Source organism: Cricetulus griseus, chromosome 3 (assembly GCF_003668045.3).
Source record: "Cricetulus griseus strain 17A/GY chromosome 3, alternate assembly CriGri-PICRH-1.0, whole genome shotgun sequence".
NCBI lineage: Eukaryota > Metazoa > Chordata > Mammalia > Rodentia > Cricetidae > Cricetulus > Cricetulus griseus.
Window position 1 is genome coordinate 19,108,326 of NC_048596.1, and position 288,358 is coordinate 19,396,683.

The 288,358-nt window shown below is 48.5% G+C and overlaps 3 protein-coding genes and 1 long non-coding RNA gene across 7 annotated transcripts; 2 read left to right on the forward strand and 2 right to left on the reverse strand.

Moving 5' to 3' along the window:
- The first annotated feature begins 43,959 nt into the window (after window positions 1-43,959).
- On the forward strand, window positions 43,960-177,709 carry Crtac1 (cartilage acidic protein 1). Of its 3 annotated transcripts, none has more exons than XM_035441827.1 (14): window positions 43,960-44,159; window positions 115,442-115,638; window positions 124,983-125,119; window positions 130,210-130,366; window positions 139,809-139,943; window positions 144,624-144,769; window positions 147,406-147,542; window positions 150,645-150,727; window positions 151,529-151,629; window positions 152,048-152,216; window positions 160,547-160,692; window positions 161,369-161,411; window positions 163,658-163,801; window positions 177,570-177,709. In XM_035441827.1, exons 1-14 carry the CDS (start codon window positions 43,960-43,962, stop codon window positions 177,707-177,709), a joined length of 1,935 nt encoding a protein of 644 aa, XP_035297718.1. The 3 variants fall into 3 exon arrangements, with proteins under 3 accessions (XP_035297718.1, XP_035297719.1, XP_035297720.1); XM_035441828.1 differs by lacking the exon at window positions 177,570-177,709 and adding an exon at window positions 164,245-164,363; XM_035441829.1 differs by lacking the exon at window positions 177,570-177,709 and adding an exon at window positions 164,329-164,363.
- A 4,200-nt stretch (window positions 177,710-181,909) lies between these two features.
- On the reverse strand, window positions 181,910-196,127 carry LOC107978449. Of its 2 annotated transcripts, none has more exons than XR_004768981.1 (3): window positions 195,882-196,127; window positions 194,547-194,646; window positions 181,910-182,035 (listed from the first exon to the last, which is right to left on the reverse strand). It is a non-coding gene; the product is annotated as an uncharacterized LOC107978449 (long non-coding RNA). The 2 variants fall into 2 exon arrangements; XR_004768980.1 differs by lacking the exon at window positions 181,910-182,035 and adding an exon at window positions 189,632-191,089 and having other exon boundaries at window positions 195,882-196,124.
- A 49,905-nt stretch (window positions 196,128-246,032) lies between these two features.
- Sfrp5 (secreted frizzled related protein 5) lies at window positions 246,033-250,797 on the forward strand. The gene is made up of 3 exons (XM_027407478.2): window positions 246,033-246,552; window positions 248,340-248,417; window positions 249,850-250,797. The coding sequence occupies exons 1-3, from the start codon at window positions 246,033-246,035 to the stop codon at window positions 250,194-250,196; spliced, it is 945 nt and encodes a 314-aa protein (XP_027263279.1). The 3' UTR covers window positions 250,197-250,797.
- Window positions 250,798-256,323: 5,526 nt separating this feature from the next.
- Zfyve27 (zinc finger FYVE-type containing 27) lies at window positions 256,324-277,117 on the reverse strand. Its single transcript, XM_027407296.2, has 12 exons — window positions 276,937-277,117; window positions 275,986-276,183; window positions 271,977-272,047; window positions 270,082-270,268; window positions 265,979-266,074; window positions 264,532-264,644; window positions 263,655-263,794; window positions 262,503-262,574; window positions 260,763-260,907; window positions 258,875-258,921; window positions 258,504-258,585; window positions 256,324-257,701 (listed from the first exon to the last, which is right to left on the reverse strand). The coding sequence occupies exons 2-12, from the start codon at window positions 276,180-276,182 to the stop codon at window positions 257,637-257,639; spliced, it is 1,215 nt and encodes a 404-aa protein (XP_027263097.1). The 5' UTR covers window position 276,183; window positions 276,937-277,117; the 3' UTR covers window positions 256,324-257,636.
- Between the last annotated feature and the right edge of the window lie 11,241 nt (window positions 277,118-288,358).

The window sequence follows — 288,358 nt, forward strand, 5'->3', positions numbered from 1 at the left end:
AAATATAACACAGGTGGCTACCATTTTCTCTCTTTGCTTATTTTCATCATTTCACGTCCCAGGACCCAGAGTTCAGCCTTGAAGCAATGCAGCTCAGCACCATTTGTGACAGGGCTGGTGCTGTGCACAGGATGGGAACAAGGGCAGACAAGCACAGTGGCGGTACAATGCAGCAAGTGGCTGATAGAAGCCACGACTGACTACAATGTTGGGAGCTGGCCAGGGCACCTGGGCAAAGGGGTTGGCAAACAGGTTGACGTCTTGGCACATCTTCGGGAATTTGGGTCGAGTTCTAGGCTGGAGAACAAAATGTCTCCTGTCACCTCCTCTGAAGGAAAACTTGGGGTCAGATGTCTGGGTGTTGGAGAAGTGGATGAGAAGTTCCAAAATCACCAGCTCTAGCAGAGTCATAGGGGGTGCACTCCCCCAGACCACAGGGATAGGTGTGCTAACTGAGTAACAATGGTTATATCATTTATTGGGCAATGTCCAGTGTTTACAGAGACTTCATATCAGGGTTTCATCTGACCCACACAACCTCTGTAAGGAGCTAGGACAAGAGTCTCCACTTCACAAAGAAATGGGTCAGATGCATCATTCAGTACATGAATGCAGAAACAGTGTGTTGGCTCAGACACTCGTCCCAGCAAGGCCCTGATGTGGCTGTATACAGAGATGAGGCAGCAGGCCCAGAAAACAGTGCTCTCCTCCCGGGGAGGCAATGTGTCACAGCAGTTAAGCATTTGTGCTTACCAAGCCAGATTCACAGGGCCTGGATTCTGTCATCACCACTTACTCACTGTGTGACCACCGGAAGGTCATGAGCTTCCCCACATGTACCAATTCCCTTCTCTCTTAGCATAGGACCAGCACATGATGAGTTTGTGGGACATAACTGTGCTTAATGTGGCAAAGCCATACTGCACAACACCACAATTGTTAATCATTCTACCATGACTTTGGAGTTTTAAACCTCTTTCCCTATGGATGAACTGTATTGGACACTCTTCCCTTACACCATAAGACTATCTACTCAGCTCAGAACCCAATGGGTCTAAAACAAGAATGTCCCGAGGCAAAGGAAAGGTAAAGAAAGCAAGAGAAGTGCTTATCCCACTGCCAACAGCAAAGCTAGGCTCTACGGAGCTCCTGGGACATGGGATAATAGGGGTGGGGCTGCCATGGGAGACAGCAAAGCAGGGAGAAGTCATGGCATCTTCTCACATGTGCTTCAGGTGCTGGACCATGCCCAGCTTTTCTATCCTCAAGAGCATCATTTGATGAAGGACCTCCAAGATCCCTCTGCCTCTCCCACAGGTCCCTGTGGTAATCAAACAGTCCTTGAATTAGGTGATCCACAAGTCCCTGGACTATTGCATAGCCCTCTTCTGTTCCCCAAAGCTCACCATGCTAGTTTCACTGTGCACAGAAACTCTGGAGACTAGCTGTTGTGCATTCTGAGCATCACGGTTGACAAAGCACTCAGTGAGTTTGCTGGCCTGCCTGGGATTAACTTGAACAGAAGATGAAAAGGCTTTGCAAATGGGCAGGTCTGTGTAGGGGGTACAACTCACTAGCTCAGGATCACATGCTATGTTCCCATAAGCAAGCAGCGTCTGACAGCTCTGGCCTTGGACAGATTCCCTGGTGCTGGAGACAGATCCAGAGGAAATGGACCCACAGTGGGAACTGCCCCAGATGTGCATGGTGCTGACTCTGTTGTCCTTCTCTACTCCTGAAGGAACCCCACAACTCAGAAAGGACAGCAACATTGGGAAACTAGAGTTTAACTTATTCACCTAGGATAGGTGGGCTCCTTTGAAATTCAGTTAAAGTTATAGACCCTGTGTTGTGTGTGGAACATCCTTTGCAGACAGTTTTGAAAGGATCACAGAGATACTCCTCAAAAGATTGTCCCTGGATCCCTAATTTGGGATATCTCCTTGGGTTTCCACAGCCTCTCAAGTCTTAGAGCTATCACATTCATGAAAATGAAACTTTGTCCCCAAAGTCACACAGGTAACAATGACAGATATAGTTTAGTTCAACTACCTAGACAGCATCATTACACATGTTCACTTCCCAACAGACGCAAAGGACAGACATTAGTATTCCCACTTTGCAGGTATGGTCTCCAAAGCTTGGAAAGGCTAAGGAACTTTCCAAAGATCACCCAGTGACAAGGGACATAACTGGCCCTGGAGCCTGGGTGTGTCCTAGAGCATAGAACCCTGCCTTGATTTAAATATGAAGTAAGCACTTTTATTGAAACAAGCAGCAGGCAGCTGTGTGGCAAAGGACTTTATGAGGAACACTTAGAGTGGATGCATCTATGTATGTGTCTAACCCATCTAATGTTTCTCCAACATGAGGCAGGGAGAGCATGGGGTGTGGTCATCAGAGCTTACACTGTGGGTCTCAACCTCATGAGAAGTCATATAACAGAATGTGGGGTGGCAAAGAACTTGGCCACAGTAAAATATTTCCGGACACATAACAACCAAACATCAATTCAACATCAAACACGAATGAATTTGAGGCGCTCACCACCTGTGTTACATCCGGTAGCTTCATTTCATATCGAGCACACTACACGCATGTTTTATGCTGTACATGCTTTCCCACCATGCACCCTCACCAAGGCCACCTGAAACTCCTTGGCTCATACTCAAGTATATTGTTAAGTTTAAATTGCAATGTTTTATTGGAACACAGTTTTCTGCTCTTACAGAAACGCATGGTTTAATAACAGAAAACAAAGACTTTTAATATTTTTTATCATCATTCCCCAGCATGTTCACATTAAAGTATGTGTCCTTGGATTGCTTTGTGTTAGAATGTTGACATTGAAAATAACTGCTTGAGTCAGTGAGGTGGCTCAGCAAGTAAATAGCATTGTGACCCGAGTTCCATTCCTGGGACCCACATGGTAGAAGGAGAGAACCAACTCCTGAAAACTGCCCTCTGACCTTTGTATGAGTACCACACCACAGCATGTGTAAGCCCCCTCAATATAAATAGATCCAATGAAAACTGCAGTTTGAGTTGCTGATTTCTGTTTCACAGAAAATTACTAAATGAATTTGAATTGGTATTAGAACAGAATTTCCAATACTTTCTGAAATGGCCCTAAACAGACTTTGCCATTTCTTGTTACATATTTATGAGAAACAGTATTCTCAGTATTGATGATCCCAAAATCAAAACATCAACTCTAAAACAAACCAAAAAAACTGAAGGTGCTTCACTTCCTGCAATATCAAATGTCCATCCAAGTCAATTCTTTATGTTAAAACACATCACTCTCATAAATATGTAGACTTGTTTAGTCTTTAATAAATAAGCAATAGTGAATATATATACATACCAGAAAATTATTTCAAAATAAACTTCTTTATGATTTATTTTCAACAAATGTTTTGTACCTATTTTATATACTTGGGATCATATAAAAATTCCTTGGATAAAGAAGGGTCAAAATAGAAAAGTTTAAGATGTCCTGAGTCAAGTCACTTAACAGTTTGCCCAGTTCTGGATCTTCTATGAAGCCATGTGTCCCAGGGGCCATGTCCTTGCCCTAATAACAGAAAAAGCTCTGAGGTCACCTGGCACATATAGGTAGCAATACACACCCACTTCAGCTCCTTCAGCTCCTTATTTTTTCTAGCATTCACTTGCCATCTGCACTCTTGGTTTAGAGGTCTATGTCTACCTCTCAGCCCCAGTAACCCAGTAACTTCTTTTGGAAGCATGGCCTCTGTTCAAGCTCATCAATTGCCCTTGCTCTGCTTCTGGGACCCCTTGTCTCTCCCCGTGACTAATGAAACCTCTTTGGTCCACATCCTCTGGCCAGGCATGTCTCCCTGGAGGTGGAGTGAGAAGGGAGTTGTCTACACACACTATTTGTGCTGCATCAGGCAGAGGTCTTGGTCCTGGATACGAGGGAATGGAGAAAGGACAGATACATGTACAGGGGTCAGGTGGGCCATGAGTGCCCTGATGGGAAGGTGCCCGCTGAGCAAACACCCCAGGATCTCAGCATATCTGCTATGTACAGCACAGGAGGAGGGGTTAGCCAGTCTCTATACATTCCCGTAGGGGAGCAGTCTCAAGCTGTAAGCATCATGGAGGAGGAAACTCTGGTTGGTGCTTTCTATACTCTGCCAACATCCACACATGGATCAGTGGAAGGCTTTGTCAGTTCTCTGAGCCTGAACTTGGGAAGGCTTTGCCAATGTTCATTCATGGGTCTGAGGCACTGGGGTCCTTGACATGGCTGTGCCCATGTCAACAATACACATTCACTCAGGACTTCATCTGCTCCCCACAGGTATACTCAGTTGTCATGGGTTATGTATGCAATAATTATGCTCAGCTCCACCATAATCTGTGTTCTAGATCTCCCGGCACAACCATTTTGGTTTCTGCACCAGTGTGAATGCAAGGGAAGTGTGGCATCCACCTCCACTGGTTTCATTTACGTATGTGCATCATCCACACATCTATCAGGTACCAATGGAGTGCGAGGCTTTGAGCTATATGCTTTGGATGCACAAAGCAAATGATTTTAAAGCTTCTGCATCAATCCAAGATCTCTGCTTCATAATTTTTTACACATTTGAATTTAACGATTTAGATAATCCCTGATGATTTAAGACATTTTTGTTTGTGATGCAAAGGACAAAATCCAAGGGACTGTACAAGTGCTCTACCTAGCTTACAGCAGGCATTTCCTTTTTTATTATTTTAACGCTGTGGATGTGTGTGTGTGTGTGTGTGTGTGTGTGTGTGTGTGTGTGTGTGTGTGTGTTTGCGCACACGCGCGCACGCATGTACATGCATGCATGTACAATGTATAGAGGTCAGAGGACACTCACAGAATTTGGTTCTCTCCTTCCACCATAAAAGGCCCAGAGACTGAACTCAGCCAAGCAGGCTTGGCAACGGTCCCCTTTCTTTACCTGCTGAGCCATTTCTCTGACCACAGAGTGATAAAAGATAACAATGTAGCTTAAGAGGGGGGAAAGCAGTTCAGAAGTTTACAGGGGAGAAAAAAAAAAAAACCACATGTAACAACCATGATATACAACAGACTATTTTAAGGAAACAGTATGAATGCCTGAGGGAGGAAGATGGCTCTTTCTAGAAAGAGAGATAAACTTTGATTTCAAATGGGCTTGTTCTTTAGTTGGTCACACAATTATTTTTCTTCTCCTCCCCACACCCCACACAAGTAAATATCTTGCTCCTCACACATCAGCAGCAATTCGCTCAAGCAGAAGATCAAAGCCATGGCATAGGCCCAGTGAGTGTATCTTGCCTGCACTTGGTGTCTCTCCAGATGCCCTTGAGGGATGTGATGGGGAAATGTGAACAAGGTCAGAGGACAGGAAACGGAGTCATAGCCAGATGAGACACTACAGTCAAAGAATGTTGATGAGTTTTTCTGTGTCAACCCAAAGGAGGTCTCTAGTGGCACAGAGCTGTCCTTGGCAATGACCTCATTGGCATGGTTACCTGTGACTCAGAAGACGGCCTACAAGATGTTCTAATCACGTTTACAACAGACACAAAGCTGGGAGACAGAGTTACCACTACAAATGTCAGGATGGAAATAAGAAATGACCTCAGCAGGAAGGAACAGGAGGACGAAACCAACATGATGGAAAGGAACAGAGAGAAATGCAAAGTCCTGCATTTAGGTTAAAAATTAATTGCATGAGTACCGGATGGGGTCGACCTGGTTTGGCAGCAATCCACGTGAAAATGACCTATTTGTTTGTTATTTGTAAGTCGGCCACTAGCTCATCCTGGTCCAACTGTGTTATGTGGTTGACACATGATCCGTAAAGTGAACACCATCTTGGCTGTATCGGGGGAAGTAAAATGTCTCTGGTCTAGACCATCACATGGCCTGTGTGCTCAGAACTAGTCAGTCCTGTCTGGAATGCCATGCTCACCTTGGGCATGACAGAGGAAGAAGATTATTTAGAGAGGGAGCACGAGGCTGGGGAGGCAGCCCCGTTGGTAAAGCACTTGTTTTTCAGCAGGAGGACTTGAATTTGACCCTTGGCACCCATATAAAAAGAAGTATGTGACACATGCTGCTCGGAAGCAGGGGCAGCAGGCCCCTAGAGTTTGCTGGAGCAGCTAGCCTAGCCTACCTGGTGAGTTCCAGGCCAGTGAGGAACCCTGTCTCAAGAAAATAAAGGCTGTTCTATGACCTCCACATGCAAAAAAACAAACCAAAACAAAAAGCAAAAGAGGAAGGGGAGAAGCATGTTCTGGCAATGGCAGGCAGTGTAGAGCTAAGCCATGCATCTGAAGCCGTCTGGGGAGAGTGCAGAGCTGTGGTCCAGATGGACGGTACAAAGGAAATATGAATACTCTACCAACACATCACGTGGGACCAGAGTCGGCCTCCTTATGGACACATCCACCTGCCATATCTACCTGTGCTTCTATGCTGGACCCACATGACCAACACATTTCCACCATAGATCCCAGTTTTAGACTCTCTCTCCCCTGTACTTGTTAGCAAGCAAAGAACTAACAATGGCTTGTCATCGTCACACAATCCAAGTCATATTGGTCATGATGATTTGGGCCTTCTGAAAAGTGTACTGGCTGGGGAAGTGTCACAGCTTCTCGTCCTGTTTGCTCAGCTGGCATCTGAGCAGGGCTGGAGCCTACAGTGGGAAGCACACGGCTACACGTCACCACTGTGCTCCTGGTCTTTCGTGTTCTCATTTGCTTCTTATTGGAAAGTGTGCTTTTTCCACAAGTTGAAATGTTCAAAGCCAAGAACTGGGTAGATGCGTTGGCACAGAAGTCAGCAAAGCAAGCTTGTCACTGGCTCTAGTTCTAGGCTATTTCTGATGGAGGCAGAGTTTCCCAAAGGGTCCATCATAGCTCATTGGAACTGTCTGCTGGGGATAGGGTTAGAGGGCGCTCCTTGCCCTATCTGGTTCCCAGCGTTCTGTGCATCTGGAGTCCTTTTCTAGAAGGGAAGTCAGATTGTCTTTTGAGGTCCCTGAACAAGGATCATCCATGTGGCAGGGGCAGCCACCTCTCAGCATCATGGGAATGGTATGTCCACCAAGAATGGAGCTACCTCCTTGCTCACAGCCCTGTCCTGATGTTTTGTTTGCCAACTGAGTGACCTTGAGCAAATACCCGACCTCTCTGCTCAGTGTCTTCATTAATAAAACAATCCAGTAATGAGTCCACAGTCCACAGATTACTAAGAAGATAAGTGGGAGGTGACATGAGAGAATAGCCATAGGTCCCGAGCTCACTGCTGACCACACAGCAAGCCACAGTGCTAATCAAAGGGTGACTCAGTCCTTGCTCTCCTACATTACAGAATTACTGGTGTCCCTGGGCAGGGACAAGATGAGGTGTAGGTATGCACAGTGCCATCATGTGCCAGCAATGCCACACCCTTCCCTTCTAGTTCAGACAGTGCCCTGAAGCAAGTGAGAACAAGTCACAAGCTACCATTAGCACGAACATGTTAAAGTAAGAAGCAAAGGGCTGGGAAAAATGGCCACTGTGTTTTTAGGAACAGTTACTGACAGTGTATACCACATCTAATCACACCTGAACTCGGGAACTGGTGGCATCAAGACTGGGAATTTCTGACCATCCCCCCGAGGGTCTGATTCAGCAGGTCTTAGGAACACTGAATTCCTTGTCACACTTTCTGGAACTTTGAGAAACAATTCCAGAAAATAGAACTCAAGAGTTATTTTGGTTATTTGAGCTCCCCATAAAGAGGTTCAATATAAAACGAGCCTTATAAAAAGTGGAACTGTCCTACAGTGGGCATGCAGGGGTATTACTCTGTCATTAGAAGGAGTACCCACAACAAGGATCTGAGATGCCCAGGCAGAGCTGGTCTTGGCGACCCTGAGAGTGAGCCCAACGCTCTCCCCCTGCCTGTCTACTCCCTTTGCAGGCCTTGATGTGGCTGGCGGGGTGTCAGCTGAAGTTGATGGAACTGTCCCATTGCCTGAGGCGGAACTCGGGAGCAAACTCTTTAGGGACATACTCTCTTCCACTGCCTCCTCTAGACAGGGTAGTGGGGAGGGGCAAACTCTCAAGATCAAAGCCTGGTCTCCCAATGCCTTTCCAGAATGGCCCTGGAGAAGGCCTGGAACCTTATTTGCTAAGATGCATATGGTAAGAAGGGACCTCCCATACTAATGCGACAGAAACCTGAGAGGCAGCGTTTGAGATCTAGCAGCAATTTTACCGTCACATCAAACATACCCCAGCACTTCAATCTAGACACATCCTCACTGCTGGTGGCAATATGGCAGGGTAGAAGAGAGGGCTTAGGCCATGCAGTGCAGTGAACAGACAACATAAGCCCCCATCACTTAATTCTCTCTCCTTTTTTAATGATGAAGACCGAATAAGACCTTGTGCATTTCAAGTGCATGATCTACCACTAAACAAAAGGTTTCTAGTAATCAACGTTGAAAATGGGACAAAGAAGGATGAGGGTATAGTTCAATAAAAGTGTTTGCCTAGCAAGTGTGTGAAGTCCTGAATTTGATCAAAAGCAACACGCATACACACACACACACACACACACACACACACACACACACACACACACTCAAGAAGTGGATAAGAATAATTTTATAACTTCAATATATATGCAATATATCAAATATGTCTTCAATACAAAGCATTAGTGAGTCCTTTTACATCCTCTTTATTGTTGTTACAGTCAGACGAGGACTTCTCTAGGGACATTTTGGTACCATCAGCTGCATCTGACAGGTAGCTACATTATTTTATGAAAGTTCTACTTGCCAAACCATCCTAGGGCTCCCCAGATCTTCTTACTAGCATGTGACCTCAGGCCAGTGACTTAACATTTCATTACTTGACTCGTCTACTTCAGAAGTAATTGCTATAATACTCATTACTAAATGGACAGAATAAATAATAATAATAGGTTCTCTGTTGAAAGTTGTCACAACGATTAAATGAGTTAGTATGTATAATACATATAAAGCAGTGTCTGACACACAGCAATGTCTAGAAGCTCAGCTTTTCAGTTCTGTCTCATAGAAAGGACAAGTTTTCACTTTTTTATGGCTAACACTCAAATGTATATTAAATCCCTACTATGAGGCAGGCAAGATCATAATCTCATTAAATTTCTCAATATCCCAAAGAGGGAAATTATTGGCATGTTTTAATAATGAGGCTCAGAGTGCCCATTTAGTTTATCTGCTTGACACAGCAAGCACACAACAAAACAAGAATTCAATCCTAGTTTTCTCAACTCCAAGGCCATGTTCTAACCATCAAACCACGTGGTCTCACAGCTGCAGGTTTGAGTTGTTCCCTTATTCTTCCATGCTCTTCTTTTTCACCAACAGTGAAGGTCTGACACCACTATTGAATGCAATGGCGTCTTGGTACCATAATAGATGTAGGAACATTTTTGTAGGAAAACTCATGACGGAAAGCACACACACACACACACACACACACACACACACACACACACACACACCAAAGGAACATTGTGTGCTTATGTGTGTGTGTCCCTAAAAATGTCTTAGCATCTGAACTACAAAGAAGGTGGAAGAGATGGGAGTTATTGAGAACATTAGCACCCACTTCCTGCAGCTTGTGTGTCCTTGGATCATTGGGGCCTCCCTACTTTGAAAGAAAGAAGCATGTGTTCTGGCAAAAGGCTGTGTCCAAATGTCTCTCCCTGGTTCTCAGGCTATAGCTGAGAGGTAAGCAGAGGAGGAGGCCTAGAAGGAAAATGGGAAATCCAGGAACCAGGATCTGGTTACAGAAAGAAAGGGGGAAAAGAGAGATCGCAAGAACACTGGAGAACAGCAATGCAGCAAAAAGGGCTTTTAGTGATAATTAATAATTAACATTTCTAATGATGTCCCGGCGACAGGAAGAGGCCAGCACAGGGCTCTGGGGGCACAGCTCTGGGTGGCAGTGACCTCCAGGAGGGCTAGCAACCTGGCCCCTCATTAGCTTTCACAAACCCCCATGTTTGTGTAGCGAGTGGGCTTCTTGCTGATGAGATGGACATTGTCAGGGCAAAGCCAGGAATAGGGAGACAGGCTCCCAGGACCAGAGTGTTCTTTTCTGGAGCTGCAGATCTGGCTTTGGAGAAGGGGTGTTCTAGGGCCCAGAACATTCCTCATGAGCAGCAAAGTTCTAAGAACCAAAGGAAATGGTGTAGGCAACAGCAGGAAGTGGTGGCAGGGGACACCTACCTGTGTGCAAACCATCCCAGGGCAGGGACAGCAAAGGGTAAAGCCACAGCTAAGATGATGGCGGTGATGGACAAAAGGGTGGTAATGGGTATGACTCAATGTTTGCAACCTCTCAAAATTCACACATGACTACTTTGGAAAGGGGACATTTTCAGAAGGAATTAAGGTTAAAATAAAGTCGTAGAGGTGGATCCTAAGGTGCCTTGTAAGAGAAGCAGACACGAGGAGTCACTTTCCTCGTGTAAACCCAGAAGAAAGGATGTGTGAGGGCAGGAGAAGGAAGCCCCGAAAGAAAAGCCCTCATCAGGGACCTAACAGCAAGAACCAGAGCTGTGAGAAACTTAGGATCTGCTGTTCAGATGACCAATCTGTGATATTTATTATAACAGCCTGTTCTGGCTAATACCATGGTATGTGAAGCTAGCCTGGCAACTTAAGGACTAGCCATAGTTCTTAGGTGACTGACTAGCCCTCCCAGTTTGCCCAGAAGGAAAGGGTTTTGTTCTATCGGGGCTAAGATGGGGGTGTCCCAGGCAAACCACTTGCCTGGCCACCCTAGCAGTAGCAATAGCAGTAGATGCTGCCTGATAACTAGTTGACATTTTATGGTATACTTACTTAATTTGCTTTTGAGCAGCCTTGCTCTCTGAGGACATGGGATGCCCTAAGCCTGGTAATGCATACGGCGCTTTATAGACACAAAGCGTTTTCGCAAACACAGCTGCCGTGCTAACCTGAGCCAGCTCTTTGCCCGCCAAATTCAAGCTTAGCCCTTTCTTTGCCAAAGGCCAGTGTGGACTCAACCAGTTGGAGGGGCCCTCTCCTGCCAAGGCCCCGGGTCTTGGAGAGCTCTGACTGCCTTGCTGTGTACTGAGTGGACACCCAAGGCCTCACCCGCAGAGCTCTCTGAATCCTTCCACGTGTAGCCCGACCTGGGCTGTGGCAGGGTTGAAGATGTTCCAGAAGATTCTGAGAAAGACTTGTGTTCAACATGCTCAGTGGTTTCCTCTCTGTCTACTGATATTTATGTTTATCTGGTATAAAGTGTTATTTTGGCATAATGCCAAACTGATGGGGAAAAAAACCCTTCAAGAATTAAACAAATATTTTCATATCCCATTTCCCAATTATTTATGAGTCATCCTTTTGCTTAATAATTTTCTTGCATTTGTTTTTATCTTTAAAAATTAGGCTTTCCTCGTGTGGTCTGACAGAGTGATGGCAGGGCCCATGAGGTACAGAAGTCGTATAATAAATATGTAGCTATACTTTGATTGCCTGACACCCGCTCACTGATACAAGTGTGTCCTCCCTACCTTTGGTGACAAAGATCAGGGTTGCCTGAGCTGGGGATGGGAAAAAAAGGGGGGGCTTCCTGGGATGAGAGCAGGATGTGGGGTAGCAGAACTGTCTGCACCGTGATTGAGGTAGTGATGAAGACCACATGTGTCTGTCACAAGTCACCCATCCTAATGTCCACTTGCACACCATGCCTAGAACCAGCCACTGTATGATCATGGCTAAGCATATACACACAGTAGGGGTACATACAACTGTGGCAAGTTTATATATCAATGGAGCAAGTTTTTAAAATCTAACTTTTTTTAAAAAACAGGGTTTAAGTATGTAGCTCTGGCTTGCCTGAAAGTTTGTAGGCCAAGCTAGGCTTGAACTTGGGGCAATCCTCCTGCCTCTGTCTCGGAAGTACTGGGATTAGAAGTGTGTGCTGTCATGTCTAACAAAAATCTAGCCACTTTGAAGTATAGACAAAAACCAAAACCTGGAGGAATATAGTTGTTTGTTTGTTTGTTTGTTTGTTTGTTGTCCTTAGTTGCCATATGTTTATACCTCACTTATTACACTCTTGTCTTCTGATTTGGACACTCTGCAAACTCACTTGCTTGATCCCGAGGACAAGCCTGCGGTGTAAAGGGCCATCAGGGTCCCCATTTCATGGTCAGGAAAAGAGGCTGGCTAGAGGCCTAAGATGGCACTACCAAATAGCAAGACGTGACTGAACCCAAATGACTGGCACTGAGACCTAGCTCCTCCACACTGTGCTGAACTTGTTGATAACACAGTAGTCCAAAGCCAACTCGCATCTAAACTGTCACCACGTGGCACAAGAGCCACCTGAGCCCTCAGGACCAGCCAAAGACCACTGTGAAGCCTACTGGGGCCATGCTACATAGCCTAACTCTTCCACTCTGTCTGTCAGAGCTGCCCTTTCTCTAATTGCCCCATCTTAGGAGATATCCGTTGGTGCCTACTAGCCTAGCTCTGCAGACAGAGTTGGTTGTCCGAGCCACTCTGTCTGTCCCTGAGAGATATTAAAAGAAAATAAATACCAGCATGGGACTTCCTGAAGCACTGTGTTTCCTCGGATTCTGTGTACTTCCTGTAAGCCAGCACTCTGCTGGAGGGAGCCAGGACCAGGTCTCATTTACTGAACTTGCTGTGAGATGTGGGACCAATCACTGCCTTTCCTTATGTCCATTTTCTCATCTAAAATATCAAGTTAGGTGACATGAAGAGTACTTGGCCTGTTGAGTCATGGGTCACTCACAGATGAACTTCTAACATATCAGGAAATCCTGACTACTGGATATAAAGTGTTTCATAGATGTTGAAGAGGAACATAGGACGTGCCTAGTACTCAAGAAGATCAGCTTTCCTCTCTAGTGCCTCCACGTTTGCTCTCCGGGCAATACTATCTATGGTCCCGCCCCTGTGTGTGTGCATGTGTGTGTACACCCCTGCCTGCTGAGACCAGAGATCAATATTAAGTGCCTTCCTCTATTGCTTGTCACTTTATTTGGGAGCAAAGTTTCTCACTGAACCCAGAGCTCACTGTTTCAGCTCCAACTCCCTCTCCTCAGTGCTATGGTCATAGACGTGGCATGGGTCTTCCGAACTCAACTCTTCAAACTTGCCTAACAAACTTACCCAGTGAGGCACCTCCATAACCCTGATCCTATTTACTTTAAAAAGTTTTTTTAATGACTTGTGTGTGTGTGTGTGTGTGTGTGTGTGTGTGTGTGTGTGTGTGTGTGTGCTTACCTGAGTGTGTCACAGTGCATGTAAAGAAGTCAGATGACACCTTGCAGGAGTCAGTTCTCTCCTTCACAAAGTGGGCCTCAGGAATTGAACTCATGTCATCAGGCTTGGTAGTTTGTGTCTTTACCCACTGAGCCACCCCACTAGCCCTTAATCTTGTATCTTAGTCTTGGTCTTCATGCTGAATATTGGCCTGGAAGGTTTATTTTCAAAGAATGACAAAGGAATCCAGGACTTGAGTGACAGAGTAAGTACTAACACACATCGCCTGATTTGTTGATTCATCCGATCTCTACCTTTTGTATGTTTTATTTCAGTGAGAGATTTTTTTCCCATAGTTCCTGAGTGTATACAGATCCTTTGTATTGTTCTGGACCTAGCACAGCACCTAGCACATAGTAGGAACACTACAATCAATAAATGAAGCGGTAGTAAGTTGAGGAGCTGTGTAAGGGCTGAGAATTGAAAGGGGGTGCAAAGCTGTACCCCAAATCAAGAGAGCTGAGTCTTGTCCCAACATGTCTGCACACAACACCATCCCCTTTTGGCCCCAACTTTCCTATTTGTAAATGAGGGAACTAGGCTGGCTAAGTGTCATGGCTGCATCCTCGCCCTAATGAGGACTCTAAGAGTACTGGTCATCTACTGTAGCTCATCCAACTCACTTCCATTTAGCCGCCTCCCGTTTCCATCTCCCCCAGTTTCTGGGGGTCAGAACTCTGGGGACAGCTGAGCCATGTGGTTCCAGTGCAGAATCTCTTGAAGTGCTAGTCAAGATTTCACAAGGCTGCTGTTACTTGAAAATACTGGGAGCTCTCCCTTGTCCCTTGGGTCTCTCTATGGGGGGCTCACAAACTGGTAGCAGGCTTTCCTCGGACCAGGAGATCTGTAAGGCAGACAGAATCCCAAAGATGGAAGGTGCACTCTCCATCCAGACCTAGGAACAGTGCCCCATCACACCTGGTGTACCTGGTGATCATGGACCATCCCTGCTATGATACAGGAGATGCCTACACAAGACATAACCCTCAAAGGCAGGAATCCAGGACATCCAAGCTGGGACCCAATCCAGACCATCTTTGTTACTTTCTCAAAATTTCCTGGGGAGGGGCACCCCCGTGGAGACATGCTCATGAGCCAGCCAGTGTCAGCAGAATGGCCTGCCTGCTCCTTCACAAACCAGTTCTAAGTATCTGTGGGTTCCTGGCAAAGTCCAGCCTCCAAGCAGAGTTCTGGGAGTGGACAGTCCTTCCTGGGACTCTGGAGTGTCTCCCTAAACAACTGAAAAAGCCTCAGCTGCCTGGGGCAAGGGAGCCAGAATGTTCTTATCCACACTGATAAAGAAATCTAAATATTGTCAATGATGATAAAGAAATCTGCAGTAGGTAAATCCACTGCCAATGATGGTTTTGAGGGCTGCTAAGGCTGTATGCACCATTATTATGGGCTGTAGGCTCTGCTCTCCACAACTACACTATGAGACATGGCAAAGCCCAGGGTTATCAGTGCCTGAGCGGGTGCCTTTCCTTCACTTACTAAGGCAGGAAAGTGACATAAAACATTCTAGGAAGTTTTTTTCTAATCCACATTTCTAACAAAGCAAGCTTTCTACAGAACTTCCATCTAATTAGGAAATTAAATTAACCAGACCATTTCACTTCCTCAGTAAGTGGGATTGAATTTCTTGCGGCAACGCAAGCTCCTTCCTCCATTTCCCTGACATCTGCCTTTCCCTCCCCAGCCCCATGCCCTCCCTCGGCCTGGGATTCTTGGTGAGCGAGAGCTAGAGTGTGAAAATGTGGGTTCTAGACCCCGATCCGGCCCCGCGGGCCGCCATGTTGGTGAAGCTCTTCTCTCACTTGTACACAGAATTCTTCAGGTACCCGGGTCCCAACATCTTCCTATCTGGCCATCTTCTCCCTGGTAATCTTCCAAAATCTAGCAGTTTTCCAAGTTGCAGGTCAGATGCCAGCCCCTCCATTGGGGTCTCTCTCGTCTCTATGGAAGAGGCAATTTCTCCATCCTCTGTGATCCTGTAGTTAACAGATATTAGCCCATTGTGTATGTGTATGTACATAACATCTCTACTATTAGACTCTGAGCTCTTTGGGAAAGGGGCCTGGTCCTTCTTATATCCCTTAGCATTGCACTTAGCATATAGTAGGTGATGTTACCTTGGTATCCTAGCACACAGTAGGTGCTCCAAGCATGGTTTCCCAGGAAACCAAAGACAAGGCTGTGATTTTTCCAGCACACAGGTGTAGTGGCTGCCCTCAGCCAGCAGGGGGAGCATGTTGGTTCCTTAAATAAAGCTGCCAACACTGATTCAGATTCTGAGGACTGAAGGGTGGGTTTGCTGAAGAGAAAGAGAGGGCCTGCTGGGTTTGGGTGAAGAAGAGCCTAAGTCGTCTGAGTAGGAAGGCTGCCCTCACTTTGGGTCTCTCTGTAAACAGGACAACAAGAACAGAGCACCCTTCATGATAAATTCCAAGCACTGCCTATCTCCAAGGCCAGGAAGCTGTACGCAGTTACAACAGGGATACATTCTTAATTAAACAGTGTGTAACTTGGGGCATTAAGTCTATGATAAATTGGGAGATAGGGACCCACAACCTCATTTCTTTTAAGGATATTTAATTACAAACTTCTGTAACAAAATTACAGCCTTATTAAAATGGTTTCTCACTGAAGAGGGGGTTCTGAAAGGTGAGGGGATGCCAACAGGGAAGGTGCTGGACGGACTCTCTATATCCACTGGGCTCTGTTCAGAGACCAGCAAAACCAGATGAAAGCTCTCCCTGAGGGAAATAGCCCCTTGAGGAGGTTGGCTCTCTACCTAGCTTAGTGGGGCCTATCCCCACAGAGCCAGGGATGTCAGGCAGCTGGGCTCCTGTGAGTAAGACACCAACCAGCATCTTTAAAAGGAAAGACATCTGTCAGTGCAGGTGGCTGTCAGTCATTCACATCTTAGTGTGAATTATACCAATCAGCTGTTAAAATTCCCACCAAAATAAGTGAGGAAAGGATGGTTTAGTCTGGAAATGGGTCAGTTCTGTTGTCGATATGAAGTGACAATTTTGAAGCTTGGGACACTATGGAGGGAGATAGGTCAGAGAGATGAACCTTTGTGGGAGGGATTCAGGTAGCCAGACAGTAACATGATAAACAGGGAACGTGGAACAGAAGGGCACTGAGGAGTAGGAGACCATGCTGAGAACAGCGCCAACAGCTGCTCCCGACCTCAAGGTTCTGCTCGGGAACCAATGTGCCAGGTCATGTTTTCTAGTTTTCCATTGATAAAATTACAGCCTCTTGTCTTGGCTCTCCTATTTTTAGGAACAGGAGACCCAGCCTCCGGAGCCAGGAAGAAGGGGTATGTATCCTTTTCACTCTCCTTTTAGACAACGAGTACATGAGTGTGTCTCTGTGCCCAGAGCCCAGCCAGCTGCTGCTGCTGTTTTTGCTGCTATTGCTCCTGGGCTCAGCACATATGCAGCTCTCGGTGGACAGTGGATGGTGTAGTTACAGATTTACGCTGTCCTGTAGGGCCAGTGTGTGACACGGGTCCTACTGCCCATTACTTACATCAAGGTCAGCTTTCAGCTCCAATCTGTCTAACAAGGAGCCAGGAGCAGTCTGGAGCAAACCAAGCAATCTGATCCCCAGCTGAGCTGACCCTTCCATGTCACTTAGAGGGTTAAACTGGTGCTCCACCGGAAGGGACAGTCATTCTGAGGGATAAGGCCTTCTGGAGCAGAGGGTAGGAAAGCGGTGAAGTGCCAGCTGCCTGTGATAGGTGACAGCCCGCTGGCTGGCTCTGCTGTAGGCACACTGGTTGTGTGTGCTCAAGCTCCTTCCCTCTGCCAACAACCAGAGGCCCCCAGTGCAGCTGCTGGGAAGACATGTGCCCTGCTCAGCACCTGAGGCCAGTGGACAATAACCTCTTTTCCTCGGTATTTTCTCACACCCACTCCCAGAGAAAGGCCTAGAATACCAGCACTACTGGGAGTCAGTGATTGTACAGCTCTGCTAGTTTTTTTCCAGAATCAGGAAGGAAACACAGTTCGACAATGGTGGGTCTAATGAGAGGGTGTGAGGCTCACCCTGTCACACCTCACAGCCACTCAGCCAGCATCCAGATCTCCTGCCTTCATCCACTCTCTGAAACAGCATCAGTTTGGCAGTGATGCCTATTGCCTCCTCCTGTCATGGCCACAGACTCACTTCTGCAAGAGTGTAGCCTGCCCCTCCTAGCAGCAGGTCACAGGCACTGAGGTCACCTGCCTTTTCTGTAGAAAAGCCGAACTCTAAATTCAAATATGCAAGCCAGAGTCTGCTCCTGGAGCCTGTCCAAGTGTGGGTGAGTGAGAATAGGCAGTTTATAATCCCGATATGCTAATCTACCTTTCCAAATTCTGAATGCGGTGGAGGAAGTAATAAAGTTGGAGAACAGAACAGGGCCCAGGCCTGAATGACCAATTAAACCCCTTTCTAAATGGCCAAGAGCAGTATCCATAGGACACAAGCTAATTACCAGAATTAACAACAAACTCCACCAAAAAGCCCAGGCACGGAAACTACACCAACCCCGAGTACAAAAGTGAGCCTTTTCTTTCCCACCCTTGCCTCTGACAGGAGTTCAGGACTGGTCCTGAGATAGAAGAGGCATCAAAGCAGGGATCAAGGGTGACAGGAAACCAGAGCGGGAATGAGAAGGCCATAGAGGCAAAGGGATAAAAGGCCAGTCATAGGACCTCTTCTCTCCTGCCTCTGCCCTCCAGCCGCGCATCCAGCAAATGGACCCGTCGTGGATGGGCTTTCCCAGTTGAGGGCAAAATCCACAACTTCTTCGAGGATTAAACCCTAAGAAGTTCATGCAGTTGGCTGACTGGACAGTGGGCAACTTGGATGTGTGGGTGGAATAGCATCTTAAAGGGAGTGGCAGGGATGGGCAGATCTGAGAGAATATTGCAGACAGAGGGCATACTAAATGCAAAGGCCTTTACTATTGCATTTAAGAGAAAGAGGTCAGGGTACCTGCCTGCAGCTACGGAAGAGACAAAAGAGGTGGTGAGGGCCTGAGGCTATGCGGCCTGGGGAGTCAGGAGGGGTTAGGGTGGGTGAGTAGATGCAGGATCAGTTGTCAGAAGAGCCTGGATTGGAATGCCTGCTTGGAGACTGAAGGATGCATGACCTTGAGGAGGTTGTTTAACATCTGAGCCTCAGTGCCCTTGCCTTTGAAATGGGACTGATGCTGTAATAGGACCAAGTTCACATAGAATGAATGAGAGGAGCCAGGCAAAGTGCTTGGCAGAGCACCGGGCACAGTGGGTGCTCTGTAAGGTCACTTTCTTATACAGAAGCTCACAGCCCCGGTCCCTCGCCACCGCCCAGAAAGCCACCAGGTGGTGAGCTTTTTAGCTTTTTTGGATAGTGTGGTCAAGACTGTTTTTTCATTGTTTTCACCCAGAAGAAAAGTGCAGAGCCAATGCTCCCCCACAACAGGTAGATTCGGGGTGACTGAAAATATACAACAAGGTCTGGGTGGTGTCAAAAGCAAATGCTCTAGGATGAAGACGAGCCAGGTATCAGACCTGGACCTTAACTTCAGCTGCACTGTAGACCAGCAGGTCTTAACCTCTCATCCTTCCCAGATCTCAGCTTCTGGACTGACGCACTCGAGTGGTCACGAATCACAGGTTTTGGACAAATTAAAGCATTAAAGCACATGTATGTGCCCAGTAGCCTCTGAGGGCTACCCGCCTCTGTGGTAACCCAGGCTGGGCTGGCTTTTGGTTGAGGTGACTGCTGGGAGCTGCAGAGAAAGAACATTTGGCTGAGGATGAGGATGAGTCCATTGTGCTTGACAGGATAGGGGAACAGGTAACTTAGAAGCATGGCCTCCAGTTTCACAGCGCCCCTGCTGGCAGGAGGTTGAAAATGCAAAAGGAGGGTGCTGAGGCCCATAGCTCCAGCCCACTGTTAGTCTTTATCTCTTTCTCAGCACGATTTGGGCATCAATTCCCCGCTGTGCTGTAAGCTCCTTGAAGGCAGAGAGGTCTTATTTATCTTTGTTCCCCTGTGGCCTAACAGAGCTTGCACCTAACAAGCCCTGGATAGATGCTTACTGGTAAGCAATCCATCCTGGGCCATTCACCAAATTGGTTACATTCCGGGCGACCCTGGGCGATGCACTGAGCCGGAACTCCACTGGCCAGTTTTGGAATTGGATGCTCTGCTCCTGACCTGGGGATGCTGGTGACTCCGTGCTAATGTCCTTACCTGTAAAAGTGGTCACCAGCACGTCTGATGATCCTGAATTTCCCATTTGCCTGCAACCCGTCCTTCCTGCCAGGAGTCTCTGGGGAGGGTGGCAAGAGGGCCGGGTAATTGCTGAACGGAAGGAACAAGCGTGGGGGTGGATGGCCGATCATGGAGAAAAAAGCCTGCATGGGGGGAGGGACAACACCTGCCAAAAGGGAGCACAGCCTAGCCATGTGAGGATTTTGGTGGTCCTTCAGAGCCCATTTCCTCATCTCAGCCACAGGAAAAACATAAACATCCTCATGTTTATCATAAAGCATAGTGCCCTACACATAGGTGTGCAGCTCCTTGAAGAGTAGCACATTGGGCTACTGGGATGTGGCTTTGTATCCATGAGAGCAACTTTGAGGCAACTTCCCGCATAAAGTGCTCTGGACTGGGAAGACTAGGGTTCCCCACCTTGATCTAGAGGTCACTCCACAGACAGTCTTAAAGCTCTGTCCGAGGCCCATGCTTTTTCTAACATGTATTTGCACAATTTTGATGTATCTGCCTGGTGCACTCACATTTATTAATTTTGTGCACTTGCAGTTTTTAGTTTTTACCCATCACAAGTCCTTCCCTGCCCCTCCCCCCATATAATAGAAGTAAATATGGTGAAAATGGGGGCCCCAGGAGGCTGTGGCATGCTTATCTGAGGTGCTTTGTGCTCCTGAAGGAGACTGCACAAGACCAATCCATTTATTTGGGACTTCTTGCTTGCTTGTTTTTGAGACAGGATCTCATAGTATAGCTCAGGCTAGCCTGGATCTTATCTTCCTGCCCCAGCCTCTCTGGTGCTAGGATCACATATGCTCCCCTGTCTGAGTCTCTCTGTAGGCTTAGTGGTCTGTGTTTAACATTTTGAAAGACTAGCTTCTGCATCTCCTCTGCTCAAAGAAAAAGTGTGGCCTTTGTCCCTGAAAGTCCAGTCGGCCCAAGGACCCAGAATGTGTGCTCTGTCCTTATGCTGCTCACCCAGTGTACCAGCCCACTGGACAGCCCGGGCTGTGCACCAGGAACTCAGCAGCCTATTAGGGCCTCTTGCTGTCTGAACTTCTGACCTTCCCACTAGGTCTGCTACCCCTCCCTGGCCTTCTCTGCCCTGCCACTCACCCCACCTTTCAGCCCTGACCTTACTCCTGAAGATGCCGGGTCAGGCCTGGTGCATGCCGAGTCTTTCTCCAGCTGCCTGTGCCCTGGCCCCACACTCATGATTGCCTTCGTGCCCACATCCCGCTAGAAAGCCAGTCACTCTCCAGCTCTTAAAGACCTCCAGGGGAGCCGTTTCTACAACCTCTGCAGGAAATCTAGTTCTAACATCTCAACTCTCAGGGAGAAGAAAGCCTGCTTTTCATGAAGTCTCAGTTCCTTTCTGTTGCAATGAGAGCAGGGTTGCTTTTATTTTCTACCTGTCTGAGCTATACATAAACAAATCTAGTGCCTCCTGATTTTCTCCTGCCTTGCCAGAACGTGGATCAGTGGCTGGGCTCCTGGGCAGCTCTTCTTTACAGTGTGCACACAGGGCTGGCTCATTCTGGGCTGCCGCTCTGAAGCCTGAGCAGGTAGCATCAAGGCAGAAGTGGCGATGTGGAGGAAAGGCCAAGCAAGGGTGGCCAGGGCTCCCTTGGGTACCTAGAAGGGAATTGACTGACACTGATTGAGAGCCTGTCGTGGGCCAGGCCCAGAAGATGTTTATGGGAAATAGAAAACCAGGTCTCTACCCTCAAGAATAACACCATGAAATAATCAATTACTTACTCAATTCTGGACAGTGCAGGATGTACTGATTTGGACCCAAGAAACCAAATTTTCATTCCAGCTGTCTTTCATTAGCTGTGCTTTTCTGGGCAAGGCACGTTCCCTCTCTGAGCTTTTGTACACGTGTCCATGTCATAGGTACACATTCACAAGGACTGGCTTCTTCTGTAACGTGCTGTGTATATTAACGGGTCATAGTAGATTGGGGTAGGACTATATGAAGGCTGAAAGACCCACAGGCCTGACCTGGAAAAATGAGAACACTGTACACTTAAAGACTGAAGAGAAAGGGATGAAATTGAGGGGTCTTTCCCAGGAAGAAAAGGCAGGAGAAGGTGACTCGTGGGTACCGAGAGCGGAGGAAGGGAACAGGAGAAGATGACTGATGTCATTTAAGGCACACCTACTGTGGGCCAGGAGCTCTGCTGAGTGCTGCGCACACACCACCTGACACGTCCCTTGTCAAAGTGTTTATAACCCCATTTCATTTGACCTTGCATCTGGCAGGACAGAACTTCTGCAATCTATCCTATCTGTGCCAGGTAGAGGATGGCGTTTCAGGACAAATCAGAGAAGAACCAAAAGGTGCTCAACAGCCCCTGGTTAGTGAGCCCAGGGCAGAGTAACCAGAAAGTAACCCTTATGAATTTCAAACACAGGTTCCTCTGTGAGGTGACATGGGCCTTTGCTCTCCTGCGTTCAGCCCTTCATGCAGAAGCTAGCTCTGCCTCCCCCTCTCTTCTTCCCGTGCCCCTCCTCTCACTTGCACACACACACTGGGTCGTCTTTTCATCTTCAACGCTTGACCCTTTGCTGCTCACAAGACTGGCTCGGTTTAGACATTGGAAAAAGACTTCAAACATTCTCCTCCCTCGGCTGGAGTCCCTCTTCCCTTTCTCGTTTCTGATTCTTCTCCTCTCTCTCCTCCTTTCCCACCTTCCTCTCCTGTTCACTCTCCACCTTTTCTCTCCTCCTACGAGATGAAACCAGAAAGGTGCCCCCAGCCCAGAGCTCTCCCTGCTCTTTGCTGATGAGGACGGGCTTCCACAAACGGATGCTTTTCTTCTTCAAACCAGGGATCATGAGCTCACGTCTGCCAGGAATCTGGCTGGGTTGGAAGCTGGAGATGCCAGACTGGGAGGGGTTGGAGCCTGGAGCAAGACCTGACCACCAAAGCACCACAGGAGAAAAGGGTTCCTGGCAGCTGATGGCAGAGGAGGTGAGGCCAAGCTAGAGGATGTCAAAGGAAGCTGGCATGAGGAACTTCATGGAATGAAAAGGAAGTTGATGTCAAAAATATGGGGCAGAAGGGTGACAAACACTCGGCAGGCCACAGGAAGGAAAGGATCTCAGAATTCTTAACCTGAGGACCAGGAGGAGACAATGACATAGAGCTTCAGTTACTAAACCTACAGGTGCCAGGCAAAACTCTGTCGGAAGAAAAGGGTATTGTGCAGGTGCTATGGCTTAGGTCAATGGTCAGCAGACTAACCTTAAAATTCAGTGCTAAACTTATGTTGACCTTGAGCTCCAAAGAGCCCCCTGACATGGGGGAGCCTTTGTGGCGAGGCAACTGGAGCAGGGTCAGAGAACTGTGTAGACAGAGGTTTCCCCGGGCTTTCCGTGTCTCCATCTTGTTCTCAGCCTCACACTTTCATCAGGCCCCTTGGGTTGCAGAGTCATTTCAACTGCAACATGGAGGAACCCAAAAAGCATGTTCCACACATAGGCAGGTGAGCACCGAAGACCTAAGCCGGGATGAACACTGTGACCACATGCCTCCTCCAATGGTCCCAGGTTTCTCTACTCAGTCCCAAGCAGCTCTGACCTTGATACCCAGCTGTCCCCAGGACTCTGTAGCATCTCCCTGTTTCTTGCCCGCCTTTCTGGTCTGTAAACTGCCTGGAAGAGTTTTCCTCTAGCAGTCCTTCAGTTGTTCTGAGCTAACACTGGTCACCTGGAAGATTCCTCTCTGTGCCTGCCACAGTTATACCCCTAGGACAAACTGCCCCCCCCAGGGGCTGAAGCATCTCTGCAAGGAAGAATTCCTGTCTATTTTCACCCCAGACAAAAGCCCTTTCTGCCCACCTGTCACTCATAGCACACTGTTGACATGTGACGAATGTGTACTCCCTGAGAAAAGAGGGCCATGCCAAGAGGTGGCTTGGTTTGAGAAGGGGGTTACATCCTCGCACCCCTGAAATGCCTGCCACAGTGTGTGGTTTCCCATCCACCGCTGCAGCTTCTGCAACTCTCACAAAGAATTCATTCCTTCAGGGACCAGCCGTCTAAAACACAGTCCCTGTCTGCATTTTCAGATGTCCAAATCCCCAAGTGTCTGAATGTTTGGGACTCCTTCCGGGTTTTGCTGGTTTGGTGCTGCAACTCACCTGGAGATGAATCCTGACCTAACCCTCACTTTACCCTCACCCTCACTCTAGAAGCCCCGACATTTCATTGCGGAAATATGAATGCATCTGATTTTCAGATGCGACTCCAGACCTCACAGGGTGGCGCAACATGTTTGGAACCTCTCTGAATTCTAAAACACCCTGGCTTCAAGGGCTTCCAGACATGGACAACATCAGAAGAATTAGAAATTTTAGGACCAGCTCTGCCCAGCCCATTCCTTGAAGGACTCCCTGGGTGGAACACCTGTCACTCCCATTTCTCCGTCCTTTCCCAGCACCTCTGCTCTGCTGTCCCCTTACCTGACTAGCTGTGGGAAACGTGAGATCATTACACAGTTGCTTTGCACCAACAACCTAGTCACATCTGGATGGCTAATGCTGATAATTACCGCACTGGTTACTAAATCTGTCAGGTTTAGGTGAGGTGAGGCGCCACAGCTGGGGCTGCTGCTCACAGCTTCCCAGGCAGAGAGAGCGAGGTGAGAACAAAACCAAGAAAGGTGTGTTCAGATGATGCTTGGGATTGAGTGAGACTGGTTAATTACCAGTCACTTGCTGTCTCCTTGAGTTGGAGTTTCTGGCTAAGGAACCCTTGCCGATTAGACAGGATCTGACAACCTGCTACTTATTTCCACCTAAAGAGGGTGGCAGGGACTACGGCGCAGAGGACAAGTGTGGAGACAGTCACTCGAGTGCCGGGACCACAGCCACATGATGCAGATGTCCTCAGCACCGGTGTGGTGTGATCCATCAGACTGCAGAGCTTACTGTTGTTCCTATGGAGCTATGGAGCTGAGGACCAGAAGTGCCCTTGGGAGGGAGGCTACTTGCTGCTGGAGTATTAATGCGGAGTTCTAGCAATCCCCACATCCCCTTGTGTGTATGAGAGAGCATCTTTCTGAGATACACATCTACACATTCATCAGATTCTCGCAGGGCTCGGAACACTCCCTGATCCCTAAAGGGTATTATAAGCCACTGGCCTAGAACCTCGGAGAAACGGGTGGAAGATGGGTAAAGTACCCAAAGACTCGGGATTCCTAAAGATCCTCAAAGTATACTCAAAAGCCACTTGTGTGTGAATATTTGCCAACTTTTCCAGAAGAAGACTTCAGTAACTTTTGCCAGGTTCTCAAAGGTTTCCTGCCGCGGAGGGTTAAGAACCAGAGCTCCTCCGCAGCCCAAGAGACCTGCTTTGTCTGTGCTTAGCTACAGCTTTTAAGAGGAGAGCACAAATATCTTCAAACAGGGTTGACAGTTCTGATCAGTATCTGCGGATAACCAGGTCCAGCCAGGAACTGGTTGGCAGGGCCTTCTGTAGCTGAACCCTCATCGGAGTCATTTTAAGAGTCAAGCACAGAAGGCAGGCTAGTTAGTGAGTAGTGGTCACAAAAGCCTTTGGAACTGAGTAAACAGTCCCAGCTCCTTCTCCCTCGGACTGTAGATTCCCAGATCCTTCTCCTCCAAAGTCCTGTGTCTGGGTTTCTGAAACCCACCGGGCCTATTCACGGAATGTCAGAATTCACTAAGTACTTGCTGAGCACCTACTATGTGCCTGGTTCTATTGTAGATGTAAGAGAAGGGACCTGTCATCTTTTGTTGACCTAAGCCAGTTTCCTGCCCCAGACACCGACCTGTACTTGAGGTGGTGCTGACCAAGCCACTCTTCTCCATCTTAGTGGCCCTCCCTCCCAGCACTACCCTTGGACCAGAGAGACCAAAGCCATCGCACCCAGCTGAGCCAGCTGGTGGCAATGAAGGGAGAGCAAGCGATAGCAGTTCGTGTGGGCCAAGCAGGTGGGCCAGGCTCAACCCCGGTGGGTGCCGCTGGAGCGAGGGCTAGGTGGGGTGGGGACTCTGCTCGCGGGGGTGGGGGGATGTTGGGGAGCAGACGCTGCCCGCAGTCGTCTGGGCCGCTGCGCCTGACCGCGGAGCCCTGCTCGCCCGCTCCCCGCCCGCTGGGACCGTGGTGAAGCTCTGTTCCCCATACTGAGCAGTCCCCGGGAGGCGCTCGGACACGTCCCCAAGCTGGATAAAGATCGACTCGGAGCTCGCTCCGCAACGAGAAATCTCGCCATCAGCGTGGCTCGCGTGGCCGCTCCGGCCGGGCCCCGGAGACGCCAGATCGCTATCTGCGAAGCAGAAAGAAGGCAGCGCCGCCGCCACTCCCGCCCTGCGCGCAGGGCGGCTGCGGGGTCCTGGGGCTCGCCCGCCTCCCCTCCCCCATTTGCACTACCTTCCCCGCGCACCCTCCCTAGGGACATCTGCTTGCCGCCCGCCCGGTCCCCAGCGCCCCTCCAAGGCGCCCTCTCCCCACTCGCCAGGCCCCGCTGCCTCCTGAAGGTTACGCGGCGCGGCGGCGGGGCGCGGCAGAGCACGGGGGGCACCCGCCCTCGCCGCCGCCCGCGCCGCCGCCCACCCCAGTGCCCGCCGCGCCGGGCCAGCCTGGCTGCCGGCTGCTGCCACCGCAATCCCGGCTCCTAAATCAGCGCGGGGAGGCGCCCCTTCCCCCACCCGGCTCCCCGGACTCCCCGGGCCGCGATTGGCCGCGCGTGCGCCCCCCAAGCTTGGGCCCCGGCACCAGCTGCCGTGCCATTGGCTGCGGGCATCCGCCAGCCTTTACATAAGCCCGGGCGCGCTCGAGTGGAGTTGTATAAAGCGAGCGCGCGGCGTCGGGGCGGGAGGCTCGAGACCAGCCTGGGACCAGGGCTGGGCGCTGCAAGGCGGCGGCGCCGGCGGCAGAGGCGGCAGTGAGCGCCCGCTCTCCCACGCCCCCAGGCGGTGGGGCTGAGAGAGCCAGAGGATGGCTCCGAGCGCTGACCTGGGTGTAAGTATCGGCTCCTGGAGCCCCCACCCCTTCCGGCGGAGAAAGTTTCTCCAGCCCAGCGCCCCTCCCCGTACGCCCCGAGGGGTGGCGGGGATGCAGCTGGGGACCTGGGAAGACCAGGACCGCGAAGGCGGCTGCACTGCTCCCAACTTGCCAAGAGGCGCTGGACTCGATTGGCGCGCAGATGCTCCCCGCGGGCTGGGGGCGAGGCAGGAGCTGGGCTGGAGGTGGTGAAAGAGATGGGAGCCGAGGTGTGGGGATGACAGCCCGCAGTTGGCAGAGAACTGGTTAGGGGTACAGTGGATGGAGGTCAGCGGTTTGAGAAGGGGGCAGTGAGGTTAGGAGGGGGTGGAGCAGGTGAAGGCTGTGTAGGGGGTACAGGAGGAGTCACCCAGCCAGGCAAGCTCAGCTTGGGGCCGATGAAGCTACTGGCCTCGGCCGACTGCCAACGCTTCCAGGTTGGGGAAGATTCCCCCGGGGGCATAGCTTTTCTCCGGGGAAGCCGAGCTGTCTCCCCTGCACAGCGCTGGGTGGCAGAGTCCTCCCGGAGCCAGCCGGGTGCACGGTGTAGCTGCCAGCCTCCTTTTTGCTGGACCGAGGTGTGGTCTGGCTTTCTGGTTAGGGCTGTTTCTGGCAAGCTCTTTTCCGGCCTTCTAGGGAACCATGGGATCCCCCTTGATCTCATGGAAGCACATAGAGGTTTTGGTGGGGCGACAGGCAGGCTTGGGGGCATGCCCAGCAATGCAGCGTGCTTCTTTTGCAGTACAGTAGTTGGAGCCCTGGTTAGTCCCGCTTCTGCAGAAACCAACTAAAGAATCCAAAGTCATCCCAGTCGGGATGAGAGCCTCCTTAGGGGTGTAGGTGGGGTGGGGGGGTTCCTTCTCGAATGACTAATTATATATACTATTGCTATTGGGTGGGTTCACCTACCCGGCATCTGTGCCTCCCAGAAGGAAGCTTCAGTTCTCCAGGAAGCATTCACGAGTTGCACTTGAGGTACCTTCTGGGATAGGTGCAGGACTTCGCAAATGAAGCCAGGTGGAAAAGGAAGCAAGATTCCCAGAGTAGGGGGCAGTTCTGTGGTGCTGTCTTGAGCCTGGGAGAACTCCCGGGAAAAGCTAGCAGGGGAGATTTGAAACCGTGATAACTTGGGACGGAAATACTCCCATTGAATTAAAGCAAATCCAGACACTTGAACAGTCAGTTCCTCTTGTTCTCAGGCGCGGAGACAGAGACGCGGAGGGTGCAAAGTGGAAATATGGCATTGGTCCCAATATGGTCTTCAAGGAAGCAGTTTTCTCTCTCTTTCTGTCTTGGTTAAACACCTCCTTCTGGAGACAGGTTCTAAGCCGATTTAGTAGGCAATGAAGGGAGTTTAGTTCTTGGTGTTGGTTGGCCTAGAGGGCCAAGATTAGAATGCGTTAGTTTCCAGTTTGTGCCGAGGGACCGCTGGAGGTTATCAGCTCTTTAGCTAATGCATTGGGGCCATATCCTTCGCATACCCCAGCCCACCCATGGGATGTGTTCAGTGAGTTTCTATGGGGGTTACCAACCCATGCCCAACCCCCCAGCACCCTTCTCTGTTTGCCTGCAGTCAACATTTCTCTGCTGCTTTTCCCAAGACCTTTCTGCTAGGGATTTGTGCAGTGAAATACCTGGTTGTTGCTCTTTCTTCCTTTCTCCATCTGGGCTGCACCTGGCGTTCTGAACCCCAATATTTACTCTTTGGCATCAGGATGTTTGGTTAAGGTAGCCAGTGTGAATGAGCAGGCCAATGGCTTGTTGTAATACTAGGGGGTAAAACATGAAGTCTTATAGAGACAATGGACCACCAATCAGGAAGTGGTTCTGATACACAGCTTAGTTGGTCCTCAAGCTTCCTTGCCCCCTGCGAAGTCAGTGGAAGCTTGGAGGTGGAACAAGCTCCTTGGTATCCAGTAGGGGGCGCCAAAAGCACCTAGCTCAGGACTAGTGACTTTCTTGCTTCTTACCCTTAACTGGCCACAGGAATGGTTTAAGCAAACTCAGGCCACAACCCCCAACAATCATCCATTGTGGTTGAGACCTGTTGTGATCAGGGGCCCTTTCCACCACGTGTTTTGTTGACTTCAGCTTGTCCTGTGACCCCAGACATAGTGGGGTGGGTAAGGCACTGTATTTCTGGGAGACAGAACTGGTATATTGGAGATCATTGTTTTCTGTTTGCTATCCATGTAGATCCACGAATATCAAGACTAGGAGAAAGGAGCCTTGCGGTGGGGGGTGAGGGGGTGGGAATCTAGTCCACCTCACCTGGCCCCAACATTCTCATGTACACTGTATTTACAGATAATACAGCTGAAGTAAAACAAGTGTCTTGCCCAAGGTCACATGGCTGTTTGGTAGAAAAGATGGGGCCAAACCCCACAATTCCTAGTTCCCTGTTTGGAGCTTTCTCCACTCCAGTGACCTGCTTCTTCTGTGCTGTGAAAATGGACATATGCTCACTGCACAGTAGGCATTGGTAATTACTGACAGGCCAGAGTTGGGTATACTAATAGCTTTAAAAATTTAGGGAAATTTTCTTTGCAAGGAAGGCAAGAGAAGATAAAAGTTCTCGTAATGAGCAAACACAGTTCATAGGAATTCCAAGTTATCCTTTCTTCTTACCCCATTGTCTTGTCTTGCTGTTCTAAGTGGTCTTTAGGCAAAAGCTATGCCACTCTATGTAATGAAGTTATAAATGCTCAGGCCCTCACCAGGTAGTCTTAGCACCTAAGCCAAGGCTTGGACATCCTCTAAATCATGCTGGAGCACAGCTGCTCTGTCCTGCAGTCAAACATCTGCTCTGGGGGACCTCTCAAACTTAGATCCCGGATGAACTAGAGAACTCCCAAAGAGTGTTTCCCAATGCCCTCCATCCTTGCTGCTCCCAGCTCAAGGTCAGAGTACCGGAGGCTCTAGTCTCAATAAATCTCTCCTCTTCTGGCATCTGGGGACCTGGATGATGCTCTCATTCCTGGTGCCCTTCTGTTCTGTGGGTCTGGTGGGCCCATGGCTGACCCTGTTTTCTGCTACCATGCAGTTTCTTTCCATATCATATCAACTTAATGGGGTCCCTCATGCGTCCTTCATGGAGCCCTGGCAGACTTGGTGGCCTATCTTCACAAAGTATACCGCCGTCAATCCAGAATTCTGAAAAATTCTGCCTCTAAGATTCACCCAATGGATGTGTGTTGCGAAGGAAAATGCTTAAGGTTGTTCATCTCTCCAGGCTCATAGACAAGACGGGTCTTCCATATATAAGAGGGGGAAGTAAAGATAATGTAGGCCACCAGAGAGCCACAGCCTCTACTGGGATTCCAAGAACTGTACTTGACATTGTTGACAGCCACCTTGATTTAACTGGAGAAATGTCCTCCACGTTCTCAGTCTTGGTCAGGCTCTAGATGAGGTCAGAGGAGTATTAATTACATTCAGTATAGGATGAGTATAAATAAGATCTCCCTGGGAGGATATGTGATCAGAGGTGGGGGAGATGGTCTTTGGGATTCATCTCCTTAGATGTGATGCAGAGAGCCAGTCATTCGGAAGGGGCTATTAGTGCTGGACCACTGGGAACTGCATGGGATCCTTTTCCCGTTCAGCTAAGGCCAAGTGCCGAGTTTGCACATCAGCTTCTGGTCATGGTGACACAGAGACTGATGAACAGAGTCTGACTGGCAGGTGTTCCCCCTTGCCTTCTTCGCTGGCCCACAGCTGGGTTTTCACTTTTGGGTTCTGCCATGCTTGGGGAAAAGAAATTTTACAGTTCCCAGGATAATTCTGAATGTGATGGAAGGCCCTGAGCTATTGATTCCCAAGGAAGGATCTTTCTGCTGGGAGAAGCCTTCCTCAGAGCCTGGTGATTTAAGAGTGCTGACAAATCCATGCTCACCGAGCCTCCTGCAGGCTGCAGATAGGCTTCCAGGCCAGCCTGGACTCGGCTCTGGATTTTTGAAGAGTCTGGCTGGTTGCTTAGGGGACATAAACCTGTGAACTCTCCTTAGGAGAAAGTATGAAATCAATTGGTTCATTATCACACCAAACACACTCTGGACCACTTAGGGCGTTTAAGAAATAAGAAGTAGCAGAGGAGTGTGAGATTGGGTTTGAAACATGTACAAAAAGGTGTGAAGGGGTTAGAGAAAAGGATGGGATAGAAAGACCTTTGCTCCACCAAGCTACTCACCATCTTGACCTCACTGAAGCCCCTAGGCAGTGACTGGAGAGGTTTCTTAGCCTACATCACCGAGACTTTTGGCAGTGTCTAGAGGTAATATGTATTGCCACAACTGGAGTAACGGATGCTACAAGCATCAACATGTGTGAGAGAGAGGCTGGGATGCCACTAAACGCCCTTCCCTTCAATGCATAGGAAGCCCCCGCACTACTGATGATCTGGCCCCACACGTCAATGGTACCAAGATTGGAGCACAGCAGCGCATTACAGGGGGCAGAGACTTTGGAAATGTTATAACCCAGTTCTGACGTGGCTAAGGACACTGAGACCCAGAGTGGATAGATAGCCAGGCAGAGTCCTATAACAAGTGGATGGCAGAGCTAGTTTGGAACTCACATCTGTTCCTTTGAGACTGTTTTGCCCAAACTCCCCACAAAGTTGTTGAGAAGAATAAATATGAACTGTGAAAACACTTAGAAAACTACAGGGAGACTATTATTAATGCTGCTATTATTACGAATTTGGAGGTTTGGAAAGTTCTGTTTCTGTGATGCTGACTCATACAGTATAACATTGAACCAATCACTCACAGAGCCCTGTGCCTGCTTTGTGTGTGCCTGTGGTAGGGGGTGGTCTTAACAAAAGACAGGGATCAGAAACCTTATCTTTAGAGGAAAGTCCAAAGATTTGCCCTTCAAAAATGCTAGCACCTAAAAAAGAAAAAAAAAAGGCTAAGATTTTTCCTTGAAAGAAATCGTGTAGCCTCTGTGTGAAACAAAACGCTTACTTCTTGGAAAAATTCCAGTCTCCTGGCCCCGTGAGTTGGTTCCAGCCCAGGAAATCTGATCAACATCCGGGGGAGAAACTGATAGCTCCACAAATGACAGGCGACTGGATTTGTCCCATTCCCTGGGGCAGGGGAGACTGTGACTTCCCTGGTACCCTTTCTGCTGGGAGCAGGGCAGGAGGGGCAGCTGGCACTTAGAAGTTCTACGCGGAAGTTCCGGGAGGGATGGAAAGGCGGGACATTAATTAGTAAAACCTTGTTTACTTAACAGACATATTCTTAAAGATCTCTTCCAAGGGACGTTTTGACATATTGCTTTAATTAGCCACAGAAGAATGGAGAGTGCAGAGAGTGTAAAATGACCCTTGCGGATGTTCCCAGTTACTCTTATCTTTGTTTGCAAGGTACAAGCATGCTGACAAGGTCATGGAATCACTGCTGAGCTAAGGGACTGTCCTGTTGACCAGAGGAGGGACCACACGGACCTTTTTCCTTACTTACAACAGTTTCCTTCTGGCTAGAGCAGTTACTTCAGTGGGGATTATGGCCTGGGCCTCCAGCTTCCTTTGTCGAATCTGTTTAAATGAGCCACCTTGTCCAGCAAATCTCACTAGTTCTCAGGACAGGCACAGGCCTGGGTGCCTGGCTTTTCCCTTGTAGCTTAGCTGCAAAGCTCTTGTAGGATAGGCAGTAACAGCTCTACTTGATGTTCTCTGCATAAGGCTGGATAGTGGCTCACTCCCTGTGTCAGGATTGGAGAAGGAAGTCACTTACAACTCCCTTGGAGGACTGAGGTTACACCCCTGGCTACCTGCACTGGAGAATGAGGCTTTGCTTCTTAGACCTCTGCTGAATGCACTGGGGGCCCTGAGCCCTAGGTATCAGGAAATCAGTCACCTAAGCTGGGTCACAGCTCTTTCCACTACCCATAGGCCCCTTCACTTTGAAGTGAGCTCAGTTTTCACCCTGGCCTCTAAGAGCAGTTTCTGTCACACTCCACAGCCCCACACCTCTCATCCCAAGAGGCTTTTGCAGGGGTAGAAACAAGAGTCCTCATGGGGATGCTGCCCTGGCAGTGGCGTGAGGGAGAGAGATGCAGCATCATTTGTTCTCGGGTACAGATTCAGCACTCAGGACAGCACCCGATGGGTAGCCAAGCTCAGCAGGTGCTGAAAGTGAGAAAAATGAAAAGGGGGATAGAGGTGGCCATTCTGAGGCGGAGGTGGCCTCTGGCGTTAAAGTGGATCTCCAAACTGGCCTCAGTCAGTGAGGCCTGCTTCTCTTCTAGCTCCTTTAAAGATAGCATTTGGTATCAGGGCCATCTGGTATAGCTCCAGTCCCCTGTGGATCGGCAGGCTTCGGGAACCCTATGCAAGGTCCACTCAATAGGATGTTGGCCAGCTGTGAGCCAGGAGCTGGGATGTTTCCTTTCCTCGTTACCATCCACAGCTGCTTCTCACTCCTCTCCCCTCCCCCACCCCACGTAGCTTCAGTGATGCCCACTTCAAGCAGCCTTACCCTGCTTTAGGCCCATGGAACAGATGAAAATGTGGATTTCTGATGAAGACAAACCAGGGGATGAATCATTGTTTCACGCAACGCAACCATTCCCGAGAGGAGGCTCTTAAATAGCAAGGTCCACTAATGCATTTTAAATGATTTGGGGGGGGGGGCTGACCCATAGACTCTTAGGTCTGGAAAGAACTTTGGAGGTCATCCAGTAGCCAACCCCTCCCCCACCTCAGGCTGTTCACATCTCCTTGGGGACACTGCTCAGAAACACAGCCAACGTCCTGCACACAGCTGCCCCAAAGCTAAATGCCCTTTTGGAAAATGCAAGTCTGATCATGTCTTGGACTTACTTCAAAACCTGCCCACGGTGTGACTCCAGGCTCCTTCCCTTGGCATTGCAGGCTCTGGCAGACCCCAGCTGCAGCCTCCACTTCTTCCTCCCCATCTCCCTCCACCCTGTGTCCAGACTCTGCATTCTGGAAGCAGCAATTGCATTCGCAGCATGCACTGATCTATCCCATGCATGTTTCTGATCCATAGGTCTCTGGAATCTCAATTCACCTGGCGCAGAGACCCTCTCCTGTCTGGCCTCCCCACCTACCTCACTGGTTAACCCCTCTCTCCCCCTGGCTTCCTCTAGTCTTTGTACCTGTTGCTGCTCTGAACTTAGCCCACGAGGTTGTGTGCAAACCCAGCTCTGTGAGTCCAGGGACTATGCCTGACTTGTCATTTCTAACCTGGTGGGTAGGCTTCTTCTATGTGGTTGAAGAATGAGTGTGTGTATCTAAGTGTATTGAGGGCTTCTGCGTTTGGAAAGCAGTGTTTAAGGAGCCAAAGAACTCCTCTGGGGTCCCCAGACAAATTAGTAACAGAGGCAAGCCTATTCCTCAAAGTCTTACAGTCCAGAGCATTCCACTCAACATTTGACAGCTACTCCTGGAAGGGGCACCTGCGTGCCTGGCCCCTTCTCCTGAGATGCATTTGTTCAGGCGGCAAGCATCTATTACTAGCAGTAATAGTGTGATTACTGTTAGCATTACCTACCCTGTGTGGGCGTTTGCTATGCCGAGCGCCATGCTCAGAAGTTAACATGTATTCATATCAGTCCACCCTCACCACAGTCTACAAGCCTGTCTTCCCATTTTACAGTCCAGGAAGGCTGAGCCACTGGTAGTATTTAGTAAGATCCTGCCTTGCCTTGGCTTTAAGACCAGCAGTCTCCATGCATCTCTTTTACAAGATCACCTCATTAGCAGAGCGCCCTCTGAGACACTTCCTGGCCTGGGTCTCTTAGGCTCTCTTTTGCCTGTTTTCAGGAAGAGATCCAGCTTTCTTCTCTTGTTCTTTATCAGACACTATCTAGAGCTTTCTCTTCGTGGGAGGAAGCAGTGTATTTTCCTGGTGCTGGGGACAATGCAGAGGGCAGGGATACAAGGAATATAGCTCAGGAATATAGTTATAGAGTTATAGAGTGTTTGCCTAGCACGCACAAGGCCTTGGGCTCCATCCCTAGTTCCACAATGAGAGGAAAGATACATAGAATATAAGCCTCCTGGGCGGTGTGTGTGTGTGTGTGTGTGTGTGTGTGTGTGTGTGTGTGTGTGTGTGTGTAGAGGTCTAGAGTTTTGCTACACAGGGGACCAGAAGGGAGCAGAGTGGAGAAACAGAACTAAGGTATTTGAATGTACACTCCAAGGCACAAAGGTTTTCTCCTGTTCTCAGGGTTTCCCTGTTGACCAGCACAGAGCCTGACATAAACAATCCTGAATGAACAAATGGGCAAATGCTAGCTCTGGTACTCCCCTCTTAATTCTTTTTATTCTCTACATGTAGCCCTCTCTTGGTCTCCTGCATACTTTAATGTTATTGTTTTCTTGCCCTGTTTTCTTCTTCCAGTGTTAGCCAGGGTGTGGTGCAACCCAGTCAAACCCTCTCCACGGAGCCACACCTCAGCCATACTGTATTCTTCTGACCATGCTATCTACTTTGCCACCTCTTCATCCTCTGGACCTGGTCCCCATAAGGTCTCTCTCTAGGCCTGCCTCCCAGCTTCCCTCCTTTGCATGCTCTGCCCCTACCATGCGGAGCCCTGTTGTGCTACAGAAACCTGAACCTCCATCATGCAGCATGAGACACAGTCCCCACCCTGCCCTGGAGCTAGATCACCATGTTTCTTGCCTTCTGTCCCATTTTACTTGATTTAAGACCAGCTTGGTGGAGTGAAGGAAACCGTGTAGTGTGGTGTCTAGGAATATTGATCCTGAAGCTAGTTTGGTTAGACACAGATTGTGGGTTCCCTGTGTAGTCATATATAACCCTGGGAAAGTTACTCAACTCCTCTGGACCCAAGCTTGTGTATCTGTAAAATGGGGACACTACCTCCCAGGCTTCTGGTGAGGATTAAATGAGTCACTCCTGTGAACTGCAGGAGCATCACGTAGCCAGAGGTACATCACGCCATCATTACTGCTGTCCACTTTTGCTCTCTGAAACTGCAGCTTTGTGCCGTCAGTGTACGCTCAGCTCTGAGGCAGAGAGGGAGGCAGGGGAGTGGGTATGAGGAGAGGAGTCATCAGGAATGGAGGATGAAGGGGAGAAATGGCCCATCAGCCAGGATGGAGATGCTGGGAGCACTGAGGGAACTACAGGAAGACTTGACCTATGACCTAGGAGTCATGAAAAATGAAACAAGATGAACAACCAGAATTGCAACCTTAATGGTGGTGTTGGTTTTGAAGAGATCAGTGAATAACACCTTACTCCCCTTCTTAGTTGAAGACCAGTGAAAGCTGGAGACAGGACTTAAGCAGATAGAATGGAAATGCCACTGTTGTCACCTATGCAACTGATTGGTCGCTGTTGCCTTGCTGGTGCCCTGACAATGCCTAATGCAGGTGCCTTTCAGTAGAGCAGGCTAGCTTTCCTGGTCAAACTCAGCACAGGGCAAGTGACCTCCACAGGGACCACATCCAGAGGACTCTCCTAGCAGAGTCTTTCAAGTGGTTCAGTTTGATGGGGGATGGAGCATTGTTCTTGTGAGGGCTTTCTCACCATCACCACAATTGACCCTTAGGACTAGGTGCATCTGTTCTGGGGACTGTCCTGTGCTCTGAAGGACATTCAGCAGCATCTCTGACCTCTACCCATAGGATGCCATTAGCAACTGCTTGCCTGGTTTTACTACCCAAAATGTCCCTAGACATTGACATCCCCATTGAGGACCTCTACAATGGCAGAGCTTCCAGGCAAGTCCCAGGAGTGGGGAGCTGCTATCCAGGCAGGGCAGGGCAGGGCAGGGCAGGGTGGCATCTGGGTCCTCCTGACCTTTGTAGATGTCTGCTTCCTACACTGCTTGTCCTTTCCTCTGCCCCAGCCTCTCCCTTTTCAGTCCACTTTTTACATCCTCTGAAGCCCAGTGCCAGCAGCCGCCCACCTTAGCAGCACTGCTGGCTCCCTGAAGGGATCTCTCTGGTCTCTCTGTGGTCGCTCCTGCACAGCACCCCTCATGCTGTGCAGCAAATGGTAAATAGCCATCTCCTCCAGGTTCATTTTGGGTCTATAAGAAGTGTTGCAGGGCTGCTCTGTCAACTCTTCTCCAATGGCACTTTCATTCCAGAAGCTCTTTTGTGGGTCTCTGAGGATCTATGGGCCAGTCTGTGGAGGGCAGAGTGTTCCTGCAGCTGCCATGTCCCCCTCTCCCTCTCATCTCAGCTGTCTGACAAGTGTCTGAAAGGGTCTGCTTTCTCTGCCTGTTTCCACCATTTGGACCTCTTGCTTTTGTGAGAGCATGGGGTGTGTCCTTGCACTTTGGATAATTGCACAAGAACTGCGAGCCCTGGAAATTGCCCTTGGAAGCCTCTCCCACAGCTGCCTGACCCCACAGCAGAGAAGCCAGGTTGCTTGGATACCAGTTTTCAGACCCAATTCAGGAGAGTCCCGAGGCCACAGAAAACTGAGAAAACTGATTTTTCTGCATGTGACTGAGAGCCAGTATCTGAAGACTCTCCACCTTTGCTGTGGGCCAACAAGCAGTTCTCCTCCTGGCCCCCAGCCAGACCTTCCCTGAGGCTCACTTGACCTTTTATCACTGTGGGTCAGGTGACCCCACATTACAGACAAGGACATCCAAGGTCTGGCTCATCTGTGCTGAGCTTTGGGGCCAGATTCAGGTCGCTGACTACAAACTTTGGCTTCCTCTCTCCATCTTGCTGAGGATTGTTGAAAAGTTCACTCATGGAACATTTAAAGAAGTTATAGTGGTGATGCTATTCTTCCCAGAGTCTGAGACACAATTCCAGCCGCCACTGTGTTCCTCACGAAGACCTTTCTCGTCTTTATTCCACAACCACCTTGCAGAACTCCTCATTCCCTGCCGAGACACCATGCACTCTGGCCCAGTGCCCCTCTGCCAAAGTTTATTCTATCTTTGAGTTAGCTCCTCCTTCTCCAGTCTGCTCTACCCCTGGAGAGCCTTAGATGGCCTTGACACCAGGTGTCATACTTCATTCACTGCTGGTTTGCTGAGCTCCGTTGAGGGAAAGGACTGGGTTTTGTTCCTCTTTAGTTCGTGGAACTCATACATCTCTAGCATACGTACTGTTGTTTACTGTGTACTGGAGTACTAGTACTGTGGACAGTACACACTCTGCAGTACCCTGTACACCATTTGAGTGCTGCTCCTACTGGTGAGTACCAGGCACAGTACTGAGACAATGCCTAGCAGATGACTGATAACTAAGCATTCCCCCCCCCAAAAAAAAACACCCTCATAACCCAATTCTCAATCTATATTTTTACTTTTTTATGTTTTCCCCCAAGGATTCAGATGTTCACAGTAGCGTGACAGGAGGCTTCTGAGGAAGCCATATCAAATGTGAGGTCACTCTGGCCACCCCCACCTTTCTGTGTCTCAGCCTGCTCTGCTTTCTTCCCCAAACTTCATATCTCCTGCTTCCATTGACACTCTTCAGCTAAATGGATTTTCTTCATATACTCCAACAAGTCAATGATGAATTTCAGGAGGAGAAACATTTTTCACTCTAAATCAGATCACAGTGAACACTCTCATCAGGGGACCATGAGTCTGGGGCAGTGTTTCTCATCCCAGACTGCCCATCAGCATCAGTTGGACAGGTCCCAAAAAGGCTCAGCATCCAGACATGATCCCAGACCAGTGAAATCACACCCAGCAGCACGTGTCCCGGCACGGTGCTCCCAGGGGCAGAGGCTGGGGATTCCACTGGGCAGCAGGGGTTGGGCATCGCTGGCTGAGAGCTCTGTTGCTGGAGGTGAGGTCTGTAGGCTGATGGCCTGGGCATTGCCTTGTCAAACATGCAGACCACCTGGATTAGAGCCTACACCAGCACGGACTCTCTGGTGATTGTCAAGCAGATTGCAGTTTGAGAAGTGTTGCTTTAGAGAAAGAACAGCTTTTAGACACCTGTGACAAGCTGCAAGCCATTTCTGCTGATTCATATAACCACTTGGACGCATTCCTTCCTCCTTTCCTTCATTTAATAATATTAATAGCACACCTCCTGTGATGGATTCTGGGAACTCATTGGCATGTGTCTCTACCTTCCCTATCCCCATTTGCTCTGGGTTCTGACCCAGAGGAAGAACATGACATCTACCTCTTTCTCATTGACCTGACCTGACCTGAGTTGGGATTTTTCTTGCTTCCTACCAGTTGTGGTGATTTTACCATGAGCGAAGGCAGCTGATGCTAAATTCATCCCCCCCCCTCCATGGTTGATTTTACTCTTCAGATCTAGAGGCAAAGATGAATGTTCTTGAATCAAGCCCAGACCTTCAGTGGAGTATATTGCTTGGTTTCTCGACTCTGGGAGCTGTGGCATAGAACCTTGCTATTCACCATGTAGTTTATAGACCAGCATCATGGATGCCGCTGGGGAGCCGGCTAGAAATACAGAATCTTGGGTGTTTTAGCAGAGTTATTGAACCAGAATCTGCATTTTAACAAGACACCAGATGATTCATGAACGCATTCAAGACTGAGAGGAATAGAGCGCCAGAATAGAGCCATGTTTCTCAAATTTCACAACACTGAAATCACACGGTAACTTTTAAAACTCTTACGCACAGGTTCCATCCTAGGCCAATGAGGTCAGTCTTGAGATAAGGTTCATGCATCTTCACTTTTCAAACTGTGGTAAAATATCCAGAACATAAAATTTACCATTTAATCACAACCAAAAATCCAGTTCTGTGGTGCAAACTCACAGTGTTGGGCCTCCTTCACCCCATCCATCAGCAGAACCCTTCATCTTCTGAAACTCTGCAGTCATGGATCACTAGTTACCCACAGCTTCTAGAAACCACATTCTATCTTGTGTCCATCTGTGTCCGACTACTGCTGGTACCTCAGACAAATGGAGTCCTGCAGCATTTGTCCTCCTATGACTGACTACCTTACTTTGCCTGCTAGACTAGCTTCAGGATTTGTCCACACTGTAGCATGGGCCAGAACTGCCTTTCCTGTCAAGGCCAAGTAACATCCTATTGTTTGTATGTGCTATGTTTCCTTAGACACTCACAGACACTCTGGTGGACTTCTTGGACCATAGTGATTACTACCACTGCTATGTACCTAGGATGTGCAGATATCTATTTCTTCTGAGTTCTCCCAGGAGCCCTTGCTCTCACCCTTCTGTTAAACAGCCTGAGGCGACCTGTGAAAGGAGTTCATTACTCTCTTGATGCAGAAAGCTCCACAGTCATACACGCCAACAGGTCCACATCTTGTGCTCCGTTTAGGAACACCTGTCAAACTGCCCAGACCGTCAGGGTATGCATATCCTAAAGTTATCAAGTGACTGAAAGACAACACTTTAAACAAGCAATAAGAGATATCCAGAGCTTCAGTTGGCGAAGTTGGTGTGCCCCAGCCACACGGTTGGTATGGACAAAGCTGATGGCCCAAAAAAAGTGCTGAGAGTAGCTGCACATGTTTAAAAATGCCAAACTTGAGAGTTTAGATGGAGATTCTGCAGTCATTCAACATATCTGGGTGAACAAAACACCCAAGGTGGGCCACCAAGCCTTCAGAGCTCATTAATCCACATGTGAGCTGCCCTGCCACACTGAGACACTTCTCACAGAAAAGGAACAAATTGTCACCCAGTCAGAAGGAAAAGATAGCCCAGCATAAAACAAACACAAACAAGTATTTAAAAATCTGTTTCTTCTTTCAGTTTTGGGGTACACACTCAGAAGTGGAATTTCTAGACCACATAGTAATTCTATCGTGAGGTTTTTGAGGAACCACTGTACTGTTTTCTGACACAGCAATGCACAGGCCACAGGCCCTCCATATCATCACCAATGTCTGTTGCTTTCTGGGTTTTTATTATTGTTGTCGTTGTTATCCCAATGGGAGTGAAATATGTCATTGTGGTTTTGATCAGCATTTGCTATATAATTACTGGAGTTTCATGCTCTTGTGGGCCATCTGCAGATCTCTGGAGAAATATCTGTCCAGGCCCTTTGCCCACTTTTTCATTTTATTTTTTTGTTGTGTTATGAGAGTGTTTTATTAATATACTATGGATATTAATATCTTATCAGATGTAAGGTTGGCAAATATTTACACCCATTTTGTGGTTGACTTTTCATTCTTTGGATAGTGTTCGTTGATGAACAAAAGTTTCTGATTTTGATACAACCCATCTTATCTAGTTTTCCTTTTGTCATCTGTGCTCCTGGTGTCTTATCTAAGAAATCATTGTCAGGCATGAGAATTTTTTAAAGCTCCCCATGTGATTTCAATGTAGCCAAGAGTGTAGAATGGATATTCTGATTTATTAAGTCTAGGGTGGAGCCTAACATTTGTGTTTCTAATAGACTCCTAAATGCTGCTCTGTGGACCACTCTGAGTAGGCAGGATGTGGAGGAGCATGACAGCCTCCATCCAAGTCCTGACAGGTAGTTACCATAGTTCCTCAACAGCTACCACTGATTGCTGATCCACCATCTGGATAGCCCAGTACTTAACCATCTCACGTCCCAAAGCTGGTCCTGAGCACCCCAGTGGTGGGTGTACAGGCTACCTTTGGCATGGCAGAGGAACTAAACATAAGGAACACAAGCCCTAAGCCTGGTTCCCCAGCCTACCTCTCTAGGTAAAGCCATCCACTGGCCCACTCTGCTCTGAAAATTTGGGATCTACATTATTAATGGTCTGCTCGTCTCCAGCCTGGAGGGAAATACTATAGGACCCTACTAGAAAGTTGTTTTCTTTAAAATGTGTTTAATGTCCTCAGAAAGGAGCCATGCAGGCTGGTATGAGGTTTGCAGAAGCAGCTGAAGGACATGGGGTGGAGGCTTCTGAATTGTCTCCTTTAACAAATTCCTTCCATAGAATTTTGGAGCCAGAAAGGCTTCTTAGAGGTCTCTTCCCAAACCTACATTTCAAAGGAGAGAGCTGGAACCTGGTGATGTTGGAACTCATCAAGCTCTTCAAACAATGCTGAGGTCAGCCCATCATCCTTCTAGGGTCTGACCCCTGCTGCATGACCCAAATTGCAGTTGTAAAGCCTGGGAGGAACTGACTGGCTTCTAGAAGGCAACTCTCATTGCAGGAGTCACAAACTAATCACTCATCCCAGCCAAGGCCACTCAATTGGATTTGTCTTTTGTTGTGGAAATTACTTTGATGGTGTAAAAGCTGTGTCACATTTGTTTGTGTTGCATTTGTTTAATTGTGAAAGGATGTGTTGCTGTTTCACCTTGCCTGCCTAAGGCACCTGATTTGTCTAATAAAAAGCTGAACAGCCAATAGTGAGGCAGAGAGAGTGATAGGCAGGTCTGGCAGACAGAATAAATAGTAAAATTCTAGGCTCAAGAAGAGAGAAGGAAAAGAGAAAGGGAAGAAAGAGAGGGACATGCCCAGGGCCAGAAACAAGGCAGCCACCAGCCAGACATGGAGACAGTGGGAAAGAGAAGAAAGAAGAAAGAAAGAAAGAAAGAAAGAAAGAAAGAAAGAAAGAAAGGAGGAAAGGAAGGAAGAAAGGCAAAACCCCCAAGGCAAAATGTGGATAAAGAGAAACAGATTAAAATAAGAGCTAAGCCAAGGCTGAGCACTTAAAACTAATAATAAGTCAATGTGTCATGATTTGGGAGCTGGATGGTGGCCCAAAGAAAAGGCATGGAACAGTCTTTCAAGTAGGAGCTCACTATTGTCCCTTCAGTAGAGGCCATACTATCAATAAAATAAAATGTCTGGTGACCTTCAGATCCATGCTACATTTCATTATGTTCACCCCACCTATTAAATACTCTGTCTACCCCATGGTGGCTTGTAATGATGGTTCTGCGTTTCCTTATCCAGCCAAATCTCCTACTGTGTTGCAGAACTCTGATAATAATGTGTTGTCTTTAGAGATAGACATCCCAGTAGAAGGCACTGTCTTAGACAGAGGACACTTAATTTTGAATGATCTCATTTGGTATTCTGACTCCCAACACATGCACTTTGAACATGCTACAAGCACTTCCTTTAAGGTTGGACCCTACATAGTTTCTGTCCTGTGATGGCACCCTGCCCCTGCATTTCTCTACAGAAAGACATCAGGGAGGCTTCAGATTCTGTTTGGATCTAAAGGCAGTGCCTGGACCCCCCATTTTGGCCTCTGGGTCCTTGACCTGGAGCACAAGCTCATTTGCTGGCAGGAGCAACTGTCTCCATACGGGGAGACAGTCTTCAGATCTCCTTTGCTCTTCCCTCATTAAGATGTCAGTCCGGCTCAGCCTTGTTCTCTGCTGCCAGATGCACTGACAAGCAAGCAGCCAAGTTCTATCAGGAGGAGGTTTAGCTGCCTTCTGAAGGCAGGAGGGTGCTTTGCTGGGGGACTAGACCTGCACGAGCTTTCTGGAATTCCGAGAGAGTCTCCGGGACATTCTGTGAGGTCCAGTGCTCTGCCTAAGGCAGAGTCTTAGAGTGATGCTATCTTCAGCATTCCAAATGTCTTTTGCTCTAGCTCAGAGCAGATGGGGTTCTGCCACCGCCCTGGCCATTCTCAACTGTCTCCTGGGTGAGTGCCACTGGCTCCCATGGCCCCAGGCTGCTTGGCAACACCCTGAGTTATGTTAGAGATATTATAATGAATTATACAATGCATTATACATAATTAATTTATAATAAAACACGCATGCAATGGTTTAATTTCTTGAAGTGAATGATGTGCTGCGCGCCAGACCTTGCTGGAATGCATCCCTTGACTGCCTCTTCATCTGGAGGCAATGACCACCAACCCTTGGGAGGGTTCTTGGCTTGGGGAACCTGTCAGACTGTCTCTGGAGTATGTCCCACAGGAGGGCCATTCTTTACCACTTCTATTGTTATTCTAGACCCCTCTCACCCCCACCTCTGCATTGAGATCTCTTCTTCATTCTCCCAGAGTATGGGAGTTCCTTCCTTCTTTCACTCCTTCCTCAAATACATCCTGGCTGCTCATTGCATACCTTGTCTTTGGCTTGGTGCACATCAAGTAAATAAAACAAATATCCGTGCCAAAGTGGATCTTGTACTCTAGCAGAGGGCGGCAGGCAGTAACTAAGTGTGATGCATGGTAAATTCTGTTGTGTGTAGTACAGTGATAAGTGCCACAGAGAGTGGAAAAACCAGGATGGTACCCACTGTGGCAGAGGCAGGTTGCAGTTTTATACAGGGTAGCAGAGGTGGAGCTCATAAAAAGTTCTATGAAACTGGGGCGGGGGGGGAGCGGGATACCACCACGGCCTCAGGAGGACTGGATTTGCCTGGCTGCTCAGCTCTGGGACCTTTCAGTAAAGTTTGTAACTTTTGCTTTCAGATGTTCAGGATGGCTTTGCTCCTGCTGCCACTGTGGCTTCTGCCTCTCACTGGGGGATCCCAGAGGGCTGAGCCCATGTTCACTGCAGTCACCAACTCAGTTCTGCCCCCCGACTATGACAGCAACCCCACCCAGCTCAACTATGGAGTGGCAGTGACGGATGTGGACCATGATGGGGACTTCGAGATCGTTGTGGCAGGGTAAGTGCCTCCCACCCTGCGTTTGACAGATATATTAATCAGCTTTTGCAGTGATACGGTTGTGTGGCAGTAACTCCAAAGCACAGTGAAGTGACCAATGCATGTTTTCAGTGGGGTCTGCAGTCATTGTGGTCAGCACCAGCCTGGCTGGCTGAACTGCAGTTCTAGGGTACTGTGGCTTTGCCCTTTGCTATGGCAAGGGCTTGAGGCACATGGCAGCTTAGAAGAAAGCTATAGAATCTGCAGGCTTTTCAAGGCGGCTTCTTGTCACACATCAGCCTCCTTGGTCATGCAGGTATTACTTCCTCCCCGGCAAGGTTTTACACGGGCAGGACATAAAAGTGTTAGTCCGTAGAAGGGGTTGCTGCATGCTCACTGACTCCCACAGCACTTTACATAAGGCTAAGAAAACGTTAATTACCCATTTCAAAGAAGAGTGAAGACGGAAATCAAGAGGGATAGTTAGGCCTCCTCTGGCTAGGCTTTCTGCCTGCTGCTCCTCCTCGGAAAAGGAATACTGTGTAGCTTGAGAAGCAGAGACTTGGAGTTCAGATGGCTTGAGAGGGTGCCCTAGTGCGCAGCTCTCTAGTTGCATGACCTTGAGACTCACACCCATGGTCTGGAAGGAAGGGATCACTGTAATGACTTGTCCTGAAGCCTCACTCGGCTACTGCACGTGATAGTGCATTGTAAGTTCTGCCAATCACCATGGATACTTGTTATTTATTGAGCATCAGTGTGTGCTAGGCTGTGCACATCATACTCCGCATGCATCACCTTTAGCACCCCAACAACACTGTCACCCCTGTTTAGAGATGGAGAATTGAAACTCAGAGGTGGGAGGAAGGGAACGGAGCTTAGCTGGAGACTGCTTGTCCAGTGTGCATGGCACTCTGGGTTCAACACCACATATTGTCCGTATATGCCTGTGATTCCAGCACTTGGGAGATGGAGGAGGGCTATGAGACTCTCCCTTGGAAAACCAAACCAAAGACAACCATTAGCTGGATGGATGGGTCAGGATTCGAACCCTAAGGTGTCCTAGAGTTAACAAACTGAACTATACAAAATTTAGCCATCACTTCATCACTTCCAAAATCAGCCAGTAATAAAAACACAGCAGGGGCCACCTGCCTAGTTCTAGGAGGCCTGAGCTTTTTTGGTAACATAGGACAAAGTATCTAATGGGTGTAGCCATATGCAACAGTAACAAGTGTTGCTCTTAGAGATGGAAGATTTGGTTTTCAGCATCCTGTGAAAGGATCTCAGGTGGTCTTGAACTTGCTATGAAGCTGAGGCTAGCCTTTAACTCCCCTTACCTCCACCCCCCAAGTGCTAGGATTACAGGCATATGCCACAACTCACAGTGAAGATCTGGTTTTAGGTTTAGCCATATTTAACCCAACAGTTGCCAACCCTTGTGCTTCAGCTCTGTATTTCTCATCTATAAAATGGATGCAATGAGCTCCACCCTACCCACCTACCAGGGCTGAACCCTGATATATAGAAAAGTTAGTTTAAAGGGATTATTTTTCTTGTTCATGTTTTTTTTCTACCCTGAGAAGATGCAAGCCATTCAATGCTAGACCTTCTAGATGCTAGGTGGTGTTCTCCAGTGTGCTGTTCTTTAGGCTTGTGTGACAATGAAGACTTGAGGTATGACGAATGTGGTCAAAGAATCAAATGCCTTCTTCCCTACATTTTTTTTGGACACAGCTTTTTCATATGTACCCTGGGCTGGCCTGAAGCCAGCAATACTGGGTTTACAGACATGCCCCATCATGCCCAGCTCAGAGAACAGAATTTCTAATCCTGATCAAATAGCCACATTTCAAGCAGGCAGTTCAGTTCTGCTTAAGGAGCAGAAAATGGCAAAACAGGGCAAATTCTTAGGGCAGCGGGGCTCCCTCGGTGAGCCACGTGACTCACCTGTGTTCTGCCTGCAATGTCCAATTGTCCCCCGAAGCAGGGAGAAGCTGAGCCCTGCACAGTGTAACTCCCAGAGCCACAGGCTGAGATGCTCTGGTTGGCTCCTGATCGGTGGCCCCAGTCTCCCTCTGGTGGGCCCTGGGGCCAAAGGGCAGGGTATATGGGAGAACAGCCCTCCCTCTTCCTGCCCACACTCACCCCTAAGCATCATGAGCATGCTCTCTGTTAAACTAAGATTCTGGAATGATCTCATAGTCTCACAGGTTAATATAGGAAACCTAAGGCCTGCACTGTGAACAGAACAACATCTCAGTGCCCTCTTTTCCCCTCAAGGGGCACCTGGCAGGTGCCACCAGGCTCCACAGATGGAAAGTCTCTCACTGTCTCCACAGGGAGGTTGTTACTCCCCATAGCTGTCTGGTTTTCCTTCTGGCCTGCCCTGTCCTCACTCTGCATGGCCACTTCAAGAAAGCTTTGTTGTCCTCCTATGGTTGCTCACTCTTCCTGTGGTCCCCATAGGGGGTGAAAACACTGTGAAGAGCAAAGCACCCTCAGGGAGAAAGATGCAAGGGCCTCTCAGGCTTCCTTTCATTTTGCCTCTTTTCTGGCCCCACTGGCCAAGATCATGCTGACACAGTAGTACTCATCTGCACCACCCTGCTCCATGGTTCATCTTCCAGCTGCAAAAACAGCAGGTAACAGAAAAATTCTTGCCTCCAGGCTCATCCTGACTCAGTCTGTTTGGACAGGGGGAAAAAGTTTGATGGCAGAGTGTTCAGTGTCTCTGTATCTTTACCAGTCAAAGGTAGTACCTGTGCCCCCACAGACCCAAGCCCCAGCTTACACATGGCTTCTCTGCATCTCCATCCCACAAATCCTTCTGTGTGCAGGGAATCACCGCAGCATTTCCTGGGCATTTGGCTTCTTCCTGTCTGAGCAATGGCTGTGCATTTCACCTTCCTCTTCCAAAGACCTTGTCTGTTCCAATGAGCTCGAGAACTTCACTTTTGTGGCTGCTAAGGTTGAGAAACTCAACTGTCATTCGTAGTCATTGTAGTGTAGATGATGCAAGGTGTCCAGCTTGCCACAGGCCTGGGTCCTGCAGGGTGATGGGATTACCCTTTGGAAACAAGGCCAAATCATACAGGGTCTTGGCCCATCACTCTCTCCCGGGCAGCTACTGAAGGAGCTGGAGCTTCTGTGTGTCATTCTTACAGGAGGAATAGGATAAGTAAAAATGGAGAAATCGGGCACCCTCCCAGCTCCAGGTCAGGGTTTCTTTGTGGCTGTTGCAAAGAATTGTGAATTCTCGGAGCATCAGAGAGACACATTCTAATTTAAGTACCACATACATTCCAAAGGCAAATACAACTTTTATTATCTTCAGCTTAGGATGATTTGTCACTGTCTTCTCCTTTGGGCCGGATAACCAAGAGTTGACTATACAGAAGTATTTAAATCAGGACCTTGAGAGGTCATTCGGTCCACCTCTTGCCTCCCAGCAAGGCCAGTCCTATAGTGTGCGGATGCTCTCTGTACTGAGCACCATCCAAGGGATCGTGAGCATTCTGCAATCCAGCTCAGTTACTTAAATCAGAACAGATTTGACTAATCTGAATCCCTCCTATAAGAGCTTAATAGGCCATTTCCTTTCGCTTTTGTTTCCTCACTGCCTTGAAGACACAGAGCCACCATTCTTTCACATAAAGACAGCCAGGATCCCTGCCCTGCCTCTCATCCCTGCTGACTCCTTGGCAGCATCTCTGATTTAGATTCTTACTCTTTCATCTGCCCTGCTCCCGTATTAAATTCTCCTTCCTTCGCTGTCTGACTGCAGGCTTTCTGTTTAAGAAGCATGTTGCAGAAGTTGAAATTTCTAAAAATTGAATAGGAATGCCTTTACCTGGGGCACCTGTGTCTTGGTAGTAGCAGGCCCACTCATTATCTTACAGATCTTTCTATTAGCTGATCCCTGAATGCGTTTACTTTTGCAACCCCTGGGATAACGGCCAGATCTTTGGTTCATAAGGCATCTAGTACTTGAAGTTGCCTTGGATTTGTTGACCTTGTGTGTCTGACCAGAGCCCTGTTACTTTGAGTATTTACTCTTTGAATAGGTTTGTTTTGCTCTGCTTTTTCAGTAGCCTCGTTCTGGCTATTGACAGCATTGATTTTGCACATGTTGCGGGTGGGTTTGTGTTGTGTTTCGGATTCTTGAGTTAATTGTGATGGAAGGCGTGTGCGTGCTTCTGACTCTGGGAGGAGCAGAAAATGACCGCCCTTTGTTCTGCGGGGATGGGGGAGGGAAGGGGCGGCTCACCGCTCCTCCGCCACAGCTGGGCGAGTGCCTGCGCATATGGAGGGCTTATCTGCTAACCGGCAGGTGCGTGATTGAGGTCTGCGGATAGCTGCCTCCCTGCCGGGCGAGGGGAGGATTTGATCACCCCCAGAGAAGGCTGTACACGCACACACCATTGAGGGTCTTTGGGACTGTTCCCTGGGCAAATGGAAAGCCCAGTGGCTTCCCCTTTTCTCAGTGGAACTAAACACCCAATCTCCAGTCTGGCAGGGTCTGGAGAGGGATTCCTGTTGATGTCAATCTGGTGCAATCCTTTACAGCTGCATTGTAAGGGCCATCCCCATAGGTCTGAGATAACCCCTCTGCCCTCTCAGTTTCCAGCAGGAGTTGGCTCCAGTGGAGAGACTGTAGTGGTTGTAAAGTTTAAACCATGATTTAGATCAGTTTTTCTACACAAAGAGCATTCATTTGGTAAAACCTTAGCATGTTCTTCACACTCGGGAGGGTTTCATTTAAAGGATACTGCAGATTGTGAAGCACTGTTTTGTGGTTTTTTTTCTTCTCAATGTTGCAACTGTGTCAGGAAACTTTTTTAATTTACTAAAGCTAATTGAATTATTTAAAAGGCAAACTGTATTCAATTACCTGATTAATCATGATCATATAGGAGATACCATTAAAAATAATAGGAGCAATGAAAAAGAATAGGATATTTATCTATGATTTAACCAAATCAGCACTTACCATGGTATTCTAACTGTAGGCAGATAGATATGTGTGGTTGCTGTGCATACATATGCATGCTACAAGTAGACGGGTGCCATAAATAATAGGTTCCTCGGGCATACAAATACATTTCGATTTATGTACTATGTTAAAACGCATGTCTAAATGTATACAGATGCACACAGAGATACACATGCTTTTAACAAAACAGGAATAAACGTGTTTGAACTTTCAGTTCCTTTTTAAAAAGAATACTATTTTTAGTAATACTGGGAGGTAGGCCAGCTGGTGAAGTTCTCGTTTTGTAAGCAAGGGGCTCTGTGCCTGATTCCCAGAACCCAGGCAAGGTGCTGGCATTCTAGAAATGGTAAGAGCCCAGAGCTGTGGAGGCAGAGACAGGCAGATCTTTGGGGCTTTACTGATCCATCCACCTAGCCTACTTTTTGAGTTCCAGGCCAGTGAGAGACTCAGTCTCAAAAGCATGGTACATGGTGTCTGAGGAGCAATGCTGTTTTGACTTCAACATACATGCTCACATGTGTACATGTGTACTTGCACATACATGTGGACCTGCACACACATGAGCATTAGTGTACACACAGAGAAATAATACCAAAACTTTAATAGATTTGGTCAACGGTTTCGATACTATCTTAAAGTGTTAGGTCACTTCACTTGGTTTCTGTGTGTGTACATGCGTGTGTGTGTGTGTGTGTGTGTGTGAGAGAGAGAGAGAGAGAGAGAGAGAGAGAGAGAGAGAGAGGGAGGGAGGGAGGGAGCTGTTTGTATGTGTATCTTTGTGTTCAGGTGTACTCACACATGCAGAGGTCAGAGGGTCATATCATCTTCGATTGTTCCCCACCCTATTTATTTATTTTTGAGAGTGTGTCTCTCACTGAACCTGGACTCACTGGTCTGGCCAGGCTGACTGGCCAGTAAGCTCCAGGTACCTAACTGCACCCCGACTCAGGAACTGGAGTCACATACCCCACTGCTGTGGCTTCTGAGAACCTAAACTCAGATCCTCATGCTTGTGTGGCAAGCGTCTGATCAGCTGAGCTATCGCCCCAGTCCCCGGTTTCTTTTTCTAATGCAATGTATGTTTTAATTACACTTAAATATATCTCACTGCAAAAAAATCAGACAATATAGACAAAGGTAAAAATTCACCTTTTCCAACCCCTGACTCCTACTCCAAGCCAAATACATAATTTGGGAGGATTCATTTTGGCACATTATCACATTTTTTTTTTTTGCTGTGTAACACGAAACGTGAACATGTGTCTTTTTAAAAGATGTCATTTAGTGCAGAGATCCTGTACATATTTCCTCATTTTTCGAGTGCGCTACAGGTTGTTCATCATCTCTAACCATTGCAGGCATTTTTATGCTTCTTGTCATCCTTATAAACCCAGGTAAACTTTTCTCTAGGATGGATACCCAGAAGTGGGAATGCTGGCTTAACGTATGTTTTAAGTTTAATGGGTATCACTAAATTGCTTCTAGTTTCGATCTTTCTCTGTTTATTCATAGACTGTAAGCAAAAAGTAAGCTTGGGGATTACTTAGTTCAGCAGCTCTTTGAGCCCCTATTACATGTACAGCCACTGCCCATATCCCAGGATCTGAACTTTATCAATTTAAATTTAACAGTTACAAGAAAGAAAGGGGCTATTCTCCACCTGCAGAAACTGCTGCTAAAGCCCAGATAGAGGAGCGTCAATTCTTTCTAATTCAAACAGCAAAGAGGACCTCCTATAAAGCCTCCCCTGCAACAAAAAAAAAAGTATTTCTTAAATGGGTTACCCTTAACCCTGCGACTCATTGTCATTGGAATCACGGAAGAATGATCATGGGTGCCGAGTTTTCAGCTGTGATGTAGCATGGTCAACCGCTGATGCTGAATACTCTAAGATCCTGTTGGAGCAGGAGCCAGGCCTTTCTACCCCATTCTTAACCTCCCTAAGAAGAGCTCTCAGAAGTGTGTGGCAGGCTTTCCAGAAATATCTCACTGCTTCCTGCATGCCTCCTGCTCTGCAGCCCTGGGCAGCCACAAACCAGGGCAGTCGACGGACTCTGCTCACCAGCTCACACCTGGCCTCTATATCCCCCTTATCCCCGGGAGCTCACACAGAAAAGGTGGCAGGAGTTATAGAAGTACCACAGCCATCCAAAGAGACCTGTACGCTAAACCCCAGAACCCATGAATATGTTTTCTTTCACGGCAGCAGGAGCTTTGCAGACACGATCGTGTTAATGACCTTTTGATGGGGAGGTCACTCCCACATAATTACAATGTTTTTTAAACTGGGAAATGGGAGGCAGAAGAGGAGGTGAGAGTAATCCCATGCAGGAATGGCTCACCCTCCCTTCTTGGCACTGAAGGTGGAGGGAAGGACCAAGAGCCAGGGGACATAGGTGCCACTTAGGAATGGGACGTGAAGGATCATTGCCTAGCATCTCTGGAAGGCAACAACTTTGCCGACACTTACTTCATTTTGGCCCAGTGAGACCAACGTGAGCTGTCTAATACACATGATGGTAAGATAATTTGTTCTGCCTTAAGCCATTAGGTTTGGGGTCATTTGTCACAGCAGCCACAGGAACCAAGTAAGTGGGTAAAAGGTCAAGGGTTTGGTATCATTTTTCAAAGAGGTATCGGCCTTTACCTCAGAGAATTTTAACAGGGTTATTTTTACAATTTCATAACAATAAAATGTATCTCTCTAACCAATGCATCTCTCAGAATCATTGTCAGTTACCTGTCATGGGAACATGTGTAGTTTTGAAAATAATTGTTTTAATTAAAGAACTATTTATTATTATAGGTAGGGGCGGGAATGCCACCACATGCTACCATGGAGGTCACAGGACAATTTTCAGAGTTGTTTCTCTCCTTCCACCTTTATGTGGATTCTGGGGGTTAAACTAAGTTTGTGGGGGCCTATCTGTGGCACCACCTTCTCAAAATCCACTTTGTTCCTTGATGGCCCTTAGATTAACCCACCCGATCGCACTGTTTGGTTCCTGGTGCTCTGATTGGCTGGAGGCAGGAGAAGGGATTCAGGGTTTGTTATGAACTCACTGTCCTCAGTGAGACAGACACACTGGAACTGGGATGGTCCCAAGTAGCCAGTGTCCCTCATGAGGCCACCCCTGGAGGTCATCACCCAAGAGCTACAGGCACCCATGGAGATCAGAGGTCATCCAGAGGTTCACAGAAGCACATGAGGGGAAGACATAGGACTCTCAGATCAAAGATAGTCACACGTACTTGTTGTCATTTGTTTTTAAACTTATTTTTAAGAGGCATGTTAACAACAACAAAAAAACCCTGATTTTTGCAAAGAAGTGAAGAGTTTTTATAAAAAGCCATTCAAAAATAGTAATATAATTAAGACACTAAAATTGCCTCTGCCACAAACGGCAAGGCTACTTTTAGTAACCTGAATTTTTCATCCATTCAGAAAGTCAGTGCAACACTCTTGCCTTCCATCACTTGCCTTGAAGCCTCTCTTCCCCCATTTTTTAATGATGGGCTGTCGACCCAGGGCCTTCTTAGTCCCCCAGCTCCACTGCAAGGCAAAGAACTGTGATGGCCATTGGTAGCCCAACATCTTGGACCTCCCAGGATCACTTGGGCGCTGGAGGCCTCTGACCCAGCCTTCACTCTGGGGGTTTCTTTGTACATCCTTTCTCCTCCGAAGCCCTGCTGACCAGGGAGGCAGGTAGTTACTGCTTTCTAAATACACGAGGATTCAAAACACCAGAAGCAAGCACACCCCTTCTGAATTTCAGCATGCTCTCCCCGGCTTGCCTTCACCTGCTTGTAAACCAGTTTTGAAGGCAAAAGCACAGGAGCAACAGGGAATTTCTTCTCATTTTAACCACCACAGCGGCCCACACACGGAACAGCATGCCGTGGACTCCAAGTTGCAATTTTTGTTACATTTTAATATTTCCAAAACTGATACGTGACTTCCAATTGGCAGCTTGCACTGAATCCACAGCCCTTCCTTTTCTAAAGATACATGAAATAACTGTGAGCCTTATCAACAAATGAAGCCTCAGACTGGATTACAACACCAAACAGAACTGTCCGCATTTTACAGATGAGGAAACTGATGTCCAGAGATCTACTCAGGGTCATAGGGGTGTTGAAAGATGCAAGCACTATTCTCTACAAGCCCATCAAATCAAGTCACTTAGTGTGTTGTTCAGATCATAATTGTTATTAAACATTTTCCTGCTTTTCTTATTAATAACTAAGAAGCTTATTTTGCAGTGTCCTACTGTGGCTGTCCATTTTCTTTTTGGAGTCTGTCAACTTTGTATCATATATGCTGGTGCAAATTTATTAGCAACTTTACAATCCTCATGTTTTCCTGGTGAGTGTATCCATCATCATTATGAAATGACTCCATCCATCCCTAAATTACACATTTGGCCTAACAGTGTAGCTGGTGACTTTTCTTTTGGTTAGTGTATGCCAGATTCCCTAGTGTGGATGTCAAAGGCCCCCTAAAGCCCCTGTTTTAGGACACTTTTACAAGCTCGGCACTTTTAGGGGGTAATGGTAACTGTGAGACGTGTAACCTTTGGGAGGTCATGCAGTCACTGGGGGCATGTCCCTAAAGGGGATGCTGGGGTCCCCAGCCCCCTCCTCTTCCTCTCTCTTCTTCATGCCTCAGCTATAGTGAGTGGCTTTGGCTTGACCACGCTTCCACCATGGTGTGATGCCTCCCTGCAGGCCCAAGAGCAACGGGCCAGCCGATGAAACCTCTGAAGCAGTGAGCTCAAATAACCCTCCAAACAGCTGCTTACCTCTGTTGGTGCAGCGAGAGACAACTATTGCACAAAGCATACTTCTTTCATACTTTGATTTTGCACTTCTTGCAGTCTTTATGTGGAGTTTCTGTGTTTCTTATCCAGGGCAGGTGCGACTGGCTTGGATTTTTAAACCGTTGACCACATCTGATGTCTCTAAAGAATTTAGTCTGCTTCTATATAATGGAAACATCAAGCTGTTTAGGCTTCTACACTTATTTCTGTTATTTGTTCATTTCTACTTTTTTTAGAGCTGTTTTTCTTCTTTTTTCTTTTCTTTTGTTTGTTTGTTTGTTTGTTTGTTTTGAACCACCATAGCTAGGTGAGGAGGTGCTTGCATGCCTGTAATCTCAGCACTCAGGAAGCTGAGGCAGGAGGATCAGCCTGAATTTGAAGCTGCCCTGAGCTATACAGTAAGACTTCGTCAAAAAAAATTGTTTTATTTATTGAAGAGCTTTTAAAAATTGACGATAAGAGAGGTTCTTGGGGTCTTTTTAAATCTTTTATTTTTGCCTATTGATTTGGGGTTAATACCCTCTACTTCTGTTTTATTTGTGGTTTAGTTTTATGATACATTTGTAACTGTGCAAACTCTAAAATTATCCCATCCTACTCCTGGAACAATGCAGGGCCTTCAGGGCACTCTAAATGTCTAACTGTGCATGTGCCCTCTTAGCACAGGAGAGTGTTTTAGTCTTGCTCCTTATTAACCCTGCCCATTACAGTGATTATTAATGCTGTTATTATTATATAAAAGCCATGTTTTATAGTTATAGCAATTTTTACTTTTTATTCATTCATCTTCCCCTCCCATCTCAGAAAGGCCTTTCTGGAATTATTTTTCCCCTTTTTCCTGGTATTACTCCCTTTGGATGTTCTTTCCTGAATGCCAGATGCTGGTAAACGCCCAGGTTTTGCTCACTCTAAAAATATCTTTATTGTGCCTCTGTTCTGGAAAGATGTTTTTCAGACCGATGGCTATTTTCTTCCTGTCTTCTAGTGGCCGTCATTTACTTTGGATACCTGTTTCTAGTAATGACATTTCCTCCTAGGTGATCTGCCTTTTGATCCTTTTTTTCTTTTCTTTCTTTCTTTCTTTCTTTCTTTCTTTCTTTCTTTCCTTCCTTCCTTCCTTCTTGCATTTTATAGTTTCACAACCACATGCAGAAATAGGAATCTCTTTTGGGAGGGTGTGTGGTTTATGTTCATATGTGCAGGACATATGTGTAGTCAGACATGTATATAGAGCACAGAGGATGTCAAAATGCCTTCCTTGATCACGCCCAACATTATTATTATCATTAATAATTATTATCACTACTACTAATGATATTGTTACTTTGAAACAACATCTCTATTGATCCTGGAGCTCACAGATTGGTCTACTCTAACTAGCTACTAAGCTTGAGATCTTCATGTCTCCAGCCCCTTGTTGGGATTACAGCCATAGGCTGATGTGCCCAACTTTTACATAGGTGCTAAAGATCTAATCTCGGTCCTCATGTTTTCACAAAAAGCTCTTTTATCCACTGAGCCATCTCCAAAGGCAAAGCCTCTTCTGGAAAATGTAAGATAAAAAAAAAAGTTTGTGCTTCTTGAATCTGAAGATTCAAGTCAGTTCCAAATAGTTCTCTGCCTTCCTCTTAGAGAAAGTTCCTGTGCTCTGATCTCTACCCTCTCTTTCTAGAACTCCACTTGGACATAGTAGTTCTCCATCTGCCTTCCAAATCCATAACCTTCCCATAGCATTTCCTTCCCTGCCTGTGCTGCTACGTTTGGGTGATTTCCCAAGTATGTCTTCCAGTCCACTGATTTTTCAGTCAGTTGCATCTGAACTACTACTGGGTTTTAATTTCAAATACACTTTTTTTTTGTTGTTTCTAAGAGTTTCATGTCATCCTTTTCAGATCTCTCTAATAAATTCCTGATCGTGTTTACTACCCACCTGATTTTATGAGGGTTTTGTTTGTTTGTTGTTTGTTTGTTTGTTTTTTGCCCTTTTCCCTTGGAATAGGTCTCATGTGGTTATATTCTATATTTGACAGTTCTGTTATCTACAGTGTTTAGGGATTAAATGTGTTTTCGGTTGTTTTTATTTCTGCCTTTTCATGGCAGCTTGCCCTCTAATTACATTTGCTTGATCTTAGAATCTAGGAGCTGTACAGGTCTAAACTCAGTGCACCTATTACCAGGAGAGGCTTTCTGTCCACCTCTGTTAAGAACCACAGGTCCCATTGATCTGGGAACACTGGCTCTTTCCAAAGGTCCCAGCTTAGTATATGATTCTGACATTCTACCTTCCTGGATACCTTGCTGCCAGATCAAAGATTAGTAATATTCTTCATGGTGCTTTTGTGTCCTCTTTCCAACTTGTTTTCTAATCACCATCCATGATTGTGGTTGCTTTTAGAGACTTACCTTACATTTTTGGGTCCATTACAATATGTTTTATTTGGGATTTCTTTGTTGTCATGGGAAGATTCTTTAGTATTCTAAACACAAATGTAGACAGGAGTCTGGGGCTCCCAACAGACTTGGGGTCCCCAAAGCTCCTTATGACATCCAGAAGATATGGGGGCAGCATGAGCAGCTGAGGAAGTTATATTTAAGATTAGTCTCTTTTAGCTGCTCAGAGATGCTAGAACTCATTCCCCACACAGAGAGAGCATCACAATATGGGAGACTCAGGTATGACATAGTCAAACAAGCGTGTGAGTGTGAATGCATGTGTGGGGGGGCATGTTCAGTGAGCCCTGTACACTCATGTAACCAGACCAGATCCTTAGATTGGACTTCTCTGGAATAAAACAGAACAGTCACGATCAGAGTCTGTTGCTAGGACAAATGATGCCAGCCTGTGTCATTGCTGTTGACTTTGCAAGCAAAGAACGAAGCATGTGACTGAGCACATCAAGGACCACCCCCAGCAGCCATCTCCTCAAGCTGTTTATAGATTGTTTATAGCCTATGAAGTCACAGACTCAGCTCTCCAGCATATACTGATGTTGTAGTCATTCCGTATGCTGTCCCTGAGGGGAAGATGAGCAGGCTAATGAAAATCCCACTTGTGGGAAGCACTATTGGAGAGCAGCATTGCTTTGCTTTGGTGGTGTGGGGAGGGTGGAGCTCCTTGCTCAGAGCAAGGTGGCAGGGTCTGATACTTGGCCTCCACAGCACCTTTATAGCTTCTGTGAGGAAAAGTCCTCACCCTTTAGAAAACTCCCAATCCCAGAATCCTGTGGGGCTGACAACTAAAGCAGCCCATTGTCCCCTGGGAGTAGTCTTGGCTCCTTATGATTTAAGGCTGCCCAGACAGTGTCTCCACTCAGTTTCCCCCTCTTGACTCTAAGGAAAAAACTCCTTTTGCTCACAGGTCATGAGTTATAAGTCATGTCACAACTGCCACCCACCCATCTCCTTGACTCGTGACCCGAAAGAATGAAAACACCCAGAGAAAACGTGGTGGCCATCAAGGCCACGGTTACTGTTCCTGGGGTGTTCAAACCTATGTGTCACCCACAAACTCTGCTTCACATATGAAACACCTTTGCAAACCCTCAGGAGATCTCCCTCACCCTTCCTGTTACACTTTTATCATCTAACACCAAATCCACGATAGAAATCAGACAAGGGCAAGCCAGAGCAAGCCCCTTATCAGGTGCTGTCTTGCAGACCAGAGCATAACTCCCCCTAGCCCCAAAGGAGAATCTGTGACTGTTCAGTCATTAGGAAGAGTCTTAGGAATCTGCCTGTCTTCACATATATGTATGCATATGTGAATATGTATTTCAGGAACACAATATGTTGTTTTCAACTATGAATACCATGCTATACAATAGGTTAATGTTAACTTAAATTTCTGAAACGTGGGTTTTTTTGCTAGTAGGATCAGATTTTAAAAGAAACTAAATCAAAATGCAATGTTATTTAATTAAGCAGTGAGCATTCTGTATATATTAGGATACATAAACAATCAATAATTCTCTCTAAAATTGCAGGCTCCTAAATGCAGGAACTTCTTGTTTTTCATCTGTGCACCTACCATGCCTAGCACATAGTCAGTGTTCAGTGAAATGAAATAGGCAGAGGTCTTGCGAATGGATGGAGGCTCTTGAGTAAGGGAACTAATGAAAATAATAAACATTAGCTACACTCAGAAGTGATTGATTCAAGGGCCTTTGCCTTGAGAGCAACATCAATCAACTCAGTAAACAAATTCTGTGCCTACCTATCGTGTGCATAGCCGTGTGCCTGGTTCTTTTACAAATAACAAGAGTATGAGTCTGTCCCATAAATTGCAATGGTCATTGGAGAGATGTCATGTCTGAAAATAACAGGGGAAGTCATGTGCTTGAGAGAAAACTCTTATCCATGTTCAATACACTTTGGGGATTCGTGTCCCCAGTGGATATTCTAGTTTCTTGGAAATATGGAATTTCACTTGAAAGTTGTAATGTGGCTTTTTTTGTTCCCTCTATGGAGTTCCTCTCTGATGTTTTGGGTTTGATCTTTTACAATTGCAGCCAGGGGTCTCTGTATTCATTAAACAACAATAATAAGTTGTTGACTGAGTAATCCCAAGAGACTGACAGCATCACCGAGCCTTTAGTCTTGGTTGTTTCTAGTTCCTTTCTTTGTAGTAAAATTCTCCAGAATGACCCACTTGTGCATGTGCAGAATCAAAAACATAAAATGGTGTATGTCTATTGTGCACATACTTGCTGAGCCCTGGAGGTTGGTGAATGAGAGCAATTCCTGCCTCATTGTGAATGACTTAGCTGAGCTTGTTAACACACACGTTGCCTCACATGCTTGCTTTCTATGGTCAAGTCAGTTACGGTCCGCACTCTCCTGGCAATTTGGGGGAACATAATATATTGTTTTTAAATGTAAGTCCCATGCCACATAATGAATCACTTAAACTAACCCCTCCTAACTGAAATCGCATGTCCTTTCACCATAGTGTCCCCAGTTCTTCCTGCCCCTGGCCCCAGGTTTTGGTAACTACCACTTTGCTTTTAGCATCTATGAGGTAAGAATTAGTAGCCTTAAATTCAACATGTAAGCGGGCTCCTTTGGCATTTGTCTATGTGCCTGTTGTACTTCACTTAGCATAATGTCTTTCAGGCTTATCCATGATGTCACAAATCATAGGATTGTCTCTTTTTCTAAAAGACAAAAATATTCCATTGGTTGTATGTTTCACACTTTCTATATTCATCTGCACATTGGTGGACACTTAGATATGAGTGTGTTACACACCTTGGCTGTTGTGAAATGTACTGCCATGAATATGGGAGTGAGGACACAAACCTAGTTGAGGGATTGCTGGATCATATTTTTAACTTTCCAAGGAAATTCTATACCATTTTCCATCATCAGCCTTGGCATTCTTTTTCTTTTTAGACAGACAGATATTTCCCCATCAATAACCTATTATCATTTGCTTTCTCTCCAAGCTAAAGCAAGGTATGAAAGAAGGAGCAGGGGAAGTTCTAGAATTTTCTTCCTGTCTTCCAAATAAGATGGACTGTTTCCTGTTCCTCCAGGATCCTTTGAAGTTGCTTTCCTATCTGGGGAAGGTTTTCCCACACCCAGGCAACATCAGCCATTGCTCCTTGGGGCTGGCCTGGGAGTTAAACTTTCAGCACCAGAGTCCTGGACAGCACCAGAGCCGGGGATGCCTAGAAACCCTGCCTCTCCAAGTGCAAACCGCTTTACTCCCACAAGTTAGAGAGGCAGAAAAGTTTGGGAAATCTCATTGTAAAAGTTTCCCTTCGAGAAGATTTCATAACACCAAAAGACAAGAGCTAGTGAGAGAGCAGGTACGTCTGAGCTTCCAAAGCCATAACTAAAATCTAAATTAATCTTTCAAGCACATCTAACATTTCATGAGAAAACAAATCTTTAATTTTAAAACTGGGAAGCAAAAAGGAAGACAAGTTCATTCCTGTTTCAAAACACTGGAGGGCTTAAGACAATTTCTAGGCATACTAGGAACTTTCTGATGGCTATCAGATAATACCGCTTCCTACATCGTGGGGAGACAAATGAGATAAGGCATGGAAGGTGCCGAGCACAGCGCCCGAAGCATGTGGAGTGCACAGGTCTTGTTGTGTTGGGGTGAATATGTCTATTTAGTGCTAATGGAGCAGGAGGAGTTCAGCCTGACTGACCCCTGCCTCAGCAGATTCGCACCTCTCTGTCTCCTCTTCCATTGGCAGAAGGGTATCGTGTATTTTGTTTCCTAATTAGAACTGTATATTCCTGTTGTTAATTTTTAACGCCATCATTTAAACATTGTTATTCTGTGTTGTCTGCAGACATGCAATCCTAAAATGAGATATCTTGCATTTTACTTGGTGTCCTATAAATCAATGTCTCACAGGGCAGAAAGTTTATTTGGCCCTATTATATTAGTCAGCTCTTATTCATTCATTTTACAATTTTTTTATTAAGCTACCATGTGCCAGGCACCTTGCTGAGCCCTGGAGGTTGGTAGTGAACAAGAGCAACCCCTGCCTTCACAGAGCTCACAGAGAATCAATATGCCTGATGAATTAAAGAAATTCTTACTTTGGGAAATAATTTCACCTTCCTACAACCAAATCCTTCATCAGAATTCATAATTTGTATCCAGAATCATTTCTCACTCCCACTGTCCATTCTGACTTAAAAAACGCTAATAAGAAACGGAATGATGAAACAAAATGGGGATACGAAGGGGGAGGACATGACTTGGGCAACCCATGAATTAATCAGCCCCTGAATAATCAAGAGGTGATATATAAAATGTAAGTATCATAGTTCATGGCTTCTTAAATAATTAAACATATTAAAGAAGGGACAAAAAGACCACATTTCAGAAGAAATTAGTAGCCTTAAGGCAGACAGTGAGCAAAAAAGAGCTCTGAAATAGCATTTATAAGCCTTTTCTATATTGTAACAAGCCAAGCAGATAGCAGGAAGAGCGATGGCTATATGGATTCCCCCATATATCTTAAAGTAGCGAATGCCAGCCTAGAGGTCACAGAGTTATTATAAGGCATCTGAGGATCCATCTATGTGTGGGCACTTTGTCAATACCTATGCGCACAGCTACCATTTTATGGAGTTTTTGTTTTAATATTAAAAGGGATCTTCATACTTGAAAAGAGTTGAAAACCACAGTCTCGAAATACATTCTTATGGGCTGTCATGAAAAATGGGATCAAGAGTAGCCCAGGAAAGGTCACTGGCAGAAGAGGCAGTGGGAGACTTGAAGACATAAAGGATGAGAGACTTTAGGAGCCGGAGAGTGAGAAAAGAGAAGTGGACAAAGACACAGGAAGGAAATTCAGGACTCACAGAACTGCTTTAACTTGCTGCTTCTGTCCAAACTGGAAGACCATAGAACATGATCTCTAACTTCTCTGAGTTTTTGTTTCCTCATCTACAGAGACAGTAATAGTGCCTTACCTCTGCCATAGCACTTTGTAGCAGCTGTCCTGGGGTCACCAATAGGAGAAAGGAAATGAGGGGCAGAGAGGGGACAGGAAGTAGGAGAGATTATGGAACCTAACCCCACATCTTTCATCAGCCTAAGAAAACTAGTAGGGGGCCTTAGGCCTGAGAACCAGGAGAAACAGTGACATAAATCACTGTATGGGCGAATGGGAGTAGCTGTGATAACAGGCCAGGCAGGAGAAAATTCCTCTTCCCTATTTGATCTGTTCAGGCCCTCCGTGGATTGGATGATGGGACTTTCTCTGCTGCATTCTATAGATTCAAGAGCTAATTTCAACCAACCAGTGTGGTGGCTAATACTTGTAATCCCAGCTACTTGGGGGGCTGAGAGAGGACCACAAGTTCAAGGCCAGCCTGGCCAGTATAATAAGACCCCTCTATAAATGTAAAATAAAATGAAGGCTACAGAAATAGCTTGGTGATAAAAAGCCTTATCCTAGCATGCACAAGGCCATGGGTTCAATCCTTAAGACAGCAGAAAGAACACACTTCAAATGCTAATTTTATTTGCAAGCACTTGACAGATAGAACCAGAAGCAATGTTGAACCTGGATAACCCATGGCCTACTGAGGGTGGCACATAAAATTACCCATCACAGCCACAGAATGTGTGCAAGGACTGGAGGATAGCTTGGTTGCTAAAAGTGCTTGCTGTGCAAGCATGAATTTGATCCCTAGAACCTATCTTAAAAAGCCAGGTATGGTGAAATCCCAGCACTGGGCAGAGACAGGCAGATCTCTTGGGCTTGCTGGCCAGCCAGCCTAACCTATTTGGCAAGCTCCAGGCTAGTGAGAGATGCTATCTCAAAAGTCAAGATGGACAGCTTCTGAGAAATGACACTCAGAGTTGTCCCCTGGCTTTTACATGCACACGCACGCTCATGCATGAACACACACACACACACACACACACACACACACTCACACACACTCACACACACTCACACACACACTCACACACACAGACACACACACTCTCACACACACACTCACACACACACTCACACACTCACACACACACTCACACACTCACACACACACGCACATACACTCACACACACTCACACACACTCACACACACTAACACACACACACACACACACACACACACACACACACACACACCTAGATTCTGTGCCCAACATCTGGAAAGTCATCAGATGTTACTCATCAGCATGATTGTTGTTGCCTGCTCCTCTCCATGCAGCTTCATGAGCGCTTTCAGTCTTGCCTGCTGGCCAATATCTCATTGCTGCGTTCTGGTCATCTATCGAATCTTCAATAAGTGGATTGCTGGAACTTTTAGTTGCAGCAGAAAGTAACCTTTTGTTATCTTGTCCTCCCTTTTAAACTGGCCAAGCAGATCTTACAGAGATGTACAGAGGCAACTGTGACGCAGACCTAACAGCTGAGCCTGAAAAAGCAGTCATAGGGGCATGAGGGGGACATAGGACTGACAGGAACCAGATACCAGCCACAGCCGGGATGGCTTTTGGTGTTTCTGCCTCTTGTCCCTGTATCTATGCCTTGCTTGTCAGCTTAATTATTTCAGAGTATTTTTCTCTGTGAGTCTGGCACCAACACTGCCAGTAATTCTGGGCATAAATCTTCCAGGCTGAACACCAGTGAGAAAGCTCCAAGAAAAAGACTGGGACTGGCCATGTGCCTATCCCTGGGGGTTAAAGGAACTGTATGGCTAGGAAAAGGGAATGGTGAATCCCCAGATGTGAAGGATTCTATCCCTAGATCAAAAGGGAGTGATGAGCAGACGCCCAGTCATGGTATGTACCGTCACTTATTCATTCACTGAGCACCTGCTGTTTGCCTAGTATTCATCACTGGAAACAGGTGGCTGGGAGATTTGAGTTTCTGTAGAGAATCAGGCTGCACACCATTGCAGGCACAGGCATCACAGATATATACACCTTACAGGAAACTCTCCAAGATCCTTGTGCTGGCATACCTACATCACCACCTGCTGGGGCCTCCAGCACAGTCCCCTGTTCTTCCTCCGTTGCCTTGGAATCCTCTAGTTAAACCATTCACTTCAGCAGCCATTTATCTTCCCTTCCAACCCCCCATTTTAGCCCTTTAGAAACCTATTGAGAGCCAGTGATGCACAGAAGACACCAGCTTGCTTTCTTAAATCTGCATGCTCAGAATTATGCATTGAGGTTGGGGAGCAAGGCTCCCTATGAACCCAGACTGGGGCAAACAATGGAGAAGAAAGACAAGCAAAATTGCTACCTCTGAGTATGTCATCCACGAGAACCCTGGCTTAGAACAGAGTCAACCAGGGCCAAGGTTCTACCGGCGTCTGTTCTCACAAATATAGACTTATGAGGCGGTACATATAGCCATTGTACTTGTGTGAGAAAGTTTTAAGTATTTCTTTCCAGTACAAATATTTTGAAATTATGTAAATGGTTCTGGAAACCCTGCCTTGACATTCCTTTGGTGGTTGTTGTTATTATTATTACTATTGTTATTGTTATTGTTATTGGTGTTTATTGTTTTGGGTTTTTTTAGTGACATTATGATAGGTCCAAGCATTGGTATGACAGTCCCAGAACTTAGAGGTGACCCAGTCTTCGTTCAAACTTGGGACGTCCTGGCAATTAGCGCTTAGTGAGTGCACACATACTGTCGCTAATGAGGGGCCCACTGCTGCTTCTGGTCCACGAAGGGGAAAAGTGAAACTTAAGGGACTAGTCTTATGTTGCAGGTCACATGCTGAGTAAAAGCCAGAGCTGTGAGGGAACCATGACTTATTTGGGACCCTGGCTCCCAAGTGTTGTTCCTGATCTAGGCTGACCTAAAATGAAGTTCCCATTTTGTAGCTAAACCATCTAAATAAAGATAATACAATTGTTTTCATGAAGCTGAAGGAAATGCTCTGCTCAAATCCTATTTCTCAGTTCTAAAATTGTATCCATCTTGCCTTGGGGGAATATTAAAGAATATTTTAATAGTCACTGTAGTTGGTAGAGTATGGTGGTTCTTTTATTTTTAATTGTCCTTAGTTGCACAATTGGCAATCATGTGTGAGTGCCTGGAAGTGTGTGTACCATCAGACCTTATGCTGTAAGATCTCAAAGTCTAGAAAGCAACGCTCTGTATAACATTGCTGTCTCAAAAGCTGGCATTCACTGAGTAGCAGCCATGGCAGTCAGTCTGGGTGGCTTCCTTGTATTGCCTTGGATAGGTCATACCACTGATGGAAGGTCTTTCCCTAGCTTCATAGACTGAGAAAAAGATTCTTGGAAGTAAGACGCTAGTCAACTATTTCTAAGTCAGGGCCCCCATGCTGTCTGCAAGCTGCCATCCCAAAGCTCAGAGCAGACCTTCCCTTTGAAGCAGAGCCCCCTGCATGTGCGCCCCTCAGATTCTGAAAGGCAGAGTTGGTTTCTGTCGCTTACACCCAGAGGATGCATTGAGTATCACTGCTCCCAGTCGCTGCCTCCTTCCCAGAGTCCAACCCCACAGTGGCTCTCAGAGGCCCTGTAAGCAGCAAGTGAGAGGGCCTTGGATTGCTCCTACGGCCCCTGTTTAGTGTTGTAGCTTCCCAGAGAGTAAAATTGGGAAACCATGAACAGAACTATGGCTTCTGTTCCTCACTACCCAGGGACACTGAGGTCAGATGAATTCCCCGAAGCTCTCAGTTATCAAAAGTAAAAATAAAAATATTTCTCCTTTGAGTGGCAGGCAGGCTGGGATAGGTGGGCCAGCTACAGCCTTCCATGTTAATAATTGCCTGGTACAGGCACATGACAAGCCTTTCCGTGTACAGGGGTTAAAGAAAGGCTTTCATCTGAACAGGCTGGGTTTCTTGAGAACACACACACACACACACACACACACACACACACAAATTTGGTGTTCGTAAGTAGTTTGGCACTTTGCAGAAATAAGAACACATCTGGCTGACAAAGGTACTGTTGTCACTCATGCCCCAGCTCATCCTCAATGACAGACACACAATACAGCTGCCGAATGTGGCTATGGCAGAGGTTCAGTGAGACACGGAGAGCTGTGAGCTCTCCATTGGGGAGATGAGAACAACAGAGCCAGTTCCCTGCTTCCAGGAGTGTGCTGAAGAAAAGGAACAGGGTCTAGTTCCTGCTGGAGAAAGTGCAAACCAATGTGTTTTTTCAGGAACTGCAGGATAAAGGGTGAAGACTCCATCAGCTCATGCAATTGGAGATGGCTAATGAGGCCAGTGTAATTCACAACATGGGAAAAATGTTGACAAGAGAGCAAAGTGTAGTATTTTACATTACATTATACAGTACTAGTAAGAAGAATAATAGGACTTACCTGTGACTCAGATTTCTTTCGTTCCTCTTTTCTCTTAGCATTTATTCTATTCTCCTAAATGTACACCCCCTCTTTCCACTCTCCTCCCTTTACGTGGGCAGTTTTGGATAAATGGCAACCAAGGACTATTGCCCTCGCTCAACAACAGCCAAGAGGATCTCTGAGGGTTCTACCATCAGATGTTGAGGTATAGAGCCAAGAGGTGGGCACACAAGTCCTAAGCTCATCCATTGGAAGCTCCCAGAGTCATTTTCGGGCAGAACAATTCCTGCATGGAGGAATACTTTGGAATTTAGTCGTTTTATCTGCAGCTTCTGAGCTGTGCTGTCATGGGATTCTCTATTCTTCTGTAGCTGTCTGTCCTGAGCCTGTTCCTTTGACTTCCACTTTCAAGCAGGAAGCTTCCTCATAACCTTCAAGGCAAGGTCTTTTTCCCTGAGTTAGGCTGAGTCTTCACCTGCTGTCTAACAAGCAAAGAACCCACCAAGCATTGCCTGCCCAAATTTGTGCTGTCCTCTTCATAGGGACTCCAGCAAGGCCATGTCTCTGGGCCAGCAGCACAGGGCCTCTTCATCCAAAATGACCTTGGGAGCCTGTTTCCGCACAACACCAGAACATGGCACCGTATAACCGTGCTTCAATTTGGATCCAGAACAACATTACCAGCTCAATCAGCTGGTTATTCACTGGGCTTGGCTACAGATGCCAAAAAGCCTCTTGACTGTTTCCAAAAATAAAATCCAGCCTCACAGGATGAAAATCTGCCACTATTGTGCTTATTCCAAATAATGTGGCATCGATTTGAAGAAGATTCTCCAGGGAGCCCCCAAAGTGTCTGAAACAATGGTCACAGCCTTGGGATAAATATCTGGTGTCTCTGATGACAGCCTAGGAGGAGAGATATTCATTTGGATGGACATATTCTGAAATATTTGCTGAATAGCCCATCTCATTATCAAAAAGCCACACTATAGTAAAGTCATGTTCCAAAGCCCAACAATTAGATTTTTTTTCTAATGACCCCTTGGAAAGTCTCCCCTGTGCAGCCTGAGGCCCTTCCCCTCACCCATGACCACACAAGGATTTTGATCTTCACACTGGAAGCAGATAAAGGTTAATAGGCAGCGGCCATTGTCTGTTGTTCTTAAGCAGAATATATGCCCCCTGCCCAATGATGAGCTGCAAATCTGAATTAAGAGAATGAGGAACATCCGCCGGCAAACCCTGCGTTAACGCTTCTTGTGTCATTGGCAAAATGCTTCCTTGCCTTTTTAAGTTTCTCTTAGACTGGGGAAAGACTTGACATTAAGCTTTCCCAAATGAGAGAGAGAGAGAGAGAAAGAGAGAGAGAGAGAGAGAGAGAGAGAGAGAGAGAGAGAGAGAGAGAGAGAGAGAGAGAGAATGTGTGGTGTGTATATATTTGAATGACACACACTGAAACATTCCAGCAAGTGGAATCCACTACCCCACCCACATCTTGACACGATCTCCTGGATGCTCCTAACACCACCAGATGGAGGAATTGATACATCCTCTGTCATCTACTCCCATGCTATTGTCAAGTGCAAAGTCCTGTGCCATTCTGAGAATTGAAGAATTCCACCTTCTGGCTGCGGGCAGAAAAAAGGTGGCCAACCTTGATGTGTCTTTTGATAAAGAAACAAAGGAAAAGTGAAGCTTTCACAATTGACTTCTGTCTCTGGATGTCTTTCGATTTCCATCTGTTCGCGATCAAAGGCTTGCAGCCCAACGAGAGGAAGAAGAATCTCTCTGCGTTTGGCAGGCTCCAAGACAGTCTTGGATTATTTATTTGTTCTGTAACTCATTTCTGTCAAACATTCTTTTTCTATCTCTTGTCATAAAAAATTGAAATGCTAGTTTCTCAGTGGATGACTTGATTTTAACTATCTGCCTGACCTTGGACAAATTATTTAACCTATGTTCTTGAATGGAAGGCCAGTGCCTGACCCAAAGAAGGCACTTCACAAGTGGGAGTCAGCGGCTTCTCATAGACCTCCACCTCCAACTCCCCTTAGCCTCCCTGTTGACTGAAGGGACGGTCAAACAGTGGGCTCTCTCCCGTGGTACCATCACCTATGCCCCTTAGCACGTTTTATGTTTCTTCAGGACTTAATCTCAAACCCATGGCTTTTATCATTTTTCTGAGCATGCTCTTTCACGGGGTAGCATCGGTGACTCCTCGCTGGAGTCTAGAACGGATTACCTGCGTGGTGTACCCGTCAGAAGTGCCATCGCCTGTCCCGGGCTCAGGGCTTTTGAATTGTATCGTTTCTTCATCTACTCTGTGTTTTTGAAAAGCTTCCCATGGACAACAACTTCCCGCTACCTTCAACCCGAAGTTGCCTGTGCTATGTCACCTTGCAACAAATAGGCCAGATGAGAAACTTTGTGCCAGTGTTGTGATTCTTCTTTTCATTCCTGATCCTCAATTGTCCAGTGACTGAGTTCACAAAATTGAGGTGTTTCTGGGGTTAATATTACTCTTTGTAAAGTTGATGTTCAAAGTGTGTCCCCTGGAGGCTCACCTCCTCATCGGAATTGTCAACTGGGGACTTTTAGAGATTGATGATGGGGGATTATGATTGTCTACATGTTGCACTTTCATCCAATTTTCTGATGTGTTTTGGTAATGATGTTGACAGTTGTGTGAAGATCTGTTACTGAAATTAAAGCCGCCGCAGCAGCATTTTTGAGCTTGATGATTAGATTTGATTAGATCAGAGTGGGTTTTGCTTCTCCCCCAGAGTCGGCAGAGATTTACTGTCCATCGACTGATTTAACTTCTTGCTGGAAGATGGTTAGTGACATAACTTACCATCAGCAAAAGATGTCAAGGAGCACTGGAATGAGAGCCAACCTTGTCTAACTTTTGTGTTGACCTTGAAAGGTCTGCAAATGTATACATTATCAAAGACTTCTGCCCACAAAGCACAGTAGAGAAAAATAACTGTTGCCATTTTGGGGTGGGCATTCTTATTGATGAGAATCTTTCAACACTGTCATCCCAGTGAGTCAGAGCTTTTATGAAACCAGATAAGGGAAAAAGAAAAAAATAGGATTATTATTTCTGAGGGAGTTTTGTTGTTGTTGTTGTTTTCTTTTGGTTTGGTTTGGTTTTGTTTTTTGCCCCTGGCAAGAGGTAACAGTAGCCATTTATGAGCCTGAGTCTGGATGACTTAATGTCACCATGGGATGCAGAAGAAGGCAGCTCACGTACAGGGCTTTCCAGGAACATGGTATGTGCAATTGACTTTTACATATGAATTCTTAAAATAATGGCAACTAATAATTCACAAGTTAAGATGTGCAGGTGGCCAACATATGGGGAGAATGTACAACTAGAACTAGAAATCTTGAAAATGTGACATAAAATCAGACTTTAATTTTTACTCATAAAACAGTTGAAAATTTAGGCAGACCGGGTTACTCAGCATTGGTAACAATACAGTGATCTACCAGTGTGGCATTAAAAAAAATGGAAACAAATTTTTAAAAGAAAAAAGTGAGAGAGGCTTAGATGTATACTGATCTTTTGACTCTAAAATTCTTTTATAGCTGTCTCAGAAAAATAGAGATACATGGTCAAAAATTTATGTAGAGGGCTATTTGTTTCACCTTTTTATAATAGCAAAAAAAACTAGGAGCAACTTTAATATCCATTAATAACACAACATTTATGTAAATTGCAGAACACCAGTGGGATGAAATACTATGCAGTTGCTTAAATTCTCTTCAGAGAATATTTAAGGGCATGAGAGAAAAATTCATGGTATCATAACTAAGGGAAAGAAGTATAATACAAAATTTCACTGTATGGTTCCCAACATTGTAAAACATTTAAATGTGCATAGAAAGGAAAGAAGGGAATATATCAAAATATTACAAAGTTTTCCAGGTGGTTGATTTAGAAGTAATTTTTATTTATGCTTTTCTGGTTTGGGTGTGTGTGTGTGTGTGTGTGTGTGTGTGTGTGTGTGTGTGTGTGTGTTAAATTTGCAAGGCATGTGCATTAGTCAAACTTTTCTTTGTGGTGACAAACACCTGAGAAAAGCTGTTTAAAATGAAGTTAGTTTTATTATAGTTGATGGTTTCAGAGTTTCCAGCCCATGCTTGGATGGTTCCAATGCTTTGGGCTGAGGGAAGACAGACCATCATGGAGAAGAAAGAATGACAGCTCCGGCACGGCCAGGAAATGAAGAAGGGTAAAAAGAAGAGGCCAGGGCTCCTCAAAGGCATATCCCGGTAACACATGACCTCCAAGTAGGCCCGCGTTCCACAATCCCAACTCTTCCCCACAGTCTTTCCAAGTTTTAGATCCATCGATAGATTAAACAATTGATGACACCAATGCCCTCATAATCGAACCAGCTCCAGAAACAGGTTTAAAAACACACCCAGACATTGACAACCAAGATTAAATCGAAGTACATTCTTCTATAACCTAGAAGAATTTTCAATGATAATAGTCACAGCCATCAAAGGGTTACCCCAAAATACTATGCCTTGGTGTTTGTGATGCTCAGGATTGGAGCAGGAAGAACTACCGTGTTGCTCTTTGTCTAATTTGGGGAATTTTTTGCAGAAACTCTATTGGCTATGGGCACTGTGTTTTCTCAGCTGCTTTGGGAGTTTTCTGTACCTTGCCAGGAGTCAGAGGGAGGCTGCAGCACTTTGTCTGATATCACAAGATGGATTTATAAACGGGTTCCTTGGTAATGGTCCTAACTGGGGTATCTGAACTGCTCTTCCCGGAGCTCAGCTATACACTCATTCTTACTTAACAGCTCTCTCTCCAAGAGTGAGAGGTAGCTGCTGACTCTGCCACCTACAGATGGTACTTAAGTCTGTGTGTTTTAAATGTTGAGGGACTTCTAGACACGCCTTAGAATCTTTGGAGGTGGGGGGGGCGCTTGTCTTTGTGTCTTATCTCTGTCCTGGTGTATAGATACCTCAGTTCCTGTCCTCCCAAGTGATGTTCTGTGGTGGCAGTTTAAAACCTTCTTCCTGGCTGTCTTCATATCCAGTTTGGTTTCCTTTAAATCAGCAGTTGTTGGCTCTCTTCATCCCACCATTACTCCCAGATCCCCATGCCCATATTTTATGGAAGAAATCCCAAGACTTCATCACAGTTCCAGTAATAGAGGATTAAATTCCCTCTTTAGTGGGCAGGCATGAAGCTCTTAGGGTGTAGCATACAGCACTAGGGGCTCAAAACAAATGGTACACACAGCCTCTGATTTAAAAGAGAAGCAAGACCCAAATTTCTATCCCAAACTGACACAAAAGCAGCTTCCTAGAACCTATCTTATGTGAGGGTGAGGTGGTACCCTGCGTCCACTGAGCCCCTTCGCTGTGTACCCAACCTCATGCCAAGCACTTTGCATCAACTTTCTCATGTAATCCTCAATAATATTCCAAGATCTGTACTTAGTCCTTCCATCTCATAGAGAGGGAAACCGGCTTCAGAGCTTGCTATGTCACTTGAAGTTGCAAAGTCAGAATCCAGACTGTTAGATCAGAGTGTCCCAAGTTTGGTTAAAAGAAGGAGCAGTTGCTGGCTAAAGCCACAGGCCCCAAGTCTTGGAGCCTCTCTGCCAAGGCAGTTGGGGGATGGGGCTAGCATTGGTGATCTTACCAAGTCCCTGGTGGTTCTTATCTATCAAGCTGGTGGGAGAGAGCAGTCTTAGTGTTGCCATGGCTCTCAGTCCCAGCTGCAGGTTAGAATTGTCAGGGGAGCATTTGAAAGACACCAGTGCCCAGCTCCACCTTGGGACATTCTGATTTAGTCATGCTGGAATGGGACCCAGGTTTCAGTGTCTTCGAGCTTTCCAGGTGCTCCATCTAGAGAACCACCGCTCTATTGCTTCGGCTGATTAAAATTAAATCAGCCTGACTTGCTCTACAGAAACACTGGGAAAAGAAGAATCAGTCGGTGCTGGCCAGCTGTCTCCCACTTCCAGCCCTGCAACTGAAAGGGGGCGTGGAGAGCCAGAAGGGAGTAAAGCCAAACAGCCAGCAGGGTGTGACAGTAATCCTTGCTTTCCCTACATTCCCAGCTCCTGATTGAACACTGAAGGAAGCTTGAGGGCAATTAAGGTTTTGGTAGGATAGGGCTGGAGGAAGAAAGGATGCTCTTGTCTCTCACCACAGTGTTCTCACACCACAGGGTGTATCAGAGCCATGCAGAGAGCTTGTTAAAAACTGATGGCAGGACTCCATTCCTGCCTGCTCCGATACCCTAGGACCAGGTGGGGGACTGATGTTACAGGAAAGAGACCACCTTTTGTTATGCTGGTGTTCTCACTGTGCAGCTGGAGGATGGAGCTTTCTGTCAGACCCTTTGGACACACCAGATGCAGAAAATGCCAGTAAAGCACCCACAGCCAAGAGTTTCTTCCCGACCACATTTCCAGACTCCAGTGACAATACATGTCATCACTCAACAGAGTATATGCAAGGCCTGCCCGTCTCTAACAGTGTTCTAATGGCTGGTGAAAGACGGTAGACAACCAGACCATATCCTCACTCCAAGCAGCCCTCAGAGATCTTGTAATGTGATATGGTGACATGAAGACGGTGAGCTAGGGTGAATAACAGAGCTGAAGCTGCCGGTTGTGAGGGGTAGAAAGGCCTTTTTAAGTGGAGGATGTTGGAGCTGAGACCTGAATGATAAAATGATCTAGGCCCTGAAGGACCTAGAGAAGAGTGCCTCCACCTCCACACCCAAGGCTACTGCAACTGGGTCCTTAAAAATAATGAGGGCATCAAGGGTGACTGAGAGTGGCATGACAGAGTGAACAGCTTGTGCCATAATTCTCAGGGTAAGAGTATGCTAGGCACACGACAAGAGCAGAAAGCAAGCAGAGCTTGATGTGTGCACAACAGTCACATGTTTGTAAGCTCTACAAGGCTCTTCACATCCATTATCTTACCTCAGTCCGTGATATAAGAGGAGAGAGGGTACCCATCTTCATCTCGTTGTGCCTGAGGATGAGCTCCCTCTATCCAGTCAAACCTCCCATCAAGTGGCAGAACTCTTACAGTGAATGATACCTTTGCTCTTAGCAGTTTGGTGGCCCCATAGAAGATGCTAGCTTTTGTAGAGAGGGGGGCATGGAAGCCGAGGGCTGAAGGGGCAGGGCTGGTAATGATAAAGATGGAGCTTACATTATGGTTTATCCAGCCTTCCTGCACACACAGATCACCAGGCACTTGGTTTAAAGGTAGATTTTCACTCTAGAGTCTGTGGCAGGGATTGAGATTCGGAATTTTTGGCAAGCTCCTTCTGGTCCGTGGATCGCACTGTGAGTAAAAGATCTTAGGTCATCACGGATGCTGACCTTGGCTGTTTGGTCAGAGTGGGGGTGAGGGTGTGGATTATTCATATTCTGGCCACTTGGCCAGCTAGACCATGTCCTTGGAATTAGTATCTCCCAACTCTAGCCAGGGATGAAATAGGCGAGATTAGAGTCTTTTCAGACACTGATAAAATGCCCCTGGGGGAGTCAGCAGGGACTATCCCTCCCCCTCAGGCTCATTGCAAAGACTGGAGCCCAGGCTGGTATAAAATCTTCCTTTGTCTTAGGCGCAGCCTGGGTCAGGCCATACATACTGATGATGGCAGCATATTGGTTCCCTGCCACTCTGATTTACGCTCAGGAGGTGCTCATCAATTCCAATAGGGAACTTGTTGAGTTATTTTAGGTTTCAGTTTTGATAGCGAAAACCAACTCCATGAAACCAGTGTTTCTCTTCTTGGTTATGTTTCCAGATATGACATAGCTGCCTTCCAGTTAACCAACCAGATCTTGTTCCTCTCAGGATCTCAGAGTTGCCACCCCTCTCCAGCCTGGTCCTGCAAGCTCAGGGTCCTATTTGGGACCCGGGAGAAATGCCATTATGATTATTCCAAGAGGGTGGGGAACAGCATAGATTGTTTTTTCCAACAGCAGATATATTATCGCACTAGTCATTGTTACCTGGAGATGGGAAAAAAATTAACATCTCTTGATTTGGGGGCCATCTCATGATGCCCCACCCCAATCTCAAAAAAAGAAAAAAAAAAAGAAAAACCACCACAGACACACAGTCATGTTTCTCCTTTTTCCCCGTCTCTTGCTTATGGCCAGACAGTAAACTTAGTGCTGTGGTTCCCCTCCTCAGCCATAGTATCCCAAACACACAGTTCAGCACCTGTCGTGATAAACAGCTTGCCAAAGGACTTAGAGAACCTGTCACGGAAGATGCCTGAGCTGAGGCCCTTTATCAATTACCTTGAGCCCTCTTAGCTGTCAGGGGCCCACCTGGTCCAGCTGTTCAAACCATACCCGTGTATTCCAGGCCAGCCCAATACTAATTTGCCAGCAGACAACAGGTGAATACCAAGTGCTTAGAAACGCTTGGCAAACACTCCCACTTTTCCTATGATATCCTGAAGGTCCAGCAAAGATTCTGAGGCACTGAGAGAGCTTCCAGCTTGAACTTTTTGCTAAGATGATCCTGCAGCCTAAATGAACAAAAACAACTACGCCAGGCTCTGGGTGTCTGCATTGTATTCAACTCAACAAACACTTATTGAGCTGTAGGAAGGAACTTTGCCAGCCACTCAAGAAGAAACAAAGATGTATAAGGTGTAGTCCTGAATTCAAGAGGATGGAAATCTGTTATAGTTGAGCCTGCAGACATATCCACACATACCTAGCACAAAGAATGGAATGTGATAAACTCCCAGTTCCAGCCCCAGCTGCACTGACATGGCAGTGCAACTGGGGGCTGGGTAAGAGGAAATTACTTCTAACTGGGAAGTCTGCCATGATCTCCTGGTTTGCCTACAGAACAGACAGAATTTGAACCTAGCAATGAGCACGTTTAGGAAACAGTGGACACTGAGGATTAAGCTCTCCTATGTCTAGAGCACTGTTTTAAGGGCTCATCAAGGGTTAGCTCATTTGATAATCTGTTCACTCCATAGTGTGGGTGCTTGTGTTATTCAAATGGTACAAATGAGACTAGAGAAACCTAGTAAGTCCAGGTAAGCTGTCCCAGGAACCAGGTGGGTCCCTGACTGCTAAGAGGGCCCAAGGTAACTGATAAAGGGGCCTTGCTCAGGCATCTTCTGTGACAGGTTCTCCAAGCTGTTTGGCAGGATGCTTGTCATTGTGACAGGTCCTGAACTACGTATTTTCAATCTGTGTAGGAATCTGGGATCTAAACCCAGGTGTCCTGGAGCTGATGCCACAGCTGCTAACTGTGAAACTCCTTCGCCTCTCTGTGCAGACATTTGGTTTTCCTTTTTTGTCACCCTCCTGTGTAAGTCACTAATCAGTTCTGTTGAGCTTTGTTAGAAGCAGAGTAAGCACCGAGGACCTGCTGAAGATGTTTGTTTATTCCTCTCCGAGGGCTTTTGAGCCACCTAATCAGTGGAGCCCCGGATGAGAGTGAGCTGCTGCAGCCTGCCTCTTGGAGCTTGGGAGAGCCCACCCAGGCTCCTCAGGCTGCAGCTCCCCACTCCTGAGAGTCTTCAGTGTTCTCAGAGGCCAACCAAGCCCTTTCTCCCTCTGTGCCTCAGTGCCCTTTTAGGGGTCTTTGATGTAAATTGTGTTTTAGAGAACCCACACGTCAAGGGACATGGCTTCTTTTTCTCCCCTGGCCTCATGACTTGAGATCAAACAGTCCCAAGAGGCAGTACACTGGTCTGTTGCCTGCCAGTCTTGGAGCAAGCTCTTCCAGGTGTTTCTGTCTGCCTAGGTAGGAGAGAGTGTGAGCAGGGCTGCAAATCCAGTCGTGACCCTGCTCCAGGAGGCTGTGCAGGCCTGGAGAAAGGGTCTATCTAGACCTATGCCAGAGATACATGGCAAGCAGTGTTAACAACAGTGGTGCCAATGAGGCAGAAACACATCTGTGGAGCTGGGGTTTCATCCCGACCTGGGCCAAAGTTCTAGGCTTTCATCATCTTCCTCCTTTTGGGTGCCAAACCCGAATCTTTCAGCTATTCCTTACCCCAATTCTCACACTCTTGAAAAAGGAAGAAAGAGGCATCTTCCAGCCCCCTCCATCTCCAACATCTGGGCACAGCAGACAGACCCAGAGGTCCCAAGCCTTCCAAACCCTGCAGTCACCAGGCCTATGGGGGCAGATGCCGGCCTCCCCCTCCCCCACTCAGTGACTGGCGCGGGATGGCTAGGCGGATCCATCAGCCAGGCCAGGTTCCTCTCTGCTCTGGGATTGGTCCAGGCGCGTTTTGTGTTAAATGCCGACATATAAATTTGTAGACGATCCTTGTGAGCAAATTGGATTCCTTCACAGGGCCCTTAAGTGCTGCCATTTAGCCAGATTTAACGGTAGACTCTGGCCACCGCCACCCCCACCCCACCCCGGGCTGACCCTCCACAGTCACTGGGAATCGATCCCAGGCTGCCCGCCGCCCAGACAGCCAGGGGCTCAGCTCAGCACACAGCAGACTGGCCAGGCCCAGCGCTTCCAGCGCCTCATCTTGGCTTCCTCCCCACCGTCTCCACCTTCTCTCCCTCGCTTCTCTCCCGGCCTCCCGCTCCCTTTCTCCCCAACGGCTCCCGCCCCGCCGCCTTCCCCTCTTCCCCTCCAGCCTCTCCCTCCTCCTGTCTGAGTCGTGGCAGCTGCTTCCAATGCAGCGAGATGCACCAATTCATTCAGCCTCGCAGACTCTTTAAGGTCGTTACTAAATATATCAAGCAGAAGAAAAGGGTCTTTTTTCCTATCTCTGAGCAGGGAGTGTAAATGCCGGCCTTAGGATCGCAGCTCCTGCTCCCTGATCCCATATGGGAGGCAGCCCTGGGCAGCCTGGCCCCTGAGCCCGGCCCCAAACTCCTGGGCAGCAGCGACCCCAGACCAAGGGAAGGGATGAAACCGGGTGGGGTAAAAAGTGCCACCGGACTCCAAAGAATTAGTAATGAAATGCACTTTTTTTATCTTCAAGGAGTTAAGCTGCTCTGACGACCCCAAGAATACAATTTAAACAATTTCTTCCAGAGCGATTTCTCCCCCTCTAGATGAATTTTTTTTCTTTATTTTTGAGGAAATTGGAAAGTGTTGAAAGAGGTCGAGGTGCCAGCCCGGGAGTCGGAATTCTATTCAGGTGCTCTAAGCGGTGTTGTCTGCTGTTTTTCTGAGTTGTAGGGAGGTGACCTTGCAGCCAGGAGCATTAACCAGGGGTGCTAAGCACAGGAAGAGCCAGCTCCGGTGTTGTGATCAGAAATGTACAACAAAGTTAGTCGCCTGTTACACAGCAGGGGGTGCCTGGCGGGGGCTGCTGGCGGGTCCTGCTTCTTGGCGGCTTCTGGCTTATTCTCTGCCACACACTGACACCGGCTTCCTGGGCATCTCTGAGACTTCTCTTCCTCACGTGTAGGCAGAGCTGGCTGAGTGAGACTTAGAGAAACACCTCCTCCACGCAAAAAATATCTCTTGCATATAGCACACAGTGCCATGCTTAGAAGTTCCTCAAAGGGAGATTTAAAACAGAAGCAATGATTTGTATTACATCTTTTGGGGGAGGGGAGCTGTTTTGTTTTTAAAGAAAGGGTTTCTCTGTGTAGCCCTGGCTTGAACTCAGAGATCCCAGCCTCTGCCACCTAAGTGCTGGGACCACCACCTGCCTACATCTTAAAGGCAAAAGTGATAAGGTCACTAGAGAGGGTCCAGGGAAGTCATTTGTAACCTTGGGGGAGGAGTGTCAATTTTTTTAAATGTTGTTTATTGCTGGGGGAGAAGAATCACAGAACAATTTTGTAGTGCTCATTAGCTCTTTCCTTCTTCATATGGTTCCAGGGAGTGAACTCAAGTCATCAGACGGGCTTTACTGTCTAGCCACCTTGCCAACCTGGGAATGGCTTTATATGGGACAGTGATGTGGCTGTCTCTCCAGGCAGTTAGCATCTTGTCATTCTGGAACTTATGTTGGGGGGAAGTTCATGAACCCTTAAGTCCTACTCACAGGTCTGCTGACCTTCATGGGAATCCTGAGACCAAGGAAGTGACTTCCCAAAGGAAGACTCTGTGGTGATGATTAGAAAGATGGTCTACAGCCATCCTGCTCTGATCGCCCCTAGTCTTATCTGTTCTCAGAAGAAAGATGTCTCATAGAACAGAACATTCTAGAAAAGTCACTGCTGCGGCAGATCCAAAAGGAGCTCAAGATAGAAGAAATACCATGAATTAGATGCCTCAGAAGGTTCAGAGAATAAAACCTGAGAAGCATTTATTAAATCAGACAGCAAGCTGTTGGTGGTGATCAGGGGGAAAGCATCTGGGCCTGGAGAGAAGAAAGTTCCATTTTCAAGGCCAGGCTGGGAGGCAAGACGGCGAAGGAAATAGAGCACACACCTCCAAAACCTAGCCAGGTATTAGCTCCTCTGTGGGAGGCAAGTGAAAAAGAAGTCTTCATGGAGGAGCTGCTTTTGAGAAGGACTGTTGAAAGCTAAGGAAGAAGTCACTGAGCAGAACGGGAGGCACAAGGAGGGTGTGGTGGGTACAGGGAGGCACACTCTCAGAGATGGCAGCCTAGGAGACCGTGTGATGTTTGGAGCCAAGGAAGAGGGTAGAAGGAAGACAGTATCAAAAAGCAGGCATGAACCAGAGAGCACAGGGGCTGGGGAGCTGCCACTTCACACTGTCAGGCGATGAACAGCCTTGAAGAATTTTTTAACACACTAGATTTTTTCTGTTTTTAAAAGTCATACAAGCTCATTATAGGATTCTCTCTAAAATATAGATAATTATAGGGAAACACAAACACATAATTACTGTCCATATTTTCTCATATTACTTCCGTTAGCCTTTTTTTCTATATGCTTTCATTAAATCAAAAGACACCCTCATTTGGGAGCGGATCCTGAGTTTTTGTGCCACTAAGAATGTGAAATTGGGCTTGATACAAGCCTTTTTACCAGAGACGATGAGACAGACAGGCCCCTTTCAGGTGGGTGGAAATATGGTGATGGGGGGGCGGGGCAGGATGTGTGTCTTAGAAATGAAAAAAATTAGGCTGTGTAAATTTTCTAAACTTGAATTCTCACCATATTTCAAAGTCCCTGTCTTGCTTTACTTGCAATTATACCACAAGAATTCTCCAGGTTATAAAAGTATGTATTAAGATAGGGGGGTTTTGTATGTATATGTGCATACGTGTATTCACATGTATAGGCATGTGTGTGTGTGTGCACAATGTACATATTCGTGTGCCTACAGAGACCAGGAGTTGATGTGGAGTGTCTTCCTCAGTCACTCTCTACTGCCTTTCCAGAGGCAGGGTACCTCACTTGAACACAGAACTTGCCAATTTGGCTGCCCTAGGTCCTCTAGTCAGCTTTCCCCAGAGGCCCTGTCTCCTCCTCCTAAATGCTGGAATTACAGGCATCATTGTGACACCCTTTGGCATTTCCTTAGGTCCCAAAGTTCTGAAGTCCTGCCCTAACACCTGTAACACAAGCCATTTCCCCACCCCCAAGGTGGTTTTTAATAGCTGTGTAACACCCCATCACATGGAGCTTCCCGTTTACACAGCCATTCCTATCAACAGATACTACATTGCTTTTTTATCGTTACATGCAATATGCATAATGGTGTGCATAAAACTTTTTGTTGTTTTTCATGTTTTCACCCAGATGGAAATGTATCCCACAAGCTAATCATTGACTACGGAATAATAAGCTTTATTTTTGATAAATGTATATTATGCTTTCTCCAAGCTATATCATAAGCCATTGATGGGCTTAAGTGTGGCCGTGTCCAATCCAGTGGCTTTTTATAAATGGTGGTAAAATACACATCATAAAGTTTATCGCCATGACCACTTGTAAGCATTCGGTTAGGGCGTCCAGTACGTTCTCCTGTGCCACCATCGCCACCGCCCTCTGCTGAGTCTCTTTCATCTGTGCAAACTGAAACCATTGTGGTTAATTGATGGCTCCTCACTTCCTCCACCTCAGCCACGGTAGTCCCGTTCCACTCTGTATGGATTTGACTACTCCAGATACCCGTTATTTGTGTCCTTATACAGTATCCACCCTTGTGTGACTGGATTATTTCACTTTATGCCCTGGAAGTGCATCCGCGTGGTGCTGTGTGTGACAGCCTCCCTCCTTTTTAAGGCCAAGACTCCTCCGGTGTCACAGAGCTTCTTGTTTCTTCACTTATCTGTCACTTTGCACAGTCTGACTTTCGACTCTCGCTCTAGAATAGATTGCTAGTCGCCATTCAAAAGGTATGAGAAAGTTTAGTCTCTTGCTGTCCATCAGCAGCTTTTTTTACACCACTGTACCACTTTCATAGTGTAAGTGTGCATGTCAGCAGCATTCAGCATTATTTATTGAATTTATTTATTACTTATATAGCATGATGTCATTTTAATATTTCTTTGATTATTCCTAATGAAGTGAATACACACACACATATGTATGCATGTATATACACATGGATATATCCGTATATATCCATTAGCTGCAATGAGTGTCCTCTTTGTAAATTGTCTTTTTTTTACATCCTGTGATCACTTTCTTATCGAAGATGTAGTGTTTTCCTCATTGCTTTAGATGCCCTCTTTATAGATGAATGATTAGGGCAATGATCACCAATGTTTTTGCAGTGCTTCCTGTCTATCCCAGGCACAATCTAGGCAAAAGAGTCACTTTGCTTCGAACCATCAGACAAAACCCCCTGTCCTCATGGAGTCGGTGTCCTCGTAAGGAAGACAAATTAAACAGCCCATGCCATGTGTTAGATGGTACACACGCTCAGGAGTTAATGCAGGGAAGGGGCCGGGGTAGGGTATCCCCAGGGGAATCTGAGCAAGCCCCTGAAAAAGAAGAAGAGGAAGGAAATCGTATGGTTATCTTCAGAGAGTATCGGAAGAAAAGGTTGCAACCCAAGTAGAGGCCTGGAGGTGGGAACACAGGAGCTGTCTCAAACTGAGCACAGTGAGATGGAGGAGGTGAGGGAACATGGGCAGAGCCTCGAATCATGCCGTCCTGGGGCAGCTTTTTGGCCAGTTTCCACTGTTCTCACAAAGTCCTTGAGACCGACGAGGTAATTGATAAAGGAAAGAGACTCGTTTCGGTTCACCACATGGAGGCCGGGAGTCCAATATCGGACAGCGTCATCTGGTGAGGGCTCATGACAGAAAGCAGAAAGGCAAGAGGAAGAGGGTGACACAGGGCAGGGCTCAGGCAGCATGCTCTCCTAGTGACTAATCCAACCTCCGAGAAAGGTATTAACCCATTTAGTGGTTTAATCCACCTCCCCACCCCACCACAAAGGCATTTCAACAGGAGTCTCAGAGGGGACAAACCATGATCAAACCCTAGCGATATGGTTGCTCAGGCTTGGGCTTCCTTCTCTTGGTGAAAAGGTAGAGGAGAGGGATTTTGAGCCAACAGTGACTCACCATTCTGATTTTAAGTAGACTGAAGGGTGGCAGAGAGATGGCTCAGTGGTTAAGAGCACTCATTCTCACCAAGGACCTGGGTTCAATACCCAGCACCCACATCGCAGCTCACAACTGTCTGCAACTCCAGTTCCAGGGAATCCAAAAACACTCATATACACAAAATAAAATAAATAAATCTTTTTTTAGTTGAAAAGAAAGAAAGAAAATAAGCTGAAGCGAGGCAAGGAAAGCCAGCTGAGGGAACCATTAGGGAGTTCCCAGTGAATCAGAGGAAAGCGGTGGCTTAGACCCAGAGTGTGGGAAGTAGCTGGTGTACACTGGAAGGCAGGGCTGACAGTCTGTGCTTATGGGTTCGGGGAGGGGTGAGAGGCCCTGGGAGAAGACGTCCAACTTTTGGCCTGAGCACCTGGAAGTCAAGTTGAAGGAGGAAAGACAACAGGAGTGGATCCAGATGGGCGGTTGGGAGCTGAGTTTTTGACAAGTTAAGTTTGAAATGTCTATTAAACATTCAGGAGCCATGTCAAGTAGGCAGCTGGATATATGAGTCTGAGTTCAGGGACGAGGTCTGGGGTAGAGATATAAATTTAGGAGTTGTCAGTGTACAGCTGGTATTTAAAGGCCCGATACTGTGTGAGGTCACCAAGGAGTGTGACTGGGTAGAAGAGTGGAGATGGTTGCCCAGTGACTGAGCCACGTGCCAGTATCAGGAGAGATTTGGACTGTGTGGTTTGAGAACACTAAAGGGTACTGGGCTGGGAGTGTCATGGGTGGGGAGAAAAGACATGATCAGACCTCGAGTTTCAGATCAACGACTTAGGAGACTCACTGATTTCTCCCATTCTGCTGTACAGAAAATTTCCGAGTGCTTCCTTCCTATCAGGGCTCCCCAGCAGGCAATGGTTAATGTCTCAGATTTCCATGGTTACATTTGACCAAAGATCAGCCAACTCTTTAATCTCAAGACTCATCACCAACAGGGCGGAGCACATCAGCAGCCCTTTGATACTGGCAGGGGAAAATGCAGTCTTGGGAGAAAGAAAGAGAAAGGGAGGGAGAAAGGCCCAACTGGAGGGTGGGGGCTGCAGTGACAGCCCTGTCCCTATCTGCCAGCTTCTTCCCTTAAGTAGTAACTGTTAAGGGATTGCAAGAAAGAGCATCAAACACCTGGGAGGCTTTGTCACTTTATTTTCCCTGGTCCCCAAGCCCCCGAGCCCAGGAGATTCTCGAACATCCTCCTGCCTCAATGAGAACATTCACCTTCGATAATAACTATCTTTCAGAATGGAACTAGTATTAAATAGCTGAGGAGAGCCCACCGGTAAATGACTTTTCCCTGTAGTTCAGATACATACCCATGCTAAGAACAGCCACATATTTGTTACCTAATCCAGAATACCCAACATTGGGAGGGAGGCACGAGGAGGGTTTTCTAAAATTTTTCAGAACAAGCATCAATTTCAATGGAGACTGATCTAGGCAAATTTTAGCATTAAAACCACCACTAGTATTCTACATGTGGTTGAGAAATTCTGGTCTCAGTGTCACCTAGGGAGATGATGTTAAAAAACAAAACCTGGATGCTACACCTCCAAACTACTCTCAGCAGCATGTTTGGTGTGCGTGCGTGCGTGCGTGTGTGTGCATGCACGCGTGTGTGTGTGGATGTGGATACACATTGGGCATCATCTTCCAGAACACCCTCCACCTTCTGTGAGCCAGAGCCTCTTGTTAGTCTAGAGCTCACCAATTATGCTAGGCTGGCTAGCCAGTAAGCTCTGAGGATCCTTCTGTCTCCAGCTCTCTGGAACTAGGTATACAAACACATATCACAACACTCGGAATTTTTATGTGGGTCCTAAGGATCAAGCTTGGGTCTCCATGCTTGCAAGACAACTGCTTTAATGACCAAGCTGTCTTCTTGGCTTCACCCTGGTGAGCACTCTGTGTCCTCCATCTTTGTTCTTTCCTCTGGCAGTGATTAGTGGGCAAGGCTTTCTTGGGGGGGAGAAGAACCACTGGGTGAGAGGTATCCTGTCTTGGGCAGAGTAGCCTGGTTTCTGATATCCTAAGATGGAGTAGTGTTGCCTCCTTGGGGGACCTGGCCTCTCAGATGCTCAGGACTGTCTATCCCTTGTCTCTTTCCCTTGACTTCTCGGCTGCCCCCCTTTCCTGACCAGACTGTCCCTCTGCCTTGCCTCCCCATGGTCTTTACTGAGACAGCAGGGTTAACTCCTCAGATTCCAACCTCTGGCAAGCATCCCTCCGACCAGCCAGTAGCATCCTCCGTTTACAATCCATTCTGGCTGTCATCTGTGAATTTAAACCTTTTTGAGTGTCATTTATATTTTAAGCCTGTTTTCTCTTCTATGGATTACAAATGCTGTAAATTTTCTACCTGTTGGCAGTGCTTCCTTCATTTCCCCCAAGTGCCGGTTCTTCCTCCTCAGATCTTAGATATTTGAGATTAGAAAACCGTGAATCCTCCTGGCAAGACACCGGTAGTGTATATGTACCTTTCCTTACATAGTACTTCTGCCTCAACCTTTAGAGGGCTAGACAGGACCTAGAACTCAGTTAGGTTGAACTTACTTGCCCAATTCTGCCCACCATCACTTCTCTTTCCTTAGAGATGTCTGGCCTACTTGAATATTCTTAGTTAATGTGGACTCACTACTTCTAGGGGCAACCAGCTCCAACTTAGCAGAATTCCTTTTTCTGTTGTTTAGAAATCGGCCTCCCCAAGGTTAGACTGATCTGGGGGAATGCAGTTGGAGACATCAGTGTGAACTCACATCTAGTGTAGACACAGATGACTACCTGTAGGAGTATTTAGATGCACATAAATTCGAGTTAGTACACATATGTTTAGTTCCTTGCTATGTCATCTCAGAGACCCTAAAAGCAGCTGACACCCCAATAGCATCAAGAACACCAGATCCTGGTTTACAATGCTATTCTCCAATAAAAGAACCAGGGATCCTTGGAGAGGTGGCTGAGTCTAGGACTAGGACAGGAAACGATGGAGATGAGCCAGCAGCATATGGAAGTGGTAATGTAGGGAAGTCCTTAAGATCTACAGAAGGAGTGTGTCAGGGAGACACAACACCACAGAGGAACCAAAGATATCCAAGGAACTCCCAAGAGCTGATGCTGGAATACTCTGCTTAGCAACCTAAATGAAGCATTGGATTATAAGCTAAAGTGTAAAATCATTATCAATGAATCTCTGCTGATATAGATAGATGATTGCATAGACAAATACATGGGAAAGGACAGATAAATGTCCCGCATGGAAGAATTCAAGACAACTCATGTGGGTGTTCCGCCTCTAAACAAGTAAAGCATAAACCCCTGATCCTTACATGTGGGCTCTGCCCAGTGACTTTCCTCAGAGTGTGGCATCGAGGGGACGATTTGACTACACCATGAAGAAACTCAACAGACACCATCTCCACCAAGTGACAAAGGTTAACATCGACAAAATTAAGCCATGAACTCTCAGACTTGAAGTGATGAAATGACAGGTTATTTCTGTGGGCTTTCTCTTCCAACCCATTAATACCAGTATAACTGTGAGATAAACATTAAGAGACATTCTAAAAAACTGCCTGACCAGTCCCAGTCAAAACTGGCTAGATCTTTAAAACCAGGATGGTGACCACCTGTGATAAATGTGATATGATACAATGCCCTGGATGGGATCCTAAGGACACTGGGTACATTCTAGGGAAATATGAATAAAGTCTAATTATTAACAAATAATAGTAGCTCACTAATGCTTGAGTAATTACGACAAATGTAGCATACTTATATAAGTTATTAATGATAAGGGAAACTGAATAGTGCATATATGAGAATCCTCTGTAATGTGTACACAATTTTCTCTAAATCTAATACTATCATAATCTAAAAAAATTTTTTTTTGAAAGAGAAAGTCAGCTTTCCTAACCTACATGCAGAGTTTGAGTCTGGTCCTGATTTAAAACAATGGAGAGGTGGCCCAGGGTCAGCTGTGGTCCTCGGCTTCCTTTACTACAGTAAATAATCAAGATATCAACTTACAATGAGGTTAAGGCTCATGTGCCTCACATTTTGGGTTCTGTTCATAACTGATTGGCCCCATCACTTGTGCCTTTGTGCATGCCAGGGTCAGATAGTAAAATGAAGCCACTCACCTCATCAGCCAGGAGAAAACAAAACAAAACAAAAACAAAAGTGAAGAGGGAGCCTGGATCTCACAAGCCCCTTCAAGGACAAACTCCCAGTGACCTAAACATCTCCTGCTAGGCTCCACCCCCTCATGATTCCAGTAACTCTCAATATTGTCACTCCTGAGACCATGGCTTCAAAACACAGGATGTTGGAGGCCACTTAAGATCCCAGTTGTAACAACTGGTCAGCCCTACGTCCTTCCAGGATTCTTCCCAGTGGCAGCTTTCAGACACACATTTCCTTTGCCGCATCTGCCATCCAGTTTCTAAGTCAGGGCTTCCCATTGACTTCACCGGATGCTCGGAGGCCTGTTTTTAGTGTTTCTCTATGACCAGCTCACCTGTTTGGCATCTGCCTACTTAGTCACTGAGGTGCCAGAATCTGAGTTGGGTTAGCAGGAATTAAAGGAGAGAGTAGTGGGGAGAAAGGAGAAAAACAGAGGACAGAAAGAGGAGGGTGGGGAAAGAAAGAGAAGAAAGGAATTTTCTGGAAATAGTGAGCATTCCAATATTGGAAGTATTTGAGTACTGTTGGCAGCCACAGTGAAAGGGGGGATTTGAAATGAAACTAAATGGAATTGACTTGAATAGAACTGAAAAGACAGTTCAGTCCAGGGTTTTTTGTCCTGGTAGGGCACTGTAGGAGCATCTTGCTTTGCCAGTGAATATTGTGTTAGTGGTCCCACCCCCTTTGGGCATGGCTTCATGTGTGGACAAGACAGGAAGGTAAAGAGGCACAGGACTGGCTCTCTCTCTTGGTTTGTGGATGGCGTCGGAAGGGCAGAGACTGCATCTTCTGGAGCAGGAACACTGTGGTGGTTCTTTACTATGGTCTGTGTAAGTTGTTCCCCCATAAAACACCCATTTATCATTTATCTTGGGTCTAGTGAACTCACTAATACCCCGCCTTCAGGGCACTTCCTGCTCTTGTCTCAGTTTCATCATGTTTAAAATGAGGATAGTAGTGGACCACAGGTGTAGGCAATTAAATGAACTAATATGTGCAAAGGACATGGAACACATTTGCGGGTTCTATACTACCATTTGCTGTTATTTCCAATTGTTTTAGTATTTGTCCTAAATTCCAGTAGGAAACCTTCCACCAGCCCATTGCAACTCACTCTGACTCATAGGTCTCTTTTGAGTCTCAGCTCTGACACCCACCATTGGCTTCCTCTCTCAAGTTTATGTCATTGGCCCATTTGATCAGTGAGCCCATCAGTGAGCCCTGTTCCGAGTCATGTGTGACTTCTCAGTGGACAAAGGTGAAGGGCAGAGCCCGATGGCGAGTGTGATGCGGTGATAAAGCTCGACTCCTACCAGCTGGGCTGGTGTCAGGCCAAGTGGAATGAAAGAGCCTCCATCTCTGAGCTCCAGATTCCTCCCACCACAAATCATGATGAGCGCCTTACAAATGCTAATGGCCAACTGTCTTTGGTTTTAAGGACGATCATTTCGGAAGCACCAGGGTAAATGATGGGCTCAGTAGTTACCGAAAAAGAAGTGAGAGGTGCTGGCATCCGAACTTAATTAGACACCTGTGCTCTTTATACAGCCTGATAAGGTCAGGCAAATACATTCAGCGTTAATAACATTATCAGCATGGCATGGTCCGCAAGGCTTGCCAAAGTAGATACGTCAAGTTTTTGTGCCTGGGAATATGTGTCTTCTATTCACACTCAGGCCTGTTGCTTACGTGCCAACAGCTGGTGGCACATCTGGAAAGGCTGTTAGTGCTGTGGTTTCTTTTCTCCTCTGAGTATTTTATGGGACACCCCACCCCACCTCAATCCTTTCGAGAGAAAAGGGTTCATTCATCCACTCTCCAACGGCCTGTCAAGCAGCAGCCCTGTGATTCATCCACTGCAGGCAACTAGTGCAAGTAAGACCAATACAAGCCCTGGAGCAGTGGTCCTAAAACATTTCTATGCAAACTACATTACAATGGGTCACTCCCGCACCTGAGACCACGCCCAAAGGGTGTGGCCACCACCACAAGTTCACTGGCAAGGCAAGATGCCACTACTCTCATCAATGGGGGTGGGGTGCTTGGGAAAGAGGCATCACCAGCTACACTCCAAGTGTTAGAACTGGGGCTAGGAGCGCACAGCCTGGGATCTATATTTTTCATGTGTCCTTGGGGCATCTAATGTAAAGAGACGGAGTAACTTAAGGGCTGAGAGACTCACTAAGCCTGGCACATATGTACAACACCAGGTCACTAGTGTGACTAGCAAGGGGTTTTTTGTTGGTTGGTTGGTTGGTTGGTTAGTTTTGTTTCTGCCATGGGTAAGAAACAGAGACACTCTGACGTCAGTTCAGGAGAACAGGAGGGGATGCCAGCCAGAAGGCCCACCTTAGGCCTGATAGTGGAACCCTAAGAGTCTCGGTGAGTGGAAGGGATGCAGCAAAGACATTGAGATCTGGGTTGAAAGGACAGGGACAGTGAGATGGCACAGCTTGACCAGCTGAGTTTGAGCCTCTGATCCCACAGTAGAAGGTGGTACTTGACTGTCAAAAGTTGTTCTCTGACCCCCACAGGTACACACATGCTCCATGACACATGCATATTCAGACACACCCTACAGATGCACACATACACATACAGACCCCCCCCACACACACACAAGTAATAAGTAAAACCAAAATAAAAGGACATGCATGTGCCTTGGAGACACACACCTGGACTTGGATTTCAACTCATTACTCATATACCATCTGTGTGTCCTGAGGCAACGTTGCTCGACCTCTCTGAGCGTCAATGTCTTCATCTGCAAAGAGAAACTACCTACTCACAGCAACGTAAAAGAACAAATGCACAGTGTTTTCCAAGCTGTGATGAAAAGTGCCCCATTGACTCTAGACCAGTGGTTCTCAGCCTGTGGGTCATGACCCCTTGGGGAGGGGGGTTGAATGACTCTTTCATGGGGTCACACATCAGATAGACTGTGTACCAGATATTTACATTACAATTCATAACAGTAGCCAAATTACAGTTATAAAGTAGCAATGAAAATAATGTTACGATTGGGGTCATCACAACACGAAGGAGCTGTATTAAAAGAGTCGCAGCATTCGGAAGGTTGAGAACCACTGGCCCAGGTACTAGTAAAAAGAGTGCCAACAATAAATAAAGATCAGACAAATATTATCCTACTAGATTGATTTTGTCTGTATCTTTTCAGTGCCTAAGGCCTCACATATGCTAGGCTTTTGCTCCATAACTGAACTGTATCCCCAGTTCTTTTTTACTTTTTATTTTGAGGAAGTATCACACAAAGTTGCTCACTCTGGCCTTGAGCTCCTTACATAGCCCGCACCAGCTTCAAACTCTCCATTCTCCTGCCTCAGCCTCCTGAGATTTTGCAATTACAAGCCTGTGTCACCCTAACCAAACTCCACTTAACTCTCACAGGGCATCAGTAGCTGTCAGTTTTAAAAGTAAAGGTCACCTTTCATTTACTCAATCTATAGAATTTATTGTGCACCTACTATGTGACGGGCTGTGCCAACATCAAAGTTGATGAGGTTTGTGTTCCAGATGATGAGCATCAGTGATGGGAGGGGCTGAATTGAGGGCAAGAGCCCATTGCCAGCGGCTGTGGTCGTTCAAAGCAATGGTTCTCAAAACTGGATGTGTATCAGAAGTGCTCCAAGGGCTTGTTTAAAATGTACATTTCTCAGGCTCCACCCTGGACTTCCCAACTAGACAGCTTTGCTTTCAAACTTTCTGATTCTAGAAGTCCCAGATGAGAAATGTGGATGTCTAACAAGCTTACCCCAGTGCTGGTGCACCCAATCATGGAACCACACTTTGAGACTCTCTTGTCCAGACCACAGAAGCCTGGTGCTAGCCGGGGGGGGGGGGGGGGGGGGGGGGGGGAAGACGTCCATTCCAGGCAAGGCTTCAGGGTAGAATGGACAAGGAGTGATGATAGGGACTTGGGAGCTCAGCTGCCTCTTAGTCTGGGCTCCAAGTGTGCCTGTCCCTGAGTAGTCCACATGCCTTTAGGGTCCTGTGGACCTACCACCTGGAGAAAGCAGGAGCTATAGAGTGGGCCTGGCCCTACATTTGGAATTTGCCCTGTGGCCCAGCTGGGACTGGCTTCCTGGGGCAGTCTCTTTCTTTTCCATGTTTGTCCTGAGAAAGCTTCTCTTTTCCCCTCTTCCCTTCCCCTTTCTACTCTGTTCCTCTGGGGGTACTGATAGCACTGATACGTGCAGGTATGGTTCCGCAAGAGTACCCAAGGCGTGTATTGAATTTCGGTCCCGGATCATTTACTGCATGGTGACAGAGAGCGTGTATGTTGTTTGGATTCATGTGCGACTCTCTGTCTTTCTGTTTTGGTTTTTTTTTTTTTTTTTTTCATTGCAAGACCACAGAACCTGCTCTTCAGCTAGCACCAAATAAGAAACTTATGGTGCTGGAGTCCCCATCCCTATGGCATGGCCAAATCTCTTGTGAAGCCCAGCGGAAAATTAGAACATTTACACAGGTCTTCAGAGCATCTGTTTCATTTAAAGCTCCCCATAACCCAAGTTGTTACCGAATTAAACATCGAAACAAACACCAATCAATAGCCTAATAATATTATGCTCTGAAATGTGTGCTTTAATAATGACCGTGAAGGTCTCCAAGGGAGGAATGAGCCTGTGCGTGCACTAAATGGCGATCTACGTTAATTCCTTTACAGCTGCTAGCTTTGAAAGATGGTTCTTGGTTTTTCTTACTGGTGCAGTGTCCTCTTTTCAATGCATCAGAAAGTTCTCCTGGCAAGCTGGCTGTGATCCACCACTGCCACTTTGCTCAGGCTGGCTGCCTTGGAGACACCGACCTTCTCTTTCCTTGCTCTGGACTAGAGAGTTCACTTAGAAACTGGACAGAGACCCAGACCCTGTGACGTGAAGCCAGTGTTCTGTTGGGTACAGGGAATGACACATGTGCAGACACCACATCAGGAAAGGGGCATTCTCCCAAGCTCAGTGATGCTCCATGGCTCTCTGGAAATCGTTCTCTGTCTTTGAGTGATGCTACCAAAGACGGCGACCATAAGACAACAAAGGTGATGGACACAAAGACTACATGAGCACTGAGTATGGAAATTAACCAGCCATGTTTAAGATTATGTTGTAGCCTGGAGCAGACCTTTATCCCAAAGGAAGGTAGCCCACGATCTAGAACATCATCAGCATCTCTACCGAAAGGGTTAGGATTCCCTCTCTCTCTTCTCTGTTTCTCTTCTTTGTTGTTTGTGTGATTATTTTGTTTTTGTTTCTGAAATAGGGTCTCGTATAGCCCAGACTGTGTTAGACCTTACCTTGTATGTAATTTCAACAAATGCTGGGATTACGTGTGTGCACCAGCATGCCCAGTTTTATATGGTGCTAGGGACTGAACCCCGGGCTACATCCCCAGCCATGAGAATTCCCATCACCACCCCTGGGGGAGGAAGAGCTGGGCACTTCTAGTGCAGTTGGGCTTTGGGCTTAGAAGGCCTCACGGACATCAATAATTCCGGCATGACCCTGTCTGTGCTTTATTTGGTATGTAACGCCCCTTCTCTCTGTTCTCACCTACCCGAGACCCAGACTACTTACTCATATTTTCTAATACTATAGACATTATTTGTCTGATTCAACACATACAATGAAAAGTTTAGATATCTAAATCTGTATACATTGGTCCAATAGCATAGATATAACCTCAGAATGTCAGACCTTCCATGCCATTTCTAATATTATTCAAGTCTTGGGTCTCAGTGTTGTTATTCTACTTGTTTGGAGTGGGAATGAGAAGTGGGGGAGGTGGTTGTGTGGTGGAACACAGCATGAGTGAGAGAGTGAAGGCAAGGCTTACAGTTTCTCATGCCTTCCATCTTCTCCGTCAGGCCCACCAGGAAGCACAGCCGAAGGCAGAGGAGGGGCACACCTGGTCATCTGAGAAAACACACACACACACACACACACACACACACACACACACACACACACACACACACACACACACACACACACACACACACACACACACACACACACACCCTCCCGGACATGGTGCGACTGTGCCCTTAATAACCTTTGGAGATCCCAGAAAAAGGAGACAGTCAAAAAGACAACAGACAAACTATTTCAAACAGAGGAGGGGGGAGAAACAGACAGAAAGATTGAAGAATGGTCAGTGGCTTCCAACTAATAGCTTTTAAAGGTTCAGGGCTCTGTGCAGTGTCATTTGGAAGCAAGCACTGGCCAGCTATGGCTAATCTATACCCAACTCCTTTTGTTTCCTATGTGAAGGTGTCTGGCTAGTGGGCTGGCAGAATGCTTTTATTTACTTTAATTTTAGTGCAGCGGCTAACAGTCTCCCCAGACTTCATCACACTGAATACGTTGGCCTGTAAGTACAGATGATCATTCTCTTAGCTAGAATCCTGTCCCAGAGGTTGATTCATGAGCCAGAAGGATGCTCAAACCAGAGACTTCCCTCACTGAGCCCATTTCCATCAGTGACTCAGCTGGACTTGGAAGGCATGGCTGTCAAGATGCAAAGTGGCAAACTAAAACCTGAGTTGGAAGAATAACAGTTCAACATTAGAAGGGGAAGGATTGTGTGAGCACTTCTGTTATCTCAGATCCGGGCTCGTGTGGACAAATGCCATCATGGAAACATGCTAGATACAGGCAGCACACCTGGGACTGTATAGAGGCACCCGCTCTCTAGTTTCCAAGTGGCTACTTTGACGTGGGGGATGGCAGTGGCAATATGATGACTTCTCCTTGCTGCAGAGATAGACCTGAGTGTATGACACCATGGCAATAAAAGTTGAAGACTGTTGAGCATCTGCTATGTGCCAAGCTGCCAAGAAGGCTGTACAGAAAAGTCACAGCAGGCCTGAGACTTCTATTCTTAGAAAGACCTGCCAGCAAGGTTGGCCTTTGGCTGGTGTCTGGTAACTTGGCTTTGAGGATTTTTCCCACCATCCTCAGAACAGATCTGCTTGGTTCATTGTGCCTAACTAAGCTGCTAGTATAAACAATGTGGTTTATGTTGAACGTTCGCTTTCCTTCTGGGAGACAGGTTTCTTGGTATGTGCTAGGCACAGGGAGCCTGTGGGACCAGCCCCCCATAAAAACCCCAGGCACTGAGTCTCTAATGAGCTTTCCTGGTGGACAGCATTTCACACATGTTGTCACAACTCGTTGCTGGGGAAATTAAGCGCTGTCTGTGTGCTCTGCAGGGAGGGGATGCTTGGAAGCGGGTGCCTGGTAACCTCAGACTCACCCACATGCCTTTTCTCTTTGCTCATTTTGCTTTGCATCTTTTCAGTACATCTTAGCAATCAGTGGGATTCCAGGCTGAGTCTTGAGTGGCCTCTAAGCAAATCATTGAAACTAGAGTGGTCGTAGGAGCCCCTGGCCCACAGGCATTTGGCTCATAATATCCCACGCATCTTCATTATTCTTGAGGAATTTCACATGTATACAATGAAACATAATCATATACACCCTAATTTCTCCCTTCAACTTCCGGCTTTACCCTACACCTCTCTCTCCCAACTTCACACCTTCTTTTTTTTCTATTACCCACTAACCATATCAGCACGACCCATGCGCACATGGGTACAGAGCTATCCACTCAAGTGTGGGAAACCTACCACTGGCCACACCCTCAAAGAAGAACAATTTCCCTCAGCAGCCCTATCAACTCCCAGTAGCCCCTCCCCCATCTGTGTGGGAATTTGGGCTAGCTTGGTCTTGTGTAGGTCTTGTGCAGGTACCTACAGGTGAGTGAGCCCTTGAGTACAACAGCCACGTTCTTCTTAACGGCCATTTTGCACGGATTTGTGACTCCCAGACCCAAAGCTTCCTGTTACCTCCAGAGGCTTGCTGCTCTTTGACACTCTGTGCACCTAAGTGGAGAGTCCTGCTGTCCTGAATTTCTGGGATCCCCCCAGCTCACCTCAGGGTCTTTAGGGATGAGAATTAACTGCTGGACAGACCACTTAAAGCTGTAGGGTCAGGGTAGTCACAGCTTTTCAGAGGCATTGAACGTATCCTGTTGGTTTCCTACCAGGTCTCCCCTGCCCCTCTTGGTTGTTAGCTACTGCCTCTAAGACCAAGCCATTCTATTTCGGACAAGGAAAATGCGGTGTGCCAACTGACTAGGGACTAGGGCCGAGTACCATCCTAGGCTTTGCCCACCTGGTGGCCACTAGCCAGTCACTACATCCTTGTCCTGTCAGAAGAAAAGGGACATGCTACACCAAGAGCAAACCTGGGCTCTGACTGGTAATGGCATGTCAGTGCAGTCTCATCATTGTAACAAATGTGCCACGGATGGAATGACAGAGGTTGGGTGGCGGGAGATGACATATGAGGATGTATGGCCTTCCTGCTCAGTTTTACTGTAAACCTAAACTATTCCAAAAGAATGAAATATATTTTTAAATAAAGGCATTTGGTAACCCTCCCAAGTGTGTGTTGGGGGTACACACTGAAGCATCAAGAGATGGATACTCTCTGAAAGGGTAGCTAATTTCCAACGTTACCAAATGCCTTTTCTCTCTCCTTCTCTCTCTCTGTTAAATGCACTGAAATATCTTTGTGGGAGAAGAAATTGTCCCCTTTCTTTGCCAACTGGCAAGTGATGGGCTCATCGTCTCCCCAGCCTGAGAAGGTACAGAACACCCAGTTCTGTCTTGAACTGCATCCTTCACCTAAAATGCCCTGAGGCTGAGAGAGCCAGAGGTTTCTGGTAAAAATGCCCCTGCAATGGACACCCTGTCTCCAGAGGACTCTCTTCTAGGGTGGGAACAATGCCCTGACAGGGGTGGAGAAGGTGAAGAAGGGCCTTGTAACCTGGAGGTGCTATAAACACAAGGGAGGGGGACTCTGGGGGACCCTCCCTGACACCCCCAACTTCAAATCTACCTCTAGTTAGCATTGGGAGTGGTAGCCATTACCACTTAGGGTTTCTCAGCCCGCCATCACACACACACGCACACTCATTGTGTCTTTGATATCTCACCCAGCAAACACAGAGGCAGAGCACCTGTGTTATTCTAATGGTAGTAGACACAGACAATGCCCGGGGTCAGCCCTCCCCACATCAAAAGCACATCACCTCCAGAAGACCAAGGCAGGCAGCACCCAGATGATGGGGAAAGCAAGAAAACCGTGGTGAGTCCTCGCCTGGGTGTGAACTGGGATGGCTTCACTGCCTTTCAGCTGTGCAACCTCAAGCAAATTATTTGACCTCGCTGAGCCTTGCTTCCTCATCCATAAATAGAAGACAAATGATGGTTCCTACCTTACAGAGTATGGAAATTAAATGAGTTAATGCAATTAGAGGCCAGATGTTCATAGTAGGTGCTCACTAAGTATCAGCCACTACTGGTGCTACAGCCGTTGGTATTGCTGGTGTCATTGCTGATGCTGCTGGAAGAAGCCCATTTCCTCAGGGCCACAGTGAAAGAATCCATTCTCAACACCCCTTTCTACAGCTCCCTCCGTTACCTCTCTCCTCCCTCTAAGAAATCTACCACACATACACACATAGTACACACACACACACACACACACACACACACACACACACACACACACAGCATACACACACACACAACCACACACACACACAGTACACACACAACCACACACAACCACACACGCACACACAACCACAGATACTACATACATTCTTGTCCCAAGGCCTTTTTGGAATATTTCCTTTTGGCCCAGCAGGTAATGTATGCATTTAATCCCAGCACTTGGGAGGGAGGCAGACAGGCAGATCTCTGTGAGTTTGAGGTCAGCCTGATCTACATAGCACATTCCAGGACAACCAGAGCCACATAAAGAGACCCTGTCTCAAAAGAAAAAAGGCATGAAGGAACAAACATTGCTTTGGGGGGGTCTCCCAAATAGATACCTCTCCCCTTAAAGTGAATAGCCTGCTCTTCCTGTGAGACACCTCCAATGAGGTCATTTCTACCACCCTGGCACGCCACTCTCAAGATCCTATTATCTTTGTCCTTTTAAGGAGCCTTAACATGGAATAGGACCCAAAGTTTCCTTTGTGTTTTGGTGGTAGTGATGGTGGGTTTTGTTGTTTTGATTACTGCTTTTGCTATTTAGAACATTTGTTTAATGGTGAGGATAAAGCCCAGTCCAAAAAAGAAAAAAAAAAAAAAAAGATGCCAAGCTCGGTCAGTCCCCATCCTTTCCCAAGAACACTAGAGAGGGACTATGTATGGATGGGGCGCACAGCCTCCAGAGAAATGCAAATCCCAGCCGGAGCCATGCACTGTCACTTTGTAGCTAAATGACCTTCTGGAAGTCACTTGAGCTGCTATACCTCATCTGTAAAAAGGGATAATAGGTTCATTTGGGGGAATGTGAGAACATGCATATGAAGTTCTTAGCCCTATGCCTGGCAGGCAGTAAGCAGTCAATACATGCTAAGCTGTCATAATGATGCATTCTAAAACTCAATCAGAATCCATGCTCTGAGCAGCTGTTTGGGAGTAGAGCGGGGGCGGGGGGGGGGTGGAGGAGTGTCAGTCAGCCTGCCTCCCAGCACTCACCGGTTGAATCTAATCTGGAAGCAAGGGTAATTGGGGACCCTTTGCAGAAGCATGCTCACTGCCCTTTGTCACTTGGGTAGCTCCTTCTAGTGAATGGGGCTTGGCCATTGAGATTTCAGTGGCCTACTACAAGGTCACTAGAAACCCACAGATGTGGGTAAATAAACATTTTCAGTTATCAAAGATATTCGGAAAGTCTCACATCTCCTGCTGGGGTTGTGACTTATAAGTCAGTCATCACAGCCTTTTGGGGGATCCTGTTGGAGGCCTTGGCTGCAGCTCAGATACATCACCACACACCCATGCATGTAATGGGAGGGCCCTCTGGGTACCGTACAGATGGCAGCACCCTCATCTGTGAGCCAGGGAGAGTGACGTTGCACATCGATGCCCAGGGCTGCCAGCCGTCTCTTCTGCAGGTTGTAGTGAGGGAAACAGCTGGACCCACCCTTTCTGAATGAACAGTTCCACTTCCAGACTGAGTACCAGGGGAGCTGAGTGGTGGAGGCTTACACAGTGAAGACAGTGTGTGTGTGTCGGGTGGGGGGGGGGTGACACCGGTTCTTTGCTGAGTGTGTTTTAAGGTTACAGGTGCGTTGTCTCACTCACTGCCCCCAAGCGCCCTTTGAGATGGAGATATATCAGTATATCTCCACAACACCGCTGAGAAGCAGGATGCTCCGAGATGCCAAGTCACTTGCTCAAGGACATGGAATGGGGAATGGACAGTGAGGAGATCCAAGCTCGCTGTTCTGCCTGCAGAAATGGGGCTCCTGCCCCAACAGCCTAGGGTGGTGGGGGGCAGAGAGCTGTGCTTTTCAGACTTTATTTTCTCAGTGAAACACTTTAGAACAACAACAAATCTTACAAACAAATCAGGTGTATGGAGCTGCGATGATGGAAGCTGGTTCAGGACTTAGAGCCTGTTTCCTCTTCCTCCGCCCCTCAGGTCTGGAGGAGCCTCTGGGAGCCTTGTGGTTCACAGAACGCAGAGCAGGGCCATTGGGAAGGGTGTGAATCTCAGGGCTTGTTCCTGTTTGTGGAAGGGAAAACAAATGACTCACTAGGTGCTGGGAGGATCCAGCAAGTCCATACAGCGGTGTCTCCTACCCAACTGCTGCTATTATGAGCCTCGCCGACACATTTTCTGGGAAGCATGGTGGTTGGTAACCCCAAAATCTACATCCACTTCCTGGTCCACACAGCCCATTCACTTTACCTTATGTAGCAAAAATGTGACAGAGATCATGACTTTGGGAAGATGTTTCCATGAGCCAAGCAACCCTGCAGTCACCAAAACGGGGTAGGGGGTAGGCTGACAGCAGGCAAAGCCTTGACAGGGAATGTCACTTGATCAGCCCTTTGCTTTCAGAATTCTGGCCACTAGAGCTGTGGGAGGAAGCATTTCTCTGTTGAACCACCGTGGCCTGCTGTAGTGGCGCAGCAGATTAGTACAGGTCCCTGCTTCCGTGTGGCCCAGCCCTATGCTCTGCGTGTCACCTGCTCCACATGAAGAGGAGGGCACAGGGCATGTGCCAGGGCTCTTGAGATACTACATCAAGGGTGCCCGCCTCACTTCGCTCCTTCCCACGGCAAGCAAGGTCAGGTGGGGACCCGCTCTGCTCTCTGGCAACACTCAGAGCAGAAGCCTGGTCACCACTCAGGTTTTCCACTTTTCTCCCAGTCTCAGCTCCAGCAATCACAATGGCAAGTCAGTTATTTGTAACACCCAGATTGTCATTTCTGACAACGGGGCTGCATTTATCTGTTGAGTCTAATGATCGTGTGGACAGGAGCCTTATTTGTGCTGTCACATCCTGCTTTATCACCATCTCCATCCAGACCTGGGGGGGACTCTCCAGATGAGCAGTAATGCCTCCTAGACACTGTGCCTGCTGCAGGTCCTCTCCCGAGAGACTCAGTTCCCTAGCAGCCTTTTTGGGGAATAGGGGCAGTGCCAAGTTAGGTCTGTGCTCTTACAGTACAGCCAGGAGCTGCAGAGGACTAAGTCCAGCATGGGGGTCCTCAGCTGCAGAGATCCCGTCACAAGGCGCCTGCCTAGCCTCCAAGCTGTAGGGACTTCCCCACAACAGCCATCTGGCTCAGATTTTTCAGCTTCACCTCCAGAGAATTTGCTAGAGGCATAACGTAAAAAACCCATAACTCGGCTTTGGTGGGTATTTTTTGGTGGGGGCGGACACCACACCTGCTGAGCGAGTATCACGTGCTCCCTCTGCGCCCACTGGTGTAATTTGGAGAAAGCTCTGCCAAAAGGAATCCCTGGTCTAGTTAAAATGTTAGTTTAAGAGCAGGAAGAAAAGAAGACGTAGTGACTAGGGGGGAAAGCTAGAATTGAGAGCTGGAGGAACCAAATCCAGGCTTCAGCCTGCCACTTCCTAGCTGTGTGACTTGGGCACATGACTAACCTCGGGCTTAGTTTGACATTTAAGGTAGGGAGGTAAATGATGGTCTGGCTTTCTTGCTGATGGGACTAAGCCATCAGAGCCGGGAATCAAAGAGATATGCAAGTGCCTGCCTGGGCCTTGAGGGGGTGAGGATTGCAGGTGCCTCTGTGCCTCTCTGGTTCTGTGTTTTGAACCTCAGGTCAGGACTAGCCATTCCACAATAGACACTGCCCACTGGAGGGCCTCTGTTGGGGGCCTGCTGCCTTCTGGCCATTTGTTGAGGCTACAAATCATCAGAGACATCCAGGAGGATTTCATTCTATGCTGTCCGGTTTCTGCTAGTCATACACTGACTTTCAAACGACGCCGGCTGGTTTCTCTTATCTCTAAAAGAGTGCTATGGTCCGAATCCTTTTCTTCTAAAGGGACTAAATGCAACACATCACAAGGAAAAGAATGCTCGTGCCGTCCCAAAGGACAGAGCGCTTGCAGATGCCAAGGCTTGATCTGCCCCTTACTGAACCATGGCAACTGGATGTGGGTATAGTTTCAAAGTGCGGGTCTGTGCGGGCCTTGAAAGGGTTGGTGGGTGCAGAGAGGAAAAGGCTCGTGAAATAAGTCACAGCGCTCCTGTCTGCTGAGAGCAGGACACCAGGGTGGCTGATCCCAGCCCGGGCTCCCTCCAGTGACTCAGAAGAACAAATGGTGGGTCCAAGTGGGAATTTACTCAACTCCAGGACTGGGAAGGATGAAGACAATGCATTTGTTGTCCTCTACCCTCAGGGAGGACGCATACTCACAAGTGTGGGAGGGAAACTCCAGTACATTGTGCATTGTGAATTAATCAATACTACACTTCTGGGTATTCACAACACACAGCTTGTTTTCAACATGTTTGACTGCAGCGTTGTTGCTATAAATGCCTAAATGGCAGGGACAAGTTTCATCCGGGTCTTTTTGTCCTGGCCTCTGCACATCACATGTTGGCTGGTTCTAAAAGGAAATGGGAAGGACTGGAGAAGGGTCTCTCATTTTGATGAATGTGAAAGCCACCTGGAGAACATTTGGAACATGGGTTCCAGACAGATTCAGCTGCTGGGTGGCACTCACTCTGGGCTCTGCGTTTCTCACTAGGTTCTGGGAATTTCAAATGTAATTGTCTGTCGTCTGCTCTTTGAGTTACACTGATCCAGATCAGCCCTCCTGAATTTTTTTACAACTTTTTTTATTTTGTGTGTTTTCGTGTGTGCTTTCGTGTGTGTGTGTGTGTGTGTGTGTGTGTGTGTGTGTGTTGGTGCACATTCATGTGGCTGCATGTGTGTGTGTGCACGGGGCAACTGGAGCTCAACCTCAAGAGTCATCTCCACCCTGTTTCTTTGAGACAGGGTCTCTCTCTTTGAGACGTGGATCTCGCCCATTATGCTGGGCCAGCTGTCCAGCAAGCCCGAGTGGTTTCTCTGCCTCCACCTCCTGATGCTCTGATTACAAGTGGGCCCCACACCCAACCTTTTTACAAGAGTTCTGGGTACTGAACTTGGGTCTTCATGCTTGCACTGCAAGCATTTATTTACCAACTGAGTTATCTCCTTAGGCCCTCCTCTGCAATTTTGATGTTCACATGAATGCCCTTGCTAAAATATAGACTCTTATTTAAAGAGCTGGGGTCCCACCCCTATCGTATTTTTAACATGATCCCAAACGATGCCTTCAGCCCTCACGCTTGCACTTTAAGTAGTACAGATCTGCTTCATGTAGTTAGGGCAGATCAGCCAGCCCTAGCCAGGCTTTTATTCTGAATGGAGGATTCAAATCATAAAATGCCTGTTGACCCAATATCTTAGATTATAGTCTTGTACCTTTCATTTGTAATTAGCATAGCTGTTTATCTTAACTGCCAGTCAGGTAGGTAATTTTTATATAGCAAGCACTTTAAAGAAATAAATGTCTGGGTCCAATTTGGTACTTTCTCACTAATACTTAGCACACAACATTTCCTCTCCTAAACTTTAATGTACATTTGCTCCAACAGCCAGATTCTGATTAGTGTTAATGCATGGCTAAGGGAATTGAAGCCAGCTTGGCAACAAAGACCCCTCGGAATGAACACATTTCGTTGTTGGCAGCTCTATATTTTTTTTAAAGCGAGAGTCTCTTCTAGAACTATTTCCTCCCAATCAAAATGAAGAGCTGAATTCATCAGTTAACACTCCATAGCAACTAGAAGGCTTTCACTGCTTCCTCCAGCCATTATTTCTCAAGACACAGCCAGGCGTACCCCATTAGCTGCAGCATGAGAGGGAACACTAGCAGGAACTTGATTTCCCTATTGAGATGGGGTAGCCAGGGAAAGCGAGCAAACAGATGTGCACAAGTATGGACAGAGCATATAGAGATTCCAGCAAGTAAAGGAAGATGGAGTCCAACACAATGAGGTCCATGTGTCTTGACAGACACCGGGGACTTGAGCAGCGATTTATATCACAAATCCCAAGTAGATGATCATGGGGGAATTTCGTCAAGCTAGCATGTGGTCCAGGACCTTGGTTAGACAGAGCCCTAAGCCAGAAGGGCAGGCCCTTTCTGATCTGAACATGGCCATTGCTGTTCTCTGCTGAGCTATAATCAACACAAGCTTATCTAATCTTTGTCTTTGCATGACAGCCCTGTTCTTTTCCAAAGCCTGTGTATTGTCTAGCACCCTGTGTCTCTTGCTTTTCCAGTTCAGACATCAGAACAGGCTGACTTACAGCAGCCTCCTTTGCATCTCCAATCCATACTCAGACCCAAATCCCACCCTGGCAGAGAAAACTTCAGCCACCTGCTGACCAGGCCAACAATGCTTATCTTCTCTCTTAACCAGGGCATTCTTGCAGTCCACAGAGCCTATCTGTCAGCTTCTGTTGAACTCAGTAGAAGAGACAGAGCTCCCAGGAGGGCCAAGCAGCTGTCTCTGATGCAGACAGTAAGTGTGTGTGTGTGTGTGTGTGTGTGTGTGTGTGTGTGTGTGTGTGTAAAACCAATGGCTGTATCACTGTTTACATGTATTATGTCATTTGGCCTTGAGGTAGAGCAAATATTATTAGCCCCACTTCATAGATGAGGAAACTGAATCCTAGTGGATATAATCAGGTTCTTTATCAAGCCCATATTTGGCCTTAGACGAATAAAATATGGTCCAGAACACTGTGGTGCTGAGTCTCCTGTGCTCAAGGCTACCCTGGTAATAATTCAGCCTTTCAGAAATATTTATTGAGCTACCATTATGTGTTGGTCAGAAGACAGTCTTGCTAACCAGTGTCTACTGAGCAAGTGCTCTGGGCCACAGGCAGTGCAACCACTTTGGAAGTAAAAGGCAGATAGATCGTCACCCTCAGCATGTGGGCAGGTGTCAGTATCCTCATTGTATAAGTGAGGCGCTGACGCTGGACAGTTTGTAGTCGGAAAGAGCCCCCGCATATCTGGGGAGCTGCCTCGGGCTCTTTCCCTTCTTTCTCTGTACCTCAGACCTCTCAGCCTATATGTTCTGTCTCAAAGTCCACTGCTCTCCCTGTCACTTGGTGGTGCCTCCACAGAGCCCATCTTGCTCTGGTTTCCCTATGTGGCTTTCCCCTCTCCAGGATAGAGTCAGTCGTCTTTGTGGGACTGAAATCCATACCTGGTGCCCTGTAGCTGACCATTCCTCCCATGGCCCAATGTTGCCCTCTGAGGCCATGTCTTGCTCACTGTTCCAGTCTTCCTTTCTCAAGGAGAAATTTCATCCATTGGCCAGTGAGAAGACCACGGTCTCCAAGTATCACTTCCTGATTGCTCCCTCACACCTTACCCATCTTGGCTTCCTTCCTTGCAATTTCAGGCCTAGCAAATCAGCTGTACTTGGCACCTATTTCTTCTGCCTCAGACTCACCTTGCCCTGGATTGCATCCTGGCAATCCATTGTGCACATATGCCCAGGGCTTGGAGCATAGTGAGACTCTTAATCAGTCTTTGTCCCTTGGCCATGTCCTAGGCCTTTCTGAGTCCTTTTATCTTCAGTGAGTTGTCTAACTGCAGCCCCAAGTAGTCCCCTCTGTCTTTTCTCAGGAAAGAGCCATCTTAAAGGTCACCACTGGCTTCCAAATTCCCAAACTCATTTTCTGGTCCAGTCATTGGCAGTTTTGATTCTAAAGCATTTTTCACTGGTGTCTGCACCTCTTGCTTTGAATCTTGACTTCCTGTTGGTTTTTTTGGGGGGAGGGGCACTCTATTCTGTCTTAGGAGTCATTTACCTGCAAGGAACAGAAATCTAAGATAACCCAGAAGAGCCTCTTGGAAGGATTTTTAAGAATCACATGGAATTATAGTGCTCAGGCTTGCCTGAACTCACCATGTAGCCCCCAGTTGGCCTCAGATTTAGGACCATCTTTCTGCCTCAACCTCCCATGTATTGGTATTACAGGTTTAATTCACCATACTTGGCTTGCACTGTTTTAATTATCTCCTTTGGTGAATTCTTCATGTATATAGTCAACAGACAATGCTTCCCAATATAGCACTTTGGTATAATGGTATACTCTGCTCAGAATCCATTGGCACCCTCCTCTATCTCCTACCAAAGAAAACTGAAGCCTTGGTGAGATGCTGCAGGTACCACCAACCTAGCTTCTATGTGTGTTCACTATGCTTGTTGCTATCTGTTATTTCTATTACCATCTCACACATATTGCTATATTGTCTAGCCATCCTACCCAACCCCTAAACAAATTTTCTGCTCCCAGATCTGTTTCTTAGCCTGCACCATTTCTTCTACAAATGTTTGTTTATACATCTTTATTAAAAGCCCATGCATGCTTCAATTTATAGGTCAAATGAACTTTTATGAAGTCTTTACTTCCAATGTAAGTGGCCTTTTTGTCTTCTGAACACTTGAGATGTGAGTCACTTAGCTAACCAGGCTGAGGCCCTGTGCAGAGATTTACATCAAAGGCCATATATATCCATCATGGTGCCTAAAAGTGGGTCCAACCTATAAATAGGATCCCAGTAGGGGGGGCATGAAGTCAGTAGTTGACTTTTTATTTCTGCTCTTAATAAAAGAAAGAAACATCTATGGGCCGTGTGCCCCATCACTGTGACCTAAAGTGGCATACCTCCTCAACTGATAGAGAGACCAACAGTTTGAAGTCGCAGATCCTGGGTAGTTATAGCATGCTGTAAAGTTTGAGTAGATATCTAAAATGTTTTATGACAAAGCAGTTAGTAGTCACCCTAAATCCCAAGCAATGGATCTATATGCTGGTCTCATGGCTGCTGACTCAATGTCTACATCACAGAGCTGCCCTCTGGACACGTGCCTGAGGATCGTGCAAGGAGATCTCAAACAAGACCCATTTCCAGAACAGAGTGAGAAAGACAGTTGCTCCATGTTCGGTGTTGAACTCCTCGGGAATCTGGAGGAGAGTGGAAGGGTATGGAGATGCCTCTGGGAACAAGGAGACCCAGTGGAGTCAGCAAGGCTCTTCCTCCCATCAGTAGGCTTGAGGAGTATGTTTCCAAAACAGACTAGATGAGTCACTGTCACCTATAGACACATCCTTCATCCTTCCAGACACTTCTCTTCTTAGTGACACACAGCTCCTATTTGAAAGTTGTCAATCACAGGCTCCCATCTCCTGTCTCTAACTTGGCCCACTGAGCCAATCATAGATCTTCTCTGAAGTTTGTCCTACTGGAACTTAAGAAAGGAAGCATCTTGGGTCAGCAATATGGCTCAATGAGTGAAAGCATTCTCTACAAGCCTAATAACATGAGATTAAGTACATGTCTGTTTGTGTTTAAAGGGTAGGCAAGAGCAATGGCTCAGTGGTTAAGAACACTTGTTCTTTCAGAGGACCTGGGTTTGATTCCCAGTTCCCACATGGTGGTTCACAGCTGTCTACAAATCCAGTTTCAGTACATTTGACACCCTCCTTTTGACTCCCAGGCTCCAGGCACACACATGGTAAACAAAACACTTATACACATAAAATAAAAATAAATGTTTTTTTTAAAGAAATGGGTGCTGTGGCTTGTATCTGTTAATCCCTGCATGCCTATAACAAGATGGAAGACAGAGACAGGAGAATCACCTGGAAGCTGATGGCCCAGTTAGCCTGAAGCACACAGTACAGCAAAAGCAGGAAAGACCTGCCTCAGCAAGATAGGAGGAGAGAACTGAATTCCAAACAAAAATGCCCTTTGCTCTCTAAATGCCCATCATGGCATGTGCAAACTCTGCTCACACATCACATGCACTGATAATAAATAAAATAATAAGGAAAAACCCTGTCTAGAAAAAAAGAAAAAAAGGAAGTGTCTTCTATTCAAAGTGAGACCAGAGCTCATATATGAGCCTGGGATGCTGTCACTGTTCAAGCCTTTGGAACGAAAGGATGGGGTGAGAGAATGAGGCCCACAGTGAGAAGAGGAAGAGGGAGAGAGAATAAAAGCCTGCAGTTCCTGGTGGATAACCCTCACTCCAGTCACCTGCTGGCCTAGCTACACCCTTGCTGTCCCTATATTTGGAATCTGTGCCAAGAAATTCCTCAGCTGGTTCAGCTTGAATATCTGTCACACACAATCATAGAACCCTGCCTAGAGGCCTCTATCTGGCCCCTGAGTCACTGCTTTGACAGTTTCTGCAATGTCTGCCTCCCTGTCTCCCCCTTTTCCTGGAAATACATTGAGCAATAGTCTTGTTCATCTTCACCATCTCTGTCCACACCAGCAAATATGAGCGAGCACCTGCTCAGTCCCAGGGACGATGGGAGACAGAACCGCCAGTGAGGATCTCTGCCTTCCAGGAGCTTCAGTGCACATCAAAATACGGGAAATTCCAAGGACACTGTGCACATACTGAGCACGGAGCTTTTTTGGAATGAAGAAAACATCAATCATTCCATGTGGAGTTTTTACAGAACACAGACACTCATGGCTGCAGAATATCGTCAACCTTTTAGTACCCAACATCCCTTTCTTGGAAAACTGTCCGCCCCTCAGGACAAAAGGGCGTTTTTTTCTTCATCTTAGTTACTATTTTCATGTTTTCATTGTCTTTGTGAGGTCTTCTTCACCCTGGCCCACTCTAAATCAAAATCAAATCTGCTTGGCCATTTCTTTCTGGATGCCATTTGCAAGCTTAGCCAGCCTCCCTTCCCAGAGCCTAGACATGCCCAGAAACCCCCCATTCCTGAAGCCCTGCTCTCACAGTGAATACCCGGTCTCCAGACAGATCCCATTCCGGAATGCAATCTGGGAATCTCCTGTCTGAATGCCTTCCCATATGTTTTCAGATCCTACTTAACATCAGGGGCTTCCAACGAATTGAATATGAGGTAAAGGAAAAAAGAGCATTACATACATTTCCAAAGAGATAATCTGTGCTCAATGGTACACATTTAAAAATGGGAGACATTTAGCTACAGCTGTGTGTTAGTTAGTTCTCTCGTCACTCTGGTCTAATACCTGACAGAAGCAGCTTTGGAGCAGAGGGCATTTTTTGCTCACAGTTTCAGAGGGTGTGATCCTGCACAGAGGGGAAGGCATGACGGCTGCAACAGCTTGGGCCATGGCAATGGGAGCAAGCAGCATAGCTTGTTCACATAGTAGCAGAACATGAAGCAGAAAGCGTGGGCCAGAATGAGATGTGGACACAGCCTTCAAAGGCTGTCCTTAGCAACTCACTTCTTCTAGCTCAGTCACACATCACAACCTCCCAAAAACAGTGCCATTAACTGAGGACCAAGGCTTCAAACACATGAGCTTATGGGAAATATTTCACACCCAAGCTGTAAGAAGCTAGGAAGAAAACAAGGACTCAAAAATGGGTAGTGTCTGGAATCCCTGTGGGAGGCAGGAGTTGTTCTTGGTTTTACTTATTTATTTGTCTGTTTATCTTTGTTTTGAGACAGAGTAACCCTAGCAGATGTTCCTCCTGCCTCAGCTTCCCAAACAATGGGATTGTAGGCATGCACTGCTGTGCCGGCTCCTGTATCCCTATTGCCCTTCCTCCGAGGGCTCTAGACAGATATTCTGAAACCCAGCTACCAGCCAACTGTATCCAGACTTCCACTGGACAGACACACTGGTGCATTCAAATGGCTCGCCTAGCGAACTCCACTGATTTATGGGTAATCCTTTTTCCTACTTTCCAGGGATACATTTTTCTTTCCCTTCAGTCTGAGATGATAGCTCATCGTTATCTGATTTCTTTCCAAAAACTTAGTGGCTTAAAGGTGATTTATAATCCCCCCCCCCCCATTCTGTGTGTCAGGAATTCGGTCTAGAACCTGCTGGGGTAGTTTTTCTGTTCTACACAACGCCAGAGTATCCTCATTCTGCTGTTTCCAACATCAACAGATTGGGCTGAAGGCCTGAGACGTCTTCCCTTACCTCTCTGGAGGCTCACTGCCTGTCCATGGGGCTGACTGACTTCTGATGGTTTCATGACCACTGGATTTTTCATACCTGGTAACCAGCTTTCCCCAGAGACAGATTGAAGCTGATGGGCCTCTGGAAGTCTAAGACCAGAACTAGTCAAACATCACTTATACCACATTTTACCCATCCAGACAAATCACAAAGCCATCCCACACTCAAGATGATGAAGAATGGGCTTCAATTCTTGATGTGTGCATGCTAAGGAGACAGGAAATAATCATGGCCGTCTGCAGAAACCACCTGCCACAACCCTTTTATCCCGTGTCTTTCTTAAAGGGCTCATGCACTTGCCCGTTGTTGGTTTTAGAAATGTCCATCTAGTCCCAAAGAGGTCTATAAAAAGCAGCTCTCTTTCTGAGTTACTCTTTGCAACCTCATTCAGCCAAAGTGCTCATGCTACAGTCTTCATCCTGAGACCCAACATTTTGACATTGACCTCACTTTCCTGTTGTCAGTGTAAATCCAAATGCTGCACCCCAAATTAATTCTTATTAAACCTTAAACTTTTGGTTTTGCTATGATAATGGTAATATGTGATATATATGTGATCTCTTATGTATTATGTACATATCATATATATACATATATATATCACATGTATGTATATATCACAAACATCAGATTTTCTATACATGGTAACTAGCTTTCCCCAGATGGAAGCCAACAGGCCTCTGAAAGGCTAAGACCAGAACTGACCCATCATTAATTTTACCATGTTTTGACTATCCAGGCAAATCACAAAGCCATCCTAGACTCAAAACATAATTATTATATTAAGATGAACTATAAACCATCTTTAAGCCAGTAAGTTTTTTGAAAAAAATCAGAATATATCAATGCCATATATATGAGATATTATATATGTAATAGTATATACAGCTAACATTTTTGACCAGGGTTGACAGGTTTTTTTCCGCAAAGAGTCAGATGGTATTTTCAGCTTTTAGGCCATACAGACCCTGTTGCAACTACTCAACCCTGTCTTTTGCCAAAAGCAGCTATGCATGATATATAAATTTACACACCTTGTGTTCCAATAAAACTTTCTTTACAAAAGCAGGCAGGTGGCCACACATTGTTCTTAGTTTGCTGATAACTGCTTCAGACCAAAAAGATAAGTTTGTCTTTCAGTGTATTTTTTTTTAATCATTAGCTAATCAGTTTTATCAGAAACCCACTTCTTTTAACCTATAACTGAAAGTATTCATGTGATCAAGAATAAAATATTCCTTTTATGCCCATAGTCATGAAAATGCAGCACACCTTTAAAACATGTTTCCAGGAAGTGTCTAAAGTAGCCACCAGGTGGGACTGTTTCCCTGTGGCAATGTCACAGCCTCCTGGTGACATGCTGTATTAGTTAGCTCTATCATTGCTTCGAGAGGCTGGAGAGATGGCTCAGTGCTCAAGAGAACCTGCTGCTGTTACAGAGGACCCAGGTTCAGTTCCCATCACCCACATGGTGACTCACAACCATCTGTCACTTCTGTCCCACAGGATCTGAACCTTCTTCTAACCTCCCTGAGCAAAGGCATGCCCATGTATGGTGCATGTACATACATGCAAACGAAACAGACACATAAAATAAAATGAATAAAAAATGCCAATCGCTATCATTGCTTTGATAAAGTACCTGGCAAAGAACCTTAGGGAAGAGTTATTTGGCTCACAGTTTGAACTCAGCGCACCGCAGTGGAGAAGTCATGGTGGTAGGAGCTTCAGGCTTCAAAGTAAGGAAGAAAGAGACATGAACACTGGTGCTCTCGTTTGCATCTTTTTATTCAGCTCAGAGCCTCACCACCACCTCACCACTGTGGTGCCACCCACAGTGAGGGTGGGTCTTCTCATCTCTGCTAACCCAGTCTAGAATCTCCTTCAGAGGCAGGCCCAGAGGTTTATTTCATGGTGACTCTAAATCCAATCAAGTAGACAGTCAAGCCTAATTCATCACTGCACTTTGCCTCTCTCTAGTCTACAGGCTGACTAATTCCCCCTTTCCATGCATTTCTGTTTGTCTGAGTCCCACCCCTTCATCTGTGTTTGTGTGTGTTTCTGTTTACAGGCTCACTGACTCTCGTGTCCATCTTTGTGTAGTCTGTCTGCAGTGTGCAACCTCTCTGTATGCATGTATCCTTCCCTTTTTCTTGCCCTCCCCCTCTATATTTTTTGTTTGCTTGTTTGTTTTGTTCAGACAAGGTCTCTCTGTGTAGCCCTAGCTTTCCTGAAGCTCACTCTGTAGACGAGGCTGGCCTCAAACTCTCAAACTCACAAAGATTCTCCTGCCTCGGCCTCCCAAGTGCTGGGATTAAAGATGTTCGCCACCATACCAGGGCCCTTGCTCTTCTCTCTTGACTAACATCAGGTAGATTTTTTTTTTTTTACTATTTACTTTTCTAAATTTTCTGTTCTTAATTCTCAAAATAGATATGTTACATATCTTTCAAATCTAAAAACCTTTCTATTATATAAAAAGAGATGTGGCATGTAAATTATTTAGCCTAGTCCCTGGCACACAGTAAGTACTTAGTGGTTGCATGTATCCTTTTATCCCTCTATGTGACTTTCTAAGTGATTTTTTCCCCCTCACATGGGTCACAATTACCAACAACAAAAAAAGTAGATCTTCTGTCTCCATCAGTAACACTTGGGTATTCTTTCTTACCTCTACCCAGGATATCAGCTATTCACATCTTCTCTGTCATTGCTCTGTTTGTACGTATGTTTGGGGAATTACCAAAATTGGAGGATAAAAGACAAACCAGGAGGCTGTGCACAGTGTGCTTTTGTTCAGACATGAGGAGATAATCCGGTACCTTCCCTAACCCTTCTCTCTGTCCACTCTGAAAATATGTATTGAACACTTGGTGTGCACTAGATGGTAGAACTGAAGCAAATAGGTGTATCCTGCCCTCTTGACTCTCATGGTCTATTTGAAGAAACAGGCAATAGATAAGAGAACAGGTAACTACAGGAAGAAGGATGCAGGAAATGGGAGACAGAGGAGGGGAGAGCTCTTCGAGGAGTTGCCTTTTAAGATGAGACCTAAAAGAGGAGATGAGCTGGCTTCAGCAGGAGGAAGTAAAATGAGAGTGTACTAGGTAGGGAGAGTCAGCAGCAAAGCAGGCATCAGAGGGGCCAGGCCCTGGGCACAGTGAAAGCCGCTGGACAGAGGGGCCAGGCCCCAGGCACAGTGTAAGCCGCTGGACAGAGGGGCCAGACCCCGGGCACAGTGAAAGCTGCTGACAGAATACCTCACAGAAGCGATTTAAGGGAAGGAAATTTCGTTTGGCCAATGCTGTCAGAGAATAAAGTCCATCATGGCACAGACAGCTTAGTGGAGTAACTTTATGGTGCAGAAGAGAATGGCTAAGGCATGTACACATTTTGGTGGAATGGAAGCAGAAAATAAGACCAGCAGGAGATCCTGGCTTAATCCTCAAAGGCCCACTCCCACCTCCAACAGCGATGCCTCCAGTCCCAAAAGTACTACAGCCTCCCAAAACAGCGCCACCTGCTTGGGACCAAGTGTTTGAGCACATGAGCCTGTGAGGGATATTTCAAACCCAAACCATAGCAACTACCCAAGTTTCAGGGAGGTAGCCAGCAGGATCTGACTTACATATTTAAAAGATGCCTCTGACTATGGTAGAGGAGGTCAGATCAGCGGAGCAAGTGAGGAAACAGACACCCCAGGGATGGTGGCAATCTGTTGGGTGGAAAGGAAAGAATAAAGCTGAGAAACAACAAGATAGGCTGATGGATTAGATGGCAAGACAAAGGGGGAAGTTCTGAGGCTAATGCCAGGCTCCTGGTTTTCGTGTCTGAGTGCCCATTTAGGGGAGGGAGAGATGGAACAATCAATAGTTCCATCTCGGGCACATGTCGGGTAGGCAGTCTGAGCCTGAGCTGGAGATATGAATTTAGGGGTTGTCAGTCATGGGGATGGATATGATCAGCTAGTAAAAGGAGAGAGAGAAGACAAGAGAACTGAAGGCCAGGGCTGGAGACTCCAGCAATCAGGGTAGGAACAGGAAAAGGTACCCAACAGTGGGGGGAAAGGAGAGGAATCTGGAGAGAAAAGCTAAGACAGGGCATAACGGCCATGAGGGGGCTGACCTATGGGACAGTGGAGGGCAGTGGTGGGGCAGGGAGGTGGTGACCACCGTGTAACTCACATCAAGAGGCCACAGGTAGTAAGAACAGACAGGGCCTCCCTCTATTGGGCCACGTGAGAGCCACGAGTGACTAGAGCAGCTTTATGGACCAAGGCTGGATGGGAAGATGAAATGCATGATGGGAAAGTGGAGACCACTTATAAAGACAGCTCTTTTGAGAAATTTGGCTATCTGGGGAATCAATGAAGAAATCTACCTACAAAGGCAGAACAACCAAGGGTGGGCTGTCTGGGAATGAGAAATAGTAGCGTGCTTAGAAACCAGCTACTTGATCACTCAGGAGTGAAAGGTCCCGCCTCGGGTTTGTTGTGATTTTTTTTTAAATGATGTGAGCTTACAATTGTGTAACAATTCACAGTTTACCAAGTGTTGTCACACACACCCTGACACTCCTCAAGGCTGTCCTTTGAGGTGTGAGTAGCATGGAGTTACAGATGAGGAGGCTGAAAATTTAGAGGAACTGAGTGTCAAGCTCAAGGTCAGAGTCAGAATGCGCCCCCAAGGCTGTGTTGGTCTAAGCATGGCTGGCACACCCATTGATATTAGATGCCATAGCTGCCCAGCCTGGCTCCATTTAGCTGTGCTTCAAAACCCCTTGGACTTCTACAAACACCCAGTTCTCACCATCAAGTGTCAGAGAAAGGAAGCACAAGACTCCTCAGGGTGGAGACTAACACAGAGGGACTGTGGGTAAGTCACTTCACCTCTGTTCACATCCATAAAATGGGGTTGCTAATAGGACCCGCAGCCCGGGGTTATCATAAAGATGAAGCAGGACTTAAAAGTGCTTGGCTCAGCATTTGCAAATGAAAACTACTCTCTGACGGCTGCCCTGGAAAGCTTTGATAGGTTCCTGCCTGCCTTACCTCCCATCCTATCCCTCACCCCCTCATCCCTGCACATACTCTCATACCCGCACCTCTGTATACACATACCTTCACACCCTAACCAACAAACATACTCTCACTTAAACATATGCTCACTCCACACACATACCCTTCCACCCTACACACACACACACACACACACACACACACACACACACACACACACACACCCTCTCCCCCAACCCTTATCCCTGTGTTCTGTCTGTGAGCACCTTCTCTAGGCCGTGTGGACTCCAGCAGTACACACTTCACGAGGGAGGGATGGGCAACAGACACCTCTGCCCTCTCCAGAGCGAGCCAAGGCAAGACACTGCAGGGTATCTGGAAGAGAGAAGGTCACATCTAGTCTGGCAGGTGGGGTAGACTCCTCACAGGAAGGGGCCGGGAGGGTGGGGAGAACATTCCCCATGGAGCAAGTGGCTGCAGCTGAACAAAGACTCAGGCGCAGCCAGAAAGGGCAGTACATCTTCCGGGGCTGCTGAGGAAGCAAGCTGTAACAACAGCTCTCTGGAGAAGAAGGGCGGGGGATTTTTTCCAGGGGGGGGGGCCTGGGGACAACAGCTGTTGGTGCTATAAGGCCAGCCCAGGGTGGCCTGATGGAGGGAAAGGCTGGCCGCTGGGAGCACTGCCCCAACACAGCCTTGTCCTGAGAGTGTTCTGAACCCCACCTCAGAACAGACTTCATGTCCATAATCCCTGGGGAGGTGTGACCAGACTCCCAGACCTCTTACCATGCCCCTGCAGGTTTGGGAAGGTCCCTCGGCATGTGCTGTGTGACCAATTAAGACTGACCCAGCCTGTCTACTCCTCCCCTCATCCCCATAAACAGCACCCTGAGACTAGCACCCCGTGATCTCCCAAGAAGGGACATGCAAGGGCCACTTCATAGGGTCAGGGAGCTTGTACCCACACCAGCCACCGAGATGCAACATGTGGGGAGGACATGTTCCCTCCCCTCCTGCTGGGTGGTTCCAGGGCACAGCAAACATCTGGGATACCCAAGAGGCAGCAGGTAAAGATGGGATCAGGGCTGGACATTATGTGGAGCCTCCCCTACCACATACTGGGAGAAGGACACAGGCTTTGCCCATCTTGTAAGCTTAGTCAGACCCTGTGGGCCCAGGCTATCCCATCCCGGCTCACCAGATTTGGTAAGGCAAAGCAATAGATAGAAAGCACAGACACAGAAATGTTCTGGTTTAATGTGGGAGGGCAGGTCCAGATGCACGCCCCTAGGGCCACACTCGTGGTTTCTTCATTTGCTCCGTTTCCATCCTACAGAAGAGAATAGCAGAGTCTAGAGACCAAGCCACTACCCTAACTACAGCCCAGATGGGACCTCTATGAAGCAGAGATCACAGAGCAGAAAGCACTTTGCAAGCTACATAAAGCCCTATTACAATGTCTGTCACCTCCACCATTTATGCCAAGTTCATGTACGTTCCTCAGAGCCACAACTTTGGGGAAACTACCAAAGAAATAAACACATACACACACACACAAGACTGAGCGGTGGCATCACAGGTAGCAGGGAAAGGGCCTAGAATTCCTGTCCTGAAGAGAGAAGCCCAGTGGCTACTTACAGGTTGTGTGACCTTGGACCCCACTTGGCCTCTCTGACCCTTAGTTTCTTTTTCAGAAACATGCCCCACCCTTTTCACTCTGGGTTGTATGGGGCTCGAGCAAGACAATGAACAACAGTGCTCTTAGTGAGGCCAACACCTGATGAGCACAATGGCCTGGCACAGTGTGATAGAAGAGCAGACAGCCCGGGATTTTCAGGACTAGAATTTAACACTCAAAAGTCACATCCCTGGGGGTTGCAGCCAGCTGCTGACGGTGCTGGAATTCAAGTACTCTGTCTCTGCTACCCTGCCGTGTCTTTAAAGGTAGCATTGCGCCCTTGATGCTCAGCTCTCAGACACCCTTCATCAAGGTATCCAAGGCGCACCCTCCCATCACCGGACGCTGACTCAGCCCCCCGTGAGCTCCATCTCCCCTTTCACTCTGTGGGTGCCAGAAGGCTCTTGGCCAGCCACCAGCATCCCCCAGACTTCACTGGCTTCTGGTGACAAAGGAGAAGGCCAGATTGGATCTGTTTCAGTACTAAGAGATTTCTCCCAAAGACCTAGGTGATCTGTCTGTCCTCCCTGGGTCATCTAAGCCAGCACAGCACTTCCCTCGTGGTGAGAGCACTCAACTGCAAACACCAGTCAGCCGGCAGGTCCTGGTGAACACGGTATGTGGATTTCTCTGGAGATCCTGACAGGCCACTCACTGTTCTGGGGGCAGGTGGCATCATGCTTGGCCATGCTGCCTGGGAAAATCTTGGGTACCCTCAATTTCTCCAGTTGGAAACATTGATGGGAAGACACTGACTATGGGCCACTTGAGCCCACAGGATTTGGGTGTGAGCTCAGAGGTTTCACTCAATAAATATTTACCTAGCACCTACTGTGTGCCAGGTGCTGTTCTAGGTACCAGAGCGCAACATGGAGGAAAGGTTCCACTCTGGGGGAGCCAGGGTTCCAGTGGAAGCAGAGAGAGCAGGGGAAGAGGAACAAGAAGACAGACTGGTAGAGCTTTGGGGCTAGATGGGGACAATGGAGAAAGAAAAAGTGGGTTGAGGCACAGATTCAAGAAGGTCTTAAAGGAAGTGGGGAAGGGAGCCAGTTGCATGACTGTCAAGACCAGCATCCCACAGGGAGGGTACAGCAAGACAAAGTCCCTAAAACAGACTCATGTCTGGGGCTTTGGTGTGACAAGGAGGCCGCCTGGGTTCAGAGGGGATGGGTAGTTTCGACTTTTGTCCTGATTCCCTGGAAAAAGATTCGTCAGGTTTGCCTGGTAATCCCCAGATGCGTTGGTAGTCTCTCATCCGGATGCTGTAGAGCGGTGTTTCCTACGAGCAGACAGTTGTCTCAACTCTCAGTGACACAGGCTTCTGCAGGGACCGCTTGCAGGTGCTCCTGAGAGAGCAGAAAGATGCCTGGGCTCAAGCACCCTTGCTGATCAGGCAAACCTGATACTGTTTGCCCTCAGGAAGCACAGCCAGGCTCTCTGCGTTGCAATTCCTCTGACAGTCCTCATCTACTTCTCTGCCATGAAGTGGGTGACTGGCAACATGGCCTCCCATGCCAGTCCTACGTGGGTTTTTGTTATAGGTCAGGTTGTTGTCTAAGTTAATAAGCCATCAGTGGGAAATTGCCTTTTACATTGAAATGGACAAAGTAAATGTCAGGGAGGTCTTTCTTCAGCCAGGCCCTTAGTTCAGGGGTTGTCCCTGAACTGACTCCCCTCAACCAGCCTGCTCCTTGAGTTGTATTCTACATGGCTCTTAGCCACTTTTCTCTAGCCTCAGTTTCTCTCTGATCCAGGACTCCCTGAGACAAAGCTCCTTCCTGTGCATGCCTGGGGCCACATTACTCTGAGGTGCAGTGGGCTTTGAGCCCATTGCCGTGCTCCAGTGAGCTGAGTGGACCCACCGCTCACCCTCAAATCCTCTCCCTGTTCCTTCTCCAGGTACAATGGTCCCAACCTGGTTTTGAAGTACAATCGAGCCCAGAAGCGACTAGTGAACATTGCCGTGGATGAGCGCAGCTCACCCTACTACGCACTGAGGGACCGGCAGGGGAACGCCATTGGGGTCACAGCCTGTGACATCGATGGGGACGGCCGTGAAGAGATCTACTTTCTCAACACCAATAACGCCTTCTCAGGTGAGGGTCAGGTTGTCAGTACTCTTTCTGCCCCAACTACCTCTTCCATTCTCTGACAGCCCTTTCTCAGGATCTCCCTGTGCTGGGCAGACGCCCCAGGATGACCTTTTTATCTCCTGTGATGGAGCTTGGATTTTCATCCTTGGGACCCTGGACAGGGGCAGAGGGGCATGAAAACGACCATCTTCCCCCTCAGACTGGACATCCTTTTCTCCTACAGCCTGAGATACCTCCCTCCCGTCCCTCCTCCCTCCTCCTCTCCATCCTCCTGCCATCCCACCACTCCAACATGGTCCTCCAGCTGATGGCCACTCCCCTAGGCCACTTCTGAAATCAACAGATGTCCCTGGGTCATTCCCATGCCACTCTAGGCCTTTCTCAAATGCTTTGCAGTCCTAGGATTTGCCTCCTCCGCTTTTAGACTAGTGCAAGGATTTCTCCCACAGATTCCTATGCGCCAGACAGAGCCTCAGGTGTCAGGGTGGTGATGGGGATGCAACTCTCAGGAGGCTGACCTTGAGTTCTCGGAGCCTCCTCCATCTCCTTTCACACTGCCACGCACATCCCTGCTACCTGAGGGTCTATGCTAGTGCATTCCAGCTCCTTGGTCCTGGGGAGGCGCCTAACTGCTCCTGGGCTACCGGCTGCAGATGGTCCAGAGACCACAGAGAAACTGATGTCCACCAGCCTAGTGGTGGCTAATATAAAGCATGCCTTCTGTGTTCCAGGCCTGACCCCCTACCCTCAGGCTTTAGTTCAGGCAGCCCACAGCACTCCACTTGGGAAGGAATTAGTAGTTTTACATTGAAGAAACTGGATGCTAAGGAGTTAGCTCACTCACCCAAACATGGCAGCCTTCAAGTCCCAGGGTTCAAACCCAGGGTCCCACCCAACCTATCCCTTGCATCAAGACATGCTACAGCTCTTCTCAACACTCTGTCCCCAAGGAGCCTGGCTACAGTGGACACGCAGCAGCTCAGAACTCGGACTGTATTCTTGGGGCTGAAGATCACCCCTACCCCTGACCCACATTTTCTCAGACCTAAACAGTACTCACTAGTAAGCCCACTCCTGTAGGACTGTTTAGGTAACATCTGTAGCTCATCCTCCACCACAGCGCCCCCTGGAGGTGGTGTTGGGTATGCACAGGACCCTTCCAGATGGCAGCGGACTCTTGGTCTAATTTGTGGTTCAGATTTCCACAAACAAGGGCTGTCCTGAGTTCCCCAAGGTCTGGGAGACTACAAAGTGCCTAGCTACGGGACCCTGTCCCACAACACCCCACACCAACACACACAGGCTTCCCCCAGCTGCCAGTCTCAATCTAGCGTTCAGCCCAGTCTGCCCCTGGAATTTGAATTCAGCCAGTTGCATGAATGAGAGGTAAAAAGGTTGGGGCCCTGTGCCAGGGGCTGGGGTGGGCGGGCTAGCTGGCTGGTAGCCAATCTTGTGCCGCCAAGAAACAATGAGCCACAGCCCCGAGTGGTGTTTTATGGGTTTTCATCTCATCTTGCCACCGAGTGAGGCCTGAGAGATGGTAATTATCCCAACACAAATATCAGGGCATGATTACCCAGCTGGATTTACTGCCCTCTCTCCACCAAGCCGAGATTGGATTAGGGCACGATTAATTGATGGGCTGATCAACTCTTTAATGTGGGGCAAGGTCAGGAAAAGAGCAGAGTCTAGGATGCCTGCAGAAGGGACAGGTCCCCTGGAAGGCTAGGAAGCAGGAACAGGGATGACTCTCCTGCTTGGACCCTACCGGCAGGATGCCAGAGAAGGGGACAGTGTCCCCAAAGCCATAGCACCTGGAGGAGACCCTAGGGCCATCTCTCGAGGCAGAGCCCCTCCAGTGCTCTTCTAGTGCCCACTGTGAATCCCAGAGCAGGAGCTCTGCAGTTTCCTGGGGAGGGTGTGATAGCCTCCGCTGAGCTGCCACAATCAAATAAGAAGGCTGGAAGTAGGGTAGGACCCCATTATCAGACTGTGACACTCAACTCTCAAGTCTGCACTGCAGCCCAAGACGATGGTCACTCTCTGGGAATCCTGCCAAGTCTGTGTTCAGCCAAACAGTGAGTGTCCCCATTGATGTGCTTGTTTCCTGAACAAATTGCTAGTGACAACCTACTATGTGCCAGCACTATTGTAGGCACTGAGGATGCCTTAGAGTGTGGAACACAGGAGTCCTTTTTCTTGGGATCTATGCTTTTCCAGTATAGCCCACAGCTTCTCTCAGCATCCAGCATCCTCTCCCAGTCCCTAATCTCTAAGGCCCATGAGAGAAAGCCCCTATATTGGTTACTGTGTGACTCCTGGTGGCCCCAGACAGGTCTTTACTATCCCAGGGGCTTAATTAAAATTGAATAAATAAGTCTGGGGAAGGAAAGGTGAGCAAGCCACCACCTAAGAAGAGGAAAGCTAAAAGAGATGTCAGGGGGACGCAGACCACACGGAAGCCCCGAAGACCTGGCTCTAGGAAACAGGCCCCAGGCCACCTGGAGGGGCAGAGGCAAGGACAACAGTGCCCAGCGGCCTCGGCCCCGAGTGTGCACCTCCCGATGACCTTCTGTGGGTTTGAGGGATGTCTGTGGGTTTGAGTTAATTTTGTAGTTGAGCGATCCATTGATTCAACAGGGGGTGGGCATGGAGCCAGCTTGTGCCATGTCAGCACTTCCTTGGGTCCAGCCCAGACAGCACTCAGCCATTGCCACCCTGCCCTCTGTGGCAATTCTGAGACCTTCTCTAGGAGCCTTAGCTAGCCAGTGAAGTCACATGGCCTTTGGGGTGTTGACAGTGTCTCCCCCTCAGCCAGCTTTTGGGATGTTAGCAATGCTGTCCCTGGAAGCTGTCCCTGCAATACCCTCTGGGAGTCAGTCCATGCAAACTTTCCTGGGTGACCTTAGACAAGATCTTGACCCCTCTGTAGAACAGGAAGCATATGGAGCTTATAAACTCTCCTGCCTCCAGTGGCTCTACAGACCATATTCAAGGTCCTTCCTGTCACCTGCCACCCTTCCCGGTGCAGCCAAATTGCTAGGCTAGCCTTTGCACCTTCCTCCCACTTAAAGTTTGCCTGAAGTTCAAACTTGCTATTCTTCCCACCTGGAATGCTTTTTTCTGCTGATTTTCCCAGGGCTCCCTCTTCAAATAAGGTCTCTCTCAGCACCTTATTTCAAATTATGCCCTAATTTCTCTATCTGGCTTATTTGTCTTCCTGCCTCTCACCCCGATCTGGAAGTGGGTCATATGTTAGCTCTGTCCAGCTCTCCTACTTTGTCTTACTCGCTGTCGCACTCCAGAACCCCAAGTGGTGCCTGTCGCTTAGCATCAAATACAGACTCTTTGAGTGGACAACTGGCATAAAGGATGAAAAGAACTTGGCTTGCACTGCAATTTGCCAGACAGCAAGGGTGATGCTATGGCAGGTGGGGGGTCCCAACTGGGCTTGGCTCAAAGCTTGAGAATTGCAGAGGAAAGAAGAGAAGAGGAGGGCTAACTACACTCCCAAGAAGGCCACAACCTGGAAACCCATGTGTGCTAAACTGACCTGGAAAAAGGCCAGCCAGAGTGCTTCCACAGGACAAGGAGGGGACAAGAGGCAGCCCAGGACCTCCTGCAGTTCTTGGGCACATTCCTCCCCATGGAGTTCCCACCCTGAGCCGCCTTGGCCACTTTACCACCTGGGCCTGATGGATAGCGTGCTGGTAGGTAGCTCAGCACCAACTGTGAGCACAGCACTTATTTCTTTTCACCCACTCAGTGATGAGCACTGGACTTTTGTGTGCAGGGCACTATTGCAGTCTGTGTTCCTGGAGAAGCTCCCTGGAGGGTCCCACACTGGCCCCCACTTTCTGTGAGTCCTCTTCAAAAAGTTCACAGCCATGTTTTGGGGTGTCTCTATTAAACCCCAGCTCTGCTTCATAGGCCTCCCCTGTTGTAGGCCCTGATCACAGTTCTGCGGTTTGCATTTTCATTACACTTTGGATATGACCTCACAGCAACAGACAGAAGGACCTCACATTCTTTTACGGCTGTATAGTACTCCTCCGTATAGATTTGTCATTAACCGAGTCACTCCTCTGTGGGGGAGCACTGAGATAGCTGGCAATTCTTTTCTTCTTACCAAGAATGTCACCTAATGAATGAGTTTGTAAAATCCTCCTCGTGCCGTAATTGCACGGACACTGGTAAGATAAGCTTACAGAAACAGTGACGGTGTCAAGGAAGGCACACATGTAGCTCAGAGTGCCAGATTGCCTTCCCTGGGGGCAGCACTTACCACACTGCTCCTGCAATGAACAAACACTTGCCAAGGCTTACCAGCACAGGGTTTCATCAATTTTGTTTTCAGTATTTGCCAATCTGATAGGGGAAAATTGATTTCCAGGTGTAGTTTTAATTTTCATTTTTCTTAAATGAGTGAGGCTAAGAATATTTTTATATATTTGACTCTCTCATCCTCTCCTAGCCTTTGCCAATTTTTTTTCCTATTGACTATTGGTCTTTTTCTTATTGATTTGGAGCACCTCTTTATAAATTAGGAAAATTAGCCCTTTGTCTGAGACACGCGTTACAGTTGATTTCCCCAGTTTGTCATCGTCCGTCTTTGCTCATAGTGGATTTTGTCATGTAGAAAACTTTTACTTTTACAGACTCAGATTTCTGACTCTTCCTTTGCAGCTCGTGGGCTCTGTCACACCTAGAGGGGCCTTTTGCAGGGACACTCATAACCTCCCAGGGAGGACACAAGGTATCAGTTGCCACACTAGACAGAAGGAAAAGGATCTGGGCAGGCTGCACTTCCAGCCTCCTCTGCCCACACAGCAGATGGGCCATCTGCTCTCTAGAGACTTGCCCTTGCCCAGCAGCTCCTTCAGCCAGGCTGGCTCCAGCTGCACCCAGGGGCCTTCCCTGCACCAAGCTCCCCTGGTGTGATGCTGGGCTGGCAGCTTTGGAGTCAGCTGGAAACCCAGAAAAAATGAAGGTTCTCTCGAGCTTCACCCTGCACCTGCTAGCCCAGGACCCACTGCAATCTCCAGGAGTTTCCTGTGCCCCAGAAAGCCCGAGATGTACTTTAACATAAGCCATCCCATTGATTTCTGAGTCTCCACCCTTTTCTCAGGCCCTGAAATGGATTCTCTGGATCCCCAGCTGACTTTCCCTTGGATTCAGAGTCCTGGCTCTCAGCTGTCCCAGCTTGGCCCCATTTCAAAGATGAGTTCAGAAACTGTACACTGCCTGGCCAGCCCGTACTGTGCCTCATCCCATGTGGCCAATGAGCAAGCAGCATGAGTGGAGAGAGGCACCGTAGAGTAAGGAAAAAAGCCAGGTGCTGTGACACACATCTATGGTCTCAGCACTGAGGAGGCAGAGGCAAGATCAGGAGTTTAGAATCATCCTTAGCTACATAGTGAATTTTGAGGATTGCCTGGGCTATATGAGACCATGTTTTCGAAAACAAAATTTGGGAACTGGGGAGATTAATCAGGAGAGTGTTTCTGCATTCAATCCCCAGAATCCACATAAATAAGTCAGGTGCTGTAGCACACCAGAAGGTAGAGACAAGCGGATCCCTGGGGCTCACTGGCCAGATAGACTAGCCACTAGGCATGCCCCAGGCCAGAAAGAGACCCTGTCTCACAGGGAAAACAAAAACAAGGTGGACAGCTCCTGAGGGATGATACCCAAATTGTCCTCTGACTTACTCATGCACCATACACACACAAGCACACAGGAATACTAGTTCATCACGGTGGCCTTACCTAAGGACCCAGAGCTTCCCCAATAGCCTTGTAACACTGAATGAGAGGGCCATGCCACATCATGACAGTTTGGAACTAGACATTGCCATCTGACAGCAGCTGTGCAGCTGCAAGCAAAGGAGGTGATACCTGAGTCCCCATTTGTCTGTGCAGCCTGCATCTTATTGGGGAGATTCTGGAGGAAGCTAAGGGCACTGGCAGAGGAGCCTTCCGAGTTTCCCTCTTCACCCTGGGGTAGAGGGAGGAAGAAAAGGTCAGGGATTCTACCAGGGACCCTGTGAGCCAGAGTTCATTCTTTTTAAACACATCCTTTGTCTGAACTAGTTCTCTCGCCCCTGGGGCCACCACTGCTCTGTTGGCTCTCCATTGACTAAGTCTTGTGAGCCATTTGAAACTTAATGTCACGGTTGCCTCCTGGGATGTGGTTTGTTGAGGACTGGCCTGGTCTTGCCCTATAATTCCCTGGAGAAAGGGGAAGCAGTGGACAGAGATGATCTTATTGTTTATGGACTTATTATCCTGTGTCTGGTATTATTGGAAGCACTTTGCAGGCATTAGCTAGCATATGCTCCTAACAGCCTGGTAGGGAGGTAGCCATTCTCATTATCCCATTTCACAGCTAAGAGAAGGACAAGTACATGCCTTCCCACAAAGGGATGTTGCTGGCTGTCACACAGCTGTTTCGTGGTAACCTTTGTGCCTAAGAGTTCGAAGACTCACCTCTAGGACACTGCCCTCCACGGACCCCCTCCCTGCCCCTGGACATCCTTTTCCTGGCCACACCCTTTTCCTGGGACTGGGGAGAGCATCTTTGGTCTTCCCATGCTACTGACAGCCCCTCCTCTTTCTGAGAACTGGCCCATTGGTGTGGGATCCTGAGGCAAAGTGCAGCTACAAGGAGCCGGGAGGCAAGGCCCACTTCAGCACTGACTTGGGCCAGGGGCCAGTGCTGGGTGTTTATTGCCTATGCCATCGACCCACACAGCTTGCTGTTTATCTGTCTTCCTGACACACCTAATTACCCAGGTTGCAGCTGCCAGCGCGTTTGTTCTTCCTAAATCACGGGCTCCCAACCCTCCTGTCGCCCAGGCCTCCAGGCCTCTGCCTGCAGAGGGGCTGCCATTGATTTTGCCTTTCCCATTTATGATCTACAAGGCTCCACATCACTGTTGCACATTTTACCTTAATTAGTTTATTCTTCTGGGTGTCTCTGGTGAGCCCAGAAGCCATGAGACCAGTGAGAGGGACGGACCAACAAAACAAGACCCACAAACTCCTTGGCCACCATCCCCAAGTCTGCTTAGACTTCAGCACCCTAGATGGCAGCTTGCTAAGCCAGAGCCAGTTCAGTGAATGGGCAGTCTCCAAAGAAGGGTTCCATGGCCAAGTACATCTGGGAGAGGCTGGGCTCAATAAAATTAAATTGCAATCTTTTCAAAGTTTTAATAAGTCGATATCTATTGAGAGGCTTCAAAGGTTAGGCAGGTATGCAATCTTTCCCACACTTGGAGGACCATGAAATTCTTGCTCCAGGCTGCTCACAGAAAGAAAACAGAGTTGTCTGTCTGCCCAAGTTTTGTTGACTGTATTTGCTGTCATTTCAAGAAGTGGGTAAGAGAGTTAAGTGGGCCCCCATGTGAATGAGATGGACAAGGGTTGCTCTCTGTTGGGGAAGGCTGGAGGCCTTCAGGGGCCATCTTCAGAGGCCTCTGGGCATCTAGAACCAATGGCAAGCTTGCTACTGCATCACATAGCCACAAGGATGGCAGCTACAACCTAAGTCATTTTCCACAGATCTGAAATCCAGAACACTCTGGAAGCCTCCAACACTTTTTTTTTTTTTTAAGTTTTTGGAAAATTCGCTAGATAACAAAACCTGTCCTGAACTGATGTGAGCTATTTATAAGCTTTATTTATCCCACTTAATGTGAATATTCATGTTTCACAGCAGAAATATTAATGTGTTTAATTATGGGGTGCCGCCCCCAGTCCCTGCTGGGGTGTTATGTAAATCAACGGTGTTCGTACCATGTTTTCTTCCTAGAAGATGAAGGAAAAATCTAGGTTCCTAAACACATTGGGCCCCCAAGGGATTTCAGTGAGGGGCTATGTCCCTGCAGGGTATAAAGCTGTCACTGTGCGCTCTCATCCTGTCTGACCTGTGACTAGACCACATGTGTGACTTCTCACAGTTGCCACAGTGACACTGTGAGTGAAGACAGTTACTACCTGTCATTCTCAGATGAGGAAAGTGAGGTCTGAAAAGGATAAGATACCTTCCAGAACCTCCGACTACACAAACGCACACGTGCACACACACACACACCACAGTGTCCCTCAAAAGGCACAGCAGCTTTGTGCAGATCTGCACCTGTGACTCCTCAGGTCCTCCACCTGAAAACGCCTGCACGCCTGCTAGTCAGCCTCCCTGCTCCTCACATTCCTCACGTGGGTGTTCTTCTGAGGGAGCCACCTGGCGGGTTGTGTACACGGTGTTGCCACCTGCAGGCATTCACACATGCGTCTACACTCCATCACACACCCGCATACACTTGTCTGTGTTCTCACACATGCATTCTCAGCCTCCCGCCAGTGCATACTCGCTCCTGGGCACACTCACACACTCACCTCCACACTGATCAAACTCATCCTGAACACCCACTTTCACTCATACTCACTCACTCTGACAGGTTTCTGTACCCGACATTAAGCCTCTCCGCCGACTCAGCCAACCAAACCCAGCCGAATTCAGACTTAAAAGTCCAGGTGGACTTTTAATGCGTGGAAAGCTCCTGGATGGTCTCCCAGCCCACACAGAGGAGACGAGGAGAAGGAACCAGAAAACCACAAGGCCTTTCCTTAAGAAGCTGTCTAAATACCCTGCAGGCATGTTCGGGTCATCTCCAGGGGAGGAGCCACCATTTCTTGGGCTTTCTGAGATTAGGCAGGATTGGGGGAGGGTGAGGCAGAGCTCCACCAAACACGCTCACATCCATTCTCACTTGTACACCTGTCTTGCACACTTACCCATTCTTATGCTTGCAGTGATTCACACACTCACTCTGACACACTTGCTTTTACATCCACACTCCCAGCATCACTGACTACCAAGCCTGTGAAGTGTGGATCTGGGAAGGCAGCTGGTCTTTAAAATGGGGAAGTCATTTCTACCTAATACAGGCTACCTTTAGGGGACATTGTGCCCAGTGTTTCCTCTCCTTCATTCCTCATAGCAAGCTTGAATGTGGTTCCTGTCATCCCCATTTACAGATAAGAAAAACAAGGCTTACCGATGCTGAGAAACCTGCCCGAAGTCTGGAATCTAGGTCTAACTGATATTGGAACTTTTTCTCACGGATTCTAAACCTTAGGCTTATAATCACTGCTCCTCGCTGTCTTCCCCCAGCCTGAGCCTCTTTCCTGGCGTCAGCCAGAATCAAGTTCACAATGGGAAGCAGAAAGGACAGCCTGCAGACAGCCTCCTTGAATCTGACCTCCTTGACTCTGGCCCCAGACACCTTGTGGCAGACTCCTAGTCCCTGCCCACTGTCACCCACCATCCTTTCTTCCTCTCTCCAGGTGTGGCCACGTACACAGACAAGTTGTTCAAGTTCCGTAATAACCGGTGGGAAGATGTTCTAAGTGATGACGTCAATGTGGCCCGTGGAGTGGCCAGCCTCTTTGCTGGACGCTCGGTGGCCTGTGTGGACAGGACGGTGAGTGCAGACACAGAGGGCCTGGGAAGAAGCAGAGGGACCCCTTGACTTGAGAGCCAGGAGAGGATGTATCAGGTAGACATCCTCTGTGCAAAAGTGACAACCACTTTGGGGACAGAGCCCAGGGCTGTCCCACCTTGGTAGCTGCCAATGTCCCACACAGAATAGATGCAAATTACTAAGAAGCAAGGCTTGAAGGGGGAGTGAAAATATATCGTTCCCATCCTTTTCCTGTGCAATCCTCCCGGTGACCCAAGTGGAAGCAATGAGGGCGTCACCATCATGAATATCAGATTCTTAGGGGAGGGCTGAGGCTCAGCTTGGAGCAATGGCTTAGCTGGGGACCCAAAATAGATCAGTGACATGTCTAGGACATGAAGCAAAGTCCAGTAATACATGGGGTACTCGCTTCATCCAACTAACATTAAATGCCTTGGTGAGGAAGGAACCAAGTTACGTGGCCTCCTGTACATATTTATAGAATACTGAAGGTGTGACAGGGGAGTGCAAAAGTGGTCAAGACGGGGTTACCTGAATGTTCTAGAACCTTAGTTCATCAATGATTCCATCCATACCTTCCTAGTACATCCTGCCCAGAGGTGTCCAGCCCAAGCATGAGGAAGCTTGACTTCAGTTCATAGAAGTGGGGAGAGCTAGGGACAGAGACTTGTGAGGAAGTGATTTGTCCCTCCTGTCACCTGCTCCCCTGCCGCCCACCTGCTTGGCTCTATAACAGTAATCACCACACTGGAGTCCCAGCTGCTGCCCTGCTCTGTAGAGCATCTCTGGCCTCAGTTCTGGGGCTGAAGGGGTGGGCTCCAACTTCGGATTGAGATGGCACAGAAGGATTGGGGATTCAGTGTGAATGTTCGCAGCAGGGGCCTCCAGGCCTTGGGAGAAGGCAGGTGCCAGGTATAAATATTTATTTCTTAACAAGCTGGTGCTGGGAAGAGAAGCCAAGCTGGGCTGTGAAAGCCACATTTAGCCCTGACCTGAATCCATGCCACCTGGACTCCTGCCTGGTGGGAGGGGACAGTGAGGCGGGTCTGAACAGCCCTGAGAGCGTGGAGGGTCTTGGGTGTCAGGTCTGGTCGCAGCTGGGGATCTTGTTCACACACCGCCTGCTTCCCATGGCCTCTCTGATCAGGACTAAGCCTCCCATACTGGCCTAAGTAAGAAGTTCCGCCAGAGCTGGAGGGAGGGACTGGAGGTCAAACACAGAGCTGCTCTCTTTGTCCCAGCAAGGTCATTTAACCGCAGGACAAAAGTCGTGTAGGAGGCAAAGGGAAAGGGACCATCACCTCCGCACAGTGGGTGATGCTCAGCAGCTGCTTGCTCCCTGCCTGGCCTCACTCCCTCCTCCCAGGTCTTGGAGAACTGGGGGGAAAAGCCTTTCAGTGAGTCACCACCAGGGGAAAGGTCCTTCCAGCCACCACCTTGGCCATTCCTAGGGCCTAAGAACTGTGAGGAATGAGCCAAGAGAGTTCAAGGTCAGTATGGAAACTGGAAGTCAGGGATGCAGTGTGGCATAGAAAACCTAAGAACAATGGCAAAGGACAAAAGACAAAAGTAGCACACGCTTGCACAACTAACCATGCATGGAGTCCCAGGCACAGGACTCTCCTTCTAGAATCTTTACAATAAGCCCATGAGGTACAAGCTACCATTATCACCCTTTACAGATATGGAAATGAAGGCTTGGAGCAATTAAATAACTTGACCTTGGTCACACAATACGAGGCAGGCACAACTGGGAATTGAACTCTCCCTGCCCGAAAACAGCACACACCGCTTCATCGCTCGGCTACCCTGCCTCTGGGTACAGTGGTAATAGACAGGCGCTTCTAACCACAGGCTTTCTGCAAGCGCCACTCAAGCCATCTTTGCTTGCTTGTCGCCACAGCCCCCATGGGGGGGGGAGGTTGGTCTTTCGGGCCAGTGGTTCTGAAAGTGTGGTCCCAGACTATTGTTAGGAAGGAAGATTCAGAGGCTGAGGAGATTACTTGGCAGGCAAGAGTGCTTGCTGCAAAAGCATAAGGACCTGAGTTCAAATCCCCAGAAACCATGTAAAAAGCCAGGCATGATTCTACAAGTACTTGTAATCCCGATGCTGTGGGGCTAGCTAGAGACAGGAATATCTGTGGGGCTTGCCAGCCGCCAACCTAGCTGTCCCAGGAGAATACGGTGGAGATGATAGAACAGGGCACACAACCTCCTCCTCTGGGCTCTGTGCATCCACTAGCATGATCAGGCCCTGCCTGCTCTATCCTCCAGACCAGCTCAATCAGAAATGCCGGGGATAAGGCCCAGAGACATGGTTCAGTTCAGGGGACCTACAGGAGGGTGTGGCGTGTGCTGAAGTGAGTATGTCCTTACTTGTGCTCTCCTCCAAACCTGGAGCATCCTCCTGCCCTTTATCTCCAGCTGCCTCATCACAGACTCCCTTCCTGCATTGAGCTCAAAGTTGATCTCTCACGAGAAGCATCCCCTGGTCAATAATGATTATGCCTCATGTTTATATAGCATTTTTATCTTTTCAAAGATCTTTCACATACGTTGTCTCATTTTATCTTCCCAAGCATCCTGTCACGAAGCAGGGGGAATCTTATCCCCATTTAGCACACACAAGATGCAGCCTGCAGCCCCCGATGGATGTGCCCAAGGCTGGAGAGTCATTCAGGGCCTAAGGCTAGAGCAGGACTGGGCTAATAGCTTCTAACTGGTGCTTTTTAGAATCTGGAGTCACTAGTCAGCAACAGCAACATAGCCTGGGAATCTCCCTCTCTCTTTTCCTGGAACTACTGGGCTTTGAACCCAGGATCTCATTCCCGCTAGGTGACCACTGTTCCATTGAACTACAGCCTCCGCATCACCTGGATGTCTGTTAGACGTGCACATCCTCCAGGCCCGTTCCAGACCTCTTGAGTCAGAATCTCTGGGAATGGGGCCCAGAGTCTGTGGCAAAAGCCCTCTGGGTGATGTTAGCTGATGTTAGCTCTGGATCAGCATCCATAAATACTTCCTGTGCCCTAGTGTAGACCCAGAGCCCCAGAAACACCTCCTGTGCCCTGGTGTAGACCCAGCATCCAGAAACACCTCCCATGCTTGGTGTCAGCTTGGTGTCTTAGAAGTGCTGTGGTCAAGCTCACATACGAGTTTCCACAACTGTCTACACTATAACATGCCTATCTTTATCTGTTTCATCATCCAGATGAATTGAAGTAGGGATCTAGGTAAAACTGAATTTTATAAATCTTCTAATTTGTAGCAGAGTGCATTTGAGCCCATGTGGGCTTAATTGCCCATTTGTTGATGAGCTTGCTAGCAGCTGGTGGGGTCAGGAATGGTTCGCCATGGTGCACGTCTCCGTTTAGCCCTTTTCTTTCTCGCTTCGTCCAATCACTGCACATAGACATATGCAGCTCCTGGGATGGATAAGAGTGAGAACCTTTCAAGGTTTTCCCCAATCGAGATACCAGTGGGTGGTAAAGCACCCCACACTTCCGTTTTGCCTAAGTGTCCTGTGGGCTCTTACTGAAATACAGACTCTTGTGAAGCAGGTCTGGGGTGGGCCCTGAGGTTCTATCGTTCTAACACTGGCTCCCAAATGGCACCGGGGGTCCTGGTCCAGGAATCACTTTGAGTAATGAAACCTGTAAAGGACCTTATTGCCAGATAACAGGTTGAGGCTCATAACCCAAAGAGAAGGGACAACGAAGCCTCCCAGTCTCCAAATTGACCTAACACTTCCTGCCTTGTGTTTTACCTCTGGCAACACCGAACCAGCTGCCAGCTCTCCATGCAGCCACCATTTTCCATCTCTGCCTGGAAGGTTCTTGCCCTCCACCTCACTGGCTGGGACGCCTCTTTGAATACCTTTTCTGAAGTTCTCATAGTGAGTCTCCTGCCTCCAGGCTGCGGAAAACCTGGCCAGAAAACCCTGTGCCTGCATCTACCATGCACTTATGTGGTTTCGATACCTCTGTATCCCCCAGAGACTCTAAGCCCCTTCCCTGATCTCACTCACCAAGTCACCCACTCTTGAGTGTCTCTGGATCAGCTTCCCCCACCAAAGAAAATGGTCCAAAGTTGGCATGAAGTGAGCGATCAGATAGTCCTGATCACGATGCCTCTATGTCCCAGGATAAGAGAATGAATCGCGCAGAGAAGGTCAGCAAGGATGACAGCCCCAGTTTGTCACCTGTAGCTCAGCTGCTCTCTCTGGCTGGCCTTCCACACTAGATGCTAAGCCACCTAAGGACAGGGACAGGGGGTTCAGAATCTACCGAAGAAGGCTTTGTAAATAGTGAGAGCTTGAGGAATAACTTCTAGAGGGAAGTGATGAAAAGATAATAGGGGAGCTGGAAACAGATTTAGAAGCCGTGTGTATCTCTTGGGAAGAAGGAGGCATCCACCGGAGAAATAACACCATTATAATAACAGGCAGAAAGCAATCTTTTATCAGCGGGGTTTGGACTACAGAAGAGAATGGCTACTGAAGGAGAAGCCAGTGCCTGGGGCTTCTCTGAGATGCAAAGAAAAAGAAAGGGGGTAGTGTTATAAAGGCCAAAACAGTGAACTATCTCTTCCTAGTAACGTGGGGAGACAGGAATGGAAACAGGATGGAAGACCTCATGGATCTGTACCTTTCCGGCAAGGAGAGGGAGCAGGCTCAGGAATTTGCTTGTCATCTCGGCTTGAATGGGAGCGAGAGAGACGGAGAATAATGGGAACTGGTAGATCAATCAATCAGCAAATATTTATTGAGCAGCTACCCTGGCTGGCAGCTGGAGCGAGCTCAGCTGGAGGGAGGCACATTAGAAAATTGTCTATAAAAAGGTGGCTGTGGGGGAGAGGGAGAGATGTGTTCTTCTGGAACAGGGTAGAACAAGCAAGGCTGCTTTGTCATCTGGCTCGGGAGGTGTGTACCACTCACATTGCAGCCTTTGTCGTGAGCACCCCTTGGGGTTGTAGCCCACACAGACTTCAACCCACTGACAAAGCTGTGATCCCTGGGGTGGGGACAACTGGTGGGGCCGCCAGGACTAAGACGGGGTCTCTCACACCCTCCTCCCTCCATTCCTCCTCAGGGCTCCGGACGGTACTCTATCTACATTGCCAACTATGCCCATGGTGACGTGGGGCCCGACGCCCTTATCGAAATGGACCCTGAGGCCAGTGACCTGTCCCGGGGGATCCTGGCACTCAGGGATGTGGCTGCTGAGGCAGGGGTCAGCAAGTACACAGGTATGCAGAGTTTATAGAGGCTGTGGAGTGGAGGGGCTGGGGCTGGGGCTGGGGTCCAGGGCCCTGCAGAGCTGTGTCTAGTTCATCAGCAACCAAGAGAACAGGGAAGGTTTATAGTCCCTGAGCAGGGATGAAGGCATCATCCCCTCCACCACGTATGCTGCCCTTCCAAGGGGAGGTGAGATGCTGGCAAGTGTGAGCTTGGGGGGGGGTAGGGGCACCAAACAGCAGGCATAGAGGCTTGCCAAAAACTGAAATGAAAAGAACACCATGCCATCCTGTCCCAGGAACCTCTCGCCCCCTCCCCTGCTCTAACCCCAGTGATGAGTGAGCAGATTGCATTAGAGAAAACTGACAGATCACAAGAACCGAGATTTAAAGCTTTCTTTATTGCCCAACAGCAGATGAAATTATTTACTTACACATAAGCGGCCAGGAATTTGCCGCTTAAGTCCCTAAGCTTCGGCTGGGTCCCGTCTCGGATAACTGAGCTCAAAGAATTGGGTTCTCATTCCAAACCCTCTCCAGCACTTTTTATGGAAGGTGTACTCCCCACCGCAGCTTTCTGGATGGGGGACCTATTGTCAGAGCTTCTGACTGGAGCTCTTTCTAGGGAAGGCTGTTTTTTCTAATTCCAGCAGGGCTGCCGACTAAACTCTGATAATCTGCCAATAGGCTGTTGATGGCAGAGCCATCCAGTTCCTGTTTTTAGTGCCAAAACTCAGGAAGCCAGGGCTGTGCATAACAACTCGGTCTCATTCACACCCTCCCAGCAGTTGGGTGTCGAAATTCTCCTGTTAGCTAGCCTTCCCCATACATCTGCTCCAAGTTACACTACAGCCACCACCCAAGCTGTAGCTAGCCTTGGAGATTGGAAAGTGGCATGGGGAATCATGTGGGCATCACCCTTCCTCCAGACACTTGCCTGGTAGCAAATCTCAAAGCTCCACGCATCAAAGGTTGTCCTGACCTGCTGGGAGTTGATGGCGCCCTTGCCCAGCCAAGTTGCCACCTCTGTAAAGACAGAGATTAATGCTGACCTATCTGACAAAGTTTGTGGGGACAATGACTACACAATAAAGTAGTTTGTGTGGCTCAAGCCCCATCAAAGTGCCTGAGAGCCCTGGGCATGAGCGTGCCTCGGGAAGGCTGAGTGTCAGTAATAAACCATGTTGCCCTGGGAAGAAGAATAAACATGAGGTGCTTCAGCCTAGATTGGTACAGTCAATTTTTCCGAGTAAGCTCCCAGTTCTGTGTACTGGGCTGGCTTGGCAATTAAGTGCCTTGATCTTGCAGGAGAGGGAGGGGGTGTGGGCTGGGGGATGAAACACTTGAAAATGATGAGATGGAAGGGAGGCAAGGACTGAGAGAGTACATTACACACAGAATGGAAGAATTCAGGAGGTTGGAGCATGAAGGGGGCATTGTTCATGCTGGCTGGGCTGGCACAGAACCCAGGAGGGAGAAAGGGGGCCAAGCAAAGACAGCTGAGGAACAGAGATGCGATGAGAGCCCCAGCCAACTGTGCCGGCCATGCTGGAAGGATAGGGCAACCCACGGCGGGGGCAGCAGCTTCTGGGGAGGCATGGAGGAGGCCAGGGCAGCTGGCATGCCCAGAGGACACATAAGAGCAGTTCTGCAGACTTCCAGAAGCCATTTGGCTGGCAAGAACCAATTTGGCCCACCAAGTTACTGTTCTGTCTGCCCGCCTTCCTCAGCCCCCCAACACTATCCTGCAACCCCCACTTGTCACTCGGTTAATGACACATGGACATCTGGCTGCAAAATAGCTCTTGAGTGTTCCCTTGAGCCCTAGGAATGAACCCCAAATGTAAGGGTGACTACGCTGAGCCCAGCCCAGTGGCTGAGACTCTGGGCAAGAAGCCAGTGCTCATCTCCAGCACAGTGGAAGGGGTCTGAGAAGCTGCGGGGGGGGGGGGGGGTGGAGATGAGCAAGGTCTAAGCAAGCTGGAGAGAAGCAAGCAGTGGCCAGATGTGCTTCAGGGTACTGAGGCCTCTGTAGCCAAGCCACGCAGCCCCCATTTAACTGGGCAGCCATGTGGCCTGGGAGGACCTCCCACTTGCCAAGGGATCAAATTAGGTCCAAAGGGCAGAAAGGACTCACCCAAGGTCACTTAGGAGATTTCTAGAAAACCAGCACTTGGGGCCCTATCTCCCTATGCTTACACCAGCCACAGCAGCTTGCTTTTCTAATAACCTCCGACTTGAGTGTCCAGCCCCAAAGGTGGTAAAGGGAAGGCCCCTCACCCAGTGGGTATTCATTGGCAGACAAGCCCTGAATTGTGTACCCAGGTTGTCAGGCTGAAGCAGCTGTCTGGCCTGGGGTGCTCAGGACAGCAGGCTGCAGTGGTGGGGGCCAATGGCACACAAACCACACACAGGTTGTTATGCTGTGCAGGAGGGGGAAGGGAGATCTCTCCAGACACTATTGATTCTGGCATCCACTGCCACTCTGCTGGGTCACAGTGCCATCTAGTGGCTGAGATGCCTGCTCTCAGGGGACTGAGGGCCCCTGGAGGGCATCTGAACCAGGGCTGTCAGGACTGAGTAATGACAGTAGAGAGCCTGCTGTCCCTTGTTGTGACTCCCTGAACACTCCAAGCCCCAACCTCACCAATTACCAGGGACCTCTTGGGACCAGGAAATGCTAGGAGCTGAGGTGTGTGGGAACCCTGAGAAGTGGGGTTCCACCCTGCAGAGGACCTGGCATAGGACAGAGAAGTAGCAAAGTCCCGTGGAATGTCTTCAGGCATCTTGACCCAGCCAACTAGCAGAAAGGCTAAAAGGGAGTAGGCTGTCATTTGTAAACTCCCGCCTGCACCGTGCCTCTCCCAACACAGATCCTACCTTCATTGTGTTTGGAAGAACGAAACAACACAGGGAATGCCTATGGTCACACACACACACACACACGCACACACACACACACACACACACACACACACACACACACACACACACACACACACACTGCCCTGTGGCTCTGACAGAGTGGCACCAGGGTCCTCTGCTGGGCATTTCCTGAGAGCCACAAGCTAGACTCAGCTGGGAGAGCCAGCCCACCTGTCCTGGAGATGGGAAGGCTGTGTCTTCAGACCTCAACGCCCCATAGGCATCTTCATTCCCTCCGCAAATGGAGTCTAGCTTTCCATCACCCTCTCCTCTGTACACAGGCTCACCTGGGGCTACCCTTTACCCAGGACCTCTGAATTCAGGCCTCACCCTTTGAGAGAGCATCTGCCTAGGCTGCAAGGTAGTGATTAAAGAAGCCTTAAAGGAAATTTGGAAAGAAAATGAAGGGGGATTTATGATGCTGGGTAGAGAGTTCTGCTGTTGGCTGGGAGCAGTGTGGAACAAAGCGGAGGGCAGATCTGATTTATAGTAAGTCATTATTGGAGGAGACAGAGAGGCCCAAAGCCCAGCTGAGCCCTTCTGGCAGACTCCCATCAGTAGCATGACTGGTACCTCCGCATGGGGGATGAGGAGCCTTCCTGGGTCCCAGGTGGGCGCCAGCCTTCCAGCGGTAGTTCAGCCAGATCTAGCAGCTAGGACCAGGCAATGCTAGAGTGACAGGTACCTCATCCAGGTCCAGGAGACCCAGAGGGGTATCCAAAGGAGTTCCCAACGTTCAGGATACAGGAGGACCATTTTCCGGGGATGCCAGATGTATTTGGTGGCTGTCAGAGGTCTCTGGCCTTATTTTGAAGGGAATAGATGTGTGATAGGCTAAAACTTTAATTTTTACATGCGTTTTTTTCTCAGCTGTCTGGAGAGATTTTAAAGAAATGACACTAGTGGCTCCACCCCCGAGGTGCCAGTACAATGAATGCCCTCCCTGTTGAAAGGGGACATGAGCAGAAGTATCAGAGAAGCAAGCTGAGGAGATAGCATGAGGGTTTGGGTTGGGACTCCAGCACCTGCCAACTAAGCCTCTGTTTCCTCACCTGGAAAGTGGAGGGGACTGGGGAACATTGAAGAGGTATTAGCCAAAATAAACATTTTCATTACATTGGACAAATGTGTTCAAGAGTTCTACTGTACACTACAGTGACCATGGTTAATAACAATACATTGTATTCCTGCATGACACCAAAAGATAGATTTTAAGTGTTCACAGAATTAAATTAATAAATATTGAGATGATGCATGTTAATTAGCTCGTTTTAGTCGTTTCATAACATATACGTACGTACTTCAAGACATGTTGTATGTGATAAACATAAGCCATTTGTTATTTCTCAGTTAAGAAGTGGTGGTGATGAGACACACCTCCAGGTGTCATGACACTTAACGTGAGAAGTGTGTGCCCATACCCAGCACACAGGACAGGGCCACCAGACTCTTCCTTTCGGTCCTTTACCAATTCTGGCCTCACACAGCATCTGCTTGGCCCCTTGATGCTGGGTAGACACAGGAAGAAAGGCCCTTCTTCCTACAGCCTCTAGTGGCCCATTTGGAAACCTACAAGATACCAAGGATTGGAGAGACCTGAGCTGAATGAGTGTCCTTGTCTGACAGTACAGGCTCCCACACAATCTCATAGTCCAGACTTGCCTGGCAGCAGTAGGCTCACCCTGCACCAACTCAGCATCAGCACCTCCATTTGGAATTCTGCAGGAAATAAACTTAAAAAGGGGGGACCCCATTACCATCCTACCTGTTGCTCCCTTCTCCAATTCAAGCCCTCCATCCCTCTGCCTCACACATTTTCCAGCATCTTAGACCAACTCTTTTTACAATGTCTTGAGTGTTCTTGGCAGGCTATGGATATTAGATTCCAGCAGGAGAATGTCATAGGTCCATACCCTTTCAGTGAGGAGCCCCTGAGCCTCCACTGCAGCAGGATATGGGGCAGGAAACTGCTTCCAACATATTTGTCCTTTGGGCCAGTCTGAAGGATACTTTTGTTGAAAAGTAAAAACTTAAGGGTCCTCTCATCACATTTTGCAGTACAGCGGGCTGATACCTAGAGGTCTCCTTCCAAAGTTCCTGGAGCCAGAGAGAGGCAATGGCCTAGGAAAGAATTCAGAGGTCCTTCCTCAGACACCGGGTCCCAGTCTGATGCTTCGTCTCTAGGTCAGCAGCCCATGGTTGGAGCAGTTTAGAGTGTGTGATCCATCCATAGTCTCTGCTTTCCTTCCCTCCCTGTCTAGTGCCTGAAAGCTGGGGGATGGACCTGCACCAGAATCACACTGGAGCCTGCACTTTCAAAGTGCCCGGGGTCAGAGGTCTAGAGGTACAGGTATTGAGATAAGCCACTGCTTTCCCATAGATATCGGGTCCAGACAGAGCAAACAGAGAAGACTGAAATGTGGCAAGAGGAAGTGGGGAACCGCTGGAACCCTCAACCTATCTGACAGACAGAGTGGCTCATGTCCTTGGGAAGGAAAGGGAGACAGAATACTTAAAGCCCACAGCATAACAAAGGGCCTTTGAAGCTTGAAGTGCTGGGCAAAAATAAAGTGATATTATTCACTCAGCAGGTGGTAAATAGTCCCAGCTAATGACTATGTGGCACCTGACATTTTCCAAGATACCTTCCAAAATTCATCCCACTTAATATTTATGACACCCCCGAGAAGGAGCTATTATTATTACCAGTTTATTTCATAGATGAGAAAACAGAAGTCTAGAAAGGTTAAATGATAGGCCCAAGGTCACACAGCTCAACCTTGGACTTGCGGATCACCAGTCCTGAGGGCTGGCATTCCACCACTACAGCCTCATCCGGGGAACTGTGTGTCTGTGAGAGAGGGTGCTGGCTTCACACAGTGAAGGATTCACTGACAAGGGTGGAGTTGACTCCATCAGGATGTCATTCTCTAAGACTAAACAAAGATGTCCCTAACCCTACCCTCTGGGTAGCCCTGTATGGTATAGTTTATGCTAAACCTAGGGAAAGGAGGGGAGGGTGGGTATCACAAAGCAGGAAGAAGAGGAGAGATGAGTCCTGGGAGAAAATCTGCCGCTACCTTTGTCACTGACTGGCAAAGAGGAGGATTGGGAGGGCAATTTTGATGGGAGGTTTCTGCTGGTTTCAAGAGTTTCCTTTGTGGCATCAGTGAGGGGTGTAGCACCTGGCTGCCCTATTTTAGACCTCAGTTTGGACCCTATCCTGTGGTTTCTGGAGATGAGCCCCAAAAGGCTGGCTCCCTGACTGTGGACTCACCTGCTCCCCAACTGCATGGCCAACTTGCCAAGAAGGAGTTGTGGGTAACATCTCTGTTATGGTCCGGTTGCCATGGCAATAAATTGCTGCTAATTAGTAGTGTGGTTACCATGGCAATTTTCTAGTAATTACAGGTTACAAATGGTGCAAGGCTTCAACCCAACCCAATTAGTTAATTAGAAAGATTTAGAAATTTGTCCAAAAGGGAAATAACCTGCTTTGTAGAAAATGAAGGGAATGTGTCACAGCTTGGGAGCCAGAGGCAGAGAGGAAATTGGAGGATGACAGAGAGAGAGAGAAGGACTGAGTTGCATGGTGGCAAGTCCTGAGTCCCACCTGGAATTTCCTGGAAGCCCTCCTCTGGACTGGAGTCCGGCAGTGACCAGGGCAGAGACAGCCACTACCAGCTCCTCTTCTTAGCAGGCAGAGGCGATGCCTAGGTAATGTCTCAGCATCCTTCCTACTGGCTGTGGAAAGTGACCAGAAAGTCACCACCTTACTCCATGGAGGATCCCCAAGGGTGATGGGAGTTTTGTTGCTCATTTTTGCAAGACTCTCCTTTGAGACTTAATTTGATTACTTGGGAAGAAAGAATCCAGGACACAAAAATCCAACAGGTATTAGCAAGAGTTCCAGCAAGTGCAATGCAAGTGGTAAGGTCGTTATGGGAACAAAGTTCCGTAATTTGTCAGGGAGCATCCCCTAGGGTGAAGGACCACAGGAGCCTGCGATCCTTGTTCTCAGGTTAGCTCAGTCACTTCAAACCCCTGGATCCATCCAGGGGTCCATGACCAAGGGCCTGACTGTTATTGCATGGTTCTGCCAGAGCTGTCATTTACTTAAAAACTCCAGCCCCAATTTTCTCTTGTCACAACAGCTAGTTCCTTAGAAACAATGTACCTCGGCCTTTCGTGGGCACACAAACCACACAGTGGTCTTGTCAGCATGAAGACTCAGCAGGGCCTGAGATTTTGCATTTCTGAGAAGCCCGGCAGCTGGTCCCCATGCCTGGTGGCACAGCAAAGCTGTAGGCTTCACAAAACCTCCATCTCTCTTGCCTCACTTTTTTTTTCAAATAGACTTCCGTAAACTCCATATTTATCATATACAACCTGATGTTCTGAACTATGAATGCCTTGTGGGGTCGCTGGCCTGAACTAACATGCATTGCTTTCCACTTGTGGTGAGGTCACTTACAACCCACCATCTTAACCAGCAAGAGCAGCATGTAGTTACTAACTGTGCTCACCATATTCTACAATAGTCTCTCTCTCTCAGACTTAGCACCCCTGTTTAACACTTAGCTTTCACCATCGTCACAGCCCTTTCCCATCTGGCCCCTTCACCCAGACCCTGGTAACCCCACTCTACGCCCTCTTCTGTAGCTTGGCTCTCTGACCTCACACCTCAGAGAAAGCCTGCTTATGTGTCTCATCTCCTTTGGCATGTCGTCCTCCAGGCTCATCTGTGTGGCCACAATGACAAGCTTTCTTCTTTTGTAAAGCCAGATAGTATTCCGTTGTGAAAACGTACCATATTTCCTTTATTCAGTCTTCTGATGGACACCTAGGGTGGTTTCATATTGACACGAATAGTGCTAGGGTAGACACAGGAGTGCAGAAATCCCAAACCTACTGGCTTCATTTCCCTTGGAGGGTGTATGCCCAGCCGCAAAAAATTCGGGTCATATGGTAATTCTATTTCTTTTATTTCTCTGAGAGTATACCATACTGTTTTGTGATTGTACTAATTTATATTCCCGCCAAGAATGTATAGGGATTCAGTTTCCACTTCCTCCTGTTAGGCACTTGTAATCCATCATCTCTCATTCATTTGATTTTTATAAAAACTGAAAAGGGCAAGTCAGAAAAATCCCCATTTAACAGAAGAAGAAACTGACCTTCACTGGGTAACAAGTTGTCTATAGTGCAGCATCTTGTAAAAATCTCCATCCACTTATAGGGCTGTATCAACAGTTTCCCAGCATCCAGGGGCCTTGGCTGGTGAGGCTTCCCAGATGCAGGTGGGCTTTTCTAGAGAGGATGGGCAAGCAAAGGCTCTGTTTGAAGCCCTCAGGTGTGGGATGCTTTGTTCAGGATACATCAAGGTTGGACTTCTTCATATCAGGGGCTCAAAATTGATGTTAGTCCCCAGAGCCTAATGTAGTGCTGGCTTGATTTGTGTCTTTTTTAAAAAATGTAAGCTGGGCAGTGGTGGCACACACCTTTAATCCTAGCACTCAGGAGGCAGAGGCAGGTGGATCTCTGTGAGTTCTAGGCCACCCTGGTCTGCAGAGCGAGTTCCAGGACAGCCAGGGCTACACGGGGAACCCTGTCTAGAAAAAACAAAACAAGCAAACAAACAACACACATGCACACACACTATTGCATATTCTCCTCTCAAACTGCAAAAAACGAGACTTGTTGCTACAAGCCAAACAATGGGGAACATTCAAAGAAAAGGCCAGCTACCGTCTCTCCTTTCTGTGGTCCATCCTGTTGTACCTTGTCAATGTGATCTTCTCCACTTTTCTCAAACTAGCTTATACACACGTCTATTCTGAAGTACCAAGAGTTTTCCCACCTTTCTTTAATAAATGTAAGATCACACAGTGCTGTTACTTGCCAAATTGCTTTTTTTTTTTTTTAACAATGGTAGGCACTCTTCCAAGTCAATACCTATGGACCTACACAGTCCTTGTAGTAGCTGCAGAATGACCTAGCATGTGTTGCACTGTGATCTGTTCAGCCAGGTCACTGCCAATGGACAAACTGCTTAGTGTGTCCACCAAAGCCCCATAAGGATCCTGGGGCCACAGGCTGTCAGAGCCTGCAGGCAGAGCTGACTTCCCCAGCACACACACATAGGTCTTGACGTTATTTGGGGCTTGAAGCGGGACTGACTCACCGTTGAGGGTCCTGTGACTTGACCGTGCTCACAGGGGTAGCGTGGGTTGAAGGTGTTGGATTCATCTGATATGCATGGTGACCACACCCTGTACGTTCCTGGGACGTGGAATGAAGCTTTTGGCACAAAGTGATCCCACCCAGCTCCTCTCCGGCCTTGGTGCCATCAGAGTTAGGAAGACTGGGAGCCGAGGTCTAGCTCAGGGAAAAATCCCAAAGTTCATAGCCCTCAGGCTTTTTCGGTTGTTTCCTTAAAACAATTTTTCGTGGGTCCCCAGCAGTCCAGTCCTCCATGCAGGGCTGGGCTGGGCATAGGCACTCACTGTGGGTGCACCTCCTCTCCTAGCGGGCCGGGGTATCAGCGTGGGCCCCATTCTCAGCAACAGTGCTTCAGACATCTTCTGTGACAACGAGAATGGACCCAACTTCCTCTTCCACAACCAAGGCAATGGCACTTTTGTGGATGCTGCAGCTAGTGCTGGTGAGTAAGTACGGACCTTTCCTGTGCCCCCGAGGTCCCTGGGCCTGGGGGACGCTGGGTTTCTCTGCTACCCTCAAGCCACAGGGGTGTTTCCTGACGGGGCAGGGAGGCTCCTGCTCCTGGCATGCCCTGTACCCACAGATGACCTATGAGCCTGTGAGTCTGTTTTTGTTTCCTAACACAATTCCTGAAGCTCTCCCTCCCCAACTTGGTCTCTCCCCATTTATCTTCCTTTTTTTTAACATTTTACTTAACTGTGCACACATGTGTGGATGTGCGTGTGCTTCGGCCCTCAAGTGGAGGTCTGAGAACAACTTGCAAAAGCCAGTCCTCTCCTTCTACCATGTGCTTCTTGGGACTCGAATTCAGGTCAACAGTCTTGATAGTAGGTGCCTTTACCCTCTCCCTCTTTTATCATAAACATTCAGTTTAATCCAACAACAATTCTTTTTTTAAATTCTTCTCTCATCCAATACATCCCGACATCAGTTTCCCCTCCCTCCATCCCTCCCACTCCCCACAACCTCCCCTCTCCCCCAGACCCACCACCCCTCTGCTGACCATCAGAAAAGAACAGGCCTCCCAGGGATATTAACCAAACTCAGCACAACAAGTTACAATAAGACTAGGCACAAACCATCATATCAGGGCTGGATGAGGCAACCCAGTAGATGGCAAGGGGTCCCAAGGGCAGGCAAACGAGTCAGAGACACCCCCTAGGGTGTCCCACTGTTAGGAGTCCCATAAAAGCATCAAGCTAACAATCATAACATTTGCAGAGGACCTGATGCAGACCCTTGCAGGCTCAGTGATTGCTGATTGAGTCTCCATGAGCCCCTATGAGCCCTAATTAGTTCATTCTGTGCCCTGAGTTCTCCTGATGTCCTCACCCCTCTGGCTCTTACAATTCTCCTCCTCCCTCTTCTGCAGGGTTCCCTACGGCAAGGGACCCGATGAAGATCTCCAATTTGGGTTCTCTCTGCACCTAATGTTTGGCTGTGGGTCTCTGCATCTGCTTCCATAAGCTACTGGAGGAAGCCTCTCTGAGGACAATTGGGCTAGGCACCAATCTATGAGTATAGCAGAATATCATTAAGAATCATTTGATTCATTTTTTCTGCCCTAGGTCTCTAGGCTGTCCAGCCTCCAGTTCCTAGTCATCCAGGCAGTGTTGGGTATGGTCTGCCTTTCGTGACATGGACCTCAAATTAGACCAGTCATTGTTAAAATGAGTTTTGTTGTTTTGGGGGGAGTGTTTTGTTTTTATTTTGTTTTGGGGTTGGTTTTTGTTTTGTTTTTGATTTGGTTTGGTTTGGTTTTTCAAGACTGGGTTTCTCTGTGTAGCCCTAACTGTCCTGGAACTCACTCTGTAGTCCAGGCTGGTCTGGAACTCAGAGATCTGCCTGCCTCTGCTTCTGTTTCCCAAGTGCTGAGATTAAAGGTGTACACCACCAACAACCATGTCAAGAAGCTTTGCTAAGTGCCGAGCTACTGCTAAGAGCTTGGGATGCTGACCTGAGTAAGGCTGAGACCACGCCACGTTTAGGAAAGGAGCAAACACTGTACGAACACACATCTACACAAACAGCTATAACGAGGAGCAGGATAAAGTGTAAACCAGACCGTCACCATGGCTTCCAGCAGCACTCCCTTCCTACCTGTGATTGTCTCCTGTCAACCTCGGGACCTTTGCATGTACATCCCTTTTGCTGGACGCCCTCCCTCTTCTCTGTAGAACTTCTATGTGCCCTTCAACATCCTGCCCCTGTTGCCTCCGTGGCATACACCTCTCACTCAGGTCCCTACATTGCCCTAGCAATGGGTCAGTGTGCTCTACAAGGCCGGGGACCTTGTTCCGTCGTCTCTTGGCCCGGCAGAATGAATACTTTATAAAAAGGTTGTGGATGTAGTGTGCCCTTCAGCCCCTTCCTCGTCCCCATCGCTTCCCACACTGAGAATGATTGACAGTTTCAGTGCACCTCCTCCTTGGAGCACAGGCAAGAGTCGACTGAGGATCTGAACCCAGAGATCTTAGGTCCCACCAGCTCTGCAGACAGCAGCATCCAAGCCCCAAGCATGAGCTCATCCCTTCTCTCCGAAACAAGAGTCTCCCCCTCCATCGGCTGGCTTCTCAGGAGTCTCCACATGGGTGACTCCGACCTCCCACCCCAGCTGAAACACCACCTACTGCAGCTGGTTACCTGTCACCTTGCACCCTTGCCCCAGTGCCTCTCCTCCCCTGCCATAGGGTGTGGCCCTCTGCGCCTGTCCTCTGCGCCCATCCCCTGCTTGGGCTGTACTTGGCAGCAGCCGGTCTCACTGCTGAGAAATCACAGAAAGAAAGGGAAAAGGTAACACAAAAAAAACTGAGAGAATCTGATAAGGTGTTAAGGAGATGGAAGCAGAGGTGAGCGAACAGGTTGCCGTGGGAAAAGGTATCAGGCAGGAGGAGATGCAAGGTGCGAGGCCCGTAATTGAAAGTCAAAGTGATTGCAGGGGTTTAACAAGACATGTCAAGGGGGCATTCATCACCCAAACAGATGCCGCTGTGAAATGCAGCCTGGCACTGCTTAGTCCCGAGAAAAGGAACCAGCTCCTTGTCAAGGTGCCTCTCAGATAGGAGAGAAATGGGCCAGCTCAGAAGGCCACCAACCTGACGCTTAGGCAAGGGAGTTTGCAGAGAATTAATGGAATATCAGCGCTGGGGTTTGGGGGCGGTCCCCAGTCCCTTTAACCCCACCCTCTCCCACTGAGTCTCTGCCTTGTGTGCCATCACTGCTCAGCCCCCGGCCCCCCTCCTCCATGAGAACACCTCACCTTCTAGGTTCTCAGAGCCGCCACCCCTGCCTTCTCATGACTTCCATTCCCAGGGTCACCCTGGAGTCTCTGCCTACCACCTTTGCTTTATTGTTCCACTACCCTGTACCCAGGGCAACCTGCAGCTGTTTGTCCTTTGAAAGTGTCATCTTAGCTCTGCACCTGGGCCAGAAGTGGGCAGATCTGTCTCTGCACACAGGAAGAGGGGGCCATGTCTCCAGGCTGTGCCAACTCCATTCTCCCTACTCAGTGGATGGTGAAGGTGGGCGGCAGGGCACTTCCCTTCCCATTCTCACAGGCCCACTGTGGGCTCTCTGTCATGGTTGCTGTATTTCCTCTGCTGTCACCAGCATCCCCAGCTTGCCTGCTGTCAAATTATTTATGTCTCTTCATTCATTCAGCAAGTACTCACTGAGCGCTGCCATGCAACCGCAGGCACCAAGGTAGACCTGCGGCACAAAGGAGCCATGGGGGCATAGCTGATCTCAGGAGAGAGGGCTAGGTAGAGAGACCAGACCCCAAGCAAGGAGACCCCAGAGACCAGCACTAGGAAGGAAAAGATTATAAAGAGGAGGAGGGCAGGTGGGAAGGGCTGCATTTTTGTCTTTTCTATTAATCCTTTTAGTTAGCATAGAAATGAGTTTAATTGTGACGTCTTCATACATGTACCATTATGCTTTGTCCTTAGTCACCTCCATACTGCCCTCCCCATCATCTTCCCTTTCCAAATTGTCGCTTTCTGCTTTCATTTCTCAGATATTCTGTTACCTTTTCTTATTCACCTCTCTCTGCTCCTCTAGACCTCTTCCTTCATAACCTCTTTCAACTTTTACATCAGGTTTTGTGTATGTGTGTCTTTGTGCACATGGGCATGCATGCACCCGTGTGTGTGTGTGTGTGTGTGTGTGTGTGTGTGTGTGTGTGTATGTGTGTGTGTGTGCTTAAACCTGTAGTCTACATATTCAAGAAAGCATGAAGCCAGGTGGGTGGTGGTGGTGCACAGTTTTAATTCCAACACTCAGGAGGCAGAGACAGGTGGATCTCTGTGGTCTAAGAGTGAGTTCCAGGACCATCCAGGGCTACAGAGACAAACCCTGTCTCAAAACAAAACAAAACAAAACAAAACAAAACAAAACAGTTACCTTGGGTTTTTTGTTATTTTATATTTTACTCACAGAGCTGAGGACTGAACCCAGGGCCTTATGCTTGCTAGGCAAGTGTTCTCCTGCTGAGCTAAATCCCCAACCCCAAACAAAAACAAACGGAAAAACCATGCAATGTTTATTTTCCCGACCCTGGCTTGTTTTGTGAGCCACTTTATAAGTCCAAGTCATGAAAGGCTTCCCCAAGGGGTCAGGGAGGCATCTGGAGAAGAGATACCAGCTAGAACAAAGATCCGGAATGTAGGAAGAACTTGGTTCACTTAAGGGATGGAAGGACTATGGTGACCAGAGCTCTGTAAGTCACAGAGTCAGTAAAACAGCAAAAACAGGATAAGGACACAGCAAGCCTGAGCCTGCAATCCCTGAGAAATTTAAACTTGACCCAATGTACTGGTGAACCTTTGAGAGAGTTAAGCCAAGAGGGATGAGATCAATATAATGTCTCTCTGCGGCCATATGATAGCGGTGGGAAAGTGGTCCCCCAGAATGCCCACCACTCTCCTCCTGGACCATGCTGCCCTGAGCTGAGTCCAGGTAGCATGGAAGCAGATGGCTTTGCTACTTCTTGCCCCCATCTGGATTCAACTGTGGCTCCCCATCTTCCCAGACGAACAGGGACTGTAGGGGGATCAACTTCTCTTGTTTCTGGAGGTGAATGCAAGGGATGGCACCTGAAGCTCCTGCCTCTCCCTCTCCTCAGGTGTAGATGACCCTCACCAGCACGGGCGAGGTGTGGCCCTGGCAGACTTCAACCGTGACGGCAAAGTGGACATAGTCTACGGCAACTGGAATGGCCCACACCGCCTCTACCTGCAGATGAGTGCGCACGGGAAGGTCCGATTTAGGGTAAGAACAACCAGGGGATGCACAGTGGTGAGGCAGACCATAAGAGATGGGCACCTGCCTTGGGCCTCCTGATAAGTCCAGGAGGCCTTGGGCCTCTCTAGATCTGGGAGTAGGGGCCCAAGGAAGGTGACATACAGGGGGCAAGGACACCAGCCTCAGCCATGTGCGGGCTCTCGGGCCCAGAGCAGAAAACAAGTGGCCACAGAAAAAGAAGTCATCTAGGCGGTCCTCGGGAACCCTGTCAGGGAAAGTCAGTCTTTGGCAACTACTGTCTCTTGGCACTCCCCAGACACCCCACCTGTAACTGTTAACTGGACCTTCCAACTGAGGTCCAGGGCAGCATGAGGGAGGGAAAGAAATTGAGGCCAGGGAGCTCCCAGGTTGTCCCTGGCTTCAAATACAGGATAGGATAACACACACACACACACACACACACACACACACACACACACCCTTGTCCCCCTCCATGAGCTGTGGGTATAATGTAATGACAAGTATTCTCCCCGAGGGCTGCTGGGTGGCAGTAATGAGCTTGAGTTTGGGACTTTCTCAGCCGATGACAGAGTACGGATTTGATGAAGCTGATATGAAGATGCCAAGTACTTACTCTTGAAGTACTTAGGACTTGGTTAATAATAATAATAATAATAATAATAATAATAATAATAATAATAACAATAATAATAATAATTAGAACTGAACTGAAAGCTTATAGTATTCCCAGCTTTGTGAATGCATATAATTATCCAAGTTTCCCAAAGTCTGTGTGACTGTGAAGGTCCTGCCCACAATTGTCTTGGTGCTCCCTTCCCTGCTGAGACTCAAAGACATCTGGAGGAGGATGTTTGCCTCGAACTCAGGACATTGATCCTGGAGTTCTGAGTTCCTTCCTTATCCAGCATTCTAGCCCAGACTCAGAAGAAATGCTTTTGCCCTCTATGCCCCGGAATATTTGACAATGTCTGGAACATTTTTAATTGTCCTGACTGGGAAAGGACAAAAGCCAGCAAGGTTGCTGCAGACATCCCACAAGACACAGGACAGGCCCACTATAAAGTGTCACCTTTATGCTTTATAGTAAAAAGGCTCCAGATATCCTGTGCCCAGGTTAGAGAACATGCTGGCCTTCTGAGGCCCCTGCACAGAGCTCACAGCACAATAACAATAATAACAAATGTCCCATTTATCACATGCCACCCACGTGCCAGGATCCCTGATAAGAGCTTTACATAGATTATCTTGAAGCCCAGGCATGCAGAGGGGCAACCCCAGGGGGGCTGTGTAAGTTTCCATTTTTACAGGATCGATGGAGCGGTAATGAGTTAGAGATCCTCAGGTCTCCTTGTTCCCCAGCTCTGAAGACCCTGCTCAGCCCAGCCTGACCAGCCAGCCAGGCTCTTAATCAACCTCATTACAGTGCTGATGAGGACTGTCACCCTCTCCTGACTCCAGGAACAAGTGTCTCTGCAGCTGAGCCAAGAAAGAGCTTTCATATGGCTCCAAAGCAGGCTACAGAAGGAGAGGAGGGCAGGGCCTGGTCCAGGGGCAGGGGCCAGTCCAAGGGCAGGGCCTGGTCCAGGCGCAGGGGCTGGCCCAAGGGCAGGGGCTCCCAAAAACCAGCTCAGCCCTTTCCATCTCTCTTCAGCTAGGCAGTGGGATTTGGACAGCCACTGAATGTCTTCAAGGGACAACCTGCACACAATGGGAATATTCTGCTCAGAAACAAAAGACCATCTACACAGCTCTCCTTCCATTTCAGAGGCAAATCCCACACCTAAGACCCTGTGCCAGTCTCTCTTAAGACTTGCCAGCACTTGGGTGGGGGAATGGGGAGGGGAATGGCGTTCCCAGCTTGGCTGCCTTAGATCCAAAGTTTCCCCATTAGTCTTGGGCAAGAATAAATGATAATGATACTCCTTTAAATCATATATCTCAAATAAAATCTAAGACTCCCCAGAAACAGTTTGAGGAAGTAGGAGCAATGAGAGACACAGCTAAAAGGTACGTCTGGCTTTGCGTGGGGCTGGTGACAACGTGATGCAACACAGATTGCCAGTGATGGGTCTCCTGGCCACTCTGTGATGTGCACCTAGCACGCAGGCCTCACAGTGTAGACTGCTGCTATCCCCACAGTGAGATCCAGCCCAAGGGTTGAGTGATCTCCCTAAGGTCAAGCCAGTGCTGGAGGCTGGATTCAAAAGCAGGTGGTTTCCAGTGCCTTCAGCCCTTGAGAAGGAAGGGTCAGAACCTCCCATCTGTAGCTCTGGCTCCGGCCCCATTGTTAGCAATCACCCTACCCTCCTTCTTCAAAACTCAGGTCTCTCATCTGTAAAGTGGAACCCTGACATCAGGCTGCTCGGGGGACTGGCAGGAGGGCTAAGTATGTTCTGGACTAGGAACCAGCTCAGAGCTCCCTGCATGAGCTGGTATGAGCTGCAGCTGTTACTCTGCCTGCCTTGTTCTGCAGGCAGTCTGAAGTTTGTGCAATCCCAAGGGTCACCACTCCGGGTCATAACTGAGGGGACATAATAGAGGTGCTGGGGCTTTCCTCATTGCATATTCACACAGTAGAGGAGCATGGGCTCTTGCTCATTGCCACCGTCCTGTCTTCTGACCCCCAGTACTCTCTCCTCCAGGACATTGCCTCACCCAAGTTCTCTATGCCCTCCCCCGTCCGGACTGTCATTGTTGCGGACTTCGACAACGACCAGGAACTGGAAGTCTTCTTCAACAACATCGCCTACCGCAGCTCTGCAGCCAATCGTCTCTTCCGGTACCATATCCAGGCCATGGGGCTGGATTCCAAGGGTCAGAGAAGTTGTGCCAGGGGGAGGATGGTCCTTGATTAAGAAAGAGAGAGGAGGGAGGACAGAGAGCAAGCAAGATAGAGGGAGAGCGTGAGTAAGACAGCAGCCCTTGCAGTGGCTGGAAGATGAGTAGGGAGGACACGGTGCAGATAGCCCATCCCTCCACCCCCACAAGGTGGCGCTCCCACAGCCACAGAAAAGCTTCCAGGGTCAGGTCCGTTTGGGTAAACCTGGGCTAAGCAAAGAGGGTCAGTCTTGTTTACTGGGGACTTCTGAGCATCTATAACAGAATCACTGAGCATTTCAACTTCCCAAAAGGTGGATGGAGTATTCAAATTGATACAGCCACAGGACACGTCTTCCAGGGATGTTTCTCAGAGGAAGGATGCTCTGTAGAGCATCCTTGGGGAACACTGGGAGAGATGGTTAAGTGTAGTTGGACCTTGTCATTGGGACCACAGACTCCCCAGTAACGACACAGACTTATTATTAATTATAAAAGCTCCACCATAGCTTAGGCTTGTTAGTAACTAACTAGTTCTTACAACTTAAATTAACCCATTTTTAACCCATTTTTTTATTAATCAATGTGCTGCCACATGGCCCATGGCTTTACCTGTCCTCCAGCATATCTTGCTTCCTCTGCATCTCCTGGCAACCCTGGTTTTTCTTCTTTCCAGAGTCCTCTCTACCCCAAAAATCTTGCCTAGTTACTGACCATTCAGCTTTTTTTTTAAACCAATGTGAGTGACATATTCACATTGTACAAAAATATTATTCCATAACAGTTAAGGTAGAGGATGGATAGGAAATCTCAGAGTCCTTGAGTACTTGAGCATTGCATCTAAGGAAAAAGGGACAATTTCTAAGGTTGACACATCTCCTGGGGACTGGAGGAATCTTCCAAGGGCTTGTGTAGAGTCTTAGGGCCCACCTCAGGTGTCCAAGTCAAATCCCAAGGGTTGAGGCCCAGCATTTGGTAGGCCTAGCAAGAGCAGCAGGCACACAGCCATTCTTACCACACAGCCATTTGAAAAGCACTGTAGGACAAACCTCACGTAGTCTGGGATGTTGCTAAGACACATTGGGTTGGTCTTCAAGCCAGGAAATAGGTCAGGTCACCTGCTTGGCCCTCCAAGTCCCTATTCCCTCTCTCAGGGAGGGCTCAACTATTAATAAAAGGCACAAGCTGTGACTAAGCATGTTTTAAAATATAATTATTAACCAAGCATCAATCCTGACTGGATGTAATCACCCCCCGAAGGCACCAGATTTACTAATTAGGTGCCTTGCAAAAAGCTTATTCACAACTTCTAGATTAATTGCAGAAGATCAATTGCTCGTTAACAGAGATGCTGCCTTCCTTCTCTGGCTAATAAAGTGTCACTTGCAGAACCCTGAGCAGCAAGTTGTCTAGGGCTCTGCTTCTGTGGCCCAACAGCCCAGGTACCTTTCTGCCTGTCCACCTTCCTAGCCTGTTCCAACCTCCCAGCTTCCCATGCTGCACAAGAGAGGCTGGCCCTGGGCTGTCAGTGGACAGTTACCACATGGTCACCCCCTGGGGCAGTGTTAGCTTCCACTCAGGGGCAACAGAAGCCACTGTCAAGGTACACAGCTGGGCCTCAAGTCCCCAAGGCAGATGGCTGGGTCCTGAGCACACAGCTTAGGGGCTGCAGCTGGGACTACTGCTCAACTGGCAGCTTAAAAGTTTAACCCTCGCTTGCCAGCTTGTCACCATCACTGAAAGGACCAGTTCCTGAAACTGTCTCTCCAGCCACTTGCCCAGGCACTGGGGACCCAAAGCCTCGTGGTTCTTTAATGATGCTTCAGGCAGCATATCACCCAAGCCAGACCCAAGCCCCAGGGACAGGAGCCCATGATGGCCATGCAAGCAAGGATTCTCCCAGGACTGGCAGGGTGTGGACTGCCTCTGCATATGCGTCTAACTATGTCTGCTCTGTTCTCAAGTCTCCCTGCACCACTTTCTGGTCTTGTGGGGCTTTCTGAGCCCACTCCAGCCCTCCCCTAGTCTCTAGTCCAGCATAGCAACCTGCTGAAATGCCAGTCTGACCAGTCTCCTCTTTTCTTTGCCACCCTTTGCTTCTGCCCAGCTGCAGCAGATCCTGTAGTACACAAATAATCAAAAGGACAGCGTGGGTCTACAAGCAGATACACACATGCCCGTGTGTACTTACACACTTCCCAGGTACACTGTGTGCCACCCACATGTACACATGGATGTGCTCAACCTAGATGTCCTGGGTGGATGAAGGATGCATCATGGGCATCCATGCAACCCTGCATGTGCCTGAACTTCTGCAGCAGTCGCCACAGGCCTCAGCTCTCGGGACACAGTGTAGTTTGAGCAGGCCTTATGGTAGCGAGAGGAGTACAGGTTCCTCCTGCCCCAGAAAGACTCTCACCACCCAAAGGGACCCTTCCTATTTGCCTCTGGAATTCACTTGAGCTCACCACAGACATGGGCTTGGAGCTGGCTTGGGAGTCAGGTCCTGTATCAGATGCTATGGGAAAAGCAAAGACGAATATAGCAGGGTCTCAGCCAGCAGCAAGCTCACAGACCAGCTTGAGAGATAAGATGCACCCTGCAGACTTAACATGGGCAGAGAGCAATAAAGACAGCAGAGGCAGCAGGGATGGCTTCTAGCTGGACAGCCAGTCAGTGGAGGGCGAGTGGGCTGAGGAGGGAGAACCTGCACAGGGTTGAACCCTGAGCAATGTCCAGAGCTGTAGAACCCAGCACTCTTTGGAGGAGCATGAAGGTCAGTTGAAGGTAGCTGTGCCTCTGCCCTTCTCCATCCATCACCTGGCCCTCCCCAGGCTGTCTATAATTCATCTATTAGAGAAAGAAAAATCAATGTTTACCAACATAAATTAAAACACAAGAAGGGAGCTGCCATAGTGAAGGCAGAGTCTAAGCGCAGAGAGAAATTCCATGGGCATCAGAGCACAGAATATTGGGGCTACTCAAGAGGGAGAGAGGAGTGACAGGGCCAGTAGGACTAGGGAGCCCACCAGGGCCTTGCCAAACAAGTCTGTCTTTCCCACAGTGTTATCCGCAGGGAGCATGGGGACCCTCTCATCGAGGAACTCAATCCTGGTGATGCCCTGGAGCCTGAGGGCCGGGGTACAGGTAAGGCACTGAAGGCTGCAGCTGCTCCACCCAGCTCAGCACAGTCTATACCCTTGGGTAGGGAGGAGCAAGAAATCAGGCAGCCGGTCCTGGTCCTGCCACCCTGAGATCCAAGGATGGGGTGAGAATGGAAGAGATCCATGGGCCTACAGGCTGGAGGCAGGGAAGGGGACCACCCCTCCTCCCATCCCCAGGCCTGCTGGGAGAGGAGCAGGATTGACAGGGGAGGCAACTGTTTCTCTGGCCATGCCTTGCTATGTAGAGGTGGGAAGGTTGAGGGATGTGTCCCCTCTGCCCCCTGGCAGGCATGCTGGATCTGACCCTTCCCCTTCTGGCAATCAGCTCAGTGTCAGACAAAGAGCAGTTGCCTGGGAGTCCTAGGACCCAGGTCTGTAGTTACCTTATTTTCTGGGTATTGTTTTCCACAAAATGAGAGTGTCTGCCTCTCTCACCTCTTTGGGTTTTAAACAGGACCAAAAAGAGACCAGGCCTATGTAAACACTGAAGAAGTTGAAAAACAAAAACAAAAACCACTATGTAAATAAATAGGTGTATCATTAAACCACAGAAAGAGTCAGGTAGCAACTTGCACCAATCCCATCCATGAAGATCCGGGGAAAGGAAGGGATTGAGGTGGATGATGGACAGGAAAGAGGTGGACCTGCAACCCTGTTCCTACCCCAGCACTGTTTGTTCTCTTTTTACCTTTCATGCTCATGGCTATTATCACCACACCAGGGAGCCCCCCTCCCCCTTAGTCTAGTGGCTGATGACTAGAGGTGAAATCTGCATTGTTTGCAGGGGGTGTGGTGACCGACTTCGATGGAGATGGGATGCTGGACCTCATCTTGTCACACGGAGAGTCCATGGCTCAGCCCCTGTCTGTCTTCCGGGGAAATCAGGTGTGCACAATCTCAGGGCCCTTAGCCCTTAGCCTGGTGTGCTCTCAGGGACCCATGAAGGCACAGGAACCTGGGCTCGCTAGCCAGCATGATGGGAAATGAAAAGCCTCGGACCCAGAAGCCCATAAGTTCCCAGCCAGAAGGACCATTTCCAGGAGAATCCCTTGCTCAGCCTCTGCCTTCTGCCACAGGAACTTCTTGGCCTCGAACTTCTCTCCTGAGTTGTTTGGCTAGCCCCTCCTCCTGGCATCAGTCTTTGCCCACATCCCTCTCCTTCTTCTCTTCTGTTCCTCCTCTCCTCCTTCTCTCCTCCTCCTTCTCTCCTTTCCTTTTCCTCTCCTCCTCCCTCCCAGAATTCCTGCCTCCCTGCTCTATGCCAGCCTAGCTGATACCCGCCACCTTCCTCCCCCCACCCCAGGGCTTCAGCAACAACTGGTTGCGTGTGGTGCCTCGCACCCGGTTTGGGGCCTTCGCCAGGGGTGCCAAAGTGATACTCTACACCAAGAAGAGTGGGGCGCACCTGCGGATCATTGATGGGGGCTCTGGCTACCTGTGTGAGATGGAGCCTGTGGCACATTTTGGCCTGGGTAAGTAAGTCGGGCCCCATGGGAACAGCAGCAGATTCTGCAATAAGTTTTGCCATGTGCTGTGTGATTCAATTTCAGTATGGCATCACAGTGGATGCCCTCTGTAAAGGCAACCACCTGGGTTCTCTGTGAGTCTGTGCTCCAGAGAAAGGAATGGGGGAAAGGTTGCCCCTTGCCTGCTGGAGCCCCCACCCTAGGGCCTTTGTGGACTTAGTTCACTTGGAGTTAGAGTCTCCGTCTGCCCAGGCCATAGCCTTGTTCACACGCTGATCCCCACCAAATATGTCCAGAGCAGCTGCCCCAAGGCCTCTCAGTTATTTAAGGTGCTGGAAGGGTTGGAGCCCTGAGCTTTCAAAGGGCACACAGTCACCCCAAAGGGGTGAAGTCCGGACCTCGGTGGAGGATGGGATTCTAAAAATCCTGCCCTTTCATATGCCTAAAAGCAGCAACCTGTACACATCACAGAAGCAGATCAACAGCTTGCCCCTGGCTCCACCGAGCTGTTACTATACAGCTTTTAGAATGCCCCAAAAGTGTGCTGCTAAGGGCTGGGCAGCCTCCAGACTCAAAAGAAGCTGGCTCTCTCACTGCTACGGGATGTAAGCTCCCATTCTGAAAATGGCTTGGTAGATCATAGCTTTAATTCTGTCTTTATTATCAGTGTGTGGGGGTGTTAATGCATGTGGTGGTCAGAGGATAGCTATTGTGGCATTAATTGTCTCTTCCACCTTCATGTGGGTTCCATGTCTCAGGGGCTGAACTCAGGTCACCAGGCTTGCATGGCAAGTGTCTCTACCTGCTGAGTGATCTCACTGGCCTGCCTGTTTGGTGGGTTCTTTTAAATAAGAAAAAATATTGTGGGTAGTGGTGCCCCATGCCTTCAATCCCAGCACTCAGGGGCAGAGGCAGGTAGATCTCTGAGGCTGAGGCCAGCCTGGTCTACAGAGTAAGTTCTGGAACAGCCAGGGCTATACAGAGAAACCCTGTATCAAACAAACAAAACAGAAAAAAATGCAAATGTCCTTTGGTAGATTAATGCTTCAATATGCTGTGATACATTGATGCTATAGAGTGTGATTTGGCAATAAGAGGTGTTTGGTGAGTAAAGAAGTCTCATCGTCAAATTCACCTTCCCCAAATGACAAAGTCATGGAGCTGAAGATTGGCAGTTCCAGGTTAGAGGTGGTGATGGACAGGTAAACCATAAAGGAAATCTGCACAGTGATGCCCAGTGAGTGTCTCAGTGGCAGTGGCTACATGAATGTAATGTGTGATTCACGACCTAAAACTGTCCACACACCTGTTCCCATGGCAAAGCCCTCATTTCAGTGTGGTGCAATCATGAAGCAAGTAATAACCGCGGGGGCAACTGTCTACATGAATCCCTCTATGCTATCTTCACGACCTGCTAGGTCTCCAGTTATTTCAAAATAAACTGTTTTTTAAAAACATGGAGGTTAGAGGGAGATGTGAAAAATTCTTCAGGGAGTATGCAGGGATTACAATTAATGGGAAAAGACTGAGGAGCGCTGAGGAAGAGGCGGGCCAGGAGTTATTTGTGTCAAAGATTCCCCTGCTCTACCCAGATGCTTTCCTGTGTGTTAGAACCTCATGACGTGATAGAATTTTAATATAAAAAGATTAGACAATATGTTCCCTGATCGATAAATATATAGCAGCATTAATATTAAGCACACATCGTATTGCACAGGAAAAAAAAAACTAAGGAAAGGAAATGCAAAGAGCATAAGCAATTCCATCTGAATGGCTAGATGACTATAAGGACTGTCACTTGTCCTGGGCACTCAGTTCTCATGAGTACCCTCAGATGGGCTTTGTTGTTTCCATCTCGCAAATGAAGAAACTATGGATCCGAATGTTCGAGGGAACCTGCCCATGAGTTCATGATTCTCAAATGGCAGAGCTGAGATTCAAACTCAGGCCAGCCTAAAAATGTGGTTTGTATTTTCTACCATATGTCCTAGTATATGTGTGTGCATTCTGGTTTTTATAGGGGACACATAATATTTATGTAGTCTGAGAAAGAAGCAATAAATATTTAGGGGACCCAGGGCCTAGTTATATGAGCATATTCCCTTGCTATTGAGCTCAGCTGGGTTAGCCTGAGCCTGGGGCATCTGTCACTCCTAGGGCAGCCATTTGCTTTGCAGGCCCTAAAGGTACAAGCTGACTTTTAAACATGGAGCCCTCTTGCTTGCAAGCTAACAGTAGCTGACACCTACAGCATGCTCCGAGTGTGCAGGCTTTGCCTAAATTCTTCATCAGTTCTCCTGGGAACTTAATGAATTATGAACCATAGTCCATACTTCACAGGCCAGAACCCTGAAGTTATGTTTAAGCACACTGACCCAGTTCACGGCTCCAGAGGGTGGGAGGGACTGGCTTTGGACCCCTCCTTAGAAACTGAATTGCTGGGCTCCGTGACTCCACCTCCTGTGACTTCTCTGCCTCTTTCCTTCTGATGTGCCTATCCCTCCCCCTCACCCCCCAGCTTATGGGTATCCAGGAAGGCCATTCAAGCACCAAGGTGGCTGCTGTGGTTTCAAAGGCAAAATGTTTATCAAGCTAGATGTCAACGCTGCTCCACTGGACAGAAAAGGAAACTGAGGCTCCCAGAATAGACCAGCAGAGCTGGGCTGAGGCTGTCTGGCCCCACATCCTGTGGATTGTCTGCTATTTTGTGTATTAGGGGCATCCCTGGGTCCTTTCTCGCCAAAATCTGTCACCACCAGAAGAGCCTGCTTCCTCAGCTAGGCAGCTTGCAGGATCATTTAATGCGATACATTGTTTGGGAGCCAGCAAGGTGCACACTCTGCACCTGGCCAGGGGCCCCTCCTGATGCCAGCACTCAATACTGGGGGGGGGGGTGCTGTTGATTTGAACCAAATTGCTGCAAGGGTATGGCACGATACCCCTATCAGGCTCCTCTTTTGGAAGGCTCCCTTCCTAGAAGGATTCTAGAAGGACATCTGCTCTCAGGAACAGACCCTTGCTAGTTGCCTGAGACCGCCAGTGACCCTCAGACATTAGAGCAGATCCAGGGACCAGACCAGAAGCCTGGACATCGAGGCAGGCCAGCTCCATCTCTGCCTCTTTGGGGCCCCTTAGGACTACATAGGTTCTTTATGAGCTCAACATAGTTGTCCTTCCTGACTGATAGGGGAGCCGGCAAGCAGCCAGAGAAGGAGACAGTGGGGAAACCAGGTGTTAGGAATGGCTGAGCAAAAAAAGAGCAAAGGAGCTGGGCATTGGTGGCACACGCCTTTAATCCCAGCACTCAAGAGGTAGAGGCAGGTAGATCTCTGTGAGTTCGAGGCCAGCCTGGTCTCCAGAGCGAGTGCCAGGATACAAAGGGGAACCCTGTCTCAAAAAACCAAAAAAAAAAAAAAAAGAGCAAAGGAAGAGAAGCAGGGCAGGAGCAGATGGCAAGAGAGGCAGAGACATGGGGACAGGAAGAAATGCTGCCAGTCTGCTGGGTAAACCCAGGAAGTTTCACGCAGGTCTATCTCAGATGCCTCCTGCACTGACATGGAGCCTGGAGAGGATGGAGCAAGGGAGATCATCCTTGCCCTGGACAGCTTCGCCAAGTGAGTAGAGTAGGAGGAGAGTTAACAAGAAAGTAGGAACTTAGAAGCAGGGGCAGGCTGAGAGCATTCCAGAGACCAGGCTAGCTCAAACCAAGGCAGAGTGGTGGGAGTAGTCGGTTGGAGGTATAGGAACAGAGCTTGGAAAGTGGGCATGAACCAAGCTCCCCAGGGTCTCCAGGGGAGGCTGGACATGGCATGGTGGACAGAGGGGGTGTCCCGGCCGGTCCAGGGAAGGCAGAGCCAGCACTGAGGTGAGAGGATTGTGCAGGGGCAGCAGCCCTGCAGCACTTGTTCTTAAACATCTCTCTTGATTGTGAGAAAAATGCGTGTTGATTATAGGAAAATGAGACAATGCAGCACATTGTAAAGAGAAGTAGAAATCACCCACAACCCCATCCCAGTGCTTGGAACGTTAAGTTAAGAAAACAAACATCTCCTCGTCACTCCAGCACCATTTGCTTCAATTCAGTTCATGGTCACAGTATCTGGATCCAGGGCCTTGCCTTGAGCACCCCTGTACTCTAGTGGGAAGAAAAGCATGGAATACATAATGAACAGAATAAATAGGTGAAATAGACCATGTTAAGATTGTATTAGGTGCTACAAAGGAAAGAAAATGCCAAGCAGAGAAAGGGGGTTGGGATGGGGAGGAGAAGGGACAAGCAGAATTTTTCAAACATGAGGCCAAGCTTCTAATAAGCCTTTATCCCATGCAGTAAACACAGGGGCACATTTATAGATGCACATACTACTTAGCTTTGTTTCTTTAAAAAAACAAAACAAAAATGATGGCATTTCCTCCACTAGCTCTTTTCCTCCCCTGAACAGTGAACGTCTGGCCATCTCTCCAAGTCTATGCATATCTCTTTTATTTCCCTCCAGCGCCGCAGAGTGTTTCGCTGTGTGGCAGCATTCATAATTTATTTACCAAGTCCCCTGTTGATGGACAGCTAGATTGTTCCAGTTCTGGGCAGTTGGAGGTGAGAAGGGGGCTGTCTAGATCAAGAAAGGCCGGCCCTGGGGTTCTGCATGGCTGAGAAGCAGAGTAGGGGTAAGGCTGTGTCTAGGGACTGGACCTGGAGGGGAGAGGGCTGCAAGAAGCCCTCCTGGCATACGGTTCCGGTTCCGGCCCAACCTAAACAACCCTGCTCCCTGGTGGTCCTCACACCATGAATCACTCCCGGCTGCTTCTCTCTGATGTTGCCGCAAGGTGTGGAGAGCTGGTGTTGGTGTGTGAACACGGAGGTGAGTACACGGGTATGCATTCGCACAACACCGGCAGCCCTTCCGGTCCACACCTAGTGCATCAGACTCCCACCTGCGCGTGCGAGGCACACCTGCCTGCCGTTGCCTCTCTGAGTGCTCCAGGCCTTACTAGGTCTGTACAACAGCAATAAGGACAGAAGACTCCGAGCCTCACATGTATTCTCACCGTGCTCCCTAGAAACCTGAGCTGTGCTGCACCGGGCAGTAAAAAACTCAGGGACCTTTCCCAGCCTTGTTCTCCAGGGGTCCCCTAAGGACTCACTCCGCTCTGCAGGGCGTTATGGGTGTTGTTCCTCCTCGGCAGACCCTGCCCTTGCTCCAGGGAACCTTAAGCACATTCTGCAGTTCCTGCACGGCTGCCCTGGCTTGTCCCTACCCCTCCTGGGTGCAGACCACCTGCTGGCTTCATAAATAAACCTTTCCGTTTATGGTGTTGAATACTGCCCACCCAGCCCCCACGGGGCTGCCGCTGCATTTCCCGAGTGCCAGTAGGCTGAAGCAGTGGACAGCCAACCCCAGCAAATAAAAACAAGTACTGCTAACCCACTTGGCCCCGGGGTGCCCCTGCCGTGGTCACCCACTGAAGCCCTCCCAACCCCACACACTGATCCCATCCCGCCCCCACCCGCACACCTCTTCCCTTCAGTTAATTGTTTGTAAGTGACTCAGAGCTGCCTCCAAACCGGCTGGTGCTCATTTAGGGAAAGAAAATTCAGTGGCCCACATAAAAATGGCTTTATTAAAGTGCAAAAATATTCCACCAACTGTATTCGCACCATCTGTTTTGCTTGTAATTCCGAGAAGCACAATGCCATGTGGCTCCCTGGCCTTTGTCCTTTCCAAGCTGCCAGAGGCAACCCCCTGCTGTTCCTGACCTGTGCCTCTGCAGACCCCTCCCTGCACATGGGCCTGGCAGTGTGGCTGCCTCACCTCAGAGGCTGGGGACAGGCCCTGAAGTTGTACAGCTTTGGGAAGATCCCTGACCAGCAGCCTAGAGCCACAGAATCCTCCTACCTGTCCAAGGACCCGAGCCTAGGTTCCAGCATTAGCTCAGACGTCCCCAAGTCACTTCCTTACCTTGCCAGGCCTCAGTGTCTAAATCCAGAGAATGGGTATGAAATACCTGCCTTGTAGGCGCCAAGGCTCCAAAGGTAATTCCTAGGCTCCGGCCTCCCCACCCCCATGCACTCTGCTTCCCCAGCTTTGAACTTCTGCCTCTTCAAACACTACTTGTCCTTCCACACCCATGTCCTTAGCAAGCTGCTTTGAACGCATTTCTTCTCTGCATCACAAATTCATTCTCCCTTTACCACTGAATGGAACAGCCCATGGTCCTCAGGGAGTGGCACAATCCCGTCACAACCCCTTCCGCGCTTGCTCGTTATTCTCAAAGCAATCGGCTATCTCCAACTTGCTTGGGTCCTTTTTGTTCAATGCTGAGTCCCAGATCCCCTCCAGCATTTGCTATGTGATGGTCATGGAGTCAGGCAAGAGCAGTAAACAGATCACACAGGGCTCTTAGGCGATTTCCTTGGCCTCTCCAGGTCTAAGTGATGAAGGTGGTGGTATAGACAACACCTTCTGCATGAAGGTGTCAGGAACTGATGTGTTCACACCATGAAGCATGTGGTCTGGTCTGGTCTGTCAGTGTTGGGCCTTGCTAGCCACCTATCTAAGAGCTGGTGCTGGCAAAAGCACCAAGATTAATATGTCTTCAATAGGGCCGTATTCACTCCAGGGGAGAGAGGCGGTGCTGCCCCAGACAGTCGGTCTTTGAGCCTGCACTCCCAAGTTTCAGACAAAGAAACCAAGGCCCAGGAAGGATGGCTTACTCACCTAACAGCCCCTCCCTAGTATTCAGGGAGAGAGAACCCGGTCTAGAGCCACAGGCCCCAGTGCGGGCTGCAAATTTGAGTCTATGAATATTCCTCAACTCTCTGAGTTATTTGTGGCTTCAATCAGGCTGTGAAATGTATTCATGGAGCTGTTCTGTTGGCATAGGTGAGAAACACTTGCTTTTGTCTCCTTTTTTAATGGAAAAATGTTTGCTTTTCACATGTGCCACTTAATTTGGGCACTGCACACCCTAAAAACGCCAAATTCGTGGGCCTCACGATTCTGCTTCAAAACAGAAGATCTATACTTGGCCCTCTTCAGTCTCTCTCTAGGAGAGAGTTGGGGGTGCAGGGTGGCAGTCAGGCCTGCTGAGAAGCCGCCTCTGACTAGACAGAAGCTTGGGCTGACCAAGCCAGGGGAATCTATGGGAGGATTAGGGCTGTGGGCACAAGTCCTGTCCGCTGACTTGTCCCTCCCACAACTGTCCCTGCGCTCTTCCTTGGGTGTGCTGAGCACTGCCCGCCCTCCCTTCTGACCTGAGAAGGGCCCACAGGTGAGGGTGATCAATCCCCACCCCCACATCATCACCATTAGCCAGATCTTGCCACAGGCTAGCCTGTTTGTTTAGGCAGGAGCTGAGCATACTTTGGCAATGGCTGAAGACTTGACCAGTCTCCCCAACCCACTTTTTTGCCATTGATGTAGCATGCTGCTCTAGAGGTATGAGTGATGGATTCACAAGGGACGTTGTCTGAGCTTCACAGGTATCTTTTGTAAGCATCTCAGACCTGCAGAGTGGCCTTTCTCTACCCCTGTCTTTCCTGGGTCTGTATTTACAGCTCAGCTCAAGTGCCTTCTCCCCAGGAGTTTGTCCCTGGCCACTGAACAGGACCCTGGCCAGCCCTCAGGACTTTGCCCCAAAGTCCTCCATTTCTTTTCGTCACAAAGCTTGTCGATATCTGACATGATTTACTTGTTCATATGATTGCCTGCCTCCTAGATGGAGAGGGAAACCCATGAGGGGACATTCCCAGTGACAAAAAAAGGGCTTGACTCCTAGAAGTGCTCCATAAGTAGAAATATCAGAGGCATGCTCAGAAGGTCACAGGGAGTTGGCTGCAGAGCTAGGACTTGTCCCCAGGACTCCTAGCCTCCTGCTCCCCATATCAAGCAAGTGGCAGAGCCCGGATTTGAACCCCTGGCTCTGAAGTCAGACTGCTTACCATCAAGCCTCACAGCTCCCAAAATTCAACCTCCTGTTGCATGGGCTGTTGGCTAGAATAAAAGTTCTCCAATACAGTAGCCACTAGCACCATGTGGCTGTCGAGGTGTAAATTAATTTCAATTAAGGAAAATGTTAAATGCAGTTCTTCAGTCACTCTTCTTCCTGCATGTGACCAGGGGCTAGTGCACTGGACAGGGCAGACACCAGGCCTTTTCATCATTGCTGAGTGGTCGATTGGACAGTGTAGCCCCAAGGAGGAGCTTCCTCAAATCTATCTTACTCATTCCCACAGCCCGCGGAAGGGTGCGTTAGTTGCTATCTGTGTTAACATGCTTATGCCAGTACTCCAAGAGGCCCTCTCTCCGCTGCTCCTGACCCTCTTCTTCCTCCAACAGGAAAGGATGAAGCCAGTAGCGTGGAGGTGACATGGCCAGATGGCAAGATGGTGAGCCGCAGTGTGGCCCGCGAGGAGATGAACTCAGTGTTGGAGATCCTCTACCCCCGGGATGAGAACAAACTGCAGGACACAGCCCCACTAGAGGTGGGCCAAGGCCTCTGGCCTCATAGTAAAAAATTAATAAGATAAAAAGGCACCACCACCCATGATCCTGGGGTAAATCTCTAGGCTTGCCCTCTAGAATGACAGAAGGTGGCTCCGTTCGTAGTTTTGCTACGCGTCATACCCACATCTCTTCACCTTCTCACAGAATCCTGGGGGATTTGCAGGGCAACGAGTTTACAAAGGAGGAAACCAGAGGCCTAAAGAGTGAAACCAAGGCCAGCTAACTTTACATAGCCCCCTGAGCTGTACAGTGGGTTGAGAACTGATGCCTAGTCTCCTGCTGACCTTTGAGTATTTTCCAAATACCTGGAGAGACCTCCTATTCTTCTTGGATGAGGCTCAGACCATACACCAGGGTTCTGGAGAAGGCTCTCAGGGGCCCACCCAGTGCTGGTCCAGTTTCAGGTCTATCTCAGGTACACAGATCTCAAGCATAGGGAGAGTCTGAATTGCATATTCTTGCCCTCTCCACACCAAACACAATCTCTATTCTTAGTGCAGGGCAGAATAAGAGGGAGGGGCTGCCCTCAGGCCCAAGCTAAGAGCGTCTCTCATGCTATAATCAGAGTGACAGCTGCTCTGTGGCTGTGACAAGGAGGGGACCTAGGGTGAGGCCTCTCAACTCACAAGTGTCTCTGCTTCTGCCACCTTGCAGTGCGGACAAGGATTCTCCCAGCAGGACAATGGCCATTGCATGGGTGAGTCGCCAATAGGCACCAGAGAATGGGGCAGAGGCTGGGATCTCCCTGGGCACCATCAACCTGACCTACCAAGGCTCAAGATGCAGACAGGTTAGAAAGAGAGGGACAGGAAGGTGGCATTGGTCCTAAGGGACCCAGGTGCCGAGACAGCCACCCCATGACTCACCAACGAGAGAGTGACATTAGCAACTGCAGGCTGACTCACTTCACTGCTGGGCATTGGCAGTGCCTGCCTGCCACGAATATCAGAATAAACCTCAGTGCCACACAGATATTGAGCGGTGATAGATAAGCTTCCCCTGCCAGGTGCAGAGCAGAAACACGCTATGGCCAGCCTGAGGAGCAGCCAGAGAGGGGGCTGACAGACAGACAGAGGTGAAGCTGACAGTGGGAGGCATTTGGGCACAACAGGGTGTGGAATGTGATCACAGTGCAGATAGAAAACTGCAGCCTGGTACAGCCCAGGGGAGGCTGGTAGCTTCCAGATGCCAGGTCAGTGAGGGTCTCATGACTTTCTCAAGTCTCCCAATATGCTATGAAGGAGGACCTAGCAGACCAGCGTCCAGAAGACATCCAGACCAAAGCCTTACCCCCTGATGATTTGCAATGAGGACTTAGGGCACAGATTCTTTCTTCCTCAGACCCAGAGAAAACTAGACCCAGCCCCACTCCTGTGGAGCTCACGGCCAGTAGAGTGGCCCACATATGAACAGCTGACGACCATATGTGGGGCCAGGGACGGAATGAGCAGGGAAGCACCAAGGGAGGTGTTAAGCTATCTGGGGTAGATCCCAGAAGGCAGTCTAGAGAAATTGAGGTCAGTCTGGGACCTGGGAGATGATGAGTAGGACAGCCACAGAAAGAGGAGTCATTGTGCCATGAGCATAGGACTCCAAAATGAAGAAGTATAGATAGGCACTAGGGCTAGGGTGGCTAGAGGAAGACATGACTCCCTCAGACATACGGTACATGTCCCCACTCTGGTCACACGATAAATGGGCAGCTCAGGCATGTAAAACCTCAGAGTCTTCTCTGCATGTAGAGAGGACCCTTAGAGGTCTCTGACCTAGCAACTCTTCCTTTCTGCCACCCAGCAGGCACCCTGCAAGGTACCAAGCACCATGTCATGCCCTGGGGACACAGCCTAGTGCCTTACCTGAGAGGATGGCATCCTGGTAGAGGGAGTCAGACCTCAAACACAGACTACACAATGTGAGAAAGCGGTTTAGGACCCCTGCCAGCAAGGTGCTCTCCAGGAACTCTCTGAGCAGAGAGGTCAGAAAGAGCCACTGGTGAAGGGACTTTTAAGTCAAGAGACAAGGATTAGAAGGACCAGCCCCAGAAAGAGCTGAGGGGAGAGCTTTCCTGGCAGAGGAAGAACAAAGGCAAAGGGCACGATCTTGCCACAGGGCTATCAGGGGTGTCATTATGGCTGAGAGGAGGCAGAGGGGTAGCACAGTTGGTCAAGGAGAGGCTTGAAGCTCCAGAAGGAGTCTGGACTTTGTTCTTAGGCCCTTGGAAGCTAAGCAGGAGAGTGACCTGATGCGATTCACATTTTTAAAAGATCGCTCTGGCTGCTGAATTACAGGCTGGATTGGAGGGAAGCATGGAAGCCAGGAGGCCTGTAAGGCAGCCGCTGCAGAAATCCAGGCAAGAGACCATGTGGGCTGGGCCTAGGGTGGTGGCAGTGAGGAAGGTGGACAGATGAGAGGCGCGTTTTGGGACAGAGTGGATTGCACCCTGGGATGAGGAAAGGGGAGGATGGGGAGATGACTGATTTCTGCTGGTGTGTCTGAGCAGGTGGTGGTGGCATTGACGGAGCTGTGGAAGATGCAAACAGGGGACAGAAGAGACTTGAGGGCTGAGGGAAATCAGAGTTCCATTTTGGAAATGATCAGTCTGAGTTTGTGTTAGACATCCAAGTGGAACTGCCATATATGTCATTGGTGATTGGATTCACAAGCTTGAAGCCCAAAGGAGAGGTTATGGCTGGAGGCAGGAAGTTCACAGTGACCCACATTTAAAGAGAAATTGTAGTGTATCAAAAGGGCCCAGGACCAAGCCTGAGCTCTCCCAATATGTAGTGGTCAAGGACAGGAGAAGCTATCCAAGGGCACCGAAGTAGAAAGGCAGGCCCAGCAAGGAGCAGGGACATGCCCAGGGTCAGGCAGGCGGGCAGACAGATCCTGAGCTAGGACACACTGCCCACCTCTCCCTGGTGAGTGGCTCCTCTTGTCTTGCAGACACCAACGAATGCATCCAGTTCCCATTCGTATGTCCTCGAGACAAGCCTGTGTGTGTCAACACTTATGGAAGCTACAGATGCCGGACCAATAAGAGATGCAGTCGGGGTTATGAGCCCAATGAGGATGGCACAGCCTGTGTGGGTAAGTGGAACTCTGGCCACATTCAGTAGCAGAGGAAATACGCCTTGTCCTGGGGAGTGCAGGGGTCCTAGGTGGGCTCTAGACCATGGCCCTTAGGCCCTGCTTCCCCTAAATTGACAGAGCCTCTTAGACTCACAATAGTTCTTCAGAGGAGACCTGTCAGGCTTGGAGAGGCTCCATCACTCCTACCCCACCTGAGGGGCCCTGGGGTGTTGTGTCCTGGTTTTGTGGTTTCCATGCTTCTCACATCTCCTGAGGCAAGTTTTCGTCCCTGGAGGTCAGCCCATGTTTTCATAGCTGGGGTGGAAAGTAGCTCCTCCAAGTCACCTTTGGCAGGATTTCTGAACTAGTGTTTGTCTTCTTCCTCCTCCCAAACTCCTTCCTCCCAACCAACCCTTTCCTCTTCCCTGTTTTCTGTCTCCCTGCCCTTTCGTTTTTTGCAGCTCAAGTGGCCTTTTTAGGTGGGTATTCTTCGGCTGCCTTTAGAATCTCTGAGCCTCTTTCTCAAGCCTCATATCTTCCTCTAGGCCTTGGACTTTGCCTTCAGTTATATGCACTTTAAATCCCATCAATAAAGGAAAAAAAAAAATCTAACAACCTTTGTGGAAAACTATCTCTCTCCTGCTGCCTACCTCTCTCCACACCCAATAGATCCTGCCATGTGCTCCTTCAAGCGGACAGCAGGGGTGGCCATCTTTGCAAAGGGAAGTTTGGGAGATGCTGGTGTGACCCTAGTTGTTTGTGAAGCCTTTCTTTGCATGTTTTCTGAGAAAACAGAAAAGGAAAGTACCCCATCCCTCATTCCTCCCGAAGAACCAAGACAGTCCAGTCATTCCTGTATCTTTGTGAGCTTCTTATTTTGCCCTTAACAAAGATGGCTTCCAGGTGGTTGCTTGCTCAGTTGATTCGGTAATGTATCATGTGCCTGCTCATTTGGCCTGTGCTATTGCTGCTTTGTACAACCTGATTTCCTATGACTATGAAAGCCTTATTGGGTTGGTGGTGGTGACGGGAAGGCTGGCCCTTGGGGACGGTTGATAAAAATGCTTACATTTGAACTTGCTAAGTCTTCCAGCCTCTTTTCTGGAGAAATTATGCCAATAAACTCTCTGCTGGACGTTAGCACCTAGCTAGTGGGGGAGGGGCGTCCAAGCCAGAGCATGCTGGTTGGAATGCTGAGTCAGCTGTGGCCCTTCCACCAGGAGGTATATGAAAACAAGGAAAGGCCTAAGGAAAGCACCAACTCCAGGCACCAGCAGTATGGTTGGGTGAGTGAAACAATGTTTACACTTGGAGGACCTGCAAGGCATATGGGCTAGGTAAGGGGCAGACACAGAAACCCTGGGCTGGGCAGTTTACTTTGGGGAATTCACTTCTCCACTCTGGGTCCCCATTTCCTTTTTGTAAATGACAAAGGAGTTGGGTTAGGACATCCATACACCCCTCTTTCTCCCCAACTCCTCCCTGTGTGACTGGACATAGATATGGCTAATCTCCAGCAGTCCTGGTTTCTAGAAAGAACTTAACAACCCAGCTTTTGCACTACGCTTAGGAGCCTGGAAGCGCCTACAGCCAGAGCAGTCTTTGGGGATGATGTAACACTACAGAATATGCTCTCACCCAGCTCTAGTAGTGAAGGCACATTATAAATCACAGGTATATTCTTCATGGGGGAGAAAAAGTCGCTTAAAGATATAATAAAACCATGCTTAAGAATGCAGCAAGCCTTTTAAAAACATATTTAACAAAAAAACTACCCTTTTCTGATACCATAATAATACTCCCCATAAATCACAAAATATGAATTCCTTGTAGCTAGTGCTGTTTTTACACTCGGAACCGGAGCTTAAATGAAAATTTTTAAAATGAAAACAGCTACAATTTCCCTGGGAAGCACATAACAACTTAAAAATCACTCCACCTCCACCAGAGCCATCCCCATGTATCGACAGGTTATTAAAGATCTGAGAGGGCCCCAGACACGAGGCATGGAGAGATGAAGTGATTGAGGTCACCCTGCCCAAGGTCACAGAGCCAGCTGGCCCTTCCCCACCATCTTGTTGAGGGCAAGTGGCGCCCACTGGCTGCTCAGACTTTTTCCCTGTTCACTCCAAAAGCTGATGCCTCTTCAGAAATGAACAAGTGGATTTAAGATTTGGAGATGAGGAAGGCCTATGGCCCACAGAGACTGGTTGCAAATGCAGCGACTGTAGAAAATGACAACAAGCTCCATTGACTGGCCACACACAACAGCATAAGAAAGGGGAGCTAGAAAAAGCTACTAAGACAGTTTACCAAGGACACCGGGAGCTTCAGAGTGGCAGCCAACTTCAGAGGATGCCTGAGCTGCCTGGCACATTGGGTTTCAGATCACAAGGTCTGACTGTGCCGTTTCACTCTACCCGGTGGGTAGGTCCGATGAGTCATGTTCAAGACTCTGTTAAGAGCAAATGCAGGGTTAGAAGGGTTTCCATGTAGTTCACTCATTCAGCAACTATTGTCTGAACCCCTGCTCTGCAATAGGGCGTGAGCAGGGCTCTAGGTCTATAATGGTGAGTAAAGGTAACATGGTTGATACCCCCCCCCCCGACTACCTTCCCTCCAGCCAGATGGAAAAGCCAAGTATAGGGTGGGAGGGAGACCATCAGGGGCTTTCCTAAAAGTCTAGCTAGATTCACGGGTTACTGCACCAAGAGGAAAACGCCACACATTCATTCACCCACAAGTTCATTCAACAAGTGTTTATTGAGAACCTCATGGGTGTTCTCATGAGAGAGGTGGCAAGCTCCCTCCAGTGAGAAGGTCAAATCTCCTACACCCAAGATGCTTATAGTGGAGGAAAAATACAAGACCAAACTCTACAGAGAACAGGCAGACTCTGAAGCAACTTAATTTCAACTGCCCCCAAGCCCAGGGCCCACCACTTAGCAAGAATCCAGGTGCCTCCAGCTCCAGACCTTCTCTGTCTGAGTATTATCAGCCACAGATGTGTGGGTGCAAAGCTTCAGGCAGGTTGGCCAGGCCAGTGTTCCCACCCCCATCTTCTCTTCTGCTTCCTCTTTCTGAAATTCGTGGCATCTGAACCCTGATTGCCCACTTCCGAGCACACACGCACATGCACACACACACACACCTTCGTGCACTCATGAGCATGCACACACACTCACACACACACACATACACACATCTCTCTTCTGTCCCATAGGCCCACTTAGATTCCTGACATCATTTTTAGGTTATGATCAAAGTTGTAAAAATTAAAAAATAGAAAAGACCTTCAGAGAAAGTGAATAACTCATGATCCACTCCAGCTAAGCCAGGCCCTATTTTTCTTTTTCAAGGGAACCTCCCAAAATAATAACTACAATAATAATAGCACTTTTATTCTGTCTGATGCAGCCTCCTCCAGGAATGTTCCCCCTCAGAATGACGATAATAGCTTTCCGTGAGTGAGCTCAGCCTGTCTGGGTCGGATAGAAACTCTTCACAAGCACCAACTCGCTTAATCCTTGCAGCAATCCCTAGAGGAAAGTGCTATAATTATCCTCGTTACTCGGATAAGTTAAGTGGTTCCTTAGGATCACACAGCTGGGGCAAGCAAAGGTAGGATGGCGTCCCAGACAGCATGGCTTTCCTACCTACATGCTTACCTGCCGTGCCCACCCACTTCGTCCAGGTAGCCTACTGGTGTGTGCAAAAGCCACGGTCTCTTATGTTACCCAGAGTCAAGGGCCAGGTGGGAAGGGAGGAACAGTCCCCAGAGAGCTGAGATCTGAAGAAGCCACACCAGAGCCTAAAGGAAGAGCAGGCTACACCCATGTGGACAGCATCCTGGTCAGGCCAGCCTGGCCACTTTGTCCAGTGCAACGTGGAGAATCCCACACCAGGCCAACTCCATCGCCACAGTTGCTGGCCCTACTCTGGGAAGGTGCCATTCCGAGGGCCAGGAGTCTGATTATGAGTCACTCTGGCTGCTATGGCCCCCTCCCAGGGCTTGGGAATCACATCCCAATCAATGCTGCCGGACCAAGCAAGAACTCCACCACAGCCTCCAAGAGCAATGTGGAGACAGAGAAGGAACACTTCAATATCTCAGGGTACCAGAGATTCCAGACCCCACCAGACTCCCAGCCCAGGATGGTCAAGTCCCTCACCTTACCTCCTTGCCCATGGTCACCAGTGTCTCATTCCTTTTGCAAAGCCAGTGGCCAAGCCACAAGGAGTCAGAAGCCTGCCAAAGGCTGATGTTGTGTCTCCTTGGCAACAAGCACATCCTGGGAAGAGAAAGAAGAAGGGTGGCTAGGGCTAGTTAACTGGATAGACAATCCCATTGTCCCCCACCCTGAGCAGCTCTGCCCTCTTAAGCACTTCTGTTGAGCAGCAAAGTGGTCAGAGGGAATGAGAGGCAAGAACACTCAAGAGCATCCTTGGATGAGAAGCTAGCATTTACGGGATGCTCACTCTATGCCGAGAACTTTACATGAGTGTCTCCATTAATCCTCACACCATCCCTCAAGGCAAATGCTACTAGCCTACTCTATTACCAAGGAAACAGAGGCTCAGGAAGAATAAGTTACACAAGGTCACAGCTCATTGGGGTAGCATATGCTTTACTTTGGACCCCAAACTGTGTACTCTGCAGCCTGGGTTCTCAAGCCTTGGGCTGCCCATCTCCAGGCAATTTGCACCCAAGGGAGTTGTATAACCAACTGTTCATTCATGATCAACTACATACCTACTATGTGCTGTGGGTTATTCTAGTGGCTTCAGATATTCATCTGTGAATAAAAAAGGGAACACAGCTCCTTCCCTGTTGACATAAACACGGGGTTGTGGGGGCATTTCTTGTGTACTAGAAAATGCCAAGTGTGTCAGGGAAGATGAATGGCATTAATGCTATTTGTGAGTTCCTGGGTAGAGGCAAATGGTTACTTTAAGTAAGATGGGCCTAAGTGCTCAGCCCCTAGAAAGAAAAAGAGCATTTGAGAAAATATTTAAACTAGGTGGAGTATCTATCCTTGCACCTCAGAGTCTCATCTGTAAAATGGGTATGAAGTTGACATCTACTAAAGTTGAGTTGTAACAGTAACTGATAACTCACAGTTATTGTATTTAACTTGGTACAGTGTCTGGCATGAGTATGCCTCCAATAAATTAGAGCTCTGATTATTAATAAATACCAAAATTGATGATGGAGCCAGGTTCTATTTGATGTCAAAGCTCCTGTGCAAGTGGAGATATGGAAAACACTGGCTACCCTGGGAAGCTAGCGGGTTAGTGAGAAAGAGACCTACCTCTCTGGCCCTAGGGTATGCCAGGTTCGGCATGGTGCTCACATGGCATCATTCCCAAAGACAATAGTCATGAAATAAGGGAAACAGAGCAGGGTGGGGATGAGATGGATTGGGACACACAGAGCAGAGGTTACTAAGAGCAACCGCAGTTTTGCAGATATGCCCCATCAACACTAAGCCTCCTTAAGGATTTGGTGCTGGGGCACCTGAGAGGTCATCTAGTCTTGTCCCATTCTTTGCAGACAGGGAGACTGAGGACCGCATACTCTGCTGCCCTGTAGACCTCCTCTGGGCCCATACTGCCATGACTCTTTCAAAGAGCCCAGGCCAGGCCACTCCCCACTTCCTTGCCCAGAGAGCTCCATGTTTCAGAAGCATGTGACCACAATTTTGTGAGCAATGCTGTCCCGCCCACCAAGTGACAGAAAAGAACCACGCACTCCACCCTGGAAGCACTCCAAGATAGAAGATAACTGCTACAGCAGACACCTATGAGGCTGTGAGGGTTAGGAGGTCTGTAGGGTCAGGAACTAATGAGGAGGGGAACAAGGGGATGTCACCACTTCCTAGGATGCTCTGCTCTTTGCTCTGGTACCATACTACCACCCCAGCCTGTGGGAAAGAAGAAAACCCAACTGCAGCCAGCCATTCCCATAAAGAAAGTTCCTCTGCATGGCCAGCCCCATAGCAACCACAAAGAATCCTACCTCAGAGTGGCTGGCTGCCTCTACAAGCTAAGAACTGACTTCCTTCCCTCCGTGGAGCTGCTGGGGAGGGAGCAACACACTCCAGCTCTCAGATGCTCCTGCGTGGCAAGGGAACAGGTACAAACCAAATGGAGGAAGGCAAACCAGATGTGCAAACCAGAACAATGCAGAAAAGAGAGAGGGGAGGGCTTGGGGGCTATCTCCGGGACACAGTCATTTGAAAGTCACAATACCTCAGCCCATGCAAAAGGTTTCCCATGTGCCAAATGTCATGTTACTTCTTAGAGACCTAGTACAAGACCCCTACTTCTATCCTTCTATGCTTGAAATTTTCCTTTCACTGAGAAACTGTGGGATCAAAGATTTGGGTTTGCATGCACACTCTGAAGTGAAGCAGGGTGTCCCCCTCTGAGCCTCAGGCTCTTGATCCACAGAGCAGGGGCAGTAGTAACAGCCTTGAGGAAGGGCAGTGAGGCTCCCTCCAGGTGGGCACAGCACCCAACTGATGGAATGTAGAGATGATTATAAAATCTGTCCTGGGCCCTTCAACTCCTGGTTTCACTTCCTGTGGTACCTGATTTGACAACATTCCATAAGTCATTAGCCAGGCCACATTAGACCTAGAAGACTCCTTCCCAGCAAGACCATCCATTACTCAGTTACAAATGCTGAATTCACTGGGGAGTGGGGTAAACACAGAATTTTTGCTTTGAAGAGTCCACGCCTGTGTTGTACCAGCTCAGGGGAACACAGAGCCAATCAGTATTCATCCATTCACTTGCCTCACCAAGGTCCACAAGCATCCATCTCCAGCCCAGCAGCCCTCTCCCTCAATTCTGATCAATCAGTCATTTCCCTGAACCCACCTTCTCTGTATCCACCCACTTATCTGTCAATTCACCCTTCCTCCATCTATCTGTCCATCCATATATCCTTCCATCCATCCATTCATCCACCCACAGTATTGTACCCTCTTAAGACCTAGGCCTAGACTTCCAGGCCATAAATTAATAAATAAATACCCAAAAGGCTTTTTCCTGCTTGAAATCATAACATTCAGTTATGTGAGGGCTGGGTGGAGCAGGATGCATCTTCCCTGCTCTCCTAAAAGAGCACCAAGACAGCCAGGGTGACCTTATTGAGAGCTGTCGCCAGCCCACGAGAGGCCAGACCATTGCCTCTACCTTGTAATTGAGTTATTTGGTGGCCATTTGCAGTTCAATTGTATCACTCGGTAAGCACGGCCTATCTGCACCATTTCTCAGCAGCCCAGTGTCCAGGGGCCTTCAGATTGCACAGGCTGCATCTTCTCCCTCTTCCTGCCAGCCCGTGATAGGCTGCATCTCCCTTTCAGTGCCAAAGGAGAGACATTGTGACAGGCACCTGCGGTGGGGAGGGGGGAAGTAGACATGAGTCAGACAAGATCCCCGCCCTCAAGGGATTTGCTGATTAATTGGAGACAGCAGGGAAAGGGACCTTCACTATATGTGAGGCCTTGTAAGCTGTGTGTAATGTTTCCTCCTTCCCAGGCATCAAGCAACACTGCTCTCAGGTGGTAGCTGGTACCCAATCACTTTTCCATTACAGAAATCAATAACTTGAATTACTCCAAAATAACGAGCACCTCCATCCCCCCTCCAAAACTAATTTTTTTTCTGTGTCTGCATTTGCCCATGTGCTTTATTCTGGGTCTGGAATCTATCTTTATGAGTCAGTCCAGGTAGAATGGCATCGTGTGTCTGACTGTGACATGCTGAGGCAGACTGAAGCAGGGTTCCGAGTCAGGGACTTAGGTTCGAATCTTTGGTCTGAGACGTTGAGCTGTGGGCTCCGGCCAAGCTACATAGCAACCTGGAACATCCATTTCATCGTGTGTAAAATCAGACTCCGAGTATAACCACCCACCAGAGTGTTAGAGGAGTAAGTGGAGTAGTGATACTTATAAATGTTCCTGCATATATTAGGAAGTCACTGAAGCCTTGGATAAACATCCGTTGATTCCACGTGAGCATCTGAAACCTTCTATAAAGCTGTGTCACCAGCTCATCGCATAATGAGGTCTCCGTGTCACTTCCACAATAACATTAACATCTTATATTGAGGAAACCAATTACCATTTACAACGATGCATTCTTGGGGTGCTGCTGATTTACAAATGACCAAGCAGAGACTCAGGGATGGTAAGGGAATGGCTGGGGGTGGGGGAGAGAGGTCCTCTGGCTGCTGCTGCCCTCTGATACCTTCGCATTTGTTCATCTCCTCTGTCATCCCTAATTCAAAACCACAAGCCCTTGTGCTACCCCAGGATGCTCTACACTGCATCCTGCATCCCGCACATGCTGAAATGACAGGTCCTTTGAAGGACCTCTTGAAAAAAGCCATGAGCATGATGTACTCTACCCTTGGCACGGCCTGAAAAAATATAGCCTCCTGGGAAGAGTCATGTGGAAACCCACAAAGGCCACACTCTGAAAGCCAGAAAAGATGCTGGCATTACAGACCACCTATTTCCTGTCAGGCATATTTCCAGCCATTTTCTGAATCTTCTAAACCTTTTATCCTTCCCCTGTTGAGGGTGGTCATATGTATATCACCTTGGAGAGTCCACCCAGAGCCATGGATTGTGTGTCCGGATGAAGGTTCTGATTATGCACATAAGGAAGCGAAGGGCTTCAAGGCGGAGGCTAAGGTTAAGAGCTGGCAGCTGGGCTTTCAATCCCAGCACTCGGGAGGCAGAGGCAGGCGGATCTCTGTGAGAGTGAGAGTGAGAGTGGAGTGGAGTGAGAGTGAGAGTGAGTGAGAGTGAGAGTGAGTGAGTGAGTGAGTGAGTGAGTGCCAGGACAGCCAGAGCTACATAGTGATACCCTGTTTTAGATTTTCTTAGGCACTAGGGACCTTCTCTTTTGGCAGCCTCAGCATATCAAATATTTTTGTATATATCCACAACACACGGCAAACGGGTGCCATACACACATACACATATGTCATGTTGAATTGCACTTGTCTGATTTGACATGAGACATATTAATAGATCTTCAATAAAAAAAACATGAATTTCAATGTTGTGCTTTCTTTTTTCTATCTTGGACTTCTTCGGTTAATATGACTAAACAATAAAACAGAAAAATGCATAGATCTCATGTGTACAGTACACTGAAGTTTTAAGAAGTAAGATCCTTATAATACCAGCTCTCTGGCCCTGAAGCAGAAGAGTGGGGGCCTGAGGGGTCCCCAGAGCCCCCTCCTCTACCGGCCTCAGTAGCAGAACAGCCATGTTAGGTCTTTCTCCTTAGGCAACTGTGTCTGTCTTTGAATTTGTCCCAGGCTGTGTCTGGTGACTTCTGTGGAGCCTGTGTTTTTAATCCAGGCCTTGGGCTTAGGTCTGGACAATCATGTGAAGTGTTTTCCTATTTGATGACTAAGGAAATGGAGGCTGCCTATAAGGCATGCTTGTGCCTTGTTCGGAGCCACCTTTCCAGCAGCTTGTCCTTGGGGGAATCGACGGCAACGGCCAGGTGGGGGTGCTTCCTACAAGGTCCACATGGGATGTGGGGGAGGAATTCCCAGACCAGCAGTTCCTGAAGCAGCTGAAACTGGATGCGGAGGGAAAGAGTGGCTGTCTCGGGTGTCCTCTCTTGACCCAAACCTCTAGGCGCCACAAGCAACATTTGCCCCCTTAGTTAGGTTGCTTGAGGAAGTCTTACAATACCTGAGTGGCTTTTCTGCAGGCTTTTGACTCTCAGGTGCAGTACATGATCCCGCCACTTGGCGGCACCTCGAACTTCTGTAAACTCCATGGACCTCGTGTCACACAGGCCCTATCTTTAACCAAAGCAACAGAACAAAGCCAAGGCATGCACCAAAAGCTGCCTGGAGTGTGCCGTTGAAATGGAACCAGGAATATCCTGTCCTTTGGGGGCTTGTGTCTGGTTGTCAAGGGGAAGTAGTGACATTGTTGCAACCAGCCAGAAGGGACAGGCCATGGCTTCAAGAACAGAGGCAGCAGAGAAAGCCACCCTTCATCAGATCTGCAAAGTCAGGTCTCCCCTGTCGTTCACTGGGCTCCCACTGTGGGTCCTACACGCCTGTGAGCACAGCTCAAAACCCATATCCTGTGCTATGGGCATGGAGGTGCCAGTCCTGCTTCAGAGCCCAGACACCAACAGCTCCAGGTTCGTCCCTGGGAATCCACAGCTCCAGCATCCGAGTAACTGAGGGACCTTTGATGCTGGATGCAGCCCTGCTCTTTTCTGTCGTTTGCAGACTCCTTCTTAGATTCAAAGCCAAGCTCTGCTACTCCCTGAGTAAACAGGGCCATTTAACTTCTGTGCCTGCGTCTCATCTGTAGGGTGGGGATAGAAATACCCACCAAGGAGAGTTCCCTAGGTCTAAGCAATGAATGATGTAGGGCCTTAGCCTAGTTAAGGCCCCGACACACAATAAGCATAAACAAATGCTAGCTACCATTTTCCTTCCTTTTAAAAAAAGGTTTTCTTTAAATGTGTACGCGTATTTGCATACATGTATATCTATGTACCATGTGTGTGCCTGGTGCCAAAGGAGGTATTAGGTCCCCCTAAAAATAGAGTTACAGTTATGAACAGCCATGCTGGTGCTGGGAACTGAACTCGGGTCCTCTGGAAGTACTCTTAACTGCTGAGCCATCTGTCCAGCACAGCTTTGGTTATCACCATTATCACTGACATTTCAAAGTGGGAGAGTTGAGTGCCTCTCAGCAAGTCGGGCTCTGGGAGCGGGGGAGTGTTGGGTGAATTTTTACCAATTTGAAGTCCCCAGACTTCTGGGCTTCTTCACTAAACAGCTTGACTGAGGTTCAAGCCTGACCTCAGGCTACAGCAAACTTCCCACCCAAGCAGAACTGAAGCATGACTCTCCCTGCCAGGGGAGCAGCTCCCCAACCTACCTGCTCACTTCCCAAGACTGAGCATAGGCAAAGGCCCAGGCTCCACACGGGGCTCGGGTGTAGAGCAGGTGCCCCTTAGAAGCAGCAAGTGGAAACTTTGGAGCTACCTGGAGCTCTATTCCACACCGCCCAGAGACCACCTCCCTCTTGGCCCCACCCCAGGACCAGAACTGTGGTTCCTGTGGTCTAATGAGGTCCCCTCTGGATCAGATCCTGACCAGAAGATCTGTGTGGCCTAGTCCCACTATAGCCTCAGGCAACTCCTATCTGGTAGGAAATCCCTACTGTAACTCACCCACCAGCCCTATAACCAGGGGCACATTACTCAACCTCCTGAGACCTTTGAGAAGACTCAGCTAATCTTTAAAATCCTCCTTGTCTCTAGAATATGGTTTTAGAAAAGTGTCTGCTATATCATAGGTGGTTAATGCTTGGTTTTATGATTTCTAAGGCATAGCTATGCTAGTTTCTGATATCTGTGTTCTCATCTTTTCATAAATTAATATATGCATTTGTAGGGTGAGGGGTATACACAGGCCATGGTGCACATGTGTAGAGCTCAGAGGACAACTTTGTGGAGTTGGTTCTCTCCTTTCACCTTTACTTGGGTTCCAGAGCTCAGACTTAGATCATCAGGCCTGCATGGCAAGTACTTTCCCAGCTGAGCCATCCTGCCAGCCCATTCTCGTCTTCAGTAATGAAGATGGCTGGTGTGATTCAACCCAGACAGTGCCTGGCCTAGAAGAAGAGCTCAAGAAACGGGCCCTACCTAACCCACTTTTGGCTTAGCTTTTATTTGGACCTATTGTGTCCACCCAAGGTTGCAGTTCCACCACAGATTAAGGAGTGGTAAAGGTGGGGTGTCTGCCTCCTCACTGACCCACAAGCTGCAGGGAGACAGGGTTCATCCATCCTGTGTCGTCTCTCCTCCTCCTCACACACACACTCAGCCCAGCATCTCTGCGTGAACCTGGGGTGCAGAACTAAGCCCACTACCATGTGCTAGTGGACACAGCATGCAGCCTCAAGCCGTCAAGTCCTTTTATTGGAAAAAGAATAAAACAAAACGTCTCCGTCTTGCCTCTTCCCAACCTTCCCAACGGGATATGCTAGGTCAGGCACAATGCCTGGCTGTACAGCAGGCTAGAGGCCACAGGCTTCTGCTGGGAGTCAGGGGCTGCAACTTGGGAAGAAGGGGTTCATTGCACCAGGGCTTGGGCTCCCTGGGGCTTCGGGGGCTTGGCTAGTCCTCTCCATCTTTCTGCACAGTCTCCTGATGTCACAGGCTGCTGCTGTGGCCAGTAGAGAACCGGACCCTTTCAGGCCCAGAAAGCTACCTGTAGTAGCTGCTGTTGCCTGACTACTTGTAGCACCTGCTGCCCTCTGAGGTAGGCCGCCTGTTTTCTGTTCATATTCAGGCCCCAGGATGCTCCCCCGCTGGCTCCTCCTGAAAGCCACAGCACCACTGGCTGGCCAATCCTTCTCTGCATGGCACATTTGCCTCGAATGTCCAGGGAACCTCACCTGCAGGGCTTCAGGGTCTCGACATCTGGGCAGGCCGAATATGCAGCACCTGTGGCCCCACTGTGTCCTGGGGACTGGGAGAGGGGCACCAAAGACCACCCAAACATTGGCTCTGTTCTCCAAGGACCCCGGCCTTTCCTCCATTCGAATGTGCACAACAGATCCAGAGGTGGGAGGAAGGCCAGGAGGAAGACCCAGGCCACAGCCCGGCTTTAGGACACTGACTTACAGAGGGGTCAGGAGGGTCTCACCGGGAGGTGCTGCAGACCATCGTGGGACCGAACAGGGCAGGACATGGTAGTCATTAGCCCAGCAGCCAGAGAGAACACAAAGTCATCTCTCTTTCTACACACACGTGCTCACACACAGACATTCATGCTCACACAAGTGCACTTCTGCACAAGCACGCAGAACTTGCTCACACGTGTGTGAGCACATACACGTTCTCACTCATCCACTCAGATAAACAGGTTCACGCACAAGTGTGCTCACACCCGCTCACACTCACTTGTGCAGTCACATACACATACTCACATTCATACACTTGTATACTCACATGTGCACAGGCTTTCCCCACGCATAAACTCACATACATACATTTGTGCACAGAGCATGCGCACAATGCAGGAATTGGCTCCGGTTCAGGAGTTCAAGCTCGATCCAGCTGCATTCGTCCTCGGGGTTCTACCATAGCCCCGTGGAACACCCCGTCCCTCCCCCCACCCCTAGAGACCCAGGCTGAACACCCATAACCAGCTCCTGGTGGGGTGCAAAGTCTCAGAGTTGGGTGGTTCTTGGCAAGGCTGAGAGGGTGTTCCGCTCTGAGTGAAAGATAGGGAAGCTCAGCCTTAGGAGCAGCTAGACAGCTACCAGGGCACCCATCTCCCCAGATCTCCAAGAGGAAGTGGGATCATTGACAAGCAGGAGCCCCACGGTGGCCTTGGGCCTTAGGAAGAGCCCCGGGAAGCAGAGTCCAGGAAGACACGGGCTTTGGAGGCAAAGGATCATGCAGGGGAGGAATTCTCCAGGTTCTCCTTAGAGTGGGGAGAAGAAGGCAAGGAAGAGGGGGTGCATCCAAGCTGGGTTTTCCCCACCCTCAAGCTTCCCTAGGAAAGCCCGGCTCTGATGACTCGGACCAGCCCCGTGGGAGAAAGAAAGGTCCAGGGACAGAAAGAGGACGATCCTGCCATTGGGCACCTCCCTCCCGCGCCAGCCACACGGCAGGGTGGGCCCAGAGAAAGACTCAGAAGCGGGTGCTTTGGTAATGCAGCCTCCGCAGATCTGCCAGCCCCTCGCTGCGGCCATACACTTCCCTGCAGGGACTCTCGGCCAGTCACCGGGCCCCCGCCCCACCCCCGCCAGCGCTGCTGCTGCCGCTGCCGCTGCCACTGCTGCTGCCGCTACTGGAACTGCCGCTGCTGCACCGGTCCTCGTAGATGGCGATCTCGATCTGGGATGATGGTTAAGGAGCTGCGAGCACCCAGCTGTTAATTGGGAAAGGGGTTACAGTTCCAGAATGAGGCCTGTGACTGAAGCCCGCCATGCCCAATCGCAGAGACCAGAAGGCCTGAAGTCCCAACCCTTCTCCATGCCTGGGCTAACCTTCTCTGAGGACACGGGGTTGACTGCACAATGGGATCCCATGTTTGGCCTTCCTTGAGATGCATTATGGGATCTCAAGTCACGGGTGCACCGGGAAATGGTGTTCTAATATAAACACTTCTGTTTGCTGATCCCTACTGACCCACTCAAGTTAGCCAGTCCCTTTACCCCATAATAATCATCACTGCTGCAAACTGGGGACACTAGCAGAGCCTTGGGAGTCTTGCGCAAATTAAATGGACTATCTAAGTGCTAAGCACAACACAAGGGCCCAGTGGAAAAGAAGCATGGTGGAACTTGTGTTTCTAGGGATTTTGTTTTCTGAACTCCTCTCAGCTTTATTGTAAAATGTGTTATTTTAACTATTCTATTTCTGTTGCTACTGAAAGGGGAGCTGTTCACCTGAACAGCTGTTCCAGGTGGGGTCTCAGAACTATCTCCACCCCTTGCCCAGCCTGTGTCACTAAGACGAGGCACCCCGGAGGAAAATGCCCATCCTGCACCTCGTTTTTCTCATCTGTGTTCAGTGGGTGCTGGGACCCACCACCAAATATTAAATGAGATTGTGGAAGGCTTGTAGTTTCTTTGAGACCGAACAGCATTGCAGGTTAAGAGAGCCTGACTCAAACCCTGACCAACGATCTGCTGCTTGAAGGTAAGTGACAGCCAGGTTACCTTCAGAGTACTGGTATACACAGGAGGGTAAGCAGAGCCCACTACTTGGAGATGCGAAGAAAATCGCATGAGATTGTATTTTACAAAGCCTTTGCATGGTGCCTGGCCTGTATTAAGCCCTGATGGCATGCAGTGCAATAAACACAAAGCCCGAAACTCACAAGTGGCCCCAGTAGCTGAAAGTGGAGGGGCAGCCGTAATATGTGGGATCCTGGAACGCCCCCAGGGAGGCTCCTATTTCCTAGTAACATCCTCAAGGGGCCCACGTGGTAAACGGCTCTGCGCCCTCACACAGAAGAGCCTGGAAGGATACAACCCTCATGCCGCGTTCCACAGGATCCGTGAGCAGGAGCCCTCGAGGAGCAAAGACCTTCTCGTTCTGCTCCTGGATGTAGCGGGAAATCTTCTTGAGAACCTGCAGAAACAGGGGTCCAGAGGGTGAGTCTGTGGCCAGGAAGCTGGGGGAGGGAGGACGGGGAAGCATCACCTTCTCATAGTGGGTCTCCGTGCAGAGGAAGATGAAGTAGGCTGTGGCACAGGCCAGGCAGCCCTCCAGGTAGGAGCTGCCCCCAATCTTCTCAGCCTCCGCATAAAAGCCATTGAGGGTCTTCACGGTCTCTTCAAAGAGCTGCCGCTCGATCTGGAGGAAGAGAGGTAGACTGTTAGCCTCCCCAACGTGGGGACAATCCCAGCTGGGGCTGGGATAACAGCGCTGGGGCCACATGAGTGGGAGGTGGTGAAATACTGATACACAGGCATGACCAAGAAGCTGCAGGCAGAGCAGACAGAGGCCTGGGAGCAGAAGACCCGGAGTCCAGTCCAGACTTGCCCATTTCCTAGATATGTGACCCTACAAGTGGTTTGCCCGAGGTGTGTTGGTTTCCTCTTCTGTAGGATGGGAACAAGCATGGCTGTTGGCCTCCCTTGGGAAGAAGAGACTCACGATGTCTTAGAGCAATGGTTCTCAACCTTCTTAATGCTGCGACCCTTTAATATGGTTCTCGTGTTGTGGTGACCCGCAACCGTAACGTTTTCGTTGTTACTTCATAACTGTAATTTTGCTACTGTTGTGAATCAAAATGTAAATATTTAATATGCAGGGTATCTGATTTGTGACCCCTGTGAAAGGGTTGGTTGACCCCCTGCAAAAGTATCTCAACCGACAGGTTAAGAATTACTGTCATAAATGTTTTATGCTGACGCTCAGAGAAGTATTCTGGTGAGATCAGTTCCCACTGTGATAGCTGTACCAGAGCTCAACAGCAAATTCCCACAAGCAGATTCTCCAGATTTGGGAGGGGTTCCAGCTGCTTGAGACTGACAGTGGGAGCTCTGGAGAGCCACTCCTGGAGCACTTTTCCTCCAAGCTAAGAAGTCACTAGCCACCACACTCGCTATGTATGTGTGTATGTGCGTGCATGCATGAGTGTGCCTATGTGTCTCTGTCTCTGTCTGTGTCTGTACACGGGTGTGTGTGTGTGTGTGTGTGTGTGTGTGTGTGTGTGTGTGTGTGTGTAGCCAGGGTGTTGGCCTGTATCCATAACAATAGGAAACACTAAGAACTCTGTGCACCACCCTTTTCACAAACTCTTATATAACCTCAAAAGCGTTTCTGTCACCCCTACTCTCTGACAGGTGAGCATTGCTCTGTGTTCCTGAGACCACAAAAACCCTGAGGCCCCGTCTTCAACCTCCCTGTCCTTACCACTGCTAACTTCCTGTAAAGGACAGGCAGGCTAACTTGAGAACGGGATGCTCACGGTTTTCCAAGAGCCATTGGAGACAATTCAGCCAGCAAAGACCAGCCACCTTTCAAACGTCCCCAAATTAGCCTGGTCTACAACATAAACCAGCACTGGGCCTCTGCCCTCCTCCAATCCCAAATCAGCTCTAAGGCAGCCCCTGGTAGGAACTGTATACCCTCAGAAACAGGGGCAGATGGCAACCCTTGGCTTAGACGGCAGCAGATGAAGATGGGACTCCCTCCCATCTTTTTTAAGACAGGTAAAAACAAGAAGGAAAGCAGCCCCCTAGCTCTTCCTCTAGTTGCTAAGCTTCCCTGCCCTCGTCACATAGTATCTGCTTTCAGCTATACCTACTGAGGATACATTTGCATCCCTGCTTTCAGCTATACCTACTGAGGATGCATTTGCATCCCTGCTTTCAGCTATACCTACTGAGGATGCATTTGCATCCGTATGGACAGCAGAGGCCACTGGAAAAGCAGAAAAGGCAAGCACCTGGCTCTTCCAGTACTTTCTAATAACTTGGGTGAGTCGCTTCCTGCTTCTAGACCTGAAGGACTCTTCTGTTTCTGAAGCTGCAATGTGTGCGTGCGTGCACAACCAACGTTTGTATTTGGGAGCTCTAAGGTAAGCTCGGAACCTTACATTGTGTCTGAGATCCCAGGTGATGCCGACCCTGTCAGCCACAGGGCACAATTTTCAAACAAGGGCTTAGTGGTCGTGCTCAGTTCTGGCTGCACATTAAATATCACTTGGGCAGTTTTTAAAGACATGCTGCACCCAAATCTCAGCCCCAAGTGGTGAGGACTCAAATAGTCTGGGAAGGGGAGGGTAGGTCAGAGCAGCAAATACTACCATCACCTTTCCCTACCCAAGTAGATGCCTTGTCTGGTCCCCCACTTCCCAAAGCTCACAAGAGGCCCTAATTCAGCCAAGAGTGCAAACAGGCACTGTGCTAGACAGCAGGCTACTGCCCAAGCAGGATCTAGGGGCCACTCAATTCTTGCTCACCTGAGAATTCCTCATTTAAATATTGAAGTCTGGATAATTATAATTAAAATAATTTTTAGTTAACTTAAAAATTAATTTGCAAATTAAGATGCTGTAAAACAGTGTCGGTGCCTAGGACCTACTCCCAAAGATTCTAACTGAAGTAATTTAGGGTGTACTGAGATTTTTTTCAGCTCCCTAGAAAATTCTAGTGTGCAAGCCAAGTTTAAGGACAGCTGCCAACAAAAGGAGATTCCTAAGCCACAGGCCAGCAACTGAGTCAGCAAGTCTGGTGATACCCAATCTCACCCACAAGGACTAGGGAATATACATTTGTTTGACAAGTTTTCTAGAGAATTCTCATGTAATGGTAATTGGAGTTGCTGGATTGGAACAAGTCTGAGGTTTTGCATTTTATTTTGTTTTTCAGAGAATTTTCTGTGTGTAAACGCATGATAGTGCAATGGATTTCTCATTCTTCCCATTTGAGGCAGCTAAGTCATACATTTTGTGGTATTATGTGTCACATAATATCGGAGAAAAAAATACATTCTAAGGAGACCCCCAAGCCCCACCCCATCCCCGTGCCATCATGAAGTAGAGCTCAGGTTTAGAAAAAGCTGTCCTCACCCAAAAGGTACCCTTACCCGGCTATCCAGCTCTGGGGGGAATTTAGTCTGGAACTGGCAGATGGTACCATCGCTATAATCTCTCTGGATAAAGACCTTGGTGGCCAGTGATGCGCTTCGCCGGAGCTCCTGAAGGTTGTGGACCTGCGGAGATGGGTAGGAGGCACACTTACAGGACCACTGGACTGATACGGAGGGCTCTCCAGCATTGCTGAAGCCTGGCACACAGGGATGGGCTGGCCACACAGCCAGGCTCCGGGAGGGGCCTAGAGAAGCAGGCACTGTGCAGGCTACTTGAGAAGCTGCCTGAAGTCATCATAACGAGTCTGCAAAAGCCTACAGCAGGAGCAAAGCTGGGCCAAAATGAGACACTCAGAGCCCTCAATCGCAGCGGAAATGAGTTCTAAGGAGAGAAGCAAGGTGCAATGGCAGCCAGCGCTGTCCTTGGAGAAGGCAGCACTGGCCGATATGGAAACCTCAGTCCCCGAAAGTGGAGTTCGCTGGGAGGTAAGGCATGTGGAGAGGGGAAACCTTGATGTGTCCCTGAACTCCAAGGGAGACTGAGATCCAGACCAAGTTCTGAAAGGCCAGGGAGCACTCCCAATGGTTTCCTTACCCCAGAAAAGGGCCCGGGAATGGCTATTTCCCAAGAGAAAAGATTATAGAGTGGACTGGGGCCAGAAGCTGAAGTAATAGGCTTCCTTGGCAGGAAGGAGTGACTTTTTGTGGGGTGACTTTTGTCTCTCCATCCAATCTGAAAACAACATTGACATAACACTTGTGGGGAGTGGGTTCCATTCCACGAAAGAACAAGGTCTCTCTCTCTCTCTTCTACCTCTCCAGCCTCAGTCACTCACACTGGAGATAAACACCTCATTGGTGAAATACGCCCTGCATTGAAACTGCATGGAGACCAGGCCCTGAAGGCAGAGTGAAGAAACAGCCAGTTCATCCTGTGTAATTAAGCTGAATCCGTTCAGTCACTCTACTTTCATTTATTGAGTCCCTACTAGTGCCAGGCTCTCCAGATGCTGAGCAAAAGTCACTCTCTGGGCTCCAGGGAGGAAGACGAGTAATCGTGTAATGAACTAGACTATGATGAATGGCTGAGACAAAATCACATTTACCCAAAAATGCTTATCCACAAAGACTTCCTAGAGACTGTATTGAGCCCTATAGGAAGGTTAGGGATTAGCAGTGGCAGGGGATGACCAGAAGTGGAAAGGGTGACCCTGGGAAAGGAAGCGATGAAGACAGCAGAACATGACCTGCTCCAGTGGCTCGAGGCAGCATTTAACAAGACCAAAGCTCATCTGCAGAACAAATACAATCGGGGGGAAATGAACATGTACTGCAGTCGATGGTAAGATCACGTGTAGGATGGGTCTCTGCCAACGGGAAAGAGTGCAGGGGGAGATGCCTAAGAGCTGGGGGAAAGAGTAGAGAAGGGTGGACAAGACAGAAGGAGTGGGTGATTGGTGTAGAAATGTAGCAATCCGAGAACATTACATAAAGCTTTCCTAAATTCAGGTGAACTTTGCTTCAAGCAGTAGTTTTGATCTCAAAGTTTTGATAATGAATTAAATAGCATGTAAGTGCTCCTCTGGTGTTAATATTTTCTTGATTCCACTAGCTAGGATCTTTGTTGAAAAAGTCCCCTTTTAGCAGGGTGTGGTGGCACACACCTTTAATCCCAGCACTCAGGAGGCCAAGGCAGGAGGAGCTCTGTGAGTTTTAGGCCAGCCTGGTCTACAGAGTGAGTTCCAGAACAGCCAGATCTGTTAAACAAAGAGAAACCCTGTCTGGGGCGGGGGTCCCTTTTAATATCTGCTAGGATCTTACGATAATTTTGAAAAAATCAACATGCTTCGGCAATATAACTAAGTCTCTCATCAATGTCTCTCTCCACCTGCTTATGCTTTCACTACATTTCATTTTCATGAGAAAGGAGAAGGAATGTGGCCTTCTCTGCCCTTCCAATGCCAGCATACAAGAGCCAGCCATGGGTTCCTTCAGCTCTGGAAGGAGAGTGTGTAAGCCTAAGGGACTGGCTGGAAGGAGATCCTTTTGTCATAGTTCAGGGCAAAAATAAAACAGTGAGAAACCACAAAAGGTGGTGCTGAGAATGAGAATGGAAAGGAGGTGGGAGTAATGCTTCTGCCATTCTGACCTGGATTTGGCTTCCTGCCACAGGCAGCATCCTTTGTCTGAGCCTGCACACACACCTGTGTACACAGATGTAGGCGATACCAGGAGCCATGACACTGTGTCTCTTAGTGACTGGTTGTCTGATGACCAGCTGTTTCTTCTTCCTCCTAGTTACACAACTAAATTCATTCCAAGGCTTCCTTGAAAGTTGAAGTGGCCCCATGCTGAGCAAAGTGAGTGGAATTGATGAATATCCTATTTGATTCATACAGACCCAAAACTCTTCCCTTCTCCCAAAACCAGAGGGGCCAGGTATTGAAGGCAGTGCGACTGGAAAGGGCGTGGGTCCCTGAATGCCTGCTAATTGGGAGCCCCCCCATTCAGGACCTTACTGAGAAGGAAGTAATCTTCCATTATTAAGATGTTAGGTGCTGTCTCACATAATACAGACCTATTTCCTCTTGACTGATTCATTCACTCTCCAGTCCCTCGAGTGGGAGAGGTCAACATCCTCCCTAGCCATACAGTATCCTAAACCTAAGAGCCTGCCTGACTCCAGGTGACTAGGAGTCTGATTCTGCCCCTGGAGGAGCAGATGAGACACGTTTTACACGTAAGCTCCGTGGCATGCCAGACCTACATGGCACATATATCACACTCTCCGGCAGGGTTGGTGAAGAGTCGGATTTTAGACAAGAAAGGGTCTCCTGGTTCTCCATCTATGGTGGTTCCATCATGAAGAACCAAGGGTCCAGGCAGAAAGACAGCCTGCTGAGCAGGAGACCTGATCTTGGGTCACATGACCCTTCTCTGGCCCCCATTTCCTCAAAGGCACTAAACTGGAACCCCTTAATCATAACCCCTCCCATGCCCGACTTCAAAGAAGCCTTATCAGCAATGGTGAACACAAGCATTTACAGAGACAGAGCGGTCAGTGGGCTGGGTCCAGCCTGTGGCTAATAAGAGAGCTTGTGACTGTGTCAGAGAGCCAGCCAGCCATTACCATTGAAGAATGCACACCGAGGGACTTGACACTTGTGATTTTTCAAGAGAAGCCACACGTCCAGTTTTTTCTTAGTGTCGGGTATCCTGATTTCTAAATGTTTCCGAGGATTTTTTTAAATGTGTGAGCACTGAGCAGGCTAAATAAGGATCACCTATGAATAAAGACTTAACTCTGAAACTCCAGTTTGAGAATAAAGACGGAGGCTAGAGCCAGGTCCCAAGCACTTACTGACCAGCTTCTTGGGCTTCAGGAAACAGGAAGTTCTTACAGTCACCCCATTTCTCCCCAAGGCTGCAGATTCTGTGCCTCCCTCAGCAGCGCCCCCTTAGAAACTCAGGGCGGGGGGGGGGGATCTTAGAGACTCTGAGAACTGAGCTACTCTGTCTTTCTGCCTTCAGCTCTGCCCCTCTCTCCCATCACCATTCCCCAGTCTGCTGGCAGCTAAGGCCAAGACCAAGATTCCTTCATGAGGAGGAAATGTCTGGTGAGATCTGTGGACACCATTTCTCAAGCCACAGTGTGACGAAGAATGGAAGGATAACTAGGATGCAGCAGATGGCATAGGTCTCTATACAGCTGCCAGTTCTTCAGGCTGGGCTTGTATGGAGCAATCACTGGCATGCAATGAGCTCCTGGGCCTGGTATGCCTAAGACAAACAGGAGGTTCCAGCTGGTCCACAGATCCCTCCTCACTGAAGACCATCTCATTCCTTAAGGTACATGGGAAGCTCAGCTCACGAATCATGGGATCCACATGATGATCCAACACTGGGCTGGGCAGATCATGAGTCACTAGCAGCCAGGTAGGACCTGAGGGTGGAAAACTGGGCACAGGGCCACCCTCAGCCTACTAAACTCAAGCTCAAACCAGTGACTCGGGGATCAGACTTCCAAATACCCTTCCTGGGCAACATCTCTGAATTGCCAAAACCCACTTGGAGAAGCCCCTCCAACCAAAGGCACTCCCCAGTTTGTTCTTGGCCATTTGGACTGTTTCCCAGGCAGACCCTGCTCCTAGTGACCCATATTTGCAAAGATCTGCTGCTCAGGATACAGGCTCAGTAAAGATCTTCAAATGAGGTCATGGCCTCACTCAGGAACCTTCCTCCCTCATCTGTGTTCCTCACACACACCCCTCCCCTAATGTTAACTTCTAAACAGAATCTTTTCCGTATGAGGTCATTTCCCCTCCCCCTCCTCTCTCCTTTTTCCCTCTCCACTATCTTCCTGTCACCCCTTCCCCTGGAGCTCAGCTCCCTCTTCAGAATGCTAAGGAAATGACCATGGGAACTTGCAGTGGGGATTTCCTTTCCCCAACAGGTTTTTCCTGGTAATTGCAAGCCAATCCTAATAGTAATAAAAAGAAAAAATACCCTAGGGGGATGACTCACCCTGGCTCAGGCACCAGACATCCTGTGCCCCAGCAGAGCCTGAGTTCCTTCCCTTGGCACTGTTAGAGGCGGACACAAGGCCGAGCTGTGAGGTTGGAAATGTTTTCCTCCCATCCCAGGCATTCTTCTGTCCCTCTGACCTCAAGACGAGCAGCCAGGCCAGTCAGGGAACCTGAGTGCCACCGGTTCAGTGGTTCTCAAGCCCCCTAATACTACACCTCACGCTATGGTGACCCTCAACCACTTTGAGCTCTGCCATTAGCATGCTGTGTGAGTACCAAACCAGTTCTTTTTTCCACATTATTTTTGTTGCCACTTCATTGCTGTAATTTTGCTTCTGTTATGAATCATAATGCAAATATCTGATATTTCCAATGGTCTTAAAGGGGTTGCGACCCACATGCTGAGAACCGGTGCTCTAGCTCTTCCTGACAAACCTCTCCTAACTCAAAGCCCCATCTCAAGACCCCTAGAACTCTCCTCTAGTACACATCATACCAGCTAATTGGATACACTGTCCCGGTTGCAAAGCAACAAAGATAGTGGTCATGGAGGCAAGGCGAATTATTGTCTTGACACTGCCGTTGCATCATCTTTAAAATGGGATGATGAAGCCTCCTTTGACTCCTTTGCCAGGCCTGAAACAAGCTTCCAAGCCTCGGTCGCTTCATCTGATAATTGCAGATAATAACACCATCCTTGCCCACTTCACAGAGCTGCTCAAATGCTCAAAGGCGTTCTGTATGCCACGGTGCTGTATCCACAGAGGCATTATGAGCAGAGCCTCTCCCAGAGGAGAGTCATCAAGCCTACCAACAGCTTCCTGGAAACTTGGCCTCAGCCAGGAGCTGTGAGCCTGTGGGCAGAATGTGTGGGCCACAGCAGACCTGTAGGGAAGAGACACTAGGACAGTGGGGCCTGTCGGGATCAATCAGCTCACACTAGCGCTGCTGCTGCAGTCTGGCAGGCCTATCTGAGAGGTGACCGGCCCCTTTGGCTCCTTCACGTGCTTCTCCATCTCTGTGGTGCTTCTGAAGCATTCTGCATTGCTCTAGAGGGGTTCTGGGAGGGTATGAGTCCCTCCTAGCAAACCTGTATAACATCAGAAGGCAAACAGTGCCAAACAACATCAGGAGATTCCGTGGGTTAATGGTAATAGCACTTGGTACTGATGTCACCCCTCTCACCAGGAAGCCCAGAGGCATTGCACAGAATCATTCCCAGGCCTTTGCTTTCCTCCTTGGCAGTGTTCCCGCTAGGCTGGAAACGGGGAGACACCACAAAAAAAGACAGCCACAGAACTGGGGAGAACCAGTGTGCTGTGTTACACTCCAAAAATTCAAAGAAAAAAACTTTGAGCTCTGCCATTAGCATGCTGTGTGAGTACCAAACCAGTTCTTTTTTCCACATGTGTCAGATTTATCATGTATAAAGAGCACAAAATGAGGGGGGGGTGTAAAAACAAAAATCCTGATTTCTTAAGCATTATGACAAGATTTTTGCCCTTAGCTAACAGGTCCCTTGGTCCAAAGGCACACCGTGAAGAAGGCAGCCTCTCCCCACACACAGGCAAATGCGGGCACTCTGAGACCAGCAACTCAAGCAGAGAAGGAAATCAAGGAACGGCGAGTCTCAAAAGTGGGGGCTGGTGCAGGACGTTCCCAACACCAACCCTTTGGGTTCTGAGACTGAGGATGTCTTTGTCCACGCCCTCCTCCTAAGGAAATGAGGATGTAGAGGAAGGTCTGTCTTTCTCAGTCAAGCATTTTGGGATAGAAGCAGGGTACTGCACCGCATAGCAACAACAGCAGTAGGCCACCTTCCCTCCCTTACACAGGCGTGCAGAGATTGCCAAGCCTCCAGGGAATTAGAACCCTGTGTTCAGGAGAAGGGGAAATCCCAACCTAGGCTATTGGTAACAAGTGAACTCTCCAGGGTTCAGGGTGGCATGGGCAAGATTGACATGTCAGAGGTGAGGGGACCACTACCCAAAGAAAGCCCTGCTCTTCTGCCCTGACACTCCTCCATACCTGCCCCCCAGGAACCCAGGGAAACACCCCCTGCCCCCACCCGCCCCCGCCTTCTCCTTGCGCCCAGTCTGCCCCTAGTGGGGAATCATTCCCTGCGGCATCGCCTGCGGGCTGGGGTGCTGGCCCCTACCTCCGTGGCCATCTTCAGAGGACACTGGCCACTCCTAGGCTGCCTCAGGGTCGGTCTGGAGGGGCTGTCCGCGGTCCTGACTCGGAGAGAGGGTGGGCTGGCCGAGGCCAACACGGGCCTGGGTGCTGTCCTCGGTGCTGATGAGGTCGCCGAAGCCCGAGGCGTGCTCTTGCGGGCAGCAGGGTCCCGCAGAGGGGGTCTGTGCTGTCCACGGTGCTGATGCGGGAGCCGGGCCTGGGAGGCGAGGCCGCGCCCGAGGCTCCTCACCGCCCGATCGCCTGCTTCCAGGGCTCCTGCGAGCAATGGCCCGGTTTATCTTGGACAGCAGCAGCAGTGGCGGGTACGGGGGCGGCGGGGGAAGGAGGGGCCAGTGCCTAGGCGGGCGGGGAGGGGAAGCCGCGGCCCCAGACTCCCGCACCCGCCGGAGAGGAGCCCCGCCCGCGGCCACCGGCTCCGCTCCCGCCCCGCCCCGTCCCGACCCCGCCCAGCGCCCCGCCTCTCGTGCATGCACTCCCCCTGCAGAAGAACCTAGAGCTCTGCGCAAGCTATCACCGTCTCTCGGGACTTCCAGAGGCGGAGGAGAGAGGCTGGACTCTGCCTCAAGGCACTCCAGCCTGCAGGAACCGATGTCCCGACCGGCCTCTGCCTTTCCTAACACCCCCAACATCAGACTGTAACCCCTCCCCCACCTTGCCCCTGCCTGTCTCCTCTCTTTCCCCCCCTTTCTCTTCTTTCTAGCCTGATTCATCTCTATGCACTATCTGAGCACCACCCGGCCTAACGTGGGCATTTCCCCTTCTTTTCTGCTTTTCACTTCCTAGAACCCCATTAGCTAGAGGGGAATGCTGTAGATCACAGAGAGTCTTTTTTTTTTTTTAAGAAAAAAAAATACGTGCACATATTTCATCCGCAGCTTTACCCTGGAGTCCCTTCTTTCAAGGAGTTCTAGATGGAAGTCAGATTTTCTTTATGTTCCTCCTGGCCCTACCCCTTCCTCTTCTCTCTCCCTCTGCCCTCCTGGCCCTACCCCTTCCTCTTCTCTCTCCCTCTGCCCTCCTGGCCCTACCCTTTCCTCTTCTCTCTCCCCTCTGCCATCTGAGTTTAAACTCCCATATTGTCCCATTACCAACACTAGTCAAAAACAACAAGCTGAGTGCCAAACCGGTATGCCCACTGTCCAAAGTGGCAATCTGGCATCAGGCCTTCCAATCATATGGCTTATCTACCTAATAAGCAGAAAGGAAGCCCCAACACAGATACCCTTGGACACACCCATAATACCCCAAGGTCTGTATCTGAGGGAAAATGGGTACCACTCTCTACAGCATGGCTGCCACAGGTCAGCAGCTGCAGCCACACACGTGGGGACGATGAGACAGCCAGAAGACCTGATGCGTTCAGGCTTCTCCTGACCTCCAGCCTTGAGTGACTATCTCATCTTCCGAGTTTATGGTCCTCTCTCTGCAGAATATATGTGCTGGCCTTCACTAGCCTAGAGCTAGGGCCCTCCATTTTAACTTCTCATTTTTATCTTAAAATTTCCAAACATACTGGGGGTGGGGAGGGAGTTTGTCATAAACTGTACTATCTAACTGCTTCCATAATAGTATTCTTACCACATTTGATTTGTTTGCTTCACTGATAGAAATAGAAGCAAGGAAATATATATTATATAATATATATAATATATATAATATATATAATAAATCTGACTAGATTATTAGAATTGGCTAGGTTCTACAGTCTTATCCTTTAATATTTCAGCATTCATCCCCTCAGACTAAGAACACTTTCCTAAACCAGGTGTGGTGGTGCATGCCTTTAATCTTAGCACTCAGGAAGCTAAGGGAGGCAGGGATACAAGAGACCTAGTCTCAAGAAACAAAATAACATTCTCCTATCTAATCACATTATCATATCTTTTAAAATTCCATAGTAACCCTACTATTTTAGAGTAGTTTGTTGCCCCAAAAACATATTAATAGCAATTCCTCCAGAACTTTCTATTTTTAATACAAGCATTTATGGATCACTTACTGTGTGACAGATGATATGTTCCACACTGCATATATATTTTGTAACCCCTGTGAGTTAAATGTTCTTTTTAAATTTTTAAAGTCTTTCTCTGTGTATCTCTCTGTCTGTCTTTCTGTATCTGTGTGTGTGTGTGTGTGTGTGTGTGTGTGTGTGTGTGTGTGGTGAATTTGTGTTGTATCAATGTGTGGATGCCACAGAGCCTATGAGGTCAGAGGACAACCTTGAGTGTCGATCTTCACCATCTACGGGGTCTTTTGTTTGCCATTGCAAGCACCAGGCTAACTGGCCCATCTCACCATATGAGCACTGGGGTTCCAGGCATGCCACATCTGGCTTTTTTACATAGATCTTGGAGATTTGAACTCAGTTCTTCACATGCACAGCAGACACTTTACCTACTGATCCATTTCTCCAGCCCCATTTCCATATTATAGTCATCTTTTTATTATTTCAACTCTGCAAAGGAAGAAACAGAACAAGATGCCCAAGGTCTCCTATGAGAAGGATTTAGACAAAGGCAGTCAAGCTCTAGAGGCCATGTGTGGCCTGTCCGCTAACTACACTGCCTCCTTTGCAGACCATAAGCTGGCAGAGGACCAACATCTCCAACTGCCAATGTTTCATAAGAGCACACTGGGTCTCTAAGGGTAAGCGGCATACCAAAAAACAGCTAAAGGCAGATATTCTGGTCTGCCTTATAGCTCAGTAAGTGTTTTGGCATTAATGTGTAAACTGTGACTGTCTGCTAATCCCATGATGGTCACTGCTAACAAGTGAGCCCATTCAGTGGTGTCCTTACTATCCTCTACTTGACTTCAATCAGATTAATTTGACAATCAACTGAAAACCACCCTGTTCACCCAGTGGCTGGAAGGAAGCCATTCAACAAATCCACCCCGTTCCTTGTATCTTAGATGAGTACTAGATTGTGTGGACTTGGGATACTCAATGACAGTTCTTACAGTACTAGACTGTATAGACTCGGGATAGATAGACTGTTCTCACTTGCAATCAACAAGAAAGGAAGTCCAGTGTAGACTTGTGATCATTGCTAGAATGTAAAGTGAACTGTGATGAGGACATAGGCAGGTTATTTCTGCAGGAATACTCAGGGGAAACTTTCTTAATAAGGTCAAATTTGGGCAGAGGTCTGAAAGAAGAGAGAAATAGATATACAAATATCTTAGAAAAGAGCAGCCAGGCAGAAAGGACAGAGCCCTGAAAGAGCCCTGAAAAGGAGTAGGCCTAAGGTGTCTATAAAAAAGCTCCAAACTAGTTCCCATAGAACAGAGAGCAAGGGAAAGGAAGGTGGGATTTTTTTGAGTGGGAGGTGACCAGAGGTTTTAGGGCCTTACAGGCCCTGCTAAGAACTTTGGATCATGGTCAAGAGAATGAGATAGCCAAGTTGTAGAAGGTCTAAGGTAGAGACATGACATTATTAAATTATAGGCTTTTCTGTATATTTTGTTTTGATGCTGGGCTTGTAGGAGAGGCAAGGTTGAAAGCTTTGAGGCCAATTAAATTAGTTCAGGCAAGGAGTAGAGTTAGGTAGAGAGAGCTTAGAGAAGAGCGTGTCACTAGAGGTAGTGAAAAGTCGTATTCTAGACACACTGGAAGATAATGTGGTCACATTGTGTGCAGAGTTTTAAAAGTACGATCTGAACGAGTCCAAAATTATCCCAATATTGAGATCTGAGGCACCACAAGAGAAGAACATCCATGTACTGAGGAGGTAGAGTGGAAACTAGGGGCTGGATAAGCCCCGAAGCTATGGGGATGAGGCTTGAATTGTGTTTGGCTGACTTAGGTCTGAAGTTTGATGTAAACAATATATATACACTGGGTAAAGAAGACATTTAGGAGTTAGGGGAGGCGTAAGAGTTAGAGATAAAACTTCTAGACCTATGCAGACCCAAATGAGGATTAAAACCAAAGGACTAGCTGGGCATGGTGGCACACAGCTTTAATCCCAGCACTTAGGAGGCAGAGGCAGGCAGATCTCTGTGATTTTGAGGCCAGCCCTTATCTATACAGCGAGTTCTAGGACAGCCAGATCTACAAGAGAGAACTTATCTCAACTCCCTTACCCCATCCCACCCCCCAAAACCAATAGACTAGGATAAGTTCATTTAAGGAAGAGATATAATCAGAGAAGTTGTCAAGAACTAATCCTGAGTTGCCCACTTCTAGAGTAGAATACAGAAGAGACTAAAAAGAGGCAACCAAGCCCAAGACCCAAGAGAATGACACCCTGGATCCCAGCAGAGAAGGCTGGGAAGGAGACTTACTCATGCTGTCCAATGTTGCTCCCACCGAACCTAAAATGAGCAATACGGAGTGACCATTGGTTTGGCAGCAGAGAAGTCATTGTTAATCTTGCAAAGAGCTGTCAGTGGGACCGGGTGTGCTACTGATTCAAGTGAGTGGGAGTTAGAACAGAGGAAAGGAAGTGACAACCTTGGGAGTACCATGGTTGTCTGATAGAAGCCATGAAGGTTCTTTTTGAAGATGCAGACACTGGAGCTTGATGGGCACTGACTGGAAGTCAGGTGGAGAGGGAAACACTGAGGGTTCAGAGAGGAGCAGGCAATTTCAAAAGAAAACCTTTTTTTAAGACAAGGTCTCACTATATATCTTGGCCAGCCCATTCTATCTAGACCAAGCTCGTGTTGAACTCACGAAGATTGTCCTGCCTCTGTCTCCAGAATGCTGAGATTAAAGACATGATGAGCCACTACACCTGGCTGGATCAAACTCATAGTAGGTCAACAGAGAGTGGAATGCAGGGATGGCACCGAGGGCATGACTGTAGGGAACAGCCAGTTTTCAACCATTGGTGATGAAGGAACTATGCCAGTGACCACATGTGCAAGCTGCTCAGATGTTGTTCTGTGAAGAGGCGGGAATATTATTCCAAGCTCCACTTCAATCAACATAACTCAAAAGTCCATTCAACTACAAGTGTACAGAGAACTTGGCACCAAGTGTGATGCTGCCACTTTCTCGGGAGTCTTTCTAGGGACACTATAGGACTAGAACTCCAAAGCCTTGAGGTCATCTATGCAAGCACAGAGGATCACTTTAAATGTCTAACTTTATTGACAGGAAGAGACCTTACCAGCCTCAGCCCACTTTTCTGCATTTCCTCCTGGGTAGTTACAACCACCTTGATGGCCCCCATGACTTGGAGGCATCAAAGCAGACAGCATAGTGAGAAGAGAGCTGAGATGTCAGCATGAGACATCATGCTGACTCAGGCTAGGATAAGACACTGTAGGATGGAATGTTCCCACACCCCAGTCGTCTGGGCTGTAACTCGGAGAGGCATAGAGGTCTTGAGATTTAATCTAACTAATCGGTATTATCCAGATGCCTTGAGACAGCCCAGTCCCATGCAGGAGCCTGGGTCTTTGATGTTTTTGTCATAAATTAATGAGTTCACCCACAAAATAACATCAAAGACAATCTACTAACTAATTCACTGTTATCATCTTCCAATCTGTGGCTGCATTGGAAAGTCTCCAAAAGAAGGAGCGTGGCCAGAAAGAGAAACCAACTGAAAGATCTGGAAAGAGATGAGAAGAAAAATATGTCCCACATAGGAGACTGCAGAGGAGCCAGGGAAAGCACTGGCAAACCTCGGGGAGGGAGAGGAAGGAGAGGGAAGACAGGGCCTGGGAGGAAAGTCATCCCATGAATGCTTGAGGGGAAACTGTGGCCTGGAAAGTCCTAAGTGGTGTCATTGTGCAGAAGCACTGGAAGCTGGGAGGAAGTGTGTGGTAGGAACCAGTGTCTCTGGAGCCGGATTGCATGGGGCACAGCCTCTGGTTCTGTTATTATCTGTGAAGTCATGTGATCACTCTCCCTTCCAGCTAGGAGCCACCAAGCACAGGAAGCTTTCTCTAGGTCTTACCTGACTTCCAAACCAAGCCTTTGAGAAGAAAACAGGGAAAGATTTATGTGGCTACCCCACCGGATGTCAGTGACACTTCTTCCCTGCCCAGCAGGACTTCCTAAAGCACAAAAAAGATAGACACAGTCAAGCATCAGTTCAGCCAGTCAGCAGACTAAACATTTACTACCCACTTGCCAGAAAGATGACCATGGGGTGTTCCCATCCCTATACAAGCACAAAATTTCAGCAGTGGTGACCAAGGATATGGTTTTGAATATGATTTTTTCCCTCCAAAATGCATGGTGAGGGGCTGGAGTGGTGGCTCAATGGGTATGACACTTGCTGTATGAGCTTGAGGACCTGCATTCAGAACCCCAGCACCCACATTAAAAGCCAGGCATGTCTGCACACATCTGTAACCTCAGCGTTGGACGGAGAGAAGAAGCAGAGGTGGAGAATCGCTGGGGCTTGCTAGCCACAGCTTAGAGGGGAAATGTGGAGTCCAGATTCAGTGAAACACCCTGTCTTAAGGGAGTAAGGTAGGCACACGCAATGTGCATAAATACATCGATACACACATACACATACATAAAATACACACACACACACACACACACACACACACACACACACACACAAATACCTAATTATATTAAGAAAACCAAGTGGGACTTTTAAGAGGTTATTAAGGCTTATGCATTTAATGAAGTAATGGATTAATGGGCTAGTGGGTTATCTTAAGAGTGGATCTGTGAGGCTGGAGTGATGGCTCAGTGGTTAAGAACACTGACTGCTCTTCCAGAAGACCTGGGTTCAATTCTCAGCATGCACATGGCAGCTCATAACTGACACTTTCACACAAACATACATGCAAGCAAAACAAAAATACACATGAAATAAAAATGGATGATTAAAAACAAAAAGTGGATCTACCATAAAAGCCAATAGGACCAGGTCTCTCCCCATTCCCTACCTCTTATTTCATGACACTCTGCTGCCACATGACCTTGCCAGCACTTTGCCAAAGACGCATTGACCTCAGAATAGAACCATGTTCCAAAATCAACATCTCTTCTTTATAACTTCCCCAGTCTATGATGTGTCAATAGCAGAAAAGAAACAGACTAGGAAGACAAGAGTGGTGACGCATATCTAATCCCAGCACTTGAGAGGTGAGAACAGGAGTTCAAGGTCAGCCTCTGGCACATACCAAGTGTCAAACGCCAGTCTGGTCTACAAGAGACCCTGGTGCCAAACAAAGACTGAAATAACCAAAGTCTATGATAAATGCTAACATGAACACATAGCCCTGAGAGGTGGAGCCCGTAAAAGTATGTGGAATTTGCAAAGTACCTTCAAGGATTAGTGTCAGACTTCTAGACAGCAGCAGAAGCTAAGAATGCGTGCATAGTACCTGGGGAGTCTCTAGAACTGCAGACTGAATGAGGCAGCAGCCAGGCAGAGACAAGGGCAACTATAAAGTCTCCAGAAACATGAATGAGGGGACTGCCCTAAAAATAGTGCCAGAGGAGGCAGGCTATGACACATGTCTGCAAGCGGAGTCACTAGGAGGTGACTAAGCCAGAGTGGGGTTGCCTCCTTGTGTACACCTCTTCCCCTTCTCCAGGAAGTGGAGTGGGAGGGAAAGGTCTCCAACTAGAATTCATAGCCATCAGGGAACTAAAGAAACTAGGATAACACCAGAATAAAACTATTGGCCAAAATAATTGCCTGTCATTACAACAGCCACTGTGCTAGAGGCTGTGCGAGCCACCTCGGGGAGGCTCCTGATGGAGAGTCACTAGGGAATGATTGGCTCAGGGTCTTATGTCCACATCAAGCACACTGGCAGCAAACTCAGCAAGCAGCACAAACCACAGCACCGGGAGAGACTGTGACTAAATGAAGGGCATGATCTCAGGAAGTAAAGGCATAAAGGGTAAAGGTGCCTCTAAGGCATTAATTGCAAGAACCAACAGGGATCATGCAACTCAACCAATTTCAACTGAAGAGCTCTTTGTTCAGACACCATCTCACATGAAAGATCTATGAAAAAATGAGAGAGGTGGATTTGGATAAAGAAAGACACACCTCATTTGTTCTCCCACCCATCCCCCACTCCCCCCCCACCCATCCCCACCAAAGCTGCCAAGGTACAGCTTCCCACCAAGGCTCTGCATTGACGTAACGCAGGCCTACAACTTTAGCAATCCAGATGTACAAGCTAGGCAGTGGTGGCACACATCTTTGAATACAGCACTCGTGAAGCAGTGGCAGACAGATCTCTGAGTTAAAGGCCAGCCTGGTCTACAGAGTGAGTGCCAGGACTACACAGAGAAACCTTGTCAAAAAAAAAAAAAAAAAAAAAAAAAAAACAGAAAGAAAATCCAGACATGCAGAAGGCTTTAAGAGATCCAACCCACTTTGCCTCATATCTGTATGCCCTTTAACCAAAATGAACGGCTATTTCACTCTTTCAGGGATTTCCAGTTTAAATTCTCCCAATGTTCATCTTTAAGTTACCAGATAATAGACTCGTGGTGCTACTTCTTCGTATGTTAATTTTGGGAGCCTTCTCCTGTTGTCCACAGAACAGAACAGGCTTCCTGCTGCATAGGAGGGAAGGAGAGATGGCTGTCCTAACTGCCCACATCAACACGAGCTCTCCCACCTTGTAGCCATGTGTCAATGTCTGTCAATCCAAAGCCTTTCTTCAGTCACCCTAACCACAGACAGAGCTTTCTGGCCCCTGGGGTCTAGTTTCAGAATCCCCACACATTGACCAGGTCATAAGGAGGGGCCCTCACTGGAACATCTCCATAGTATTCTGTGTTCCGCCAGCCAGTGCACACTCTCCACCTCACATGCATCAATCATTCCTCATTCTTAGGCCTGTCTTCCTTAGCTTCCATCAGCCGGGGGAAAAAAAAAAGTCATCTCTCTTCATCCAGGTTATGGTGAAAGCTCCAAGTCATACCTGGTTCGTGCTATGTATTCCACATACAAGATAAAAATAAAGTAAAATAAATGTGATTTTTCAAGACTAAGGTTTAGTGCAAGAACATAGGTGAAGCTCAGGTATTCATGCCCTAGCTGATGCCATGGAAATGGGTCATTTAGGGTAGAGGGATGAACAACTGTAACAGGGCTGGCTATTGAACAATGGGCACATGGATGCCTCTCTGTGAGCCTTGCCTGTGCTGCCCACTGGCTAGATGGCCATTGGCAAGTCAGTTAATGACTCCAAGCCCGGCTTCACTTAGGTAATGTGGGTACAATGTTCCCTAAGTCACGGGAGCTCCACCAGGAACAAATAAGTCACAGGAGTTCTGGGAAGAGCCAGCTGCAGCCCCTGGTTCAGCAAAGGAGGAAGGTAAGGGGGGAATAAGGAGAAATCGATTGGCAGCTGGACCCTGAGCCCAGGACTATGGCAGAAGCCCAACGATAATCCCCCCCAGGGGGGGATAAACAGAGTCCAGTCTCATGGGAAGTTCAAGTGCAGCTGAATTGGCAGAGATTACATCCTGAAGCCAAGAGAGAGAGCAGCTAGGAGAGCAGAGGGAGCAGATAAACAGAATAACAGGGAAGAGAGAGAGAGATCACAAGAGGAACTCCACCAGCCAGGGCACTCAGGCTGCAAATAGATTGTCCTATTAACACCATTTGCAGAGCAGACATTTAACTAACAGAAGAAGTCTGGAAGGTGGTGCTTCCAAAATTATCCCCGTGGCTCACCAGTGGCCCCAAGAACCCAGGATTTTTCCATCCTTTCTCTACCAAATCCTAAGCAATTAGTTTTCTCCCACTCAGAGTTGCAATCCAGCTGCTGCAGCACCAAACGCCACAATTTCCATGTCTCTACAGTGGAAAGGGAGAGAGGGAGGGAAAGAGGGAGGAAAGGAAGGGAGGAAGAGCATAGTTCCTTTTCTCAGGGAATTAATCTTTCTCAGGAGCCTCCTCTCAGATATTGCTGTTTCATTGCCCATGTCTAATACCAATGAAGCCAGGACACAAGAACAGACTCTAAAACAGGAGGAAGTCAAGAAAAAAAGGGTTGACTATAGCCAGACTGGGTGTGTGACCAGCACCATCTGCCAGGCTATTTGGATATGAAATGTGGGAACCATCACACTGAAGATGATACAGTAGAAAGAGGGGTGTGGGACCCTAAAGGAGACAGAAAGGGCCTGTGCTGGAGGGGAGAAGCACTTGTCTCTTTCTCTACTGTGAGCAAGAAGGGAAGTCTAGAAACAGATTCTGAAAACCAGCTTGTGCTGCTTAGAAGACCAGTAAGCTCCTTTCACAGCTCTCTCCCCAGATCAAGGAAACAGATTCTGAAAAGAGAAAGCAGTGACTTTTCACCTCAGCAAAGCCAGACATGAGATCAGCCGTGGTGGTTCACACCTGTAATCAGGAAGAAAACAGGTCAGCCAACCTGGGCTATAGAGGGAGATCCTGTCTCAACAAAACACAATAAAACTAAACCAAAACCCAAAAGATGGCTGCTTCAGGAAGCACAATGAGCCACATCCTCTGTATCAACAATTCAAAGGACACACAAGGCAGACACTAGGAACCAACAGGGACATTTTTGTTCCATTGGCTGATGGGAGCATCAGCTGCCTCAGCCATTTTGGAAAACAAGCCATAGCCCAAATTCCCCTTCTAGATTCACAACCCTGCATACACTGTCCCCGTTATAGGCAGGAATATTCACTGAGACACCCTGTAAAAAATTAATAAAGCTGGAAACAGCCAGAATATCTTGAGACTGGAGTGTGAATAGTAAAGTCACTGGGGAATGATCACGGCATAGCGGTTGCAACACGTATTACATTAATTCCAGAAGACACCGTTCAGAAAAGGCAAATTGTGGCAGAGCTTATCTGGCATGGTTATTTATATAAAGTTTCCCAACATGCAAAAGTTGAAACAACACACTACTTAGAAAAAAATTAGCATGAATGTAGAACTACCAAATAGAGGGAAACCACACACATGCACCCCAAATTCAAGCTTGGGGACATGCTATGGAATAATCTTTTTGTACACTATGAAGATGTGTCTTTGATAAGGCACCTGATTGTTTTAATAAAAAGAGATGATTGGCCAGTACTTAGCCAGGAGCTATAGGCAGGACAGCAAGACACAGAGGATGCTGGAAAGGAGGGCGGAGTCTCAGGAGTCTCAAGAGACACAGAGAGAAGCATGATAAACGTGCCATGTTGAAAGAAGGTTCAGACATGTGGGAGAGGGTAGATAAAAAATATGGGTTGATTTAAAATGGAAGAGTTAACCAGTAACCAGCCTGAGCCATTTAGCAAGCATTTATAATTAATAATAACTCTCTGAGTGGTTATCTGGGAGCCACTGCCAAAACACAGAGAAACTCCGCCTACAGGGACAAGCATATTAGGGACTCCAGATAGGGAGGGAACCTTTTGCCTTTAAGCTGAGCATAGACGCACAGGCTTTTGTTACATTCTTATTCCTTATAGATTGCATAGCCCAGACATATTCTTTGCACTCATGGAAAAATTAATTACAATAATTAAAAGAAAGAACATAGAACATAGGATGAGGGTGGGGGCAGCCTATTTTGAGGGCATAAATGTTATCCACTGCACCACAATCTGCAGAGCCTAGCAGCTACAGGACCAGGCCAGACCAGTTCTGCTGGTGTAAGGTAGACTGAGTGAGTTCCACATTTGGGGGAAGGAGAAATGGAGGATAGAAACAGCGCCAGGGTGTCTACATACTTCTCCTTGGGGAGTTAGAGGTGAGAATAAGGAAAAAGACCCTGAATCCCTTCCTAGAGGCCTTGCCCTGAGCCAGGCTTGGTCATTTTGGTAGCTCTCACTCAAGTTTCCTGCTTAGTTCAGAAATGGGCACTGATTACCTCCATTCCAACAGAGAGAAGGCTAGAGCTGAACCAAACAGGCTGCTCATGTCTCAGGCAGTGAACCCCCAACATCAACTCAATTGCAATCACCTTCACCCATCGCACCAAATAAACTACCACCCAGGGCTTTGTACATCCTTCCTCTATCCCAGAAACCCCAGATCTTTTCCTGAAGTGTCTTGCCTGCTTCCAAGTCTCAGCTTTAATGTCATTCTGGGAGGCCTTTCTTGGCCACTCTACTTCACTGAGGGCACTTTGTTGCTCTCCTTTGCTTGAACTCTGCCCCTTGTCCTGCCCCATCTTCAACTGCCCACATTACTGAGATGTCCTGCTTGAGTTCCCTGTAAGCTCTTCAGTGCTTGCCAGAGTATCACATACTAGAACATCCCATAGAAGAGCATCCCATACTAGAGCATCCCAGACTAGAACATCCCAGACTAGAGCATCCCAGACTAGAGCATCCCAGACTAGAGCATCCCAGGCTAGAGCATCCCAGGCTAGAGCATCCCAGGCTAGAGCATCCCAGACTAGAGCATCCCAGACTAGAGCATCCCAGACATCCCAGAGCATCCCAGGCATCCCAGAGAGCATCCCAGACATCCCAGACTAGAGCATCCCAGGCTAGAGCATCCCAGACTAGAGCATCCCAGACTAGAGCATCCCAGGCTAGAGCATCCCAGAGCATCCCAGGCTAGAGCATCCCAGACTAGAGCATCCCAGACTAGAGCATCCCAGAGAGCATCCCAGACTAGAGCATCCCAGACTAGAGCATCCCAGACTAGAGCATCCCAGGCTAGAGCATCCCAGACTAGAGCATCCCAGGCTAGAGCATCCCAGACTAGAGCATCCCAGACTAGAGCATCCCAGACTAGAGCATCCCAGAGAGCATCCCAGACTAGAGCATCCCAGACTAGAGCATCCCAGACATCCCAGACTAGAGCATCCCAGACATCCCAGAGAGCATCCCAGACTAGAGCATCCCAGACTAGAGCATCCCAGACTAGAGCATCCCAGGCTAGAGCATCCCAGAGCATCCCAGACTAGAGCATCCCAGACTAGAGCATCCCAGGCATCCCAGAGCATCCCAGACTAGAGCATCCCAGGCTAGAGCATCCCAGACTAGAGCATCCCAGACTCCCAGAGCATCCCAGGCTAGAGCATCCCAGAGCATCCCAGGCATCCCAGAGAGCATCCCAGACTAGAGCATCCCAGGCTAGAGCATCCCAGACTAGAGCATCCCAGACTAGAGCATCCCAGGCTAGAGCATCCCAGACTAGAGCATCCCAGGCTAGAGCATCCCAGACTAGAGCATCCCAGGCTAGAGCATCCCAGAGAGCATCCCAGACTAGAGCATCCCAGGCTAGAGCATCCCAGACTAGAGCATCCCAGACTAGAGCATCCCAGACATCCCAGACTAGAGCATCCCAGACTAGAGCATCCCAGACTAGAGCATCCCAGGAGCATCCCAGGCTAGAGCATCCCAGACTAGAGCATCCCAGAGCATCCCAGGCTAGAGCATCCCAGACTAGAGCATCCCAGACTAGAGCATCCCAGACATCCCAGACTAGAGCATCCCAGGCTAGAGCATCCCAGACTAGAGCATCCCAGACTAGAGCATCCCAGACTAGAGCATCCCAGGCTAGAGCATCCCAGACTAGAGCATCCCAGACTAGAGCATCCCAGACTAGAGCATCCCAGACTAGAGCATCCCAGACTAGAGCATCCCAGGCTACATCCCAGACTAGAGCATCCCAGGCTAGAGCATCCCAGACTAGAGCATCCCAGACTAGAGCATCCCAGACTAGAGCATCCCAGACTAGAGCATCCCAGACTAGAGCATCCCAGACATCCCAGACTAGAGCATCCCAGACTAGAGCATCCCAGGCTAGAGCATCCCAGAGAGCATCCCAGACTAGAGCATCCCAGGCTAGAGCATCCCAGAGCATCCCAGACTAGAGCATCCCAGACTAGAGCATCCCAGACTAGAGCATCCCAGACTAGAGCATCCCAGACTAGAGCATCCCAGACATCCCAGACTAGAGCATCCCAGACTAGAGCATCCCAGACATCCCAGAGCATCCCAGAGAGCATCCCAGACTAGAGCATCCCAGAGCATCCCAGACTAGAGCATCCCAGAGAGCATCCCAGACTAGAGCATCCCAGACTAGAGCATCCCAGGCTAGAGCATCCCAGACTAGAGCATCCCAGACTAGAGCATCCCAGAGCATCCCAGACTAGAGCATCCCAGACTAGAGCATCCCAGACTAGAGCATCCCAGACATCCCAGACTAGAGCATCCCAGACTAGAGCATCCCAGACATCCCAGACTAGAGCATCCCAGACTAGAGCATCCCAGAGCATCCCAGACTAGAGCATCCCAGACTAGAGCATCCCAGGCATCCCAGACTAGAGCATCCCAGACTAGAGCATCCCAGACATCCCAGAGCATCCCAGACTAGAGCATCCCAGACTAGAGCATCCCAGACTAGAGCATCCCAGACTAGAGCATCCCAGACTAGAGCATCCCAGACTAGAGCATCCCAGACTAGAGCATCCCAGACTAGAGCATCCCAGACTAGAGCATCCCAGACTAGAGCATCCCAGACTAGAGCATCCCAGACTAGAGCATCCCAGACTAGAGCATCCCAGACTAGAGCATCCCAGACTAGAGCATCCCAGACTAGAGCATCCCAGACTAGAGCATCCCAGACTAGAGCATCCCAGACTAGAGCATCCCAGACTAGAGCATCCCAGACTAGAGCATCCCAGACTAGAGCATCCCAGACTAGAGCATCCCAGACTAGAGCATCCCAGACTAGAGCATCCCAGACTAGAGCATCCCAGACTAGAGCATCCCAGACTAGAGCATCCCAGACTAGAGCATCCCAGACTAGAGCATCCCAGACTAGAGCATCCCAGACTAGAGCATCCCAGACTAGAGCATCCCAGACTAGAGCATCCCAGACTAGAGCATCCCAGACTAGAGCATCCCAGACTAGAGCAGCATCCCAGACTAGAGCATCCCAGCATCCCAGAGACTAGAGCTAGAGCATCCCAGACTAGAGCATCCCAGACTAGAGCATCCCAGCAGAGCATCCCAGACTAGAGCATCCCAGACTAGAGCATCCCAGACTAGAGAGCATAGACTAGAGCATCCCAGACTAGAGCATCCCAGGAGCATCCCAGAGAGCATCCCAGACTAGAGCATCCCAGACTAGAGCATCCCAGACTAGAGCATCCCAGACCATCCCAGACTAGAGCATCCCAGAGAGCATCCCAGACTAGAGCATAGTAGAGCATCCCAGACTAGAGCATCCCAGGCTAGAGCATCCCAGAGCATCCCAGACTAGAGCATCCCAGAGAGCATCCCAGACTAGAGCATCCCAGACTAGAGCATCCCAGACTAGAGCATCCCAGGCTAGAGCATCCCAGACTAGAGCATCCCAGAGCATCCCAGACTAGAGCATCCCAGGCTACATCCCAGACTAGAGCATCCCAGGCTAGAGCATCCCAGACTAGAGCATCCCAGGCTAGAGCATCCCAGACTAGAGCATCCCAGGAGCATTAGAGCATCCCAGGCTAGAGCATCCCAGACTAGAGCATCCCAGAGCATCCCAGACTAGAGCATCCCAGGCTAGAGCATCCCAGGCTAGAGAGCATCCCAGACTAGAGCATCCCAGACTAGAGCATCCCAGAGAGCATTAGAGCATCCCAGACTAGAGCATCCCAGACTAGAGCATCCCAGGCTAGAGCATCCCAGACTAGAGCATCCCAGAGAGCATCCCAGACTAGAGCATCCCAGGCTACATCCCAGACTAGAGCATCCCAGGCTAGAGCATCCCAGACTAGAGCATCCCAGACTAGAGCTAGAGCATCCCAGACTAGAGCATCCCAGAGAGCATCCCAGAGAGCATCCCAGGCTAGAGCATCCCAGACTAGAGCATCCCAGGCTAGAGCATCCCAGAGAGCATCCCAGACTAGAGCATCCCAGACTAGAGCATCCCAGACATCCCAGACTAGAGCATCCCAGACTAGAGCATCCCAGAGAGCATCCCAGACTAGAGCATCCCAGAGAGCATCCCAGACTAGAGCATCCCAGGCTACTCCCAGACTAGAGCATCCCAGAGAGCATCCCAGACTAGAGCATCCCAGGCTAGAGCATCCCAGACTAGAGCATCCCAGGCATCCCAGGCTAGAGCATCCCAGGCTAGAGCATCCCAGACTAGAGCATCCCAGACTAGAGCATCCCAGACTAGAGCATCCCAGACTAGAGCATCCCAGACTAGAGCATCCCAGGCTAGAGCATCCCAGACTAGAGCATCCCAGGCTAGAGCATCCCAGACTAGAGCATCCCAGACTAGAGCATCCCAGACTAGAGCATCCCAGGCTAGAGCATCCCAGACTAGAGCATCCCAGAGAGCATCCCAGAGAGCATCCCAGAGAGCATCCCAGAGAGCATCCCAGAGAGCATCCCAGACTAGAGCATCCCAGAGAGCATCCCAGACTAGAGCATCCCAGAGAGCATCCCAGACTAGAGCATCCCAGACTAGAGCATCCCAGAGAGCATCCCAGGCTAGAGCATCCCAGAGAGCATCCCAGACTAGAGCATCCCAGAGAGCATCCCAGACTAGAGCATCCCAGACTAGAGCATCCCAGAGAGCATCCCAGAGAGCATCCCAGGCTAGAGCATCCCAGACTAGAGCATCCCAGGCTAGAGCATCCCAGACTAGAGCATCCCAGACTAGAGCATCCCAGAGAGCATCCCAGAGAGCATCCCAGGCTAGAGCATCCCAGACTAGAGCATCCCAGGCTAGAGCATCCCAGAGAGCATCCCAGACTAGAGCATCCCAGACTAGAGCATCCCAGACATCCCAGACTAGAGCATCCCAGACTAGAGCATCCCAGACTAGAGCATCCCAGACTAGAGCATCCCAGGCTAGAGCATCCCAGACTAGAGCATCCCAGGCTAGAGCATCCCAGACTAGAGCATCCCAGGCTAGAGCATCCCAGACTAGAGCATCCCAGGCTATTGCATCCCAGACTAGAGCATCCCAGGCTAGAGCATCCCAGACTAGAGCATCCCAGGCTAGAGCATCCCAGACTAGAGCATCCCAGACTAGAGCATCCCAGACTAGAACATCCCAGACTAGAGCATCCCAGACTAGAACATCCCAGACTAGAACATCCCAAACTAGAGCATCCCAGACTAGAGCATCCCAGACTAGAGCATCCCAGACTAGAGCATCCCAGACTAGAGCATCCCAGACTAGAGCATCCCAGACTAGAGCATCCCAGACTAGAGCATCCCAGACTAGAGCATCCCAGACTACAGCATCCCAGACTACAGCATCCCAGACTAGAACATTACATACCAGAGAATCTCATAGCAAAGATGGACACACAGAAAGTGCTGATTAACTTTATGCAATGAATAAAAGGCTGTACTTAGCTGGCAATAGACAGCTAATATGAAGACAGGTGAACAGATTCCTCCCATGTCCCAGCTCAGAGCTTCTACCAATCTCTTTGCTCAGTCAGGCACGTGGCCCTCTCCACCTTCAGACTGGTATCCAGACATCCATGAAGAGAGGAAGCAAGTCCTTCCAGATGTCCCTGTTGCTGACAGGTCATGGCTCCCCTGGTGGGCACATACACCTCCACCCCCATTCCAAATGAGATCTTTCCTATAGTTTCTTGGCAGCCACCATTCCAGAAAGATACCCAAAATTGAAGGATGTTCAAAGATGAAATATCTGAAACAATGTGTGGACAAGGGGAATGGAGTAATTACATCAGATGAAAAGAACCACACTCTGGCCTTTGCCAAGTTAAATGGGACTCAAGGTCTTCGAGGGTGTGATACCCTCAGAGGGAGAGGGTGCACTGGGGATGACGTGGAGAATAGAATTATGTGAAATGGAACAAAATGAATCCCTGGGAATTTTAGGCTTAGTGGTAGGAACCATTTCCTCCCTGAAAGGCTTTGAGGTTGGGCGCAGTTCTAACGGAAGGAGTAGGTACCACCCTGCCGGCATTTAAGACCATTGTGAGCCAGATCTAGAGACTGAAATACAGCTGCCTCAGTCTAGAAGGTTGAGGCCAGGTGTTGGCCAGAAGTAATCTGGTGGTAGGGTAGTATGGTGGTCATTCTAACAGGCTTTCAGAGAGCTTATTCTTGTCCCAGCCACCAACGTTCTGGCATGTGGCTCTGGGCGTGTGGTTCAGGAACCTGGGACTTTGAGTTCTGCCTCTGGAAAGCGGTGACAACTCTAATGCTATAAAGTAAATGGGGGCAGGAAATGAGACAACGCCAGCTCCTATCAGAGTGCTGAGTAAACGGACAACACATTTGGTCCCAGGTCCAAACCCTGAACGGAGACACACACTGGATCTTGTTGGGATCCCGTCTGTATCAGGATAGGGACAGAGTTGGATCCATAGACTCCTGGGGCTTCATTCAGCTCTGAGGTGCCATTTCCTACCACAACTGTGCGGAACCAAGCATGAGTGGGCGGAGTCCGATGCAGCTAACACAGCCTGTGGTGCTGTGAGTGCCCTGGGAGATAGAAGGCTCAGCAAGAAAGCCCCGCCAGGCAGGCCCACATCTTCCTCTCCTCAACTTTCAAGGCAGTGGAAACCAACCAAATTGTCGCCTTTGGCTGATTCGGTGGACAGCAGGCCCCTTGGTGCAGGGCCAGTGCCTGTCTCCTGGCCTCATCTCCTACATGTAGAGGCCTCTGTGTAAAGCGCTTGCTGAAAGAGCCGGCCCTAGTTTAACAGTATCTATTGTAGCTCCCACGCAGAGCATTTTCTCAGCCTGTGGAAGGATCTGGGTACCACCCCTAATACCTCAAAAAGAAAAGTCTCTATTAAGATTTCAGAGATTAGCCTCTGTCCAGCAGGTTTCGGGGCAGACAAGAGTGTGACTGGGTAGGATGGTGAGGTGGAGACAGAAGCAAGGCCTGCCTGCAGGGAGGACAGCACGGCCAGCCAGCAAAGGCTCAGCAGTAGACAGGCCTGCTCTGGAAGCCCAGCTGGGAACAGAGGTGACCCCAAGTTCCCTACCTGTGGCCTCTGAAACTGACCTGGCTTCTGAACTTCTCTGAATAAACATCAAGGAGGTGATGGCCTTCTGCCAGCATCTAAAACATAAACAGCCGGGATCCCCAAAACAGCAAAATCAGAATGCTAACCGGGCAGAGAGAGGAGTTTGAAGGCCTGCCTTCTCTGGTAGGGATGGGAGAGCACTCTTAAGGATGAGAGCTGTTTTTGGACGACAGAGCTGGAGACAATGACTGCCAGGGACAGAGTGGGCACAAGGCCATGAAGTATTCATGTCATGGGCTCATTTGGAATCAGAGACGAACTTAAACCATGGAGAGAGAGCCCCAGGTGAGCAGCAAGAACCCAGGGTCAAGATCTGGCTCATACTATCACTGGCTTTGTGGTGTGCAAAGCTCATAAGGCCTCTCGGGGCCTTGGACAAGCATCAAAACCCTCGAGGCCATCCCAGGCATGACTCAGTCTGCAGATTCACCTCACAGCTGCTCAGACACATCTGGATGCCTCTGTTCCTAGAGTAGTCTATACTCAGGACAGCAGGAACTCATGATCCTCCAGGAGTCTCTAGAATAGCCTAGTGCCAGAGGACTTACCCAGTATGATGGGCATGGACCCCCTCCCAGGGCCCCAGGGTGATCCACTTCATCAGGGCCCTGGTTGGTGAGAAGTAAGGGACAGGCTGAAGGACAAGAGAAGTCAGGCCTGGGGAGAGGGGCTTGTGCCTCTGGCAGGTTCCAAGAAACCAATTGTGCTCCTGGGCTTTAAACAGTCCTGGATGGCTAGAGGTTGGTTCAGTTCCAGGAGAAGCCAAGGCTCGAATCCCACTGCTACTTCCACTTACTGGGCCCTTACTCTACTCCAGGCCCAGATAAGGGCCTCAGACCCAGTGTTGCACTTAATCCTAGGAGGTGGCACCTTGACTATACCCATTTTACAGGTGAGCAAGTAAGTTACTGAGTGATTCAGCTAAGCAGTGAGGTCAGGATCCCAGGCCTGGTTCATGAATCCAGAAAGTCTCCCCCCACCCCACCCCCAGCCAGCCTCTCCAAATCCTGCCCCCATAAGCCTGCAGTTCAACTGGCCACATCTTAGAACAAAGCATTGGATCATTTAAAGCTTCCAAAAGGAACACAGGACTTGGGAAGCAGGTGAGACAATATGCACATGGAGTGTGGCTTTGGGGGCTTGACGGGGCAGAGACTGGAGCCTTGGGAGGAGAGAGATCTCCAGGACACCAGTGATGTTCTTCCGGCCAGCAGTCAGAAGGACCACAGGACTGTGCTTCACACTTGGACACAGCCCAGAGGTCTCGAAAGAACAGCTCCAGAAAAGGGGTGTGTAGTGCAGGAGGCTTGGCCAGAGAGCTCCCCCAGAGATCCAGCTGGAGGGGCAGCATCAGCTGCAGCCCTGCTCCCAGCACTAAGTCGGGCCACCCAGGCGGGAGGCTCCCAGGCCCCCAGATGCTTTGGGATCCGGGGAAATTCCTCAGGAATGAGATGGTGCACAGGCGGCCAGGCACCACCCGGAGGGCTAGAGAGCTTGGAAGGGAGTGAAGGGACTGTGTTTTGAAATAATCAGGAAATATCTGCAGGGGAGGAGGCTGTCAGCTTGCTGCCTGCTGCTGCTGAAGCTCTGGAGCTCCTGTGGTAACGTGGGTCCCCGAGGAAACGCCCTCCAAAAGCAACTGAGACACCTCAAGGCCCTAGACACAGGGCTGGCTCCATGTAGCAGGAGAGAGCTGGTTCAACCTAGCCTCTGGGCTCCAGAAATAATTGAAAAATAACAGTACATGTCCCTGAACACCAACTTTGAGGTAGATGATAGAGACACAGAGAGACACAAAATAGACAAAAAGTCCTGCCCTGGGCCAGAAAGATGGCTCAGTTGAGAGCACTGACTTCTCTTCCTGAGAACCCGGGTTCAATACCCAGCGCCCACGTGACAGCTCACGACTGTCTGTAACTTCAAGATCTGACACCCTCACACAGACATACATGCAGGCAAAACACCAATGCACATAAAATAAAAATAAATAAGTTATCTTTTTTTTTAAAGAAGAGTCCTGCCCTTGTGGGACTTTTATTCTAGTGGGAAAAACAAGTGATAAAAAATAAAATACATAATGTATCAAAAGGTGAGAAACGCTGAGGAGGGAGGGAAGGCGGGAGATGAGAAGAGGCGTGTCAGCCACAAGCAGGAGCTCTTTTATGATCTGAAGTAGCGGAGCCAGAGGCAGAGAGAACAGCAAACAAAAGGACCCAAGGCAGGAGAAAATACAAGGTGTAGCAAAGCCACGAGTGTGGCTGCAACAGAGCACAAAGAAACAGCAGCAGCAGGCACACGGGGACTGTGATGAGGTAGCCCTGGAGACCTGGGAGCAGAGGGACATGACCACCATATGCCTTGACAGAGTTGGGGGTAGGCTGAAGAAAACTAGGACCCGTGCATGCAGTTTTGGTGGTGCCTCCGTCCTGTGTACTGTTGTTATCCAGTTTAAATCCCACAGCCCTGAAGAGGGGTGGCCTTGTTCTTCTCATTTTTCAACTAAGGAAACTGAGGCTCAGTAAAGATCACCTGTCCAGCCATGTAGCTTACACCACTCCTCTCAGAGAACTGTTCCATTTTCCCAACTCACGTTTCCAATCCCGGGAGCTTCTCACATTTGTCACCCCAGCCCTTAGGACATTTTCCCCCCATACCCAACTCGTTTCTCAACCCATCTTCTGAGAGGCCAGTCACTGCGGCTCCGTTTCTGGGGGCTCCGCCCCCGTAGTTCCCCAGAAACAGGAGGCAGCCGTCCCATTCCAGCCTCCCATACAACAGGAGCTCAAGGCTGGGGCCAGAGCTTATTTGCCTCCGTTTCCCCAGAAAGTGATTCCACAATCAGGTAAATCCCAGGCCCTGCTGACACTGTTGGATTATTCTAGGCTTTTTCCAAACTCCCCCAATGCAGTTTCATCCCAGTTCACACTTCCCTCTGCTTCATATGTGTACATACCCCAACCTTGGACAGACACATCCAGAGCCTTGGCGAACAGGCGCCACACACGTTCAGAGAATGACACTCATGAGTCAGCTGTGGTCATGTGTGCCTGTAATCCTGGCCCTCGGGAGACCAAGGCAAGGGGATTGTGAGCTAGAAGCTAGCCTGGGCTACACACTGAGTTCTAGATCATCCCGAGATGTACAATGAGACCCTGTCTTGAAAAGGAACTAAATAAAAATTGGAGGCTGATGTCCATAAGAGAAGAGTGTGGCACGAAAGGGTCCTGTGCAGTCAGTCACCACACCCCCACGTACAGTGTCCCAGACCAGACCTTCCCCTGTGAGTTCTGAAAGACCTGGAGACAGGATGAATACAGTGACAGCCAGCACACTGCCAGAAGGTGGCATCAGTGCCTCCTCCGGCCGGCCCAGCCCAGGTGTGTCTTCAGGGGTGTTCGGAAGGGTAACACTTGGCCACTGTACTCTGGAGAGCCCTCACGCACCTCCCTCTGGTATTGACTGGTCTGCAAAGGCCCCAAACAGTAGGCCAACTAACCAGCCAAGCCTTGTTAAAATATGTTTCCAGTACAGCTCAGGCACACAGGGACTCAGTAAATACCCTGGAGGCTAATTTAGGAATGGCACCCTGTACCTGCCAAGGAGATGCAAAACTCCGGACAGGGGTTTGCTGCTCACCACACTCCATCCTCTCCTCATACCAATGAGGTTCTGAGGCCTCACAGGAAAGGGTCACTCTAGGTCCCCCAGGAACTTAGCCCATATAGCTCAGTTTGCCTAACTAGGAAGCCCTTGGGTTCCCAACAGAGAACTGTGGTGTTGACACCATGGCTGAAAGGACCCAACCTGCTATATACCTCTTCCAGGACTGACAAAAGCTCCTGCCAGTACCATAACCCCCACCAAAGTACAGGCACTCTGTGGAGGACTGCTAGCAAGCCTGGGTGCTTAAAGTCAGGCTCCGGGTGGCCAGCCCATGCCACCCTCCCACCCTGATGGGTTATTTATAACATGTTTTCAGATGAGTCAGGCACACACTGCCCAGCATCTCAGGAAATGTTCCAGAAGAAATGTTATAAATAGCATTGATTTCTGGGCTCCCACCGACCCCAGCAGCCTGTTTCTTTTGGAAAGGCAGGTAAGAGGTTGGGACCTGTATTTTCTTCATGCCCCCAAAAGCAATCTGAGGTCGGCAGAAACATGAGTCCTGGCACGCCAGTCTATAGGGACAGATGGGAAGTCCCAGGTTGAAGAAGAAGAGCCTTAGCCAGGAATCTTCCTAGCCACAAACCCCAAGTCTATTCCCTCAGTACCATTGTCCTGGTGGTTTCCCCACAAAGAAAGACAGACATGCCCAAGAAGGCAGCCTACACCCCAGTTCCCCACACTGGTAGTTCGCACCTCAATTCCTGGGTGTGCAGCTAGCTCTTCTGCCTCCTCCCAGAGACCAGCTATTTATATCTCTCTAGAAAGGGAGCCAGGGCCCCCAGCATCCCTGCTTCCTTCCTGCTCCTGGCAGCGCTAATTACTTCCTCAGCTGGGTGCTGCCTGCCACCCCTGACTGAAGCCACGAGGAACAAATGCACCTGTGTTCACACTAAGCATCCAGGGAGGCTGGACCCCCATATCCAAGCAAGAGGGTGTGGCCACCCTAGACCTGCCTCTGGGGTCAAGTATCTATACCCATGACACCCATTTGTGAATCTGAGATCAGGGTCTTTAAGACCCGCCCTGTCCTTTGTAGCCTCCTGCAAGCTAGAGGGGCAGCCTGCCACTCTGCTAACCCTGCTGCATGCCTGGTCCTGGACTCAGCTCTGTGAGAAGAGGTGGGGAGGGCAGGGAGATGAATAAGCCTGCCCAACCGCCCCCAAGGGAGGCAAACACACAAACAACTCATTATACAACGAGGAAGAATGAAGAAAGTGCTAAATTAAGGGACAAGCTGGGCACAGAGCTTGCAGGCCCTCAGCTCTGGACTGCTTTCTTTTTTCTTATAAAAGAAATTCATGTTCATGTTTACAAAGAATCTGTATATGAAACAAAGGAAAATTATAGTATACTATATTCATTATGCCATACTCAAAGGCAGCTATATCCAGTCTGGGGCCTGGACTGCCATACTTTATTAAAAGGAATATAGACATGTCTCAGGTCTGAGGATGGGGACCCTCAGCCTGACTGTAAGATGGTCTCTAGAACAACAAAAAAATCATAAGAAATGGGTAGAAGGGTTTCAAAGCAAGGCGATATGGATAGTGTGACATGTTTATGCAAAAATATTCAGAATGACACTGATGCCCAGAAAAAGTATGGACAGGTTCATACTAGGACAGGGACGTAGTTCAAGGGTAGAGCACCTGTCTACCACAAGAGGCCCTACATTGAATGGGGGTAGGGGAGACAGGTCGGCCCGCTACAGATGAATAAACAATCGATGAGAACAAGATGTGTGTACCACACAGAGAAACGTTCCTAGGAAAGTCCCCACCTTTAAATCCAGGTTGGTGGGAAAATGTAACTGTTATTTGGCACAGATGTTTGTGGTTTTCAGACTTAAAAGCTCTGCAACATTCTGCTTGAGGTCTCAGTTCAAGACCCGAGCCTGTCCCGTGGCCCTGGCCCATCAGTAGCAGCTTAACTACAATAAATTTTTGTTTTCTGCATTGACCTGGTGTATGCATTGTGCTGGCTCCAAGCTGACCCCATAACCCCAAGTGCTGGGATTAAAGGTATGTGCCACTACACCAACCTTGACTATACTGCAAATTTCTAAATGCACTCACTAAAGGATAAACATGAGTCAGCCTCAGGGAGGAAAGAGGAAGCAAATAAAAAGACTTTGTTTCCTAGGTATTTCTTTATTTGAATTGTTAAAATATTCACGTACATGTATATATAAAGTTTTAGAATTTTTAAAAAGTTTTAATAATTTTTTAACTTTATTTTATGTGCATTGGTATGAAGATGTCAGATCCCCTGGAACTGGAGTAACAGACAGGTGTGAACTGCCATGAGGGTGCTGAGAATTGAACCCGGGTCCTCAGGAAGAGCGACCAGTGCTCTTAACTGCTGAGCCATCTCTCCAGCCCCAGTTTTAGAATTTTTAAATTAAAACTTCTCCACTTTTGTGGTGCTAGGAGTCTATTCTAGGACCGGTGATGTCAGAGTTACAGCTCGGTTCCAATTACCCTGGTTTCAGGAACCAAAATTTTACTGTATCACTCAAGCTGGCCTCAAAATTGTAATTCTATTGCTTCCACCTCCTGAGCACCGGGGTTACAGCCATGGAGTGCCACATCTGGCTAAATTACTTTTAAGACATTTTTTTCAAATGCTCAATAAATAATTTTCAATTTTTCTATAATGAATCGTCTTTTTTTGCTTGGAAGAATATAGTCTTCAAAATAGAGAGGGAGCCCATGAGAGAGAGGACTTAGTGCATAAAAAGTGCTAGTTGCACAAGTCTAATGACCTGAGTTCCCCTCTGGAACCTACGATGGGAAAGAGATCTGACTCTCAAAGTTGTTCTCAGACCTCCCCACCTGTGCCAGGGCACACATATGCCTGCATCCATACACACTTCAGGCATACACATAGCCATGCTACTAATAAAATTAAATAAAAAAGAGAGATAGTCATTGTGGGAAAGTTTGATAGAATTAGTATATGAGCCAGCAATTGCATTGCTTAATTTAGTCTCAAAAGAATTTCAAACAAGGCACTCAAGTGGGCAGCTGTTCACACATCTGCAATAACCAAGAAGTAGAAAACAACAAATACCCATCAATGGCTAAAGGAATTGTGGTATGTCCATACAATGGAATATTATTTGACCATAAAAAGGAATGACATAGGCTAAAGGAATTGTGGTATTCCATACAATTGAATATTATTTGACCATAAAAAGGAATGACATACTAGTACATGCTAAAAGATGGATGAACCTTGAACACCGTATGCTAAGGAGACAAAGTGGTACATACAGAATGATTCACTTTATATGAAATGATCATAACAGGTAGTTGAGTGGTGGTGGCACACGCCTTTGATCCCAGCACTTGGGAGGCAGAGCCAGGAAGATCTCTGTGAGTTTGAAACCAGCCGGATCTACAGAGTTAATTCTAAGACAGCCAGGACTTTTACACAGAGAAAACCTGTCTCAAAAAAGCAAAAATAAATAAATAATAAAAATTTAAGTGATTGGGCGAGGCGGTGGTGGTGCATGCCTTTAATCCCAGCACTTGGGAGGCAGAGGCAGGTGGATCTCAGTAAGTTCGAGGCCAGCCTGGTCTACAGAGTGAGTGCCAGGACAGCCTCCAAAGTCACAGAGAAACCCTGACTTGAAAAACCTTTAAAAATTTTAAGTAATTAATTTTTAAAAACATAATAGGTAAATTCATTAAAAGGGAAAGATTAGATTACAGGAGCTAAAAGGAGAAAAAGAGTGATTGATCATTGAAAAGGTATAAGGTAGCTAGGAGGTGGTAGTGCACGCCTTTAAGCCCAGCACTCAGGAGGCAGAGGCAGGCAGGTCTATGAGTTTGAGGCCAGCCTGGTCCACAGAGCAAGATTCAAGACAGCTGAGGCAACTCAGAGAAACCCTGGCTCAAAAAACAACAATGAAAAAGTATAAGTGTTCTGGGTGATGTAAAACTCTGTGTGTGTGTGTGTGTGTGTGTGTGTGTGTGTGTGTGTGTGTGTGTTATGCACATGTGTGTGCAGGTATGTTCATCCATGTGTTCATGTGTGGAGGCCAGAGGTTGACTTCTAGTGCCTTCTATTACTGTTCTCTGCCGTATTTTTGAGACAGGGTCTCTCACTGAAGCTGTGGTCCATTGTTTCAACAAAGCTGGCCAGCTAGAGAGCCTCCAGGCTCCATCTGTCTCACCTGTTCCCCAGCTGGAAGGTTACAGACATCTTTTGTGTGGGTGCTGGGTATCTGCATTCAGGAATTCATGCTCGCACAGCAAGTATTTACCCACTGAGCCATTTCACAATCTGTGGCTCATTTTTCTAGCAAAGTTTACCTTCCCACATTTGTCTGTCTAGGCAAATCCAGCCCCTGTCAGTGACTTGGAAGTTCTTGATTGACATCTCAGATGCCACCATGACAACCACCCACAGTGACATCCCTTCTTTCTTTATTTTTTTCTTGATAACAAAACAATCCTAACAAACCTGATTCTTCATGAGGATTCAGTGATTACACTTCTAATTATTAGGATCCAATTACACCTCTCGGCTTACTGTTTGGGGGGCCGTTTCCTAGGTATTACCACACTGGGGACTCTCCCAAATCCCACAAGGCATGGGTTGATGTTTCCTACAATATAGCCATGGATTAGAGATTAGAGATCTAGCCCTAGCAACTAATCCCTTTGTTCTAAAATAGACTTGGGCATGCATTCAGTTTCTCCAGCATCTTCTTGATTAGTGTTGGTGACGGTACTTTCCTTCACGGTTTAGCTGGAGCATATTTATGTTGCTATAGGTGTTTCTGCAAAGCAGTGTATCATTGACTCAAGATGAACATCTATGAGTCTGACTGGTGTTCAGACTCCTTCCGTCTGATATGATCGTTGCTATGGCTAGGTGTAAAGTTATCTGTTGTTTTACTGACGACTTTCTGTTGCTAGCTCCCTTTCTGCCTCCTTCTAGGCTAATTCCAAGCACCAGCTGATTACTTACTTTCCACTTTAGAGTTTATGGTCTGCAAAGTTTTCTTTCACTGCCTATCCTCAAGTGACTTCACACTAAGGACAAGACAGTGGTGTCCCCGACATGCATATGGGGACACCAGGACTCAGAAGAGAAGCCCCTTACCCAAGGCCAAGCAGGTTGGAAATAGCCAGAAGGAATTGGATCTGGTGTCCTAGCCAAACCCATCGTTCTCCTGCCCCATTGCTCCTGCAGGAACCTCCCTGTGAGAGCAAAAGCCCACATCAGCAAAAATAAAACAGACTTTCACTACCACAGCAAAAAGCCACTCAGCAGTGCCACCTGCTTTGGAAGCCAGCGTGACTATTATTTCTCATAACTGTCATGCTGACCTTTCAGCACTCTCCTAGCCTCACCTTGAATGCTCTGCCAGTGTCTCTGTCTCTCTATCTCCGTCTCTCTCTGTGTCTCTCTGTCTCGGACTCTCTCTCTCCTTCTCCTCGTCTCCCTCACTCCCTCCCTCTCCCTTTCCTTCTCCCCCTCTCTTGCTCTCTCCCTCCATCTTCAGAAACCTCCGTGGTCTGTTTTCTGTAGTTTGATATCTTCCTGGATGCCAGGATCTGTCAAGGATGCTGGAATTGGCTCCCTGCCAAGTCTCTCTGTCAGCCACACTGTAGTATAATGAAGGAACAGTTTCCTGTGTCTCCTCCTTCCATTTGATATAATAACCTCACCGGTAGAATTGTGGCATGTACATGCATGTGAGAACACACATTTGCAGGAGTATGTGTTGACTTATTTGCAAGGAGGGGCTCTCTTTTCACACTAAGGAAGCTGGGCTTAGAAATCCCCTTGGTTGGCTGAATGCTCATCTCAGTCATAAAGGGACACTTTCTATCACCCCCGTCACAGCTCAGAGAACATCGCAGAACAGGGGCCCAAAAGAATGTGTGATCAGGAGGAAGGGTAGGGAGATGGTGGGGAATGCTAACTCCTGGGCATGGCATGGCTGTAGCATCCTTTAAGCCATAGAAACCATGATTACCCGCACCAATCGCCTCCCCAGACACAACACCCTGTAATGGGGCCAAGGGCTCATGAGTCCCTGGTGGACTGCATAAAGCTGATGGTTGCTGAAAAGGGAGAGGCATTTCTTGTAGCCACTGGCAAAGTATCCACACTCCAATTAACCTCAACGATGCTCTTGTAGGTGACCCTAATGACACTCACTGGGTCATTTAAACAAAAATTTCCATGAGAGTAGAATGGAGTACTAGTAAGAAAAAGGAAGGGGAACAAGAAAGGGAAACCCAATGAATATAATCAAAATACATTGTGCGTGTGTGTGTGTGTGTGTGTGTGTGTGTGTGTGTGTGTGTGTGTGTGTGTCATATGAAATCCATTGTGTATAGCTAATATGCTAATAAAGAATTGAAGACAGAAAAGACCATGATTGTGAGTCAAGTCTGTGGGCAACAGCCCTGACTTTCATTTCTTACCAACTTGTCACAAGTATATGTCATGCAAGGCCCTACTGCTCCCCAGCTGTAAACACCTGCAACATCCTCAACCTAGCAGACTCAGACACCTGTCTGTCACCTGAGCCCTATGCTGCCGGCCCTTCAGGGTCAGTTGCCTTCCGTGCTCCAGTTCCCTTCTCCGCGTAGTCAGTTCCGTAGCTCTGTCACCAACATCCTCTTCCATGTGGTCTGCTCTGTGCCTCTATCATGGACATCTCTATTAGGCTTGTGAGCCCCCCCCCCATTAAAAGCAAGAAAGGAAACTAGGGAAACACACCTCCACCCCGCTCCTTCGAGACTGAGGTCTGAAGCTGGGGAGATGGCTCCCTAGTTAACAGCATTTGCCACTCTTGCAAAGGACCCAAGTTCAGCTCCTAGCACCCACACTGTGGCTCACAACTGCTATAACTCCAGTTCCAGAAGATCCAGTGCCCTCTTCTGGCCTCCGTGCGCAGCAGGCATGCATGTGATACACACACACACACACACACACACACACACACACGCAAACATTCACACACATTAAAATAAATAAGTCTTTAAAAAAAAGAGTAGAAGCTTGCAAATTCCACTGTGCATTCAAATCCACAGGCAACTTCAATAAACCCCAGCAACCAAGCTGCACCCCAGAATATGTCACCAAAATCTCAGTGTTTAGAACAGGGGTCTGATGAAGTTTTAAAGCTGCCTAGGGACTTCCATGTGAGTGAGGTGGAGCCAAGAACATAGGATCTTCCCTGAGTGCCCTCGGGTGTCCTCTTTACTCCATCCTCTCCTCTGCCAGCGGTCCCAGCACCCCTGTGTGGGACAGACAGCAGCCAACACCCAGGGGCTCGGGGCCCATACATTCTACTCTCTCAGCAGTCTGCTCTTAAGGAGCCATTCGCTTTCAAGGGTCTCTTTAAGATATGAGTTCACTGCATTACCCCGGTAAGGGCCTCCTGGGGCTGGGAGCATAGCTCATTGGTGGAGTGTTTTTCTAATATGTGGTAGGCCTTGGGTTTGTTCTCCAGCACTGCGCGCGCGCGCACACACACACACACACACACACACACACACACACACACACACACACACACACACACACACACACAGAGAGAGAGAGAGAGAGAGAGAGAGAGAGAGACTCACACAGACAGACACATACAGAGAGAGACAGAGACAGAGACAGAGAGACTCGGACAGACAGGCAGGCAGGCAGACAGGCACAGAGAGAAACAGAGACAGACAGACAGACAGACAGACAGACAGACAGACAGACACACACACACACACACACACACGGGGGGGGGGAAGGTAGTGTGGAAGTTCCTACGTATCCCCACTCTGCAGACCTTGCCCTGACGTCCCCTTTCCCATACTCCTATCACCCACACTCTCATAGCTGAAGTCCCAACAGAAATAGCCCAAGACCCCGATCCTTTCCCTTCACACAAGTCCAAGCACAGAGCCACAATTCCAGCCTCCTGGCCAGAGCCCAGCAACTGTCACGCCACCTGGCTGAGAAGGAGGCAAGATGACTCTTACCTGCCAGCTGCGACTGTCCCACCCAGGAGTTGGCCCCCTGCCTGGGTAGCAGTTCAAAGACTCCAGGAGATGATGAGACTTGGCAAAGGCAATCGTGACCTTTCCTCCAGGTGCAGGGGCAGGAAGCCCGGAGAAGTGTTCCTCGTGCCCTTTCCTTGGTGGGGGTGTGCCAGTGGGAGGTGCTCAGAACAAGCCTCCACCAGGTCCTCAGCTATGATCTAAAAGTGCGGTTTCCATCTGACCCTAACTTCTCGGGCCCAGACTCCTCTCGGTTATTCTTGTGCTTGTGTGATTTTGACATCACCTGGGGAACCTTCCCCCAGCTTCTGCTGCAGTCTAGTCTGGATACTGAGCCTCTTGGAACAGGAGGTGCTATGTTATCCTTGGGCCAGGGGGCTTCCCCAAAAAAAAGAAAAAAAAAAGAAAGGATGCTGCCAGCAAGCAGGTGAGAGGGACACTGTGTGGGGAATGATGACTGTGCCTAAGGCCAGCCTGGTCAGTCAGCAAGGTGAGTCCCGCCTCAGATTTCACCTCCCTCACTCAAGGCCCGACTCAGGTAGCCCTGGTCTCAGGGACTTGCATCATTTCTGGACGGTCTACAAGCACCAGATTTACTGAAGACTTTCTTGAGTCTCCAGTCTGATCCGCTTTGTTCCTAAGCTCCCTCCTCCATTTGTTCTCTCAGGCTACATCTTGGTCTTGGCGCAGGCTTCCACCTGTTCCAACTTCTTAAGAATTTCAACAGCAAGAACTAGCAGAGACACACAGCCACGCCCGGAGGCAACGTTCCGTCAGGTTTCCTTGGCTATACTTCTTCCAGGGGAGCCATAGCCAAGGATTCTGCCCATCTTGGAGAGCAGAAACAGACTGGTACTGGTGATGTGCATCAGGGAGGAGCCTGGTCCATCGAGAGAAAACGATGACGTAAACATGCCCGGAACTGTTCCGGAAAGCAGTGAGGCTCGTGCAGTGTGATGCCGTACAAAGTGGCGATTTCCTGACGCAAAGCATGGTCTGAAGCATGTTCATACTCTTGCCGGCATGCTGTGGAGCAGAGGAGAGAGAAGCCCAATTCATGCCACCTGGAGACGATCTGTCAGCAGAGAGGGTTTGTCCTTGCAGTGTGCAAGTGGTATCTCTAGAGCTGCAAGACCAGGAAGTCCAAATTCACAGCCATGAAAAAGTCTGTGACCCAGCTCAGGGTCAATCTGGAGGCAGAAGTCTGTGTTCTGGGGTAGAGCTGAGCCCAAAACCCAGAACCACATAGCATAGCACAAGCAAGAAGCAGCAGAAGCAGCCAGAGGTGTGTATGAGTACTTGTGTGTGCATCTCTATACATGTGTGGATACATGTGTACATATGTGTGTACATGTGTATGTGCACATGACTTGAGTCCTTGTGTGTGCAGAGGCCTAAGGTAGATATGGAACATCTTTCTTTGATCACTATCCACCTTTTTTAAAATACTTCTTTTATTTTGAATTACGTGCATGTACACACACACACACACACACACACACACACACACACACGTATGTGAGTGCAGTTGCTCACAGAGGCCAGAGGGGGCATCAGAGCCCTCGGTGCCAGACGAGCAGGCAGTTGTGAGCCGCCTGACATAAGTACTGGTAACCAAACTTGTCCTCTGCAAGAACACCGCACACTCCTAACAGCTGTGCCATCTCCCCAGCCCCTCCACCATTATTTTTTAAGACAGTCTCTCACTGAACCTGAGGGTCATCCATTCAGTTACGCTGGGTGGCCAATGAACTTTAGGAATCTATCTGTCTCTGTCCTTTCCCTCTCTCAAGGCTGGGGTTATAGTCACAGACCACCATGGTCGGCATTGTGCATGAGCTCTGGGACCTCATGCATGGATAGCAGGCACTTTAGCATCTCCCTACCTTCCTGAAGAAAAATCTTTGCCAGAGTTTCTCACTGCCCATTAGCCTGGACACACAGAGAGGAAATACAGTGCTTCCGCTGGCTCAAGACTCATGGTGGAAGTATGGGCTGCAGCCAGGCTCCTCCAGGGGCTCATGTCATGGGCCTTGACTGCTTGGCTTCTCTGTGAGCCCAAACTGGGGTCTCCCCTTCCTACTGATGACCCCATTCTCCTTTTCCAAAACATCACAGCCGTGTCAAGTAGTGATGCCAAACTGACCACCTCTGCCATGTGATGGCCTCGTGATACCTGGGTGAGCTCCTTCACTCTTCAGTGGCCCTGGGAGCTCTTTAAGGGCCACAAGCATGTAGGGCATGATGTGAGCTGTTAGAACCCACTCACATAATAAAACACACATATTAATTATTATAAAAAGTATCGAGGGGTCAGTGAAATGGCTCATCACTTGCCACCTGATGGCACAAGCCTGAAAACCTGAATTCAGTCCCCAGAATCCACATAAAGATGGAGGAGAGAACTGACACCACAAAGTTATCTTCTGACCTTCAGACAAGCACAGTGCCCATGTCCCCACCCCCACATCAAACACACACACACACATAGGTGCATAAGCAATAATATTTCATAAGTAAAATAAAATTAAAACTTTATTTTAAAAAGATTAAGTATGAGGGGCAATGGTAGTGCACACCTTTAATCCCAGCCCTCCGGAGGCAAAGGCAGGTGGATCTCTATGAGTTCGAGGCCAGCATGGTCTACAGATCGAGTTCCAGAACAGGCTCCAAAGCAATACAGAGAAACCCTGTCTTGAACCACCCCACCCCACCCCTCCCAAAAAAGATGAAGTATGGAGGCAAGAGACTTCCTTCCAGATTATGTTAATTTTGTGATGCAACAAAATCAGAGCTGGGTTATCTTCTCTGGCATTGTCTTTGCTTTACCCAACACAACCAAGAGCCTATAACAAGGGGCTAGAGAGATTGCTTAGTGGTTAAGAGCACTGACTGCTCTTCCAGAGGACCCGAGTTCAACTCCTAGCACACACATGGCAGCTCACAACTATCTGTAGCTCCAAGATCTAACACCTTCACACAGACACACCTGCAAGTAAAACACCAATGTTCATAAAATAAATTTTTTTAAAAAAAAAAGCCTATAACAGACTTCATGTTCACACAATAATATTCAAAGACAAGAAGGGATCCTGTGTCCCTTGCTCTCCTAATATACTGCTGGCTGATTGACAGGTCTTTGCACACTTATTGCATGCCCAGATTGGGTGCAAACATCTCTGCAAACTGATGCAGAGACGGCTCCAAGGGTTTGTCCTCATGCTTGACATGCCCAGAGAGAGCATGAAGCAGGTGTTAATGAATTCTGCTCTTAAATTAGGAAGTGTGGTGCAGGCAACAGGAAGGAGGGAAGTTATTCAATGTGATCTTTAGACAGGCGTGGTGGCAAGGCATGAAGTCAGGATGCTCCTCTCCAGCACACAGACAGCTTCGGAGGGAGCTGCGGGGTGCCCGAAGCCCAGATACAGAACCCAGCCATAGGGGATACCACTTGGCTTGAAGAATTTGTGAATGCCACCCACTGGAGTGCCCCACTGTCCACTGTCACAGGCCCTGGAGAATGAGGCTCCCTCAGGAGAGAGCATCCAAAGCCCCTCAGAATGAAGGCCCAGCCCACCCTCCTGGGCATTTTCCTCTGAGCATACCCTGCACCCCAAAAGCCTCTGAGGATATAGACACCTAGCCATTGACAACAGAACCAAAGCTGACTACTTCTTAGGGTCTACAGCTCCTGGTCACTAACTGAACAAAAACTCAGTTAGAATCTGGAGAGTAGCATGGCTCTGGGGACAGCGTGAAAACCACTCAGAGCACCCCAGCAGTAAGTGTGAAAGCATAGGATACCCCAAAACCAGTTCTAACAGGTGAAAGCCCCTGAGCACACGGGACAGAGCCAGTACTGTAGCTCCAGGATCATTTAGGAGCAGAGAAGGGGCCTCTCTAGGGAGAAGCCAGCAAGCAGGATTTTTTTTTCATGTGATTAATTGTGAAAATAAGAGCCCTGATTGCATTTTGGCAAGCAGATAATTTAACATCCATTCAAACCATTGTTTTTAATTATTTACACAACATGTATTTAGCAAGGATGAGGAAAAACTAATTTTTTTCATAGAAAACTTAGATACCTTCCTTTAGGTTCAAAAGAATGGATTTATTACACGCATTTATTATAGGTAATTTTCGAAGCCAGATGGCTTCCCGGGAAGCATGGGCACCATTTAAAATTTAGGTGCTAAATAAATCACTTGTTCTGGTAAACAGTGCCCTGATAGCATTAATCAGTTTCACCAGTTCAGCTGACTGGAGTGTACACTGCGGAGTCCTTTAGAGGGTGGGTGTAGAGTGGGCGGTACGTTCCTGTGTCCCACAACCAGCAGGCGAGCAGGTCAGCGCTGACAAGGAGGGCTTCACACTTGAACACACTGTCTTCTTCAGTCTGAGCCAAACCAATTAATGCAGGCCAGGGGGCAGCCAACTTTTCCTCCAAAGAGCCAGAGAGTAAATACTCTAGATTTTACAGGCCCAAAGCAAAATGAACAAATGTCCTAGTTGACGCCTAGTCTGTCCTGTTTTGCCTTCTGCATTTAAAATGTGAAAACTATTCTTAGCTCTCAAACCACACAAAACCAGGTGGTAGCTGATTTTGTCCATGGGCCAGTTTGCCAAGTGCCAACTTAGTCAGGTACAGAGGGGACATAGAAATCTGAGAGACTGACTGCAGCTAGAGGGCTTACTGAAGTGTGTGCCCTGCTAAAGCCTCCCTTCCCTCCAACCCTGCTTTCCCTCCACCTCTGGTGGTGAAACCCTCACTCCCACACTTGCTTCCTTTCCTGGCTGAGTGGTTACCTACTGTAGCTGAGAAGAGGCAAGCAGAAGATGCCTTGAGTAGAGACAGACTACCGACAGCTACTTTAGCTACCTACAGAACTAGTGAAAAGCTCAGAGGACAGTCCCAAAGTCTTCAAGCCACTGAGCCAAATATAACAGCAGCTCCTGTCATCTTCTCAAGTTTGTTTTAGCCACAGTTGCTCTAGAACCCACCAACACAGTTACAGCCACCAGCTCCCACTGCCCTGAGAATAGAATCCAAACTTTGTGGCAGTGCCTATGAGACTCCCAGCCTGAGCCCCACCCGATTCTATCGTTTATGACACCCACCCTTCCCCTTCCTGTATCACCTGACACACCTCTCCAGGCCTCACCTGGAAGGTTTTCTACACAGCCCATAGTTGATGTCAATAGCTTTCTACTCTAGTCATCACCTGTTCAGGCTCTTGTCTTCCAATCCATGTGGAGCCGGCAGCCCATCCGCCCCTCTCATTTTCCTGCCAGCGTGGAACATTCCCAGAGCCTCTAAACTTGTTCATTCTTGGGTCTGGTGATTGTCTGCCTCCCTGACCCCATGCTGTCATCTAGATCCCAGATCAGGAACCCTTCTGCTCACTGCTCTGTCTCTGGTCTGCAGAAGAGCAGCCAGTGCAGAACACGGGCTCGTCTCACGGATTAGTGAGTGAGCTTGAAATACTTGTTACCTCCTTCTGTTACTCTGTAACATAACCCAGATAGGAGTATTTGAAACATCATAGCACTAACGAGCAAAGAGAGGCAGAGGCAGTAGAGAGCCATCCAGCAGAATCCAGGCCCAGCCTCCCCTGCAGGCCTGCTGCATAAGCCAACAAGTCAGCTCTTTTCTTGGTGCAGTGTCCGCTTTCAAAATAAGATTCGTAGGACCTTCCTCATACAATTACTGGGGAGCACGAAAGAACCTGTAGACAGCACTTGAATGCTGGCACTTAGTAGCGCTGACAAAAGTGGTGTTATCATTACTAATCCATACTCATTACTCATTGACATCCAATGAGCTCTGCTAGTATCATGTTACTTAAATACACTCAGCAATAATGCATTCGACAACCAACACTGAGTCTCCTAACCCCAGATCCAGTATGTCAACCCAAATCCCCCATGGTCCCCAGCACAGTCCTTCTTCTTCCTCCCCACACCCGGTGCTCACCAAATGAGGGCAGATAAGAAGAGACGCCATGGTGGAGATTAGGCAATGACTATGTCTGCCTTGGTGTGTGCTTAGAAGCCAGGAGGGCCCACTTCATTCACACTGTGCAGCAAGCATGTCTAGACAATGAGCTGCTGGCCGGCCCTAAGGAGCCTGATGGTTGGCCTTCTAAACCCCCACCCCACCCCACCCCACCCCACTCTGTGGTCTGAGTTGCTTCCAGGAGCATTTCACTTGAGGCTGAGCAACCTTGTCCCTCCAGCTCCCAGCATGAATCCATATGTATAGTGGAAAGCTGAAATCTACCAGAGTAAGCTTGTGTCTGTTTGGGCATCCATGTTGACAGTGGGGCAGGTGGCAGGGAATTGGTTCTGATTTCCCAACCTGTAATGAGCACAGCTGAGGCAGCTCGGGGCTCAGGTATCTTCTCTGAGTAGAGCCCTACCTGAGTTTGCATGCTATGTGGCTTCAGTTGGACCACCCTCCAGCCCACCACACTCTGTCTTCCTCACAGGGTCCTCACGCTCCTCATCCTGCCTGTCACCGGCCTCTGTAAGCTTTCCGAAGCTTTCTGCATGGGAAACTGCTTCCCCACCACCACCTCCATCTCTCTCATGGCCTGGAGATCCCAGCTGCCCTGGGCAGAGCAACCATCCTACACTGTTCCCTTCCTCCATGGACACCCCACTCTTTATCCTGAACTTTGCTGGAACTTTGCTTGCCCATGCTGGCTGGCTGTGGAACCTCAGGCAAGCCCCAGAAGGCTTGTAAGCCACACTACATGTACAGAATCTCCAGAGACTAGAACAGAGAGGAGAGGCCTTACTTCAAATTGTTGATGGCTGGCATTTCCTGAAAGCCAGCATACACCAGAACTGTACATCAGGCACTATTCTCCGTAGCCTACCAGTGGTGCCCCATTTACAGATCACAGTGACCCTGTGAAAGTGGTCTATTCATTATCTCCATTTTGCAGAAGGGCCAATGAACAAGACAAGAAGGTCAGACAATGTGCCTAGTGTTCACACCTTTTAAAAGTGTAAGAACTGACCAGCTTTGGATCCAGGCAGTGTGAGTCTCGTGACTTACTCATCCCCCCTCCCCCCCCCGCCCCAGCTTCATCAGTACCCACAGAGCAAGCACAGCATGATCCATCTAACTACTCCCCACCCTGGTAGGGGCTGAGACCTGCAGAAGAGAAGACAGAGCCCATGGGCACTGGCCCAGGTCCTAGAGCTTCCTGGTCCCAGCTCTTTGATCAGGTCTGCCAGGTAGAGTATCTGCCACCCCAAAGGTCAGCACTGATGAGGTTCTGCCAATGGACATGGGAGCCACTAATGAGGGCATCATGACAGATGAAGGCCAGAATTGCCAGCTTCCCCCTCCATCCCTCGTACCAGGGGCACAGTGAAGGCCCTTGGGGAGGAGCAGGGGAGCTATGATAAGACCAGGTGTTTTGAGTTCCTGCCTCCCCCATTTCTTGGAAAGCTGTCTTGGCCTCTTTCTGCCTTCTACCCTTTCTCTTTCTCTGACCACTAGGAGATCCATTAATGTCCTGTTCTTTACCTACACAATGATTTCTTCCCCCTTCCGCTCCAGGGAGGACTCATGTAGACATCTGCATTCCCATCCTCTGCCCAACCCTTACCCCATGAGGCCAGGCACCACAGAACCAAGAGGAGCACAGAATGCCACTGGTAGAAGACTTCAGAATCACCTTGCCCATAGCTTCTCAGCAGGGAAAAGTATTGTCACCTAGGGGCAGCTAGACAAGAGTCCCCTGGGGTGGTCACATGCCTATAGATGTGACCTTTATTTAATAGGTAAACCCAGGAGTGGAAAGTAACCTATATGGCGTAGAACAGTACTGCACGGTAAAGAAGGTGCCACTCAAAATGCTAAGAGCACTCCTCCACCAATGTCTATAGATGAGAAACTGAAGTCCAGTGAGGAAAGGGATTTCACTGGATTCACTGTCAATGGTCCTTTCCTTAGAAAAAGAATCCTACAAACTGCCCTGTGCTGCTCAGCTTAGGGGTACCGTTCTCTGCTTGCCTGGCAGCCCCATGTAAGCTATGTGTAGGAGCTGGCCCATGGGATTAAGTGGGTGTGTTGTTCAGGGCTGACAAAATGTCTCCTTGATGGGAGGGCAGTGACCTTTCCCATCCTTCCCTCCTCCTGCTGCTGCTGCTATCTGAACCACAGGTGCAGCAGGGGCGCCATCTGGGATGGGGATGCACAGCGCCAAGGATGGAGGAGACCCTGCTGGAGCGTAAGTTACGACCTAGCCCTGGACTTCCGCTTTGGGTCTTGGCTACATGTGGCATTTTAAAGCAAAACGGCGACCTTAGGAATCTGTGTTTACAGGAAAGTTGAACGTTCCTAGTTACCCTTATACTAACATCTTGCCTCAGTGTGGTTATTGTTAACAATTCACAACCCAGTGTCGGTGCTTCCCCTGAGTGAACCTAGAGTGTGTTCAAAAACTCTCAACTGACTTAGGTGCAGTTTGTGTCCATAAACCATAGCACAACACAATTCACGATCCAGTATCAATACCCTGTAACTTAAAACTGAAGTCCCCATCGGGACTCTGCCCTGTAATTTTGTGCTCTGTGAGCTCTGACAAATTCATCATGAGGTGTCTACCTTAACAGTGTCTACCTTACAGATAACTCTGTCCCACCTTTGCATCCTCCACACCCCATCAACCTTAGCAGACTGTTTTCTAGCTCCATGGTTCCGCCTTTTCCAGTATGTAGTCTTTTTGTTTCTACTTATTTCATTTAGGTATTTAGGTTTCTTCCATGGTTTTCATAGTTTAATAATTCATTTCCTTTTTCCTTGCTGAATAATATTCCTCTGCATGAATACACTGTAGTTTGTCCATTCACTTATCGAGAGGCCTCCTGCTTGCTTCCCCTGAGAGAATCGAGAGTGTGTTCAGAACCACTCAACTGACTTAGGTGCAGTTTGTGTCCCTAACTAGAGTACAGCACACTCCTGGATTTAAAGAGGATGTACGTAGGACAGTTGGTAGGCTTGCCTAGCATACCCTTGGTTCAATCCCCAGAAAATCATAAATCAGATGTGCGGCACACACCTGTAATTCTAGCGCTGGGTAAATGGAGACAGGAGGAGACGAATCCAAGGTCGTCTTCTGCTACACATTAAGTTAGAGGCCAGCCTGAGCTACATGAGACCGTGCCTTGAAAAAAAAAAAAAAAACCATACAAGTAGAAAGTAGAACTGAAGCCGGGCAGTGGTTGCACACGCCTTTAATCCCAGCACTTGGGAGGCAGAGGCAGACGGATCTCTGTGAATTCAAGACCAGCCTGGTCTACAAGAGCTAGTTCCAGAACAGGCTCCAAAAGCCACAGAGAAACCCTGTCTCAAAAAAAAAAAAAAAAAGTGATTAAGTGACAGAGTTGACCTGCTCCTGCAGGACCTCCAGTGGGTTTGCCTGTGGCTGACTGCAAGTATGTAATGGATCCAAAGTCCTCTCCATTGCTATCACCAGCACCTGTGTTAACAAGGGAGCCTGCTGCTGAACAGGGCTTTGTGGATTAGGCAATTCCCACTCACAAACTCTCTGCCTTGCTCTACCTCAGTCTCCTCACATCATGTGGGCGAGTGTGGTAGTTTGAATGGAATTGGCCCCTATAAGATCATAGCACTATTAGAAGGTGTGGCTTTGCTGGAGTGGCTATGGCCTTGTTAGAGGAAGTGTGTCACTGTGGGGGCGGGCTTTGAGGTTTCCTATGCTCAGGATACCACCCAGTGTCTCAGTTGACTTCCTGTTGCCTGCAGGATGTAGGACTCTCAGCTACTCCTCCAGCACCACATCTGCCTGCACACTGCCAAGCTCCTGCCATGAGAATGGACTGAAACTCTGAATTGTAAGCCGTGGTCATGGTGTCTTTTCACAGCAATAGAAACCCCAAGACAGAGAGCAAGTAGAGGCGCAGGTCACCTGTCTCTGACTCCCAGTCCTCCACTTCCTCACATTCCATTGCAGTAAAACCCTGGGCTGGTGATATAGTTCAGTGGTACAGTGCTTGCCTAGCATCTATGAAGCCCTGAGTTCCATCCCCAACACCACATAAAACCAAGATGACGGCACGTGCTAGTAACTGCGGGATCAGAAGTCCACTCATTGTCAGCTGCATAGTATGTTCAAGGCCAGCCTAGGGTCCACGAGACCCAGTCTGAAAAAAAAATCAGGCCAGAAAGATGGCTCAGTGGGTAAGGGCACTTGCCTCTCAGCATGATGGTCTGAGTTAAATCTCTGGAGCCTACATGGTAGGTGAGAGCTAACTGATACAAACTATCCTCTGACCTGGTCCACACACACTGGATGCATGCATGAATGCATGGATGCATGGATGGATGGATAAGTGGATGGTCCAGTCGCTGTCTGGGCTTCAAGGATTCCAGGACTTGAGCCCCCAGCTGGATGCCCTCACCTGGAACCTCCCAGTTCCCAGATACAGCATCTGCTCCCTCTGGTGGCAAAACTGGGAAAGTGCTTGAATATCCAAGTAACCATCCTCTGGGAAGACCTTGGGAGTTCCTGCAGCATCTCCTGCGCCTAGGCGGAGACAAGGTGAACAGAGCCTAGGAAGGACAGCAGTTTGGCCTGAATCCTGCCCCAGTCAGAGGCCTCCTGGCCTCTACCCATAAGACTTGCCAGGGAGTCTTAGTTGAGCAAGGCCTGGATGGGAGATCCCAGACTGAAAGGGGGACACTACTTTTACCAAGAAAACAGTCCTCCAAGGCCAGTCAGCCCAACCCTGGCACCAACTAGCCCCTTCCCAATAATAACAGGTAGCATGCATACTGCCCTCCCCTTACCTCGCCATCCTGAAGGTAGATGCAGAAAAAAAGCAGAGAGTAATTGATGGCATCAGAGCAAACATAGCTCCCTCGGGCCATTTGCCCTGTGCCCTGAGCCTCATATATTATTTCTAATTCCACAACTGAGGGAGACAATGCTTTCTCAGCTGGTCCTGTGTCTTTTGGAGCCAAGATGCCTTAGATGTGGCTCAGCTGGAGTGAGGAATGGCCTAGGGCAAGTAAGTCAAGCCCCAAGGACCAAACACTACCTCAGATATCACTGCTGGGTGGCCTTGGGCAGATCCCTCTGCCTCTCTGAACCACCAAGTCTCACTGGCAAAAGAAAAGTAGCTCCTAACTCAGGTGTGAGATTAGAGACCACGTGTGCCAGTTCTAGTACAGAGTATCCAGGCACAGAAAGGTACCCTCCTCTGGAGGTGAGCTGGACTTAGTGATGGGTCTCTAGTGCTGCTTGGCAACTCCAGAGCAAGCAAAGGACCACACTCCCTCCACACCCGCTTCCTCCCATGCTCTGGAGGATATGGGCTGTTTCTATGTCCTCTGACCAACGGCCTCATACGTGAGCTTGAAATCAGAGTGTCCAGCCTCAAGCAAGCCTCAGAATGACTGCAGCCCTGGTGCACAAGGTGACTTTGACCTCTTGAGTCAGAGCCACCCCACTAAGCTGTTCCTGAACTGCAGACCACAACTGATGAGGTCATTAGAATAAGTTTCATAAGTTTAATCTAATACACTTGAGAGTCAGCATCCTCTGGTCAACAGTTTTGGGGGGGTTATTAGTCCCATTTCCACAGCCCTGGCCCCACAGATTGCACACTGAAGGATGCCCAGGCCTTTGGACCTTGCCAAGAAGGAAATAATAATAACAAAAGCATTTTAAATTAATATTTACTGGGCACCTGCCAGCTGCTGCCAGCTGCCTGCCAGGCGTGAATTTGAGGGCCCTGCATTGGTCTTCCTAGTATAACCTGCCAGGCCATAAACTGTCACCATCAAGGTCTGCACAGGAAAAGTAGCAGAGCTGGGGCCTTATCAAGCTCCATTATCCCAGAACCTATCCAGGGTGCTACATGACTTCAAAGTACACAATGACCCACTATTTATTCTCTACCCTGTCACTCTGTCACCTAGCCCGTATGGCCACCAACCATCCCTTCCCATGACAGTAAAATAAATCCCATCCAAACCATTGCCACTCAGCCTTTCCCAGAGGCCCTCCCCTCACATACACCTTCTGTCCCTGCAACAAGTGAGTCCACTCCTCATCACCCTATGCTGGCCACAGAGCATTTAAACTCTGAGGACATTTCGTGCTGTCCCTACCCCTCCTGCATTTTTTTTTTTTTTTTTTTTTTTTGCACAGGTGGAAACAGAGGCCCAGAGAGGTGTTGTGTATCTAAAGACACAGAGGGGGACAGCCAGATCTCTAGACTCTCAATTACCCTGCCTTTCCCAACATATCACCATCCCAATGTCTACGATAGACTCCACCCCCCATCTCTTCACACTTGATATTGGAATTCGAGGCCAAACTCCCCAGCAACCTCCACTGACCCAGCCCTGGGAGCCAGTCTGGGAGGGGGCTTATCTGCACCTGTAGTGTGCCAGGCCACCTTGATTAATGGGCTGTGATTATCTTATCTCCCAGGAGAGCAGTTCAGGAGTAGGGGTGGTGGCAGGCAGGTGAGTGCAATCAACGAAACCCACCTGAGAGCTCCATGGGGTGGGGGTGGTGCAAAAGCAGGAGATTAGGGTCCCAAACAGCTCTGTCCCCCAGGTCTTGCACGCCCACCTGTACTGGCTGTGCACCCAGGACTGTGTATGGCACTTAACGAGGGCTCCATCATCGTTACCAATCATGCTTGCGGCTGCTGTTCCATCTTGGAGAAACCCACCTATGGCTAGACCAGGAACCCGCTTGCTCCCTGCAGCCTCTTGCCTCGCCTGCAGACAGAGTCCGGGACCTGGAAGTAGTCTTTGTCAAGTTGACTTGCTTTCTGTGTTACTTCACCGAATAACCTGAGGATCAGATTTGAGGGTCTGTCTAGCTGAGGCTGTAGCAAATCCCTGCACACGTGACAACTCCCATCATGTGGAAGTGTGAACTCTGGGATAGCAAAGGGAGATCAGACACCCAACTCTTACCAAGGGCCTGATGTTGAAGTGTTTTCTACTCACTGGGTCCACCCCAAATCTTGGCTTTGGAGACAGAGTCACAGACTCACCAAGTCTAGGGACAAGGAAATATGGCTGAACGATCTGCTTTGCCCAGGACATTCTGAGGTTACTCGTGGCCCAGGTGGGCGGTTGCTAGAACTAAAGTATCCTGTTCGGACAGTAAGTTATTTGGTCTCTGCTCTAAAGAAATAAAGTTTCAGCCTTTCCCCAGGAACAGCAAGACTACCTAACCTTGGGCAAGTGAGGTCAGACTGTTAGCGCAGTCATGACTGTGTGCCACCCAGGCTCAGAGCCCCATGGCTGGGTTGGTTGAAGGACTCTCATCTTTCTTTTCCCTAGAAACATGTGGTCACTCTGCAGGGGAGGAAAGATGAAGACGGATGAAGACAATGATGATTAACGAAGACAGTGGAGGAAAACATGGGCTTCAGATGAGTAAACTGAATACAAAAAGAATAAACTGCCGTAATGAGAAGAGAGAAAAGTGGACGAATGGCTCAAAGGGGAGAAGAGCCGAAAGAAAAGATACAGGGAGGAAGAGTAGCTGGATAAGGGGGCGCTAAAAAGACGAATATCAAAGTCTTGCTGGCCGTCACCCCAAACCCTTTGACGGGGCATGCATGGCACGCAGGGAGCCCAGCCAGACTTTATTCCCAGAAGGACACACAGTGTGACTCTTTGGGACCCCAAGAAGCCAGTTCCCATCCCCCACTCCAAAGCCATTCCCAGGAGCACACTTCCCATTTGCTGTCTCTCGCCCCTTCCCACCACCCTTTCCCAGAGGGCAAAGGGCAGCACTGCCAAGGGACTCACTCTGCTATCAGCCCCATTTCTCCTAGCCCTGTTTATTCTGAGTCAGCAATTAACAGAGCCTCCTCCTAAGATCAATTAATAGCGGGGGGACCTCCGAGGGCACAGCCAGGTTACTCACTGATAAACAATGGGAAAGAGATAGAGACTACCCCTTAGCCCATAAGCCACCCCTCCTATCTCTCCAAGAAGCCCAGGCCCCATCAGAGTACAAAAAGGTTGACAGGACATAGAGCTGGGAAACCCTGCCTCAAGCTAGTGGGGAGGGGACTGTGTCCCTAACTAATTGGTTTCCCTTGGGGGGGGGTGAAACTCTGAGGAAGATCACTGATCTCGGCAAGAGAGACTCAGGTTCATAGGCTGGCCCTGTACTGGCTAAGTAAGCTAATGAGCCACTTCAGCACTCTGTGACTCAGTCTCCCTCCTACTCTGTAAATCAGGGATGAGAAGGAAGCTCTACCTGCAAATCTCTGTGGTGGGTGCTGAGTGTGTCGGTACACGCCTATAGTCATAGCTCCTAGGAAGTAGAAGGACTATGAGTTTGGGACCAGCCTGGGCTACATAGAAAAACTCTGTCTCAAAAAGAAATACATATATAATAATAAATCATATACTGCCCATAAGTAAACAAAATTAAGTGTATTTTAAATGGTTCTGCCAGTATTAAATAGTTACACAGCCTAGTGCTGGGCCTCAGTAAGACATCCACACAACAGAGTAACTTGTCATCAAGCAAAGCTTTGGACTTCTACTGTCCCACAGAGTCCTCTCAGAAAACAGGCAGCACAGGGAGGCCCTGCTCCCTCACTTGTCTTAAAACTGTCAGCACTTCTGTTGAGCAGTACAGTACTATCTAGCCATCATTTAAAAAGAATGGAGGACTAACACATGCTATACCACAGATGAACTTCATAGCATCAAGTTAAAAGAAAGAAACCAGCTAGGCAAGTCACATTGAGGGACGTGGTATAAAGCACTAAGAACAGGCAAAGCCATAGATACAGGAAGTGTCGTATCAGTTGCCGGATCTGGGTGGGGAGAGGATGGAAAGCTCTTGCATTAGTGAGAATGCTTTCTTTTGGAGATGACAAATGGTTTGCAAGTAAATCGAAGTGATGGCTTGTGGCTGTAAAATCCCGAGAGTGTCCTAAACACCACTGGGTTGCTCATTTGAAGATGGGTAGGGAGCTAGAGAGATGGCTCAGGGGTGAAAAGCACTGGTCACTCTTCCAGAGTACCTGGATTCAATCCCCAGCACTCACATGGTAGCTCACAACCGTAATTCCAGCCCCAGAGGATCCAACACATAATGAAACTAAGGTTAAAAAACATTTTTAAAGATGGTTATTTTGTGTTATATGATTCTAATCTCCCTAGAGCACAATTACATTAAAACTCAGTTCCTCAGTTAGCCCCAGACACGCATGGCTGGTGGCCACTGACTTGGAGTGACAGGAGGAAATATTTTCACCACTTCAGTTTCCACTCACAATCTCTGCCAAACTTGACCTCCAATTAATCAATTATAGTGACCCACCATCTCCTCAGATGTGACCTCAGCCAAGCCTCTCACCAGGATGGACTTGCATTTGCCTTGAAGGGCTAAAGACTGAGACTCGCAGAGGAGATGCAGAGCCCCAAAGTGGCACAGGGAGTGGCTGGACTCACCCTGGGTCTTAGGGCTCAGAAGCCCACGTCCTTTCTGCCTTCCTCAGAAAGTTGCTACCAATCTCTTGGTGACCACTGTCTCTCCTGCCCAACTGGCCTCCTCGTTTGCTATCAACCAGCTCTTTAGGAAAGGGTATGGAAGTGTGTGGTCTGGAAGTGCACGGGTGCTCAGTTCCTGTATGCAGGAACTGTGGGGAAAAGAATTCATTGCCAAGTAATTTGGAATCTAAACAAAAATTCCAGGAAGCCAGAGGCTGGATGGTGAGTTAAGGGGAAAGAATGCACCTATTCCTGACCCTAACTGCCTCATCACTGAGCCAAGTCAGCAAAGCACCGACCTCTTTGTCTCCAGCAGACCCCCATCTGATTTCACAAGCCCTCCTCGGTGGGCTGCAGAGGGCTCAGTCCATCCCTCTTAGCTTTCCTGACTTTGGCCCACTGGATTCACGGGGCAGAGGGAAAAGGACAGAATGTCAGAGCAAGAAGAATCGGAGCTTTGTTCGGGCCTCACCATCACATACTGCCTGGGTGAACTGGAGGAAGCCAACCTCTAGCCTTGGTGTCCTCAAATGCAAAATAGGGAGTGTTCACATAGGCCTCCCTGATGCATAAGGATGGAACAAGACAACATCTGTGACTCCCAAACCCTTCGTTACAATGAGTCATCCTCACCAGGACCCCGATAGCTATCTCATGGGACTCTCTCCTGAAGCAGAACCCCCGTCATGTCCTCATTAGTGATAGATACTGTTCTTACAGTGCTGCCCAGGCTCAGTGAGGGGTGAGAATGAGGAGCCCGAGATGTGTGGTAGAGGGTTCCATCTGGAACCTCCCTACTGTGCGACCGTTTCACCTCTGTCTTCCCTCTTATGCACAGGAGGGAGGTGATAACACCTCCCCACTGTGTGCCTTGTCACTTAGATGATGGAACACTTAATGCAGGACACACACTGTCCCCTGACACTGCCATCCATCAGAGCACTGAGCTGGGGGCTAGGCAAGTAAGAGGGTTGTGAAATCAACAAAACCACCAAAGACAAGAGACAGGGGCCCAGGGCAGAGGAGAGAGGCCAGGTTGTGTGGACTGCCACAAAGAAGAGCTCTCATTTTATCCCGAAGGAGGCCCAGAAGCAGGAGACTGAAGAAAAGCTGTGCCCAGCAGATGAGGAAGCATGGAGCCGAGGTTCCGCCACACCCTTTCCAAGATAGCCATGGACTGTACAGCTCAGTAGTGGAGCATTTGCCTATACAGGGCCCTGGGTTTGGCCTCTAGTACCACACATGCATACAAACCACCTCCAAGACCAGTGTTTCTCACCCTGGTCCAAGGTCCAATGCATCCAATCACCTAGTGACATGCATTGAGCTGGGATCTCTGCAGGGGGCCCAGATATCAAAATGTATGTTCCGATCAGCTTCTCTCCACAGCAGCTGCTTTGCTGTGTAGGTTGAGACTCTCTTTGTTCTATGATGTGTGCCCAAATCAGCCATGCTGGAGGGCCAGAAAACCAGGAACACCTGATCTGTCCACTACCTCTCTTAGAATGAAACAAAAGCCAAAGCCAAGAGTGAGAACTAGGAGCTACTACGAAGCCGACACTGGCCAATTCCAGCAGATCTGTCCATCAGAATCAACACTGACCCATCAGAACAAGGGTCTAACCAATCAGATCATCCAGAACCATCAAGTATGCCATTCCAGCTGCAGAAGAGCCCTGGGTATCCTCCAGGGCAAGGTCCACATCTGGGAGGGACGTTGGGGCTTGGTGCCAGCCCGAATTACCTTGCCCCTCTCCTCTCTACTGAGCTCTGCTATGTCACCTCCGTTACTTGATGAGAAGCACTGGCTCTGGGTACATCTCAGCAGGAGCTCTGTCAGCATTTGGGACAGGAAACCTCTAGTCACCACAGGCTGCGCAGGATGGCACCCACTAAGTTCAGCCATCCCGATGAACACATCCCTCTCCCCTCACCCAGGTGGGAGCAAGCTGCCCACCCAGCCGCGAAGCACAGCCAACTCAACCATCACTTTGCAAGTGGAGCTCTTGCAATCCACCAGCACAGAGCATTGGGGTAGAGTTGCACAGGAAAGCCACAGAAGCCAGCCAGGCCAGGCCAGAGACAACCCTCAACAGTACCAGGTTCCCCAGATGTGGGCAATTAGGGATTGGGAATCCCTTTTGAGAGAGCTTTGTGTGTGGACACCCACACCCTGAACTGTCAGGCCCAGCAACCCCCTCTGGGGCCTGAACTCTCAGCAACCAGCAGAGGAGTCGTTCTAGGCCAGCAAAGGCCCAAGGGCAGCTGTCCAGCCATTCCCAGGCTCAGACCCCAGTTCCTCCTACCAGAGGACAATTGCTCCATTGGCTGGGCCAGCAAGAGGGGGCTCAGTTCCCCACATTCTCCCCCTTGCTGTGGCCATGCCCAGCTCCTGCTTGCCTGCACCCTCTCCTTAATGAGGCCATTGTCTACCCAGGGTTCCCCCAACAGCTGGCTCCAACCCCAAACACTAATGCCCTTGGTTTGCCCTCCACCGTCCTGCCCCTAGGTCCCTCCCAGGGGTGCTGACTTCCTCTTCTGCACCCAGAGCACAAAGTGCCCCCCAGGGCCTCTGACCTGCTGTCCCCTGAAAAGCCAGTCGCTTCCCCCTCCCTGCCTCGAGGGATGCCAGCTGATTTCTGTGAGCCTGGGAAGAAGCTGTAGCCCTGAGAGCATGTTTAGCTCCAATCACAGAAATCGCTGTTTTATTTACAGGCAAATGAGCCGTTCTGTGTCTGTGTTGATTTGGGGAGTCGTGGAGAATGGTTGATAGCTTTCAGTAGCCGCTGGTGGTCAGGGAAGAATCAAGAATTACTCTTGGCTGCAACAGTTTATAGATGTAGGGTCCCCAGCAACCTACATCACCATGTCTGGGGCTAGGAAAAGGGGACTGTGCACTGCACTTTTGTGACTGCACAGAGGCCTCCACACCTAACACCAGAGCAGCCATCTACAAACCGACAGAGACATTCTCCCCATCCATTTTGCTGATAGGGAAACTAAAGCACAGGGAACTGGATCTTGTCCAAATTCCCACAGCCTGAAAGCAACAGAAACAAAGCCTGGGAAGAGAGGGGTCTTTGACACTTTCTCCCCTTCCCACAGAGATGCCTCTGAGCACCTTCCCTCCCAACCAGGAAGTCATCCTACACAGCGATCGAAAGTTCATGTATTTGTTCATCAATAGCCTCCTGCCTTCTAGACTGTGCACCGATAAGATCAGAGAACCAACCCACCACAGCTATAGTGACTTGGGTCTCCTTGAAGGGAGACCTGCTCCCCTCAGGTCCCCCTCCGAAAGGCAGCTTGACTCAGGATCCAACAAGACAACACATCCCTCAGCAACTTCTCACATTCAGCCAGGAATCCGAAGACCACAAAAGAAGCCCTGGGTTTGAGTCCTGGTACTCTTTCTCAGCTGTGTGACTCTGAAAATGTTACTTACCGTCTCTGAGCTTGCTTCCTCGTATAAAATCGGGATACTGCCTCTCTCGCAGTGCTACTGAGATAATTAAATGAGACAACACATAGGGAAAGTACAGAGCATAATGCCAGGTTCCTGGTCTTCTCTAAACTGCACTCAGAAGAGGGAAGAGTGGGCTGCGAGGATGGCTCAGTGGTAAAGAGCACATACTTCTCTTGTAGAGGACCCAAGTTTGATGCCCAGAACCCACATCCGGGGGCTCACAACTGCCTGTAACTCCAGGTCCTCTCTAACATCCTCAGGCCAGGCAAGAAGAGGGTGCACATACACACATACATAATCACATACACACATGCATACACATATACACACATGCACACATAGGCATACACACACATGCATACGCATATACACACATGCACACATATGCATACACACACATACATATACATAGATACACATATATACATACACACATGCATACATACACACATGCATACATACACACATGTCCATATTCAAAATAAATATAAACAAAAATCTTTTTTTTTTTTTGGTTTTTCCAGACAGGGTTTCCTTCTTTGTGTAGCCCTGGCTGTCCTGGAACTTTCTCTGTAGACCAGAATGGCCTTAAACTCAGAGATCTGCCTGTCTCTGCCTCCTCAGATTAAAGGTGTGCGCCACCACAACCTGGCTCAAACAAAATTCTTAAAGAGAGGAAGCATGAAGAGAAGCCAGGCTGAGCAGAGGGGCTTTGCAGCACTCTCCACCCCTCAGAGGCAGGCAGCTGACACCCCTCAACTAACTCCACTCCACTGGATCTCCACCTGCTCCCTCAGTCACCCTGTGGCTCTCCTGGTCTTCCTTGTGCCTCCCAGGAAAACCAACAAGACCCAGAATTATTCTAGACCCTGGCCAGCCTGGAGCCTTCTGGTCCCAGAGATTCCTTGTTCAGCACTTCCTGACTTCTTCTGGTTATTCAGTCATTAGCCATGCCACATTTAGTGAAGGCCTACTGTGTGACTGACCAAGACCCAGAAGCAAAAGAAATGAATGATTTTGCCTTAGTGGAGCTCTTAGTGCAGAGGGAAGCCAGAGAGTGAGCAAAAAAATACAATCACATGATGACCGGGCCATTGAGGGAATGCCCACAGCAAAGTGGGTTTCAAGATTCTAGAGAGCCTCAGGGAGAGCTAGTCAGCCAGAACCTTTGTTCCAAGACCAGGGGAAGCTCCAGAGGGGCTTGAACTGAGTGGTGAGCCCATTGTTTTCCCTCCAGCAAGAGGAACATGATGAGACTGAGAGACTGCAGAACATGGCGGGGAGAGAGGAGAGCATGGCTGGGCACAGGGCACATGCCTGGAATCCCAGCACTCAGAAGGCTGAGCCAGCCTAAGATGCGTGGTGAGCTCAAGAGACCAACAGGGTAGGGCAGGCAGGGAGGCCTGGATAGATAGAAGAGAAATTTAAGAACAACAAACGACAGAATTTGGGGATAATCTCTCAATACCACTGGCATGCCAGTGTTCAATAATATTACTAACAGTTGTGTAGATGGCTCTTACTATGTGCACCGTTGTAAGCAATTTTTAAAGTTAACTCTAGAAGCTGAGTGACCCAGGACATGCCTATAACTGTTACCCAGCACTTTGGAGGTAGAGACAGGAGCATCAAGAGTTTGAAACCTACATGAGACGTTATCTGTTTAAAAAAAAAAAAAAAAAGTTAAAACTAACCTTCTCGACAGCACTATAAAGAATTAATATCCCCATTTTACAGATAATGAGATGGTAGGGTAAAGTGACTCACCCAAGTCAAGTGGCACTGCTGAGTTAGAACTCACTGCAGCCTCGGAGCTCGAGCCCTTCATCAATGCATCTGACTACCTCTCTGTCGAGCTCTGGCCAGGCTGGCCTACTAGCCACGTCCTAGGGACTCCCCGATGTGCTGGGAGCCCAGAGAGCAGAGAAGAGTGTGTTTGTCCTTCTCTTCACCCACAGCCCTGCCTACCACAAGCCAGCATGCTGACCCTCAGCTGCTTTGCTTTCCCTTGAGATGGATAAGTCTGGAACCGTATCGAGACCCAGACCCAAGACAAGCCTGGCCTCTGCTTTAGTTCCTGCATGGGCTCCAGAAGATCCTAAAGAGGCTTCAAAATCCAGGCTTATAGCAGGAAGGACTTGGGTACACCTCCAGGACCACAACTCCATGACCAGTGAGCCCATCTCACGTTCCTCTTTTTCATTCCTCACTGCTACAAGCATTCCCAGTGATACCAAGCAGGTCTGCCCAAACTGCTCACCAAGACATGGGCCCCTCTGCAGAAGGGCCTGAATAGCAAGGATGCTCTGGATGGGCACTGGCTTTGCGGTGCACAGAACTGAAAAGCTGGGGTGTAAGGGGACTCTCGATAAACCGGAGTCAAAAGCTCAGTTTTGTTTCCCTCTTATAGATAATGGGGGTGGAGTACAACGCGTCATGACAGCACTAACGGTTCTATTAGTCACACGAAATAGCGACAGTACAAAGACAGCTTTCCAACCGGGAATGCAAAGCTGTAAAGGCCAGTGACTCCAGCAGACTCTGAAATACTAACAAGAGTCTGTCTTGCCTCTCCTGGGAGGGCAAGCCTGAGCTAAAGGACCTCCCACAGTCGGGAGCAGGAAGAGACGACAGAGGCAGACACTGCTTCTAGCCTCAGCCCCACCTAAAGCAAAGAGCAATGTCAGGTTCACCTCCATCAAAATTCTAAGTCCCGCTCATGCTTTTCGTTCCAGCACTCGGCTGGCAGAGATGGGCAAATCTCCATGAGTTCACAGAGAGAGGTCCAGACCAGACAGGGTGGCACAGTTAGCCCCTGTCTAAAATGAAATAATTCTCAAGCTCTTTTTTTCATCATCCCATTTGATCTTCGGGCTCTCCCTGTGGATGATGAGGAATAAAATGCTCACCCTCACATTGTAGAAAGAGCAGATTGGGACCCAGGGCATATGGGAAAGCCTGGCTTATACACTTGAGAATGTGGATCACTCCCACTGCCCAAAACGGCCTTTCTTCTGGACTTGTAGCAGGGTATGAGCAGAGCAGTTTTGTCTGTCCCTTGGTGAGACACTGGCACACACAAAACATGTTCCAGTTCTAGCTGAATGTTGATTCATAGAACTATTGCTCCTCGGGCATTAAAAGGAAGAAGAAGCCCCTGCAGGTAGGTCACACCTTCAATCCCAGCACTCAGTAAGCAGAAACAGGTGGATCTCTGTGAGTTTGAGCTCAGTCTGGTCTACAAAGTGAGTTACAGGCCAGCCAGGGTCACACATGGGACACTGTCTCAAACAAACAAGGAACCAAGAATATCCCAAACAGGTAGAAGAACAATTCCAATAGGAAGGACAGTGATTATGAAGCTCTGTGCTCCCAGCAACATAGCTTCAGTGTCTGTAAAGCAAAATGGAGTCAACTACAAAAAAAAAAAAAAAAAAAAAAAAAAAAAAAAAAAAAAAAAAAACAGAAAGAAGCTGGGCACTGGACACATCTTTAATCCCAGCACTCAGGAGGCAGAGGCAGGCAAATCTCTGAGTTTAAGGCCAGCTTGGTCTACAGAGTGAGTTCCAGGGATACATGGAGAAATCCTGTCTCAGAGAGAGAGAGAGAACTCAAGCAGATTTTTAGACATCTCTCAGAGACTGATGAGGTAACTAGCAGATCTTAAACATTTTTGTCTCAGAACCCCTCTAAGAAATACATTCTGAATCCCAAACTTGGGATCTCGGAATGTGCGTGTAAACCCATCACTTAGGAATTGGTGACAAGAGGACAAGAATTTCAAGACCCTCTTTAGCTGTGAGGACAGTTCAAGGCCAGACTGGCCCTGCAATCAGTCAATTAATCATTTTAGAATCCCAAAAAGTGATTTACGGTATCTGAATTTTTTTTGTTGTTTTTGTTTTTCAAGACAGTGTTTCTCTGTGTAATAGTCCTGACTATCCTGGAACTCGCTTTGTAAAGCAGGTTGGCCTCCAACTCACTGAGATCTGCCTGTCTGCCTCTGCCTCCTGAGTACTGGGATCAAAGGCTTCTGCCACCTGGCCAGGATTTGAAATTTAAGGTAAGAAAAATATTAAATTAATTCATTCTGCCAATAAATCATTGTATGGAATGGAGAGATGGCTCAGAGGTTAAGAGCACTGGCTGCTCTCCCAGATGTCCTGAGTTCAATTCCCAGCAACCATATGGTGGCTCACAACCATCTGTAATGAGATCTTGTTCCCTCTTGTGGTGGCAGGCATACATGCAGGCAGAACACTATACATAATAAATAAATAAATAAATCTTTAAAAAAATAAATAAGTCATTATATGTTAACATAAACAAACTTCCATGAAGATAATTATGCTTTTTCAAATGAGACGGAAAAAAACAAAATGCCCTGGGAAGAGTGGCATTGTTTTATAGTTTGTAAATCCCCTTAATGGACAGGCTAATAGAGGCCAGCTGGACTCTCTTCTAACTGTGTCTGCAGCCAATTTGTTGTCACATGTGTTTTGACTGAGCTATATGATGAAAATTTGGCCTCACACAGAAATGTAGTTGGAAAAGGAAGCAGTGTTTTAATGGCTTTGCCATTAAATTATGGATATCCTCATTGATAGCACCCCAAAAATGACATATGGGCTATATGTTCATTATAATAATAATATGGAATCTGAAGGCGGTTAATAAACATCTTTATTCCATTGCCTCAAAGCCCATAGATTTATCTTGTACTTTAAATTGACTTAAATTATGTACAATTTTGACTTTGTACATCCTCTGAAAAGGCTTGTGATTTTGAGATCCATTGAAATAAACAGTAAAAATACAGAAAACTGTAGGAGTTTATAAAAAAAAAAGATAGTTAGAAGCAGCCGGATGGTGATGGTGCACACCTTTAATCCCAGCACTTGGGAGACAGAGACAGGTGGATCCTTGTGAGTTCTACAAAGCAAGTTCCAGGACAGGCTCCAAAGCTACACAGAGCAGTCCTGTCTCAAAAAGAAAACAAAAAAAAACATACAAAAACAATTAGAAGCATCTTAGATGTAACAGACATCTACACACATTTTTTCTTTTTAAACAAGTAGTCCCCTCTATCAGCTGAGGTAGCATGAACCTGGACAGGCTGTATACATTTCAGGAAGGACGGTTGCCATGCGTGCCAGGTGTTCGATGCAGCTGCCTAGACCCTGGATTCACCTCATCAAGGAGCAGCACCACATCAGAAAGCAGCCTCAGTTGCCCAGCCACAGAGCCAGGAGAAGGGCTGGCCACAGAAAGAGACAGCCTTGAGCAGCCCGGCGCACTCTGGCTCCATCCCTTGTAAAGGGCTTCCCCTTGCTGTCATCATGCATGCATGTCAGGGAGCCTCAGGCCTCCCCACATCAGAGCTGGCAGGTAAAGGAGGTTCCACTGGAACCTGAGCTGCCAGACCCAGACACGCTTACTTTTTGGCCATGTGCTGGCCTTACATAACCAGCCACAAGAACAATTCCCAGCTCTGTCCAGGTCAGCCATAGCAATGCCAAGAACAGCCCAGCCAAACCAAGAGGCCCAGGAGCCAACACCTTACACACCACCTGGGAGGCCCAAGGCCCCTGTCAGTGTCCACAGTCACACCGACCCTACAGCATACAAGACGGTCACAAGATGGCCAGGCCCAGAGATGAGGCACATTATGGGTCACAGAGAGCAGTTCCATTCTCAGAGTTCAAACCAGAGTCTTGTCCGAGGGGTCTCAGGGGACGTTCACTACAACCCTGTTTCCATGAACATGGGACATTTCCAGGTGCTCTGTACATGTGGGCACTACATGAGACCATCCATCATCTCCTTGGCCATCACAATAGCTTCAGTAAAGTCCCGCCTTATAACGAAGGAGACGGAAGGTCGAATCACTCTCAGTTCCGAGGCTACTTAGGTAGTTGGGGAGGAGGGCCAGATTTCAAACCTAACTTTCTGATGCAGTCAGCGCCTTTCACATTACCCTACACAGCTTGGCTCTGTGGCGACCCTCTAAATGGTCACCTATGGGGCCTCTTGGTGTTGCGCATAAAGGAAGGGAAAGGACACTCCCAGCTGGCTCTACCTGGACTCAACCATGTCAACCAGGACGTCAGAGGCATCCTGTGCCACCCTGGGCTGTCTGCCTAGTCCTTTCTTGCCTCCTCTGCTCTGCCTGGTGTCTTGTTCTCACAGCTACATCAACTACATTCAAGACCAAGCCTTTTGCACCCTGCCTGTATCTGGCATAAAGCAGGTATTCTATCTGTGTTGGGTGGACACGAAGTCAAGTCATGGCCGCCACCTTTCTCCATTACCACTGCACAGGCCTATTGATTGGAAGCCAGGAGCCCTAGAAATATTGGGGAGCAAAGAGAGAAGGTAAGGAGTCCTGGGGAGAAGCACTCCTTACTGTAGAGCCAGCCTCCCACCCCACCCCACTCCGGAAACCAAGCTCCCTTAGGATGCTCTTCCCCAGAGGGGAAGCCAGAGGTCAAATAGATTCACAGTCTCCTCCCATAAGTCATTGCTCCCGTTTGTCTCACAGGAAAGTCAAGGAAGACGGAACCCAGACCGAAAAAGGACAGCAAGCTTAGGGCTCTAGATGTTACCTTTCTGATATCTGTCTGCTTGGATGACAACGACACTTATCCCCTACCCATAGTGTTTCCTGCCGCAGGTTGGACTCTATCTTAACCCAAAATAGTGAAGCTCTGTTCTTTGGAGCCTAGTGCCTGAATTCAATTCCTGCCTTCTTTAGTACATGAGCTGTGTGGCCCCGGGACAATTATCTCCACTACAGTGAACCCTCAGAATCCAGACCTTTTAGTTTCTGTGTTCTCACTGTAAAACCAAACTACCCAGATCCAATGGCCGTTCTAATCCTTGCCTAACCTCAGCTTCGGTGTCTTTGTCTGTAAAGTGCTGGTAATAATGGTACCTACCCTCCTTATAGCATTGCTGTGAGAATTAAATGAGGCTGTTTATGAAATGTGCCTAGAGCAGTCTCCAAGCACAGTTAGTGTCCCCTGGATGGGAACTTTCATTAGAAAGAGGCATTGATAAGATTCTGCACAATATCCATGGCACATTAGCAGGAGTTCATTAAATAGAAGTCAAATTCCCTTCACCCCACCCCCTTGACCTCCAGGTCTGGGTCTTAACCATCTTCTATCCCCAGCAGGCTGCTATGTACCTGGCTTTGGGCAGAAGCTCAGTGGATACTTGAAGACCTCAGGGCGAAACTCTGCCTCCTGGCCAGAAGGGCATGGATGGTCAAGAGGCTCCAGTATCAGAGAAGAGTAATGAAGGTGTTGGGGAAGGGAAACCAGGCAAAGGCCGAGGCCGAGAGATAAGCAGGTGAAGTGAGTGAGAAAAGGAACAGGAGAGACCGCGGCGGAGAGAGATAAGAAGGATGGAGAAGAGGCCAAGGGTGAGGAAAATGCCGAGCTCCAGGAAGAGGTACAAGGAGAGGCCTGGGCTGCGGCTGGGGAATAGTTGACCGGCCAGGGTCGCAAGGTGGGGCGGGGAACCGACCGGAACGGGGCGGGAGGGACTCCAGGGTTCCTCCCAGGTCCGCCAACCCCGGGCGGGGGTGGGGGTGGGGGGACCAGCGGCTGCAGATTGGCCAGGGCACAGCGAGGCCTGGGCTGGAGCCCCGATGTGGGAGGCGCCTGGATCACTCCGACAGCGGAGCGGAGCAGAGACTGCCACCTACTTGGACGACCCGAGCAGTCGGGACGACTGCAGGGAGCATCCCGGCCAGGGCACACACGGAGCAGCCAGGCGCGGAGCACCGAGCCGTCGGGGCGGGCGGCAACATCCAGCCATGCGAGGAGTCGGGGGCGCGCGGACGGCCGCGCTGGCGCTGCTGCTCGGGGCGCTGCATGGGACTCCGGCGCGTGGCCAGGAGTACGACTACTATGGCTGGCAGGCTGAGCCGCTGCACGGCCGCTCCTATTCCAAGCCACCGCAATGCCTCGACATCCCCGCCGATCTGCCGCTCTGCCACACGGTGGGCTACAAGCGCATGCGACTGCCCAACCTGCTGGAGCACGAGAGCCTAGCCGAGGTAAAGCAGCAGGCGAGCAGCTGGCTGCCGCTGCTGGCCAAGCGCTGCCACTCGGACACCCAGGTCTTCCTCTGCTCGCTCTTCGCGCCCGTCTGCCTAGACCGGCCCATCTACCCATGCCGCTCGCTGTGCGAGGCCGTGCGCGCTGGCTGCGCGCCGCTCATGGAGGCCTACGGCTTCCCCTGGCCTGAGATGCTGCACTGCCACAAGTTCCCCCTGGACAACGACCTCTGCATCGCGGTGCAGTTCGGGCACCTGCCTGCCACCGCGCCTCCAGGTAGCGCCACCAGGGCCCCGCGCGCCACGATGGTCCCGCGGGCCAGCAACCTGGAATCGGACAGATGTCTCTCCCCAAACCCTTATCTGCACGCCCGGATAGGTGCCAAGTCCCTACACACACAGAGCGCTCACGCACACGCCACATAGGTCCAGCTCCCAGGAATTGTCTCCGTTCTCCTTCCCACCTTTATGAAATTGAGGCTGTGTTCTGCCGCTGGTTCTCTGCCGACTCAGTTCATGGCACGCCTGCTTTCGCAAGCTGCTGAATTCCTGGGTTGCCTGGGGGCGTCACCATAAATGCCTTATTGCCTTCCTTGTCTGGGCAATGTTTGGGGTCTCTAGACAGTGTCTCTGAACTGAACTGCAGGCACCCAGACAAGCACCACTCCTTCCCGATGACGCGGGAACTTGGGGAAGAGGCGCGTGGGTGGTTGGGGAAGAACTGAGGTCCCTTCGTTTCCATGCCTGGAACCCTAACTTCTCCAATTTCTAGTCTGGATATCTTTGGGGTACTTAACTTTTCTGAGCCTCTTTTCCCCAGCAGTAAAATCCTGGCTTCTTGACCTCTCAAGTCCTGCTTCCCATTGGCACCTCGGTACGATTATTGCCATCACGCCTGATTTCTGCTTGATCTCAAAACTGTCCCAAGGTTGGAGGTCACACCTCCTCCTCCTCCTTCTCCCAGAATGCAGGCCCCCTTCCAAACCCCTAACACATTACCCAGGACGACACCCATCAGTCAATATTTGCCTGGGCAGTTGGCATGGGAGAGCAAGAGTTCCCATGAGCCTTCATGGCTGAAACAGGCAAAACTCCGTTTCCTTTTTTCTCCTCTCCCGGCTCTTCAGAAAGCATCCTTGAGCCACCACACTCCCTCTCCCTAGGCTAATGTTAACTGCTTAGTCCTAGGATGCTCTCACCTTCTCCCTCTCGGTGGAGTTCTGGGAGGGGGAATTCCCTATTCTGAAGGCAAGCAGAAATAGAGCCAGCTAAGCAAGATATCCACGGTCCCCAGAAGTCCCTACAGGTTCCTTCTATAGTTTCTTTGGAGCCCAAACATAAACAGCCTGAGAAATCAGGACTCTTAGGCTCAGAACCCTGCTGGGCCCTGCCATGGTACCCCATGACTCCCTCTCCCAGAGAGGCCTGCTCACCTGGAGGCAGGCACATAGAGAATCCAAACAAAGGTCAGATTGGAGGCGGGGTGGGGGTGAGGGGTAGTGGGGGTGGACAATGGGCAGGTTGTATATGTGAGCAACAGATGACATTCAGATGTTTCAAACAAAGGTGAGTCATTTGGGCTTCCTTTGAGAGATTCTAAGTTAATACTTGTAGGAAGCCGGTTCCTTAGGAAGCCGGTTCCTACAAATACTGCCTTTGCTCTGATGGCTACCTGCTTGTCTGACCCCTGCAAAGGCATCTGCCCTAGCTGTAGAGTAGAAGCACGATGTGAGCCCTAAGCTTTGCTACCTTCATTACCCACAATACACCTGTGCTTCTTTGCTGTAAGTAGAAAAGGCAGTGCCTGCTTCACAAGCGGATGTCGATGGGACACAGTATGGACTATGGAGGCAGCTGCCTTGGGGAAACAATGCCCCCCCTCACCATATTGTCCCTACACTATATGATCTTTTGGATTGATAGCCACTGACTGAGTCATTTTTATCGTCCCATTTCCTGGTTAGGAATCACAGAGCAATTTTTCTGAGGAGGAGGTTATTGGAGGAGCCTGTACTATCCTGGCTATTTGGGATTCCACCCACTCTGCTTTTTCTCTCTCTTCAGTGACCAAGATCTGTGCCCAGTGTGAGATGGAGGACAGTGCTGACGGCCTCATGGAGCAGATGTGCTCTAGCGACTTTGGTGAGTATGGGCTTAGAACCAGCCCCACCTGCCTAAGGCATCATCCGTGGAGAGGCCTCCATGGCTGGTGCAAGCTCATCCAGAGATGAATGGGGCCCTCACAGGACACAGGACTCCAGGATAGAAGTAGAGTCCCCTGTCCCCTGGAATCTCTGCTGAGTACCCAGTGATCCACTGGCCAGGGCCAGCTGTGACTAGCTTTCCCACAGCTTCATCTTGGACCCTTCCTGTCCTGGGAAAGCTGAACCAAGCCAGTTAGGACCAAGCTCACTGTGGGCTAGAGTTCTGCATGTGATCTTTACAAAGTTGGTTCTGTTTTGTGTCCTAGCCTCTTCATCTATAAAAACAGGGGAAAGAGCAATGATGAAATCCTTATTCCAGCCACATCTTTATGTAGGTAGCCTCTGGAAAGAAAATGCTATTATCATTGCAGAGGGTGGGACAGGGGAGGGGCAAAGGAGAAGAGGTTTTCAGCCAATTCCCTGAGTAGCAAAGTTATTCTATTCTCTATCTTCTTGAGAGATGGAGCCTAGCTGTAGAAGGGTGAAGCTGGCCAGAGGGCCCTCAGCCCAGGATTCCTGTCCCTAGATGTATTGGGTCTCTGTGGTCACTTGTGAGTGACCTCGACTATGACTCAAGCCACAGGCCAGTGAACATTCACTTACACTCCTACACATACCACAACAAACTTCCACACAGACATACCACATACATTTCTTGCCCACATTATATGACCTCTCTCTCTCTCTCTCTCTCTCTCTCTCTCTTCTCTCTCTCTCTCACACACACACACACACACACACACACACACACACACACATATTATATGGTAGGTTCACACCAGAGCAGTTATGTGGACGTCTTTCCCAACTCCATGCCCAGTGGTATGGCCAGCCAGGATGGATACCAGCAAATGCTACAGAGTAGGATCCCTCCTCCCAGAACGGCTACTGAGTATTACCAACCCCCCACCACTCTACCCACTCATCACACACACACACACCCCTAGAAATCCCATCAGAATCACCCCCAAGGGATAGCAGAAACCAGTGTCCCTGCATCACAAACACATCTCCGGTGTGCAGCACCCCCACCGCATTGCTGAAGAGCCTACCATCCTGCACTGGTGTGATGGAGCACTGTGGCTATGAAGCTGGGTGATCTTAATGGGATTTGGGCTCCAGAACTCAGGCAGGACACACCCTTCTCATTTCACCCATTTCACCTATTGTGCTTGAAGCTGGAAGCCTGCCGACAATGTCCATGGAAGTCCAGCCTATAAGAGCTTCATAAACATTGCTCCGGAGTCTGGTCAGCCAAGCCCCACACCTCAGCAGGCTTCCCAAGAGTGTCCTGGTATCAGCTTAGGCCCCCTGCTGTCCTGAACAAATGTGACACCTTTCAGACCACCCCTTGCCCATCCTTTCCACAGTGGTCAAGATGCGAATTAAGGAGATCAAGATAGACAATGGGGACCGGAAGTTGATTGGAGCCCAGAAGAAGAAGAAGCTGCTCAAGGCAGGCCCCTTAAAGCGCAAGGACACCAAGAAGCTGGTCCTGCACATGAAGAATGGTGCGGGCTGCCCCTGCCCACAGCTGGACAACCTAACAGGCAGCTTCCTGGTCATGGGTCGAAAAGTGGAGGGACAGCTGCTGCTCATGGCCGTTTACCGATGGGACAAGAAGAATAAGGAAATGAAGTTTGCAGTCAAATTCATGTTCTCATACCCCTGTTCCCTCTACTACCCTTTTTTCTACGGGGCAGCTGAACCCCACTGAGGGGCCCTTCTCCATGCCCCAGCCAGCCAGCTGTGCCTTGCCCTCTGTCCCTGCCCACCTGGCCTCACCCCCACTCCCAGGCTGACCCAGCCCCTGGTAAAGGTGGCTTCATGCAGCTACTACTTGCACAGGCTCCAACGGATAGACACAGGGCTACCCTCCTTGACTGAGGGGTTCTGGGATCCTGGGGTCTATCAGAGGCTCCTGGGGATGGGGGGGGCAGTGCCTGAGAAAGCAAGCAAAGGAGAAAAATGTGAAGGAAGGGTACAGGGCCTCCCGCAGCCTGGGGCGGGAGTTTCCAGAAAGAATAGTGGGTCTCATCATTAAGAGGGACCTCAGTGCTTCAAGGACAGCTTTCCTCCCACACTGCCCTTTCTGTATCATCGCAGGCCTCCAAAGAACAAGAGTCAAGGCTCCCATGTCCTCCAGCAACACCCACCTCTCCTCTGGAGCCCTGCTGGACAGGAGTGCCGGCTCAGCAGCTTCTGCAGACATTGTCACACAGGCTTGCCTTCTGGCTCTTGCCTCAGCCCCCACACCCTTGTGTCCCAACCACAATAAATTATTGCTACTGCTGTGAGGCCACTGGTTTTACACAACAGGTTTGGTTCTTAATGTTTTTCTAAGTTTTTAATTAAACAAAAGAAAACAATTGTTGCTTCGGACCAGGTAATTTCTTTATCTAGTAGCTCTGAAGACGCTAGGAGATAGGGAGTTTCAGATGGCGTAGAGTGAGGGCCAATATCCTAAGCCAAGGCTTGGTCCACTAGCCTCCTTAGAAAGCCTAAGAAAGGCAATGTTCCCCAAGAACATAAGGTGAGGGGGACCCTCACCTCCCAACCACTAAGTGAGAGACAGAGATGACCACCTTTTGTCCCTGAGGAGGGATAGAAGTGCCAAGTTCCCCAACCTGACCCCAGCCATGCACTGCCCCTGCTTGGGCAGTTCCAGGTCAGAAGGGTCTAAGACAAGGCCAGACCACAGGGAAAAATGTCACTTCTCCCCTGGGGATCCCAGATACTCCTGGGCACTAGTCCTGGCATACAGGTAACAGCTGCTTTAGACTGATACTAATCCAAGCATGCAGCTGTGTCATCCAGGAGTTAGTTAGAAACAGACTCCAGAGGGCTGGGAATGCCTGCCACTCAGAGAGTGCTTGCCTGGGAATCTGGACACTTTGGCCCCACCCAAACTTGCTGCAATGGAAACTGCCTTGTTATTTTTAGAATATTACCGGGGAACAAACCCAAGAATCTGCATTTTAACACATAAACCTTAGCCCATCTACTGAGCGCTTAACAAATACTGGACCCCTCTCACATGCAATGCAAACAGGACCTCTACCAAGCACCAAAAACCCAGGTTTTTGCCACCTAGTGGCATGCAGGGTTTGAGAGCCGTTGCTAGGATAAAGAAACTTACGAAGGGAGGGAGAAGGCTAGGGTCCACACAGCAACTTTCAGGAATGGGAAAAGGCTTGGAGGGGAGAGGCCCCTGCCATGCAAATGATCAGCATGTGGAAAGAGCGCCCTGTGGGGACCAGTTAAGGACCCTCAGCAGAAGCTTAAAGATCCGACAGATGTCCGCAGAGCACCCTGAGAGCCTTTCCTGACCAGCAGAAGTAGTCAAGGCCTGCGGATCCTCTAAACACAGGAGCCACCCAGGTAAGGAAAACCCTGGCTTCCAGCTCTGAAAATGTACTCCCTTGGAAAGAAGTCACCCGAGAAAAAACAGAAGTGGGAACACAGCCAGAAAGGCCACTAACTGGCATGACTAAGGTGGGCCAGTGGAACTGCCCTCCACAGGAGCATCACTAACAGGTGGCCTGACCACTTGTCCATAAGTCATCTCTGGGCAGTCAGGTGGCCTCTGCCCAGGCAGCAGAAGCCTAATTGTTCCTCCTCAGCCAGAGGAGGCTGTTGCCACCCACTCTGCCCAAACCCTGCCCAGCGTGCCCAGCTCCCTGAATCTGCCCCTTGTCTCCTGGCCTCCTGCTTTAACCAAATATTTATAGGCACTTCTCTGGTCCACCAGGCAGGGATTATTTTTCCACCAAGCACACAGGCCTCGGGCTGCAGTACAATGCTCATCTCTGTCAGGTGCTGGTGGCAGGGAGTGGTGGTAGGAGAGGGCTCCCTTAGCCCATGCCATGGGGCCCAGGAAGGCCCTCCCCAAAAAGGGACCTGGCCCTGTGCCCCACCTGTTCTGTCCATGCCTGCCTAGAATCTCTTCTGGAATAGAGAGGAATTCTCCCCAAGACCAGGGAGGCCCTACAAGGCCTAGGCCAGTTTTCTTTACCCAGTCCTACTGACTGCAATGATTTCCCTCCCAGTTGGCAGGAGCCCACACCTGGAGTCAAGGAACCAGCGAAGGCAAGCCTCTGATCCCATGAATAAAATCGAATCCCCCTGGCACATGGGAACTCTCCACACAAAAGGTCTAGAGGCAGGCAGGTGTGTGTTGGGGATGTCCCAGGCTCCGGACGTCTGCAATTCCTACCATTACAACACAGTCCTCTTCCCAATTCCCATCCCCTTCCAGACAGAAAAGCATAAAGCTAAGTCAGAAGCCTCTACTCCTCCTGAGCAGTAAAGCAGCAGGCTAGCAGGCCCACCTGGTAGACTTCCATTCCGGCTCCAGGCTAAGTCACATGACCACAGGCAAGCGTGCAGAGGAAGTCAAGTTTTCACCTGAATACACAATCAAAGTTCTCATATAAAGCAGGAGTAACTTGGAGCCCAGGACCACACACTCAGGGCAGGAGAAGAGGCAGTCCAGTTCTGGCCTCCTGTCCTATGGATTAGTGGCCAGGTGACAATGAGCACACTGCCTCCTCCTCCCCAGGGTGGCAGAGTGTTGTCAAGGGTACAAACGCTAAGAATGCTGTTCTGTACACACGCTCCCGCACACACACACACACACACACACACACACACACACACACAGAGAGAGAGAGAGAGAGAGAGAGAGAGAGAGAGAGAGAGAGAGTACAAAATGGCAGAAGTTATGTTTAGAGACATTTCATAAATTGTTTGAAAGTCTATTCTGATCCCTGATCCAAATTTCACTAAGTTATTTTTTATGAAACTGATGTCAGCAATTTTCTTTTCATTGTCACCCATGCTTAGAGTACAGTGTGGAGGCTAGAAAATTGGTTCTTTCCAACCTTGGAAGGCAGGTCTCTAGTTTATGCCAGGCTGCTATGTGCTCCAGAGCGATTCTCCTGTCTCCTTCTCCCTCACTGTAGGAGTGCTGAGATTACAAAAGTACATCTGACTTTTTAACATCGGTTCCAGGGATCAAATCCAGGAGAGTCCAGCTTAGGTGGCTAGGGCTTCTACCTAGTGAACCATCTCACCAGCCACAAATGTTAATCTTTAAAATCAAATATTCCAATCTAATACAATCCAAAGACATACTAATTTGATACTTAGTATGTATCAAGTATCATACATCCTGGGGGATCAAATAGTAAGTCCTTGTTTTCTGTAAACCATTATGTTCCTGTAAGAGCAGGAACTGAAAGTTACCGTTCACAACATGAAATGATCTCACAGCTGAGCTGATATTTCAAGCAGCGTTCTCTGGCTGTGTGGCATGAGCAGATGCAGTGCACAGGAGGACAGTGCTCCAGAGACACTGCCCACCTCATCTTGATTTACAAGTTTGATTTCAAGTTAATTCTTGGTTGTTCAATGTTCAAAAACCTTTTACTGTCACCAAACTTTTCACAACCCCCACATCTAGTCATAAGGCACCACACAGAGTCACAACCTACAGTTTAAAAGTCTGAGGACTGGGCTGGAGAGATGGCTCAGAGGTTAAGAGCACTGACTTGCTCTTCCAGAGGTCCTGAGTTCAATTCCCAGCAACCACATGGTGGCTCACAACCATCCGTTATGAGATCTGGTGCCCTCTTCTGGTGTGCAGATATACATGGAAGCAGAATGTTGTATACATAATAAACAAATAAAATCTTAAAAAAAAAAAAAAAGTCTGAAGACTAAGCCAGCACTCAGGAGGCAGAGGCAGGTGGATTTCTGTTAGTTCAAGGCCACCCTGGTCTACAGAGCAAGTTCCAGGACAACTAAGGCTACACAGAAATATCCTGTCTCCAAACAAACAAAAAAAGGACTATTTACCACCTTCTACTGTGGGGTTAAGGATGCAAACAATTGTGAAGGTTCTGGGAAGTTGCTCTGATGACACTGATGACACTTCAAGGGCCTGGACCAAGGCAGAGGAGCCAATGAGTCCCACCTACTCCTCTCCTCTCACCCCTACCAGCCTCAGGTCTCCACAAAGCAAGCTCACATCCCACAACTATACAGCCAGTTGTAATCCTAGCTAAAGTTCACTCCTTGAGAAATCTAATGTGGGGGGTGTTTGTTGCTGGAATGTGTGTGGCTGGAGCCCAGTGTCCCAGCCCAGACAGCAGGCTCTGCTGGAGCTCCAAGAAGGCTCCCAGCCACAGGAACCCAGAATCCCCAGCCACCAGCAGTGCCAGAGAATGGAATGTGCTGCTGGGGTGTTACTGGCAGGAGGTGGGGGTCACTGGGAGCTCAGGAAGGTAGCAGCTCCCACCACAAGGCCACCTCTGTTCTGCTGAAGGGGGTGGTGCCTGGTGGGCAGACACTTCTTGTTAGCTCAGTGGCTAGCTCCTTAGAGAATGGGAACCAGAAAGTGAGGGAGCTGCCCAGACTGTGACCTTTACCCAAAGCTTCTTAGGCCATGGCTGCTACAAACACCTGCAGCATAATTCCCATTCCATTTTGGGTGGGTCACTTAACCTCCTTGTGCCATTATTTTCCCATTTAAAATGCCCACCAATTGAATGGACCTGTGGCGCTGTGCTGTGGGACTTCAAAATGAACTACTGGCTGGACATGCTGCCTGGCAAAGTGACACATGAGCAGGGTCAGCTGTGCGAAGACAGACACAGACCTCTGAAAAAGGAATGAAAATGGAAATGCATTTGGCTTCAGCCCCAAAGGCTACAGGAGACCCCCAAAGTCATTGCCTGCTCCCGGTCTGCCAAGACCTTTGCAGCAGCATCAACACAGCAGACCACAAAAGCCTCAACAGACCCAAGCCCAAGCCAGGCTGCAGCCAAGCCTCCAGACCGGCCCTGCCAGGTGCCAGGACTACAACCTGGCTATCTGTTCCCTGCTCCTGGATGTCCAAGGTCAAATTCACATCCACAAATCGCAAGCTGTCTGCTGTCCCACTTTGAATTGTCTGTACCCCAGGCTCCATGGTGACACTGCCACCAGTCCTGCTGAACTCTGGTGGCTCTGCATTTAAAGACAGCTTCCTCACAAGTACCTCCAGGAAACAAAAAGGGCAAAACCCCTTTTCTCACATCTGTGACACCTGATAGCCAGCCTTCCTGAGCAGTGACAGTCACCTTGCAACAAGATGGTATCAACTGTTTCAAACTATACTCTTCTTTAAAAGGTGATTTAAAATTATTCTCTGACTTAAAAGAAGAAAAAAAGATGACTTCTGTAAAGACACAGGACAGAGATGCATGATTTGTCTGAAGGCTGTAGGATGATAGCACACAGGAGGTTCACACAGGAGGCTCACGGTAGGAGGGACTGAGCTTGGAGAGGGCTTACACCTCTGCTGTTGGACACTACCATCTTACTGTGAGGAAAACAATGCCTACCTCTTGGACCTGTCACTGGCACTAACAAATGTGTGCAGTATTCAGCACCCAGTAACCACCCAGCCTAGCCTGAATCACAGGGGTAACCTGCACCTCACACCTACTAACTCTCAGCCTCCTGCAGTGCTAGCCCTCTCTGGCTTTCTCAGGAGGGATTAGCTAAAACCTCTCCATTGTAAAGCCTGCATTGTTTAATATTTAAATTCTGATCCCAACCTCAACCCAAGGCCCTCAGTCTGGTCACAAGACAAAGCCTGCCCCTCCTGTTTACAAAGCACAGCTTTCCCCTGAGCCTGGCTCCCCCTCAGACTGGGCAGTGGCACATGCACGGCCACAGACAGTGTGCAGAGACCCACCCCACACCCTGCCCTTGGCCAAGTGAAAAACCTCAACAGCACTAAGAAACCACGGTCTCCACCCTGGCGGCGAGTGTTGGCACAAGGACAGGACAAAAGATTAAGCTTGGGGCCTTTATTGACAATTCTCCATACAGAGCTCCCTCCTTTCTGCTCTCTGGTATAAATTCATAAGCACAGAGGTAACATTCTCTCACCAGGACTAAGGGTACATCTCAGCTGCTTGGTCCCTGCCAAACCCTCACTGCTCTGAGTATGGCTGATTAGCAAAGAGAGCTTTGGACCAGAGTCACTCATCCCACACCCAGCTTCCACCAACTCCATGCTTAGACAACAGAATAGTTAGTTCCCCTGCTACAGCTGCAAGGCCCTGCAGTGCAGCCCCAAGGGAAGGCCATGACTCTCAGGAGGGTCTCAGGCAGAAGCCCTTATCGTCTTCACCCCACTCCTGCACTGCATGCTCCCAGGAACCATGAAATAAATAAATAAATACAGGGAGAAAAGACAGGGCAGCTCCAGGGAGGGGGGCCTGAGCCAGCTCATGGCTTAAGAAGAGGCACAGAGCCCCCTTAGCAGATCAGAGAGAACATAAAAATGACCATGGGACCTTATCCCACAATGGACACTGTTCTCCAGGAACAGCCCTGAACTCTAAGAAGCCCATCAAGGTCCTACATTTTCCTGGACCTCAAAGGCCAAGGCTTTCAGAATCTCTGCTCCACTCCCCTGGCCTCATGCTCTACGGAATAAGGGACAGGGAGAGGTGGCAGTGAGAAGAGGTGGGGTACACTAGACCCAGGGCAGCAAAGCTGAGGACAACAGAAATCATGGAAGGTAAGAGTCTGTAGGCAGAGCTTCCCCATGCTGCCATTCACTTGACACTGAAGGACGTGACCAGCACCCTCATGGCACTCTCCTCTGGGTACCTGGGAGCTCCAACCCTGTCTCTAGAAAACAACAGATCCTGAGGCTATTTAAAAGGCAGCGTCCATGGTGTCTGAAGTCCTCCTGCAGGCTCTCTGGGTCTTAGATGCCTGGTATTCAACAGGAAGAACCTCTTTTCCCACCTCAGGTCTCTTAGGTACTAAGGCCATCAGAGCCCAGATGGGAGCCGTCTATGCTCAATTCTGCTCGTGGTGGACATTTCCCTGGCCAGCCCTGAGTCAACAGTGGGGGAGGAGGGGAGCTCCAAGGGTTCCTCTCCCCTTGGGCCTTAGAGCATCACCAGCCCAGCTGGAGGCAGCAGGGGAAGGGTAGGAAGGATCTAGCTGTCAGGCTACGTTTGCCCAGCACACGCCTCAGAGGACCAGGGTTGGGAGAGTGGGGTCTACTGCTGGCCCCAGGACAGAGGGAGCCTGGCTTCTCTTCTCTTCTCTTCTCTTCTCTTCTCTTCTCTTCTCTTCTCTTCTCTTCTCACTTGCTCAAGGTCTGATTACAGGAGGCACACACAAACACAGTCTCTCTCTGGGCTTCAGGAGCTGGAAAGGAAGAAAGCGGTGAGACGGTTCTTTGGTTCTTTGTACCCGTTAGGCTCAAGGCGCCAAGTACTGAATTAGCCTTCCCAGTCCTAAGACAGACCACCCACCGCCCAGCCCACACCCTCCCTGACTCAGCTCACTCCCTGCCCTCCGACATGCTGGAGCACTGGGGCTCTGATGCCAACAGCAGGCCTCTCCAGGTGTTCTATGCACTGGAAATTCTTCTGGCATCAACAAAACACTTTTTTAAAGCTTTTTATTTTTTTTTAAATAAAATACCAGAGGAAAATTTCCCTAAACGTTTAACGGTGGTTAAAAATCTCTGGGTGGTAAGATTACAGGATCACTTTTCTCTTCCTTTCTTCTTTATAATAATTTCCAAATTTTATAGTTAACAAGCATGTGCTACTTGTAAGATCGGAAGGAAAAAAGCTTGCCCAACATCGCAACACATCACAGGGCAGGAAGTGAAACATAATCCCAGTTTTCAAGATCACAAATGCACATTCAAGCTACCTACATGCCAGCGACACACAGGCCCACACCCAACCATCCTGTCTGGAATATAAAGGAGTATTTTCTTCTTTTTGCTCATCCACAGGTTTTATTTACAACAAACATGTACAGCTTTTAGAAGAAGAAGATAAATCATTTTGATCTTGATTTTTGTTAAAAATGTTACCAAGGTAATGAAAATAAGATTCAACCAGGTGATCTCCTCTGGGGGGAAAGTGAGTCACACGGCCCCCCCCCCCCGTCCTTTCCCAAGGCAGCCTCCCTGACCCACGCCTGCACCCCTCACCTGTGGCCCCCATGGAGGACTTGGGCACCTTGAAGGAGCAGCACCGAGAGCAGAAGCTGTTACCACAGTTGCTGCAGCTCCGCTGTACACAAGAAAACAATGTCAATGTCAGATGGAGCCCACCCTCAGGCACCTGACACTCCTCCCCTCATCATCCAATCCTGTAAGACTCAAGAGGGTAAGAATGAGACAGGACAAAACAGCCAGCAGAAGGCTGATAAGAGTGTGGGCCTGAAGCAGGGAAGATGCAGTGGCCTGAGCAAACCTGGGCACTGGCCTCTGTGACATGAGACTTAGGCTTCATTGATGACTCTCCTGAGCCCAGCACAAGCACAGCCCCAGCATACCGCCCCAGCACACAACAGACTTACCCTCTTCTTCAGCACTGAGAAGGTGGCAGCGCAGCCTGCACAGTTCCCTGAGAAATAAAGGCAGCAGCTCAGCTAGGTCCCAGCCCATGCCACTCAACCCGAACTGCTCCTGACTCTTCTGACTGGGACACTTAGGACCCCAGCCTGGCACAGCCCAGCCTCTCAGCTGGGTGCAAAGAGCAAGGTCTGGATTCAGAATAAGAAATGGTGTCCACCCCTAGGAGCAGCTGCCACCAGGCTATCCACAGCTCTGACCCTCGCACCCTCACAACACTGAGTGGGTGGCTCCCCACCCCCACTGACAGGCTTGGCAGACTATCAAGGAGCACCCCAAGAATTTCCTCCCTGGAATCTAGCCAAGCCAGCAGGGACCTGACTCAGTGAAGCCCAACATGATGTTTCCTTACAAACACCTGCCCACAGCCGAGGGACAGATAGGCCTCCAAGAAATGCACACTCCTGCTTTCGGTCATCAGAAAATTCCAAGAGAGGAGCTTGAAATCAGGCGCTTTCCATGACGACATGGAGGGTGGAATTCTCAAGCACTGGTGACAAGCAGGAGCACATGGCTTCCTAAGCCACCAAGTGTAATGAGACAGAGGAGCTTCCGACAGTGGCAGAACAGCCAACAGCAGCTCAGATGGTGACTGGCAGTCAAGGAGTGGATGTAAGGAGAGAGGAAAAATGGAGAAAAGGGTTCTGGGGCCTGTGACCACCTGGCAGGGCAACAATCAGGAGAGGGCATGGCTGACTCGTGGGTAACATGTTTAAACGTGACAGTCCCAGAGCTCCTTCCTAGTCCAGCCAGAATTACCCACAGCTCTTACTAAAAGACACTCCCTGGGATCAAGGGGGGCCATGGCAGAGATGTCTGAGACAAACATCCCTTGGCTGCTTCTGGGCCCAGAGGATCTTCCTGTTCCATCCCATCCACCTGAGAAACGGGAATATGTTTACGAAAGGGGCCTGAGCCTGGGCTGTCTCCCAAAGCCAGGCGTCAGCGCAAATGTACTGACACCCAGAAGGAAACATCAAGCCCAGGACACCTAACCCTGAAAAGACAGCCACCACCAGTCAGGGGCAGGAAGGCAGGCCCCAGAGGCCCCTCACATTCTCGAAGATAAACTTGGGGATCTTGCCTCCCTCAAACTCACTAAACACTGGAACCCACAATTCTAAGGCCAGAGTGGCTCTCAGCCACCAGCTACTCTAGGATCTCCACAGGAATTTAGTTAGCTCTGTTCTCAGGGTTCCAGACTAGAGCCTGGTCCCCTGCAAGCTCCGTCCTTGACCCTTCTCACTACCCCAAGAAAATACAAACTAACCAAACTACAACTTTGGCTACAAGTGAACTCAGAAAACCACCATGTCCAGAAGAAGGTACCCTTTACTGCAGATAGTCAGGTCACAATGACCAAGACAGGCTCTCATGGACAAACAGGCTCAGCCAGCACCTCCCACACAAACAGCACCCAGTTACTAAGAGCCAGCCTGGCCCTGTGCTAACTCTTGGCATGTACTGTCACGCTATCCACAACAACCCAACAATAATTCTCTCTTTTACAGAAGGGGAAACTAAGGCTGAGCTAGTTATTTTCTGTCAAAATCTGCCATCTCAGGATCACAACTCTTTGCAGCCTGGGCCGAAGAACACCTTGTCTTCCTGTCAGCTAATATTCAATAACGAGAGGTGGACATGAAGAGACTCACATTCATTCCACATTCACACTTCCTCAGACATCTGGGAATTTCCCAAGGTTCCATGGACATCTTCACAGTGTCCATAATTCTTGGACTCTGTCCCTGTGGCTCCAGTGTCTTTCAACTCCCTAAGTCCCACCAGCCCTAGCTTTATACCCCCACCTCCAATCCACTTCTTTGGCCATACCAAAGTTGTTGGTGGGATAACGCTTGCGGAGCCGTTCTGTAAGCCGTGACACCTTGCTGCGCAGCACCTCATTCTTGCTGAGGAACCCATTGTCCTGTAGGGCCAGCTCATCCTCTGCTGGGCACGGGGTGCCCTCATCATCCTCCTGTGGGAACAGCTTATTCCAGTCCTGCTCATCACTTAGAACAGCCCAGGTCCTGCGGGCAGAGGCACCTGGGCATGGTGGCCCATGAAGTGTGGCACAGCTAACTCAGCAACCCTGCCCAGCCCAGCCCTGCCCCTGTCACCCTGCTCCTACTTACCAGCACCACCAGGTGGGTCTCCTGCCTCCCAGGGTGCGGGGGGAAAAGAAGAAAAAACAGAGAGAGATGGCAGGAAGGAAGGAGCACGAGGAGGCAGGGGAAACTGCTGTGCCATCCCGAGCTCTGAGCCCTTCCCGAAGGATGAAGTTAACAGGCGGGCTCTCTGGAAGCAGCCCGACCCAAGGAAGCTTAGAGAAAGTGCGGTGTGACTCTTCTCTTACTGGTCATAACAGTTCAACAGAACAGAGGAAGAAAGGGAACATCCCTTACAACAGGCTTTGGGGCTAAGGGTTTTGCTTAAGTTCCACACATTTTACAGAACTAAGGATGAACTGTCTGGATCTAAAAATGTGTTCCTTACTTGGGTCATGAACAAAAATGCTTGGAAGCGTCTGCCATAGCTATCTCCACCCTCCCCAGACTCAAGCCTACAGCCATTACCCTTGAGGAAGTCTACAGCAGTCACAACTGAAATGGAAGCGCAGGTCTGAGGGCGAGTCAGCCGTGTAGCCAGGTTAAGATTCACAAGACTCTCACCCTTCCAACAACCTCCGGCTTTACAGAGACATAAACAGGCGAGTTCCTACTCTGAGACAAACAGCAATGTAACAGGGACAACAAATAACAACAGACAGAAGGCCTCAGTAAGCGGAGAGGGTGGGAATGCAGGACAACACGACCGCAGCATGTGACTTGTGTGCATGGGTGTGTGTGCCACAGCACACATGAAAGTCAGGGGACACCTTCCAGTGTCACTTCTCTCCCTCCACCATGGAGGTTCTGGGGACAAAACTTGGGCCATCAGGTTTGGCAACCGGCACCTCTACCAGATGAGTCATCATGTATCTTATCCAACAGGAGACAATGCCTTCAACTACACTGACTGCTGCAGACTCTGAGATACTAGGAGAGTCGCAAGTCTACAGTTCTAACTGGAATCTGCCCTGTTTTAAACACTGGCTTGAAGAACTATTTTAAACATGTACAAGCCAAATAAAACACGTTTTCAAACTACCAATCTAAATCACTGTCTAAAGGTTGCTGAACTTCCCCTGAACTAGCACTTGGCCATGCAACCACTCTCTCCACCCTCCCAAAGGGACATCTATGGAACTCAGTCCACAGAAAGACAGAGGCACAGGGTAGGCACCGCCTCCAAACACGCTTCCCTGACATAAGCTCAAACAACCCCCCACCCACCCCCCACCCCGCAACAGTGGTTTGGACAGACTAGCAGAGCCAGCCCTGCACTGGGCTCCCAAGACAGATGATGGGAGAAGGAAGAGACGGTAGCTCTCTTTCAACCAGTGAATTTCTAGCTCAGAGCGAGTTCTGGCTTCCCATGTGGATATTAGAGAAACAAAAAACAAAAAACACAGCTCTCAGCCCACCCAACATCTGGCCTGGTCACAGAGGGCACTGGGAGAAGGCCACCCACCTCAATTGCATCTTTGAACTCTTCATCTGGCTCAGCCTCCTCAGCTTCTTCCACACTGCCTGGCGTGAGGTCCTAGGAAGAAAGACTCTATGGCAAAAGAGAAAGTTGGCAACCCAGTCTCTACAGTAGAGAGCCACCTGCTGAGAGTTAGTGGCTAGGCTCCAAAGCCCCTGGCCCCAGACCAAGGAAACTGCACACCTGCAGGAAAGAGGCAACCACAGGAAAGGGTATCCTCTAACCCCACAGGGCAGGGCCCTAGAACAAGTCTCCAGTGGACCCACAGTAGCCAACAGTCACAGAGCCTGCCTGAGACCCAGTTTACTAGCTAAGAGCCTGTGGCAGCCACTCTATGCCTCAGTCTTTCTTGTGCCACTGGAAATGATCTCATCCTCATCCCTAAGACACACCCCATAGAGCACTTAGCACAGCACCAGACACAGAGCAAGTGTTCACACCCCCATGGGGCACTTAGTACAGCAGCAGACAGAGCAAGTGTTCACACTATTCACACCCCATGGGGCAACTTAGTACAGCACCAGACACAGAGCAAGTATTCACACTATTCACACCCCATGGGGCACTTAGCACAGCACCAGACACAGACCAAGAGTTCAGAAAAGCCCAGGTAGCTATCTTCATTGCACATCTTATTACTAAGCATCTTAGAGACTAGATGGGAGGAAGCTCCACAGCTTCAGCCCAGAAGCCATGACTTATACACAAGAGGGAGGTTAAAAAAAAAAAAAAAAAAGACACCAGGGAGGGCTGGAGAGATGGCTCAGAGGTTAAGAACACCAACTGCTCTTCCAGGGGTCCTGAGTTCAATTCCTAGAAACCACATGGTGGCTCACAACCATCCATTATGAGATCTGATGCCCTCTTCTGGTGTGCAGATATACATGGAAGCAGAATGTTGTATACATAATAAAATCTTTAAAACAAACAAACAAACAAAAAGCCAGGTGTTGGTGGCCCAGGCCTTTAATCCCAGCACTCGGGAGGCAGAGGCAGGTGGATCTCTGTGAGTTCGAGACCAGCCTGGTCTACAACAGCTAGTTCCAGGACAGCCTCCAAAGCCAAAGAGAAACCCTGTCTCGAAAAACCAAAAAAAGACACAAGGGGAGGACCTCTTGCCAATGCCAGAATGCTCACCTCTGTGGGTGTAGGGGCTGGTGTGCTGTCCAGCAGGGTACTCCTTCCGCCAGCGTCCTGCAGTGCTGAGCTCTCACAGGCATGCTCTTCCTGCTTGGGGTTCATCCGCCGCTGTAGGCAAGCCCTATACTCAGACACCACTGCAGACAGAATGGTGAATAGGGTCAGAGGTGACATAAGACACAGTAAGTGGGCTGTGGTGGTGCATATCATACCTTTAACCTCAGCACTAGTAAGGCAGAGGCAGGCAGATCTCTGGGTGTTCAAGGCCAACCTGGTCTACATAGAGATTCCAAGTCAACCAGGATTACAAAGTGAGACCTTGTCTCAAAAAAAAAAAAAAAAAAAAAAAATCCAGAAAGAACTCTAGAGGGAATTTCCCAAAGACACAACAAGTGGCCCTCTAAGAGTGTTCTCTATCAGCACCAGCCCCTCTGCTATAGAGAGAGTCAGCCAGAGAGTCCATATAGATATAGTAAGTGATCATACACTAAGGACAGAGGGGGACAAACAGAAAGAAAGGCCCAAGCACAGGGCCTCTCCAAACTGCCCAGCATCCAGAAGCCAGACAGCAGACTCAGCGCTCACACAGAGATGTGGCAGCTACTCCAGGTGGCCACAGTGCAGGAGTAGTTGCAATTTAGGGAAAAGCCCCTCCCTTATCTTCTAGAAGTCACCTTATCAGTAAGCAGTGATGCATCTGACTTAAAAAAGGAGAGGGAACCCTCTAATGGCAGCCACCCAACCCCAGCACACTCCCAGAGATAACGAGTGGAAAGCTGCCCCCTTGTGGCAAGCACAGCAAGCACACAGAAGCTGGAAGCCTAAACGGGTCCTCAGAGTGGGCAGAGTGGGCCATAGGCTCTCTGGGGCTTACCTCGGAAGAATTCCACGTTTCCCAGAAAGAGGGTGCTGTTTAAAAGGGCAAGGACCCAGCAGAGAGGCAGTAGGTAGAGCATGCAAACCATGCCCAGAAGTGCGCCATAGAACCTGATGAACACAAAGTCCATGATCAGAAGGGTAACGGAGGGGAGCACCCAGGTGAGAAACTGCTCTGGGCACAAACTGACAAGACCTGCCAATCAAACCAGTGCAGAACTGCTGAGGAAGCACTCAGAAGTACCAAGCTGCTGGTTTCTATCAAGTGACACCAGTGAAGCCACACTGTGTCTCAAGTGGGGAGTCCACACACTAGCTCAGCTGCCATCACTCGCAGGATCTGGGCTCTCAAGTCTAGACACAAAAGTTTGTCTGGGCCTGAAACAAACTCTGCCACTTGTCTCTGTGACAAGTCCTTTGGCTCTCAAGCATTACTTCACCTATAAAGTGCAGGTTAAACAGCATCTACTTCATGGGGTCACTAGAAAGAGTAAGACAATAAACAGGAGCCTCTGTGCACAGGCCTGGCACAAGTGAAGCCTGGACAGACATCAGTTATAATCACTACTGACACAGGAAAGCCTCAAAAACATGCATTCCATTTATGCAGTGATTTCATCTTTTAAATTCATCTTTAAAAATTCTTTCAAAAAATTAAAACTAAGTCCATAAAAATGTTCACTGTAGACAGGTGATGGTAATGCACACCTTTAATCCCAGCACTCGGGAGGCAGAGGCAGCTGATCTCTATGAGTTCAAGGCCAGCCTGGTCTACAGAGCGAGTTCCAGGAAAGGTTCCAAAGCTACAGAGAAACCCCGTCTTGAAAAACCAAACAAAACAACAACAACAACAAAATGCTCTCTGTAGGGCTAGTAATGAAAAGTAGAACTTATCTAAATATAACAGAACACTTCCAGTCTACATTACAAAACAATTCCAAAGACTTTGTTGCAACCACTTATGATATTATTAATGAAGAAAGAGAAACTCACATATAGGCTAGAGATGTAGTTCACTTGCCTAGGGAACTTTGGGCTCTTGTAGAGAATCATGGTTTGATTACCAGCACCGTCAGGGTATACAAGCACACATACATGCAGACAAAACATTCATTTTTAACACAGAGAAAAGCAATCTCACAGTCAACATGAAGCTAACAGGCCTGAGAGCAGCTCCAAAAGGCAGCTGACCATGAGCTCACAGGGTGGTAGAACACACAGTGAGGTACTCGCTTATTAGTTAAGTACTAGTACTGTGTACCTTTTAAAATGACACCTAAACAAGAGCAAGCAAGCAAGTAGGCTCAAAAGTCTATGTTCGGACTTCTCCTGAGGTGGGTGGGGCAGAAGCCTTTTCAAGGGAGCTGGCTTCACCTGGTGGGGAGGGAGGCTTCAATCCAGAGAGACCTACAGGGTGGTGGGTAAAAAAGAAGGGGCCCACTCACTGTGAGGACACCATGGGGTTCTCCCAGTGTAGTACACGGTAGGCTGACTCACAGGTGCAACACAGGCGGGTCAGGAAGGCTTCCAGTTGGATCAAGCTGCAGACACAGGAGCTTCTGTGAGTGGACAGGTCCTGCCCCCTCCCAAACCAACCCACCCAGCCCTCCAGGAGTACAGAGGCTATGAGTGTGCAGAGGCTGGCTTCACATAGTTGGCACAACTGGTCAGCAGCGGACAGTCTGTAAACACTCCTGTTGGGAGTGGATGGTCTGGAAGTGTCCCAGCCTATACCAACCCGCTTTGGGAGCCCCTTGCTGAGGTAAAGCGGTTAAGGTCCCTGCTATTTCTTTATTTTATTTATTACAATGGGGAGGAACTACTGTGTACAGTCCGGGCTCTCCTTCCACCCAAAGGGCTCCTTAGAGACATGGCTGCTTCCAGTGCTGGAGCAGGGCAAGTCTGAGACAAATGTGAACATTCTGGTGGGCCACACCATAAGGCAGCACTAAAAATGATAATGAAAAAACACAAACATAGTTCAAAGTGGTCCCATCGGCCAAACCGAGACACTCCTATAAAATGAAATAAGATTCCCTGCATTCACACTGACAATCAAGGAGAAGCACACTTGCTCACTGCAGAACACCAGAAAATAAATGCAAATGGAAGGGTAAGCAGAGCGCCACTTCTCAACCACCATGAAACTAACTAATGAGGTCAGGACCCACCAGTGGCTTTTACAGCAGCTGAGTGAAAGCTGATGAGAAACAAGATATCTCAGTCTCAATGTATCTCTCCACAGGTTACTAACCAAGGGTAAACAAAAATTTACAGTGAGAAGTTGACCAAAGTCAGTATTTCCTGACATTGTGTGGCTCTCATATGGACTAAGACAAGCCACTTGTCAGTCCTGCTCAAAATGTATACCCTGAGTCTAACAAGGAACTGAACAACACAAACTGGGGAACTTCAACAACACAGTAAGTTCGTATTAGATCAGGTATGTCAAGGTCACATGGAACTGCTCACCCTGGTTTAACAGAACACAGAAACTAAGTGTGAGGGCTGAGGTGCTTGGCAAACAAAGTCTTGGGTCCCATCTTAGCACTACATGAAAGAAAAAGCCTTCAATGTAATGTAGGAGTCTAAATTGGAGCCTGGACCAGGGGAAACTGATATTAAAAAACTTCATTAATACAACTGGGAAAATGTGATTTTGAAAAACAAAAACGAAACAAAACAAACAAAACAGCTAGGCAGTAGTGGTGCATGCCTTTAATCCCAGCACTTGGGAGGCAGAGGCAGGTGGATCTCTGTGAGTTCAAGACCAGCCTGGTCTACAAGAGCCACAGAGGATAGCCTCCAAAGCCACAGAGAAACCCTATCTCGAAAAACAAAAACAAAACAAGCAAAATGTGATTTTGAACTATGCAGCAAAGAAATGTACTAATATATCAATATAAATATCCTAATTCCAACTGTTCTACTGGGAATACATAAGACAATGTCCTTGATCTCAGGAAATAAATGCTGAAATATTTGAAGTAAACAGAAAGGATGTTTATAATTTTCAAAGGGTTCAAGGAAAAAAATACAGCGCTAAAGCCAGTGTGAGCAAATGTAACTGTTGTGCATGGATGGCACATGGAACTGTCTTCACTCTTCTTGTGCCTCTTGTCAAATATTAAAATATGATCTCAGTGTCAAGCACACCAGAGCACGCCTTTACTCCCCACACTTGGGAGGCAGAGGCATGCAGATCTCTGTGAATTTGTAGTCAGCCTAGTCTACATTTTGAGTTCCAGACTAGTCAAGGCTACATCATGAGATCATCTCCAGAAAAAAAAGGACATGCATAAAAATATGTTACAATAAATCTTTCTGCCAAAAGCTGCCCGAGCCCTACCGCCATGTGGGTGGTCTCCACCAGCCACCTGAGTTCTGCCCACCATGTAGATGGACAAAATAATACAGACTTATGTTAGGTACAAATTCTGCTTGGCCAATGACTAGGATTCCTCATCTGCCAGCTCAGTCTTAATTATCTTAAATCTATATATTTTACAAGACTTATCTTATCGGACACCTTCCATTGGCGTCCCTCCTTGCCAGTGGATTACATCACGCCGCTGGAGGAAGAGCGGAGGGGAAAGTGGACCACTTCCTGTTTGTACTTGCTTAAATGAGTCTTCTTGATATGTCACTTCCTGCCTGGATCACCACTTCTCTACTGCATTTCCCAGAATCCTCTTTGACTCCTAGTCCCGTGTAACTTGCTGCCTCATTAGCCAAATAGTACTTTATTAAACAATCAATAAGATGAACATACACAGTACATTCCCCATCATCTCCTCTTTTCTGTCTAAATAAAAAGAATAACTTATCTTTTATAATAACTGAAGAAAACTATAACCATAACTATCTGTCTTCAACTCTATCAAAGACCACAGAAGGATAATATATAAACTCTAGAATTGACAGAGACATCTCACTACCTGGACAGTCACCCAAAGTTCCTCTGTAACGTTGGGGCATCCATCTTCAGCCCACAGGCCACAGTGTGTCTGACACACTTCTCCATTTCAACAGGAACCCTTCAGTACTGCCTTGTTTTGTAAGTTCAGCAGTCACTTTCTTGTGGGTCCTGCATGTCCAGTTGTCACTTAGAATAGTGTATATATCTAGTTAGGAATAGCTTCCTATTGTTTATGGTTGGGATCGGAAGGAGGTGTTCAGACTTGGACACCTCTTTCAGATGACTTTAGGATTTAGGTAAAATAGACATAGTTAGGATGTGACAAAAGTAGATTGTTGTATCTTCTTATATTTCACCTTTATGTTTGTTAATTTTGGGTACTTTACACTGTTAAGTTTTAATCCTCTTTTAGACTAAAAGGGGAATTATAGCGGATGCTGTAGCCATGCCTGCTTAGGGACTGGCTACAGGTGTGCCTGACCACCTGTGAGGGCGTGGTCAGGGTGATGTAGAGTGAGGGACGTTCATGTGGCGAGTTTCTGCTTTCGCTTTCGTCTTCGGCTTGCTGTACAGACTGCTACCCGCCGGCTGGCTAAGTCACTCTGTAAGGCTTTTCCCTGTTAAATTTCCTTGTACTTTTACCTGACTCCGTTATTGGTAATTTCCCACATTAAAAATAAATTACATTTAAAAAGTTTCAATTGTTTGTTTTCCCATACACCTGGACCTCACTCTGATAACTCAATTTCTAGGCATTAGCTCTGTTATAACCCCTGTTGCATGTCAAAAGCCTACATGGAGCCTGATCCAAGGAAAGGCTCAGAAAAAGCCAGCTGCTGCTCAAGTTCACATAGTTAACATTCATCAGCAGTCTAAAAGCCGCTTCCTCAAGGCACCAGCCACGTCATGTTCAGAAGGGTAATGATGACTAACACTGAACACTTCCTGGGTACCCAACACTCAAGCAATCTTCACAACCATCCTCTGCGTAAGCCCAACACCACATCCAATAGGTGAGGGACCAGAGGGGCAGAGAAGCAAGTCAGCTGTCAGATGCTGCACAGAAGTGAAGCCTAGCTGCTGTGTGATGCTGTGATTGCATTCTGATGCTCCCAAGACTGCCAATGAAATGTGCTTTGAATCAGAGGGCAGAGCTAGCTACTAGCTGACCAAAATTAACCACAGAGGTTTTAGAGGACTGATAGACACAGGAAGTGGTAGGGCAGGGCTTAGAGAAGGTTTCAGCCCTTTTGGATTGAGGAACAAGGCAGGGAGGGGGGGTGTCACTGTCAGCTGTTTCTCAGATCATTCAAGTTCTTATCCCATTATCTGATATCTGACTCCTGAGTTTTAACTGATAAAGAATAATCAGATTAACACTTCATCCAGCAGTGAAGACCCTTAGTGGTCCCTCCCAGGGAAAGAACATAGCTGTGAAGGTAGCTGAATCTGGAGTCCACATCGATAGCTAGCTAAGCCTTTGCCTTCCTCTCTAAGTAAAGGATAATAATAGTGTCTCCGCTCAGAACTGGTAAAGAGATTAAGTAGCATGAAGTCTGTGGCGCAAAGGCAGAATGCAGTGGCAGCTGGCTCACTCGCCCACACTCCTGACCTCCTTTCAATACTTACAAGCTCTTCACCTCAGCCACAGCCTCAGGGCGGGAAAGGCGAACTCTCTGTAGGTCTTCCTGCCTTATGCTGTGGTACTTCCTCCGCAACAGCTCAGACTCTGGCAGCTGTGCCCGGCAAACCTCCTGAAGGTAGCCCAACAGGGCAGGCACCGAAATCATCAAGGCACCCATGGAGTACCAGGCACCTAAGAGATCAAGAACACTGCAGGTAACACAGTAAACAGGCCCTGGAGCCTGCCCACTGATGTCCACGTGCTGGCTTTCTCACCTCCTTCAGGCGCCTGCCTGAGAGGCCTGGCCAGATCACACTGTGGCTAGGCCTCCAGATCTCCCTACTCTATGGCCTGCTCAACCCAGCTTAGCTTTCCCTCACAGACCTTACCACCACACCAGGTACTATAGATATGCTGTCTCTTCAGCAAAACTAAGTTCAAAATTGTGAGTGTCGGGTATGTGGTAGTACACATGCAGGCAAAACACCCATACGCTAAACTAAAATAAAAAATGCACACAATAGATGATTCACATCTATAGCCTGGATGCTGCTGGCAGTTCCCCAAGAATGGCACTTGAACCCTCTCTACCACTAAGGTAGACTGAAAGACTTTCCTTTGGCTTTTAGGATAATGTAGGGGTACTGAGGGCTGAGGGATAGATAATGAGGCAGAGACAAAATTCAAAACAGGAACTCTCCCTTGTAACACAATATCACAATAGCAAACAAAGCTGTGGGCCAAAATAAATGCTAGTTACACAAACTGTTGTTGAAACTGACTGAATTTAGAACTATGTTTAGACACACACACACTGATATCCTAGGACACTTAATCAAAGAAAACTCCAACTAAGAAAAAGAAAGCTGGGTATGATGGTGGTTACATCTGTAACCCTAGAATCTGAGAGGCTGAAACAGGAAAATGGGAAGTTCCAGGCAAGCCTGGACTACATGGAGAGTTTAAGGCAAGCCTGAGCTATAGAGAGCCCCTGCCTCAAAAAAGGAGGAAAAAAAAAAGCTGTCCAAAAACAGATGATCCTGTGTGAAGTGGGGTAATTTTCAACCCACTGACCCCGTATGTCCATAGAAAACAGAAAACACTGAGAATCATGCGTGAGACGTAAAGAGCCAGCTCCTCTAAACATTCTGCCCTGAACCTTTCACTCACTTCCTGAGGAGGGTGTTTGTCCTACAACTACCTGACAGACCTGACAGTTCCAACCCTGAGAGGCCTGGGTCACAGCAAACGTAACAGAAGTTCTCAGGAGACACAGCCACCCAGGACTTCTCTAGTCACCACCTAGCCACATCTTCCTCATGGTTTTGTATGTGTACCTCTCCCCACTGCTGGTGGTCATCTAACACATCGAAGCTCATTTGCTGGAGCAGAGAAAATGACAGATGGCGGTGGGGGGGGAGGGGGGGCTCCTCAGGTCCTCCTCCTGATAGATAACCTTACCCCATGTCATGTTGGCAAATGGCCCCTAATCAGGTAGGAAGGCAAAATGGGAAAAGGTGGATGCGTCTGCCAGCAGTCAAGAAGAAAGCAATACAGGCGTAGTGGCAGCTACAGTCTGCCAGCAGTTAACCTGTGTGAGGCACTGGGCTGAGCAGCACACACAGGCTCTCATTTCTCACAGTGCTCATGAGGAAAGACTACTGTTACCCTCCCTTCAAAGATGAGGGAAATGGAGTCTCAACCAGTAGGCTACGTCATGTGCCCACAGTCACACAGAGGCCCAGCCCTGAGGATCTCTCCAGGACTTGGGTTCCAACACAAGCAGACCTAAGAGGACTCGAACTGGCAAACAGGTGGTCCCTCCTACATTGCTCCAACTCAGGGTCCTACCCCCACATTGATTCACAAAAACACACTGGCCTCTAGAAGAAGTTCTTACCCTCGTTCAAAGTGAGGAACAAGATGTTGAGGCCCAAGCAGGTCATCAAGGAACACAAAGGCATCTGCCACCTACAACACAGAGAGTTCTGATCACAAAGACAGCCACTCCTCCAGCCTGAAAGAGGCTTGGCAGCACAGACAGACAGACAAATCTGATGAGAAGAGGAGCACAGAGGGCCAAGGGGAAATACACATGGGCCTATCTGTAGGAAGGAGGCCAGCAGAGGAACAGAGGTCGCACATGAACCCTAGGGTGACAAAACCCACAAGGCCTGCAGAACCTTCTTGGGGGGAGGGGGGAGCTTTTCTACCATCTGTTAAGAAACCTGCTTATTGCTGCTTCACCATGGTTTGTTTTGTTTTGAAACAGGGTTTCTCTGTGTAGCTTTGGAGGCTGTCCTGGAACCTGCACTTGTAGACCAGGCTGGTTTCGAACTTACAGAGATCCACCTGCCTCTGCCTCCCGAGTGCTGGGATTAAAGGCATGCGCCACCGCCCGGCATTTCACCATGTTTTGTAAGGCTCTGTCCTTGACAAGGGACACTGACAAGGTTCTTTTAGTGTGTTCCCTTAATCTATTTCACAATTTCCTAACACCATTATCAGCACACCCTCCAGGCCACTTGCTGGACCACAGAAAATAACAGAAATGGGAAAAAACAAAAAACCTCAGCTCACCAGTCTACCATCTGCACAAGAATTCATCAACAGGGACAAGAAGTGGTGGTACCCACCTTTAAGCCCAACACTCAGGAGGCAGAGGCAAGCAAATCTCTGTGAGCTCAAGGCCAGCCTGGCCTACATAGTGAGTTCCAGGCCAGCCAGAGCTACACATGAGACTTTTAAAAAAGGTACTCATCAACACAGAAATCGAGGAAAAAAAAATATGGATATCTTTGCCCACATGTTACTTTATGTCTTTACTTCTACAATTGTGACTGGTTTCAAATATATGTTAATCCTAAAGGAGACAAAGACTACCTACTTTATACTAAAACTGAAGGGTTGGGAACTTAGCTCAGTGGTAGAGCATCTGCATAACAAGCATAGGGTCCTGAGCTCAGACTTTGGCAAAAAAAAAAAAAAAAAAAAAGTATGCAATGCAGCTGCCACCCGGTACACAACCTGTGTGAAGTGAAAAGAGATACAGCCGCCACCACACACCACCACCAAATGACAATACACAAGTCCCCAAAGAGGGGAGAGAAAAATGACTCAAATCTCCTAGGACAAGACAGTGCTGCTGGCTTCGCTATAGAAAAAGAACCCACAGTGGAGGAGCACCACTATAATTCCAGCACTGGGGAGGTGGAGGCAGGAGAATCAGGAGTTCAAGGTCAGCCTCAGCCACAGTTAATTGGAGGTCAGTATGGGCTACATAAGACCCAGTCTCAGAAACAATTAAGATAAAATGGAACAAACTAACAATAAAAAAAAAGCATAGATAATTATGAAGCCACTGACACCCATATCCTAAGGTGAATACATACACTGTGAACCATCAGAGGAGAGAAACAAGTATCAGAGAAATAATGCATCTGCTGGTGGCAAACAGTGCATCCTCATCCTGTTGTCTGTGCCCGTTTTGCCCATTTCAGCACAAGTTACATACACCCTGTCCTCCTTTCTTCTGCCAGTGGCATTGTGCCTCTTGGCACACTAACTTTTTAGGTTTGGAGGTCTGAGAATATGGGGAACCAGCTTGGAGCTGGCAGGGGGATCACTGGGCTGTGAAAGTGGCTGTCAGATCCATTTATGCTCTTGATTGTTCTTTTTTTAGTAAAGAGGTTTGGACTGACAAGGGACTCAATCCTGGAGTTTGGCTATTGAGTCCCAGGCTACAGTAGAATTTTTAGGATCAGCTGCTCTGCTTAGTGGGTCTCCTGGGATCACACTGTCAGCCAAGCAGCTCTGGAAGGAAAGTAATGTCACTGGCAGTGTGCTGTTTTGACTTTTTGGATAGGACTGAGTTTACAGCCATCTTTTTATTTGGGGTTGTATGTGTTTGACTTCATGAGAAAAGCAAAGAATCGTATTCCTTTCCTCATAATCTTTATTAGAAACCAAGAGCCCCAGGGTGAGGAGTTATTTTTAATGATGTTAGGTATGAAATTATTTTGATGATGAAATCAAATGCTTGTATTAAAAGACATAAACTGGCTGGGTGGTGGTGGCATAGGCACCCAGCAGAAGCAGAGGCAGGCAGATCTCTCTGAGTTCAAGGCCAGCCTGACCTACAAAGCTAGTTTCAGGACAGCCAGGGCTACACAGAGAAACTCTGTCTCAAAACAAAACAAAACAAAAACTGATAAACTGAAGCTTTCAGAATGCAATGCAAAGCCATTTATTTGCAATTTAGGATTTTTGTTTGTTTGTTTTTTGGTATGGTTTTTTTGAGACAAAGTGTCCTGTAGCCCAGGCTGGCCCCAAATTTGCTATGGAGCTAAGGATGATTATTGTGGAATATTCCTTTACACTGTGTGAACATGTGTCACTGTGATTGGTTTAATAAAAACCTAAACAACCAATAGCTAGGCAAGGGGTATAGGCAGGACTTCTAAGCAGAGAGATAAGAGGAGATGAATTGAGGCACCAAAGAGACACCAGAAGACATAGAAAGGAAACAGGAGGTGCAAGATGGAGGAGAGATAAAAAGCTACAAGACAAAACATAGATTAATATAAATGGGTTCATTTAAGTTATAAAAGCTAATGGGACAAGCCTAAACTATAGGCTGACCTTTCATAATTAATAAATCTCCATGTCTTTTTTGCGGCTGGCAGCCCAAAGAAAAATCCACCTACAGATGATTTTGAACTTCTGATCCTCCTACCTCTACCTCCTAAGTGCTGGGATTATAGGTGTATGTCCAAATAAAATACTTTCAACATAAATAAACCCAGTAGTTGGAGAGATGTCACTGGTTAAGATCCAGGCTCAGTTATTCAATACCATCTATAACTCCAATTCCAGGGGCTCTGACAGCCTTTCTTGGCCTCTGAAGGAACCAGGAAACACATGGTGCACATAAATATATACAGACAGCACATCATAAACATAAAACCTTAAAAGTAAATAAATCACTTAAAGGAGAAAAAAAGAGAGAAAGGCCAGGCATGGCAGTTCATGCCTTTAATCCCAGCACTCCAGAGATAATGGCAGACAAACCTCTGTGAGTTCCAGACCAGCCAGGGATACATAATGAGACCATGTCAAAAAAACACATTTTTTAAAAAAAGCAAGTTGGTGCTGATATGGTGGCCAACACCTGTAATGCCAGTACCTGTGAGTCTGAAACAGAAAGCTTGTAAGTCTAAGAACAGCCTAACCTACATGAGCTTCAGACCAGCCTGTGCTATATATTGAGACACTACCTCAAACAACAAAAAAAAAAAAAGGAAGGAAAGCTAGAAAACAATAACAGTGGATGAAAAATGAAACAAATTAGGAAAAAAATTGAGAACCATAATCGTAAATAACAAATGAAAATGGTGTCCAATTTTTTTCACTGTATTTGTATTTGAGGTTTGCTTAAAATTGTAACTTGCTGGTGAGATAGCTTAGCTGGTTGCTGCCAAGCCTGAGTCTGACTCCTAGAATCCACTGTGGAAGGAGAACCAGCTCCCAAAGGCTGTCCTCTGACCTGCACACAAATGCCACACAAACAAAAATAGCAACATAAAATCAAAGTTTTAATATTAATATCTTGAAACTAGGAGAGAAAGGGGGGCTTAAGCCTGCCTGAAGCAATAGTAAGCCAATGTCCAAGGCTTTCTAACAGTCCCCAAGAGGAGCTTATCTAGCCACAAGGAATCCTGATAGAGGCCAGTAGTTCCTGGTTCCCGCCTTTTCTACATGGCGCTGGGACACAGACCTGAATAAATCTAAAGATCAAACAACATCTCCAGAACTATTCATCACTAGAGCAGAAAAGTCAGTCCAAATACTGCCTAAGTGGCCAGAGAGGCAAAAGAGACCAAAGGAAGAGCAACTCCTGAAGTCTGTACCTTAGCAAGTACCGAACACCATCACCTGCGTCCTTCAGGGGTTCCAGGTAGACCTCCAGCCTCTTGTAGGACAGAACCAGGTTGAAAAGATCAAACGCTGTTGACTTGGTGGGGGCAGGTGGACACTCAGAGAGAAGCTCAGGCATCACGCTGGGGCTCACCTCTGGCCCACTCAGCTCCCGATCTGATGTCTGCATCCTGTAATCACAATTCCCCACACTTACAATGCACTTGAGTCAACACATTTCCCTTGCATTCGTTCATGTGGTACTTATAATTAACCCTGCGAGGTAAGAGGGACTACACATTTCACACAGGAGGAAACTTTGTTCCTGCTGACCATCAGCAGAGTGGACGACTTGGATATAAAGCCTGTTCTTCATGAGCCCCTTCAACACACTCCCCCCCCCCACCAGACCGTACAAGAGCATATAAAACCATAATAACCAGATTATTGAAGGAAGACAGTTGGTAATCCCAAGTGAAAAGATGTCCCCTGTTAATCTTTCTCCCATCTTTATCTGGTAATCCTACTCATCCTTCAGGTGTCCGCTTAAAGAGGGCTGTCTCTCTTGCTCTGGGAAGTCTTTGTCAACACCCCCAGTGTAGACTGGGAGACCTTTGCCAGGGCTCCCAAAGGTTCACGAACTTTTCCTAGCAAAGCACTTAGCACGCTCTTAACCCTGGCTCCACCATTCATGACTTGGAAAGGAGCAGACCAGACCCCATACCCCCGACAGGACGAGCCAGGAAAAAAAGGAACCGTGGGCAGGCGCCTGGGAAGGAGATCTGCAGGTCAGCGCCTACAGAGGCCTCGACCACCACCACCTCCGAGGCCGCGCGAGGCAGGCCCCGCCCAAGGTCGCCGGACCAGCAGGTGGCGGCCCCCACCCGGGTGGGCGCGCCAGACGCAGTAAACACAGGGGCGGGGGTGTGATGGCCATTACCTACCCGGACGCTGGCCCAGGGGAAGGAGGGGCAGGGACGGCCAGGGGGACGGAAGGGCCACCAAGCCCCGGAGCGTTCCCTCAGGCCCGCCCCACCCCACGACGCGCCGCCTCCCACCGACGTTCCGAAGTCACAGGTTCCTCAGAACTGTCGGCCCCTCCACCGCCGTCGCTTCCGGGACGCGACTCGCTCTGCGGTGGCGCGCCCGTGACGTCATCGCGCGCGTCCCGCCTTGGGTCGGAGCTCCTCCCACCCAAGCGCAGGTGAGCGCCTGCGCGCGTTTCCCTTTTCTGCTAAGCCGCGGTCGACTCAGCTCCACGACCCGCTAAATGCAACGGGCACTTAAGACCCAATGCCTAGGGGCCGGCCTAGCTCTTAGCGCGGTGAAGCACGTTTGTGATCACAGCCCTTGGGAGTCTGAGGCAGGAGTACTTCTAGTTCAAGGTTAGCCTTCGCTAGGGGAGCTCCTGGCTCAAAAAAGAAAGAAGGATTAAACAAAGAAAGAAATCGCTGGGCGTTGGTGATGCACGCTTTTAATCCCAGCACTCAGGAGGCAGTGGCAGGCGGATCTCTGTGAGTTCGAGACCAGCCTGGTCTACAAGAGCTAGTTCCAGGACAGCCTCCAAAGCCACAGGGAAACCCTGTCTCGAAAAATCAAAAAGAAAGAAGTCTTGGGTAGAAGCTCTGTGGACCTAGGAAAGGCAGAATGCACGTGTTGCATGTCAGGGGTCTACAGAGAATGGAGGTGGGGTAGCTACTGTCTTCAAGAGCCTGTGCAGGCCTTTCCTACCTCAGTCTTCTTCACATCTTGTGACCTGGTCGTTGTCCCCTAAACCATGCATCCCGGTGGTTTGCATTAACTAGCAGCCCAGGCAGTACACTAAGCTTTTTGTGCACATTCTTATCTGGTCCTCCTTCAATAACCCTTCAGGGGTTATCACCATTTCACAGATGAGGAATTTGAGTCATGGTAAGTAACTTCTTTAATGTCACAGCACATAAACCTCTTGGAATTGGGATTTGAGCCAGATATATCATTGGATCCCAGTAACCCCAGCCACAGCACCACCCACACGCATCTGCATCTACTGGCCTCATGCCCCTGCTGCTCTCTTTCAAGCGCATCAATCTCAGCCAGCTAAACCCTCTCCCTTTACCTGCAAAAGCCCCGGACTCCTGCCAACTCCTCAAATTACCTCTCACACCCAACTGCCCTGCTGCTTCTTTCCATCCAAATCCAAACAACTCATCTTAGCAGGAGTCGGAAGTCTGCAGCCTTCCCGGCTGCCCAGCTGGCAATAACACTGTCTCTGAACAGCCCAAAGTTACTGCTGTCTCCTCCAGCACCTCTCTTTCAGAAAGACAGGCACACTTACTCCTCCAGCCAGGACTCAGCTGTACTGGGAATCCCATGAGCTCTGAAATCCCTCACTAACACCCCTTGTCCTAGGAAATTTCTTCTGTACCCCCTCTTTTCTTTCCTCATCCGACTGGCTGTACTCTACTCTACACTTCTCACCAACTGTCATCCTGTCTTCCTGGGTCACCTGTGGTGTTCTGGCTGTTAAGCCCAATGGACGCTTCCAGCCTTCCTAACAGGAGCTCTTGGCAGCACTGGACACTCCACTGCTCTTTCTTTGTCCACCTTAGAGTCCAGGACACCACCCTGTCTTGGCCTCCGGCCTTCAATGTCTCCTAGGGGTTTTCTTCCCGAAAATGTTGTCTGTCTGCCACCTCCCTTGCTTCTAACTTACCCTGCAGGCCGCTAATGTTTCCAATATCGATGTGTTCAAGAGCTGGAGCTCTGGCATGCAGGAGGCCTGCTGGGAAAGGGGATAGGGGTACAGCATGGTCCCACCAGGAGATGCTCACAGGATCTCCTATGTTTCGGGATATCTGTACACTGTGTGAAGATGGGTTGCTGTGGTTGGTGTGATAAAAAAAAAAAAAAAAAAAAAAAAAAAAAAAAAAGCTGAATGGCCATAGCTAGGCAGGAGAGGATAGGCGGGATTTCTGTGGAGCAAAAGGAGGAGGAGGAGAAGGAATCTAGGTACGTGGAGTGTCACCAGCCAGATGCAGAGGGAGTAGAATGGGCAGTATGGAGATGATGAGGTAATGCCCACGTGGCAGAACATAAATTAAAATGAATGGGTTAATTTAAGTTATAAGAGCCAGCAGTGCCAGGCGGTAGTGGCGCACACCTTTGGTCCCAGCACTCAGGAGGCAGAGGCAGGAGGATCTCTGTGAGTTCAAGACCAGCCTGGTCTACAAGTGCTAGTTCCAGGACAGCCTCCAAAGCCACAGAGAAACCCTGTCTCAAAAAAAAAAAAAAAAAAAAAAAAAAGAAGAAGAAGAAGAAGAAGAAGAAGAAGAAGAAGAAGGAAAGGAAGGAAGGAAGAAAGAAAAAGAAAAAGAAAAAGAGCCAGCTGGGGACAAGCCTAAGCTAAGGCTGAGTTTTAATAATAATAAGTCTCTGTCATTGTTTGCAGGCTGGAGGTCCCCCTGACAAAGTACTGCTACACTCTTATAACTATACTGTTATTCTTTTGTTTAAATTAAAAATGAAGAAGAAGGGGCACAAGATGAGACACAGGATGAGACATATTAGACATATTAACCAGTTTATTATAGACCTGGCAGAGTAGAGAGACTAAGAGAGAAGAGAAACAGGGTAAATGGCTGACCGCCATGGCCGGTCGCCATAGAGAGAGAGAGAGAGAAGAGAAGCAGAAGCAGACAGAGAAGAGAAGAGTAGAGATTGTAGAGAGAGCATAAATGGGCAGGGACCTGTCTTTTAAAGGGGTCCTCTGCACCTGCGTGCAGACTTAGTTCCCATGGAACCCTGGGCTGACCAGGGTACTGCCCGTTCCACCAGGTAACAGGGGCAGGCCAGCACAATGCCTGAGCCTTTCATTTACAAGTTTACAGTTACCTCAAGGAGAAGTGCTTAAGAATGTAAGAATGTTGCTGAGTCAGGTGGGAGGATTCCACATTGGATGAGTTACTTAGTTGCCTTTTCCAACTGTAAAGCAGGGATAATCAGGAGCAACTTCACAGGGTAAAAATAAAATGAGCTAAAGTATAGAAATTCCCAGCGTGCTTTAAGTACACAGAACCTATGGTGAGTAAACACTTGCTGTACAAACTTGAGAACAGAGTTCAATTCCCCAGAGAATCAACTCCCAAACATTGCTCTCTGACCTTCACACATGGACCATGACACATGCACCCCTGAACACACATAAACACTATTCACACATACATAATAGTGTTTTTTTAAATGTTAGTTGGGGGCGGGCACTGAAAAGCGGCTCATCAATTAATAACACTTGCTGTTCTTGCAGAGGACCTGGGCTTGGTTCCCAGCATTTATATGGTGGCTCACAACCATCTGTGATTCCAGTTCCAGGGGATCCCACGCCCTCTTCTGACTTCCACAGGTACTGCACACACATGGTGCACATACATACATACAGAGAAAACACAAAAATAAAAATAAATAAATCATTTTAAAATGTAGTAGGGTCTAGAGTGGTGGCTTGGCAGTGAAGAGTACTTACTAAGAATTTATAATGACCAGAGTACAGATTTCAGTACCTACATAATAAGCTGAAGGTCTCAAACATGCCTACAGGTCCACAAGATCGGATTACACACACACACACACACACACACACACACGTTAGTAGTCATTACCATGTTCATTTTTACTCTAAATTCTACCAATACCACCCCCAACCTAGAAATCAAACAAGAATCCTTGGAAATCCAGGGTTAAAGGATGTAGCTCAGGTGGTAGATAGTACTTGCCTAGTGTAAGCATTTCAACAGCTAGGATGGGATGGGCAGGGACGGATTATGGCACTCGGGAGCCAAAGGATACTGAATGTGACAGCTTGGATAGAAAGGTATTCTGGCAATCGGGAGCCAAAGAATACCACAGGTCACAGTGAGCATAGCAGCTTACAGCCCTGCTTCAGGGAAAGGCTTCCCCGGTGTATAAATCAGCTCTGGTCCTGCAGGAGAGAGCTTCCCCAGCAAAGTCGTCGCTGCTCCATTGAAAGAAGGTCTCACCCAAACCTCTTTCAAGAGATTTATTGGGAGGGAAGAATCCAGGGTGACAGAGGACAGCCAGGCAGCCCAAAGAGCCAGAAGCTGAACAGGCCCAGGGTTTATATAGGGCTTCTCAGGGGGCGAGTTTTTCCAGGGTAGGGATTGGTCAGATTTCAATCCCTGAGCTAAGGGTGGCTAAGCTCAGGTGATCTCCTGCTCAGGGATTGGTTAGTTTTCTGCACAGGTTTAAGGTCAGATTTGACTCTGGTTTCAGGGCCAAAGTGTTTCTTTCACTGGTCCTTTTTAGCCTTTTGGCTCTAGTTTTAGGGCCAGGGTGTATTTCTTTCACTGTCTCTGATTCCAGGGACAAAGTGTGTTTCTTTGGCACTGGTTTCAGGGTCAGGGTGCATTTCTTTGGATCTGGTTTCAGGGCCAAAGTGTGTTTCTTTGGCTCTGCTCAGGGTGTGTTTCTTTGGCTGGCCCCCTTTCCCTACACCTAGCCCTGGGTTTGCTCTCTTGCACCAAGCCTAGATATGGTAGTACATGCCTATAACCTCAGCACTTGAGGGATGGAGGCAGGAGTATCAGGATATGGGGGTCAGTTACTTAACAAGTTCTATGCCAGCCTGGGATACATGAGACCTTGTCTAGAAGAAGAGGAGGAGAATCACCATATCTTTGGAAGTCTAGAATGCCAGCAGATCCAAATTCCACACATAGAGTTAAGCTGTCTGCTGGACTCTGCCTCCTCCTTTGGATGACTCTGTTCCCAGGGGCCTCCTTAGTCTCTCATGCATGCAGCTTCTGGAGGTCTCACTTCTCCCTCTCCTGACCCAGCCCATTTCTGAATCCCAGAGAGGCCATAACCACTCCTGCTCTCACCTTTCCCTCCTACACACACACTCTTCTACTGAGACCTGAGAAAGTTTCAGTGGCATGAGGCCGTGGCACATTCAGCTCTTTGGAAACATCCCCCAGTGTGTCACATCTCCATTGCTTGGCCTCTTCATCCATACAGAGTATTTTTTTTGGGGGGGGATGAGGGACAGCCTCTACTATTTCCACAACTTGGCTTATATCTCACCTCACACGCTTCAGGAAGTCTTCCTTCATACACCCCATCAGTGGGTTGGGTGCCCATCTGGCTTGGTTCCATGGGCTTGCCCATCCTAGCACTAGGCACATGAAAAGTTGTGGTCTGCTTGTTTGATGGTTCTTCTACCTAGAAGGAGGCTACTCAGGAAACTAACTGGCTGGAGTAACTTCTGTGTATCTAGCTTCTAGGACAAATGTTCCCCCAAATGATTCATGTCTGTAAGTGTCTACTCATGATCTGGCCAGTTCTGGATGTTCACATTTCTTCCAATCTAAGACCCAGTATAATACTTCTTCCCTTAAACAGTGATTTTGAAAGAGTCGGGAATAAAAAAAATCTCACATTCTACCTTCCATGGGCTCTTAGTTCCATAGGAGACACTAACCTGACCCAGCCATTTGCAAAGCAGTGGCTCCTCCAGTATTAAAGTGTTGAGCATAGAGATGAGGTAGATTTACCTGCCTCTGTCCCCAGCCAGGCATGGGAAAGTAAACCTGTAATCCTAGCACCACTGGTTCTGGGTGGCCCTGGGCTAGCAAAATCCTGTTTCAAAGAAAAAAAATAAGCCCCTCCCTCCTTAGAGAAAATTGCTTATTTCGATGACCTAACTACCTGGAATTCTACCATCAGTATCTGACTCCAAAGATGAATCTCATTTTCTTTGCAGCTTTTCTCTCAGGGTCTGATCTGAAGCTGGCTATGACTTGTGGCAGTGTTGATTTTATTTATTTATCTTCTCTGGCTGCTATAAGATTGGAGCATACAATTCCCAAACTCCTAGACCTTATTTGATACAAATATTAGAGGATACAAGACAACACTAAAGACCGAGTGGAACAATGAGCAAAGCCTTGCCCTGTTTGTAAGACATTGACCTGCTTGGGGTGGTGAACTAGTTTTATTTAGTTAGTTTCAGTACTGGTAATGGCACCCAGGACCTGGCACTTGATGGGCAAGTGCTATGCAATTTAGATCCACCCCCAGGCGTAACTGATGTTTTACAATTTAATTCTACTTATCTCTCTCCTCCTGGGCATCATGAACCCCCAGGCTTTGACTCAAACCTTGGTGCCCTGCAGATATAAACAAAAGGCTAAAAGAGAACAGAAAATGATCCAAGAGGGCACTTAGTACTTTAACTTGACATTGTCACAGGATAGTCTTTGCATTGCTACCAACCTATGTTTATGGCCCACATGACTGCATCATAAAACTAGCTATGGCCTTTGGAGGAATTCCAGGCTGACATGCTGAGTACGTGCTGGAAGAGGGAAATGGCTAAGAATGTCTTCTGCCACCAGGGGGCTCCCTCGCCCACTTTTCCTGAGAACATGGCGTTCAGAAGCATCTCTGCTCTTGAAATTCAAGTTTCTGACCAGATCTCCCACGCCACAATTCTCTCATCACTTTCTGAAAATGCCTCATCTTTTTCATGCTCCTCAATAAAATTGTTCAAATTATTTCAAAACTTAATGAATCAGGGCTGGCAGAGCGCTTGCCTGGAATACACAAAGCGCTGGGTTCAATCCCCAGCTCCATGGAAACTGGGGGAGATCCCCAGCGAGAAGACACAGTGGGATGCAGAGATGGCAGGAGGATCAGAAGTTCAAGGTCGTTCTCATCTGCAGAGTGACTGTGAGGCCAGCCTGTGACACACGAGACCATGCCCCCACCAAAACAGAAACATATTTCCTTAATTAGCGATCAATACTCATTGCCTCACACTGTCCTGGGGCTCTGGGGTTTGGAGGAGTTTGAGTAGGCAGTTTGTGGGTTTTCATGACACTACAGCTGGATGTTGGCGTCACCTGAATCTGAGGCTGGATGGAGCACTGGCTCTAGTGAGCATTGCCCACGTGTCTGCGGACTTGGTGTTGGTATTATCATACTGTCAAGCTGGCAGCAGGGTCTGGTACCTTCCCATTTGGGGCTCTCCAGAGGGGTTCTTGAGAGCCTTAGTGATATGGTGCCTGACATCCCCAGAGCAAGAGATCCAAGATGACCCAGTGGGTGACGATGCTTGCTGCACCAGCCTGCTAGGCTGAGTTTGACCCCCCCAAACCAGTATAAAGGTGAATGAAGGAGAGAACTAACCCTACTAAGTCACCCTCTGACTCCCCCACAGACATCACACACATAAACAAAGGCAACAATACAGCAATTAATAACACTTTTAAAGTATGAAAGAATGATTAATCAAAGTTAAGATGAGCATCTGAGAACAGCGACAGCCCTCCTGGAGGAGGGCCTTGGTGACATCTCTTGTGTAATCCCTCACTCATCTCCTTCTCTATGTTTGCATGGAACTCTGTTCTACCTCTAGTAGACTCCCATCACCAAGCATGTCCCCCATGGTGCCCTGAACTTCTGAGAGCCCAGACACTTAGTATCTGGGCATGTCTGGTTTGAACCAAGTATAGAGACCTGGCCTCTGGGTTGGCAGTGGCTGCCTAAGAGTGGATGTCTACCTGAACTTGATGTCTACCTGCAATCTAGATACTGGTGAAGCTGAAAGGGGAGTGTTGTGAGTTGGTCCAGCCTGGGATACATAGCCAGACTCTATTAAAAATACATAAAATAGAAAATAATAAGTGTCAGTAAGGCAGTAGAGAAATTGGTACCCTTGTGTGTTGTCACTAGGAATGTAAGTGGTGCAGCCGGTGTGGAAAACAGCACAGTAATTTCTCAAAGAACTGTCATGTAATCTAACAATTCCACTTTGGGTTATATACTATACCTAAAGGAATAGAAAACAGGATCTAAAAGGGTATTTGTATGTCCCTTTTATGTATGGCATCAGTTTTCACCCTAGCATTAAGTGGAAGAACCAGGTGCCCATCAATAGATGACTGGATACACAAAACCAGAATTCACGCATGGGATAGTGTCCAGTCTTAAGTGAGACCCTGTCTCAAGGAAGTTGCCAGGGGTTCTGACACAAGATATAACATGGATGAACCTGAGGAGCTGTCACAAAAATTGTTCCATTCACGTGAGGTTCCTGGAGTGGCTGAATTCACAGGAACGGGAAGTAGAATAGAGTGAGGGTAAATGAGCTGTTAGTGAGAATTTCCATTCTGTGAGATGGGAAGAGTTCTGCAAATGGATGGTGGTGATGGCTGCACCACAATGTGAAGACTTCATACAGAAGTGGGCACAAACAATGGCAGAGAAGGCAAACTTCAGGGCGCATATTCTGGCACAGTTTTTCCATTTTTTAAAGATAGAGTCTTTAGCCAAGGCTGGCCTTTGACTCGCTCTGTAGCTGAAGAGGATCCTCCTAACTCACTTCCCAGGTGCTAAGTGCTAAGACTCTAAGTGTGTGCCACCATGTCTGGGTAATGCTGCGCCGGGGATTTAGTCCAGCACCTTGCGTATGCTAGGCAAGCACTCTACCAAATGTAATACACTCTGAGACCCAACTTAAAAATAGTTTAAATGGATACGTAATAAGTAATTGGTAAACAAAAGATACCCTGTCCATTCACAGGAATATTATCCATTACAAAAAAAAATAAGTGAAGCGGCCGGGCGTTGGTGGCGCACGCCTTTAATCCCAGCACTCAGGAGGCAGAGGCAGGCAGATCTCTATGAGTTCAAGGCCAGCCTGGTCTCCAGAGCGGGTGCCAGGATAGGCTCCAAAGCTACACAAAGAAACCCTGTCTCAAAAAAAAAAAAATTAAAAAATAAGTGAACTACCAATACTGCCTACATCATAAACAAACCTCAGAACAAAAATCTTAAACCAACTGCGTAGTTGATCTCGATGGAAACTTGAGGGATTGAGAAGCCCTATGGAAAAATCATGTCTGGGTGTGTCTCTGAAGAAGTTTCCAGAAAGGTTTAGCAGAGGAGAGAACCATGTTGACAGTGAGTGGTGCCATCCGTGGGCTGGTGTCCCAGATTGAAAAAAAAGGAAGACAGAGAGCTGAGGACCAGCATTTGTCTCTCTGCTTCCTCTGGGATAAGACTTGCCTGCTTCCATGTCTCCTCCCCCGTGACAGTGTAGATGCTGAAATGAGCCCTTTGACATTAAGTTGTTTCTTGTCAGGGATTTGGTCATAACAATAAGAGAAGTAAATAATAAATACACTAAGTGGGGGGTGGGAGAGACAATCTCACCAGACTCCTGTGTCCTCACACTTACCTGAAAACACCCAGAAAACATGAAGCCACAGAGACAAAGTTGATGGATAGTGACTGGAGGGAAGACGGAATTGGAATTGGACACACAGTTTCTTTTGAGGGTGAAATTGTTCTGGAACTAGACAGCACCAATGGCTGCATAGCTCTGTGAATGTGTAAAAACTCACAAATTGTACATCTTGAAATGAAAATTGTTTGTGAAATTATATATCATACCAATTGTATAAACACTCTTTCTTTTTCTTTTGATTTTTGAGACAGGGTTTCTCTGTGGAACAGCCCTAGCTGTCCTGGAACTCACTCTATAGACCAGGCTGGCCTCAAACTCACAGATATCCACCCACCCTTGTTTCCCCAGTGCTGGGCTTAAAGGCATATACACCACCTGGCCATTGGCTTTTTTGTTGTTGTTTGTTTTTGTTTTGAGACAGGGTTTCTCTGAAGCTTTGGAGCCTATCCTGGAACTCCCTCAGTAGACCAGGCTGGCCTTGAACTCACAGAGATCCACCTGTTTCTGCCTTCCAAGTGCTGGGATCAAAGGCGTGGGCCACTGCCACACAGCCATCCACTCCTCTTTTTTTTTAATGAATGTAAAAATAAAAGAAATATTCTGCATGCGTCTTTCTCTTTAATATTTTCATTTTCATCTCCCGTATTTAAAATAAGTGTTTGACTCGTGTATGTTTTGGATCAACAGCTTGTTGCTGTTGCCCTTGAGCTGTGTTCCATAAATACATCTCTATGTTCTTGTACCTGGGAAAGAAGTGCTCTTGAGTAATGAGCTTTCCAGCTGGGAGACAGGGAGTTGTTGGACAAACAGCAAGGAAGTGAATGTCTGCAGTTACATTTTTACTCAGCAGCTTTTGGCAGCCATGAAAACAATCATTCATCAAACGCTGGTGCACAAAACCTTCGCAGTGGAGAGCAATGAAAGCCTCACTAATAAACCTCTGGCTCCCATGAAAGAGGCAGCTAATCATCCCCCCCCCCAAAATATGTCAGGAGTCACCCCCTCATGTACACTCCCTTCCAGGATGAAAGGTTCAGGCATTATGCTGGCCTGCCCCTGTTACCTGGTGGAACAGGCACTACTCTGGTCAGCCCAAGGTTCCATGGGAACTAAGTCTGCACGCAGGTGCAGAGGACCCCTTTAAAACGACAGATCCCTGCCCATTTACACTCTCTGTTTCCTCTCTGTTTCCTCGCTGCTTCCTCGCTGCTTCCTCTCTACTCTCTCACCTAAGCGCTCTCTCTGCGGCGACTCGCCATGGCGGTCAGCCATTATCCCTGTTCCTTTCCTCTTCTTAGTCTCCCTACTCTGCTGGGCCTTATAATAAACTTATAGTCAACATGTCTCATGTCTCAGCATTTCTCTTTTCTTCTTTTTAAACAAAAGAATAACACAGGGACCACAGGGTTGTTGGGCAGAGGCCAACCATCCTGGGACTAGGTTCTCATGACTCTCAGCCCCCTTGCATAGGCTGGGACATGAAATTTCCAAGGAAGTGAGTGGGAATGTTGAGTGTTGCTTGCCAAGCAAGACATCTAAAAGTCAGAAACTTATTGCTACCTCCTTTCCCGAGTGGCCAGCTCCATGCAAAGGGAAAGCGTTGTAACAAAGTGAATGAAACCTACCTCCAGGAATCATCTCATAGTGGGCCATCTCCCACTTCTGGAGACGACCCATAGTGGACAATTATGTGAGAAAAATCTCAGTCAACATTCCAACACAGAGTGGGAATGGATTCATGAGCCTACTCCTAACTGAGAAGCTGTACAGTTATTTATTTTATATGTGTGAGTGTATATGTCCCACATGTGTGCCTGGTGCCCACAGAGGTCTAAAGAGGGCATCAGATGCCCTGAAATCGGAGTTGCAGATAGTTGTAAGCCACAATGGGGCATGGTATGGACTCTGCGTTTTATCTTCATGCTCATAGGAAATCCTACAGAGGACAGTCATGCTGCCTCAAGCTGAGCTGCACACATTTAATTGCCAGGCTCATGATGTTCTTTCTATGTCCTCCCCATTGGCTGAATGACAAAGTTCTGATCCGTAGAACCTCTGGAAACCAGGCCAACTAATAAGAGATCGGTTGGCTTGACTGAAGCAGAGTCAGTGATGTTAAC

Excerpts from the sequence above, each read along its gene's own strand:
- Crtac1 (XM_035441827.1), top strand. The coding sequence starts at position 43,960 with ATGTTCAGGATGGCTTTGCTCCTGCTGCCACTGTGGCTTCTGCCTCTC. Across the intron at positions 44,160-115,441 it reads TTCGAGATCGTTGTGGCAGG|GTACAATGGTCCCAACCTGG; the intron begins GTAAGTGCCTCC and ends TTCCTTCTCCAG. Across the intron at positions 139,944-144,623 it reads GGATGCTGCAGCTAGTGCTG|GTGTAGATGACCCTCACCAG; the intron begins GTGAGTAAGTAC and ends CCCTCTCCTCAG.
- Sfrp5 (XM_027407478.2), top strand. The coding sequence starts at position 246,033 with ATGCGAGGAGTCGGGGGCGCGCGGACGGCCGCGCTGGCGCTGCTGCTC. Across the intron at positions 246,553-248,339 it reads GCCTGCCACCGCGCCTCCAG|TGACCAAGATCTGTGCCCAG; the intron begins GTAGCGCCACCA and ends CTCTCTCTTCAG. Across the intron at positions 248,418-249,849 it reads GATGTGCTCTAGCGACTTTG|TGGTCAAGATGCGAATTAAG; the intron begins GTGAGTATGGGC and ends TCCTTTCCACAG.
- Zfyve27 (XM_027407296.2), bottom strand. The coding sequence starts at position 276,182 with ATGCAGACATCAGATCGGGAGCTGAGTGGGCCAGAGGTGAGCCCCAGC. Across the intron at positions 272,048-275,985 it reads GGTGTTCGGTACTTGCTAAG|GTGGCAGATGCCTTTGTGTT; the intron begins GTACAGACTTCA and ends TCTGTGTTGTAG. Across the intron at positions 258,922-260,762 it reads TTATCCCACCAACAACTTTG|GGAACTGTGCAGGCTGCGCT; the intron begins GTATGGCCAAAG and ends TTTATTTCTCAG.